This window comes from Ammospiza caudacuta, chromosome Z (genome assembly GCF_027887145.1).
Source record: "Ammospiza caudacuta isolate bAmmCau1 chromosome Z, bAmmCau1.pri, whole genome shotgun sequence".
NCBI lineage: Eukaryota > Metazoa > Chordata > Aves > Passeriformes > Passerellidae > Ammospiza > Ammospiza caudacuta.
Window position 1 is genome coordinate 80,129,011 of NC_080632.1, and position 288,358 is coordinate 80,417,368.

At 41.6% G+C, this 288,358-nt stretch overlaps 5 protein-coding genes across 7 annotated transcripts in view; 3 read left to right on the top strand and 2 right to left on the bottom strand.

The window, feature by feature from the left end:
• The first annotated feature begins 7,307 nt into the window (after positions 1 to 7,307).
• LOC131571478 (phospholipase A2 inhibitor NAI-like) lies at positions 7,308 to 12,637 on the top strand. The gene is made up of 5 exons (XM_058824215.1): positions 7,308 to 7,408; positions 8,436 to 8,552; positions 9,985 to 10,134; positions 10,263 to 10,403; positions 12,271 to 12,637. Exons 1-5 carry the CDS (start codon positions 7,360 to 7,362, stop codon positions 12,498 to 12,500), a joined length of 687 nt encoding a protein of 228 aa, XP_058680198.1. The 5' UTR covers positions 7,308 to 7,359; the 3' UTR covers positions 12,501 to 12,637.
• A 24,781-nt stretch (positions 12,638 to 37,418) lies between these two features.
• Positions 37,419 to 46,882, top strand: LOC131571699 (aquaporin-7-like). The gene is made up of 7 exons (XM_058824481.1): positions 37,419 to 37,463; positions 38,129 to 38,242; positions 41,829 to 41,955; positions 43,423 to 43,560; positions 44,289 to 44,407; positions 45,700 to 45,917; positions 46,729 to 46,882. The coding sequence occupies exons 1-7, from the start codon at positions 37,419 to 37,421 to the stop codon at positions 46,880 to 46,882; spliced, it is 915 nt and encodes a 304-aa protein (XP_058680464.1).
• Positions 46,883 to 50,506: 3,624 nt separating this feature from the next.
• TPGS2 (tubulin polyglutamylase complex subunit 2) lies at positions 50,507 to 70,233 on the bottom strand. The gene is made up of 7 exons (XM_058824042.1): positions 70,034 to 70,233; positions 65,496 to 65,575; positions 57,599 to 57,686; positions 56,084 to 56,215; positions 54,128 to 54,241; positions 52,309 to 52,469; positions 50,507 to 50,734 (listed from the first exon to the last, which is right to left on the bottom strand). The coding sequence occupies exons 1-7, from the start codon at positions 70,104 to 70,106 to the stop codon at positions 50,507 to 50,509; spliced, it is 876 nt and encodes a 291-aa protein (XP_058680025.1). The 5' UTR covers positions 70,107 to 70,233.
• An 81-nt stretch (positions 70,234 to 70,314) lies between these two features.
• On the top strand, positions 70,315 to 242,353 carry KIAA1328 (KIAA1328 ortholog). Its single transcript, XM_058824482.1, has 10 exons — positions 70,315 to 70,588; positions 76,713 to 76,852; positions 80,645 to 80,739; positions 88,928 to 89,043; positions 139,363 to 139,490; positions 184,113 to 184,798; positions 187,627 to 187,722; positions 205,449 to 205,633; positions 212,155 to 212,263; positions 238,709 to 242,353. The coding sequence occupies exons 1-10, from the start codon at positions 70,315 to 70,317 to the stop codon at positions 238,923 to 238,925; spliced, it is 2,046 nt and encodes a 681-aa protein (XP_058680465.1). The 3' UTR covers positions 238,926 to 242,353.
• A 44,139-nt stretch (positions 242,354 to 286,492) lies between these two features.
• The window catches only part of CELF4 (CUGBP Elav-like family member 4), a 695,302-nt gene continuing 693,436 nt past the window's right edge, over positions 286,493 to 288,358 (bottom strand). For 2 of the 3 annotated variants that reach the window (XR_009275938.1, XR_009275937.1), the window contains exon 14: positions 286,493 to 287,881. The gene's annotated coding sequence lies outside the window, so the exon portion shown is untranslated. The remainder of the gene's footprint in view (positions 287,882 to 288,358) is intronic. The other variant, XM_058823562.1, reaches the window with a different exon arrangement.

The window sequence follows — 288,358 nt, forward strand, 5'->3', positions numbered from 1 at the left end:
CCTAGTGGTAACAATTTACTTTTATTTTTCTTGATTTGGCTTCATCTGTCCATTTCCAAGGCAGGTTTTACTCACTTGTGACTCCTGCTTTTCATGATAAAATCTTTTTTCCTATCGGTGCGACTTGGTTAGTAATTGACTGAAGACAAAGAGAAGGTGGAAAACTGATAGAGTGATCTTTTTTTCAGAAAAAAATGCAGTCCAGGGCAAAAATTAATGCCTTGGCCAATTCACATCTCCTGTTTCCAATAATGTAGTCTGTTTTAAGGAGGGTTTCCATGCCAGAGGTGTGCAGATGGGTGCAGTGGATAGCCAGAGGGAAGGAGTAGATGAGTGGCTGAATGAATCTTTGTCCTCCAAAATCCCCCAGAACAGCTTAGCACCTGCAGTGTATCAATGCCTCATCACCAGGTTGTCTTTGGCTGGCTCCTTTATCCCCCCGCAAAACTGGGCTTTTAAAAGAAATGTATAGGTTCCCATTGTTCTCACTAATTCCTTCACAAATTCCAGTGGGATGTAGGAGGCTGCCACTTGTCTGTTGCCTTCCCAGGACCTGGGACCTTCATCATCAGCTCCAGCTATATGGGAGACTTTTTGTGCATAAAGCAGGAAAAAAACAAAGCCATCTAAACACCTTAAATCAAGTTGCCAGTGGCTTGGGGTCAGGCCACTTTTTCAAGGGACAAGAGCAGATCCAGGTTACTTGAGAGGCCACTTAGACATAATTCCTGAAATGCTGACTTTCCATTCCATTTTGAGATTCTGAACCAGTCCCATGAAAAAAAATAAAATGTGTGGATATTAGTATTGTATTAAAAGAGTTCATCTTATGTATTCATTGGGTTTTTGATACCAGACCATGCAGCATTAACATTGGCTTGATGTACCAGTTAGAACTGGTAAACTGGTCTGCCTCAGCTGCCAGCCTGGAACTCTCTCAGTGAATGAACTCTGCTTCTGGTAAAGTTGCACACTGGAGAAGTTCACCAAAGAGGACGTTGAAATATGAATGTCTAATAAGAGGTCTGAATATCTAATCAGGATGTACTTTCTACATCATCCACCAATGGATTAAACAGGTGCTGTTTTCTTGAATGCTCAAAGATGACATTGCTGATGACTCATGCTGGAACAGGAAGTTCATTGAACACACTAACGTGCGTGCAAGTTTATTTTCCTTCAGGATATTTGAAAACAGTTGGATTCCCTGGTGATTATTCCAGCTGAAAAGGTTACTGCTGGTCAGGGTGCCAACAATTCATCAATGTTAATGGCATAAATGGCATAGTGTCAAAGGTAAAATAAAATGTCCCTTGCACTCCTTTAAATGTCTTGATCCCTTGAAAGAGGAAGTTTCATGATTTGATAGTGTTCAGCAATTTGATTCTGTGTATTTTCTCAGGAATGTTGCTGCACAGGTGCAATAACATGTTAACTCCCATAATTTTAGCCACAGAAGAAAGCATTTAGGAAGCAGTTTTATGTTATTACATTCATATTATTTCTAGCCTTCATCTTGTCTTCCCTGGTTCACAAATTCTTTGCCAACAGGAGCTCTCACCTTGAAGGACTGAGCTGGCTGACTGGAAAGTGAACCCTAAAGGGTATTTTTAAGAAAGGCAGATCCAGCACTGGCTGGAAGAGGGAAGGAGCCCCACTTTGGGGAGAGGTACAAGGAGAGGGCTCAGTGCAGCCACCTGGGACCTGGCACTGGCACCATGCCATGTAAGGTCCTCATGGGAAAGTAATATGTGAAAACTGGCACTCTATTACAGGAATGCTGCTCTTCCAGATACACAATAATTTCCTTCCTGACAAACTCTTGATTCTCTGACTCCCATGAGCCATGGGTGTGACTCTGCTCCCTTGAATCCTCTGGGTGCCACCAGCCTTCCCTCCCCAGGTCCTGGTTCAAGCACTGACCCCACATCAGCAATATGTGGGGAGAGGCAATAAAATCCCCTTCTTTCTGGCCTAGGGTTGTCTGGTGAAGCACTGGGGGGAGCACAGCTGAGGGGATACATTGGGAAGCTCCATATCAGGAGTGGCAATTAGATTTATACCGACCTATGCCTTGGCTGGTTCATTTATTTGTGCAATCGCAGCTGAGACAAATGACTGTCAAATAGACCTGGTCTAGTGGAAGGTGAGAGGGTGTTGGAACTAGATGGTCCTTAAGGCCCCTTTCAACCCAAACCACTTTGTGATTATGTGAAAACTTCCTCAGCAATAATCAGTGAGCACATGGTGAGACTCCTGCCTGGGGCCAGGTGCAGTAACCACTGCAGGGAGTGGTTGGAGTTGGCAAACGAGCTTGCAAAGCCACTCTCCATCATTTACCAACAGTCATGGCTCACTGGTGAGGTTCCGGATGACTGGAAGCTGGCCAATGTGATACCCATTCACAAAAAAGGTGCAAAGGAAGATCCTGGTAATTATAGACCAGTCAGCCTGACCTCAGTACCTGGCAAAATAATGGAACAGTTTATATTAAGCGCCATCACGCAAAATTTACAAGATGGCCAGGGTATCAGACCCAGCCAGCACGGATTTAGGAGGGGTAGGTCATGTTTGACCAACCTGGTCACCTTTTATGACCAGGTAACCCGCCTGGTGGATGCAGGGAAGGCTGTAGATGTTGTTTACTTGGATTTCAGCAAGGCCTTTGACACTGTCCCCCCCAGCATACTCCTAGACAAGCTGGCAGGCCGTGGCTTGGACAGGAACACTCTTTGCTGGGTTCAGAACTGGCTGCATGGCCGGGCCCAGAGAGTGGTGGTGAATGGTGCTGCATCCAGCTGGCGAGCAGTCACCAGTGGTGTCCCTCAGGGATCTGTGCTGGGGCCAGTTCTGTTTAATATTTTTATTGATGACATGGATGAGGGTTTAGAGTCCTTTATTAGCAAATTTGCAGATGACACTAAGCTGGGAACATGTGTTGATCTGTTAGAGGGACAGAGGGCTTTGCAGAGGGACTTGGAATGGTTGGATGGATGGGCAGAATCTAATGGGATGAAGTTCAATAAGTCCAAGTGCCGAGTCCTGCACTTCGGCCACAATAACCCCTGCAATGTTATAGGCTGGGGACGGTGTGGCTGGACAGTGCTCAGGTGGAAAGGGACCTGGGGGTGCTGGTTGACAGTCGGCTGAACATGAGCCAGCAGTGTGCCCAGGTGGCCAAGAAAGTCAATGGCATCCTGGCTAGTATCAGGAACAGTGTGGCCAGCAGGAGCAGGGAGGTCATTCTTCCCCTGTACTCAGCACTGGTGAGGCCTCACCTTGAGTATTGCGTCCAGTTCTGGGCCCCTCACTTTAGGAGGGACGTTGAGATGCTTGAGAGTGTCCAAAGGAGAGCAACGAGGCTGGTGAGGGGCTTGGAACACAAGCCATATAAAGAACAACTGGGGGAGCTGGGGTTGTTCAGCCTGGAGAAAAGGAGACTCAGGGATGACCTTATCACTCTCTTCAACTTCCTGAAGGGTGGCTGTGGTGAGCTGGGGGTCGGTCTCTTTCTCCGGGCAACAACAGACAGAACAAGAGGACACAGTCTCAAGCTGCGCCAAGGGAGATACAGGCTAGAATTAAGGAGGAAGTATTTTACAGAAAGAGTGGTCAAATACTGGAATCATCTACCAAGGGAGGTGGTAGAGTCACCATCCCTCGAAGAGTTTAAAAAAAGACTGGATGTGGCACTTGGTGCCATGATCTAGTTGAGGTGTTAGAACATGAGTTGGACTCGATGATCTTAAAGGTCTCTTCCAACCTAGAATTTCTGTGATTCTGTGATTCTGAGTTGCTGTGTTGTTTCCTTGTCTGGTTAACCAGACGGTTTTTGCCAGTCTCTGTTCTGGAGAACTAGGAATCAGCTCAGAAAATGGGTTGATTTGAGTTTTCTTCTATAGCTTTCTTTATGGGCTGGATGACTTCACCATTGCAATGTCATAACACATTGTGGTTCTGTCTTCTTGCATTATGGTTAAACGGAGGTCAGGGGACACCTTTGCTCTACTGCTCCCACAGAACCGGTGCCTGGGCTTTTGGAACACTGCTTATTTACTGGAGGTATTACTCAGGCATGTTCTTTCACTGGACGTGTTAGAGCTGTTGGAGTCTCAGACAGCCCTGTGTTAGCATAGCTCAAATGTTAGCCCAGTGAGGAGGGGAAGTTAGCATTGTCTTCTAAAGAGAAGAAAAGGAGACACGTTGTGGTTACGAATGGCCATGGTGATGGTCCCTGCAGCCTTTTCCAGGGTCTATGTCCTGGTGATGTGGGTAAGGGGTGACATCCCTGCTGTGGCTGCCAGTACTGTGGGTGACCCTTTGGGTGCAGCTGAGCACCCCAGCCTTGTGTACAGGGCTTCATCCTGAGCGCCAATTTGTCTGCCATTGCAGAAAGGGCTTTGCTGGCTCTGGGCTGCTTTAGGGGAGCCCTTGTCACCGTGCTGCAGTGACTGTGAGGGACGAGGGCTGGCAGCCACTCTGTGCTTGCCTGGGTCCAGGGCTCTGTTGGATTCACCCTTCACCCAGGCACATCCTCTCCTCCTGGTTCCTTCTCAAGTGTTTCATCACAGGAAGAGGGTGCTCGTCTTGGCCCCAGCTGATCTCACCATCAGAGGGTTTATCCTTAGCTCTGACCTCACTTCTTCTTTTTTAAAGCCAACATTGTAATTCTCCCTTAGGAATCCTCCCTTTGAACACCAATTAGGACTGTGCAAGGCTTTCATTCAGTATCTCCTACAGGAACTGTTAACCCCAGTTCTTCTAGCCTTTACTTTCTTTGTCACAATTTTGTCACTTTGATTTATTTTTCAGAGCTTTCTGACCTGGGTTCTTCAGCTGTGATATAAATCTGATATATTATTTTCATGCTTTGAAGAGATACCTTTATGTTTGGGCTGTTGGAATGAGAGAAAATGGCATTAGGTTGTGCCATGAGAGATTTTTATTGGATATTAAGATTAGCACTATTGGATTGATGGCTCGACTCAATGTTCTTAAAGGTCTTTTCCAACCTAAATAATTCCTGATTTTATGATACCCATTGGAATTTTCTGCTACAACTCTGCAGGACAAATTCACATTTTTTTTTTTTAGATGCTCTAGCATCTAGAGGGATGTCTTTCTTCTGCTGATCATAGAATGATTTTCCTTTTCATTTTGTCCCTTTTCATCTCCCCTTCCTACCAATGCTATTTTCAGGGTTGGATTTTTAACTTTTCTTGTGTCACAGATTCTCTGACCTCCCCAGCCTCTGTCTCACCTCCCTGAAGATATGAATGCTGTGTTATCATCCTTCTCTCCTTCTGGAAACACGGACACACTGCAGATGGCAGGCACTTTATGCACACCATGAAATTAAAATATAAGAACCAATTTCGAAGGAATCTTGAGAGAGAGCATCTAATCCATCTCTCAGCCCTGGAGCAGGATCCTATCAACTGATATAATCCCCTAATAAATACTGGTCTAGTCTGTTTTTCCAAGCCACCCAAGATGGAGGATCCACACCTTCCCAGGCAATCAGCTTCACTATTGCCACTGTTTGAAAATTCCCCCAATATCTAATGTAAACCCTCCATGACAGTTTTTCCTATCCAGCCCTGTAGACCTGTATGATGTGACTGGGAGTACCCTGATCACCTTTGTTTTCACCTTCTCTAATAAGTGTTATTTTCCAGGTCTCTTATTGCTGCAGATGGTGCCTCCTCCTTGCTGTGCTTGGTTTCATCCCTAAAAAACACACAAAAAGGCTGCAGCTTCATACCCTCCCTCCCTGAGAGGTGGGAAACAGGTGAGTTCTGTATGATTCAGTGAGACTAGTGTGCTCATATTGCTCAGGGAAAGCCCCCAAGCACTTGACTAATCATCTTAAATGAAAGGGCATGAAATTAAAACCACCAGAGGCAGTCACATCTTCTCATCTTCCTATCTGTATCTGCAGTCCCATATTTAGTCAAATGGCAGAATCACCCCTATCTATGTACCCCTGCGTGGGGACATGATTTTATTCTTTGTGAGGTTTAAGACCAATAAGAAATTAATTTTAATCCTGAACAGGCAGCAGTCAGGACTTTGATTTGATTTTAACATATCTACTGCATCATGAGACCATTTCTGAGCTGAAAAGATTTCTGGGTGAAGATATAATTCTCCCTGGTTTCCTTGTGATACCATCTTTATGGACAATGGGGGACCAAGGCTCTTACCCAGTGTGATTCCCATTCTTACAGCACTGTGGGCTTAGCTAAGAAAGTGGTCCCACTGGACTAAATATATCGGGAAATGTCAGAGGACAGCTGTCCTTTGAAGACGTTATTCTCAAATGGGAAAGGAGCATGAGGGCACTTCAGTTCTTCCCGTCTGTCAATGCAAAAAGTCCTGGAGGGTCTGTGTCCAATACGGTGCAGGACAAGAGGATATCTTCAGGGTAGGGTGTGGTTTCAGTGAGGCAGCACATCCTGGTAAAACCTGCCCATGGGGCGGGAACCCTGTGGGCCAGTGCCAAGTTGGTCACTGCCACTTCTCATTAGCCCATCATGAGATGCCAGGGCATGGAAAACTGCTATAACCTTACCTGATCTGGGACCAGGCTGTCTTGCATCCGTAATTTCTCTATGCTGACTTGGTTTAATTTAAAGCCCGGAAGGACAATAGGAGACTTCCTTATCAACTGCCAAGTGTTTTATATCAAAACACAAACGCTGGAGTACTGGCTTTGCTGCTCTGACATATTCAGCCCCCAGAACCCTTGACTGAGCCTGCTCCAAGCTGTGCTTTGGCAGTCACTTTGCAAACTGGAGCTGCACTCTAGCTTGGAGAAGAAGTTCACTGCTTTGGCACTGTTGCTTTCACACTGTACTGTAAGCATGAGAGCTCCTGACTCTATGATAGGAATGACAAAATGGGAAACCAACCACCAAAAACTCAACAGGGGAATTTCCTGGCTGCTCCTTGCTGTACTTTGTTTTTTTGGGCCTGACAGTGAGATCACCAGGGCTTTTCAAATGGTTTCCTCTCCATCATCCATATAGATGGTGGAGGCTGAACATCGCTCAAAGTCTTTACCAGAGACATACCTGGTATCACCAGGAATGCCAGTCTTACCCCACAGGATGCACGCTCTAAACAGGGCAAAACCAAACAGCATCACTCATGTGAAGAAAAAGGCAAAGCCTGTGCTTTAAAAGAAAAAGCAAACACTGGTGTTAGTGCCCAGCAGTATATATATAATGTTCAGAAAACTTCCCCAACCTCTACTTCCCTAAAACACCCCTTTCCTCCCAGTTTATAAAGCCCTTGTGGCACACAGTGCTTTGTTGGGTGAGGTTTGGCAGCTCCCTGTGCTTACGTCCCATCAGCATGAGGGTATCCCTTGGACTCAGCTTCCTCCTGGCTTTCCTGGACCCAGGTGAGTTTTTCACTGGGACCTGTGGGATTGTGAGCCATGAAAGAGGTCTGGGAATGGAGTGTGTGAGGCAATTGCTGCCATCTGAGCCACGAACTCTCCTCATCTTGGGGGATTTGCACTGCACAGGGAAGAGGGTGACTGGTCTTGGGGGATCTTTGGTCCCATGAGTCAATGTGCAGATGAGGGTGTTGGCATTAACAAAGTGAGTTCACAGTCTGATTTTGTGTGGTGCTCACTGGTGGTACAGCCAGGACAGACACCAGAGTGACTCAGGTTGCCCTGAGGCAGCCAGACCTTTGGAAAGCTGAATCGATCTCCAAGCTCATTTATTTTACTCAGGTCCAGGGCTGTGTGACATTTTGGACATCATGTCATCTCAGCTGTCCTTCAGCTCTGCTCCAGAAAAGCACAGCTCTCTTGGAGGACTTGGGTCACAGCAGATGGCATGGCCACTGCAAGGTGCCTTGGTTGGCACCTGGGTTTAGGTGACACATGCCCTGGGCCTGTTCATCTACACACTGGACTCTGTGGGTGTGTGTCATGGAAGAGATCCTGTTTGCTCTCTGTTGAAAAACATGCTGTTCCTTTCTAAGTGTTTCCTGAAGAATATCTGATATTCTGGTCTGCTTAAAGTGTTCCAGCAGGTATCTGGTGAAGTGGTTTCCCCTAATGCCTACAAAGAAATAAACAAAGAGATAATGCTTACAGAGAAAGCCTGCAGTTTGTACAGAGCACGGCCAGTGCCTGCTGGCAGCTCTTGTTCCCCAGCCACTCAGGTGCCCTTATTCTCTACGAAGAGAAAATCTGGGGTCTGTGAATCCAGGAACACCTGAGTGCCTGCCAGGATGAAGGGTTTGCAGGGCTGCTGTTGTCAGCAACTCTGGAAAAGCCCAGCACAGATTGCACAATGAAACATGAGGGAAGAGAAATGTGAAAAGTGCTGATCAATGCTGAAATCAAACATCAGGGAAAGAGGAAGTGAGATCCCTTATGGCTGCTGCTCAGGAATGTGTCCTCCTCTCCCCAGGGACCTGCCTTCAGTGTGAGGTATGTCACAGTATGGGAAAAAGCTGCTCTGGCCCCATGAAAACCTGCACTGGTGGTGAAGACACTTGTGGCATTATTCTGCATGAAGTCCTAATAGGTGAGACATCCTCTAAGCCAGAGTGGCTTTCAGAGTGGGGCTAGCATAGGGACTTGCCTTTCTCTCCCTGGTTCTGTTACTGTACGGACTGTACGGTCCATCCTTGGATAACCTGTTCCTTTTTCTTTTACTGACAGAAGACCCAGAGATCAGGATAGTCTGGGACAGGAAAAGCTCTTTATTCTTCTATTTTGAGAAGCAGTTTTCTAGTGCGAGGGTTTGGTTCTTAGTTGTGGAGGAAAGGACCAAAACCTCATAGTGGGGGGACACACTGGCTTTTAATTCTGGTGAAGGTGAATAGTTGAGTCAGGAAGTTGGGAGATTCAACCTTGACTTACACTAAGGTGCTGACACCGAGTACTGGGGATGCACTGGTGATGTGTGGAGAGAGAAGCCTGCCTGTCCTCAAGCTGGGATGGGGACACCATGCAATCCTGGAGTGCCACCAGGGCTGAGCTATCACCTTATCATAGTAATCATCATCATCATCAATCAGTTTAGGTTGGAAGAAACCTTGAAGATCATCTAGTTTCAAACCCCCTGCTCTGGGCAGGGAGACCTTCCAGTAGACCAGGTTGCTTAGAGCCCCATCCAACTTGGCCTTAAACACTGCCAGAGATGGGAGACACACACAGCTTCCCCTGGCAACTTGTTCCAGTGCCTCACCACCCTCATTGTCTAGAATTTCATCTTAATATCTAATCTTCTTTTAGTCTGATGCCATTCCCTCTAGCCCTATTCGTTCATGTCCTTGTCAAAAGCCCCTGTCCAGCTCTCTTGTAGCTCCTTTAGGCACTGGAAGTTGCTATGAGGTCTCTAGAGGAGCCTGCCCTTCTCCAGGCTGAACAACCCCAGCTCTTTCAGCTTGTCCTCAGAGGAAATGTTGTCAACCAGTAACCACGTCCCTGTAGCTGATAAGTCAAAGCTGATGCTGAGCCCTAACACAGCTGGACACTGAGTAGTGTTAGAGGCATGGCCCAGCCTCAGTGATGTGATTGTTACCTTTTAGACTGGAGTCTGGCTCATATCCTACCAGCTTTGGTGCTGGCAGCTCCAGTGCCTGCCTTCTTCTGCTGCTGCACCCACCTTTCATCCTCCAAGCACTTCAGCAGACTCAGTTTAACCATTCTCCTCCCCTTTACACCCTCTGGGTTTGGCTGATGGGTGGACCATGTCAGGATGCTTGTGGCTGGGATGGACTGTGCGCTCTGCAGATTTTACACAGGCTAAGCAAGCCTGTGCTTTGGGTCAGAGGCACGTGTCACATCCTCATCTCTGCAGTGTCCTGGCTCACAGTGGTGCTTCTCAGGGGGCTTAGGGGTCCCTCTTAGGCCCTGGGACAGCTGCCTAGAAGTTGGTACATGAACTAACGGGAGGGAAAGCAAGTTACTTTGTGTTGAAAAACTTGGCATTGCCTTCTGCTTCGTGACAGGGGGGATGGCCATCTCTTCATCCATCAAGTCCTGCCTGCCATCCCACGTCTGCAACCTTGGTCCCGTCACTGTGAACTATGGGAAGGTGAAAGCAAAGAGCCACTTGGTTTGCTGCATGGGTGATGACTGTCGGACCACCTCTGTGTCATGTAAACTCTTTATTTTCCTTGCAGCCCTTCCCCTCTCTGTCTGATCCACCCCATGGTGAGGCCATCACCTGTGTTATTCCTCTCATTCCCTCACTGAAAGCAGCTACAGCCCCTGCCTTTCATTCCAGTGCCGCCAGATAATGATGTGCCCAATGGATATCAGTGTCCTGCCTGCTACAGTGTGGACTCCTTTCAGTGTGGCAATGAAGTTGTAAACTGCACTGGATCTGAAGACCAATGTGTTGACCTTGCTGGGTTAATGAATGCAGGTAACTGCCTATCATTTGGGGCTGTTTTTCATCTTCTTGGTAAAGTGGGTGAAATTAGTCTAAGATAAAGCTCTACTGAGATAAGAATGGGCTAAAGGTGTGAAATAAAAAAAAAAAAAGGGAAGATATAAGGAACTTAAAGCTGAAAACTGAAAACTTTAGGCTGATCAAAGGGCAGGTGTCATTTTCCTTTCCCTCTTCCCAGTCAGGCATGGATAATTGCTGGAATTCTTCATAACATGGCATAACTGAGACCAAGAGTGGAACTGGTTTCTTGGGGCAACCTGGTACATGGGTGTGTAACAAACCTGACCAAGCCCCTGAACCTGCTGGCCCTAGCTAGGATGTATGAGGGTGAGCCTGGATCTGAGCCAGTTGCAAGCTCCGTGGAGGATCAAATGGAGCTTTGCAGAAACATTGCTTTTCCCATGGGGTAACACCAGTCATGTGGGAAAAGACACAGTTGCAGTGGTGCTTTTGCATGAGGAAAGCCAGGGACAGGTCCCCTGCCTTGAAGTCCAGCCTTTGAACAGCTCCATCAGAAATCTTTTTCCCACCTTAGGTCCTGTAATTAGAGAGAGGAAAGTAGACAGCAATTTTTCTGGTCACTCTCCTTTCCATCCCTGCTGCAGGTAAAAGACTTCCACCTGCCATGGCACACTTGTGCTCCTGCAGGCAGGGAAAAAACCCATGGAAATGAAGGGCAGCAACCAGCTGTAGGAGCAGACTGAAAAACAATTATCTTGTATATGGTTATGGATGAAGTTCCTTTGACTTGATAATATTGCTTGGTGATGATGTGGTGCCTGAAGGTCCTTCCTATAGACTTTACTAATGTGCTGTCCAAACCCTGAATTAGATCATGTTTCACAGAGACAACATGAAGGAAAATAAGAATTTTCATAGTCACAGCAATGAAAATAGAGTGGTAAAATTAATTCAGTGTATGACTGAAATAAAAAATCCTCCCAACTTGTCTTAACTTGATTGATCAGCCACTGTGAATGGGGAAGGCCTCTGCAGTGTGATAAACTGTGCAGAGAAAGCAGCAGTGTAGGGGAGCACAGGAAGGTGAGGAGCTAATGGAATGCCTTTATTTGTATTTGAGATAAAATTGTCCAACAAAGTATTCCAGACCTCTATAATCTGCACAGCAGAGACACATGAACAACACTAGCAAAAGCAAGCAGCAGGAGCAAGAATATCTGAGTGGAGAGTTGGGCACTCAGCACCTGCTTGGATCTCCTCTCATAAATGCTCCAGTGGTGGCAAAGGACATGTTCAGGGTTTCAGTGGGCCTGTCAGTAGGTTTCTCTCTTGGTTTGGCTAAAATACTATAAAGACTTTGAGAAATAATTCCTCTTAATAAATGGCTCAGGCTGTCTTGTCACTGAGACTTCTCAACTCCATATCAAATCTGACTGAGAGAAAGTTGTCCAGTTTGAATGTCATGAGAGGGTCAGAGAGAGAAGGAGACAATGAATACCTGGTGTACTGCTACACAGCCCTTTAGGAAGCCAAGTTTGGGCAGGAGAATCTTTAAACATGAGAAAGAGAACTACTTAATACATTTTCACTTTTTAAATTTAAATGCTTAGAATTTTTAAAAGTCATCTTTATTTAGCAGAAAGAAAGAAGACAAACCTTAAATTACTTGTATTTCGAGTAAACCAAGATGGCCTTGCTGTTTCCTCAGCTTTGTTCACGGGATGGGAACAGATAGTGCTGGTGGGTTTGGAACCAACTGGATGTAATGAATGGGCAGTTCTTAGGTTGGAAATGGGCACTCCACTGGCCAGGGTGGGATTAATGACGGGAATTGGATCCCCTGATACATACCATGCATTTCTTCTATTTCCCTACACAGGTGGACTGTCTCTGAAAGCTGCCATGAAGGGTTGCACCACCATTTCTGAATGCACCATGGTAGGAGATGGCAAAAACAGCCTGGGGATGATGGACATAAAGCTGAAACGGTTCCAGTGCAGACCAGCTTCTGCTATGTACAGCGTGGTGTACAGTGCTGGGGGTGCCCCTACACACACGATCTTCCTTCCTGTCCTATCAGGATTCATCCTGGAGAAGGCACTTTTCTGACTCTCACTGGTGCTGGGTTGAGCAAAACCCACAGCAAACCCCAGCTGGTTTGTAACTTAGACCTTTTTGCTGTAGCTTCTTCTGCATGGGGATTTTATTTTCAGATTAGCTCTTCTTTTATATTTTCACAGAATAAAGACAGCACTTACACTTTTGTTTCCTTGTTGATTTAATCTCATTTAAACCTTCATCAGTTCAATTGTGGTTGGTTTTGTGTTGCATTCTCTCACTGCTTTGTCCATACTGAGACCATATGAGACTGTGTGAAGTCTTCAAACCCTTCACAGGAATTGGGTGCTCTCAAGCCAGCCTTAGAGTCTACATCCACTATCTCAGTATAAGTGGCAACTTACAAAAACGACTTTTCCAGGCTCTGGAAAGGACTGGACACAAGTTCCTGAGAGGTTCATTCCAAGTAGAAATGTCACTTGCCCCTTTTTCCAATGCTTGTATGTTGTTGGTCCAAGCAGGAGCCTGAGTCCCTCAGCCCAAAGGGCTGTTCCTGGCCCTGGGCCAGAAACAGTATTTGCTTCAGAGTACAAGACACTGCAGTAAGCAATCTGCACCTGGCAAGAAGCTGCCTTACCAGACACTCACCCATTTAGTCTTAAGTTTCATGATTATCTGGAATAAATGCTTATGTTGGGAGCTTTTAATTAAGGTAGCTTTCCATGGTGACAGACTGCTGGGGGTCCAACTAATGGGAAACTTCAGCTCCATTCTTATTTCCTCTCTGTTGGCTGAACTACACCCACAGCTTGTATAGCCTTCCCACTTCTACATTTGCCACCCCCTGGCTATTCTGCCCCAGCCACCCTTGCCTCATGGGCATCCTTGGGTTGGTGTCACACAAAAGCACAGAGGAAAACAGCTTGTCAGGCAGCATTGCCATACCTGGGACTTAGTGGTGGCTGTGGGCTAAAGGATGGAGGGGTGAGAGCTCTGAGAGATGCTGAGGTATACAGAGGAGAGGTGTTAGCAAAATTCAACATCTCGCTGTGTGTCTGCTCCCAGAGGAATGGCCCAGTTTGGAGCAGACTACAGGACTATTAAGCAAAGTTCATGGTTGTATCTGCCCCTAAAAGCCCCAGTGTGCCTGTGTTCACAGTGGTTCCTGGATGAGGGAAGAGATGACAATGTTTACTCCATGTTCAGAAGGCTTGATTTATTATTTTATGATATATATACATTACATTATAACTATACTAAAAAGAAATAGAAAAGAAAGGTTTCCTCAGAAGGCTAAGCTAAGAATAGAAAAGAAAGAATGAAAACAAAAGGCAGCTCTCTCAGACTCTGTCCGAGATAGCTCCATCTTGATTGGCCATTAATTATAAACGTCCAAGAGGGGCCAATCACGCGTAGACCTGTTGCATTGCACAGCAGCAGATAATAATTGTTTACATTTGTTGCTGAAACTTCTCAGCTTCAGCAGAAAAAATCCTAAAGAAAAGATTTTTCACAAAAGACGTCCCCCACACCCCAGCTCAACAGGGCAAGCACACGTTTTGGGCATGGGGTTCCAGGGATCAAGCAGTGCAATTTTATCTCCTAGTTCAGTGCTAGGAAAGCCTTGGCTGCTGAAACCAGACCGCAACATGTGGCAGTAGTGAGTTGACTACACCTACATGTGTATGCATGAATGTATACGTGATCAGCTTATAACTTGCAGCATGGGGACTGAATGTTCTTGCAGTTTTTGTCTCCCCTGACTTTCCCTTCTTCCCAAACAGGCTGAAACTCCTTTCGTTCTAGTATTCCCACCAAATTATTTGGGATAAAATGTCACATTATCTATTATAATAAAGGGGCATGGGTCTGAGAGTGAAAATTAATTTTTGAGGTAGAGAGTGAACTAATAATACACATTCAACGCAGGCTAAAGAGTCTGGTTAGACTCAGTTAATTATTTGCAGAGGCTGTACAATTACAGTGGATGTTAAAGAAGGAACACAGTTCCCTCTTCATGGTGTAGCCATACACTGATACTGCAGCGACCCACTCATTCAGCATTTTTCCAGATCTGATAAAATCCTGGAATGAAAAAAATTCCCTATCTGTGTAAGTACATTATCCCTGAACACATCTCCTGCACGCTCACGTGGAACATTGCATTACTGTCCCTGGCACCCACGTGGCAGACCTCGATCCGCTCCGATGGCTCAGCCCTTCCCTTCCTGCTCATTCCACTCCAGCCTGTGATCCTATCAGGATGGAAAAGCTGAATGGATCTGTTCAGCCTGGTCAAGACTTGGGTGATACACATCCAGAGAGCCATGGTGCTGGGGTGGTATTTCAGGAAGGACAAGGGGGAGAGCAGACAGCAATACTTCTGATGAGGGTTTGTGGTGCAGAAAGCAGAAGCAGCTTAATTTTGACCTCCAACTCAATGTTGTGGCAAACAAAACTGTTGCAATCTGTGGCTGCATAAATGATGGAGTGATGAGTGGAAACAAACCTGCATCTTTATGACTGATACCCTTGTGCTTGATCCTGTTCCAACATCCACATTTTAAACTGCTGTTACAAATGGAAAACATGAAATAAAATGCCGTACAGCGAAAGTCTTCAGGAGCATAATCATTTGATTTTACTGAGAAACAAAAGGCAGGGATGTGCCTTGTTTACAGGATATTACCACACTAATGTGGAATTGATAAGATCTTAAAGGGCTCTTTTATACACGGGAGTGCAGCAATAACCTGACAAAACCAAAGGAGAGAAAGCAACACCATCACTGTGCACAGAATGCAGCCATCAGACCAAATGATCATGAGCTTTTGATGTCTGAGACCTAGAATGAAGACCTTTCAGAAATGGATGCAGACAGGTTAAACAAGGTTCAGGCAGAGCTGGGGGAAAACGTGATAGACTGGGTGAAGGTGATAGGATGGTGAGCCTTTCTGACTTCACCTTCTGGCTTCTGAGGAGGGAGATGATGTTGAAGTGTGTTCAGATAAAAGCCACACAAAAGATGGAAAAAAACCCCCTGGTGACGCCAATTTACTAAACCAAATCAAACAGAGGCATCTTGGTATCTTGAGCAAGGAGAGATGAATGAGCAGCTCTTGCCTCTCAGTAAGTGCAGGGTGTGACAGCAGAGGGGGAGCATGTCCAGAGATCCCCTGTAAAGGCACCACTCTGGGAAACATGGGAAGCCCCACTGCCCACAGGGTTAAACTGAGGATATGCAGCAAGGAGCAGCCCTTGAGGCCACAGGCATGTTGGGGAAGGGCAAGGAGAGATGGGGCCAAACCCCACCACTGTAAGTGGAATGACTCCTGCTGATTTTAATGGGCTGTGAACCAGGCCTTAGACACCAAAATGGGTTGTTTCCATCTGCAGCTTCTCATTATAATATATACAAACCCTACTCCCACACAGACGCGCGCATGCAGACATGTGAACACCAGATCCTCCCTTAGATCCTGCAGATACTTCAGCCACCAGAGACACAGACACTCACAGCTCTGCATGGCTGGAGCTGCCTTCCTCACCCTCAACACCCACCATGTCATCAACAGCCTTTATCTCCCCTTTTGTACAGCCAAGAGGGCTCAGACCGCTGTCCTGCCTTCCCAGACAGTGGAAAATTGACCATTTCCTGCCATTCCCTCTCTCTTCTCTGAAGTTTTGGTGCTTTACTAACATGCTTAGCCAGCCAGAAAGCCTGGTGGCAGACAGAAAACACATAGCAGATTTGAAACAGGAAGATGGACATGCAAGAATTTTGCTCAACAGGCTGGTGATTTAGTAGGGTAGAGGGAGGTGGGGACACAGCGCTGAGCTCGGTGGGTGGATTGGAAAGGAGCAGAGCAGCAGAAGTCATGGAGAAGGGGCTACATCTCTGTGCAGCCATGCACCATGCAAGGCAGCCCTTATCAGATACTAAAACCCCTCGGCTCCTTCTTCCCAGCATATCTGTCTGGAAATGATTTTTCTCTTTTTTTTTCTCACATTTTAGGAAGCATTCCTGCCCCCAGCTGTTTCACACCTGGAGCTCAGAACACCAGGATCCAATTTATCTGACCAGAGCTTGGTCTGGGGTTGTATTTGCAGAGGAATGCAAAATTGTTTCCATTTAAAAATTTTTGTTTAATGTAATTACTATGTTTCCCATAAGGAAGTTTTTGTAGTACCTTGGGCTAGCAGGTTCAGTGTGTATTCTGGAGCTCTCACTTCAAAGGCAAAGGGAAGACAAACAGAGAGTGAACAAAAAGGCTTTATTGCAGACAGGAACATGTGTCCTGCTGCACACCAGACATATAATTTTTTCCAGCTCTTTCAGGAAAGGGTAGGTGGGTTTTGAGCAATCTGACCAAATCTGGGCTTCAGCAAAGGGTCTGCATCTGAACATGTATTAAATTCCCAGGATGGCTGAGTCAACACTGCTCTTGGAGATCAGCTTCTAATTGAACTACACATTCCCCTTTGCACTGTGAGATCCACCACTGGCAGAGGCACCTCCACCCCAGACACAAAGTGTTGGGTGGGAAGGATCCCAGATCCAGAGTGATGTATTTTCCCTGGAGAACATATTTTACCTTAAAGCTGTCTAGCACAGAGAGCAAATGCTCCACAGGTCAGGAGTAGGATAACCTTGTGTCAAAGCCTGCATGGTTTCACCTCCTAACTTTTTGGACACTTCTACTGGATGAACACCTGCTGTTCCCAAATTTTCACAATATTTTCCCTTCTCTGGGTTGCAAATGTGAAGAACAGCATTTAGTATCTACTTCTGTTGCTGACACATGGAAGAAGCATCTCTCCTTCCCTATACATATCTCAACTATGGCAGACTGTCTTATGACCAGAGAATTATTCAGATTGGAAAAGACATCCAGGATCACTGAGTTCTCTCATGTGTATGAGTGAATGAAAACAAAATTTACACCTGCACCTAACGTGGAATCACCAAATAAATCACTCCAAGTGTACTTGTAAGGTTTACCAGTTGCTAGGGCAAGAGCTGATGAGCAGGAGGCTGGACGTCTGGGTGCTGCCGCTGCTGACTCAGTTGTTCGGTTTTCAGATGTCACAGATATCAGGAAGGGAATGTTTCTTTTGCATTGCATCCCATGGTCACACCTCATGTCAGGTTTCATGTCCAGGGAATAAACTCTTGAGCATCTTAGCCACAAACTTGTGTTATGCAGTGATGGATTCAGATTTTATCCTCAGAAGAATCTGGTAGGGAAAATCAGACTCTTTCCAAGCAGGATTCTGCTGCAAATGGTGTGGCCTGCTAGGGAAAAACCTGAAAACTATTGGCAGATGATTCCCAAAAGAGGAGCTGGTTGTGGGTATTGGCTCTGTGCAGGCTAAAGGAGCTGTGAGGTTACAACTTTAGGAAATCAAAAAACTTTTTGTGGGGCCCAGATAAGGACCCATCTCATAGGGCTGGTTGGATTCAGAGAGGCTGATGCAATTTGGGAAGTAGCTTGTCACAGCCTGTGCAAAAAGTCTGTTTGGAAAGCTGGCCTTGCTGCAGGAGCTCTGGAGGGGTGGCAGAGAGTGTTGCAGGATGCTGAGCCACGGAATGCTGAGCTCAGGGTATGCCTAAGAAGTCAGGCTTTTCATAACTTAACATAACTTAGTCAGGCTTTTCATAACTTAACTTAGTCAGGCTTTTCATAACTTAAGTTCCTACACAATGTGTCTGTAAATGGATGGGTTCAAGATGTTTTAATTAGTCCAATTCCCTCCTCCTGTTTCTTTATTATATTGCAAAGGCCATGACTGAGTATTCACATACAGTGACAGTGGTCTGACATACAGCTTTGCTGGACAGAAGTTTTTGAAAAGTGTGATTCAGACTGGTTGGTCTGGGACTGTAGCTGTGGCTTTATTTATTTGTCTTGTGCTCTCAAACCTCTATGGGTCACTCAGGAAACTTGCAGACATGAGTGTGGGAAACTGTTTTTCTCCTAAACTGGGAGATGAAATTGTCATTGTTTGCATGATGGCAAAAGGGACACTGCAAGAAATTAATTACGGTGTTATGAGGTCCTTCAGATTACAGGAAGTGATGATCATGATGCCAATTATGTGCTAGATTTGCTATGAACTGACAAAGTTGCTAACAAGTACCACAGGTCATGAATGGCCCCAGACTGAATGCACATGGTGCTTAGGACACTAAGGACCTGTGGGAAAAAAAAAAGCCATACATTTATAAATAACAGATTAATAAAGGCTGGAAAGCCCTTCAAGACCATCAAGTTCAACTTCTGAACTGAACACCACCACACCCACTAAACCATATCATGGAGTGCTGTGCCTACTTCTGCGGTACTTGGCAAGAAGACCTGGTCACTGGCCAACACCATGAAGGTTTTATCAAGTAATTAATCAGTATCATTCCCCATTTCCAGCTTCTCTTCCTTCCAGTTTTGTGCAGAAACCCCTGCCTGTGGGCCCTGCTCCCTTTGCCTGGTTGAGAGGGGTAAGCTGTCAGAGGCAGCTGTGGAAACTCCCTGTTTGCATCTTCATGGCTGATGTTCAGCCCCTGCAGAAAATCCAGACAGTCTGGACCAAAACCAAGCTGGGCATCTGGCATATGTCTTTCCCAATCCTTTTTCATTAAGAAATTTTGGTGTTTTGAGGCTATTTAAACAACAAGAATGGTGACTCAGGCTGTGCAGAGGGAGACCTTCAAGCTCTTTAGGATAGCTCTGAGCAGGAGAAGGACTGGTGGGGGACCAGAATTTACTGGGTTCTGTGACGCACATTCCTGGTACACATCCATGCTCTCCCATTCCTCCATCTGTGCTGGCTGGGCAGTTCCTCTCTCTGCAGCCCATCTGCAGCACATGAGGAACTGCTCACCCACCATTTTCGGATATTTAGAGGAAGATTGTGTCTGCCTGGTGGTCTGTGGGACATGCTGGAGCCTTACAGCTATTTCTGGCACAGGCTCTTCCTTCCCCTGCATCGAGATATTCTGTTGCCCAAGCTCAGGAGCAAACCCTCCCTGGCTGAGCAGCACTGCCACAAAACCTCTAAACCCACACCAGCTCAGCTTTTCAGCTCTCTGATGCCTCAACACAACCCACAGAAAAGTGTCAGAGAAAGGAAGGCTGGTTTAAAATCCAGGCATTTATGCTGGCTTATGTTTTCTGATTAAAATGAGAGCTGGCTGGCAGCTCATCATGGGGAAATAATGCACCTCTGAGAGAGACAACAAAGAGGAAAACAGACTTTCTTCCTGAAAAGATGCTTTTCTTCTGTTATTGTTGGCAACTCAGTGGGAAGGTTTACGTCTCAGTTTCCCAACCTGCAAGAAGGAGTACACCTTTCTCAAGAAGGATTCTTCAGGAAGACATAAGCTGGCACCAGAGTCACTTTTTCCTCTGCATTACTGGCTTTTCAAAAATGGCTGGGTTTCTTCATCAAGACATGAGAAAATTCAAAAATACAAATTGAGCTTTGATGCTGTAAACTGGGCTCATCATCTCTCAGCTATCATGTAGACAGACTACAGTGACATAAATGAAAATGAATGAAATTACTGGAAAAAATTCACTAGCGGGAGCAAATACATGTTGAAATCAGAAAAAAAAAAAATCAGAATTTGAAACAAAAAGTCAGCCTGTCAGAGAAAATAATTTCTGCTGTGGACTTGGCAGTTTGCAGGTCTTGATGCCACGTGCTAAGAGTGCTAAAGGTCCCTTCCCTATTCTTATTCTGCTTTTTCTGATTGTGCCCTGGATCAGCACAGTGAAAGACATGGCAAAAACTGGTAACTGCAGCAGCTGCAGAGGGTGGAGCTTTCTAACATGATTTTGTTAGGCTATCTCCTCTTTCAGCATTTCAGAGTTGCTTTTCAAAGATCAAGGTCCAATGTTTCAGGAAAAACCATAGTATCCCAGAAAAACAGAGATGGAGAAATCTCAGAAATCACCAGATATTGCACTCTTTTGCAGTGCAGCAAGTTACAATTGTTTTTCTCTGCAGCTTCTCCAGAAAATTGTCAGAAAAACCAGATTTCCTGAGGGACAGAGTGGCCTTTTGATGGGGTCACACCACACCTCTGGTGGGGATGTAATTTATTGGCAGGTTTTATTACTGCATTTCTTTTCTCTTTCTCCCTTTCCCTCTCTGGCCTTTCTGACAATCACTCACACTTGCTTAAAATTAGCTTGAAAGTGACTTTAATGAGATCAGAAAATCTTTTAGAGGTTGCAGCAAGCATGACCTCACACTTCCACTGTGTCCCTAATTGATACTCCAGGTTATCCTGTACTAAGTCAGTGTGTAAAGTTCATAGTATTGTCATTTGTCAGTATTTTTAAACCTAATTACCTAGGGGAAAAAAGTGTTGCATTTACTTTTCCCCTGTATTTCTTTCCTTTTTCCCCACTATGTCCCCAAAAGTATGATTTCCACCACACTTTTCATCTAGTAAGAGATGTGCAAGATTTTAATTTGCTTACAGTTTTGTGAAAACTGGCAGCTGGATAGAGCAGAAAGATCTGTATAATTGCTGCTCCCTGCTCCTTCCACACAAGCCAGAGGCAGAGTTTTGCACAATATACCTGCTGTGGACCAAGAAGCACTTGTGTCCTGGATAATGAAGCAATTCAGGTACTGCTCCAAGCCAGCCACAGTACAGGACCCAAATCTCCAGCCAAGCTAGTAGCAGATGCTGGAAAGAGCTGCAGTATCTGGGTGGAGGAGATTGGAAAGGGAACTGTAGGAAAGGTCACCTTATTAACTCCATTGGTCATAGAGCAACTTATTTTTAACAGTGTCTTTTCCCCACAGGAGTAATTTTCTCTCCATCATTTCCAGATACAATTCTCATGGCTTTGGCAGCTACATCAGCCCTTGGATGCTGCATTTGGAGCAGGGAGTGCTGTGCCAAGAGCGGTCATAGGCCACAGGGAAAAGCCATGGAAGGGGAGATGCTGCTGCTTGGCAGGATGGATTTACAAGAGGAGTGGAGGCAGGGGAGGAAGCTGGCTTCCACAGAAGGGCTGCAAATGCGCCTCCACGGCTGGAGGTGATCCCGCAATTCCTTTTGCTGCTGTCCCTGGCTCCCATTGGAATCACTGCTTAACCACATGTCACAGATTGGTTTTATGAAAAATCCTTTCCTTAGGATTTTTTCTCCTGGGAAGCTGAGAGACCTCAGGAAGAAAACATAAACAATGATTATCTGCTGCTGTGGAATGCAACAGGTGCATCTTTGATTGGTTTCATGTAGTTGTTTCTAATTAATGGCCAATCACAGTCAGCTGGCTTGGACTCTTGGTCAGACACAAGCTTTTGTTGTCATTCTTCTTCTTTTCTATTCCTTGCTAGCCTTCTGATGAAATCCTTTCTTCTATTCTTTTAGTATAGTTCTAATATATAATTTTAATATAATATATATCATAAAATAATAAATCAAGCCTTCTGAAACATGGAGTCAGATCCTCATCTCTTCCCTCACCCTGGGACCCCTGTGAACACCACCACACCCACATGCACTGCAAACTGAGAGATTAGCAAGAGGACAACAGACACCTTTTGAAAGGCCAGCTTTTTGCCCCTTCTTGGCATTGGATGCACAGCTGCATTGAGTATCTGGCTGCTTCTTTTGTGCCCGAATGGCAGGTGATGAGTTTGAGAAATCTGCTCCAGCTCTGGATACTGGGCAGATGCAAAATTATTTTCCTTCATTTGCTTCATCTGTGTTTGCCCAGATGCTGCTGCAGGCCCTTGTGAGGTTCCACCTATTTGGCCCTGAGGTGCAGTGTGTCAGCAGAAGGCATGTGGCTGTATTCCCTGCACAGCAAGTGAATTTTCCATGCAATCCTTGGTCCCTGTGGATGACACTGCTGGGAGCCATGAGCAGGGTGTAAAGGCAAGAGGACAGTGCATCCAGTGGGAAGGGGACACAGAGTTCTCTCTGCTGCTGCTAGTAAAGCCAGTGAATCATCTCTTCCTACAAACAGTTTGTGTTGCTGGCTGCTTTTCACAGCCCTCAGCTTAATCAAATAACACAGGTTTGGATGTAGCTGCTGACCAAAAGAGTCTCTTCATTTGAGACTTCTTGCTAGGTTATGTGGTAAGGATGAGGAGATATTTCCAGAAGCCTGAAAATTATTTGCTCATGTTGCAATGTACTTTTGTGACAGGGAACGACCTTGGAAACTGCCAAAGCCTGATTCATCTGTTGGGCCCAGGGTAGTTTTTGGCCAAATCTCACAGTTTTATTACAAGTTTTGTTTTTTTAAAGTTTATGTTTTAAATTTCATATGTGGAAAGAGGTAGAAACCTCTGAGTCTTCATATCTTTCTTGACTAATATGATTGCTCCACAGAAAATTATTCTGCAATGAGCAGGATGCCTCCATTTCTTTGCAGTCTGACCGTGGCTAGCCTCTAACAAAGAAAGATACCTCTCCTACGTTTCCTTCCCCATATTCCCATTCCCCTCCACCCATTTTAAAAAGGAGAGACAGGAATTGTTTTCTCTTTGTCCTTGGGAAATCAGGACAAACTTTAGAAACCAATACATATGGTAGAGATGGCTGTAAGTCATGGGAAGAAACCCCCTCAAAAATCTTTAACAATACACTGAAACCCAGGTGACACTTTCCATTCTAGAATAATGTCTTATGAATAAACAGATGGTTGGCTGCAGTGAGCCCATCTCAGTGAAGAACACTGTACTCTCCAAACAGTGAGGAGCCAGCTCATGGAAAGTGGAGAAGGCTGACATTGTTATATTTTTAAAGCCTGAGCAGTTGAAAAGCTTCATATTCCCACACTACACTTTCCTATCTCTAAGTGAAATGCTTAATGAACACTTTTCTTGGGTAGAAATTTATTTCAGCTGAAGTTTGGCATAGGAAAATTTAAACTAAGTAACTTTGCTGGGTCAGCTTGACAATAAAATTCATATCCATTCAAGTCTCCACAGCTTCTAACAAGCATCACCTCAGGCTTTTTTTGTCTCTATTACTACTTAATCACCTGGCTTTTTGCACAGGTGATAATGTCACTGTGATCTTTGCCTCTGACTGTATGGTGCAGTGAGTTTTGGAAGATGATTTCAGGGGCAGTTTTGGGCTTTTCAGCTGCTTTCAGTGATGCTCAGTCTGCCCCTTTCATAGACAGGGAGGTTGCAAAGTTGGAGCAGAGATTGGTCAGAAAATATTTGAGGATAACCTAACGAGGATGGGAGTGAGAAGAATGTTTCTCTCTTCCTTTCCAAGCTGTGGCTCTTGTTGGAAATGTGTTTCCAGCCTCAGATGGAGTCTTTTGGTCAGAATTACCTTCTCACAGGTGACTCTAAACCTGAACCAATTGTAGATGGGCCAAAGACAGTGAGCCTGGGTGTAAGGATCCCACCCTCATTTGTAATTTCAGCTCACATCTCTTCCAGAGCTGCAGCAGTTTGTGGGAAAGGTCAGTTTGGTTAAATGAAGGGCTTAACTGACAGTCCAAGAAGGATGGGGGTCAGCTACCATGTGGGCACAAGCTGGGAGTAGGTGATACTTGATTCCTGTTTAAAAAATTTGTTTGAAAATTCCCAGCAGGAGCACCTTGGATAGCTACAGCTCTTGTAAGAGTAACAGTTCTCCTGTGCATCCTCAAAGAGTTCAACAGGCAGGAGAGGTTTGGGGAAAAGGTTTGTGCAGGGTTCTCTCCTGTCTTTGAAGCCACTGTCTTGAGAGGTTTTCTCCGCTCTGCTCCACTAGAGCCTGGCAATCAGCTTGGGTTTCTGACAGCTTCTGTCATGCTATGCTTAAAATATTGCTATGTGCCAAGATGAACACATTATATTCATACAGAGCCAAAAGTTTATTAAAATCTTAACTTAAGAGATACTACATTTATTATTAGTCCAGTTGAAATGATACTGACATTTATAATCCAGATTAGTACAGAAAAATCAACTTTTCTTTGCAGCAGTTTTAAAAGCATTAAGACTTATTAGTCGTAATGCTCTTAAAACTGCTGCAAAAAAAAGTTGCAATATCTAATCCTCCTCTCCAGTGCTGTCCTCACCTCCTGATGTCCCTCAGTCTGGTGGCACCAGTCCCCTCAAGCAGAGTGATGGTGGTGGCTTGTCTCTGTGAGTCATCAGTGTCCTCAGTTGTCATGAGGACAAGCACAAAATTTGTGATGGTGTTCTTTGCTCCTCAGGCCTGCAGTCTGTTTGAGGCTATTTTTATGTTTTTGGGGTTGTTTTTTTTTTTTTTTTTTTTTTTTTTTTTTCTCATTACACTCTTTCTCCTTCCTAGTAGTTTCCAGCTGAAATTTAAAAGTTGCACAACAGCTTTCCCCAGCCTCAATTAACCTAAAGGGCTGTTTCTTGTTATGCAGTGACCACCTATGCTTGCCATTTTACCCTATATGCTAACACAGAGATACAGCCAGAACAGGTTATACAGAAGTTATTTGACCACTGGCAATTGTTAATGTAAGCTAACAGCAGTCCAGATCAAGATAAGCCTGGATGCCAAAGCTTGTGTCTTTCACCAGCAATTTCAAGAATTATATTTACTGGGCTGTATCAATGCTTCGACAGAGCAAATATTTTTGCATCCTATGGCAGTATAAGGAGACAAGAAGCCACCATAAAAAGGTGACAGGACCCTGCTTAGTGACATATCCTTTTTGATGTGCTCAGGTGTAAGTCTCACCTTGCAGGTGGAATGAGAACTGGTGGGATGTTTTTATTTTGTCCCAGGATGTAAGGAGCTTTTGTCTATAGATTTCCATCCTTTTCTCCATTGTATGTTTGTTCTGTTGAGGTTATATTGTATCTGAGAGAAGGATGATGTTTGTTTCTCTTCTCTTTCTTTTCTTACTGACAACTCTGAATTGTTTTCAGCCTTTAGTCTCTGAGGTGTTTGAAGACAGTCAAAGCAGGTGACACTTCTGCAAAGGTTTTTTGTAATAGGCAATGCTGTCAAACATTCCCCTTGGGAATAATGAGAAGAGTCTCAGGGCTCTTTTCAATCCCAAAAGTAGTTTTGGGATTGAAAACCCGCTCTTTATTAACTTGAAAAAATAAGCGAGATGCAAACATTTTAAAATTTTGTTTTAATTTTTTTTGATACATTGTTCAGTGTCTGATATTATGCATGTCTACAGTGCTAGGCCTGCTGCAGCTGGTGGTCAGCTCAGAGATGCTGAGGCTGTCTGAGTAGGTGGGTGTGCACTTGCTTTTCCCTTGGGTGTCAGTCCTTCTCCCTTTCCAAGGGCAGTCCCGCACAGGAGTGGCTTCCCAAAGGCAGGGGTGCTGCTGCCACCTCTTGGAGCTGGGAATCAGGAACTAGCCCCGCACGGGAAGCACTGTCATGGTGCACTGGAAGAGGGCAGAGTGTGGAAAGCACAGGGTGGGCACCTTTTGGTTTTGGTCATGCCTTTCACATGGTAAGCTGTGCCCTGGTGAAGGCCAAAGATCTGAAGCAGGTGTGAATTTTGGTCTTGTCTAGATTCTCAAACAGCTCAAGATCATCCATACAGGTATTTCATTTCCAAAGGATGTTTTTCAGTTTAAGATATAAATGGTGTGAGATGCGGCCCTCTGCAGTTTCCAGGGGCAGCTGTACAGCCATGTAATGAAAGCCATCTTTCTGAAGCTATTATTGCCTCTAAAATGCTATTGAAATTCTTCACTGCTATATGCATTACTTTCATTATGATAAATGGAAGGGTCGAAACCAGGTTGCTTTAAAGTCACACTAAGATCTGACCTGTTCCCTATGTAACTACAATCATTACTTTCTGTTCTTTGCTATCTTGGTTCTTAAGTGGTGCTTATCAGCATAATATCTGTGTGCTATCTAGGAATGCATTAAGCAACAGATGTTACATGCTGAGCTCCCATCCTGCTCATGGGAGAAAAATATGTGTAATTATACTGTTTTGTTTGAAATGCTCATTGCAGCAAGCCAGTCTCTCCCCTGCTTTTCCACAGAGGCACACGTGCAGACACACATGTAGAGCTCTCCTTTTAACCTCGTGGAGGTTCACAGGAGGCAGGGAGGCTTCTGATGGCTTTTACCAGTGGGAAGGTTTTGCTCCATGGACTGTGGCTGCCCCCACACAGACTTTTCCTCCTGCAGAGGAGGGGAGAGTTCAATGAGAGTTCTCAAAGGAGAAGCACTGAGGGCAGGCAGCCTCAGCCCTGAAGCCACAAGCTCTTTTGGACAGTTTGGTCTCCTGCTACCAGCACCTTTGCAAAGAGGGGGTGGAGGTGATTTGTGCTGCTCTCTGGGAATGTGGTGGCAGCTCAATGCAGCCCAGGATTCAGAAAGAGTCTAGCATTGTCCAGGTTTATCCAAGCATTGATGTGTTGTGCTGCACAAACGATACCACACTGAGTCTGGGCAGCACAGGGCCCTCCTGCTTCCCAGTTTTAGCTCACACAGTCCTTATTGTTCACCCCCACCCCTTTTCCCTCCTGATTCCTCTGTTTTTACCCTGCCCTTTTGGGGTGGTTGGAATGGGAGTTAAGCCAGAAGCTGTCCTGCTGTGTAGGTCCCTGCCTGTCTGAGGCCAGCCCAGCACAGGGCCCAGGGCAGGGACCCACCCTGCAGCAGAGATCCGGACTAGGCCTCTGTGTTGAGGGTGCTGTGGGATCTCTGCTCTCTGGCTGCTGGCTCCTAGCTGGGCCTGAAGGCACCAGCTCTGATTTACAAGCCTTCTGTGACAGAGTCCTGATCTGCAGATCACCAGGCTTTGAATTTTTCAGGTGCTAAATGCTGAGGAAGTGAGATAGTGAGCAGCAGCTTCTGAAGGAATGGGGCATATATAAACTTGCTGGATCAGTCATATTTGGTGTCCCTCCTTGGCATAAGGCTACAACACAACCACACTGACAGGTTGGTTGGAGAGCTGCTGTGGCAGAAGGATGCAAAACATTTTTCAAAGGGCCTTTGTTTGCTGTCTAATCATCATCTGAAAAAAATACTTCATTAAAATACATTTTACTGAGAGGGAGGAGGGACTGGACTGGAGCAAGGTAGTAAGGGAGGTAAGTGTAATGCAAGAGAGCAGTCCATAGCACATTTCAGCCAATCATTTATAGAAATGATGAAAAGGAAATACAAATCCAGGAGAGGGACTACAACAGCCAATTTTGTGGCATTTTCTGTAAACAGCAATTGACTGATGTTCCAGTGACTCATTCACGTGGCATTTTCCCAGATCTGATAATATCCTGGGCTATGAGCAATTCTCCTATCTATGCAGATTTTTTTTTCCTTAAACATATTTCATGCACCTTTGTGCATAACAAAACATCGTTATGTGTATAATTGCGTACTGGAGATCTCTATCCTCTGTTTCTATCCTTTGCTTACGTTTGCCTTGGCTTATGATCCTATCATGTGCTGAAAGCTGAGCAGGACAGATCTGGCAAGACGGGTCAGCGCTTGACAGGGAAACTGTGGAAACCCAGGGCATTGGAGATATTTCCTGTCTGCTGTGCCCTGAGTCCCAGGGGAGCACTGACTTTGACCCTCATTCATGGAGAAATTTTCCTAGACTTCAAGATAGATTAGAATCCATGAAAGTGTGAAATAGATTATCGAGAGCAGTGTAGGTGCATCACTTGGTGAGAAATTTAGGTTTTGGGACTCTTAGTATGTTGTGGATGGAAGCAAGATGGAGGGCACAGGGTGGCATCCTGGATTTCTTCTTCATGCTTCTTCTTCCTTCTTCTTCATGGGTTTGGGTGGCATTTTGTAATTGGGCAGAAAATTCTGCATTGGGGGCTCTTTGGGATCAGTTATTGGGTTAAAAGGGAAAATAATCTAGGTGTCAGTTCTTAATTGGATGGTTTAGTCTTAAAAGACCTTGTAACTAGAGATTGTTAGCCATTTTGTGCCTTCTAATGAAAAGCTACCCAACTCACAGTAGTGAGACTTTTTTACTGATAAGAAATAATAAACACTTGAGTCTGAACACAAATTACTGTCTCAAGTGCCTTCAATCCAGACCCAGAAAAACTGATGACTGGTACCCCCACAGGAGCCCTCTGATTAAACCTCTGGGTGCTGCAGCCACTGCTGACAGCATCTATGAGGGATAAACTCCTTCCAGACAGGCTGGGGAGGACACTGCCCATGGGAGCACCATTTTCCTTACATGTGGTCATCCACCAGCTGGTATTGTAGGACTTTTCCACAGAATTTACAGTTTTCTTCACAGTTATGGGTTGTCATAAGGCAGGAAGAAATTTAAGGCATCAGGAATGCTTTCTTCAGGATCTTCAGGGCCTTATCTTCATTTCAATACATAGATGGGTATTGAATTAGCTGACATAAAACTCAGCATAATGTAGACTTTGACCCTGGGTTATGCATTAGGGTCAATCTGTTGAAAGCTTAAAGATGATCAGGATTCATTAATCTCAGTTGCTCTGTGCTGCTCAGTCTTGCTATCCTGTTAGCAAGTGTGAATCAACAAATGCAAATTATGAACACGTTTTTTCCTTCAGTGCTGACAACCTAGAACATAACATGTTTTTGTCATTCCTGGATCATGTCTTGCTCTATGCAGATGTTGATCAGGGCATGATGTCTTCCATCAGGCTATTGCCTTTGGGTACAAGGCACTGTGATGGATTATTTTGGCAGTGCTTCCAAATAAGTCAGAGTCCAAAAAATATGGGGCAATAGTATGACAAAAATAAAATCTAATGAGAACTTATCCAAAGCTCCTGAACAAACACATGCTTTGAGAGTCCAGCTGCAGCCTGAGGACACCATGGTGAAATCAGACATCTTTGTTCCCCCATACCACTCTGTGTCTTCAACAAATGTACAGTGTCCCACACAATTACTGATTGTAAAATTTCCCCTTTGCTGCTTCTAATGTGATTGCCAATGCAGGCTTTAAAAGAGGTCCTGCGAGTCCAGAGGATGTTGTTAATGTCCTAAATTCCCAGGATGGCCCATGGCAAACCCCACAGTACTTGGAAGGGAGTGAGACCCTGCTCAGACACTCCTTTTCCCTGCTGCACTGCAGCTCCCACATGGATCAGGGACTGGACTGGCCAGGAGGGAGGAGGGTGTGAGCTCTCACCCCAGGCATGGAGGAGGGAGTGTGGCCAGGGTCCTGCAATGCTCCCAGGGCTCTGGCAGTATTTTTCTCTCCCAGGCCATTGCTGACAGTATTGTGTGACTGCAGTGTGGTAGTGTGGCATCCAAAGCTACCATCCGGTGGAGCTGAACAGCAGAGAAAGAACAGGAGGGGAGATGGTGCTGGCACAGAGGAGGAGGCAGGCGAGCAGAGAGCAGGCTCTGCTCTGCTAGCTTGCCTGTTCCTGTGAAGCACTGTACAAACAGGAAAGGCCATAAAATACGAGATGAACAAGACAAAGTCAGTTATTTACCGCCCTGAGCATGATCGTTCCCCATGGTGAGTTTTCAAGTGCCTTTTGCTTCAAGTCTGCTTTTAAATGACGCAAGTGATGTGGCCTCCTCCAGCTCCTGAAGGGAAAGAGAAAGGAAGCTCTACACAGGGAAATAGATATCCCACAGCTAAAGCTTTTGCTGTATCTAAAATGCCATTGAATTGCTGCATGGCTGTAGGCAGTATAGTAAGTGCTCTGGTGAGCTGAGGAGTTGCTCTGCTGGCTTGACCTGTTGTGGATATGAAGCACGCTCCCACTTGTCCCTCTGACCACTGACAACACCAGTGGTGAAGTGGATGTCCTTGACTGTCCTGGAACTGGAAGAGGTCACTATCTGCACTGCACAGTGGAGAAAAGAGTAACAAGAAGGATAACCTAGCAGCTGATGACACTTCCAGCACTCAGCTGGGGCTGGTGTTTTAGCAGAGGCCACACAACCTGCTGAGTACAGGTGCAGTCTCCTCTGCCTGCCACAGGCTTCATCTGAACAACGTGTTTTGGCCAGTGGATACTCAGGTCTCACACTGGTGGACAGTAGAGCCAGGAATTTATTTTTATCATTTTCATGTCATCTCAGATCTGGGCAATTGAAAACCAGCAGCTAGTATACTCTGGTAGTCTTCTGTTCCTGTGACTTAAGTACTGAAGTGGTGGACATCCCATTCCATTGGATAGCACAGGTAGCCGGGCAGTGGGATGGGTTGGACCTGTGAAGAAGATCCATGAGAGTGTGATATGAGTGTGTGAAGAAAACAAATGTACTTCCCCAAAACTATTTTACAATCTTCAATGTTCAGGGTCCACTTGTGATACATGTGTGTCCATGTTTATAGCCATGCTTGGATTTTTACCCTCATGAATTTGTCTAGCTTTAGATATCTTTTTAGGACCTTCAGCATCCTGTGTCAAGGGCTTTTAAACATTCATTATGTAGCCTAGTGCATGAGCAGCAGTTTGAGCTTATTCTGAGCGAAGTCATTGCAGCAGTCACATATTTCCCAGCAGATCCTTCACTGGCTGCTCCTGTAGCTGTGAGGTGCAGACAGGCACCTGCTGTGCCTAATGCTGCAGTTTGGAACATGTATGAACAATTGAGGTGCCAAATCACTCCCTATATCTTCACATATGGTTTGTATCTCATGGCAGAGATACAAACTGGGGGCTGTGCTGTGGTCAGAGGCCCATCATATCAGGTCCTATGCAAATACACCTCAGTTAATTCCTGAGAGCTGTAACTGGTTCGTGTCAGGAGTGAGGGACTGATCCTTGGCCATTCTCATAAGATTATATACTGATAATTTGATTTGATAATGAGGTTCCTGTGAAGTCAAAATTCAGAAGGTGGTGTGTAACAGTTACTTCTTCACTAGGAAATGGCTAATAGGAATGTGTACATTCGAGTGTCTGTGTAAAAACAAATGCAGGGACAAAAAAGACAGTGACAAAATTTGGTAATTGCCATGGGTTAGGGATGTCTGCACTGTCAGGGTGACTGATATGCAGTGTCCTGTGCTTAGGAAAATAAATTGCATATTAGTGTTGTGTTTACGATGGGACAATTCATGAAGCTGCCACTTGTGTCATCCAGGATTTGTGCTGGGAAACTACATGAGCTAGGAAAACTGGCTTGTTTTCAGGGCCCATCAACAGATGAATTTTCAACTTCTCTGTGTTCCTCTGGGTCAATATCTTTACATGCAGGAACTGAAAGAATGGGAATGGACAGGGAGCAATTCAGATCCACACCTGGCCCCTCTTTCCTGTGTCTCAAAACAGCACAAGAGGCTAAAGTGGCTGGGGGATCATGAGGGTGGTGGGGCATAGGTGATGCTGGAGGAAACTTCTACTTTCACTGAAATGCCTGTGGGGATCCTTGGAGCTCCAGGAGAGGCTGGGCAGTGTCTGAAGGGATTTGTGGGCATGTCCACAAGGAATGTGTGGTATCTCCCCGCAGCTGAGATACTGGGAGCTTATCAGGGTTTCCTTTGGATGCCTTCACGTCCGCGCCAGCAGCAGCAGCAGCAGCCCTCTGGGGCTGAGAAAGCTGACCCAGCCATCTACATTCTGGCCTTTCCCTCCCCCATGGAGAGACAAATCCCACGGGGCAGGCACTGCTCAGCACTGATGTGAGCCATGCCAGATGCTGCATGGTCTTCAGACACCCCCTGGCAGGTGTGATATGGGAGAGCACAGTCCTGTTCCGGGGGAGATAGCTGGGTAATTCACTGATTACACATATGGGCAATGATTAGTGTCAGCAGCCAGCTCCTCGCCCCACAAAATGTCTGGATAACAGACTGCAGAAAAGATGGACTTTTTACAAGGGCCTGAAGTGATAGGGCAAGGGGGAATGGCCTTAAACTGGAGGAGGACAGACATCAGATATTAAGAATACAGATAATAGTTAATCAAGATAATAGATATTAAGAATAGACAGATAATAGATATTAAGAATAAATTCTGTGAGGGTCAAGAAGCCCTGGCACAGGGTGCCCCGAGAAGCTCTGGCTGCCCCATCCCTGGAGTTGTTCAAGGCTAGGTTGGATGGGGATCTGAGAGACTTAGGACTTTCAGCATCCTGTGTTGGATGGAAGGGGAAGGTGGAACCCCGCCTATGGCAGGGAGTTGGAATGAGGTGGTGTTTAAGGCCCCTAAAGATAAACTGTTCTATGATTCTGTGATTCTATGGCCTACCTATGGGTTTAGCAACATCTCTTGAAAGGCTTACAGGCCTCACTTATGTGGGTGGAATGTATGGATGCAGTTCACCCTCAAGCACCTGGTGGCTGTGAAGAGCTACTGGCTCAGCCTTGCCCAGCAGCAGAGGGAGCATGGCTGTGTGATTGTCAGCAGGCCGTGCTCTGGTTCTGCTTCTTGTGAATGTCAACACAAGCTTGTGCTTTTTGGTGCTGCTCAGGTGGATGCTGGGCTGGTGTGTTTTGCAGAACATCCTGCATTCCAGACTGGAGTGCCTGGGGAAAGGATGAGGCAGAAAAGACAGCATGGGATGAAGTACAAGGGGTTTTGTCAGTGGTACTGTTTCTTAGAGCCAACCCATTGCAAACTGGCCATCAGGACTCAGCATGCTGTGCTGTCTCTGGGTACAGTCAGAGGCAGGGAAATACGCAGAGCAGTGTGCTGGTTTCACCATGCAACTCCAAAACCTCTTTTACTGATCCAGTGTCTCCTCCTCCAGCTTAGAGCCTTTTCCCTTAAATCTCTCCTTTCAGAATGTGGGTGTTTGTGCTCCTCTAGAAGGAGACTGGCTGCTCTTTTCTCCAGGGTGATGATGTCCTCTGAGCCCATGGCTTCCCCAGCTTCCACCTTACCTGTGGACTGAAAGCAGAGCAGAGGAGGCAGCTCAAGGCTCAGAGAGAGCACTTGAACCCACAGAGTCTGCTGCTCTCTGCCTGGGCCTGTGCAGCCCCAGCACAGGGGGATGCTCTCACACAGAGGGGTAGAGTGGGAACATGCCCCTGAGCAGGTCAGGAGAACAAGATGCCCATTGAAATGAGGGGTGATGGCAGGTGAGGAGCCAGCATGTTCTTGTTGGAAATCCCATAGTATCTTCTGGGATCTCTGCTGCTTACAGTTCTGGTGCCCCAAACATGAGAAAGACATGGAACTGCTAGAGAAAGTCCAGAGGGCACCACTAAGTTGATGAGAAGACTGGAGCACTTTCCCTACAAAGACAGGCTGAGAAGGTTGTGGCTGTTCATCCTGGAGAAGGTTGTGTGGAGACCTTAAAGGAACCTTCCAATATCTGAAGGGCCCACAGGGAAGCCAGAGAGGGACCTTTTGTCAGGAGCTGTAGTGATAGGACAGGGAGTAATAGGTACAAACTGAAAGGGGGGAAATATTAACTAGATATTAGGAAAAATACTTTACTGTGAGGATGATGAGATTCTGGAAGAAGCTGCCCAGGAAGCTGTGGATGCCCCATCCCTGCCAGCCATAAAGGCCAAGTTGGGTAGGGCCCTGAGCAACCTGGTCTAGTGGGAGAGGTCCCTGCCCATGGCAAGGATGGATTGGGACTGGATGTTCTTTAAGGTCCCTTCTAATCCTTGACATTCCATAATTCTATGACCTGATCTACTCCTGTGCCTTCATTTCACTCAGTTAAATAGTTGTGGGTGGGGGAGATTTTCCAGGGATTTTCACAGATCAAAGCTGGTGGGTGCCTCAAAAACCATCATGCTTTGATTTATTTGAGAATGACTTCATCCTGTGTGATAAGTCAGACAAGGGCAGGAGGAGTGTGGCCCACCATGGGGTGGATGGGTTCCTGGTGAGCAGGAGGGTTCCACTCTGTTGCCCAACAATGAGACCAGGACCACTCCTGGCAACCCCATCACACAGAGCCCTGCTCTGACCCTAAAGACAAGCAAAGACAAGTAGTTCTTCTGCTGGCAGCATTACCTCATGGATTACCTCTCTCTGAGTAGCCCTGTAGCTGCAGCAGCCCTGAAGCTGTAGCAGGCTGGGCAGGGCAGCACCCTGCCCAAGGCAGGAGCCCACCCGTGAATGACCAAGGATCTCCACCTAACACTTCTGACTGGAACAAGTCTCAGTTTATGGAAGAGAAGCAGGTGATGAACTTTTGTCTGGCCTCAGGGCAAGGGACAATGGGTGAGCTGAAAGGCTGAGGAGGCCACTATCCTGGGAATGGAGAGGGGATGGTGATAGAGCAAAGACATCTGCTGAGAGACACATGGAGTGTGTGAGGCTTGTTTGGGGCCTGCCATCCACAGAGAAGAGAAGGAGACAGACCATGAGTGTGGAACATGAGATCACAGGGAGCAGGTGCTCCAGGTTATGTCCTGCACAGCAAAGGCCATACCAGTGCTGTTATGATATCTCTGACTGGGTCTTTCTTCCTGAAGGGCACTGGAGATATTTTAGTGCCCTGTTCATCTGGTCAGATTGAGGAACAAGCTGTTCTTGCCCATGGTGAGCAGCTCTTCTGCTCAGCTGTCTGTTTATGCTCCTCTTGGCCTCTGGGGAGAAAGCTCCACCAGCAGGGCTGAAGTGAATGGAGTGGCAATGTTCCACCTGCTGATTAGCCCAGTTAAGAGATAAATGAGCTCCTGGGTGCAGAGGAAGCATGTGCACTGTCCAAATTGAGTCAGAGAAGTTATTCCTTGCTGAATGCCCTGGACTGCCTGGGTCTTCATTCTTCCCAGGGTTGCTCTTGCGGGACCCAGGGGCATTTTTCTCCTGATTCTTCATTACCTTGGATATCAACACCAGAACTGCTAGTGCACATTGACTGTGCCAAAACTTTCCTTTCCAAACTGAGACTTTTATTAGTAGTGCTGAAAGCACACCTGTCTTGGGGAGGAAAGTGTGTTTGGTTTAGCAGTTGGCTGCTTAATGTGAAGTGGGAAATGTGGCAAAATCATTGTCGGACCACTGTTGAGTGAAGTTTCAACCTGTGAAGGTATCAAAGCAAACATCAAGAGGTGGTATGGAGGGAGCTAAGCATGAGCAGCCAATGCTCTTTAACAAACCTTACAGGATCACTAAGCAATAGCACGCTCAAGAACTAAGTTAACTCATGACTGTGATGGGCTCATGATGCACATTGACAAATGCCTTTGAGAATTTGGCTGAAAATCAGAGTAAAGCGTCTAATTTTCAAAGCAGCAAATTCTGGTAACAGAGAACAACAGAAGTTGGGCAACAATCATCTACCACTAAAATTCAGGGTGGCCAGGTCTCCAAAGTGCAGATATGGTGTGGCTGCTTGTGTCAGTAGGGGACAGTGTTTAGTGACCCCAGAGATCCTCGTCAGCCCCGCGGGTAAGTGAAACCCAGCAAGTATGGGCAGATTGCTGTTGGGAAACCAGCAGATATTTGCAATCCAGCCCTTGGCTGACTCACTTGGCTTGCACTTGCTCAAGATCATGTCTGGATGCAGGGAGAAGGGGCAGTCCAGCCCACCTGGCGGTCATGGGGGTGCATGTTGGAGCCCATCACTCTATGTCTGTGTGCAGACACTGGAGGGAAAGTACCAGTATCTAGCATGACTCAGGTTGGGCACCAGATGCTTATTTTAGGTGAGGAAGAATTGCCCTTTGGAGCTGCCTATTTTTCTCTGCTCATTATAAACTCAGGCACAGGCTCACACACTTTGTGTACTTGGAGAGCAGAGGTGCTCTGACCTACAAGTCCTCTGGAAAGGTGATGGTTTCATTATTTTTACAGTCCTTGAACACTAGCAGGTCACTTTAATGTCTCAAAATGGCCATCAGAATGTCAAAATTAAGGGATTCTTGCATTTTCAGCAGCCAACAGAGGAGTCCTTCAGAACACCTTAAGGGGAGAAATTAATGTCTCAGTGCCATCTTGTGGAACGACCTGTATAAAAGTACAAGCTCCTAGAAGCATGCTGGAATTTTGTAGAGTTTGATGGTAATATTGGGAATTATGCTGCGAATATTATCACCAAACCAAATATTCCTCTTGCAAACTGGGACTGTGTTTTTCCCTGAGGAGACTGCAAGTCCCTCAGAACCCAATGTTCCCAGAAATTGGCTGTCTGTTTTTCAGCCTGAATCAGAATATTGAGATGCCTACAACCAATGCCTGAATGCAGGAGCCAAAGCCTATCAGACACAGCAGCTTCACTGTTTGCCCACAGGGAAGGAATCCACTTGGAAGGCTCCCAGAGATGCAGGAGACAAAACAAAGTTGTAGGTCCAGTTGTGGGTGTCACTGACCCACTGACCTTGTCCATCAGAGAAAGGCTGTGAGATCTCCAGCATGTGGAGACACAAGGATTTCAGGTGACGTGTAAAGTCAGCTGGAAATCACCACGAGCAGAAGAAACTTGAGGGTCTTGTCCAGGACCCATGCTTTGTGTTCCATCAGTAAACATTTGCATGGGAGAGGATGAAGTGACCTAGAAAGGTTTAGTATGCTGCAGCACAGGCCACAGACCCACAGGACAGAAACCATCCCACCTAGAAATGTGCTGTAGAAACACCCTCGCAAACAACATGATTATCATCCATCATAATGAAATGATCCTCAGTATCAGAGACAGACCAGTAATTTACTGCATATTTAGCCAGGTGTTCACTAAGGTCAATAGCTAATCTGTCACTGGAGGAGGGATTACCCCAGTACATAAAACTCTCCCTGCAACAAGACATACAATGATCTATGGAGCAGAGAGGAGAATCAGCTTCCCAGGGTCTTCCATACAGCTGCTGAGTGCCCTGTGGGTGAAAGAAAAGCTCATGAACTTTTACCATGCAGTAGAGGAGAGGAAGGCAGGGCCAGGGGCAGCATGAGCAGAGCACCCTGTCCCTATCAGGGCAGCTGCTGACACTTGTGCAGAGCTGTCCCCTCCAGAGCCACACTGAGAAGCTGCAGCAGGTTGAGAGGAAGGCGAAGAAAACCAGCAAATAACCAGAAAAGGCTTGAGGGAAAAGGTCTTGAGTGTTCAGTGGATATGTTTTTCCGTGATTAAGCAAAGGTATTAAGACTTTTTCACCGTGGAAAGAGCACCTGGTGAGCAGGGAGATAGGCAGAGGGAATGAGGAGATGGAGGAGGAATCAGGAGAGCAATGGTTCTGCTGTGGCAGCCAGGTAAGACTGAAGATCTCTCGGGCCACCTCTCCTTGCTGAGGTTGGTTTCTCCTTGCCCTGTATGAGCGGATGGACAGGGTGGCTGGTGGCAAGGCTCTCTGTGAGTGCGAAGGCATCTGCAGAATGCACAGGTGCATTCAATGAGAGCAAATATTCCACCTGAAACAATGCACTGTGCTCTTCCCAGCTGCAGACAGCAGGGCACACCAGCTCCAGGCAGAGCATCCTTGCTGCAGAAGATGTACCCATTAGTCTTGCATGGGCAAACAGTCCCAATCCAATCTGCTTAAACAAACAGTCAATGGGTTACAATGCAGAGCAGAGCCAAAATTCCTGTTCAGTTCCTGTAGAAAAGGTTAAGGAGAAAGACAGGCATCAGGAGCACCTCAAGGCTTTTGACAGCTCCAGTGTTCTGGGGTTAGGCTCTCCTGGGCAGAGGCACGGTGTCACCAATGCCCTCATAACAGAAATATTGCATCCCTACTATAGAGCTTTCATAGGATGGCATACGAGGGAGGGCTGGGGGAAAGACTTTGAGGCTAGCTGCTGCTTTGTTGGCTTGTTCATGGTTAACCAAAGGGGAGAAGGTGTCTGTGGGGGAAGAGAGGGTGCCAAGTTTCAAAGGGTAACCTGGCTCAGTGCAGTGAAGTGTGCCATCACTACAGGAGCGCAGAGGCTGCTGCAACAAGACGATGGCGAAGGTCAAGAATGTGTTCAGGATTAATAACATTACCATAAGGCAGATGTTGGCAGAAGCACTATCAACATTCATCCTCATGGTAAGGAGGAGTCTGTGCATGTGCATGTGTGTCTCTGTATGTGTGTGTGTGTGTGTGTGTGTGCAGCCATTTAAGGCAGCAGTGTGTAAGGTCAGTGTTTTCCTGCCACATCCCCAGGGGTTGGTTGCTGCTGCTCACCCCTCTGCTTTGGTGGGGTGGCAGTTTCTCAGCAGGCAGACCATCTGCCAAAAACCTTCTGGAGCAAAAAAAGGAATGCAGGGAAAGGGAGGTGGGTGCTGGGAGTGAGGGAAGTGGGTGGGATAGAATTAAAATATCACAGAATTATTTAGGTTGGGAAAAACCTTCAAGAGTTCAAGCATTAACCTGGCACTGTGGAGGCCACCACTATACCATGTCCCTAAGTGCCCAACTACATGTCTTTTAAGTACCTCCAAGGTATTATATGTATTTAATATCTGTAAACCCACCACTTCCCTGGACAGCCTGTTCCAATGATTGACAACCCTTCTGGTGAACAGATTTTTCCTAATATCCAGTCTAATCTTCCCCTGGCACAAATTGAGACCATTTCCTTTTGCCCTGTTTCTTGTTGCATGGGAGAAGAGACCAGCCCTCCTGCCTACACCCTCCTGTCAGGGGGCTGGAGAGAGTGATCAGGTCCTCCCTGAGCCTCCTTTTCTCCAGACTGAACATCCCCAGCTCCTGCAGCTGCTCCTCATCAAACCTGTGCTCCTGAGGACCCTTTCCCACCTCCACTGTCCTTCCTGGACATGTTGCTCTTTCAGCTCTCTTCTAGGAGAAAATTGAGGAAGAGTTTGGGAATGAAACAAAAGAATAGTGTCCACAATGCTTGTAGAAGATCCCATAAAGTGAATGGACACTTTTCCTTCTGCTGTGCCAGAGGTGTGGTGTAGCTGGGGGGGATCTGAACTGGTCTGCGGAACAGACCCAGCCTCTTCTATCACTGACAGCTGCGGCAAAATGAAAATAGTGTTCATCCATCTTCCCCCTGGTGTTGCCAGGGTAATGAACTTTCCAGAGAAATTCTCCAGAACCACAATCCACCATTAGGAAATGTAATTACAGGGTGTGAAGCATGCCAGGATTTCACTTTTGATTTTCTTGCTGCCAATTGAACAGTGCTTATGTAAATCATAGATAAACTGCTCCCTTGCCTGAGGGATCTGTTTCACAAAGAAATAATTAAGTGGGTTTGAGCTTGTGGGCTGCTTCAGAAATGTTTGGGTAGAGGATTCGTAAGGTTTTGCAGTCACTGTAGGGGCTGGTGGGGGTGAAGTACCCATTGGGACCAGAGATCTTGAGTGTTTGATCAGCAGAGCAGAATGAGATCCTCCCTCTGAGAAGGGCCAGTATCTATCTGTGCCAATTTGCCACACCTGGACTTAGCCTGGGATGAGACACTTTAGACTGGACAGAGGCTGGCATGCAAAGGCTGGGCATAACCTAAATAACTTGCACTTGGAGATTTAAAGAGGAAGAAATTAAGATTTGGGTAAGCATAGGGACCTTCTGACACAGCTTTCTGTACCAAGAAAGGTGCTCATTTACAAGGACAAAAACTGCCTGTACTGAGCATGGTTGCTTTTATCATGTAATTTTGCACATCCAGCTGTTTGAATTTCACTCCCAGGTAGTTTTCCACCCATAGTAAGTCAGAGTACAGATATCTATGACTCCTCTGCAGCATTTTATCAAATTCTTTTGCCTTTTCCATTCTCTCTCTGTTATTTGATGGTAGAAGTTCCCAGGTGACAAAGAACAATTTCAGGGTTGTCCTGCCAGAGAAGCAGTATGAGGTGGAGAATTCACTCTGCACTCTGGCAGTTCAAGGCAGGTTTTGCAGCCTGCAGCTCACACGGGCTCTTCCTTCACTGATCCATGTGACGGAAGAGAGAAAAGGAAGGCACTGCCCATGGGCCCCATCAAGGGCTGAAGGCAAACAGCATCCAGCGTCAGAACAAAGTATAGAGCGCCCAACTCCTCAGCAGCACCCTGGCCCTCAGTGCAAGAGGCTGTGCTCTGGATGCACCTCCAGGATGCCTGAATGGCTGTTGTTTGGATGATAACACTCACCCCAGGGCCTCTCAGTTTAATGGACAGAAGTGTTGGTAAAAGGAACCAGGCAGCAGGACTAAGGACTAGGGAAGAAGAAATTGAAATAAATGGTGTTTTGGGGCTGTGAGGATGCAGGGAGAAAACAGAAGTTTGGGTCTGTGCTGAAAACCAGATTCTGTGTCCTCTCTTTGGGTTTTTTCAGGATATTGTTCTTTATGCACAGTCATGTCTCCTCCTCTGCAACCCTCTCTGCACCTGTGTGCTCTCCTGCAAAACTTGAGCCTTACACATTTGTTGTCTTTTGTATCTGGCTTTGGAAAAATCAGAGACGAAAAAGAGAGATGGAACAATCAGAGAGAGAATTTGTGTAATTTGCAGACGCTAAGGGGACATCACAAACTGTTTCTGGGGGCTTTTGCTGAGGCAGACTGAAAGGGCTCACACTGTGGGGGCTGTAGCTCTGTGCAGTGCACAGAGTGTGGTCTGTGTCTACAGGAGTGATAAGAAGAGGAGCCTCTCTGGGGAACAGGGAATTTGGGTGATGTCTGAAAGCAGTGAGGGGAAGCAGACACATGAGATAAAATTTGGATGCAGGCAGAGTAGCCAGAAAAAAATCACATCTAAATAGTACAAGCCAAATCAGAAGTTTATATGCTGGAGAACATATTGACTTTCGTGTCTTTGAAAGACATGTCACCTTGGATAAACATCAATGCAATCCAAGGAACAGGATACACTTTCCAAACCCTCAGTGGTTTATGAGGCAGAAACCTCAAGCGATGCCTTGTCCTTCTCTAGATTTCAGTGTAAGAGCATGCAAAGAACTGATTTTTCCACTCTTACCACATCAAAAGCATGAAATAGAATTCTCTCTTTCAGGGCAGAGCAATGTCTTGAATATGTGTTTTCCTGCTGAAGAGTGTTTACCTCTAGTTTATTTTCCCTTGGTTCTCCTTCAGTCACTAAAAAAACCCACTGAAACTTTGGCTGTTTCCAACCTTAAAATATATGTGTTGAACGGAAAAGTTAAACCAGAATTTCCTTTCTTGTCTTTGGCTTGAATGTTACCAAAATTAGAGTCGAGTTTGGCAAATAGCTGCGTGCTGCCCAAATGACATATTTAGTCAATAAATTGCACACCAGGAAAAGAAGGACAGTAAGAATTTGCACACCCTCCTTCAGTCCACCTTGGATGTTTTCTCCCAGTGGTCCACAGTGATGCTCCCCCAGTCCATGCCCCTGGTTTCAGGCAGAGACATCTGCAGTGTGGCTGTGTGAATGACCCCACTGAGCCCCAGCTCTTGGTGTGAGTGTTTGGGGTTTGTCTCCCCATACCCAACCATAATAAGAGTGCCTAGTTTGGTTTGATGGGCACCAATCACAGGTATCACTTCAGTTTTTGCGGGGCAAGGCTGTTCTTTGTCTTCTGATACCTCAGAGACTTCCTGTCTTTAGGAACTCATTACTTTTGCAGAAAAACTAGCAAAGAAGCTCAGTCTACCACAGCAACAAGAATACTTTTAACACTCCTTTCTCTCTTTTTACACAGGATTTTGGCTTGTCCTGTGTGGCACAAGTGGTACTGGGAAAAGGAAGCGTTGGTCAGTATCTGAGCATCAACATAGCATTTGGCATTGGCGTTACCTTGGGTATCTATGCGGCTGGAAAAATATCTGGTGAGCAGCACTGTCAAACATGGGACATATCCATGTCCCAAAAAGGCCATGTGCGCTGGGAACAGGAGGAGTGGGCTGTGGAGGGGTGTGTTATGGCATGGGCAGTGCCCTCCCCTAAAAAAAGCAATCCTAGAGTCCCCAGGCTTGAAAAGCAGGAGAGGCTGGGGACAAGGCATGCACAGCATACCCACAGAATACTGACCCCAGCTTGTGTTCTGAGCTGTGACAGGGCAAGTGGGACAGGGAGAGGGGAGGAGGTTTGGCCAGCCCCTTCTGTTGTGGACAGCAGAGCCAGGGTTCAGCAGCTCCCTCATTTGGGACATGCCAACACAGCCCATGGACAGGGAGCTCCCAAAATCTGCTGCTGATACAACCCACGGGGAAGTAAATAATTTATTGCGAAGGAGAGCTTACTGCTGATGTTGCAATAGAAATGCTATGCAAATTTTCTCCTTATCACGCACACCCATGCACAGATGCCTCACACGAACTTGGGGAGTGGTGTTTTGGTGCCATGAGGTGGCATCCATCCCATGACAAGAGCATTACCTTTGCCTTCTGCAATTTCTGCATTCATTTGCACCAAGAGAAAAAAATTAAGGGCCCTAATGGGCAGAAGGTTAAAAGCAACTCCTTGCTCTTAAACTGTTGGAGTAGAACAGAGGTCCAAACCTGGGGTTGTCTTGGAAAGGAAAAATTTTCCATGTGAGCAGTCAGGAGCAGTCAGCTCTTGATTTTCTTACCCTTTTGGAGCTGGTGGAAACACTCTGGGGAAAGCAGACTGAGAAAAGTAGGTCCTACAGTCCCAAGTGACTCTTGAGAAGGAGCTGATCTGTTGAGGGCAGAGGGCAGTGCAGAAGGGATCTCAGCTCAGCCAGCAATAGTATGGTTACAAAACAAACTTCACACCTTCCTGACATAGTAATTTGGCTTCATCTGTGTCACAAGATGTTCCATCAAAACAAGGTCCTTATCTACCACTAGCTACATAAAATGTGCTGAAGTATGGTCTCTTTTTAAGCTCAGTAGGGAGAAGCTCATAGGGAAACTCACACCTTCCCAAGAGAGGTATATCTGACAGGTGAGGCAGCCTGTGGTCTACAGAATTCTTAGAAGACAAGCTAGGAGCTCTTTTACCTGCATGATTCAGCTGTAGAGAGAGAAAGGATCATTTTGTGTTTTTGCAGGAGCAATACCCTGACCTGAGTCTTGTTGTTCTGGCTTTTGTCTGGGTGATTACTGCGAGGCATGGGGCACAGAACCAACGAATAGTTTGGGTTGGAAGAGACCTTTTAATGTTCATCCAGTCCAATGCCCTGCAAAGAGCAGAAACATTGACTAGAGCAGGTTACTCAGAGCCCTGTCCAACTTGGCCTTAAATATTTCTAGGGATGGGGCATCCACCATGTGACATGTTCCAAAACAGCTGCATCAGTGTTGAGGCCTCTCTTTTCTGTGATTTTGCAGGAGCTCACATGAATGCTGCCATCACAATTACACAGTGTGTTTTAGGAAACATCTCTGCGAAAACGGCTGTAGCTTATGTGTTCGGCCAGTTCCTGGGCTCCTTTTTGGCAGCAGCTGCCGTCTTTGCTCTCTACTACGGTAGGGTCATGTCTTTTATCACAGAGGTTGCTGTAGGCATAATTTCAGTCAACCCACAGTGTTGTCAAAATATATCCTTTTGCAGTACCCAGCATGATTTCTGGGCGAGGAGGGCAAGCCCCTGGGTTGTGGGACAGACTGAAGCTCAGAGCAGGTCCCAGATACACCTCTGGGAAGGATACGCACAAACCAGAGAACACAGGTCCTTTTACTCAGGGCATTCCCACTTCCAAGACCTGTCTTCAGCAGAAGGGCAGTAGCTGCATTTTGTCAGCATTTTGTTTCCAGGTCTGCAGGAGTTTTATTTTCATGAACTACCCTGTATTAGGTGCTGCTGGAGCTCTGGGGGGACTCTACTGCTCTGTAGAGCTCCGGTTTGCAGCCATTTGGGGTTTTGAGCTGTGAGCAGAGGCCCACCACCCATTGTTTCTAGCATGTCTCTGAGGGGCAGAGGGTTGGAGACCTCCAGTGCATCCAGACCACCCAGGCCACCCCAGGCTCCTGGAGCAGGAATAGGGAGCTGATAGGTGTAAAGAAGTGAGTGCAGACCAAAGTCTGTAGGTAACATATTGGTGAGATCATACTCTGCGAGGAGTGTGTCACCTCCATCACATCTTCCACTGCCTCCCTTCTCCCTAATGTCTGTGCTGGCTGCAACAGGTGCACTTGTGTGTGTGTCCTGTGGGATGAAATGCTGTGCTAACTTCCATAATTCCCATTTCTCCTAGATGCTCTTTATGACTACACCAATGGGAGCTTTACAGTGACAGGACCAACTGCCACAGCAATGATCTTCTCTACGTACCCTGCTTCCAATGTGTCCTTGCAGGGAGCCTTTTTCTCAGAGGTCAGTGGGGATGGCTGTGGTGTGCCAGGAGAAGGTGGGTGGTGCAGGGCTGCTACAGGTCCCCAGTGTCCTACATGCACAGACAACCACAACCTCTTTTCCCAAGGAGCCCAGCATACAGGCAGGCATCTGAAAGGTAAGATCCCAGAGCCTAATCCATGAAGGCTGCTCCACAGCTTAGTCCAGGGGCTCTCCAGACACATTCCCTGCATGCTGTTCAAGCACTGAGAAGTGAGAAGCTGAGCTGTATCACCAGTCATCTCCTCTGGGTTCTGGGCTGCACTTTCCTTTCTTTATTGGATCCTACACTCTCTCCATGCTCCTCAGCAGCTGTGCTGGCTGCCCCTCCCCAGCACAGAGTCTGGGACTGTCTCCTCATGAGCACAGCCTGGACTGAACTCTGTGTTTGAACAGATCCATTGAGACTGTGTGCAGTGGACTCTCAGCTTATGGTGCAGTGTCCAGATGCCCAGAAATAGGGAAGGGATTCTTCATGGGGATGTGGGGCACTGAGACATTAGGGAAGGAAGATTCACTTCCAGTGCAAATCTTTGGAAGCCTGAGTTTTATCTGAGCTGATAAAACTCCTGCCTGGGCATGATGAAGAGGATGGTGAAAGAGCCTAGAGGGAGGGAGTGGATCCTCTCAGCCTTCTGTGGACCAGTGTCCTTGATGCAAAAGAAAGAAAATAAGAGTGACAGTGCCTTGCCAAAAGCTACAGTTTCTGGTTTTCTGTTTTTGCTGGTGTCTGTGCAAGCAGTCCAAGTCTCTCCAGCTGCATTTTCTAAAGCAGAAAGAGGCAGGTGTCATCACCTCTATCAAAACCATGCTTCTTGATGTCCTGGCACTGCAAATCTACAAATGCCAGCTATGTAGTCACTGATGGGAAATTCAGTTTCCCAGGTGAGAATCTGATATCTGCATACAGGCTGTACAAAACATCACTTCCTCTAGAGGTGATCAGGTTTGTCTCGTGAGCAGTTTGTTATGGCTCTGCTCTTATTAGACAGAATGTACTTAAAATAAACCATCTCCCTGACTGGTTGATAGAGACAGATGACCTTGCTCAGAAGTTTGTAACAGTCTTGGTGATGAGGTTTTTGCTGAGAAAAGAATTTTCTTCAGTCTACCTGTGAGGAAGGAGTATATTTGGATCCCTCCTGCCTTGATCAGACCATGAATCTCATCTGCTCCTTCATTCTGGGAAGTCTCTTCTCCTCTGCTGAGCAGGATCTTTCAATCATCCCCATCCTCTCTCCTGACATGTTCTTCTCCCTTTTCTGCTCCCACAGTTTACAGCAACAGTTATGCTGATGCTGGGTATTCTAGTAATCCATGATGAGAAAAACAACGCAGCTGTCAAAGGCGCTCAGCCCATGCTCACGGGTATCCTGGTCGTGGGCATAGGTCTGGGAATGGGGCTGAACACAGGCTATGCCATAAACCCCTCCAGGGACCTGCCCCCACGGATCTTCACGGCAATTGCTGGCTGGGGAATGGAAGTCTTCTCGTGAGTGACCTGTTTTGCTCTTACCCTTCTCAGCTTGCCAAGGGAGGAGATAAGCACAAGATAAAATGTGTCATGAAGCCTTTTTCTCTGGACCAAGTGATGGTAGCACTGCAGAGTGGGAGGGTTGTGCCTACAGGAGCCTTCTGTATTATGTACACAAAATTTGGAGTACACCAATTCTCCAGCATGGGATTCACCTTAACATGCAGATACCTCAGTCTGGGCACCAAATTGTCTGTCTGTTCACTGGAGATCCAGTTGTTTTTTTCAGTGAGCAGAGAGCCAGAATGTAGCTCACCGGAATGCAGGTGGATTGCTAAACAGGTCTCCTAAATTTAGAGTCTGAATTTGGACATGAAACCTTGCCTTCCTCTGTCTAGTAAGATGCTGTTATGTTATGGCTTTTCCTATGGGGAAATCATTACCAGAGTCTCCTGTCCTGGATGCCCACTTTCCTTAAAATCCCAGAAAATATATTCAAGAGCTCAGTAGAGGAGTCACAGATTTTATTGGAAAGAGGGAGGCAAAATGCCTGTGTGTGTCTGAGAGTCCCACTCATCAAGACCACACAGCCCATTTCTTTTGGAGAAAAAGAAACCTGCAGTGTGGAGCCGCCTTTCCATGCTGATGGGGAAAATTGCCTTCCTTCCAGCAGTTATGTGGGGGGAAAGCAGATTTGTCTAAGACAATTGTAGGCTTAGTGCCTGGAGTGGGACAGACTCCTCTGCTCACTCCTGCCCCAGCAGGATGTGGTGGCAGGGCAGTGGTTCCAGTCTGGCTCACCAGCTGCCTCTTCTGTGCTTCATTTTAGGGCTGATCATTGCTGGTGGTGGATCCCAGTCACAGCTCCAACTCTTGGAAGTCTTTTTGGTGTTCTACTCTACAAACTCTGCATTGAATTTCACATCCCGCCTGAAGCTGAACCTGAGAAAGATGAGGCAGGCACGGAGACTTCCCAACTGTGATGGCCATGTGCTGTGATGACATATGTGAAGGGCACATCTGTCTGTCCACCACGCTGGTGGGATGAGGGACTAGATTTCAGTAAACCTACTCTGCTTAAACAGACAAACTTGATATCTGAGATATTGACAAGACCTATGTAGGGCAAGACCTGGCTGTGACCTGAAGGAATTACTCAATTTCACTGTGTAAAAATCTACAAAAAAAACCCTAACCAAAACCAAAAAAAACCCAAAACAAAAATCATCATATTCTCAATCATCATATTCTGAAGAAAAGCAAAGCAGAGCTACAAGTCTCCAGATACGCATATATTCATATAAATCAAAATACAGGCATCTGCAGTGGTAGATACAACATGATTAAGTCAATTAACACATAAATTTTGATCTGGAATATTGTTTGGTAAGACACAGATACTACAGGGATGGACCAGGGTCCTAGGCTTGCTTCATTTGCATATCTCTCACCCTAACAAACACCTAGTTTGGAAAAGCACAGAAGAGAGAAGAACAAGGACACTGTAAAATAGAAACATGAACCTGTTGGGTTGTTTGGGGTTTTTCTGTGCTTGTTTTTTATTTTGTTGGTTTTGATCTGAACATTCAGGAAGCATTGAAAAATTACTAAACTAAACTACAGGGTCTCCTGAATCCTGCCACAGTTCTGCTGGAACCTGCTGTCAGGAAAGAACCATGTGTGTACTGACACTCTAGACTTGAGCTACACCAACTACTACCACAGGAAAGAAGTCAGAGTACTTCTGTGACAGTGTCTCCAAAATCTTGAACAAACTGGCCCCCCCATACTTTTTTCCTGCTCTGAATGCATGAGAAATGTAAGAGCTTGCCCCGCCGCTGCAGTAATTCTGCTACCTCCACCTGAATGAGGAAGTGGGTCTGCAACAGCCTTACAAGTTTGAGGTGTCACTGGATTAGAGGCAGAACACTATCAGAAGCTGCCTGTTCCCAGGAGGGTGACAATGGTCTTAACTTTTCTAGAAAGTGCTCAAGCAAGTATGGTATGTATGCCAAGCACATAACTGCGGTCCCAGGGCTGGGTGCCATGAACAAACAACACAGAGTTCTCCAAGAGCAGGAAGTGACAGAACGTCACTACTGCACAGAATTCCAGAAAAGGGCATTTACTGGATTTAATGGTCATTCCCATCCCAATATTAAAAGCATAACTAAGGTATTGCTATGGTGTTGGGTGGGAAGTACTGACATGTGCTTTCTCATTAGAGCTCACTTTATGTCAGTGGAGCAGCTAGAAGACATTCACCTGTCTCCAGATGCACATGGGCTTCAGAGGGTGCACAGGAGGATTTCTTGTCATCTGGGGGTGGCAGACAGTGGCTGCCAGGCAATGCAGCAATGGCATTTGAAGGTGGGCCCTTGGCAGTGCTGGAAGCAGCAAAATACACCTGAGCAGGGGCTGGTGGCTGCAGAGACTTTGCACTTCTGCAGGGCAGAAGCAGAACAGCTGCCACAAAGTTCAGTCTTCTGGCCTCTATGAAATAAATTGGGAGTTTCTGAGTAGCTCAAGAGGGATAAGCTAAAAGCACTGTAACCTATCTTGTCTCAGGGAGAGATTCTCTACTGCATTGAAAAAGCACCCCAAACAATCCATCCTGAGCACTGCTCTTGCATTTGCATCCCACGTCTCCATGTGCTCCCCAAAGCATCTTCAAATACCCAATCACCTTGGAGGAAAATATTCAAATATTTATTGAAATACTATTAAGCACTTACAGCATGGCTTCATCCCATACAAATACCCATGAAAGCCTCACAACATCCCTGTGAGGTAGATTTGTCTTGTGTAATTATGTGGTGGTTTTTCAAAAATTAGAGATGATGCTGTTTAAATAGTCAATGCTTACTTGAAGACAGTGATTTTGATTTCCATATTCAGGCACAAAATGTATTGGGTGCTACCATGATTCCAGTGTATTTGGAAGACAGAATAGCATAGAAAAGTAATGGAAACAAACAGGGGTAACTGAAAACCAGCAGTGAATGGGTTACAGTGCAGTTCTAACATGAAAAATTACAGTATAGAAAACAGCATTGGAGCTTCTAAGGCTGTAGGATCTCAGCAGCCCCTGGTGAGATCCTGCCCAACTGAAAAATGTCTGTTTCAATGGTCAGCTTTGAAAATGAATGTGTGACAAACCAAGAGGTCCTCCTGGCTGATGGGACTCAACACCATTGACTCTGTGCTCAGCAATTCCCACAAAGGGAGGCAACAAAGGATTTTGCAGCTTCTGGCTTCAGGATTATTGCAAATCATGTCACCATCTGAAAAGATACAGCACTGTCTTGGTTTGAAAAGACAGGTGTCTGCTAAGGAAGGCAGGAGCCTCTCCTGAACAGTAAACTGTAAACCCCCTGCCTCTGAATTGTTATAAATTTGAAATTAAGGGGGGCTCTCAGGCAAAGATATGGGAGCAGGAGTAACAGTTCTTTATTACGGAAGAAAATAAAAATAAAATAAACAATGCAGTAATACAAAACAACACTGACAGAGTAAGAATATCACCTGACACCCTGTTGGTCAGGGTGTTGGCAGCAGTCCAATTGGAATGGTGGCTGCAGTCCTGGAGTGGCAGGTGTGGTTCTGTTGGAGCAGTAATCCTGTAGAAAGGTGTAGTCTTCCTCTGAAGATACAGTGGTGGTGTAGATGGGCCTGGTCTTCCTCTGCAGATCCAGTGGAAAAGGCACCTGCTCCTCTGGGAATACAGTGGAAACGCTGTTCTGGTGCCCCAAAATCTCAGATTATATCCAGGTAGGAATGCTTAGCTCCTCTCCCTGGGTGAAGCAGCTCACAATGGGATGCTGTAATTTTTATCAGCCATGCAGTGACACTCAACAATGGCCCATTAACAGCGGATATCTCCCAGGAAGGAGGAGTGGTTTGTGGAAGAGATAAAGAAAACTGCCCAATTAACAGAAGACAACTGCCACACCTCTCACACATGGCAAATAGAATACACATATTGCCTTCCAATCTAGGACGAGCTTGAAGGCCAAAAAGTGGTCTGGGCTGCAGAGCAAGTGGCTAATGCAGAGACATGGAAGTCTCAAGTCCCATTGTACCATGAATCTCAGAGCAGAAGTTGGATGAAGCACAGGGTAGTGCAGAGTTTGATTCTATGTGGAGTGAAAGATAATTCTCTGTTCAGTGGGTTCCAGCCTGCTCCCACAGCAGGCAAGGTCAGGATAGTTTTCTTTCAAAGGACATGGAAGAAACATCTTCACACTCTCTACTTCAGCATGGGTCTGGTTAAAGTTACAGTGAATTATATTTGCTTTCATTTCACTGCTGCAGTTGTACAGGAACAAATGCTTCCCTTTGGATCAGTGACATCAAAGGTTCCTTCATGCCCTCTGAAAAGTACATGCTGCAAGTAGCAGAAGGGAATAAAATTGATCTATCAATTTTTTTTAGGAGCCTCCAGGAACTACATCCACATTGCAGCTATATTTCATGCAAGCGCTGCAACGTGTTTTCCATGGGCACATCTATTCATGCACAAGGAACTTGGTCTGAACCACAGAGACTCTGCAGCAGCAAACATCAAAGCTTATTGCAAATGTTGTCCAGGGTCAGATCCAGCAGGCTCACTTCCTTGAAGAATTCCCTGCTAGTGAGGATGTCTTGGCAGAGGTCATGCTTGTGTGACTCTTTTGGGAGCCTGGTGGCTGTGGAGGCTGTTTTTTCTTGAGCACTGGAGTTTTGTTCTTGCTTTTAAATACCTTATTGGGGTCCAGCTTGTTCACAAAGGAATCTGCCTCTTCAGACAGGAGTGCTGTGTTGATGGTTATGGGTTTATACATGTTAAACCATTGCTGAAAGGCAGGATGGTGGGGAAGGAACAGGTTAAATTCAAACTGCAGTTAGACAATTCCACCTTGCTCCCCATCTTCCCCAAGACTTGATCTTAATCCTATGCCATTTATCACTTTGCAGTTTACAGGACTTGGAAGAGTGCTTGTGATAAGGATACACAAGGCTTGACTACAGCCCCAGTCCTGGAACAGCATACCAGATAGGGAAGAGGAGAACCAGACACAATCCTAACACCACCTTTCCTGCAGTGTAACTCTTATGAAGAGTGAATCCTGGAGGATTCAGGAGGAATCAGGAGGAAACAGGAGGAAAAGCAAAAGGAGGGTATGAGACTAAATGACATTTATTTAGATTCCGATAAGCAGAAAGGATTAAAAAACCTTTGGAATTTATATGTGCTTATAAACTGAAAACAAACTAGTTGAACTTCTCAAAATGTAACATTCCTCCCTCTATTCACACATAAAATAATGAAGTTTTTAAACTCCTTACACAAAGAATTTTGTGTTTGTTTGTCTTATTGTTTCTGTTTCTGATTTTCTATTTTTTCCATTAACAAGGTCAGAAATAAAACTATAGTAGTTAAGGTATTACAAATCACAGTGAAACCATCAGCAAAGTGTTGAGCAGGACATACAGAAGTTCAATACAAAAATATAGATAATCATCTATTAATGTACTGCTTAGTGGAAAACAGCTTTAATATACCCCCTTTCAAGCTTTTAAAATGATAATGGTTAACAAACTAGGAGGATTTTAACCAAGAGGGGCTGCAAATGATTAGGGAATATACAAATGGTTCCTCTTAAGGTTTGGAAAGATACTGAACATAATAAAATATTTATAGCAGGAAAGTTACAGAAAGGCAGAGCACAGTGCCACAGCCTTGACTGATAAAGTCCAGTGCAGTGTAACAGGGAAGGCATCAGGAATGAGAAGAACCAAATTCTACAGCCACTGTTTGATGGGAAGTCAGGAGTGATTTTAGTAATTCTGATGTGCACACAGGACCAGGGAATCTCATGCTGGTAAGACAGCTGCTGTGTCTGGCTGAAGTGCAGGACACTCCAGTCCCAGCAGACCTTGCCAAGGTGCACAGACACTGTGCTGGCTTATGAGCTGTGTTCAGTAGAATCATCAGCTCCAACCCCTGATCTCTCACAGGAGGAAGGATAGGGCTGAAGGCCCAGTCAAACACAGCAGAAGCCTCTAATAGCAGAATTTTGGCATGGCAGAATAGTAATTTTAATAATAATAAATGACTGGAATGCTCACAAGGGTTTATGTAGAGGTCTTCTGTAACTACCTCTAGGACTTGAAATTGCCATTTTTTGGTCATAATTTTTATCAAGGCTCAGCTTCTGAGAGAAAAGCAGGGTTAACACTATAGTAGTGAATTCAAACTACTGTGAAACAAATCACTGTTAACATGTTACTGGGAAAAAACTTGTGGTCCCTTCCATGGCTCAGCAGGGAGGCCCCCCTGAGCTGACAGTTTGCCAAAAGGTGGGAAGATGTTTTTCCAGTCTATACTTATGCAGAGTTACTGACAGGCTGGACTCTGCTGTCCTACCTTGGCCTGGGGGCTGACCCCATAGCTGGTGAAGGCATACTGCCACTGTGGGAGACCCAGGTGCGTGATGAGCAGGCGGTAGTAGGCTGTGAAGGTTTTGGTGAGGAAATGCCAATACAGAGCTCTGTCCAGGAACCAGATCTCTGTGTCTGGGGAGACCACTAGAATAAAACAAGCACAAATTACACCGTTGCTTTGCCGTATTAAGTTTAACCCCTGGGCCATTGTCAGGTGGGAGACACAACACACTCATCAGTAGGGCTGTTTCATGTACCTCCAGGCTTGCTCCAGCCCAGGTGCAGAATCCAGAACATGGCTTTGTTAAACTTCATACAGTTGGTGGTTGCATATCTCTCTAATTTGCTGAGGTCACTTTGAAAGGCCTTTGAGGGAGACATCAACTCCTCCAAATTTAATATAATGGACAAACTAAGCACTCCTTCCAGTCCTGTGTCCAAGCTATTCATGAAGGCACTGAAGAGCCCAAGATGGACATTATCAGAACCCCACCAGTGACCAGCTATCAGCTTGATGTGATGACTATTTACTATTTAGCCCTATTTACTATAATCTTTTTGTCATACCCATTACCCAGTGTTCACCCACTGCATGGGGTATTTGACTAGCTGTGTGCTGGACAATGAATGCAATGCTTGGACCATGACTGTGTTCCTTCACAACCTGGGAGTGACATGCTACATGGAACATTCTTGGACATCAGCAACTTTGTAGTATATGTTCAAAGTACAATTATGGCAAACATTTATCTGCCCCACAAAGTAAAAAGCAACTAGCTCAATTGTCAGTGATCTGGACTACTGAATAGAGTCCAGAGTCTGGAAGTCACAGTAGTATGGGCTGCCAACAAAAACACATTTTGCAAAATCTTTCCACAGCGATCAAATATTTCTCTGGTGGTGACATCCTTTGTAGCATAAAAAGAAGGATTTTTGTTGGGAGATTGAGATGCTTAACACTGTCATTTAAACAGACTGCCCCTCTGTTGACACTGACACCTGCAACCAATGCTCCCTTCCTTTGCCCGGTTATCAACTGTATGTGCTGAAATCACTAACATGGGGAAGGGCAAGAGGACAAGAACTTCTTGCCATGGCAGTTGTAGTCACACACAATGAAAAGTACAAGATAACAACTCAGGATTTTTCTTAAGAACCTGTATATTGCAATTGCCCAATCCTACACAGTAAACAGACATACATCTAGTGACTGTGTCAGATGACAACTATTTTACAAGTGCCTTAGGTGTTTCACTACTCTCTTACTGATAACAGCTATCTCTGTATCTGTCAAAAAAAACAGCTCAGCTCCCGTTTTTCACCTTCCCATTAACCCTTCCTATGACATTTTGGCCTAGTTAGTACCTCAAGACCCAGCATCTGTGCACAAGGTGGAAGACCCAGTCTAATTCTGTCGCAGCTTTTTTTATCATCTACACTTTATTTCTAAGTAGAGTTATACCCTTTCTCATCAAAATGTAATGGCTTCGTTCCAAGACATTCAAGTAACTGGATTACTGGAGCTTTGTGTTATTTCAACTCAATTGTCTGTAGGTCACATGTGAATACTTCCCTGTTTCTATGCACGCAGAAATCATAACTCAGACTCCAACACTAAAAGGAGTGAAAATGTTAGATTTAGTTAAGATTTAGCTCCTGACTTCAGTGGAGACAGGACATCCCAGTAAAAATTTCACTTACAAATAGCAAAGAAGACCAGAAATACAAGATAACTCTCCACATGTGACCTTCAGATACAATCCACAACAAGAGACAGCTAACTTTTCTTTTTTCAGTCTTACCTGGTTCAGCATGCTTATAAACAAGACAGACTTTCCCATTCCCATTGCACGGGTCTAATTCAAAGATAAGACTACGAGAATCAAAGTGTGGCTTCTCTGGCTTGTCTCCATTACCTGAAACAAAGGAAAAGAATGTATGAAACATGTTTGGAAAACTGACTGTGACTCAGTTGCAAAAAGCCTATCTGTCTTATACATTAATAAATCAGCTGATGAAGAACTGAATCAAACAATTACATTTATACTTCTTGGAAATTATTAAGTTCCCCATGTTTAAAAGAAAACCAAGCAAAAAAACCTGAAAAAGTGAGAAAAATTTTCATCTTTGTTAGGAAAACAAACCACAGAGTCAAAATTAGATGGCTGAAAACAGATAAGCTGACTTCTATTTCCTCCCTGGCATTAAGTGAGTCAAGGTTTACAGATGTCACCCCTGAGGTTTGTCTAATCTGTTCTTAAAGTTCTCCAGTGTTAGAGAAGGCACAGGCACAATCTCTAGGTACTCAACCCAAATCCATCATTTATCACTTAGAAGTTTTCCTCATGGATCCTGAATCTTCCTTGCTACAACTGAAGCCCATTATTTCTGTTGCATAAATGATTCCTTTTTTTGTCCTGATTTATTTTTTTTCTAAGTAGGACAGGGAGTCTTGGGACAAGACTTCAATGAAATTGCAGAGATATTTATTTCTCCATACATTCCAGAGTGACATCAGCATCCTTCTCCACAATCACATCTGACTCTTATTCAACTTGAGACCCTTAACCATCACTGAGCATTTCTAGAAGATCAGGACTGCAGCCAAACTGAATATCAAAACTACTTTCAGCCACATTTAGGAGCTGGAAGAGCTTACAGAGGTCTTGTCTATAAGAGACAAGACTGAAATCAAATAGCACTCCTTAAAAAAATTGGTGTGACACCTGGCTGTGTTCTTATCCTCTTGTTTTTTCCAGGTGGATGTGAGAGCTCTGACAAAATGAGTGGGCTTTCTTTTTCTTTTTTATTCTTTCCAAATAGCAGCATTCCCAGCATTTCTAGGCAGGGTAGCCTCATAGTTATATGTGCATACCAGTTACTTCTCCAATTCCAGCTGTCTTCACTACCAAAACAAAACCTGTTATCTTTTGTTCATTTAACACCTTAAGCACACAAAGATTTTGGAAGCTGAATCACTGGAGCAAGGCTCAGGTGAAAGTTTAAACAGGGAAAAGGCCTGTTAAAAGAGGATGCAGGTAACACTAATCCCCATGACATTCACAGCACACAGATGTACCTGCCAAGGCAGTAGGGAACTAATAAGATATGTAATAGATCCAGCCCAGGAGACAGAGAATTAGAGAATCACAGAATGGTTTGGGTTGGAAATGGACCTGGAAGATGATCTTGCTCCAACTGCCCTGACAGGGACAGGCACACCCTTCTCTAGACCAGGTTGCTAGACCAAGCAATCCCCATCTACCTGGAGTGATGTAGATTTATTGTAGAATGGAAGGGACACTAAAGACCATCTTGTTCCAATTTCCCTGCCATGGGGGATAGCTGAGGTGCTGAGAGAATTGGATTTATTCAGCATGGAAAAGAGAAGGCTTCAGGGTGATCTAATTGTGGCTTTCTAGTACGTGGAAGGGAGCCCACAAAAAAGATGCAGAGGGACTTTTTACAAGAATATGTAGTGACAGAATAAGGGGGAGTGGCTTCACACTGACAGAAGGCAGATTTACATTTGATACTGGAAAAATTCTTTTGTGTGAGGGTGATGAAGTGCTGGCATAGGCTGCCCAGAGAAATTGTGGATGCTCCAACCCTGGAAGTGCTTAAGGCTATGCTGGATGGAGCTCTGAGCAACCTGGTGGAAAAGTGTTTGGTCCACATATCTTGTGCTATATTCTAACATTAATAGAACAAAAGGGATGAGATAGAGCAGGTTTTCCAGCCTGTTAACTGTGCCTTACCTTCCTCATCTGTGTCATCTTCCAGGTCAGCAAGAGTTGGAGCGCTAGGCAGAGTGTACATAGAGGAACCACCAAGCCGGCACAGCTTTGAGATGCTGTTAATCACCATGGAGCCCAAGGGCATCGGGGTATCTGCAACGAAACCAAGCATTAATCACGTCCAGTGTCAGGAAGGCACGGCAGGCATTTATCTTCCTCCAGACATCAACCTCTGTGGGGTGAAGAATGGTTATACAAGAGCAAAAATGAGGCTTTTTCAAACACAGACTCCCACTTACATGTGATGCAACACCATCTCAGAGCTATAAAGGTATGGGAATTACACTGCTGGCAAGGACTGTGCTGCAGCTGTTAGCTCAGAGCTGTGAAAAACTAAAAATCCTGGCTACAGGATTTCAGCTACAGCCTCTTCCTCAAAGCTCTTTTCCCTCCTACTGCCCTTCCTATCAGAAACCAACCCACAAATTCACAGCTTACTGGCCAGCTTGTCCTCTTCCACTCCATGTATCTGTTTAGGGTGCATCCTCATGGTTCCCACTTCCACAGTGCCTTTTATTAGTGCATTAAATGTGGGTGCTCCTCAAAGAATCCTACAGGACCTGTCACTTGTCTGTGTTTCTGAGGACCCACACTGTTAGCAGACATCAAGGCAGCAAGTACCCTGTTCAGCCATGTGCCAGTATGATGGGTCTCAGAAGGCACTGCTGGATGTTTGCTCAAACAAGACAGAGAACAGCAGCCTTGGTCTCTGTACACTTGTGAGCCCTGAAAACAAGACAGTTGTACCAGCAGCCTTGGTCTCCATGCACTTGTGAGCCCTGAAAACAAGACTCCACAGAGGTCATTAGTCCCCCTGGAAACATGACGAGAGTCATGCAGGTGCTAAAGCACTGATGTGAACTGTCTCTGAAATGCCATTTCACTTCCTGAGGAAGACCCTGCATTTGACACCCATCTCCAGAAGTGAGCAGTATCCATGGCCCAACTGGAGAACCCTGCCCGAAGGCAATGAGAGCCAGGAAAACAGCTGCAGAGTGAACAAACTACCTGATTCTTGCTGAACGAGGATGGAAAATGAAGCTTGGACTTCAGCTGGTGGAAAGCAGAATCAGGCTCCAACATGTACATACACATTTTAATGAGAAAGAAACATTATCAGAGGGTGACTCTTCCTACTGATTTATGATGGGATAATGAGCTACAATTGTTTCTCTCTATATGAACTACAGAGGGAGTTAGGTATGAGGTTTAAATGACACATCTAAATCTGAGTGTCAACAGATGGCCAGTATATTACAGAACAGAATTTATGTCATGAATAATTAGTTTCTTGCCAGAAAGAAAGAGTGTCTGCACCTCTTTTGTGGGATGCCAGAATATACAAGCAATAGATTTTTTCCTGAGAGATGTGTATTGATTGTGCATGAACTAAGTTGGAAATTAAAGAGGTTCTGCAGAAGGAGGACTGGCTGCAATGAATTGAGCTTGTCAGTGGAGGGGGACACAGGGACTCACCATCAGTCTTCACACTCCAGGTCATCTCGAAGCCATCGGTCATCAGATAGAAGTTCTTTAAATCCTCAGGTAATACACAGGAGTTTTTCTGCAAATAACAATCAAAGTGTAATGGGAAAATGCAGAACATGCGCCAAACCCTAAGAACAATTGAAAATTGGTACAGAAATATTTGCCACGAAGTTCCCTGCTTAACTCCAAGGTGACTCAAATCAATTCAAATATCTCATTTTAAAGCCTCGAGGAAAAAACTGCGTATTTCTTGGAACTCTGCTAGTCTTAACAAAGGTAGCTTGGGAAAATTTCACAATGAGCAGTTAGTCACCACAAAATTATTACAGCATTGTTCCCAAACTGAGACATCGTGTTACCTTTTGAGATTAGCAGCCACTCCAAACTCACATAAATCAGAACAATTAGCTTTTTCATATATATGGCTTAAAATAATAGGGTTTTGCTTTAAGTGAAATCAGACTAAACTTACCTATTCCACTAAAGCACGTACAATATTAGCACAGCGACTCTCCTCTTCTGGGGGATTTCAGCTCCAAGTAGGTGTAAGAAGCATAGACTCAAAAGCTGCACATACTCAAGTAGATCTGACATTTCACTTAACAAAAAGTATGTGTGCAGGCACATGCAAAGCCAGACTCAGAAATCTGCTGGTCTGGCTTCATCCCTCCAAACTTCAGGGAATGGCTGTGGCTCCTAAGCCTGCTTCCTTTTGAGCCACCAGTGAAAGAAGCAATCCCAGTGAGTTTGAGTTTCTAGGAACCAGAAAACAACTCCTATACCTGTGCTGGTTGTGGAAGGAGTCATTCTTAACTTAGACTCTTCAGCTGAGCTGCAAATACAAGGATGGAAGGATAAAGGCTTAACCCTCGGAACAAAAAGAAGGCCAAAGAACCATAGGCATTTGCTAACCCTCCTCCTGGGGACAGGACTGGCTGCAGACCAGTGACCCTCTGCTCTTGCTGAAGTGTCAAGTACAAAAAATCAAACAGAATGGAAACCTGCCATTTTTAATAACACAAACAAGAAGCATGACTGAAAGAGTTACTTGCTGGTCTGTTTATAACTTTCAGAGAAAAAACCAGATTGACTCCAGTGAGTTCAAATTTAAAATAGTCACATTCAGGGCTCCCAAAATATCAGACCTCAAAACTCACGAGAGTGTCCCGTGATCGAGGTTCCACAATCTGTGTATGCTGATTTGCCCAAGGGCTGCACCACTCTCCTTGTGGAAAAGTTTCATTAAATAAAGACAGAATATTCTATAACCAGTAGCTAAGGAAAAGGAAGATGCACATCCAGTTCAAATACCTCTGCTTCACTTGGGGCATGAATTTTTTAACATTTCAAGAGAAGAGAGATGTACCTATTCAGCAAGAGCAACCTGCCAGCTGTGAATCCAGCTGCAATGCTGGCCTCTAGTCATCAGCTGCTGGATGAGCAAGGGAAGGTGCTGGTCTCATCCTGTTCACATGTCCTCCCTCCCCTAGGACCAGAACAGCCTTTCTGCCTGTTAAAGCCTTATTCACTGACACTTTCTTTGGGTTATCACAGTCTCTGTCTCCTAAACTGGGGTGTACACACTATGTAGGAGCACCTATGTAGGAGCACCTAATCTGCCCACAGCCTTGTGCTTGTTAATTTACTTTTAAAGCACATCCATTAATGTTGATTGCCTGCTACTGAAGAGTCCCAGACACTAATGGCTTTGCAGCTTGCAATAGGGCAGGTCACTTCACTTGCTTCATCAAACAGCCTGGTCACTAGCTCAGAGCCCTCTTAATCCAGATAGAGAAAATCTTCAGGGTCCACAGATAACCTGACACTGCAGAGGCTGTTTTTAAAAGAATTTAACATCCTACGTCAAGAGTCTGCTGATGGCTGAGGACCTGGTAGTAAGTTTAAGGTGATTAATAAACCACATGGCCATATCTGAAGTTCTTCAAATGCTTTTCACAAACACACCTTCTTCTGTGGTTCTCTTCAGTCTTAAATATTTATAATTTCATGCTGTGCTTTCATCACTTCCAGTTTCAAGCTGTACCTGTAAGCACAGTGACTATGGCTAAAACTATGAAGAAAGAAAGTCTGACAGACCAGCTACAAAGCCTCAGCAGAGTACAAAAGTTAACAAAAGTTAACAAAAGTTGAATCCCCCGATTCAAACTAATTCATGGCAGCAGTAAAAACACATATGTGAATCGGTCTCCTGGCTTCAGTGGGTGTTCTTCTCCAAGCAGGAGAACCAGATCCACTAGGATGACAAAATCCAAGGTTTAAAAACTTCCACTGCAGTATCCACATAAATCCTGCTACAACTCAGGCACAGCCCAATTTAGCAAACATAGCTAAGACAAGAGAAAAATCAAATCTGAATAGGTTTTATGCTCTGAATCCTCCTTTTGAAAAAGATCAACATGTGACTGTTCCTCCAGATGGCCACTGTCTGACTTTATTTCAGGATTCTCTAACCCACATTGGTGCAAAATATTCGGGTAGAAAATGCAGTACCAGAGCAGGTCTGGGGTCTACAGAAAAAGGCCTGTAAATAGAAAACTTCATTAGCATCCATTTCTCTCATCTGATGGAAAGTATTTATGGATCTGTCACATTGTGCTTAGTCACATGACCATATGACATCAGAACAGTAATCTGACAGAAGTCAGAGAAACAAGACACTATATACTAAAAATGGCTTATAAAATTCTATGTTCTTCTCACTCAACTGGTAGTTGTCAGGGTTGTGTTCTCCAGCCCCACAAAATACATTGTTTCTAAATAACATGTCAGACTTGGCTTAACCACAGCCCTGGCAAGCAGCTGTTTTCATTCCAGTTATCCGGTTACACTCATCAGTTCATAAAACAAAATATCCCAAGTGCTTAATATGGTGTGAGAGGTCTATTCCTTTTCTTTGTTCTTTGGATTATCTCAAAATAGTCTCCCAAGAAAGCACAGTCTATTTAGTACAGAGAAAAATACGAGAATCTGATTTTTGTGGCGAGGACCTGATTAGAAATGGATCCAAAGCTAAGAACCCTGACATACGGCAATTCACTTGAAACGCTGTTGAAAGAATGTCTCTCAAGCACCTATACTAAAGAAACAGAAAGCAATCAAAACATATAGCTCTAGAGAGACTTCTCTAAAAGCATGAATAAGTTTTACCCAACTTTTGAGGAGAGAAGGAAGGCATTCATGTCACTTCTCAGGGCTTCCAAGAATTAGACCACATCAGCAGCCACCCTTCTCTCTCCTTAATGTCCTGCAGTTTTATGGTTGGTTTGTCCTAGCTGTCAGTGAATGTTGATGTTAATTTATGTAACATATTGAAATGTTCATGCACCTTTAATAAATCTGACCTGGAGAGCTCCCAGGACATCACCTTGATTTTCTGGGGCTGCAGGAGACTTGATCCCCTGCTGCAGAGAACAGGATTTCAAGTCCTCTTGGGGATATTGTGCAGCCAGTTTTTCAATATGATATAAAGCTTAACTTAAAGAGGGGGAACACCATGTAAGAAACACTACTTACTTCCCAAAAGTCCTCCAGCCTGTTCCCCACCATGCAGCTTGAAGAAACATAGCTTACCTCATGCACTGGCCCTGCTGGATCCACTTCCCATCTCTCCCACAGTCACAGCCACAAGGCAAGCTCAAGGTGGGTAGATCCCAGGCTCATGGGGATCAGGGATGGGAGGCTTGGCTAATATTGAGGGTGGACATGAGGGATGCCAAGAAGGACTGTTGAAGGTGCACACCCTGCGTGCATACTTAGACTCAAAAAGATGCTGTAGAAGCAAGGGGGATGACATTCCACATGTGTGTTGGAAACACTATGCAGTAGAGAGGGAGCAGCTCAGGAGGTTCCTGGCTTGTGTGTAAGGGTTCAAATGAGGAACCAGGAAACTACAGGTCTGTCAGCCTGAATTCAGTACTGGGGAAGCCATGGAGATCTTGAGTGCCCATCACATGGCACCTACAGGAGATCCAGGAGATCAGGCCCAGCCAGCATGGGTGTGTGAGAGGCATTACTGCCCAACCCAATCTTCTTTTATAACACAGTGACCCTCTTAGTGGATGAGGGAAAGTCCAGGGATGTTGACTTCCTGGGCTTTAGAAAAGTCTTTGACACTGAATCCCACAGAATTCTCCTGGAGGTACCAGCTGCTTGTGGCTTAGATGCTCTGTTCTCTGATTTAAAACTGGCTGCTGGCCTGGCCCAGAGAGTGCTGGTGAATGGAATTACTTGCAGCAGGCAGCTGGTCACTAGTGGTGTCCCCCAGGGCTCTGTACTGTACTGTTTTTTATCTTTACTGATGATCTGAGTGAGGGAATCAAGAGCCCCTTTAGTCAGTTTGAGACAAGGCCCAGCTGGGTGTGAGTGCTGATCTGCTGGAGGGCAGGGGGGCTCTGCAGAGGGATCTGCCCAGGCTGGATCCATGGGCCAGGCCAGTTGTGTGAGGTTCAACCAGGCCAAGTGCTGGCTCCTGTCCCTGGGTCACAGCAGCCCCTGCAGCTCCAGCTGGGACAGCGTGGCTGGGAAGCTGCTGAGTGGGAAAGGCCCTGGGGGTGCTGGACACGAGGGGCTGGACACGAGCTGGGGGTGCCCAGGGGGCCAAGGAGGCCAAAGGCCCCGGGCCTGCGTCAGCCATGGAGGGGCAGCAGGAGCAGGGCAGGGCCCATCCCCTGTGCTGGGGCACGGCTGAGGCCACGCCTGGAATCTGTGCTCAGCTTTGCTTGCTCACAGCAAGAAGGACACTGAGGGGGCTGGAGTGTGTCCAGAGAAGGAAACGGAGCTGGGGAAGGGTCTGGAGCACAGGCCTGAGAGGAGTGGCTGAGGCAGCTGGGGGTGCTCAGACTGGAGAAGAGGAGGCTGAGGGAGATCTTTTCACTTTCTACCACCTCAGAGATACTGAAAGTACCTGAAAGGCAGGTGTGGGTCAGGTTTTTCTCCCAAGTAATAAGTGAGAAGAACAAGGGAAAATGGTCTCAGGTACCTGTGTCCCTCTAACAAAAATGCAATTTCCTATTTTTTGAAAACCAAAACAAGGATGTAAGTGACTCATTTGGACACTGCACCAGTGTGCCTCCTAGCAGCATTTCAGTGTAACACCCATTTCTAGAAATTGCATGTGGACTGGAGTAGAGCCATTGCCAGCCTAATTTTAGGAGTGGGAAAGATTTCTTAGGATTATATAGTTATTACCACTGGTTTTCTGGTGACCAGGTAACTGTCTCTACTCCCTCTTTTACTTCTTGTTTTACCCATGTAAATACACTCGGCAATCATACACCTTAGGTATTTTTGTGTGTGTGATGATTTCCAATAAATTCTTCAGGAGCTATTTCCTGACATGTAACAATTAGCAGCTCTTTCTGCATTGGGAAAAATGTCTTCTTCTCTCCTACAGCATTACTGCACTAAGTGCTGTCATGAAGCTCAGGTCCCCTTGCAAAGCTCCATGGCAGCTAAGGGACATTCAACAAGCTTAAGATTTTAAAGATTATTTTAATCTCAACACGGTGAGATTTTAAAACACAGCAGTATCCAGTTACGTAGTAGCACAAACATGGCACAGCACAATTTAGAAAACACAGCTGGTGGAAAGAAAAAAAATGCATATATACCCAGCATGAATAAAATAATATGTTAATTAATAATTTTTAAAAGATTGATTTTCTTTTAAGAACTTCTGAACACCTGGATTTTTTTCTAAGTAAAGCAATCTTTCCTTGCAAAACTGAAATGGGACTGGAAAAATTTATTCCATTAAACAATAATCTAAAGAATAAACCTTTTATTTGGTGAGTCTGTGGAATGCCCCACAATATAAGTCTTAATAGAGAAGTTGTTGGGGGAAAAATAATGTAGTTTTGGGAACAGTTTCACCAGTTTTTCCTAAATCACAGAAAAATAGTTTCATAATTTCATAACGAAATATGTAGAGGGAAGTTAAAAATATACTCTGGCGAAATATTGTTAAAAATCTCAGCCATGGAAAAATGATTATGTGTATGAGTATTGCCACCTAGTGGCCGTAAATCCGATAAAAACAAACGTATTCAAATTCAAGAAAGGTAAGTTTCAGGAAAAATGAGGAACAAGCTCATCCTGGAACATCTTTGTGAATTGTTGAGTGCATTCCACCTAATCATCATGGCAGGACATTTTGTCCTGCAACTGTGTAGACTGGGTTAGATTTACACTTCATCCTCAGAGCTCGAGGGGAAAAAAAAGGAAAAAAAAATCCAGTTACCTTTTAATTTGAGAAGGGAGCTTTATTTTTTTTTAATTAAAAAAAAAAGTCAACTCAAAGGGAACCAAAACTGAAGAAACAGACAGCGAAGTCCTTCACTATTAGAAGTCCAACACAACTGTACTCATTTAATTTTCAACATTTACATCCACAATTGACTTAGTCCATTGCTGGGCAAGGGGGGAGGGTGGGAACTGAAATTTGTTTTGGCTTCTCTTGAACGAAGTGCTTCGGCTACAGCATTTGTTTGGCTTTACAAGAATAGCTCATTTGTGAAATAAACCCATTTTAGTTTAGAGGAGAAGCAGCACTTGAAAATGAGAGGAATGAGCACCATGTCCAGGAGAAGCAGTCCTCTCCACTCAACAGAAGAATGAGCAAATATTACTCCGTGTTCCCAGACCTGATCTGGCTTGGAGTCATGGTGCCTCAAACTTTCCAGCTCAGGTAACCCAATACCTGAACAACAGCTAGAGGAAACCAGGGATCGGCTTACACAAACCTGAAAAACAGGACATTTCTCCCTGACCACAGTTGCTGACTTCTGGACAAGTTTCAGTAAGTAATACACAGTTTTACACTACATATATTCTGACCTGGAATATATATATATATGTATTATATATATTCTTGATAAATGTCACTAATTGGAATAAGGCATTGCCAAAACCAGTGCAAGACTTTTCCTCACTGTTCAGGAAAAGCAGTAAATGGCTCGGTGTCAAAGGGGAAGGTATTTTATGCAGTGGTAAGAGCAGTGTCTGGGAGCAGCTGCTTTAGGCCACAGCCAGGGTTAGAGCAGAGGGAGGATGATTCACTCAACTCCATTCTCTGCCATGTCCCTTTCCAAGGGCCACAGTGCTTCTACTGTCCCATCCCTAAACAAACAACACCTACCAAGCAGTTATTCAACCATGGCCATGGGATTTATGAAGAAATGTATATTCCAAAAGGGGAATGAAAATGCCCTGAGTCACACAACAGTTTTCAGGAGCCCTCTGATCACACAGACCGATGCAGTAAGGTCAGATAATGCAGAATGAAGGTAGCACGTGTCCTTCAGAGTCTTCTACAACAGGCAACGCGACATGCCCTAGGCAAGAGATTGGGTTGGGCAGCCAAAGATGTGAAAGAAAGGGATATGAGAAACTGAAGCGAATGGCTGAGACTAAAAATAGAAAAAGATAACTGGAACAAACTGGGTAGCTCAGTGTTATTTGCCAGCTTGAGGCCTTACCTTTAATGGACATGGATCATAAAGAACTGCTTCATTTTGTTTGAAAGGGAGTTGGAAAATGTTTTCGGACCTGAGTCAGAAAACTGTTTGCTCCCCACTGAGTCACCACTGTAGCTGCCTACTACAGTTATGTGGTTTCTTTTTAGAGCTGTCATGCTGAATGTACCCACAGTGGTGATGTTTCTCTAACAAATCAGGTACATGTGACAGCCTAAAACAGTGATACCTGATTAAGAAAAACCCAGCAACACCTGCTTAGGCTGCACTATACATCAAACTTGGTAACAAGCTGTCTCATAAACACAAAGTTGCCATTGCACTTGACATTCTCCATGGGCTGTTGCACATTCAAACTGACCTCACTGCAGTTTTACCAGGAAAATACTCACTTGTTCCCAAGAGACGATTGTGTGGCGTTCAGCTGGCTCCTTTTCCACAAAAGTCACTTCAGCAACTCCTGGGGAAGTCTCTGAAAGGAAAAGAGGAGCACGTTTGCAGCTGGCATGGGTGACAGCAACACTGTGAGACAGACAATTTTGCAAACTAATCTGAGCGACAGCCAGGGAAAAGGCATTAATGATTGCAAGCACTGTGCTGGTGACTGAGCAGTCACTTTCTTTCGTCTGTAATTGTACTTTGCATGTCTTGGCATGAGGATGTCTAATGCTGAAGAAAATGTTATCCTTCAATTTTTTTAATACATATATATATGTACATGTCATTGTATGTCTACACATACAACAATTAAGTGGGTGGCATTCCTGCCCAGGGTGGGAGGGTTTAGAACAAGATGATCTTTAAGGACCCTTCCAACTCAAACCATTCTATGATTCTATGATGTAATCACATCCAATTTGTCTTCAAGGTGTGATCTTTTGCAGAGGTTTTCATGGAAAAATGGAAAAAAAAAATCAGTGATGGGTTTTGAGGAAAACTCCTCCAGGGGGATGAATCTTTATTTGCAAGCATGCCCTGTGGTTTCTGTTGAGTAGGATATTATCACCTGGGCACAAGATGTAGTGCAGTGCTGCTGTGAACTGCTAACAACCCTGTTCCACAAGGGCAGGCTCATTTCAGCTCTGGTTTCAGTGCGTTTGGACAGACACAGAACCTGATCATGCTGAAGGGATCTGCATGAGCAAACATCAGTCCTCTGGAACCTCAGCTGGACACATGAAAATTTGTTACAAGCACTGAACTCCTATCAATCTATAGAAATCTTTTGAATATTTTATGGGAAAGAATGCTATATAAATGTAAGATACTAAGCCACATGGTGCTTGCAGGTGTGTGATGGCAGAATAGACTCCTTTACAATTACTATTTTATAATGTTTTATGTCATCCACAGCCAACTGAAATAATTCCCACTGACATAATTCTCTTTGGATCAAGTCCAGAAAGACTACTAAATTGTTGTGGGAACTGCAAGCCCAGCAGACAGGGCCATGGAATAGAAGTGATAACTATGCAAGGCTTTCAAGACTGGCTCTGCTGTGAAAGTATTGGCCCCTAAAGCAGTCACACACATTACAATTGCTTTTTGGTAAAACATACACAGTGCACCAGACAGGAAAAGCAGGCACTAGAGAGCTTTGGTTTGTTTTTTATCTTCAATGACAGGCTTTTAATTCTATCAATAGCATTGTTCTTGCCTGTTCTGTTGGTGGAACAGTGGCGCTCAGTTTCAGGAAGCCTCCACTTCAGTTGGAAATACTGATTGTTACATTGTCAGATAATTGAAAAGAAAAAACATGGAATCAGATAAATAAACTCCAAATTAAAGACATTAAAAAAATTTCATAGTCGGTCACACAGGTAAATTTGTCTGGCCAAAGGGGTCCTCCAACATACAGAAGACTCTGAGGTTTCACAAAGTTTCACTTCTTGTAGGTGGGTCCAAGGTGCGGTGATCTGTTCCTTGCTCAAATATAAGCTGTCTGAACAAGAGAGTGGAATCAATTACCTAACCAGCCTTTTCCATCTAAGCTATGCAAACCTTATGACAAGTGGAAGAGATTATAATAAGAGAGTAATTGTTATTTCTGTGATCAAAGAAAACAGCAGGGATGTTTAATTCATCATGTACAACATCTTGGCTGGGATGACAGAAGATTAAATATCGTATCAGTCAAAGAAGAAGTCTAGAAATGAGAGAATGCAACTTCTAAAGAAGTCTGAACCAAATCCAACATCAAAAGAAAGAGAAATTCCAACTTAAAAGCCCAAACATTATATTAAAAATATACTGTGGGTAAACTGAAGACCATGTTTAACAGATGCACGTAGGTATGGACAGGAGCACCACTGAACATTTGGGTAAATTTTGCAATGAGTTGTTTTTTCCTTCCAGATGGAAGAAATGAAGAAGCCACTTTAGTGTCACCTAGATACATGAAAAAGCTTAACTTCTTCAGACTACACCCTATAAATTAATCTGAATGAAGATCATAGTAAACTCTGCCCTATTTTTAGGACATTTCGTCTGGAAGCTCCCAAAACCACTTTGCAGTATTAATCAGAAACAGTCAATGTAATGGTGTGACACAAAGCTGAAGCAGGAAATCACAGGATTGTCAGTCTTTACAGTATTGCTAATACTGCCTGTAAGCTGGCTAAACTCTGAGGCTAATTTTAAATTTTTCAATAGTTACATTCTTATCTAATACAGAGCGCTAACAGCGAAGTATGGTTCCATCTTGGGCATTCCAGAAGAGCTAACATCTTCCATTCTGACTTAGTTATGAATAATAATCTTTCTGGAATTTTCTATTACTCACAGAACTTCACCAAAATGAGCATTGGCAATGGGAAAGATCTCTCCCTTTTTTCCCCTCAAGGTATAGCTTCCACAGTGCTTATGAGAAAAATCCCTTCTTGTAGGGACTTCCACAGAGACTAAAGTTAAAAAAAACCCAAACCAACAAAACAATGCCTGATTGTACTTTACCTTAGGCAAAAAATATCAAGTGACTTCATGAGACTTTCCGAAAGATTTACAGTAAGATAGTTTCTAGTAGTAATAAATGCAGAGTGAGGCGTCACTCTGAATGAGATACGCTTTGTTATTTGAAAGAAACAAGTACTGAACAGACTGGTTATGTTTTTCAATTAGCTAAGCAATTTTAATTAATTTGGTGGCACAGTTGAAATGCCTTGGACTACTTCACTGGAAAAAATGTGCCAAATTCCCAGAAGGTGTGGAGAGACAGAGAAAAGGAGTAAAACATCACTGAGATGGACATTGCTGTATTGCATAGTACAAGTTGTCAGCAACACAGAGAGAAAAAGAAAAAAACACAAACCAGGAAACACCTTCCATGTGAAAGGGACATTGCATGACTTTCAGAGCCATACCTACATTGCCATGTCCTGCTGGTGTAGACATAACACCTACCCAAAACCATTTATATGGCAACACAACATTCGGACACAGCTCACATCTCACAGCTCTCACACACCTGAGGGTGGTGAAAACGTGGGCAGGGCTAGTAATTTTTTAAATAGCTACTTCAAAGAAGCTTTTGCCATGATGATCATCATCAGTTTCACTCACAGAGCAGAGATAACGTTATCCTGACCTCACAACTAACAAAACAAACAAACAGGAAAAAAATCCACCCACCACCTCCCTCAAGAAGTCTAATAATAATTAAGTATGACAACACTGATCAGAGATTGAGGGTGAAATCCTGTCCTCACTGAAGCTCAGAGAAAGAATTTAACCCTGATCTTTTAATCTCATCTGTCTGAGCAGCTATCCAAACCCATGTGCAACTATAGATACACTGAGGTTATCAGGTGAAACTCAATGCCTCTTTGGGATGGGATAATAACAGAGCTCACTTTTGGCTCTAAGATTCCCAGGAAGAAATTCCAGGACTGCAATTTGCAATCTTGTTGTACACATAGTTTGAGATAGATGTATGGCTTTTCAGCCTTAGAAATAAGACAGTCCTGTGCTCTGTGCTGCTGATGTATGAAAGGTCTAATGCTGAAATCCTTTGCACACACAAATACTTGCACAAATCCTTGTGATTCCACTGATATGAGTAAAGTTTTGTCTGAGAATACCTCCTTTGGATGCCTTGCTGAACTTCAGAGGGAGCTGAGGGGATGCAAGAAGGCTCAATATCTGAGCAAAACCTGGAAATGACAATCAGGGCATTTTGTGGAACAAGTTTCAATGTGGGAATGAACTGCAGGGCAACTATTTATGGGGATCTGATCCCAAGCAGATTGACAAATCGGCCTTTGACCAGAACACTGATGAACCATACCAAACTCCCCTTCATGGGGCACACTCTCCGCTGACCCTACCTTACCACAGAGGACCAAATTTAGGCACGATTTACATAGGAAGGTTGTGTGGAGACCTCATAGGAACATTGCAATATCTGGAGAGGGCCTACAGGGAAGCTGGACAGGGACTAGTCATTATGAACTTTAAGTGAGAGGACAAGGAGTGATGGATACAAACAGAAAGGGGGGAAATTTGGGTTGGGTATTACAGAGATTTTCACTTTGATGGTGGTGAGACACTGGCAGGTTTGCCCAGAGAAGCTGGGGATGTCCAGCCCTGGCAGTGTTCAAGGCCAGGCTGGATAAGGCCTTGAGTAACCTGCCCATGGCATCAGGCCTGGGACTGGATGATCTTTGAGGTCTCTTCCCCCCTTTTAACATTCAATGATTCCACGATTTTTCATAAAACACCACCTTCTCCTTCTCTGGTGTTTATGAAACTCCTAAAGTCGAGAGATCCGGGATTCCTGCCGTTGCTTTCAGAAACAAGGATGTGTCTGTGTGTGTGCATAGGCTGCTCAGCTGAGCAATTCACAGGAGGGGCTGTCACAAACGGGTGGCTCCCCCGCCCACGGCCTGCCCCCGGCCTCCCCCCGGCCCGTGGGCTGTAGCTCAACGCCACTCACCCAAGATCCTTGTGACGCCCAAGGTGAGCTTGTCCAGGTAGGGCTTGATGCCAGTGGGGAGTTTTTCCTCCATCCTCCGCGGGACCCTCCTGTCTCTACCCAGCCTGACAGAGAACAATGCCTTTCTGGCCTTTCTACTGCCCCGTAGCCGCAGGGTACGCTGGGAGTAATAGTTCTTCCGGGCGGTGCCCTGGTCGGCCCACGGCGGCCGCCGGCGCTCAGAGGACTACTATTCCCGGCAAGCCTCGCAACCCTCCGCGTTCCTCAGGCGCAGACAGCCAATGGGCGGCGAGAGCCGGGAGTACGGCGGGGGTATGCGGGGAGTGGCGGCTGTTTCAAGATGGCGGCGGCGGCCGCCGGTGTGGGTGGAGGTGTTCGCCGGGGCCGGAGCTGTATCCTTGCCTGGGGGTCGGTGTGAGGGGCCAGCGGCGGGAGGGGCCGCCGGGGGCATGCGGGGCGGCCTGTCGAGGGGTTTGGCGTGGAACCGGTGCGGCGCTGTGGGTCGGGTGGGGTTCTGTGGCCGTGGCAGAGGCTATGTGAGGGCTCCGCTGGCGAGTGTGGAGGGGGCTTAGCCTGGGGAGAGGGAGTGGGTATGTGCCGGTTTGTAGGGGTTACGCGTGATTTCATAGCAAAAGTGACCTGGGAGAGAAGGGAGGGTCGTAAGTCCTCTTCAGTGTGACCCAGCTGTGAAATCTCGGGGCGAGTAAATATATAGGAAATGGGGAAATTGCGTTCAGCTTATGGGGTCTTGTCAGGGAACCAATGGAGAGAATGAGGTTGAACAGCCTGGAGAAAAGGAGGCTCAGGAGTGACCCTATCGCACTTTACTACTGCCTGACAGGAATTGGTTGTGGCCGGGTGGCGGTCGGGCTCTTCTCACAGGTGACAAGTGACAGGACAAGAGGACACAGTCTTAAGCTGCTCCAGGAGAGGTTTAGGTTGGACATTAGAAAGCATTTGTTCACACAAAGGGTGATTGGGCACTGGAATGGACTGCCCAGGGAGGTGGAGGAGTCATCGTTCCTGGAGGTGTTTGAGGAAGGACTGGAGCTGGCACTCAGTGGTTGGCACGGGGGTGTCCAGTCACAGGTTGGGCTCGATGATCTCAGAGGTCTTTTCCACTCTCATTGATTCTGTCATTCTTTGAAACTGAGGCTAGAAGCTGAGTAGAGAAGTGTCTTTTGTGACTGGCACCTAAACTTGACTGCAAGCACAACATTTTGGGTGAGCCTCTGTGGGACTAGGAGGGCTCTGTCACTGAGGGGTGGGTGTGAGGGTGGGGTGGTTTCATCTGCAGACGACCTGCAGGCTCCTGTTGTGGGAGACTACGTGGGGCTGGACACGTAGATGGTGTGGGTGGTGGCTGTGGTGTTGGGAGCTCAGCCTGTACAAGCCTGGTTATGGAGAGATGATGTGCTTGTGCGGAACCAAGAGCTGCCATTGGTGTTTGGGCTTGTGTGGCTGAGTTGGAGGCTCAGTGACTTGAAGCCATTGGGCTAGAATTGATAGTCTGGCCTGGTGGAAATTTAGAAGGGGACAATTTAGTTCCAGTTATGAGGGGTTTGAAGCACTGCTGTTAGTCAGACTGAAAGTGGGATGTCAGCATCAACTGGAAGACATTGGAAAGAAGAATACGTGTCTGTGCTCTTTTATTTATGTCTGCACACTCCCTGGGACAATGTGAAAGGGCCAACCATCCCCTGGCCTGTTGAGGGAGCATGTTGTTATGATTTTTCATCTGTGTAAAGTAAAAAAGACTGTACAACTTTTTCTGTGCTGTGAATGGGATGAAGGTGTGTGGCACATGCTGGATTTATTGCCATTGTCACCACTCTGCTCACTTGTGGAAGTGTTGATGCAATTTCATTGACAGTCTATTTTTATCAGTCAACAGGTTGTTTCCTATAACTAAATATGTTTTAAAGTGCCCAGCAGTGGCCTCATGCATCATGATATTCCCAGGAATGAAGTTTTTTCTGACAACCATTTCCACTGTGCATGTTTTGGTGAATAGGCAGTGTTTCCTCTGACCTTGGAAAAGTTTTAAATTCTTAGAAAAGCATGTGGCACAATTTAAAAATAATGGATAATAGCAGCTATACTGTGCATCACTTTTGCTTTCAACAAAAGAGGAGAAATTTGGTAGATTGGTTTAATACATTTAATACATTTAATACATTTGGAAAATTTAAGTTCCCTCCACCCTTGTTGAATTGACTCAGCGCAGGAAGGCAGGTTGTATTGGTGAACTGTACCAGGTGCTGAGCTTCTCCAGTGCCTCTCTCTGCTGTTCACTGAACTTCAGCTGTGTGGTACACAGCCTTTAATACTACACCTGCCTCACTGGCAGTCTGGGAGGCACGTGGCCGTGGGTTAATGTTAGAAGGTTGACGCTGGTGCTGTCCCCAGTCTGTTACTCTGAGGCAAGGACGTTGCTTATGAATCAGCCTCTGAGTCATTATGATTTTCAGTCCAGCTGATTGAGGCAGCCTGCTCTAACTCTGAGTAGTTCTGATACACTGGGCTGCAAAGCTTCACCAGGAGGGTCGTCCTGGTAGCTGGGGGGAGTAATAGTGACAACTTCGACTAGTCTTTGTATGGTGCTACTAGGAAATTATCCACAGCAGCTGGCAGTACCAGAGGCACACTCTAAAAGCAGGATGTTGTTTAGGCAGATCGTTTTATTTCCTATAGCCATGTGTTGACACACAGATTAACCGTATGTCATTTGAGTAGGAACTGCCTGTGCTCAAGTTTGTTGTTTCCTGAAGCAGTGTGAGCTGAACATACACTTCTCAGTGCCCTGCAGCTTGCTGTTGTGGCTGTGCTGACACAGCTGTTTGGGCTGGGCTGTGATCCAGCCTTGGACTTTTGATCCATCTTGGTGCTTTTTGAAAAGAAGGTACGCACAGTGCCTTCCTCGTGGAGTTTGCTCAGCTTCCTCTCCCCCTGCTGTGCCCCCACAGTGTGTTCTGGCAGCTGGAGGTGGCAGGCTGCAGCTCACACGTGAGAGCAGAAATGCTCTCAGTGTTTGTAGAGAGAGCTGGCTTTGACTGCAGTACTCACTGAATGTGTTTTTAAACTGGTGTGAGGCTGATGAGTGATAATTGTGAGTGATAAAGTGCATCAACAAGATCATAAGTGAGCCTGTGATCAGGCCCTTCCAGTGTGACAAGTACCAGATGTGTGATGGACAGTGGGTGTTGATTGAAGTTGCTGTCCACAGGGGGAAACTCCTTTTCCTAATTTCCTCCACTCTGTGGTAATTTACTAAATTAAGTTTTTGACATGGTGCTCTCAGAATCAAATTTTAGTTAAGGCAAGAGTTTGTACCTTGTCACTGAAATATTTTTACAATTTTACTTTATTGCATGAATGCAGCTGCAGAACCTTAAATGCATTTATCTCTTAACAGTAGAGAAATTAGGTAATTGAGTAATTAGTAGAAATTCGAGTATTAGTAGAAATTTGACAATTGAGATAATTGGCCAACCACAGAAGGTTGAGGAAAGTAAAGGGGTATAAACAAAAGTTAGTGGAGGAGAATTTTGTGCCCTGTGCTTTTGTTTTCCACTTCAGTATTGCCCTGGTTTCAGCTGGAATAGGGTTAATTCTTTTCCTTGTACTTGGTATGCTGTGTTTTGTATTTAGCATGAGGATAATTCTGATAACACGCTGATGTTTTGGATGTTGCTCAGCAGTGCTTACCCAAAAACATGGACTTGAGTGACCCGTGCTCAGCCAGCGAGCAGATGCAGAAGGAGCTGGGAGGGATCATGTCCAGGAGCTGGCCAAAGGGAGATTCCATAACAGAACATCATGTCCAGTACATAAAGTGGGGAGTGCTGGCTGGGAGCTGCCAGTTCCTGCTGGGGAAAGGGTTGGGCATTGTTCAGTGAGCAGCTGTGCTGTGCATCACTTGTTTCTTTCAGGTTTTAATTCTCTCTCCCTTTTCCCCTATGTTGCAGTTATTATTATTGTCCTATTTTGTTTTGTTTCAGTTATTAAGCTTTTCTTATCTCTACTCATGAGGTTTACTGTTTCTCTCTGGTTTTCCTCCCCACGTGGGGCAGGGAGGTGGACAGGGAGTGACTGTGTGGTACTGAGTTTCTGGCTGGGATTAAGTCACAAGTATGTTAGTTATTCATGTGGGAATAACAATCTTTACCTTCAGCTAAATGAAAAACTGCTCTTTGAAGGAAGGCAGCATGATTTATATCCTTCCCTTAGTTATATTGAGTCCTATTTTTAGGCTTTCAGGAGGCAGGGATTCAAGTTCAGCAACTGCTAACAGTGACTGCTAATAGCACAAATAATATGGTGCCATGGTGTTTCTGATTTTGAAGTGTTTTCTGTGGTCAAGTAATTCCATATGGTGCCATGTTGTTTCTGATTTTAGTGTTTTCTGTGGTCAAGTAATTCAATAGTTAAACCTCTGGGATATTTGAAAGTTCTTGAAACTTAAAGAAAATCAGTCCTCAAAATTTTATGATTACTCATCATGTGATGATCAGATGAAAATGACCAGTTTGAAACCTTTTGCATTTGTCCTCATTTATGTTTTTTAGAATGTATTGCCCAAATAGATTTCATTACAATATCAATATACACTGTTTCAGAATTTGCTTTCCCTACACATCAAGATGTTCCATATAAACTGTTTAAATTTAAATTAATATTATTAGTTCATTATCTTAGTAATTGCTCTTGTAACTGGGGCTGGTCCCTGGGATCTTTTGCAAAGGTGACCTCTGAGGTAATCTTTACAGTTAATGCGCAGTGAAGAAGGAGTAAGGCCTTTTGTTTTAGCAATCTTTGTGGTGATTTTTTTTAACCAAATCTCCCTTGCTTTTCTTGCTCCCAGAATGTTGACTGTTTTCTTATCAACAGCTATGCTAAATTAAGAGACCAAATACTTCTTTTTACAGTCCTGTTTAAAGAGCTAAGCTTGCAGTCTTTCTGTTTCCTTTAACAAAGCCACATGCAGCTTCTGATGAAGAAGGTCCACAGGTACCTGTTTCAGGTATGACTTTCTAATAGACATAAACAAAGTTTTTTCCTGTGGCTGATAAAATTTGCAGTGTCTTTTCAGGTGTGTGGTTTGTGTACGTAAGTGTGTGTAAGGTAGAGAGTAATCATAAGTTGTAATGGGAGATACATGATTATAGCAGAGGATTTATCCTCTGCTGCTTAGATAAGCATACTGTATAAGATGAATAGTTCCAGGGGAGTTGTTTCTGATGCAGGTACAGTGTGGCTTTATCCAATTTATCAGGCAAGCTGAATTTTTAATATGGTCTCCAAGGAATGTGGAAGCATTAGAGGTGTTAGGTCTTTTGTAAATTTTGAAGATATCAATTGAAATGAAGATTCATTGTGTACAGATAAAGCAATTCTTTTTTTTTTATTAGTTCTTTTGACCTTAATTTACTGAGTGCATACTTGTGTACTTCGCTGGGGAAGAGATGAATGCTCTTAGTTCCCCTTCAGAATTCTCTTAATTGTTTTCAAACACAGCTCTTAAAGTGACACAAGATCCTGGAAACGTGTCTGGGGATGGTTAACTCTAGACTGAAACTGTGTGTGTGTCATCCAGCAGTTAAAGTTTTGAGGAATTGTACTCTTTAGGTTTGGGGTACCCTTCAAAACTACTGGCCAAACATCTCTGTTGAACTACAAAACACATGCAGAGATTTTTAAGCCAGGTTAGTTGGATTGTTTTTCTCTGGGCCCTGCAAAGAAAGCAGTGATCCTAAATGATGGAAATTTATTCACTGTGGGAAGTTTTCTACCACTTCTGTGGAAGAGAATTTCAGGACCATTGTTTTTGCTTGTGTGTGAGCATGGAGATATTAGAGTTTATAATTTAGTTCTTTCACTTGAATTCTGGTACACTTCTGAAATTAATTACCCAAATAATTGTAATTGATCGGCTAGTATGAAGTTAATATTTTTTGTTCAAAACTTTTTGCACTTCTGAATAGTCAAAAATTAAACCTTGAGGCACTACCAAGCAGCTATGGGCTTTAATCTGGTCCTGGGAGGTTTTAGCGTTAGTGTCAGTGTTGGCACTTTGTAATTGCAGCATCAGGATTTTCAGTGCTTTCGTGTTCTTACCATTCGTGGTGTTGATCTAATTCTAATTATGGCAGGAAATGTTTGACAGATGAGCTGTGGAGTGTGCACTGCAGTGTTGCCTTACTCATTTGCCTGGTCCTGAAAGGAACAAACAGCCCGAGCATCAGTAGGTTGGCTGTGTAACAGAAGAAATGGTATTTTATTATATGAGTGGTGCTTTTAACAGCTTTACTGCTGGTTGGTTCTTTACTGTCTTTGGGTATCAAAGCAGAAGCTCAATTTTGTGCTTTTGCATCTTACTCAAACACAGTTTATTTGCACTGAACTTCAGTCTGAAGACATAATGTGCATTTCAGAATTTACAAAATGTTCATTGTGGCTGGGTGTGCTTCAGTGCCATGCACCTCTTTTCCTGCTGATGTATTCATCTTACTGAAATTTTGTATGGAGTGAGAGGACAGGGGGACCTGCAGACCTATTCCTGAGGTGCTCATTCTTTTCAAAAAAAGAGCTGCTAAGGCAAGGTTGCCTTTGTGGAAGGCAAGAATAAGGCCCCTTTTCACTTTATAATCTGCATGTTCTGCTTGTCTTTCACTTACAGGAGTGTCTACAAAAGGAAATTTAAGAACAAGGTGTTTGCCAAAATATCAAACAGGTCAAACCGAGCTGAAGGTGCCGGTAGCTGTTGCTTCTGTTTCAATGGATCCTGATAGAGGTACAGGAGGTCTGACAGGGCAGCAGGTGAGTAAAAGCAAATTTTTCTTGCTCTTAAGAGTGCACATTATAGAAAAAAAGCTGAAGATGATCAGATTGAAAATGTTTAAACAGTTTTAGAGTATTATTTTTACAGTTTCTTACACTTTTTGCCAGCTTTTCATGGTGGCTTTCTAGCAGAAATTATCACCTGAAGAGAACAAAGGCCAAATGTGCTCATTTATGTAAGTGGTGTGTAACTGGGGCCATGTAAAACAGATTATTTATATTTCTATGTGTGTATTTGCATGGAGGCAGTGCATGTGGCCATGGGTAGTGCCTAGCCTATACTTTACTAGCTAAATATGCAAGAAGTTTTGTTCATTTTATTCATTTTCATTGCTCCAGTCATCTCATTTAGAAATTACATGAGCAAAACCTCATTTTAGGGACCTTTTTGCTATACCTGCTCATGTTAGAAGAGTAAAATCACTTTTTGTTTTTGATAGTAAAAGTTCAAAATGCATTTGAGCAGTAGAAGTAGCTTTGTCAGTTGATGTCAACTGCTTTGAATTTTGTGGTCTCCTGCTGTGAGACTAGGTGATGTGTTTCTACAGTTCCTTGCATTAGAAATTCCAAAGCAGTGGGGTTTCCTTTGGAAGGTTATTCTGTGTTGTGACAGATGCTGTGGTGTTTAGAAATCCACTGAGAGATGCCATTTTTCTAACATGGTTTGTGTAGTTCAACAACTGTGTAAGTCATTTGAGTACTGTTGAGTCTCTTGCCTAGCAGTCGTCTTGGGCCAGCCTGTAAATCACTGGGGTTGGCTTCTTGCCTCTTGCAGGCAGGATCTAAAACCTTTGACTGGTTCTGCATCACTGTTTTGTTATCATGCAGTTAGATCTTGTTCTTCATCTGAGATGTCCTTCTCTGCCTTCTGTGTGCTGTGTGTCAGACATGTGGGTTCAAAACTCTGATGTGAAGACAGATCACACAATTCTGGTTGCTTTGACAGTGTCATTGTCCTTTGAATCCTTCAGCATGACACATGACTAGTTATTAAACTAGTATTAATTTTTAGGGCTTTTCCTGGACATGTATATTTCCCTTTCTCTGTTTATTGGTACTTGCTTTTAGAGGCTGGTATGTACCTCTGCTTTGCAAATGATGCTGTTAAGTGGCATGCAGATAAATTCCACAAATAGCCCCCATTATGCAGAGTCTTTATGTAGAAGCATCTCTTCATAAGTATCTACAAGCCTGCTGCCTCACAGATGCCTTCATGTGCTACATTAAAATCTGTTTTGTTGAATGGTGCATTGATTGCGTTACTTGTTGTCTAGAGAGTTTTTACTCCTTTTTTGTGAAAGCCATTGTATAAATGGGTTTTGGTGTACTCTTATTTTAAATATAATGCCTGATATGTGAAATCTTAATTGGCGACTCGTGCTTTTGTATTGTTGACAACAAGATGTGTTCACAGCTATGTTTCATTTTTGTCTTTTTAAACCTTCTGTTTTTCGCTTGCCTTGCCAAATTCTCATGAAAACTTTGTACTCTGAAGATAAGCTCTGAATACTTGCAACAAACAGAACACATGTTTTTACTTGTTATTGAAGAAGAACTTCTTTTGCGTGGAATTCTCATCAAAAACACAACTCACTTTCTGCAAAGCGTTGTGTGTGTGTGTCCAGGGAGAGCTGATGGCTTTACTATGGCTTAGAGTCATAGAAGGGTTTGGGTTGAATGGGGCCCTAAAGATCATCCAGTCCCCCTTCCCCGCCAAGGGCAGGGACACCTTCCACAAGTGGAGGCTGCTCAGGGTCTCATCCAGCCTGGCCTGGACATAATTCTGAGTAAAATGCTCTAGGCTGGAGTAGGTGAGCTGCTGTGGTCCTTTCTGTGATCCTGCATGATTTTGCCATGCGGTTATCACCCTCCAAGGTGTGGAGAATATTTTCCCAGTACCGAGTTCCAAAACTGTCTTCTATCCTGAGCTGTGTAGAAAGGACAGAAATCTGGGAAATGGAGAGAGTCTTGGCCTCTACCTCCTTTGTTGTCTTCTTTAGATGGTCAAGCTATTGCTGTGCATTATTCCACAGCTTCATTTTGATGTGTGTTATGGTACAAGTCTCCCTCTGATAATTTCCTGTGTGCCATCTTTGCATACTTGTGGGTGATAGGAAAAACTGATTTTTCCTCTTCATCCCAAAAAACTTTGTCTGACATCAGTTTGGGTAGTAGTTTTTGAGATCTTTTGTTAAAATCCCCTTCACTAATGTGATCAAGCTTCATTCTCTTTTTTGAGGACTGTAACTTTTCATTTTTCTTAAAGAAGTTTCATCATCTGTCTGCTAAAAAAAAACCAGTCACACATTTTTAGCATGCGAAGTGAAATTCCTTCAGCCATACGTTTAGTTGAATTCAGCCAAGTTAGATGTTCTCTAGTGTTCATTTGTGAGTGACATGTGTTTGGGAAGAAAATTGTGAAATCAAATGCCCCTTGAAAAGTGCTGAAATTTGCCTTGTGAAATTGCTTTCCCTCTTGCCCCTGAGAAGAATACACTGAGGTTAAAATGAAGTGTCAGAGAGGTACAACATGCGTCTGTGTGAAAACATCACCTCTCTTTGTAGTGGACATTATTCTTTAATTGTTTTTAAGATGCTGTTTAATTAGCTAAGAATGAAAGGGGTCACTTCCTCTCTGGTGTAGATCAGCTGCTTTTACTGACAATGAGAGAAGCCCAGTGTTGGCTTTGTTTTCTTTTGTACATTGTTGTGTTGACTTGGCCAAACTTCAGGGCATCTGGTGGCATTCTTTTATCTGATCTAAAGCACTGCATGCACTTGGGGGGGTTTGTAAAAGTATAAACTGAATCTCCTTCAGATTGAGTGGAGGTACTGAAACTTGCCAAAATCCTGGACAGAACAGCATAGTGCTGCATTTATCTTCGGGTTCCTATTTCGTGCTTACCACTAGCGCTGCAGAACTGAATACCCGATCACAGGAATTTTGGGTGAATAAAACCAGTTTGGAGCCGTTTCCTGCGTGGAAACAGCCGAAGTCGGGAATGCCGGGCGGCAGAGTGCCCTCTGGTGGGCACACCTGGGAAGTGCAGCGGCTCGCTCTCCGCGTTCCCGGGAGCGCCTGAAAGATCGGAAGTGCTCAGCCCCGCTAGAGCCTTCTTTGACAAGTTTTATTTACGAAAGTAGCATAGTAGTATAGTACTTATCTAAGAAAAAAACCCCATAACTATATATATGTATTCATAAATACAGTATATATTCACAAAATAAGCAAATAAACCATTAAAATGAAACAGTAGCCGCATGTGAAGGTGTGTGTGTGCTTTCCTCTGTATTAGAAAAATGAAATAAGGGATGTACTCTCTGCTAACAATGTTTTGCTGTTTTGTATGCTTTACTCAGAAATGCTAAGGCAGCATGTTTTTTTCCTTACTCCCTATATTATGATCCTAATACGATAAAGTTTGAAGTTGGATTTGGATATTGCTGCACTAGATTTCCATGAGAACCTACTCCTTTTTATCTAGTATGAGTCAAGGAATAGTGCATGTCTTAAAACTTTACCCAGCATGTTTTAGTATTGAAGCTAGCAGCTTGCATTTGAATTACAAATACCTTAAAATAATTCTTCACAATTTGGTAATTTGTTTCATTGAAATGTACTTACAATTTAAAAAATATGAATTTTATTCCCAGTTGGAATTGATCTACTTTCAGCTTCTAATTATTAGGTCTTGAAATGCTTTTAATAGCTTATGAAGTATTTGTTTTCTTTTAAACAGTACATTCTAAAATGAAACTTTAAATTTTCAGGGCACTAATGAAGGAGGAATGAAGAGTGCTTCTTTAAAGGATTTGTGTCCTGAGGACAAGAGACGCATTGCAAACTTAATTAAAGAACTTGCCAGGTAAGAAGAAGCATCACCTGAAAATGCATTAAGTTTAAAGAGAGTCATTTCTCTAATTAACATCAAGCAATGTAGAACTGCTTAAAAAACCTGAATATTTGCACAAGGTAATTTTTCTTGCTGGATAAAGTAAGCAGCCTGGTTGGTTTTTTCTTGCTTTCTGAGCCCCTAAATATATATTTAAAATGGAGGTCAAAATTTCATGACCAGCAGTACTTCTGTAATAACCTAATGACAGGGCTAGGATTTTGTTTGTTGTGTGTATCAAGTGCTACAAATAAACACATCCTGCTTTTGGAAATGACAGACTTTGTTGGTCATGAAATGAAACTTTGTAGTTCCTATTATTTGGCAGAGGTCAGCTTTTGTATGAAAGGCTATGTTAAAGGTGCATTGCTGATCTTGTGGCTGAAACATGTTGGTAGTGATTTGCCTGTGTAATTTTTACTTACCTAGCCAAACTTCTTCTTGCTTCCCTTAATTACTTGAGATTCTACCTATTCCTTGAAAGGAGAGGTAGAAATAGTGCAAGTTTTCAGCTTTAGGAGAAGTCTTTTTCTAAGTTCCATTCCAGCACTAGTAATATTCTCAAAGGTAAAGGAAGTAATAAAGAGGTAGAATTCAAGTGAGGAGATTTTTGTCCTACTCTTTATCCCTAACACCTCAGAATCTCTGGAAATCTATTTCTTACAGAGTGTCTCTAAAAATGAGGAGGAGCACATGGGCCTTTGGTAGGCTTTGCCATATCAGTGGGGGAAGCTCTTATGAGATGATCCCACGTCCTTTGGGCCAGAAGTTATTGTTAATAATTACTGTTAATAATTAAATGCTTTTTGACGTAGATCCTTTGTCTGTGCAATAATTGGCAAGCATTACTGTTCTTTTTACATTTTATATAGGAAAATATGGAAAATTAGAGAAATTAAGTGACTTGCTCAAGGTCATGCAATAACTCTCTGGTGTAGCCAGGAATATTTTCTCTCTGATTATCCTTATCCAGTGGACCATTTTACCTGCTAATAATTTCTACTAATACAGGATTTCTTGCCATACAGTATTTTAGTAATTTCTGAAGTTCTTCATGCTTGCAACTCTATTTTATCATGCTTTGTGTTAGAAAATGTATAGTTAAGACTGTCATAAAGAGTAGATTGGTGGGATGCCTGGTTACAAATTGTCAGATGTTGGAGCTATTCGGACACTGTTGCCACTGTTGATATATAGAGGTATATTCTAATATTAAAAAAAGCCTTTTATTACATTGTTCCTCATAATACACTGCTCCCTAGTGAATAGTAGTACAGTAATTCATTCGAGCATGGGATTCTTCCTAAATCTCAGATGCTGTGATTTTTCCCTGAGGACAGTTTGATATTTCTGCCTGACATTTCTTTGAAGAAAAATAGAAAGTGCAGCAACATTAATTTTGAAAAGTAAAATTAGTGGAACACTATTATTTTATACTTAGTTCTCTTTTATTTTTAAACCTAATCATATTTTTATTGGATGTAATTAAAAGTCCTTTGCAGAGTAATAGGGAAGTTGAACTTTAATTCCGCTCACCTCGTCACTTTTTTAAAACTCTCCATAATTTTCATCCTTAGTTGTGCAATGATAGAGAGCTTTTACAAGCAGTAGAACATTCTTTGCTACTTTGGAGAAGAAAAAGGAGCAGCAGAATGTTGAAAGTTTTATAGGAACACTGTCCTGCAGTAAATACTTGGAATAATAAAGGTCTCACTGGGGTTGTACCTTGCTGTTCCTTATTTTGCTATAATTTATGAATGGTAGTTGAGGCTCATTCATGCACATTTGTTGCAGGATGGTAAAAAGATACAGATTGGTCAGTTAGCAGCTGCATGAAAGCTCTTTTAAAGTGGTAAAATTCTGTTTATGTGGAAACCAGTTGCAAAATGGGATTGACTCCTTTAATCATAGGCTTTGATTTCAGCCAGGTCTTGCTTGAGCAGTTCAGGGTAGTGGTTGGTCTTTCCCCAGCTTGTGACTGCTGAAGGAGAGAGCTCTCTTGTACTTTTCTTCCTATTTTTTACTTTTTTTCCTCCAACTTTCATTCCCACTGCACTTTTGAACATTGAGGTTGTGTGTGCCAGTGTGGTTGCTAATTTGCTGAAGTGTAAGACTTTGTATTGGTATGAGTAAATTTTGATACTACCTACATTAATATAATTTTCTTTGGGGTAAAAAAAGAAGAGCTTCTGGGCTGTAAAGATCTCCTGCTGGGGATTCCAGTGGCTGACATCACCTTAGCTGTTCGGAATTTTATGGAATTGGATTTTGAGACGGGGTCTAAAGAAAGGACTCAGCTGTATCCTTTCTAATCCTCCTTTCTAGGCTAAATAATCGTAGTTTTTGATCTGTGCTGCTGCCTGTAAATCTAACCATTATCTTGCCCTTCTTTGAATGTATCCTTTTAAGGTGAAATGAGAGTGGCAGAGTGGAGCCAGTTTAAAATACTAGAATGTAGCAAATTTGAGCTTTTTAATTTATTGTGTCAGCAGATTCTTTTAAAATTGCTTTTGTAGAGGAATTTCTGAGAAGAATGAGTCATGCCCATGAATGCCAAAGTGCTTTGTGAGTAAGTAGAGTATTCTTGAGTGTGATCAGTCATTATTTTCTGAGACAGCCAGTGTGGCACCTTCATGTTTTCAGCAAGGTCCTCCTGGTGTGGTGGTGAAAGTGGCACAGTAAAAGCAAATTTTCTCTCCCTGTCAGCAAAGTCCTTTCAAGAGAGGCAAAGAAGACTCTCTCTGAGTTTTTATTCCTGCAGGCTGCTCCTGAAGCAGTCATCAGCTTATGTAATGGAATGAGCAGTGGCATGGTGAAGACACAGAAAGATTCTTGTGCTCGTGGTCGCTGCCAGTGTCAGGACACATTAGCCTCCTCTGAGGAGGAGCAGCACGGGGCCTGCTGGGACGTAGCCAGCTGACTGTTGGACATCGAGGGCTTGCTAGACACCACACTGAGACTGATTATGAAGTATTCTAGGGTGAAATACTTTGAGTGACATGCAGATTTTGAGAGATCTCTCTTTCTTGGCCTTTGGTTAAATGGAGAGGGTCGTAACTCCTTCGCAGAGAGAGTGAATGTGTGTATGTTTGCAAGATTCACTTCACTCCTAACTGGTATAAAGCCATAGTTCTGTGACTTTGGGGCTCCTGGTATGGCAGGTACATCATAAATACTTTTCCCCTGATCACAAATGCCTGTACAGCTCAGATATGGAATTTGCCTTTTGAGTGAACGGAAGCATTCACTAAGTGATGTAGAGTTGTTCATGAAAGTTTAAATTTTGTTTTTAGTGGCAAAAATTGGTACCTAACTATTTTGCATTCTTTCTTTCTTTGAATAAAATAAACTTGGAGAAAACTGGCTTCCTGTTGTCATTGCAGACAAATCTTCAAAAGCAGTTTTGGTAGAAAGGTATCATAATGCCCTTCTGCACCCATGGGAGGGAGAGATTTCCCTTTCCAAATGAGATACAAGATGGTTTTTGCTATTATAGTAGTGTTCTGGCTAAGATCACTGGCATGCCCAGAATGACTTGTAACTGGCAGCTACTAAAACAGCCTTCAGACAGCCCCTTGTCCCTTACTGAGAAAATGCTTCCCTCATCCCAACTCTCTGGATTCCTAAGCCCTTTGTAGGGTTCTAGCAGTTTGGGATACTAGTCTTTTCTACTGTCTTTGATATGAAGCTGAAATTGACCAACTGAAATTGAAATTTTCTAACAAAAAGTGAAAATGGGTGTCAAAACAGAATATTAATTTGGTTACAGAACTGGAAACCATTGAAGAGGTTTCAGTAAAGCCATAATAGTGTATATTTGCTGGTTTTCTTCCAGTCCTTAAGATCTTTGAAGGAAAACTTGCCTGTGGTTTGTATTACAAATTTTGTGTGTTTGGCCTCTTGTGTTGCCTTTTCTCCTGGGTTACACTACTTAATATTTAACCAAATTGTTACCTGGCTTTAAAATCAAAATCTTTTATCTTTTTTTGTGTGTTACTTTAGGGGCAATTTTGTGCTGCAGTTTTCTTAATTGGTCAGGCAGTGAGACTGCAAATGAGATATCCCTAAGCTTGCCTGGAAATTACTTTGTGTTGATAGGTAAAGCATGCCCAGGATTATTGTATCACCAATCACACTTACTTTCTGTGCTTAAAAAGTCATTTGTAGCTAAAAATTCGTGCTGTGAAATCTAGTCTTGTATTTTGCAGGTTGCATATCGTAAAATTTATCCATTGTGTAGCAATTTCAATTAGGTTTTAGGCACATAGCAGTTTTTTTTTTAATTATTTTTTTCTAATGTGTACAAACTGCATATGATGCTTGAGTAGAATGTATCAGATTTGTGAACCCTGATCCTTGGACAAAAATTCTGTTTTTTCTTTCCTTCCCCTCTCTCCCCAACCCTGCCCGCCATGGTGGTCTGCCCTGTTCCAGATGCCATTATTTGCCTGGAATTTAAAACCTGTAGTTTTCAAGAATGATCGCCAAACCTTTTTAATCTTTGCTAGCCAGTTGACAGACTAATACCAGATTGGTGTTTATTAGAAGATAAGTGCTCCCAAGGAGTGTAGGACTGATCAGTGAAGTTCCCAGTGTCTATATATCTGTTTTTTGTTCAGTTTTCCTTGTGTCTTAACTAGCTGAGCTGCAATGTTCTTACTGCATTTCAGATTTTTTTCGGTAAAAGCTCATTTTTTAAAATTTTAAAAAGCACAAGATACTGTTTTTAATTTGCTTTTCCAACTCTGCCTTCAGTCAGAAAGAGCTGAGTTCTGTCCCTAGTGTAGTGTTGATATGAGTATTATCATGGCTCTTTCTTGTGCATGTCAGTTTTTCATTAAACAAATAAAACTTGAAGTGCTGTTGACTTGTGCAGTGCTTCAAAAATTCCACCTGGAGAGCATCAGTCCTGCTTACTCAGTGGAATGAGTCAGTGTCATCCGCAAACTCCTTGATCAATTCCTTCTTTAGATTAGACAGAAATACTACTATCAGCAGTGGACCTGGGAGAACGCAGTAATAATTGGAACTGGTGAACTAGGAATTAATTTTGACACTAAGGCGGATGTCCTAGGAGGGCTTTTTGTCAATATATTTGCATTATGAGTTTTTCTAAAGAGGCTCCTGTAAAGTAAAATTATTTATTTAAACGCATTTAGAATTATATAGCCTTTGAACTGTTGAATTTAAAGCAAATCTTGAACAAAGATGGTGCACGTCCTATGGCACAAGGTAGGTGAATGTGAATGGAATGCAAGAAAATGTTGCAGACACTGAATGGAAGGAATAGAAGAATAGTTCCTCTGATTCATCATCTTTGCTCTCAGCTGTCAGTTGTCTTTTTGATCCTGGGAGCAAGAACAATGGAGCTGGATACCAGCATATTGCTCAGTGGAGCAGTTGAGCTCTTTGTAGTTGTGCCTTCATTCTTTCGCTGCTCTTTTCTGACCCAAGTGGGTGAACAGAGGGTGAAAATACTTTTGAGGAGCATTATATGAGCATTGTAACGTTTTTGTACAGCATCAGTGAAGTCTTCCATACTTCTGCTAAAAATCATATGTTCTGTACTGCCAGAAGGCAAAGAAATAAGTTTATTAAAAAACCCAGCAACTCACTGAGCTATTTATAGGAAGTGACATAAATCCAGCATAATCTGATGAGATTCTTGTATTCCTTTTCTCTAACTTCCTTTTGCCACCTCCTGTGAGTAACCGTCTTTTGTATCTCGCCTGCCCTTTATGGGCTGTCTCCTGCTTTGTGATACATAAACACATACTGCCACATTTCTTCTGAGATCACTTACTGTTCTCAGTCATTTACTGCGTAAGATATGTGGCACAATATATGCATGTGTCTGGGAGTGTGACAGCTTGCTGTGATATGTGTTAAATACAAACACAGCACGTGAATGTGATGCACACTGATATAAGAAACAAATCACAGAATCTAGAGATGAGTAAAGCCTGCTACATTTAGTCTGATTTTTCTAGTGCTCTCTTCTTTCATGCCTTTTTTTCTTGTACTGTTGTTCAATTTTAGTGTTATTAGGTGCCAGCATTTGTTGCCCCAAACCCTTTTCTCTTGCAGCATCACTCCTGCAAGTTACTGACCAAGCTTCCTTCCTTGCATAGAATCCTGGAGATGGTACTTGTTCTCTCTTTCCAGTTGCTTGCCCTGCTCTTGTTCCATTCCTGTCTTTCATCCAGGTAGCCATTGTGTTCTTCATTGTGGTTTTCTAATTAACTTTGTTCTTGCATCTTTCACTGATAATGTGAAAAAAGGTCATTTGTGCTGTAGTTATTTAGGTGGTTGCACTGGACTCAGAGGAAGCAAATGGGCCACGGTTGGGTATGAGAATCTCTCTCTGCAGCTTGTGGCAAATGTGCTGTGGCTGTTACTGCAAGGAAGTGTGGTGGATATTGCTCAAAAGTTTGTTGCCTGCTTAGCTAAGGAGTGCAGAGGTGTTGGTGTGGGTCCAGAATTTATACAGGTAGTTCCTGTTACCACATTTCTTAAATGATATGTGCACAGCCATTTTGACAGCCTGTGAGTGGAGGGGAAGGGGCCAAGGAACAGGTTGAACTCATCACACCTTCCCAGACTGGGCCCAAGGTTGTAAGTGAGACCTTGTGCATTTGACTAGTGGAATGCTGTTAGGCTTAATCAGTGTCTTTTTCCCCCCCCGTACATTAGAAACTGTACAATTAATAGTTTGATCCAAGCTTTCAAACTGCCCTAATTTAAAGAATTTGATTATCCGGTATCTGTCGTCTGTCTCCCTCTAAGTTTGTAGAGAAAAAATGTGAGTTCCAGTATTATTATTTCCAACTTCACGCAGTCTGCTTGAGCTGATACAAGAGTGCTGTGGGTTGATCTTGAAGTTGGGGAATACTGCTTGCCTATAATTCACTCCAGGGGAGTGACCCACTTGTGGTATTTATGACTTCTCCACTGGAAGATCAAAACAAATCTGTGCACTCTTAAGGGGAACAGTGATATGAAGTGTATGGCTCAGTCCTTGAATGAAACATTCGGTTCAGAATATTGGTCTAATGGAATGAGTGCCAGAATTAGTTTTATACTTACATATATATATATATATATATATATATATATATATATACACACACACACACTTCATTTTCCCCCTCCTCTTTCCTCTTCCTATAAGATTGTTCCACTTTAAGGAAGTTAAAATTGGAGTTTTCTAAAAGTTGTATTGCTTTGGTCTCCTGTCACCTGTGTTGTGGCAGCTGTTTCATCATCATAAAAGACTGAACTTTAAGAGCCTTCAGCAACAGAAATTGCCTAAGTGCAGAGCAATAATATTTATTAGTCTAAGCTCATTACTTAATATTTTTGTGGAGCTTTTATGGAACCATGATTTCCAAGCCACGTTTTTTAGCATAGTTACAGGATCATCTGTGCATAATGATCTTCTTGCCTACGTGATACCAGAATAATTGTTTTTATAGCCTACTCTTGAGGTGCAGAATAAATGATCATTGTAAGCCTTTCTCCCATTGTCATCCTTTAATCTTGATCCAATTATTTACACTGAGCAGCAAGATACAGGGTGCCATGCCCCAGACAGAAAGGAAAATTTACGCCTGCAGCTTGATATTTGAAAATCCTTAAGGAAAAGGACAAACAGTTTTGTTTGGAGAAAGCTAACAAGAAAAATGATTCTTTCCTGAACTTGTATTTGACCAGTAAAGGTGAAAGAAGGATTAGTTTATAGATTAAGAAAAGTTTTCCAGAATTTGAATTTTCTTTCTGTCATGTTATCTAAGCTCTTCTGTCTGAGTTTTCTGTCTTCATGTCCTAGGTTTGAAAGTATCCCAGTGAATCTTCATTATGGCTGCAGAGAATCAGACTGGACAAACCTAATTGTGGGTTCAGGCCCTGACTTTGTTCCTCCATGCTGCCCATTAATGTGCATGTACTCTCCTGAGACCAGTGTTTCTGAAAAAAAAAAGAAGAGATGTATTGCATCAAGTCATACCTACCTTCCTGTATAATGTATTATAAGCATTGTGAGGAACTAACCTGCTTAAGGGTGGAGAGGATGTTATCCATTTACCTGCAAAGTGGTGGAGGAGTTGGAAGTCGGGTACTGTGGTTATGGGCATATATTTTATTTTTCTCAAATTCTTTTCAGGGTAAGTGAAGAAAAAGAGGTGACAGAAGAACGGCTGAAAGCTGAACAGGAATCGTTTGAGAAGAAGATCAGACAGCTAGAGGAGCAGAATGAACTTATCATCAAGGAAAGGGAAGATATCCTTTAAAAATATGGGCAATGGCCCACTGAAATAAAAAGTGAAGTACAGAGAAATAATTGTTCTAATTTATGGCATAGAATAAATCTGCATGTGCTGCCATTCAAAAGCAATCAGAGAGATGACTTGTCAGCATGTGACACTGGTTCATATGAGCTTAAACTGCCATCCAGCTGTTCCTATGATGTTGTTTTGCTATGAAAGAGATATTTGTCAACTAAAAAAATGACAATAAGGAATTTACACATTAAAATATGATTATAGATATTTTTTAAAATTCTCTTAGGTGGTCATAATTTAGGTCTAAAACTTGCATGGTATTCCATTTCTCTCCATGTCCAGAGAAGGGGAATCGACACTAAATGGATACAAATTAAATATATGTACTAGGGGGTTTAGCTAGCTTGGACTTTTTGTTTGGTGTAGGGTTTATATATTTGGTGTAGGTTTATATATTTGTTTGTATATAAAAAAGTTGGGAGATTCTCTTTTCTTGCTGACTGTGGCTTGCATTTCTTTAAGCTGCATATGCTTAGTCCCAGTCCTGGAATATCACATGCAAAGTCACTATTGCAGGAACTGATATTTTTCTTTCTGAGGTGTGACAGACCTTTACAAAATTCTCTTGTTCATTTTTCTTCCCAATCTCTGATATTGATGCTTTGTTGTTAAATTCCTCAGAGGGCTAAGGATTGGCTGCAGTGGGATAGGGAAGAGACAGGACTGCAACTACAGGAAAAGCAAATAGTGTGTGATTCATTGGGAGATGTATTGCTGATAGGGAGGGTAGTAATGTTGTTTTAAAAAGCATGATGGAGCCCAGTATGCAGTATTGTTTTCAGTCCTGAGCCATCCTTTGTTCAAGTTGAAAAGTTAGTGACAAAAAGAGGCTGTTCAAGCTATTGGCCAGTGTTGAAACAGAAACAGAGATAATTTAGAAATTTAAGCATGAATTTAGAGGAAGGTTCTTGAAAATTCTGGAAATCCTATTTCACAGTTTAGCACTGGAGGTGTAACAAAAACAGTGCTTCTTTATGATGGAACTTGCTTGGCTTAGAAAAGACAATCAGTGATGCGTGGTCTCTGTCAGGAGAGCATTGCCCTGATGACTTAGAGCATCCCTTGTAGCACAGTGGCACTTACTTTGTCTGTTTGTCCTAAATGATATACACATCAACAAACTTAGCTGTTTGTGAACTGTTACTGGAAAATATTAGATCTGAGGTATTTCAAGAGCCATTAGATGTGATGACAACTCTTTGATAATGATTTCATTGAATCCAGTATTTTGTTGTATATTGAATCTTGTGTGTTCAGTTAGCTCATGAATGTGGGTGGGATGCATGTTTCTGACTTTTTGTTAATTATCCACACAAAGATTTCACTAATTCACATGAAGTTTATTTGGCTAGTGAAAAGTAGACATGCTTGCTTTTTTGTTTTGTTCTTTGGGATTTTTTCCCTTTCCTTTTGTTTCTTTACCAGAAATAGATTGCACAAGCATGAATACTTTTCCAGAAGTCTGGTAGACATGGCAGAAGGTTAATGCATGCAATTTTACACTTCATAAAACTCAGTAAAACCTAGATATATAAAACAAGGTTATAATTTAAAACAATGTAATTTTAACTGCTGCAATTCTTGCCTATCATACATGAATGATTCAAGATCTTCAGTGTAACTCTGATCACTTAATTTTTTAAAGCTTGTTGCAGAGACAAGGAATAGTACAAATGACTTGCTGAGGCTGAATACAGATTATGGCTGTTTCAAGTAAGGCAACTTGAAATTCCTTAATTTCTTCTGGACTATAGTGTCCACTTGCAAATAAGATATCAAGGATATAATACCATAAGAAAAAAACTTGAAGCCTGTTAAAATCAATTTTATATATATATTTTTTTTTTTGCCCCACATAGCAAATTTATTCTCTATAAGATAACTTTCTTTACTGCAGTATTTAAAAGTACCCTGCAGTAATAAGTTGGTGCTTCTGATGTAAATGAAGCTATCCAGCAAAGTGCAATTTCAGCCTGGTAAGGGTTTAGTTCACTTAGCATGGGGACTGTGTGGGTTGTTTCCAGCTAGACATGTTTTTGTTGTTTTGTTTTTTCCCTTGAGATTCTTGGAGGAGAAATACTGTTTGGTGCTTGAAATCCCTATTTTGAGGAAAATTCATCCTTATTTTGTTGTTGTTGATTTTTTTATCACTGAGAAGTTGTGAAGACCCCTCTATTCAAATTTGCTGCTCATGAACTGTGAAGCTTTGGGGGAAGTGAGATGGGTGGGTATGCAAAGATCTCACTACAAAACTTTGAGTGACTTATCAGCATTTAGAAAACAGCGTCTGTCTGCAGCCCAAGCTCACATTTGCTGTGGAGCTGCCAGTGTTGTCTGGATAGGGAGCAACAAATAAAATTTCATGCAGATTTAGAAGTCAATTCTACCCTTCCTTGGCAGGTGAAACTTTGAAAATTGAGTACTTAGTACTAGGGTGTGCTGTTTATGGCGAACAACAGTGATGAGCATACTGTGAACCATAAATAGTCCAGTCTATTGCCAGGGTTGCCAAATACTTAGTATTGTATTACAATGCTAAGTATTTGGCAATTATCACAGCATTAAGGAAAATTAGGGATTTCAAGTAGTCAGTTGGTCTACCCTTTCTTCCTAGAGAAGTATTCAGGCCTATCATATTATTGTATAATTTGGTCAAAAGTAGCTGTTCTGGCTTGGCTTATCTCGTGACATTTACATTTCAGACTGACTTCTTTGAAAAGAAGTGTGATCTGAAGTGTTTAAAAAAAAACTTCCAAAACCAAAAGAGGATCAAAACTTTGTTTTGTTTGTATTAAACTCTTTTGCTTATAATAAACCAGAAAGTTCTAGTGCTGCTGTTAGAAGATGTGCCACTTAGTGGTGTTCAGGGACATGTGCTGGGATGACAGCTCTTGCTGTTCTTACTAAAATTTGCCCAGTTGGACTGACCTTGATAATCCAGTAACAGCTGCTCACACTCTCTTGATGCCCTCCCCAGTGAAAGCATTCTACAACTTTATCATCTTCAAAGTGGTGGGGAAAAATACCACTTTCTGAAAGTGAAGTTTACGTAAAAGATAAAGAGGCAAAATGTAAATAGCGTGTGTGTTGGGAAAGTGAGATCTAGAACATGAGATCTGGAAAGAAAGACTTGGAAAAGGAGGTTGAGCTGGAGGTGACTGATGTGAAAGCCTGTGACTGATGGGTTCAGAAGTGTTTGGGATAAGCAGTCAGGGTTAATAAGGGCCAAGGTGGTGCAGGTGACCTAGGATCAGTCGGACAATTGTAAGACGGCTGATGCAAGCAGGGATGTGTCTGTTTAGGATGTTCAAGCACCCTCTGAACTTTTGAAATAGAATTTGGGACTAATCATGTGAGAATTGTCGTGTGCCACCACCTGTGGTGTCTTCTACAGCATCTACTCTTGGTATTGGTCTTCTCTTTGCTGCTGTATGGTGACTCAGCTGCTTCTAGTGGCAGTCTAGATTCTGGAATTGGCTTTGGAGTGTGTGACTTGCAACTTCCTTGTTCTTGTTTGTATTATTTCATTGGCATTTTTACAGTAAGGGATGAGAAGTGTGGACCATGTTATGCACTTAGACTACTTGTGCTGCATCTTTTTCCTCTTTTGGTAGGAGCTGCTAATGGAAAAGCTTTTGGCCTTCCTTTTTTTTTTCCCCTGATGTATTTTCAGGCACCTATTATTAATTTAGGTCCAAAATATAATATAATTTAATTTAACAATCAGGAAAATATCCTTCGTAAGATGTCCCAATACTGTCATGATATATGTCTTAGGAAAAAATTATAATGAGATTATTAAGAAACAAATACTACTGATACCTTCATAGCTCAAAGAAATTATGTTGTGGTCTTTAGCTTTTCTGTTATCACCATTAGGGATCTTTTTCATGCAAATTTGATGCGGTTGCATAAATGAAGAAGAAAAAGCAGCTATAACATTTCTGTCAAGACTTACTAATAGGTGAAGAGGAAACTTATTTAAAACCTTTTAAGAATTGGTTATTGAATTCTAAGCTCTAAATTGTTATTATATAGACAAGGAATAGGAAGATAAAGGAAAGAAGAGATTCTGTTTATTGCAAACTTTTTTTCTTTTTTGTAGATTTAAACTAGTCACCTGTACTATGCTACTGTTTTGGTTTATATTTAGAATGCACCTTTTTGTTGGAATTATTTTCTGACTGAATATTAGACTTACAAAATGGTTTAACCTTGAAATATCATCTAGGTCCAACCCCTGGACAGGGACACCTCCCAGTAGACCACGTTCTGAAGACCCAGCCAAATTCACACAACAAATCCTGTATGATTTACTTGGTTAGTCTTAAAATTAATCACAGACTCTGTTTACATATGTCCTTAATATTATAGAACTACTTAATTAGTTGGTTTTGCATGCAGTTAACATGAATATTAATTTAACTAAAACAGTTCATTTGCTTGTAGTGTTAGTGAGACATAGAATATTAATTTGCTGGAAGAATAATGAGCTTTATAACTATTATCTAGAGACTTTAATAAAATGCTTTTAGTTTTGCCATAGTACTGTTCATTACATAAGTCTTTCATACATAAATTAGGGCTGCTTACATATTTTCTCCTTTTCCTATCTTAATGTGTTAATGTAAAATTAGTAGTATTTTTCAGAAGAAAAAGAGTTATTGACTTGCTTAATGCAAAGAAAAAAATGGTGGAAAAAGGAGATATCAGAATATGGAATTTACTTGCTGGTTCTGCCTTATTTTCCCTGTAACGTTAAATCTGATCTTCTGAAAATATGAAAACTTATGCTTGCCTTTCTTTTTTAGTCAGACCCACCAAGTTGTCATCACAGATGAAGGAGCAAAGGGGATCTTGCACAGAAGGGCTTTGGCCATGTACTTTGTTTGATGTGTGGTCCCAGTGTCCTGTGTGGCAGATTCGTGTGTGTGCGCCTCCCTGGGGCTGCTGTTGGCAAGGGGACAGTCTGCACTCAGAATGTCAGTCTGCACACAGTGTCAGGGTGAGGTGGGGCACAGATATTAGCACTGCATTTACCATCTATGTGAGAAAATGGGTCCCTGCCTTGCTGTGCCCCCACCCCTTCCCCTGAAAAAAAAAACAAGGTAAGAAGAAAATTTCTATAGAAAGGGAAATTTGCCATTTGCAGGAAACTTGTGCTTTTGAAAGTCAGGCTATTTATTTAAAACTCAGTAACAATTTTAGAGATTAACTTTGGCTGAGTCTGTTCCTGATGGTATAGTTTCTGACAAGTTATGAACTGAGGGTTTGGAATGACCGTCATTATTTTTCTTTTATTTCTTAACTTGGCTCCCTCAGCTTATCATTTAAAGTTTTTCCCTTTCTATTTTTCATATGTGAATGCATACTCTATATCTTCTTGTGCATCGTAATTTGTTTGAAGGTGTGTGAGGAGAATGGAGAATTAGTATTTTGCTCCTTTCTTCCATTTTATCCAAGTACTTTACTCTTTGAAGGTGTTTCTCTTACTGTTATTTCAGGTATCCTACTAGTAAATGTTCCTAAGCAACCATTGTGGTCTGTTGAAAAAAAGCTGCACTTATTAAAAAGTCCCTGAATATTTATATGCTATTCTGTAACTGCAGTATTGGTTAAATAATGTATGTATTTACGAACTGAAATGTAGAAGAATCAGTCAAGGACTATTGGGTAAATAAGATATTTTGAATTTTTCATGAACTTTTAAACTATAACAAGGTGAAACATATTGTAATGTTGAGTATTCAAATGGATCAATGGCTGGAGATTAATTTGAAGCTTTCTGTGCTTAATCCTAGTTAGTGCCTTGTAGCACAATCTAGCAACACTGTCCATGTTATGAAAATACCCAGAGTTAGCAGGCAGCATCTAAGCAGTCAGCAACAGCCTCTGTAGAATATGAGCTGGACAGGCTTTTTGCCCTAAACCTCTGCACTCAGTGGTGCATGATTGTCTGTGAGATGGTACTGTCAGCACAGAAATACAGCTGTGGAATGGGAGAAGCATATTTGCTCTGTGTTTTATACAGAGAGTGGAATGGTGTTCTGTGTGTGTCTGACTGAAGTGGAGATGTTCCCACCCAACAGCTCTTGCATGGAATTTTGGAGCTCCCCTGAGGTGAGTGTTGAGGGCTAGCAGCATTCTCCCATCTCCCACGTTTCATGATGTTTTCACATTGTGGTGATCTGTATCTGTTATTCGAGACTTGATGATTTTGAAACTGAGTAGGAGCTGGAGTTCTGCCCTGCCACGTTGTGGATACCTATGGGTAGCTGTGTGCTTCCCTGCCAGCCTGTCTCCCAGCTCTGGGTATCTGAAGCACAGGTTTATGGTATTATCTATATTAACTGTCTTGTGGGCTTGACAGAACTGGATATGATGATGGGCTGCCCTTGTCTAAACTGAACAGGAGAAACGTGTCATTGGAAATGCACCTTCAGCCATGGCAATCTCATAGATCAATATCAGGTATTTTAAGAAAAAAGGTGAAGTAGTTCAGGTAAAAAAAAAAAAAAAAAATTCTCTGTAGGAGTCAGGCTGGTCAGTTTAAGTGTCTCAGGTCAAAGACAGGTCTTTCTGCTTTTTCCAGATACTTAAACTGACCAGGCTACTTACTTGACTGAATTTGACCACTGGTTTTGTGGTTATTGCTGAAACATTTGGCTTTAGGCATGTGAGCTTTCAAAGTGATGTTTGAGTTACATTTTTTCTTTATGACATTTTGCTCATTTGGAAACAAAGACTGAGTTCTTTTAAAAGGAGGCACAAATGGGAAAATGAGATCATTAATTGTTGAAGCTGGTACTGTAACAAATTGACTAGAAATGTGGATTCAGAGAAATTGATGTACTTTATCCTTCTAAACTAAATGAATTCTCCATCTGCTTCAGCTTCTCAACTATAATGAGGACGTAGGGCTGACTCTGCTATTGGTTTCTCTGTCTTCCTGCACTATTTTGGAAAGTTTAAACATTTCTTGCATAATTAAATACACTTTCAATAAATCAATCTCATAATAATTGTTGTTCAGGGGAGTTCATTATTCAGTTCAGTCTTTTAAATTACTGTTCTTCTTTAAAGGATTCTTCTGACGTTATGGCTTCTTCTAAATCCATTTGCCATGCTCTAGCTTGTAATTACTTTAGATTTGAAGAATAAAATGAATGGCTTTATTATTAATCAGCAGCAAATTTGTCTTACTGTTTTTAGAGTGGCCTTCACTCATGAAATAGTTTTAATGGTCTAGATAGCAAAACACTTCATACCTCTCTTTCAACAGAGATTTAGTGAAAGCAATCAGATAGTTTTGTGGGGGTTTTTTTCTTCCCTCTCTCTCCCATCAAACATTTGTCACAGTGACTGTCATCATGTGTTTGCTGTTGTATTCTGTGAGCTACTGGCCTTCTGAAAGCCTTATTTTGCTGCCTGCTTTTAAATTGGAAGTTTTTCAGGCTAGGCTAGACTTTATTTTTGCCTTATGCTGTGGGGAGTACGTTGCACTTAAGCCTAGCATTAATTTAATGTTGGCTTTTATGGTGGACGTTGGCCTGTAAGAACTTTGTCACTGTTCAAGCATGATGAAAACAGCTTCTGTTTCTTTGCCCCTTTCTATTGATGTGGGGTTTCACGGTCTTCAGTGACAGTACTTTTGTAGTCAGGAGTTGCAAGTTTGTGCCTTCCCTTAGCAAAATGCCATCTTGTTTTACAGCAGGTGAGACTGCACAGGTGACTGTCCTGCTTTAATCTTCTTCATTTGGCATCAGTTCTTTGTCCATAGTCTCTTGTAGGGTTGTTCAGATCCATCCTTAATTTTAAACTGTCAGTCAATGCAAACTAATATAATGCATTTTTAGCCTTGCTAAACTTCTTAGGATGTGGTGGATGTTAGACTAATATCTCATTTCCATAGACTTCTTAGAAAATGAAAGTGGGTTAGTTGTAGAGTTACAGACATTCAGTCAATATCAGCTTTTAATTTCCTTTGGAATTCATTACTATAACAGCACTCTTGGTTTTGTTTCCTCTGTCAGTTGTGATGTTTAATGAGGGCTAAGAATTTTGAGTAATACTGAGGAGTTGGAAAAAACATCCAAAGAGGAATGAATAGCATCCTTTAAGTCTTAATTCCATGGCTCTCTAGGAGGTTATTAAAACTGGATGGAATTCATCTGGAGACAAGAACTTCATTGAAGATTTCCACCTATACCTTTTGTCCTTAGTTCTATTGGCATTACACCTTCTTTGGTCTAGTTTTAGGAGTTTATGGTAGTTTTTCATTTTGTATTTACAGTTTTCAGTTCAGATCCTTGTATGTATGTGTTTATTTCAATACATTTTTAACTGTGGAAATGGTAAGCTTTTGCTGATGGCAGTGTGGTCACTTTCATTGTGCATATGGCAAGAGATTTACATAAAGGTCATCCCCTTCTTGGGACACAAAATACCCCAGGGTTTATAGAGCAGGGAGTACAGTTGTGGTAATAAGGATTATGCTGCTGATAAGTTCCCCTCAAGGCCCAGTGATGGTAATACCCCTATATTTTGTCTTTAAAGAAAACTGCTGAGAGGCAATAATTTTTTTTTGTATGTGTCCCATTTTCATTAATGCATGGTAATTGATGGAGTTGCAGTGACTTGTAACAGTAATGAGTTCTAAACATAAGAATGCACTCCTTTCTAATAAGTGAGCACTGCTGGGGTTTAAAAGCGTACTAAATCAGTTGCTTTAGTATGAATTTATTAGTTTTTTTCAGCATTAGCTTTAATAGTAGTTATTTACATAAGCGTACATCCCATTAACCGCCATCAGGGCTGGAAAACATGCTGAACTGTTCATATTTTCATATAATTATTGAACATAATGGTATCATTTGCATTTCTAAACAGTGATGTTTCTGTCAGGCTTGGAAATAGTGTCTTTACGCAGTCCCTATTTCACATCCACTTATTTGACATCGTTAAATTTTATGCTAATGTGCTTCCCTAGAATGTCATCAGTAGGACAGATGCTTGCACTTTAATATACAAATCAGTGATGCTTTTCCCTCCCCCTCCCCTGAACTGCAAAAGAAATAAAAAAGCATATCTGCACTTTTTAGATATAGTTTGTTTCATTCTAAAGAATCTGTAAGAAATGAAACTTAGCTTTCACCCCCGTTAGTCACTTGCAAATGTTGCAATAACAGATACCGTCATTCTGAACAATGGGAGACTTTCCTCTGCCTGAAGGAGGAAGAATCTTCTAAAATTTAAGGCAATTATGTTAAAATAAAAATTGTCGCCTTGAGCTTGCCACCTGTGTAAGGTATGGAGTCTCATAGAGCAAGCTGCCTGGTCAGGCAGTGGTCCATGGATTGGCTTACCTGGCAGCAGGGCATGGCTGTAAAGAAGATTAAGGGAGGGAGCAGTTTCACCTCCTAGGCTCTCTCAGCTCTCTCAGAAGTGCATTTTGACTTTTACATTGTCAGGATTTTAGTCTTACACTGAAAATATTTTTTTCCTTTTGCAGACAGGTAGAGGTATATGAGCTCTTGGCCGCTAAGTGTGGATGGTAGTTATTGTATGAACAATTGGGGCTGACTTTTTTTTTATGTATGTAAGAGCTTTGATGCTTCTACTGAAGTCAACACTGAAAGCAGAGCATCAAAATCCTGAGCAACATACCAATAACTGCAGGTCTGAATGTGGAAACAGTGAAATAAAAATAAATAAATGTAATCAGCAGCACCACCAAAACAACACTGCTTTTCTTCCATTTAAAAATGAAATTAGTATGTTGCATTTGGTTCTGTATGAATTTATCTTGAGATGACTTGCTTACTATTGCAAGTAGAGTGCTAAAGGCAGAGCAGGTGTGTGCAGCCTGCAGTATGCAGACTGGTCACAGGAAAAAGTAACTGTTGAGATACAGAATGTGTTGCTTATGAACCCACCATGACCCGTGTTAATGAGCCTGGAAGTCCAGTGGATCTCCAGCTCAGTTCTCTGCTTTTCCTGACTTACCAGATGTGGCACCAGGCAGTTCTCCTGTTTTCTTTCCTACTTACCTGTGGTACTGCTTGCTGGCCTTTGTGTGACATGAAGGTTAAATGTAAGCATGTTGCTCAGTTATGGCATTTCACGGACACACTCTGAACTTTTTAAATAAAACAAAAAATTTTAGGGTCAAGGAAAAGACTGAGAGAAGTATATTACAGAGGGTTGTCGTTTTCATTGTTTTATACATAAAAAATACATGTTAAAGAATGCCTTTTTTAGTCATGTCTTAAAAAAAGGTTGGAAGGAGGCAGCCAAGTAGAAAAAGGTACTTGGAGTGAAACAAAAAGGCATATTTTATGCATAAAGGGCCACGTGAGTAAACTGGAGATATACTCTGATGGGTTCTGGGCTTATGGTGTCTTTAATTATAGATGATTAACAATTTGCTAGTTGCTTTGCAGACAAGTATGGAGACAAAAATCCCTGCTGGGAAATGCTTGCAGTCTAAGACCTCATTCTGGTGGTGTGTGTAGAGGTGTGTTTTAAGTCATGGGAAGTAACAATATTAAAACAACAAAAAATTTGCTTTCATTATGTCAGAGAGAGCCATAGGGGTTTTGAAAGATTTCTGTCAGAGTTTTGAGCTTGCAATAGGGCAACCATTTTATAGCAAACAGTTTGGAGCCAGCTGCTTTTTGGTACACCTTTTACTCAGAATTAAATATGGATACACCAATGTAGACTAGCAAATGGGTGAGATGTGCTAATTTCAGCTGTGAAGTATTGGGAAATTTAAAGAGAGCACCTCTGGCATGCAGAGCAGATTGTTGTACTGCAGAGAGTCTGAGCTGACCTCTTGTCAATGTCTCATTTAAATCCTGAAAAGAAGACTCTAGGTAATTGGCAAGAATTCTTATTTTAATATGTGGCCATAAAAAGGTAACATATGATGATTTTTAACATCAGAAGATTAACATTTTACCTTTAAATAAAATATGATTAACTGGTACAGAATTAAAAGGAATAGAACTGAAATATTCAAACTATGACTCTGTGGTGTCAGATTATGCGCCGAGTGTGACAGTTTAAGTACTGAAGTGATTTAAAAAATGAGTCAGCTGAAGGATGTATATCCCAAGTAGTGAGAATATAATGGAATAAAACAATTGTGGCTATCAAAACTTCCTCAAAATGTCCTGGCTGAATGACCCAGGAGACCGAAGTGTGGTGTTGTTTACAGTGACTGGGTCTTGCCCAGGTGACAGTGCAGATGCAGCAAGGGAATAGTGCATGCTGTAATAGCATCCTAATCTATAATTTTAACCCACCAAGTCATGATTATGCTTAAATTTAGTGCCCAGGCCAAGACTCTTTGTGTCTGCTGGGTTCATCTACCTTCAAGAAGGTTCAAATTTGATTGATTTAGCAATGCTTTTTTTCTTTCAGTAGTTTGCAGTCAGCCAGGCTTTTTCATTTTTGATGGATTGGCATATGTTTTAATACATGAAGCTACATGTTTGCCATCTGAATTTCTTGGTGTCACTGTTTGGAAATGTGAAAATGCCATTGTGAAGGTTTGTCATTTGACTTCTGCATATTTTAAGTCCTTGTTAGTAAAAATGCTTTTTTCCCCCCACCTAGTAGTTCCGTAAACTCAGCTTGGAATTTGACAATAAAGTGGCATCTTGCTGTCTTCTGAAGTTCTGTAAATTGATTTTTAGAGTGCAATTTGGGCATTTAGTAATCTTCTTGTAGGGGTTGTTTTTGGCATGTTTGTGCACATTAAGCTCTGACACTTTGAAATTGTGTAGGAAGAATCAACGGGAGGATTGGAATATGTCTTATTCCAAAATGCAAAAATAAAAGAAGGGGTAAAGCAAATGTATTATGGTCACAAGGATTGGCAGGTCTAATTTTGTTTACATGCAGAGAACAGGATACTGAAGTAAATGTGTTGCTTTCAAGTAGTTTCTTCAGAGACTAGAATTTTTGTAATTATATAAAAATGCAAGCAAAGCATTTAACACCCTTTATAATACATTAACTCTTCCAGTGTGGATTTCTTAATATTTTATTAACTTCAGGGAGAAGTTTTGGGTTTCTGTAAATATTGCTGGACACATTAATGAAAGATCCTAGTATGATTTAAAAGATGCTACTCAACATCTCTTACTGGTGCAGAGTAAGACTTGAGTGAGCACAGCTTTTAATGTCCAGCTGTCACTTCAGGTAACTGGACGAGTCATGCATTGCTGCATTGTTGCTCTGTTTCAGTGCAAATAACCATATTTAACTTGCCATTGCTCTTTGCTTTAACCTGTTAATATATCTACTGCATGAATTTTTGCTATGAAAAGAGGGAAATTAAAAACGAGGAATATGTTTCTAATTATCTGCAGAGAGAAGTGATGGGAGCAAATGAAATGAACTTACCTTCAGGACCGAATTTGATTATGGGAAGGATTGCCTGGTGTTGTCTCTGATAGAGTGGGGCTAGATTTGGTAACCCAAGAAGGCTCGTGGTTTCCCCAGAAAGCCATCTGGGTACTTCCTGGGTCCATCTGCTCTGATGCCCACACAACCTGTGAATCCTAGTTGATTTTAATGAACTGTTTATATTGAACTTCTCTCGTGTTGGCATGGTTCATGTTACTGTGTTACACTTGTCCTTTTGGAAACAACCACAGGACAGTGCAAAGATTTCAACAACAATATAATTGCATTGTTCCGACCGGACATTGAATGCATTGGAGATTCTCTTGGCTCATCTGCAGGGAGCAGATGACTATCAGAAACCTTCTGGCTCTTTCAAACAATCCTCTTAACATATTTCTGTTCCTAAAACTGTAAATATCTGCCTTGGTTCATTTGTTAGTTCTCTTCTGTGTGCTGTTTTTTAAGGATCAGTGTTTTAGAAGAGCTTCTGTTTTTTTTTTATGACACCTCCTAATTTCCAGGCTAGACACAGTCACAGCTAGCTTAAACATGCTTGTTCTTGTGCCAGTGTTTTGCTTAAATAGATCTTCCTCACTTTCATGTTTATGTAGAAGGGATTAGAGCAGTAGATGCCCTCTCTCTCTCAAAGGGAAAAGAGAGGACGAAGTGAGAGAAGTTTCACTTGTATGAATGATGGGAAGTCTTGGCTTCTGGATTAGAACAGACTAGAAATCTGAGTGAAATGGAACAAGGCTGAGAAGGATTGTATGACTGAAAGGTCAGAAAGCTTAGCAACATCAGAACAGCAGCGTGGACTAATTGGGATTTGTTTGCTTTTTCTTGCCTATAGAAGTTGTCTTGATGAAGTTCATCTTTGCAAAGCTACACAGAAAAACTTTTGATTGGTGTTATAGAAAGTCCCCAAAGGTGAGATTAAATGCACACGTATGTTGTGATTCAGGGTTGGTCCACTAAAGCAAATGAGATAACTGAGCAGACAAATTATAGTGTGACTTTAACTAGGCCTCTTGACTTTTCCCATGGCAAAGCTGTCTTCTCAATTCTTCCCGTTAGGAATTCGGTTCAATCTTGCTTCATGGTCAGCCAGGGACACACCACTGTGGGTGTTCTTTTTGTTGGTCAAGGCCATTGAGCTGTTGTGAATGGTTTAAATTTTTGGAAAAAAGGCATCATGTAGCTGGATTTGCATTAACTGAGTAGCTGGTGGTGTCTCAGAACTGTGAATGGTGTTGCTCACAGTAAAGTCAGGGTTTGCTTCCCAGCATTATGACTTTTACCTTTTAAATAGCAATGATAAAGTAATCAGAGGTTTGGGACATAAATCTGCAACAGACTTATATTTTATTTGCTTTTTGTGCTTTTTGTGAGTTTTCACTGTGCATGAGGAAATAAACATGACTGCAATAATTCTGACAGAAATTACAGGACAACTGATTATGAAATCAGAGTTGCTAAATTCTGTCCTTGAGTGTTTATTTGGGCTCCATCTTTGCCTTAATCTGTCCCTCTTTTGGATGATATGCTTCTTTTTACTATTGCCATATCTGTTGATCTTAGTAGACACTAAAATATATTCTTACCTCATATTTCATAGAAAACATTTGAAAGGAAAGCTCTGCAATTAATATCTTATTAAATGAGTCATTATTTTCAGCTGGTCCTTGAAATTAAGTGAAGTGTGGGTAACTTGAGTTGCAGGAGCTTTGCTCTGCAGCTTGTAGTTTTGACATAAAAGTACTATGGGCAAGCTGAATCAGTGGTATTTTGTCTCTTTTATATCTTTTGGCCTCAAGAGCAACCAAAAATGTGTTTGTGAACTGTAATAAAGACTGGCTTTTTCCCCTCGCTCTCCCCTCTGTCCAAACTGCATTGCTTAAGGTGTTCTTCTACTTCCTTTTTCTTTCAATGTCAGGAATTTTATTTTAATAGGACTTGTGAAATCTGGAGACTTATGGAAGATTACTAAATCTGCCAGAAGTTTATAAGGCTCATGAAAAGTATATGAGATTATACATAAACTCCTTTTCACTCTTTGGATCTGCTTGCTAGATGATGTGAATCTTCATTCCCTAGGAAGGAGACTTTCTGCTCAGTATATTCTCCAAAATTTTCTTGGAAGATAATTAGTCTAACTGTCTTTGAAGTGCGTTCCCTAATGTGAATCTGTTTTTCAGTGCTGTGTATTTTGAAAGGGTTATGTTGTGTATTTGCTGTAAGTTGATTCAGTTTGTGTTACTTTGTGTCGTATTTTGTATATTTTGGAATTTAACATTATTTTTTCATGTCTGCTTGTCACTGAAGATCGTTTTTAGTCAGGAGCAGTATGGATGTAGGAGCAGGTAGGAAGTTTCAATGGGAGGCACATAATGGTGTGAAGCACAAGGCTGTGTTGTTTCTTTGGGGTGCTGCACTGGAGGACAATGGACTCTCCCATGTGAACTCCAGTTATGCTGTTACATCACTTGAAGAGAATTAGGGATGATATCTTGGATTTTCAGCTCTATACATTCTGAAAACATCATGCTTCTGGATATGTTGTCTCTGGGACTTTCTGATATCCTTCCCAAATAATAAATATAAGTGATGACCTGCATGGTGCCCATGCAGTCTAAGCTGTAGTGAACTCCTTGGAGAGCTGTGCTGGAGGCCAGTTTGCTCAATCCTGCCTCTCATCCTTGGCAGTGTTTGCCTTGCCCACCTTGATCCCAGTGGCCTCTCTGATCCAATGCTTTGGGTGGGCCTGCAGCTGACGGCAGCGTTCAGAGAGCCCCTTGTGTGCCTGTGGCATGGGCACATCCAGAAAGGAGCGCAGTAGCCAGTCACAGCATAAATCCTCAGTGCACCTCATGGAATTGTCCTCTCCTGAGGAGACTCCGCTATACATTTTATGTGAATGCACACAGTATTTCTTTGCTATTTTTCTGCTCATCTCCTGTTTTTTTGTCAGTTGTATGGTAACGAATATACAAAGAATGGATAAACCGGGTTAGTAGTACTAGTTTATTGTGTAAGATACATTTCCCTCAAATCTGTTAAAATTTGTTGTTTGATCTCAATTTTATCTCAAGCAGAGCCAGTCTTCTAAAGTCAGCTGGGTAATGGACAGTAGTTTTTCCATGCTTGTAAACTTGTACCAGAACAATCACCATCAAAACACTTTTCTTTGTTATGGACTATGGACATAACAGTTTCATGTTTACAAAGCCTATTTGAGAATCAAATGTAGTATTAAGCCTAGTGGCAAGATAAGTCTCTGGTAACAGTAGAATAATTCACTGTAACATTTTCCTACGTTAAGCTGTACTGAATGCACATTAATAAAACAGATACATAGAGGGATGGTGTCGCACTGCAGGATGTTTGTCAGGTTGTTTTCATTGGCCTGACAGAACTCCAGTATGAAAGGTACAGAGTGTGGACAGATTCAGTAATGAACTTGCATACCAAATCATCTGTCGGAGCCCTGGTCAGCTGGGAACAGACGTGCTGACAGACACGAGACTCCTAGTATAGCCATGTGGTGCTTTGTCTTATTTAAAACTCAGCTGGCCCCTTGCTCTGTAAGTTTAATAGAGATGTAGCCTCTATTGCCACAATGCCAATTTTGCTGCACTTTGGTCCTGCAGAATGTTGAATGCTATGTGCCTTGCTCTGTGAAAAGGATGCATTAGGAGTCTTGGAAAACACAGCGATGTTCATAACAAATTTTGATTAAGATTCATTTACAAGAGAAGTCTCCCACGGTTTTTAGAGCCTTGAACAGACAAGGGTTTGGTGAAATAAACTGTTATATGCAAAAATTACATCAGAATTTATAGTGGTTAGACAGCCTTGGTGCAGTGCTAGGAAATTGTTGTTAATTGATCCTACCATTTTATTATGATGGATCTTGTCTACTAAAAAAAACAACTTCTAACATCTTATATATTTTATTCTTTCTTTTTTAGTTATTTCTTTAGATTAGTAATAGAAATCTCCTCCATCAGTTTTTGGCTTGTATAGTAGTTGTTCTTAAGCAGACATTGAAAATTAAGTGAATTAAAGGCAAGCAACAATTTTTTTCATGTAGAGCTGATCAGCATTTTAAATTTCTATTTTGCAGGCATTGTTAATACTTTGAGATGCAATTTTGTTTCACTAAAATGTATTTCAAACAAATTCAAAGATGCCATGTTTTGTTGTTATGTTCTTTCATGACATATTGAGAGACTCATGTTGTGATCCTGCTGTTCTGATGATTGTGCTCTGACATAATGGAAGTGATTTGTTTTTTGAAACTCTGTCAGTCTGTCATTGCTACATGCATGGTGTATCAATACTGAATCAGTCACACAATTAGACTTTCAGCTGCTGATGAAAAAATAATGTTTTTTTTAATACTGAGCAAAACGTGACAATTTGTGATGAAACTTTGACAAGCAACCAAACATCTGATGCAAAATGAAAATATTGTTGTCTTTGAAAAAAGGGAGGATTTTCTTAAATTTCAACGTGTTTGTTTTCTTCTTCTGTTTGAAAAGTGATTTTGGTGGACAATTGGTGTTGTTAGCAGAATATATTAGAAAAAAAAACTGAAAGAGATCTCTAGGCATCATTTTCTTTTCCAGCAGAGGATGGATCATTATGTGTCTTCCTCTCTGGCTGCTAGTTCTTTGTACAGGTAACCTGAATTTAAGTTTAGATTTTCATTCTCGTTTTGAGGCTTTGCCATAGTTGTAAGCCTTTGTCTAGAAATATGAATTGTTTCTCTCTCAGCAAATTAAGCTCTGCAGTGTCCACTGCTGATAAGCTTTTCAAGCTGTCACAGGTTTCCTCTGTCCTTAGTTGTGCTTTGTGAAATCACTGCAGTTTGGGTACCATCCCACACATTTGTGGTAGGGGTCTCAGAAATGGTGAAGTTGGGCAGATTTCAAAGGACCATGCGTACACTGGGGGAAGGTGATGGGTAGGTTCTTTGATCAGCATTAACTACAATGCCAGTAAACCTTTAACTTAGCTGCCATTAATTCACCCCGACTGAAATAGCATTTGGAGTTAATGAAACTAGTTTTAACAGGATCTGCAATGCTTTCTGTGTGTGAACGTGTGACATTTTACAAGTGCATTGCAAAGACTAAATTGATTCTTAGAAGAATACATTTCTCTAGTCCAGACAAGACCTAATAGATCTTTTTCCTAGATAGCAGACTTAACTTTTTCCTAATTTTCCTCTCTTGATTAAAATCCTGAATGGGGGGAGGTTTCTACTAAATGTCTGCTCAAAACAAGCTTAGAGAAAATGGAATGTCAGCCTTAAAAATGTCACTTTAATAAGGTTTGACAGTGTAAGGTCCTAGAAGTCTCCTAATGATGTATATGCAAGTGTGGAGTATGTATGCTTGCTGTATTTGGAATCAGTGTGTGCAGGAATGTATATTCCAAAAATATTGATGACTCTGCTGGGTAGACTGCTAGGAATGGGGGGCACTGGCAAAGAAAAAGGACTGGCAAACCCAAGATACAGATGTGGATGAAAGGGAAAAGAATACTCAATACAGACAGTAAAAAAGAGGTATCAGGCTGTTGGGGCACAGAGGTAGATCCCCTATAAATGGGAGAAAACAGTTCTCATTAAAAAACCTGTGTATTAATAGTTAGATCTCATAAGGGAAATGGTATAGTGGTACAAAGGGATATTTATGCTTTTAGGCATGAAAATGGAAACAATTTCCTTTGTGTCTCTGTGTATGTGCACAAGCACTTGTATTATTCTAACATTTTTTTCATAGTGCTGACTATGTTTTTAACACAGAATATACTCTAGTTTTGGGAAGCTAATTTTTGTCTATCCATAAAATTCTGCTGACTTCTCTTTTGTGTCTAAATACTTGACTGATTATTGAATTCCATGCATTTATGCATACTTCAGAAGTCTTATTTAACAATTAGTGTCTGGAAAATCAAGGAAAGGCACATGTCATGCATGTGCCACATATTTAAATCACACTTTAAAAAAGCCATCTGCTCAGTGCTTCGTTTTTTGGGCGTTCTCTGCTCTACAGAGAAATGTATCATTAATAGGAGTTCAAAACCAACTTAGGTACCTATTAGGCATAGTTGAATTTTATTGCATGTGTGTTTCTGTGTGTATATTACTAGATGCCTACATTTCCAAACCAGTGACAATTTAACCTAAACTCCTGAGGGTGTCATTTTGCAGCTAGTAAGCTAGCTTATAGATTCTGGACAAAGACAATAGAGCTTTACATTGAGCTGTGGGGCAGTACCCACTCATAAAACTCAAATTTTTTTTTTGTGATTGTTTTTCTGCTCTTATATAATTTGAAATTGGGTAACAATTCTTTGAAATAAGCTATAACCATTTATGTGTTTTAATAATACAAGGTTTTGCAATATTGTCCAACAGTTGTTGAATTTTTTGTTATTCTCTTGGTTCAGAGCAGGAACATTACACTTATACTTTGTTTATCTGAAACTGTTATCTAAAACAATATTATGGCAACCAATTATTCTGTGTTTAATGTTGGTGGGCAAATTCCCCAGACTGTCTAAGCTTGTTTAATGTCCCCTTGCAGTGTTTGGACAATGGACTGATGTTATTAGAAACTATGAATCAAAGTTAAATTGAGGGTATGAATCATGTTTAAACTGCAGAACAAAATCGTGATGATGTGAAAGTGCAAGTAAGTAAAGGAAACCACAGGATAAAATAATTGCAGCTCCTTGCTTAAAGGAGGTGCAGATTGGTTAACTCCTTCAGATGGATGTGCAGCCTGCCCTGTGCTGTGTTTGGGCTGTGTTGATGTGACTCTGTTCTGGAAGCACGTGTTTGGCAGCCTGGCTGTTGGCTGAGCCAGGGTGGGGCTCCTTTCTCCTCCCTTACTTCTGAAAGAGGGGTGGAGATACTGCAGATGGTCCAGGTGTTCCTAACTGCTGCTGACCTACTGATGCTGTGGTCCCTTCTGTTAGCTTATGGTGCTGCCATTCCTGCCGGGACACCCTTGAGGATGGTGTGGAGAAGATGTAGGGGTTTGCAGGAGATGCAGTCACTTCTGTTTTTTAAATCAAGAGGATAAAAGGATTGAATAAGATTAAATTTACTTTTATTTTACTAAGATTTCTGTGAATTTAATCAGTGAGGCTTGGGTTAGAAGAACAGAAATGATTTTTTCTCAAGCTTACAAATTTCTGTGTTTGCTTTCTTCCAAGGTAGTGTAGGTGATTTGGAAGCATTTCTGTATGAGGCCAAAGTTTGCTTTTCCTGAAACATGCATTTTTGTTTTCTGCAACTGTGGAATATTCTTGTTTTTCTGTTGGCTGCTAGTAAGTTATGTCTTTGTTCCTGCTCCTATTAGACTGAATATTCTTAGTGTCCCACTGTCTTCTTTGAGGAAGTGTTTTGGTAAGAGTTGGTTTGAGCTTATTTAATGTGAAAATGTGCATATTTGAATATGCACAGGTATGTGTTCAAATACTTAGCTAGCAGTCTCAGGCAGTAGAATATATGCATTTCTGAATCCTCTTGGATAGATCTATTTCTGCATCCAGTTATGGATGCCCAAAGTAGATGCTTATTGGTGTAATGAGTTCTCTTCTGAACAGCGCAGACCAGGTCCACACTTAACAATTTGTTGTATCTGGCAGCCACTAAACAGTGTGGTAAGTGTTTAATGCAATAGCATGGGAGTCTGTCTTGTACAATATTAAATTCAAGAAGTGCAAGGAAGAGCAGTAAGAAATTTAAAATAAGGATGTTAAGTGTAAGTCAAAGCCACATATCTCTTAAAACAGTAAAACTTCCCACGATCTGCGTGTTAACGGATTTTGTGATGTTCGGTTGAACTCCTGATGCATGCTTTCTGATCTCTATGCAGAATCTTTTCAGTAATCCATGCTGTTTCCACTGCGTTGGTTTTAAAAATGTTAGCTCTCTACAGCACTGAGCAACTGCATGGTAAACAAGCCTTTTTACTTATCCTTACCTTAGACTTTATGTGCAAACCTTAATACCTTATTCATATAAGGTCTGACCTTTCCTACAGTTGCAAACAAACCTCCAAATAAACCTTGAATTATTAAACTACCCTTTATGTGAATGTAATGCAGTTCTCATACGATTTTATATTTCTCTAGCTTCCATGCTTGTATTACAAAAGTGCATTCAAATGGCAGATGTGTCCTTCATAAGTAAAATAGGTTTATCTTTTCCTAATTAGGCAAAAAATTCAGCCTAAACATTTTGTTTGACCAGAACTGAGATCCTATAAAAAACATTATAGGCATAGAAGAGACTTCTATTTACTTGTTAATAGATGTATAGGGATCTGTTTCAAGTCATATTACAGGACTACCATAATAAACATTGAAGATTAATGCTACTAATTTAGAAGACAGTGACAGAAATTCATGTTCTAGTAACTATGTTGTTTCTGTTTAATTGTGTGCATGTGTGAACAAAATATTGTCAGGTTGCAGTGGTGTGTGTATTTTTATTTGCATTGTATTAGCAATTCATGATGGGAAGGTGAAACCAGCAGTCCTGGGCTGAGGAGCTGTTATGCCAAATACAACTTTTTCTTCCTTTAAAGGTGCCCTTTCTCTGGTAGTCAGCCTCATGAATTCCCAGTCTTGAATTTCTGGGGATCACTAATGAAATTCTGGGTTTTGTGATGGGAAGGGTAGAGATCAGTAAGTGGGAGTGAGTGTATGAGGACAGACACATTTTCTGTCTTAAAAAGTAAACTTGCTCAAGTTTTTGATTGGGGAAAAAGAAGAACTATATTTCTAGGTTTCCTTTAAATGCCAGTCTGAAGCATATTTGCAGCTGTTCCTGTTAAAAAGTGCAGAAGTTTTACTTGTATGGTTTTTGGCGATATTTGAAAGTTTTCTGTGCCCTCTGGAAGAGTGCTGCATTCAGTTATGGGTATGGCACATGCACAGAAATGGAGATGGCTTTGATTTATACTGCTTCATTGCATGCATCTCCTTGTATAAGTCAAGGTTCCCAATTTAAGGAGCCAGCCTGTCTCCTGAATATAAAGGAAAAAAGGGCAGGGGAGGAATTATGGCTTATGTTTCCCAGGTTGCCATGACTTCTATTAGAGGAGTTAAAAATTTTTTTTAAGAGAACATATGACAGTTTGAGACAGGATACATGAAGTACAGATGTGTTAATTACAGCTAATGAGAGATGTGAGGAGGAGCACGAGTAGTTGCTTGTTCACCTTAAGATGCAGTAACATGAGCCAAAATACCCCAAGTGGGGGGGGGGGGGGTTGTTAGTGAAACCAGATTAGAAATTTTCTGGTAGGTTTTAGTGAGGTTTTTGCATATGTGGTTTTAATAAGTTCATTGCAGATTTTTGAAGTGTCAGTTTTTTCAGTTATACATGGTTTTGTTTTACTGGTTTTAGTAAATTGTGTTGCTAGTCATATAAGAATATGTGGTATGGCTGGAGTAATGTTTGTACTGAGCTCTGATTTTTTTTTTTGCATGCCTTGCTGCTTATTACTTTCTTCTTGTGAACTGTAATGAGGAGTTAAAATGGTTGCATTTATTTTTCCTTAGATTTTGATATATTTCAGTGAAGTTAACAACCCTTACATGATTGCCATAGGAGCCACTGAGAAGGTATTCAGTGTCCTGAAAGAGATCACTTTTGTGCATCTCACAGAAATGCTTGAGAATATAAAAGAATTTCTGTTCTAAAACTATAATTCTAGGCTTGTCATTATTGCTTGTCTAGGCAATAATTCTAGGCTTGTCAGCCAAGAAAGGCACCTTCACACATCTTTAATTTCTGTAACTAGTTTTATTAATTTCCATGGGACCATCCTGAAAATAGACCTTTTCTCAGCTCTGCCCTGGTTATGCAGGTCAAACTGATTTATTTTTTGCTATCACTTTATTTTTGTGATCTGGATAACATGCATAAACATGAAATTATGGATATTAAGCTGTACCTAGCATTTTATATTCTTTCCCATGCAATGTTTTCCTTTTTCAAAGGACAAACCAGGAAAACAACCTGATGAATGCTTTACTTTCTGGGCATAACAGTATGCAATCTACCTTGAGAGTACACAAACTTTGGCAATTCTAAGAATTGTTCAGCTTGTAACAGTATTGTTGAATTCTGCATGAACTGGGAAACTGTAGTGTGTCTTATGAATAGCAAAATTACTCTTATGTTTTCAAGGAAGAGGGATAGTGTTGTTGAGGACATGGGAAATTTCAGGTGGTTTTTGTACTTTTCAGTCAATTCTAAAAATAGCCTGGCTTTTTTCTTTCAGTGTTCATAAAATTAAAAAGGTGACGTGTTGTATATGTCTCTCTATATAAATGTTTCAAGACTTTATGAGAACATACAGGGTTACTGAATTGAAATAATGAAGTTGGAACTTCATGGAATGATCATCTTCTTTTGCAATATAATTAGGAAATGCGGTAGCTTCCATTTTGTGTGTGAAAATAGAAAATGTGTTTATGGAGCCAATGGGTATATGTCTGTACTAAACTTTATATTTACTTAAACCTTTTGAATCTTCTTTTTTTCCCCCTGTAACTAATTTACATAATGCTGCTGCTCACTTAAAATCAGCTTGTTCTAAGGATTGATAAAATGTGTTGTGCTAATCTAGGTCCTTTCGTTCTGGGAGATCAGTGGTTTGCAAATGCTCTTAATTCTGTCCTCATTCTGTGAGTTAAAATGTATTGCAGCCATCTCATCTTCATAAAAATGAAGAAAATGAAATAGAAATATGAGAATTCGTTCAACATATTAAAGGAAGGTTGTACTAGGACTATGTTTAAAATTCAGATGTCTTTATTCTGCCGCTTGTGTTTCCCTTTGATTTTTTTGGTCTTAATTTCTGAGGTTGCACAGTAAAACTCTGGGAGGAAACTTTTGCCTTCACTGAAGGCAGAAGGACTAGGACTTCCTTCAAAAACATGTGAAGATGAGATCTACTGCCAGTTAGGACAGCCTGCAGTATGCAAAAACACCCTTTTGCTCACAAAGGGAACTTCAGATTCCCCATCCAATATTGTTTTTGAAGTCCCTTTCCTTAAGATGTGGTATTAAACCTGCTTATGTCAAAGTGTGTCATTTTGTTGCTTGCAAGAACCCATCTGACAATGGGTCTTGCAAGTTACTGCTGCTTTTGTCTTCCTATATTTTCATTTCAGACTGAGCCTAATCTCCTCCTGGAACATTTAGGCATTTTCCATTTGTCTGCACACGGACATTAATTCCTTAGACAGCTTAAGGGTTTCTACAAAATCAAGTGGTGTAAATTGAAACAGTGCCTTTTGCCATTTCCATGTTAAGTATCTGTTTGGATGTGTGGCTGCTGATATTTTATCTTGTTCTTGAACAACTTTATACTGCAAACGTAATTTATTGTCTAGTGGAGATACAGTGAGTGCAATATGGTATCTGTCACCTTTGGCAACATGGTCCTTGAGTAGGTGGAGGGATTTACATCAGAGAAAATATCTTAATGCTTGTATGTTGAAACTTTCCTCTTCCAGGAGGAGTCATTTTAAAACACAGCGGAACCTGACGGATGGCTTTTCTGGTTTCTGTCTAGAGATCCTTGGTAACTTTCCTGAAATTAAGTTACTACTGAGTGTCCAAGAGCAGCTCTTCTTTTTGTTTTAATAATTGCATTTTTGTTCCCTCTGTTAAGAGGGTTTTTTGGTTGATTGGTGGCTGTCTCTATGAGGAATCTATGTATGTATGCATTCAGACCATGTCCAAAGACTTTTCTGGAGTGATGCACCCATCTTCAAAATATTTAGAGTATGCTTTTGTAACTTTTCTTTGTATGTACGGTTTTTGTACCCTTGCAATGATTAGGAAATATTGCTTCCTTCCCTCCTGCTCAGGGAAGGAAAGAAAAGACTTGTGTGCCTGTGGAGAGGTTTGTGACCCAGCCTGCGTGGTTAGTGGGGGGTGCAGAGATTTCTGTTCTAGCTGGAATTATGTAGGGGGAGAATTGATCAAATGCATAATGCCAGGGCACTTTTCCTTACTTACCTCTCAGGGGGGAACTGCCATTGGCAGACAGACATCCAGCTGGCAGATCCAGGTGTAACAGAAGACCTAAATTTTAATTTAGGTGTCTCGTGGAACACTTCTAAAATGCAGAAGCCTCAGTTTGGCAGATGGAGAAATGTAGTGGTTTTGGGTACAGTGAAAGGTATGGGAAATGTGAATTCTCTTTCAAAATTGAATGCAAATTATCAGCAGGATTTCTTTATTATATCAAAACTTCAGAATGATTAAGTTGGTGTGACCCTCACATGAGCAGACAGACAGTTGTGGATAAAGAGTGATATGAACAAAATAGTCCTCTTTCCTTGACATCAGGAAATGGCCTTCTGCTAGCTAAAAACTTTTTGTGTAGAGAATGCAAATGAATTCCTCTTTATTTTTGCTTAAACCCAAGAGGATGAAATTTCTGGTGCAGAACTGGAGCTTTTTGAGGACATTTTAGAGTTCAAATGAAAATATGCCTGAATTCTCTCATTAGCAGCTCATCTGTGCAAATGCAGGGGACAATGGCATCCAACAGACTCCTTTCAAGTAATGGCAACCCTCTGGTTTTTAATGCCTAAGCTGTATCTTCCTACTTAAGACTTCGAAGTTGCTAAAATTACAACCAGTCTTGTTATGAAAGGGAATATGCAGCTGAATATGCAAAGAGTGGAAAGGATGAGGATGAAAGATTGTTCTCTGAGCAGTGAGAGATGCTAGAGAGTGGACAGCTACTGTGCTCTCAGCCTTTCTCTGTAGGTTATTCTTACAGAATTGGTAAAGCACCAGTGGTGAGGGATTACCTGGAGGGAAAAATGCTTCTGTTGGCGTGGTTAAAAGTACTGTTATTTTGCCAAAGTTATCATCTACTCTGATTGCACAAGAATGCTGTGTTCTATGCTAGAGGCAGGATGTTCTCTTCAAATGTACTGCTTTGCTCCTTTCTTGATTTTGTCTATAGTAGTCAGTTATGCTTAAATATTAGTTTTGAAATTAATACAGGATGATATAAGCTCTCTGGTGGTAAATGTTGAGAATAAACACTGAGTGGTATCTTACCCCTCTACAAAAATACATTCCATACTTTCCATCGTTACCTTTTCTTAGAGGATGATTATGCAGCAAATAAGTGAAGGTAGGATATTTAAAACTTGTTCCTCCTGTAATTTTCACACAGCTCTTTACCAGAAAGTGATCTTTATGATTCTTTGTCTAATTATTAAAGATGAAGGTCATAGTTCAGGACCTTCTAGTAAGCTCTAGACTGCTGTACTTTAATTTGCATCCATGCTTACTTTGAGCCACATCTCAGTTAAAGCTTAATTGCCCATACTGTGTGTCCTGATTTCTGAAGGTGGCAGATTCTTTTCTGTATGAACAGCATCAGCATTATTGTTTTGTATAATGATATCGCTTAGAAAATCAAGAAAGAAAATTCTGCTGTTCATTCCACCCTGAGGTTGGGACCTTTCTGTACTTTATTCAGAGGTGCTGTCTTCAAAAGGGGTTCAGCTTTGTATTGCAGTAATCCCAACAAAGATGTGCAAGGCTTTTTTTCATGGTTGTCTTGTCAGACACACTTAGTTAAGATTATCCATGTTTTTCTACATCAGATAATACAAACATTAACCCCATGAGGCATTACCCTTATGAAACAGATATGCTCTTTTGGGAACCAAGACAGTAGAAGTAGATAAGCATATGGTATATTAAATTTGGCAAAAAACCAGAGTAATACAGTTGTGAAGAATAATTCAAGTTGTGTAGTACGGTGTAAAGTGTTAAACATTTCAGGCTTCTCGATTCTAAGTCGTTCAGGGTTATTGAACATACTGAAAGTGAAGTCTATGGACAGAAATGTGGCAAAATACCCCAAACTGGCTAATGATGTTTATGATAGATCTTACAAGTCAGTGTTGGAATTTCCTTTCATATCTCTGGTGTTTGTGAATGTCCCATTCTTAAGGGGAAGGGAGCATCCAAGATTTTTAGATGCTCATTGTTGAAAGGAACAACAGGAGTCAAAGGGTCTGCAAACAATCACAAAGTTGTATTAATAAATTACACACTTGGCATGAGAAGTGGTATGTCAGTCCTTGGCCTAATAAAAGCATGTGGCAGTGGATTAAGATAAAGGGGTAAGGTGAAGTGGAAGAGAGAGGGAGAGAGATAAGAATTAAAGAGGGGGAGGAAGAAAGAGAGATCACCAGAGAGATCCTGTCTCCATTGCTGATGCAGATGATGGGGTGTTCAGGGTCCTGGGGTGCACACACAGGGTCCTGGGCTTTGTGGGGGTACCTTTTTATAGATGAGTTTTCCTGCACTGGAGGTAAGTTTGTAATGTAATTTTGCAGTCGTGTGCAGTCAGTTCTTCCAGACCTGTCTGGAAATGGGTTGGAGGCTTCAGGGTATTTGGTGGTCTCCATATCCTCCTACAGCCCATGGCTGCTTCTTGACCTCATTCCTGCACTTGTGCTGTGTTGTGTTGTGCTCAGCTCCAGCAGGACAAGGATGTCTGTCCTGGAATTGTGCTGCTCTATCCCTGCATGCCTCCTTCTCCAGCCACTTCCTGTTTTTTTTTCTCATGGTGTGTTAATACCAGCTATCCTTGGTTATTACCAGCAATTCTTGTCTGTTATTACCAGCAATCCTTGGTTGGCTCCACAGCCATCTGGTTATTGGTGTTTGAGGCATTCACATTAGCTCACTTACCTTCTGGGATACTAGAGAGTTGCCTATCTTCATGGATTAGTTAAGTGTTGCAGAACTTGGGTGAAATTTGTATTTTAGGAGTAACTTGGAATGGGATGAGTATGCTTTGAAAGAAACAAACCAAAAACCATCAGAGGGGTGGGATTAACAGAATGCATGAAAATACTCAGTTGAATGGAGCGCAGGTTATAGAGAAGTAACACTAATAAGTGAGATTCATTAGTCATGGTTATTGACAGTCAACTTGGATGAAAGATGAGGCAAGACTATTTCCAAGGGCCTGTAGTGACAGGACGAGGGGAAATGGATTCAAACTGAAAGTACAGGTTTAATACATTAGGTATTAAATTCTTTACTTTGAGGTTGGCCAGGCATTGTCACAGGCTGCTCAGGGAAGCTATGGATGCCCCATCCTTGGAAGTGTTTAATGCCAGGTTCGATGTGGCTCTGGGCAATCTGATCAAGTGGAAAGGGTCCCTGCCCATGGTAGGGGGTTGGAGTTAGGTAATCTCTGGGGTCCCCTTCTAACCCAAACCATTCTATGAGTCTGTGACTGACCTGAGAATGCACAGTGTGTTACTTCCAGAAAGGGCAGGTTTTTGGAGCATCAAATGAAGCACTACATTCTGTGGGAAACATCTGGAAAAAGCTCTTCATTTTTCTATCCCTAAGGTTCCCATTTGTGGTGAAAAAACAGATAAAATAAAAGGCAGAGAAAAAGGGGGAGAGAGGAGATGGACTCACAAAAACAATAGGATGAGTAGGCGTTTTTATCCTGTCAGGATAGCAATTACAGCTCTGTGGGCTGTTGTTGGTTTGCAATTTACCGTATGCATTCAGGGAGAAGAGAATTTCTGATCTTTATAATTTAGAATCACGATGGTGATTAGCCACAGAAGAAATCAATACATTTCATGTTCAAATTGAGTTTACCAACTTGATTATTACACCCCCTACTTGAGATTTATTTTGAAAGCCGATTGGAATATTCTGCTGGAGCACTGCTTGCTGCTTATTGCAGCCGTGTGAGCCGTGCTGAACATGGCACACTGGAGACGTCTGCTCTACTCCCCTGTTTCAGCCAAAACTTATCTCAAAGTGCTGGTGTTCTGCTTTTGCAGCCTCATTTGTTTGGTTCAAATGTGACTTGCTCGGAGCTGTATTTATGCTTCTGTATTAGGCATGTGCATTTACAGTGTTTTTACTACCAAATATCTTGCAAGATAATTAAGAATGGAAACTTAGTGGATGAGACTGTAGGGTAAGCAGTAGTGATGAGGGCAATCTGATTTAATGCCTGTGCAGAAGATCTTTGAAAGCAGACACAGGTCCTCTTTGAAGTCCAGAGAACAATGGGAGTAAAGGCTGAAAACATTGTGGGTAGCAAGGTAGAGAAGTAAAGCACTGAAGTGACAGGAAGAGGTGGTGAAGAAGAAATGACAGCTGAGACACGGACACAATCAAGATTAAGCATTAGTTCGAACTAAAATAATGAATTCCTATAGCTGAATGAATCGGAATATGTTTGGGGAATCTCATTCAGAGAAAATACAAACTCCAGCAGTTGTTTTATGATCACGATGAGGAAAGAAATAAGGTGCAAAGTCTACTGCAAAGATTGTATTCAAGTGTGAATTATTTGAGGTACAATCTTTCTGTTCTGCATCTGAATTTCTAAGGTAATAGATACCTAGAGTGATGCAGGCAGTGGACAGTGATAAAAGTTCACCTGCATCTGACTTTCTAGTACAGATGTGGATAGGAAGGTAGAAATCTGAATGCAGAGACAAAAAAAAAAAACATGGTGAAAATAGTTGCAATCAAACTGGCAGAGCCTATGGAGTAAAATGCTCAATAACAAGACGATAGTGGTATGAGGTTCCCAAGAGTTACAGAAATGGGAGAACAATTGCATGTCTTGTGGTTCCAATTAAAAATTTACAAATTGAAGAGGACATTACAGATTTAAAACAACAGAAAACACAGCAAGCTGAATGTGTTACGGAGACCTGCTGAGGGAAAAGTGATTTGATTTTGATTGTCCTCCTGACTTGTGACATTTTTGGAAACAAAGAGGCACCAGAATGAGGATGCAGGGAGTGTGTGCTGTATTTAAGGATGCAGCAAGTTCATAAGGAAAACGTGTTCTCTTTCACTTAACCAAAGGAAGACTTTCAGTAACCAAGGTCAGCCTATTATTGGAGAATTAGAAGAATAAATATCAAAATCAGCTTAATAATATTTTCTAGTCAGAAGAAAAAGAAATCAGAATTAGAAAGGCCTGAGTTGTGCCAGTATGGCCATCCACAGTTGCAATATTTAAATTATTTAGAAATATCTGCATGTGCTTGCCCCATAAAATTAAAGAAAGAAAACTAACATAAGTCATTTTACTTATATTTTTTGAAGCTGGTACTAAATCACAGGGTCTCCATTTTCAGTATTTTTAAAAACTTATTTATTTATTTATTTATTTAATTCCAAGTGCTTCAGGCTTGCCAGGCCCTTTCACTTAAAATTGTAATGTAGAATAGTTGAAACTTAAAAAGTGATAGTTGCTGGAGCCAGGCTTCAAAGAGGATTTCATGCCTTCAAAGCTTTGTCATTCCTGACAATATATGTGCCTGTAGGACTGACTGCATCAGTGTTTTTTTCTAATTTGATACTTCAGCTATGGCATAGTTCTTACTACTTCTTTGGACTCGTGTTCTAAAGTGTTACTCCCCGATGGCCAAAAGGATTTTTTAGCTAGTATCATACAGTTATGTTGTCTTTGACATGGGAAGGTGCTGTGCATAAAGTGGGAAGTTGGAGCTATGCATTGGCTGGAGAACAAGCCTGGGATGCTGCTTTGCTGTCTTTTAAGAGTCCTTGTTTCATGTCAGGCCTGTTGTACATTTTCCTAAACATTAACCTGCTGTGGGTTTTGTAGAGTTTTGTTTCTCACTCCCATGAGCTGGAAGGGTATGGAAGCTGTCAATGTGTGAGAGTTGCACACCTGGGTTCTGGAATCGAGAGGAATGGTCCAGCTTTTCAGAAATGCCTTTGCTTGGTGTGTGAGGGGGTCCTCCCTGGTGCATGGAGAGATGTCGTGAGGAGCAAGAACTTTATTCAGGTTAGGAGCATGAGAGCATGTGGTGGGAAAGGACATTGATGTGGCTGGTTAAATGCCTTTGGGAGGCTGTGAAATGCAGAAGAAGGTAATGTCTGGGTGAGTGTGATGTGGTTAAATAATACCTCTCAGCTGAGCCTGCTCTTAAGCTGAGAGTCTCCCAAGGAGGAGCTGGGCCGTAGGGGTTACTGGGAGAGAGAATGGCAGTGTGTGACCTTTCTTTTAGGTAGGTTGAGAGTTGCTGTTCGTACATTTGCAGATTAAAGGCTGGGATCTAGCTCCTGACCTCTCCTCAATATGATTTTGAAGTGGTGTTCTGATGTGCACAGCTCTCTGTTGTTACTGTGAAATTCTTGTGCTCTCTCTGTCCTGTTCCCAAGGAAGTATCTATTTCCCTTGATTATTTTAGTCAGAAGAATTATTTAAGATATGATGTTTTTTTCTCTTGATTCAGATAGTTGTCTCATCCTGCTAAATGTCATGTGTGTCTGTCAGTAACACTTGTGTGTTTGCCCATGTTCTGTTTAAAAAGCTAGAAATTACACATAAATTCCTTGGTATGTATTTGGGTAAGTTTCCCTTTGTCTGAAATAATGGCCTGTGACTTTGAGGCATTTTTGTTAATTGATCTTGAAGCAGCCTTTAGTGGATTTAACTTGAATTAATTAAAAAATTGCTCTTTATCTACTCACTAAAAATCAAATGCACTACATTTAATTCCACTGCATATGTCTTCGTTTGAGATATTTCTTTTTTCCCTTGTGCTGGGAACAGTTTATTTAAAGCGTTCTGGTGAATCTAGTTTGGATTTTTATGCAGAAAGCGATAAGAACAAAGGGAGCGGGAAGCGGAGAGGGTTTTGTGAGGGGTTGGTGGCTGTGGCTGCAGGGGGACAGCGGCGGTGACGCTCCCGAGCCGCGGCCGTGTCGCCGCCCCGTGCGGCCACCAGGTGGCAGCGTTGGACAGCGAGTGCCGCGTCCAGGTCCGGGGGCTCGAGCGATGGCTTTGGACTTTCTTTTGTTCTCCTTCTTCCCCTCTTTCCTTTTATTTCTTCATTATCCTCTGCAGCCTGGAGCTCCAAATTTGAACAAACTACAGGTTTCATCTGTCTCTTGCAGCGTTAATTTGTGAAAGGGTCTGTTTTTGATCACGGTGCAACGTGCTAAGAAATCGTTCTGAGGAGTCAGAGCAAAATTTCTTTGCAGGAGGGTGCAGAGTGAGGGGAGACACTGCTTTTTTGCTTGGCTCAAGAAGATTGTTTCTCGTTCCAAACCACATATATCTGTCCTTCCTATACCTACTTACAGTACAAAATGTCATGTGGAAAAAAAAAAAAAAATTAGTTATAATGTAGCGGCAAAACTGTTGCCTGGAGAGTGTGCCTGCTGAGAGCCAGGCGCAATTTGGAAACAGTAATAAGTTTCCCTTGATAGGATTATTTTCACTCTGCTTTCAGGGGGAGAGAGGATGGAGAAGTGTTTGTTCCTAATGGGAATGCCCTTGAAAGAACAAGTAGACGCAATCAAGGGAAAAATATACATATTCTGCAGTTAAGATTGTAGTTCTTGTACAGACTAGAATAGATTCTAGTTAAATTAGAGGAGAGGTGGATTATGTGCCTAAGTTCAGTGCAGCAGTACCAGCCCTGCAGCAAATGTCAGCATCTCAGCTCTGATGAGTGGTGTGTGGTGTTTGTGGCATGAAATTATCTTGGGGTTTTAGTCAATGACTTCATTTATGTAGCAGGAAATACAAGAAACTTGTACCAAATTCCTATTATCCTTAATGCAAAGAATGCATTAAGCACCTTTTTTTCTTGTCCCCAATCTTATCTCTTGTAAATAGGACCCCATCCATTTTTGGGATGAAAATAAAAAAGCATTAGCTATGTTGCATGTTCTACTCTGGATGTTGAAAGTCGTCTTTTGTTTTTGCTGCCTCCCCTGGCAGTTTTGCCTCCCCGCTACCTTAAGGAAGGGGGGGATGCAAAAACCAATTGTCCATTTGTGGTGGTCTATAACTAAATTGGCTACAAAACATAAGAAAATTCTTTTGGTGTTCTGGTGTTGTACAGTTATAACTATGGGTGAGCTTTTTGCGTGTATAAGGTAGTTGGGGTAGTTCCTTTTGTTCTTTGAAAATATATTGAGACCAAGGTGGTAGGCTTTGGAAATGGTTTAGAAACCATGAAATACCAGCTTCTCCCTTCAAAAAGGGTCCAGGTAGATTTGAAGAGAGGTGAAACTGGTGGGAATGGTCCTCCCTCAAGACACTGGAAGAAAATAAAAAAAGAGGAGGTACACAAAGTGATTTTTACGTATTTGTTATGTGTTCACATTATAAATACCCAGTGCTGCAGCTTTGACCCAGTCAGTGTTACACTGGGCCTGCTAGTAATGAGTGTTGTGACATTTATCTTTGCTTTTTGCCACTTAGTTTGTACCTTCTTTACTTTAAATAATTCCTCATGAGAGAATCCCTGGTAAATCAGGGCTGCGTATTCCAAGTTCCCTATTACATTAGTACCAATCCGATGTATAATTCAAACAAATCACTAGTAAAAGATTTAAACTTTTGTCAGTTAGCTATAATGACTTTAGCCAAATTTCTAACTAGTTCACCCAAAGATGTGCTGATCTGTCTTGTACCTTCCTACAGTGCATGGAAGGTTTTTCCATTAAAAGTAGAATAAGAGGGAAATTTTCCCTGAGCAGTGAGGGAGGTGGCAGCAGTACAAGTGGCATCTGAATGGGGTCGCACCAGGTGTTTTCCAAAAGAAAGACTTTTCAGGCTATTTGAATTCCTGGCATGAGGCACCAGGTGGAGGAGATATGATCCATTTTAGTATTGATTAGCCTGATAGACATAAATCTGCTTCTGCTTGGACACCTGCTGCAGGAGTGGCAGTCCCTGCGTTTTCTGTGCTGTGGTGCTGTGGAGGCTCCCACACCTTTCCTGCCACACACCAGACCAGGATATTCTGGTAGACAGCTGATTCTCATCGCTGCTCTTCTGGGGCTGAGGTTCAGAAGACTGCTCTGAAAAGCAGATTTTATTCTGTTTTTATTCTTTATTCTGTTTTTGCTATGCATTTTCTTCCAATTATTGTTTGCCCAGCTCTTACTTGTTGGATATGACAAATTTTAGGGCACTGTGACTGCCTGTGTATATTTATGCAGGAATTTTAACTATTGTATATTAAAACCAGTGTAAAGACACATTATCTAATATCAGTGTGAGGCTGATTGAATTAGTGCATGTTAAATTGAGTATTGCTGGTCATAATGGACTTGGAGAATGTGATTTCTTTTCTTCTTTTTTGTGCCATTTTCTTTCAATTTCAGTACCAGCTGCAAGAAACAAAGAATAATTTGTAAAATATTTTTTCAAAGTCAGATTTTGGTCAGCCAAGATGCTTTTTTAATATATTTTGTTCCGTGCTTATGGCTTTATTGTTTGTGAATCTGTTGTCTTGACCCTTGCTAGGAAAGAAAATATTATTATTATTAGTTCTAGACTCTTGCTAGGAGAGAGAAGATTTCTATTTCTATTGTGTTTGGGCCCAGACTTTTCTACAAATGGGATTGTGTTTTATCAGGGGTGGGGGGTTTATGAAGAACTGTGAGGATAATTATATAGTTTGGCTTAAAAATATTTGTCATTTAAATGAGAATGTGTGTATCTGCCAGATTTGAGCATAATTTGATGAATTTGGTGTCTCAGTTGCATGTTACATGGAAAAGCTGCAAGGGCAGACATGCCATTGGCATCAGACAGGCTGGGCAAACATATGAAAAAAAAGCCTAAAACCCCAAATACTAATACTTTCCCAGTGCAGCAGTGTACAGATTCACCAGTGTCAATGAATATTGTTCTGCTAGTATATTTCTTATTTCATGCTTCATTTTCTCTTCTCCCAGAGCTAGAAGTGTCATAAAGTGTTTTGCATTCTAAGTACTAGGGATATAGTGTAGAGACAGTATTTGCCACGTTCTAAGAGACAGAAGGCACACAGTGAAATTTAAAAAATTGAATAGACAGTTACACCTCTCCCATTTTACAAAAGAAATTGGCAAGAAGTAAACATGGGGGCATGGGGGAGAAGCTTTGTCTGTATGGGGATGACTTCTTTTTTTCTTTTTCCCCCATGCATCAGAATTGAGAGAGGCACTCACCATAATCAGGTCTGTGCTTAGGCTTTGCATATTAGCCTTCACAGCAGTAAATGATATTTAGGTTCAGCCTAGCTATCAAGAGGCAGGGAGAAGAAAAAAATGCAATAAAGAAGTTGCTCAGCTTCTCTCAAATGGGCTTTAATTGAGCTTTTTGTGATGAAAAGCTAATGCTATCTGTTTCCTAGAGATGACTAATTCTGTGTTCCAGTTGTTAACTGAAGAGATAGGACTGTAGTTAGAGACAGCTTGTGCCAAAATATGGTAGCAGGCATTTGGTTGTTGACTAAAGATTTTAAATATATTAAGTTATGCTGGAGGGGGAGGAAGAAAAAACTATCTATTTTTGTTACAGGTTGTACACTTAGCTGTAACAAATAGGAACACTGTGGCTGGTGCTATACAAATATTTTTAACATGGCTGTTTCCTGCCCTAGTTCTTAGAACAGGAAGTAAACATCTGTATCAGAGAGGATTTGCTATTACCACTGATAATTGCAATGATTCTCTTCTATGAAAGCTACTTAACTCCAACAGCATATTTAACTACGTATTTTAACATATTTGTATGGCGTGCATACAAATAAGGTCTATTTTCAGTAGTATTCTATACCTCATTTCTGCATTTATCAGCTGTAATACATTCCAAGTACTTCTGTATATCATTGAAATGAAAGATTTTACTGCAACTTAAGAATGAACATTTATGCTTCCAGCTTCCTCTGGTTTTTTTGCCAAGGTTTCTTTGATTTAAATACAGTGAGGTGCAGAAAAAGGATAGTCCCAGAGATCAGTGGTGTTCAAAATACCAGTGTCTGAAAGTGTTGTCTCAGATTGGTGAGCTTATTCAGGCAGAGCACATGAGAACCAGAGAACCAAAAATGCAAATTCTGTCAATAAGTCTGTGCTTCATCTCTTGCTGAAGCAGGGAGCATTACTACATCTCATGTTGCTGTGTCTGATTAGTTTTTCTGGAAAAAGTGAGCCTTTTCTGCTGTTGAGTTAGATGTATCTGCTGTCACAGTCACAAAGGAAATGTGAAGAAGTCAGACATTTAAAATGGGTCATAATGTTTATTTGTGTATACCTTGTGCTTAGACTGGGGAATTCCTTTTCTCATGAGAGTTTCAGTACAGGAGGTGGCATATTGGCAGTAGTGTTCATTTATTTCTTATACTACAAGTTGGAAGATATTTAGCTTCCAGAGCACTACTTAAACTTAAGCGTGAGGGTTTTTTAACCCCTCTGTTTAACGGCCTTGAAAACTGTGGCATGTTATAGGCTCAAAAAGTCACACAAGAGTGGATTTCTCTCAGTGTAATGTAAATGGAAGGGGCTCTGTTAGTGAAAACGGAAAACACCGGGAAATCTTTGTATCAGTTCCTGCATGGCTGAGTCTGCAGTGAGCTTCAAAGGTCTTGCATCTGAGGAAAGTGATGACTTGAAGAAAGTGTTCTATGTGGAAGATCACGTAGAGATCAAGAGAATTGGAAACGAAGTCAGCAAAGCAATATTTCTAAAGAAAGCCTTGTGTAAGAGAGAAAATAGAAGATGAGTTGGAAACTATGTCTAATATGAAAGGTTTTAGGAACAGAAGGCATGAAGGTGCGAGCTGAAGGAGGAACCAAAAGGAACAGTTACGACCATAAATATGTCATGATGACTGCAGCAGGACGTGAAGTGAAAGAGGAGCCGGGTTTTGTAGGACTGAGTGAGAAGTGGATCAGGAATTCCTGTGTGAGATACTGGGCACAGGGGTGTTCCCTCACTGTCAGGGTGAGACTGCATCTATCAGCTGTGAGATTCGAGGCACGTGCTTGTACTGGGGGCAGTTCTGCTGTTCCATTTAACACTTCCCTCAGCAGGGGCATGCACAGCCCTTCTGATCTGGCCCTGATTCCAGCAGGGGCTGTGTGTCTGAGTGCAACTCTGCACCCACAGGCCTGCTGCAAGCACCAAGCCTCCCTGACAGAGCCATTTCTAGCTCTTCTAGTTGTGAAGAAGGTGGCCCTTCCTCTCCCAATCAGTATGCTGCTGAGTTGCATGGCCTATGGCTATGTGGACTGAAAAAATACTGAAGAAGTCTGAACTTCAGCATTTGTCTTTTAGAGGTGACTAAAACTCCTTGTCCCTGTCCATCCATTTCAACACCAGAACTTTCACTGAAAATAAAAATTTGTGCTAAACATAATTCAGAGCCTTATAATAAAACGTGTCACGTGGTTAACCTTTGATACAATGTAGCATTTAAAGAATAGTTTGCATCTTTTGCTGGTAAATTACTACATAAATATTTAGATTAGGTGTGAATAGGAATGTGGCATTATTTATGGATCCATATTTCTCTGGCATTTCAGATGCATGGTTGTTTTGCTCCTTAATAAATGCAGACATTAAAAGAACAAGCATAGACAAAGTGCTAATTTTAAAGCTTTGCAGCTCAGGGGAGAAAAATCTCCCCATGTTCTGTTAGAACTGCTTGTTGTCTCCCTCCGCACAATAGAGAGAAATCTTAGACAACACTAGAAGTTGCATTAAGCTCCTTTATTTCTGATACTTGTCATGGAGTGACATGTCTCACCTGCTCGTGCAGATTGGTAGCAGAGCAACCTGTCAGATCTGAAGATGTTTTGGTGCTGTCTGTTCCTTCTTGCTTCAGAGGCAAATGTGTTGTGGTACAGTTACTGCTTTAATTTTTGTCTGTATTTTGCTTCAGTTCTTTTTCACCTTAATCCTTGGAAGAGGAAGGCAAGAATATATGAAATGTCTTACTCATGAAACTTGAAAAAGAGTGCAGATCCCTTTTTTTCTTGGTTTAGCTGGAGATTGGACTGTTAGGGTGGCTGCCCAGAATGCCACATCAGCAGCATGGAGTGCAACAGCTCCAAGAATGGTGCTGGCAGAATGGCACTGCAGCCTGCTGTGGAGGCACTCTCAGGTCTGATGCACGTGGGTTTTCTTGCTTCTGTGAAGTCCTGTAAATCAACCTTGTCTGTATCTCTGCTTCCCCCATATCAAATGTGACCTTCCCTGCAGAGTGAACGTACAGGGATGATGACAATGAGTCTGTTGATACCCATGAGCTGTTGAGATACTGCAGTGATGAAGGTTTCTGGCTGTTAGTACAGGAATAATTTTCCATTAGAGATGGAAAAGGTATGGATGTTTCCTTGACCTGTTGAAATTAAGGAGAGGTACCGAGCAGCTTTGCTGCAGTTTTGGCTTCTAAATTGATCCTGCAGTAAAGAAGTCAAGTCTTAAATCTTTGGGGGCTCCATAGTCTCTATGATGTTTATCAATGAGAAAATCTGACTAAATGTTCAGTGCTTTTGTGCCCTTTATATGTCTTCTGTTTTGAACTTCTCAGAGGAGGGTAGCTGTCTATATTTATTTCTCTGTTTCTTTAATTTTATTGTGGTGTTTTTCCTGAAAACCAGTCATTCTAGTCCAGGGTCCTTGCAAAGTATTTACATACAGTAGTTTTCCTTTCCTCCTTGTTGGCAGGAAATAGGCATTCTCATATAGCGTGGTGTGCAGGTTACCTTGATCACTGGTTGTCTGGAAAATACCCCTAATTTCTCTGACTTTTCTAGGTCTCTGTTATGTAAAACATTTTAGTGTTTGATTTTTTTTTTTCCCCATTTCCTTATGTTGTATTTGGTTTGGCTCAAAATTGTTTTTCTAACCATGGGAATGTATTTGACAAGAAGGCCTATTCTATTCTTGAGTTGACTAAGCCCTTCTAAGCATCCGTGGTGATCCCTGCATTATCAGCAGTTGCTGTATGCATGGAGTCATCTCACTGTGATTCTGACTGCATTGCAATAAGTAAAGAATTTGCCAAAGAACTATTTGCTTACTCAAATATTAATCCTGTGAGAGGGACTATATCTGAAAGTATCATTTTCTTGCTGCCAGTAACTGTCTTTATGCAAACTCTTTTCAGCTATTTTTTCTTCTGATGAGCACTTTTGAGTTTAGATTCAGGAATTCCTGTCTTCAGGAGTAACAGCCCTCTGGCACTGATACCCTCAAGGCTAACACATAGCAATGTTTTTCTAAGATGAGTGGAGAACTATAGTGGGAGGAAAAAGGAGTCATAGCTATGGGGAAAAGGTTTCCTCTCTTCCCCACCAATACCTCGGACTTCTGTGGTCCATGCACATCAGCTGTGTACCTTGGTATGCTCTTGGTAAGAAGCCAAGAAGACCTCCAGAATGTCAGCTATTCTTTAGTGGTAATAGATGTGAGGATTTAGAGATGAGTGTTTTTTCTTGCAGGAGGTAGCAACTTCCAATTCCTCATGACTGTTTTTACCTGAAATAGTGGACAGTTCCAAAAAGCCTGAAGTTCAGTGTAAATGCATCACTCTGTCCCAGCAAATTATCTTTTCTGATATGAAATTAATTAGCCAGAGTAAGCATCTTTACCTTCAAGAACAGTAGAAAAAGTCCTAGGAGCTATACATTTGGCCCATGGAAGTTAAGTCTTTGCTATCAGTACTTCTCAGGAGAATCATTCCAGGTCATTCATTACCTTTCTCCTCAATATGTAATATCCATTTGATTTGAAAACCTTCTTGTTACCATAGGGTGGCTTCAGAAATTAAGTTTTTTTTTTTTCCTATAAACATTTGCAGCCTCCTGTGAAGAGCAGTTCCATAGCTTAGGGGAACACAGGAGGGCTTGTAGGCACCTGGACCTGCTCAGTTGCTGGACAAGTGCATTTTCTTTGTCCTGAGATGCTTGCAAACTCATAACAGTTCCTGCAGGAATAGGGTCCAACCTGCAGCCTTTGGTCTCCTGAGAACAGTGGATATGTTTTCCTCCCCTTCATGTAATTTTAAGGTACATTGTTCTGGCTTGCCCTGCTGTGTCTGTGGACACAAAGGAGTGTGATCTGGGGAAGTATTGTGGTGTTCTTACCTTACAGCTTCCTTTTCTTCTCTCATTGTCCAGATCTGAAGACTTTTAAAATGCCTCTTAATTTGAGGAGCTGTGGGTCACTTTACTACTTCTACATCTCAAATTGCCAGGAGGAAAGGATACCATTACTCATTAGGTTGGGAAAGCAGAAGTTTCCTGTCATATAATATTTGGATGGTCTGGTTGTTGATTTTGAACCAAAATCAAGAAATGAAATCTGGAGTGTTGGCAGAACAAATTATTTTTATTTTATGTTTCTCCCAGTTTTAGACAGCCCTGTTTACCTACCCACGTCTCTAATTTTATGAGGCTTATTTTTGAGTACTGTTATTGCAAAAAATGCCTATTACCAGGAAGAGCAGCAGAACACACCCTGTTTCAGACAGTAATATTTGATTCCTGAGTGCTGTAAATGATGTAGAAATGTGCATGTATTAATGAGGGGTATAATAGGTTTGAGTGAAAGTGGGAGATAAGATGTGTTAATCTTGTATATTAAATAGTCCTACAACAATGAACCTTATAATGAGGCTGTTATTAAATCTTTCCTTCCCTGGCCTCAGTTCAGTGAAACCAGTGCTTCTGAGTTTGGCATGTTTAAAGCCAGATTTCACAAGGAAGGACCAAGCCTCTGGGTTCTGTCATTTTGAAGTCCTTACCACATTAGAGATGGGTACAGCACATGGTGGAAAAGATCTTTCCAGCACTCCATCATGTAATATTTTCCCCTTTTTAGGTTTGAGGACACCTTCCTTAATATTAGTGTGCTGGTATGGAGTCTGTTTTGACCTCAGCTGTATCTTAGGAAAAGAAGCAATGCGTTTCTCTCTACATCATGCAAACAGATTGTGTTCTAACAAGGTTAGAAAGACTGTCAAAATAGCAATAGTTTTAAAGGAAAAAAATTTATCTAGAATGATCTGTGATTTTTACATTTGGTGCTCTTCTAGCTATAGTGCTGAGGACAGTTCCATAAGAAGGGCAAGATTCCTTGGTTCACTGGTATTTATTTTTTTTCTATTTTTGTCCAGCAACATTTACAGATTTTCATCTTGCCTCTTGCACCATTTGCCAATAGTCAGATTAAAATCTGCATGGTGCTGTCTGATTATGTTCTGGTTTAAAAAGAGGAGATAAGAAAGTTTAAATACCCAAGCCTGATGCTTGCTGTGGAAGATACAGAGTGGCAACCATGCTAGGAAGCAGCAAATAAAAACTTTCCCTAGCATCCAGATTTCCTTTCCAGTAAGGACCCAAATGAGGACTTTCCCTTTCTGAAGGTGGTGGGAGCTGGGCTGAAGGAGACTGCCTTCCTCCATCAACATTATTCCTGTTTAAGGGTAAGGAAAAGGTTCAGTGAGAGACATCAAATATATAAAATTAAAAGCGATGATTGTTTCCTGCAAGGAAGCAACAAGACAGACACCGTTGTGTATTCTCAGGTGATCCCCATTCTGATAGTAACCAAGACCAAACCTGATTGGCTTAGTTATAAAACAAGTTGATGTTTTGTGATCTTACATTCTCATTCCCTGCAAAGCAGACACCTTTTTGATTTACTATGCATGTTCTTTAATTGAGATGGAGGTGCTGTAGCTCTGCTCTCAGTAAGTTCAGCTTTTACATTGCATTTCTCTTTTGCCTCTTCATCCCCTTTTCTCCATGCTTCTGACTCTGAGCTCACATTTATCCTGTTAAATAACTCCTCCTACTGTGTCTAAACATAAGAGGCTGAGCATCCTTTCTCAGATACCTCAATTCCCACCTTATCTCTCCTCAGGCTTCTGCCAGGAGCTTCATTGTCAAATTAGAGTAAGGAACATGTCTGTTTTAATATCGAGTAGTACTAAGATGACAAATGGCTTTGTGTAAACGGTAACAGTGGCTACTGCAAAATTTTTTTTTATTCTTACAAAGGCCTGCAACTAAAGCAGCAAACATTCCCATGGGTGTTTCACACAAAGGCGTGACTCCCTCTGCGGGTGGGGCAGAGTGCGGTTTGAGGACGAGGAGTAGCGGGAGGATTGCACGCCGCAGTTTCAGCTTGCACGGCGATGCTTTCGGTGAGATTATGAACCCCGAGCGGCGGCAATACCCGGCGCGGGCACACGGTGGCGCCACAGCCCCACGTTTGGCGCGGCCGGGGCCGGTCAGCGCCGCTGCCGGCTCTGCAGATGCACATATGGCACAATATTATCATTTTATGGTTACAATTATGAGCAATTTGATACAAAATGAAAGCTAAATTATGCAGTGTTCCTTTTATTTGTTTAATTTTGCGCTCTAAATATGTAGAAGGAAAAATAGCGCCGGTTTTGTGTGGATGGTGATAGGTACAATGCCTCCTTTTGGCTTTGTGTTCTCACACAGTGCAGGTTGTGATTATTTTCTCTCGTACATGATGAAATGTGTGGAGTTGTTCTCAGGTGCTGGGACTGTTTCGCACAGAAAGTGTGTATGTCTGAATCTCCAGGCTCCTTTCTTCCATAAAAAATGCATGGTACATTTATTGGCTGGTAGACAAATACATAAGTAACAAGTTCCTTCACAGTTTCTAGTGGAAGAGGCTGGGTAGCTGTGGCGTTTAAGCAAATGCCAAAGGAAGTCTTTAAATTCTGAAAGTCACTATAGTCATTGGCAGAGCTCTCTTGAAAGGAGCAAGTATGTTCTGAACAAATGCCTTCTTGCCAGTGAGGAAAATCTCCTGCCACTGCAGTTCTTATGCTAAAAAGAGAAATTTTCATGGCCCATGCCAGGATCAGTATCTTGTTACAACAATCTGTGGGGTCTGTATTTTGTGTATTTAGGTTCTTAGTTTTTTCTCTCATTAGGTCTCCTATGTTCATTATTATGAAAATACATGTTTTTGTCAGTATATGTAGCAGCATTTGTTTTTTGTGTATTATGTTTTTCGTTCCTTTTCAGTAAACGAAAGTTGTTAGCAGAGCCAGCCTGTAAAATATATCTTCAATTTATTTTTTTTTCTTTGCTTGTAAGTATTCTTTTGTTTGTATTAATGAAGATAAGGTTGGAGATGTGCTTTCCACTTGGAATAGAAAATGCATGCTCTGAGATGGTATTTGCATTTATCGATCCAGGCACATCTGCTGGCATACAATGGTGTCTGATATTTTTGTCCTTACCCACCTTTGAACCAGAGAACATGGCAGATAAGCTGTCCAGTTTGATTGGCATATCCTGTGGAAAGGATTTTCAATACATAGGATCAAATCCTGTACCCTAACCTGCTTTTGCATTTTGAAAGTATGTTAGAGACTTCTCTGAGTTCATCTGCTATATCTGGAATTAGTTTTAGGTTTAAATACTTTCCTTGCTCTCATCAAATCATATGGGCTATCTTCTTCTTTGGCCAATTTTAGATGCACTATATTTGCATTGTGCATCTCAATATTTTCCAGAGTGTTAAAGCAAACTTGGGAGTTTCATCATCTGTGTGGAACAGAGTATCTTGGTAGATAATAAAAAACTTAGACTGTGTATATAAAAGAAATTTCAAAATTACAAGTACTAGGATAAATTATAGTGGTGAATTAAACCAGGGTAGGAAATCTTGTATCTTTTATTGCTTTTTCATTGGGATCAATTTTAACAGTGGCTCTACAGGTGCTCTAGGTGGAAATGGAAAGCTTATTTTTTGAAAACAACTCTTCAGCTGTTTAGGAAACTTGTTTTTTATTTCTGTTCACACCTGGCATCTGGGAGTCCAGAGACTAGATTGGAATTGGATGGTTTTTGTGTGCTTCTTGAAAGCTTCAAAGGACTGCCCTGGCTTTGTCACTAACTTTTTTAACTCAGTAGCTTTTCTGTAGGTAGGTAACCATAACTTAAGTAATTTGTATGCACCATATGCAGTCTCGGCTCACTTCAAAGTGTAATCAAGTCATGAACTAATTACAATACCATATTCCCAAAGAATGTAAATTTAATTTCCCTTCAAACAGAATGGGAATGTATTAAGCAATTCCTTTATATGAGAACTGTGGCATTCAACAACATAATGCCGATGCTTCAAACAGAAGTGAAGTTCTTAACTTTTGTAGACCTTGTGACCTTTTTCCCTATGCATCTTCCCTTTTTATTCTTGCATCTTGAGTTAATTTACTGACTGGATAACAACATTAAAATATTCAAGTGTAAATTAAAATGTAACTGTTGGGCTTCAGATAGGAGATCACTCTGTCTTATTGTATGTGACTTGCTTCTTTATAGTGTTTTCAGAATTGTGCTTCCTAAGGCATTTGGATCAGAAGGAAATTGTGTTTTGAATTGAAGGCTCATAAGGTTCAGATTCTCACCAGATGATTTCTTTAATACATCGAAAAGTGGATATGCAGAAAGTTCCCTACAGGTTCTTAGCATCGCTGTGCCAGGGAGTCCACATAAACTCAGTTATATAAGAACGAGCAAAGGGAAGTTGTTCATAAAATATTTTATTACCTTCAGTCTTTGCAGCAACTTCAGAGTTTAGATAATAAACCTTCATAGAAGTTACTAGTTTCTACCCTTTCTCAGAACAATGATTCACATAGAGTCAAACCACTTATTTTATTTCTCTTAATTATAAGGCAGAAGAAACATGTTAGGGTTGGCTTTGATCTGTGCCTGGATAGTCTGATTTCTAAAATGCAGTCTGTTGCTTTTCTGAGATGAAATTGTCAAAGCACAGGACTGTATGTGTTAAACCCAAGTAGTATTTTAAAATTAAATGTGGGTCAGCTTCCAATGAAATATGTAATTGTTAAATGCTAAAGGAAAGAGCTTAGAATATCTTAGTTTATATTTTAAAGTGTTCCTTTTAGATGTTAATTCATTAATACAGCAGTTTATTTTTATTCATATGACTTTTCATATGTAAGTAGTTGAAGCTGCATTATTTTAATCCTTTCTTTGGTTAGAGAGAAAAAAGCCTGCAGGTAGAAATCAGAATGACATACATATTGCTTCTTTCCCAAAAGGCACCGTATCTCTCTCCTATTGATATGCAAAATATTAAGGCAGAAAATAAACCCCATTGCTTTATGTGTCAAAATACTGTAAAAAAATATATGCTTGGGTGATGCATGAAAAAAACTGGGGGTCCACTTCAAGCTGAATACACTTATAGTGGAATTTGCCATTAGTCTGGTGTGGATCTTTGGGGCTCTGCAGACTCTATAAGTTTGGTTCCCTTAGGAAGCATCAAGCTTAGATGTAGCTTGATCCTTAGTTGTAGTTACAGGGATTGCCCTGTTTGGAGACCCAGCTCCAAACACGGGTCTTAGCCTTTGCCTGAGTTTGGTGAAATGCTTTCTTACTCTTGCAGCATTTTTTAGAGTGATTTTTGGGCTGTGAGCTGTACAGTGAAATGTTGTAGCAGTACATGGTGCCGCAGTTATGGATGCAGTGGTGTGTCTGTTAAACAGCTGTGAGCTTGCTGTGACATTCTTCACGTGCCAGCCGCAGGCCAGAGGCATTTTGGAAGTGGTGTACTGTTGCTGTTGCTGCCAGAAAATAACCAACCCCCAGACAAACCCCACAAAAACATCAAAGGTAAGTTGGATCAGGCTTGTGGTGCTCGATGCTGTGCTGCTGGGACTGTGCACGGCTCCTTGAAATGGTCTGGCACACACACCTGCTTGGAGAGCATACAGGCAAGCTCAGGTCTGCCTGCAATTCATCTGAGGAGATTTTTCTTGGGAGACCAAAGACCTCTAGAGCTTAGTGTAGCTTCATCCACCCACTGTCAGTGGCATTTCCTCAGCATCTCCTTCCTTGTCTAGTTTTTCTCACAGCATTTGTTTTCAAGGGCCTACCTGAGGCAGTGAAAAGAGTTGAGTCTGCTGAAACTGGCAACATGGTGATAACTAGTCAGGTTTCTAGCTGCATGTCCTTAAGCGGGAATTTAAAAAGACCAGTGCTTTGTGGCTACTGGGTTGTGAGTGCACATGTCAAAAAACTTTCTTCATCACATCACAGAAAGTTTCTTGTGTCTCTACCACAGAGTTCAAGTTAATGCTGTCTGATTTAAATTCCAATCCAATTTGTGTGTGTTTGACTTTTTCTTTCCTTTGATTGCTTTATTCATCTTTGCATATCTTTGTAATAGCTCTGAGTCTCTAGAGAGTCTTCCATTGGATATGGGGGCTGATGGGGCCGCATCATCTGGTGACTGAAGATGGAGATTCAGCTCCTGTGTTCTGTTCCGGCCATGGATCAGAGAATGCGGCCCTGAGTGAAAGGACAGTCCAAGCTGAAGCTACAGTCAGGGACTACAGGAATGAGTCATCACTGGGCATCTTATTTGATGCTTGGGAGGTCTATTAGGGCTTTTCTGCATGGGTGGATGCAGTGAAACTCAGACTCTGAGCTAATCAGGTGCAAGATGAATCTGGTCTGTTAGTGCTGTGCCTGAGCTGTGCTAGTTTACCTGCAGCTGCAAGACACATGTCCTGGAGCTGCCTTGAGGAGTGTGGGGCTGCTGGGCTGCACCTGTGTGCTCAGACACACCCAAAGACTCCCCGTGACACAGTTTTCCCATGTGTAAATAGGGAGCAATAGAGCTCCTGCCTGTCCCAGAAATGCTCTTGGCAAACCCGTGAGGAAAATGTCACTAGGTGGTGAGTTCTCACAAACATTCTGAAAAAACAGGAAGGCCTTTATTATTATATTGATTGTGAAGAATCTTATTAGCTGTGTTCTCTGCTCTTGCTAGTAGCTTCTTGGAAAGTTTTTTCCAGACTCACTTTGCTGTGATTGGAAGCTGCTTTAATTTTCTTTTTCTATTAATAAAGTGAGATAAAATGAAAAATTTCTTCTTAAATCATAAAGCACCCCCCCCCCCCCCCCCACCAAAGAGGGGGGGGGGGGAGATTCTCTGTCTTCTGGTTTAGTTGCCTTTTTCCCTCATGCAAAAAGTATATAAGAAAGGCATTTTTTGATAAATAGTCCTCGTGGAAAAACCTGATGTTGGCTTCACTTGGAAACCTGGACCTGAAGAGACCAGTTTGAATTGCTGTAGCATGAACATAGCTTGCACAAGCATATGGAGGCTGATGTGTTGAATTCAAGAGCTTCTTAGGTAGATGCTTGATGCTCTGAACTAAAACATTTCAGATTTTAAGCTGGACTTCACTTCTGCTCAAAGTGCCAGTGGAAAGAGTGTACTGGGAACAGTGAAGGGAATCAGTGGGTGTGCTAGAGTCTGGCCCTTCTCTTCCCAGTTTCTGGGGAAGCAGGAGCTGTAGTTTTTGGATTTTTTTTTTTTTCTACTTCAGCCTGTGGGAGGCAGACAGTATTTCAGCAAGGAGTAAGCTGTGAGTAGTTGAGGTAGCCGTGGAGCAGACTTCACAGCCTGAGGATTTAAGAGTGGAACTGAAGGAAGGGGTTGGGATTTTGCAAGGTGGATAAACACACCCAGACAGGTGACCATTGCTGGAAGAGGTGTCCTCTGCTCCCAGCTCCACTCCCCCTGCTTGCGTCATGCCTGATCTTGTGCCTGGTTGTCTTTTTGCCTTGCTGGGACAGTTTGCTCAGGCCTGGAGTGAGGGATCTATGGGGCAGCAGAGCTGGTGTGGATGGAAGGAGTGAGTGGGAGAGTATCTTTGGAAGCAGTTGAACATTAGGTTGGCTGTGCCTTCTTGTGGAGCTTCACCCCAAGGAAAAGCTCTTTGTTCCCTGCCTGGCTCCCTGGACATCCATTCCTGGCTTCTGTAAGCTGTCACCACTGTGTGCTGGCAGCCCCTCCTCTCAAAGCCAGCTATCTCCACTGAGGTTATTATCTCATAAGAGCCATAAATGAGCTCTTAATTCTTTGACTTACATTTAGTGAAAAAATTAACTAATATATTCTATAAAATATGTAGTACTTGCAGTATTACATGTAAATGTGGCTATTGAAATTCTAACCTTTGCATTTCTAATTTTTTTTTGTTTCCCCCTCCTCCTCACACAACCTCAATACTTTACTAATAAACTGCATAAAAAGTATTACTCTAATACATTCAAATGCATATTTCTTGGACATAAAACTACCTTTCAGTTAAATGCCAAGTACCACTTCTCCCAGGTAACTAACATCTTGCAAATTCAATATTTGTGCTCCTGAACACATGAAGAATTATCAAATGTATCCATTTAGGTATATGACCTTTTTTAGAATGAAAATCTGTAGGATTTCTCCTATACTGTTTTTTCACTCTTCCTTTTTTTTTTTTAAAGCAGATTATGAAAATATTTATGACATGCATGTCTGTCCAAAGACTGTATTGCCTTAGTAGATGCATGATCTTGTTATATCTGAATGACTTAAATATTTTTGTGGCAGTGTTGTGTATTGTCTGGCTAATTTGCAGGAGAAAAAAGGAGATAATCTTGCTGCTTTTAGCAAAAAATTCAATAGAGTGAGAGAGTAAGATCTAATATTAAGGCTTTTTTTTAAAAGAAGATATTCTGCAGTAAATGTACCAGCACATCTTTGAGAATTGCCATACTTTCAGCTATTCTGCATGTGTCTCAAACAAATGAACTCTTTTTTCATATTAGAAGCTTCATGTTTACTTAAGTAAGCAAAGTAGGGCTTTAAACTCACACTGTGGTGGCTGTAACAATACTTTGCTTATTGTGTGAATGAACAAGGTTTTGATCTTCTAATACAGTGACTTTTACAGTGGCTGACCAAATCTCACAAGAATTTCAGGGACATCTTGGCCACCATTCAAGCTCATGTGAGCCATTGCCCTTCCCACTCATGATCACATAACTGGCCTTTGGACAACCAGGATTTGCTTGCATACTTTGCCGATGTTAATTTTCCTTGTCCTGTTTGAAACCGTATTTTAAATTAATTTGGCAGTCACGTGCAGGAGGTGGTGGCATCATGTGTACCATGAGGGCTCTGTAGTCTGTAAAACACAAATGGGGCCTGGGAGTGCAGGCAGTCTTGCCTGGCTTTCCAGTGGACAGCACTGTGGCAAGAGTGAGGATGGCTGCCGGTGAGTCTGGTGCTAACACTGTGGCAAGAGTGAGGATGGCTGGTGCAAACGCTCTGGCAAGAGTGAGGATGGTTGGCTCTCCAGTGGAGCTGGTGCTAACACTGTGGCAAGAGTGAGGATGGCTGCCTGGCCGTCCCTCAGGGCCCCAGGGCTGTTTAGGGTGCTCGTTTCTGGTGCCAGCAGTGTGCTCACTGGAGGGAGGAGGGGGCAAAATCTGTTTTGTGGGGAAGGGGTTGCTGGAAGCAAAGTGAATTAAGAGGGCTGTAAAAAATTGATAAAGATAGATAGGACTGTCTGTTTTTATATTCTGCCACATAACATGGGTTTAAATTAATTTCCCTATAATTTGTCTTCAAATACCGACATTTAACTCTTAGGCTGTATAAATGAACTGGCTTTTGCTAGAGTAAAATTCATGCCCTGCGTCCAGGCTAATATGTTCACCTACTATAAACATTACTGCCTATGGTTACAACTGGAATAAAAAATTCCTTTTATATACATCATAGCTGGCAGAGACTCCTGAGACCACCACAAATCACTTCAGCCTTTTGGTGCTCTCTGACGAAATGAACTGAAATGTAAAACAGCTCTGGCTTCAGGCAGGCTGGCTCTGGAAAGCAATTAGCTTGTTAAGACCATTGTTTGTACCCTCCCATATTTCCAGGTGCTGAGCAAAGGTGTTATGAGAGCTCTCCTGATTGATTTCAGCATTGGGGTTTATTAACCTTCCATTCCTTCCTAAAATGTTTTGCTTATTCTCTCGGTAGCCTTTTATTTAAAGGGAAGAAAACCAACCAAACAACAACAAAAACGAAGCCCTGGCAAGGCCACCCCTCCTGCGAAAGAATAAGAAGAGAGGAGGAGGGGAGAGAGGGAAGGCAACAAAACCTAACCAAAAAAAAACCCCTTAGGGTCATAACAGGGAATAACAAAGCAGTGAGTTATTTATGCAGCCATGATTGGCAAAAGTGATTGCAACATGAATTTGCCCAGAAGCAATGATTAGATCATAAAAATGTTAAGGAAATCTGTAACTCAACACCGTTTTAAAGATTGAAGAAGTTTTTGTTCCCTACCTTAATTGCAGTGACTTGTTATTAAAGTATTTATTCAGAGTAATCTCTTTGGACAGCGAGCCCTTATCCCATCTGCATGCATAATTAAAAGTGAGGGGGGAGAGAGGGGAGCATAAATGGTTTACCATGCTACATGAGCAAGGGAGGGAATTACACAATGACAGGTGAAGAGCAGATTTATCTCCTGTTGGAATTTCAATGCTGCAAGCAAGGCAGGACACTTGCTAATATCCTTGCAAACACCACAGTTGCTGCTTCTCCAGATTACCGTCCAAAAATTACTGCTGGTCTGTAAAAGGCCTGTAGCACTGCATCTGTGGCTGTGGGGTTTTGAGCCATTGGCGCTCAAGCAAAGAGATTGGATTTGGGTATGTGGGCTTGTGAATCAATGTCTGTGCTTAAAAATGGACTATTTACTTACTTGGCTGGCTATTTATTTATTTATAAATAAACATTGGTAATGGCTGGCTTTGCTGAATACGAATAAGAGGGTTGTAGTTGTTCCAGCTGAAACAATGTCATCACCTGCCTCCTGCTGCTGTCTCTTTTCCAATGGTGAAAGAATTTAGTGCAATTCTTCTTTTTCCACTCTGAGTAAGGAAGAAGGTTGTACTTGAACATTCATCTCTAGGCAGATTTATCATCATTAGGCGCTACTCAAACACATGGTATCTGTTTTTAAATGGAACTGTTATAGATCTAAATCACATTTACACAGAGTAAGTTGGTATATATTTGGCTATAACTGTTCGCTAAAGAGTGTTTTTCCCTTAACTTCTGATGTCTCACCTCTGCAGCAGCAGTACAGAGAATGCCAAGAACTTTTGAGCCTTTATCAGAAGTACCTAGCTGAGCAGCAAGAAAAACTATCACACTCCCTTTCTGAACTCAGTGCTGCCAAGGAAAAGGAGCAGAAGGTAAGCTCTTTTTTTACCATCTCTTTTTTATTTAAATTACCAAGTCAAAACGTCTTTTTGAGACTGTGAATGTATTATCTTACATCTTATGGTGTTGAATACTATTTTGTGATTGGTTTCCCATGAGTCCTTGCCTTAATACATGGATTGCAGGAAAACAAAGAGAAAAATCTTGACAAGTTTTGGGTCAGCAGAAGGGGTGAAGTTAATTGACCATACTGTAATGGAGTAAGAATCATGGTGACCCACACCTTTTCCAAGGAAAAAGTTAAGATGCTGTTATGTTTGCTATTCTGTTATTTAAACAGGAAAATAATTGCAGTCACTGTAGATATAGCCTTTCACATTTTCACTGTGGCTTTTGATGATTGAAAAGGGCATTACAGATGATGTATTTGGTCAATAAGAGCTTTCTAAAGTCTGTAAAGCAGCTCATCTGATTTGAGCTATTTATAGAAGACCTGTAGTTCTATATGCTGTTAAACCAGAAAATGTTGACTAGAGATATGTGTTAAATTAAGTTCTAAAATGTTTCTTGTAGGTAGGCACCCAAAGCCCTGAGAACATGGTTGCTTGAGATATTCCCCTGGTAGCCAGATGCTTTGTTTATCCTGTCTGATGACAGATTATACCCTGGAAGAGAAGACTGCCCATGCAAGTGCTCTACCCCGGGTTCTTGCTTGCTGTTCTCTGGTAGTAGCTTCCATCTGCTGGAGGTCTGATAGACCTCCAGAATGCATCCTTCCTAAGACCATGCCTTTTTCTAGAGGTTCTGCCCTCGATCTCCTCTTATTCTGGAACAGTCTTAAAGGCTTATTTATAACAGGGCTAGAAATAAAGTCATCAGCACAGAGGAGGTCTCAGTGGTTACCTGCTGTGAGAATTATACAGGCAGATCCTGCTTCTCAGGAGACTCGAGACTGTGCATGAAGGAGTCTTTTAATTCTCTCAGGAAGCATGTAGCAATACTCTTTGACTTAGTTGACATCAGGAATGGATTTCTTTTTGTCCTGATGATGTATTTTTTAGCTTTTTTTTTTTGGTCCAGCATTGTTGGACATGGAGCTGTTTGTCAGGCTTTTAACCTTTTATAAACATTTCATTTGCATTCTTTTGTGTTTATATCTGCCCTCCATTTTTGTGATGGCATTGAATTCAAAGCAAGAATATTCTCCCAGAAAGGATGATGTCTGTGTTGCTGCTTGTATGGCATGCAGCTTGCTGGGGATCTCCATGGAAAATAGTCCAGAGGAGTCCATGTAGTCCAAAAGCACTGTGGTAGTTGTGTTTTGGGTGATGCCAATCCTTCTTTCAGGTTATGCCTTGAATGTTTCATTTCTAGCCTTTCAACTTCAAATACACTTATCCTATATTAGGTTAGCCCTCAGTATGGAGGGATCCAGTGTCATCACATCTACAGGGCAAAGGCATGGAAGCAGATAATAGAAAACCTTCAGCCCACTGACTATCAAATCATTTCAACAATCCGTTCATCTCCTCTTGTTCTTCTGTCTTTCTAATCACTCTGTCAGTGTATACACAGAGACTTCTTTAAAATTGTTTTCTGATTTCATGTGCAAAGTTCTATCAAGCTCATCTTTGATTCCATTATTTCTTTTCTCTATGCTTACAGGTACTTTTGTCCACAAATGCAAATTCAGATATTATATCGAGGTTTGCCTTGACATTTCATTTATGGTTACATACTCTACAGCTCCAGCCTAGCAGGTCTGAAATTACCCTAGTCCTCTTGTTGTGTGCAAAGCAACGTAGGCATAGATAAAAACCTGTCAAAACATGCTTCAACTGTTTTTTCTTACAGCGTGCAAAGTGTTTCTGATGTTTCTAGCCTTCCTCTTCAATTTTCTCGTTCTTTGCATTTGGCTTTATAAATTGTTACCATTTTTCACCCAAACAAGCACTTTGTGCTGTGTTTCTCCTCACAGTTTAGAAACTGTGAAGACTCGAGCAGGACTGCTGCACTCTGTCTGTCCTTTCCTTTGTGCACTCTTTCACGGGATGGCTTTCCAAACCCAAGAAGGGTCACTGGGCTGCTCTTGATGGGACTCGGTGTTATTTTTGCACATCTTTTAATACCTGAACTGTGAACTCTTAGTGTCCTGATGGGTCTCTCTTTCAGTGTTTTTTGTTCTCTTTGAGTGTTGTCTTAACACAGTAGTTCAGGCCAGCATTGTTCTGTCTGCCTGATGGGGTCTGCTGAAGGGGAGCACAGCAGGGAGGGATTTTTGAGAGGAAAGAATTGGAAGAGGACAGACCCAGAACACTCTCCTCCTGCTCCAGGTACTGCCCATGCCAGTTTCTTCTGTCCCACTGAAGCTTTTGTGCTCTTCCTTTCTGTTTGAAGGTGGGCTTTGACAAGAGCAATTTTGTTGAAATGTTAGGATAATGGAAGGCTTTGTGATTTTTGTTTGAATCCAAATCCTTTTGAAATATTTTCCTTTTCACTTGATTTTCTCCAGGTTAAGGAAATCTTGGATATGTCTGGGTTTAAAGCAAGATAGCTAGTTTGTCATATAGTTTTCTCTTTGTAGAACTCTGTAGGAGACATAATCAGCATTTCCTATTACAGGACACTGCTGATCTTTCTGGGGTGTCTGTGTTTCGATGTACAATGTTCCAATTTTCCCATCTCGTGCAGAAACATTGGACTGTGCAGCTGCACTCCATAATGAAGCACTTCTTTGTTCTGCCTGTTTTGAGCTGGTCTTTCTTGTTTCTATTCATTTCCCTTTCTTTTTCTTACTTGTTAGTTCGGAGTAATTTCTAGCGCTACACCTGTATCTTAACGCCTCCTGCTTCTGCTTTTCACCTGCCTGTCTCCCTTGTTCTTACCTTATCGTAATTTGGATCACGAGCTGTCACTTTCCTCTGGGTTTAGATAGGTATTTGGAAACATCTCCTTTCAGTGTTTAAATGCTGGGTTTTCTGTCAGAATAAGACAATTAACAGGTCAAGAGAACAGCAGCTTACCAAACATCCATGGCATTGTTGTAAAAAGAGGTGGAGTTCTACAGGATGTAAATGACTGCAGCAGCCGTGTGCATGTGGCTGAAATGCAGCCCTGGTTTGTAGATGTACTGAACTAATGCAGATGCTCTGGTGTTAACTTTTATTTTTGTCCGTTTTACTATCACCAAATGATAGCAGTAACTCTGAAACCATGGTTTCCTCTTAGCTAATCTTGCCTCTTTGTAATGAAAGTCAGCCCTCAAAATGTAAAGAAGCATCCTGGTAGTAGTGAAATAAAATTGCTGGGAAGATGGTGGTAAGATGATTTAAGTCAGAACTCTTGTGGAGTCAATAATCAGTAACTGGAACATGGAACTTCCTTTTTTTTTGTGAGATAAAGTTAATTCCATTTGAAAAGATACTTAAGGTGACATGAATTGAATTATTCAAACTGGCCTTCTCAGCATTAACTCTAGGTTAATATCTCATGATGCCTCTGGTTTCATTATAGGAGTTTTAAGTACATAACTTTTTATAATAAATTCAATACCTAGAAGCCGAACTGAAATTGGTTTACCTTCTACCAACCCATAAAAAGAAGCATTAATTGTAAAGTGAATATTAAAAATGGTCACTAAAGTTGACTCAGATTCAGAGAGATAGTGCTTTGGTAAAGGGAGAGCTCTACTGAAAAATAGGCTTCTGCCTTGCTGTTAATAGAAAATATCATTCATAGTAAAATGTAGTTAAACTTTTCCATCAAAAATGATTTTTGGATATATTCTCTGCAGCACCCAAACATTCAGTCTTTGCCATTTTCATATGCTTTACACAGACATGTAAAGAAAATTGCCCTTATTCTAGGTAATCATGTCTGACCTAGTTTATATACTCACTACTTCACTGCCATCTTAAACAGTGTCCAGAATCCAGTTTGATTTGGCACATTTTGGATGATGAATCCATAGATGTTCTGCAGTGTAGGGTAGGACTTGAGGCACAAGAGTTGGACAGGCAGCTGAGTTTCTGCAGAACTGGGATTCTTGAGCTCTGTCACCTTAAGGAAAGATAATACCTGTAGTCTTAGCACTCTTTATTAATGTTAATCTTTGAATTTACAAGTACAGCTGGCAGCGTTTGTTTCTTATTTGTGGAAGATTACCAACACATCTGCTAATTCCCTTGGTTCACAAAGATTCTTGTGTGTGTGAGGCTTCAGTTCTTTCTTGTGCAGAAGAAGCCTGGGAATGGAGTGGGATTACGTACTGAAAGGAATATCAAGAATTTATTTTCAATGGTGTATCATCTCCCCTCTCCAGCAGTGTTCTGATGTCTGCCCCCTCTTTGAGGTTTGCCAGTGGCCCTCATCAGGAATGAGGTGTTTGTTCAATGCTAAGCACCAAGCAAGCATCCTGAAAGACATGGTCTGCTTTGGGCCTATGGTAAAATCCTAACAAAGTTGACTTTCAGGAAGGCTTTTTTAAAAAAAAAAAATTTTATTATGTTGCTATTTCTCTTTAATCACTTCTTAAAAATTGTTGAATGTAGTTGTATCACTTCACAGTAAAATCCAAAAAAAAGCCTTTATCTGCAAAAATGAATAAGCCTTGCTTTCTTTTGATATTGGCAACTAATATTCTTGTCCTTTTTTTTTTGCCTTAATAAGGATGATTACATACTAAAGCTTCAAACATTACTTATTTGTTTTATTAATTTTTTCCTTTGAAAAAGATATTGAAACACGCCAATTTTCAGAAGCCTTTTCTTTGTGATTGTCCCCAGACTTCCCCAGTTCCATTTTTTTCAGCATAGGTCACCTTTAAACACATTCTTAGCCTGCTTAAGGAAAAAAAAATCCCACATATGTGAAGGGTTTTGAATGCTATAAGGTAAACCTTCAGCATGGAATTGACTTTGTCTGTTTACCCAGCTGTATGGGAACAATGAATGAGCCCATCTGAAAGATACTTGAAAACTGGGATAATAAATAAAGAACTAATTTGACTAGGTACTCAAGGGTATTGGAATAATTTTGCAAGGCCAGACAGAGACAGTTTTTGCATGAGTAACTGTCAGGAATAGCCTTGCCTTACCTGTGTTACTTTCTGCAAATCCTCTGATCTCTCTCTGTGCCTCTCTTATCTGTAAAAATGAGATAATGTTTTTATCCTCATTCTTTTTGGTTTTTTTTACTGAGAAAGTCAGATTTCAGGTGCTTTTTCATGGGTGTTCAAAGTGATTAGCAGTGATATTTGAAACATAGGATGGTCTGGAATAGACTACCCTGTAATAGCATGAAGAAAAATAATGTTTTTTTCCTTTTACCTCTAAGATACTAGGTCATAGTTAATTTACCTGTCTTTTCTAAAAATGTTAACACTGAACAGGAATGCAGATAGATATAAATATTTAAGCAAAAAGGAAATATCAGTGTTTCAATACCTGTGCTAGCATTCACAACTGAATTCCACTCATTCTTAATCTCCTGGAATGTGTGCCACAGTAGAACTGTTTGGTTTGCCCCGTCTATTTTCTCGGTGTGAATGACACTGTGTTCCTGGTGATAAGCACTTCACTCTCAGCTCACTCAGTTCACTGCTTAACTGAGATCTGTGCCAGTTCACCATCTCTTTGTTCTATAGTCTTTAATCAGGCTTGTCTCTAGTCTCTTCTAAAATATTTTCATTTTCCTTTTGTTTTCTTTCTATATGCCTCTTTCAGTTTCATCCATTTAGCTTTAAAAACTGTCCCTCCTATGGAAATCTTTTCCTTGGGTGAACAGTCATGTCTGGTGTATAGTTTTCTGTTGTTGGAGGATAAATCTGGAAAGAAGACAGTGCCTTCATTTCCATTCTCCGAGATCAAAACATCCTCTTGGTTTTGTAGGCTTCTGATGATACTGTTACACTTGTGAAACATCATCTCTGGATTTACATGAGAATTCAAATTTGCAGCAGAGCTGCCTGTCCTTGAGAAGCACTTTGCAAACTCCTACATCTGATATTGCAGTTTCTCCAGTCTGACATTGTAGTGGCTCTCAGGAGAGTGAATTGTGGCCATACTCACCAGAATCCTCTCACTCTGAACTGGGAGTAAGGCTTTCTTCAGTGGATTCAAAGCTGCATATGAAGGCACTTGCTGTCAAAGATTTTGTGTTACTCTACAGGCCTTGAGGAAGGAAACTTCTGTTCTATCCATACTTTGTGGAGTTACCTGTTTACCTGGTAATCTTTAGTAGTGTAAGCATACCAGCTACCTAGACATATACAGTCACTGCTGTTGTACAGTCCATTTGACCTATGCACGTGCCCTTTGATTCAGCGATATTTGGCCTTTTTCAAAACTTGAGACTCTTGAAAATCAGTTTCTTATGTACTTACATCCTTGATTCACCAGTTCCCAGTTCCTAGACTTGTCTGATTCCTCCAAGTGTGGCATGTCCTTCATGTTGTGATTAGCATTACATTCCTGAACCTGAGGGAAATCAACCCTGGCAGCTTTCAAAACCCGACTGAACCAAGGACCACATTGAAGCTTGCCTTGTTTTGGTGTGGTGTAGACCAGATAATAGCACAGTTCCCATCCAACTTGAATTTTTTTTTGACTCTTGTGTATTCTTTCTTCACCAGCCTTTCAAGAGGGAGATCATCCTTGTGAGAACATATTTTGGTAAAAAGTGAAAGTGTTTCTGGGCCAATCCAATTTGTATTGGATTGGAATTTGCATCCTGTTTCTCAAAATGCAAACACTTCGAGTTGCTGTTTCTTGCTGTTGAAATGAATACCGTCAGTAACTCATCTAGGCTTTCCTAACCTAAATACCTTTATTCATCACTGTAGATTACAGATAGTGTGATATAAGTGATTACTATATTGAAAGATAAATTGCTTGCCATTTCTTGCCTGCAAAGCACACATTTTTGTGTGTTGATCAGGTTGTTTAATTAGAAGTGTCTTTATTTAATGAAAACCAGGTGATTATCAGTTCAGGGCACTAAAGGTTGGTCTTTGTATGGCAGAAAGATTTTTCATGAGAGCCGAGGGTGTAATTTTCTTTCAGCTAAGAAGGTGCGAATTCGTTATCTGTCTGTACCAGGATGATTGCCTGCAGAAATATCTCTTTGAGTTAGTTCTGAATACCCTAAGATTTAGCTTGAGTCTTTCATTTTGAGCTGCAAAAAAGTTTGAACTTAAAGATTTTCTGATGCACAGTTTGCCATTTGAAGTTTGTAAGGAGCCTCCTTCCAGGATTTTATCCACCATAGGACAGATTTCTTGAGACAGCTGCACTCATCTCCTATGAGCAGAATGTAACTGGTGAGGTGGCATGAGCACAGAGCAGCCATCTACAGCATTTACTGCAAGTCTGCATGCACGTTGTGAGTGATTTTTGGTTTATAGCAGTGTGATTGCCTGTCTCTGATCCAGTGAATGCATTAAATATCATTACATTACAATTTTTGCTTGCTGTCTATGGCAAATTCTAGAAAATGTCTGGCACATTTCTCTAAGTTACAGCAACACACATATTTTGAAACTTTGCATAATTTCAGATTTTGGAACATGGATAGAAACAGATCATGTAGACATTCAGTGCCATCATGTGCCAAAGATGTTTCACAGTACCATCAACAGAAAAAGGCATACACGAGTTTCTCCTGTCTATGCAAGAAAATGGTCAATCTGAAACATAAGTGTTCAAAGCTACCCACACATATGCATGGACTCTCAGGCTGACTGAGTTACTTACTAAGATTTAGAGTACAGGAAAGCAAATTATGTCCTCTGACCTCTCTTGGAAGTCTGGATTACCTTGAAGTTGATCTCTGCCTTGAAATAAAGTAATTTCTCATTAATCTTTAATAGATGCATTTAATTCCATGTTAAATCTTTCCCCATCTGTTCTCCATAAGTGGTAGCAATTCTATTGACTGGAGCAGACCAGAAAAACACTCAGGATGTCTTCTGTTTTCTGGTGTGTAATTTCAAAAACTCCTTTTTACTCTCTGGAGCTGAGTCATGAACATCAGTACCTTACTTGTATGATGCATCTGATTAATGTCTCTGCTCTAAAACTTCAGAAGAGTTTTCATAAAGAAGACCTGCTTGGTGGATTAGGCTGGGGCTGGTGTCTGCCTGTAATTTAGTAAAGCTTTCGATTCTGTCTTCTGCAACATTCTCCTGGAGAAACTGGTTATTATAGCTTGGATGGGTGCAGTAGTGACTGGGGAAAAATAACTGGCTGCTGGCCTGGCCCAGAGAGTGCTGGTGAATGGAATTACTTGCAGCAGGCAGCTGGTCACTAGTGGTGTCCCCCAGGGCTCTGTACTGTACTGTTTTTTATCTTTACTGATGATCTGAGTGAGGGAATCAAGAGCCCCTTTAGTCAGTTTGAGACAAGGCCCAGCTGGGTGTGAGTGCTGATCTGCTGGAGGGCAGGGGGGCTCTGCAGAGGGATCTGCCCAGGCTGGATCCATGGGCCCAGGCCAGTTGTGTGAGGTTCAACCAGGCCAAGTGCTGGCTCCTGTCCCTGGGTCACAGCAGCCCCTGCAGCTCCAGCTGGGACAGCGTGGCTGGGAAGCTGCTGAGTGGGAAAGGCCCTGGGGGTGCTGGACACGAGGGGCTGGACACGAGCTGGGGGTGCCCAGGGGGCCAAGGAAGCCAAAGGCCCCGGGCCTGCGTCAGCCATGGAGGGGCAGCAGGAGCAGGGCAGGGCCCATCCCCTGTGCTGGGGCACGGCTGAGGCCACGCCTGGAATCTGTGCTCAGCTTTGCTTGCTCACAGCAAGAAGGACACTGAGGGGGCTGGAGTGTGTCCAGAGAAGGAAACAGAGCTGGGGAAGGGTCTGGAGCACAGGCCTGAGAGAAGTGGCTGAGGCAGCTGCAGGCTGCCTGGGGAAAGGGAGACTCAGGGGGGACTTTCTCACACTCTGCAATGACCTGAAAGGAGGGTGCAGCCAGGTGTGGGTCACTCTTCTTCCAGGTAACAAGTGACAGGACAAGAGGATATTACTGCAAGTTGTGCCAGGAGAGGTTTAAGTTGGATATGAGAAAAAATTTCTTCACTGAGAGAGGGGTCAATTGTTAGAACAGGCTGCCCAGGGAAATGGTGGAGTCACCATTCCTGCAAGCATTTAGAAGATGTGTAGATATGGCAGCTGAAGACATGGTTTAGTGGTGAGCGTGGCAGTGCTGGATTAATGGTTGAACTTTGTGATCTTAGAAGTCTTTTCCAACCTAAATGGTTGTGTGATTCTAAGAACCTTGGTCTCGTCTGTGACTAGGTCAAGGACCGACTATTGCAGGCTGTCACTTTTAAACCTGAGCAGAAAAGCTTTAATTCACGGTCATATTGAGAACATAAATTTAGTCAGGAGTCATTTATGTTCATGGTTACAGAAAATGAGACTGAAAATTTTAATGGAGAACTTGTCTCATTAAGTGAGAGCACAGGACTGCAAAGGTAGTTGCCTGTGAGCAAGTGAAGTCACTCATCTAAATGTTAAGTGACAGTTGTGGAGACCATTTCTTTTCCAGAGGTCCTTTTACCCCTCATATGAAGTCCAACATTCTGCAGTTAATGTGGCTTCTTTTTCAGAACTTGTTCAGCTGTGGGACTCCGTGTCATCTGTGGTTTTGGTATATTTGAGTGCGTCCCTTGTAATGAGTGTGCATGTTTAGTTATGGGGTTGAAGGAGACAGAATGATTATTTTTAGCTGTAACTTCTGCCTTAGGTGTGAGGACACTTTCCTGGATGTCCCTGGAGGTTTTGAGGTTGAGAGGGATGGAGGACATGGGGTGCATACTGGTGTTCTGGTATCAGCATGCATGTGGGAAGGACTTGCTTCTGACCAGCTTCCCAGTACAGAAGGCCACCTGTTCTGTGTTCCTGGGTGCATGTGCAAACAGCAAGTGAATGAATACACAGACTGACTTGTAAGTAACCTCCTTTTTAGCAAACCCATATTTAGCACCTGTTGAACACGAAAACCTGTGGCTGAGACATCAGGACAAGTTCAGCATTCCCAGTTGAACTGATGTATATGTAAGCAAGCTTTGAATATAATAATCTGTCTGGTTGTGTAACTGTAGTATTTCCAATTTTTTCTAAATCTTAACACAAAAATAAGTCCTAGATTTATTTATTAATAACTTGAACATTTTAGTTAATCAGCTGATGTCAGCCTTTTGAAACATTGTCTTATGCCCTTACTGTAAATTCCAAGCTTGAGGTAAAATCAGAGCCAGGAGTAGGTCTAGAGGCGGTCCTTTTTACTTGCAGAAATGAGAGTTCACACACACATTAAAAAAGGTCTTTAAATATTTAGGCCCTTGTTTTTCATTTTTTTCCATGGGAATATCATTAAAGGGACATGAGAAATTTTGATTAATATTTTTCATTACTTGTGCTGACTGTGAAAATTCTACATGCAAGTGTGCAGCTGGGACTGCTACTGTGGTCTACCCGGGTAGGTGAGGGCTGGCAAAGAGATGAATTGGGATCTAATTCTGTTCTGTTACTATATCACCATCAAATGATTTAATTGTTTTCTGGATTAATTTGTTGCTCTTTAGATAGGAAATGATGCCCAGTGTTTGTTAAAGAACGTAAGCTCAGTGAATTTAAAATGCTGTGTAAATGGAAAGTTGAATTGTAGGTCCAGTTGTAAGATAATGGAAGGAGAGCTCAGTTAGCCTGGGACTTGTCCATGCACAATTTAATTCTTGGAGAAATGTAGTCTTTTTGCTTGTACTGGGTTAGGAAAAACAAGTACTCAACATAGGAAAAACTTCTCCCTCCCATGTTGATACAAGGCAGATACACATATATGATCCATTTCGTGGACGTGTTTATTCATCAGAAGTAAAAAGAATCACATCATCTGAAATTGACAGTATGTGCTTCTGTGAGTAAAATACAGGAAGAAGATACTGCAGTGCTCTATTAGGTAGACACACCCCTCTGCATTCTTAGTATCAATTTATTTAAGGATTAATTAAAACAGTTTATTAAAAACACTGTTGTTGTAATAGTGTGCTTATTTAAGGAGTAAATGTGAAGGATTTTCTTGATAAAAAGCATTTGAAAACTTGCAGCTTTTCCCTTTCAGTGCTTTCAGTCAGACCCTATAACTCAGTGGACACATGCATATTGGAAAGTTACTCCCTGATTCCTTCTTTCTAATTATGAGTGACAGCAATGTCAGTCACTCTTGGGTCCCTGTGTACATGGCAGGAGTGAAACTGTGAGGCACTTGCAGAAAGTTACTCAAATTCAGCAGATTATTCAGTTTAGATGAATCTGTGCATTTTCTTTCTGAAGTCCTTGTTATTTTTTATTAAATATGAAGATATTCCATTTACTTTTTCCTGAATGATTAGATATGATCATCACTAAGATGATCAACACTGCGTGTGAAATGCACAACCCTAAATAATATGGAGGAGCATGTTTTTTCCTGGTCTGGCTTGTTGATTTTCAGAGCCTATTAAGGCTCTTTACATGTTGAACTAATCCCTTCTCTTAAAATTAATAAGTATTTTGAGCATAACTTTTTTAAATTGTCTTACACCTTTTGGACCCTTAAGTCGGCACTTCTGTGTGGGAACAAATGGCTGTCAAAGAGATCTGGGCAAAACTAGAGATGTTCATTATTCCCTTCTAACCCTTTTTTTCCCAAGTAGAAGCAGGTTAAAAGGTAGAATTAAGAGATTAAAGCTTCTGTTAAAATAAACATGAAATAAAAAGTTTAAGGATATTATGAAAACACTTTGAAATGTCAGAAGCACTGTAAAGCAGAGAGCTGGTAATTTTTTAAGTTATCAGAAGCCTAGGAGAAATCTTTTCTTTGGATGTAATCAGCAATTTTTTTTCTCTCTGTGTTAGTGAGGAATGTTTCCATATCATGGTTTGATAGACAGGATGACTTGAGTGAGAGCTAACGTGGAACCTGCCAGCCATCACAGTAAGATGCACTGTTTCACAGTGGTAGGGGGCAGGAAAAAAGTTCCGGGGGCAACTGGGAGCAATAAGGCTCAGTTATTTGGGTGGCAGATGCTGTTTGAAGTAGGAAAGATCTCAATATGTGTGCTAGCAGATGTGAACTCTTGCAGGGCCAGTAAGTTGTGAGTACATGTGACAAGCCTCTGGGGCAGGAGGCCACTGTTCCCTTGGTGCCAGGTGCAGAGCTGGGAGCTGCTGCTGCCAACATAACCATCACTGTTGTGGGTCAGGAAAATTTCCTTTCTCTGATGGTCGTATTCAAGTAATGAAGACTTAGACACCTCTAGCAGAAAGCTGTTCCTCCCAGGAACTGGTCCTCACAGTTACAGTTTTCACATGTATTTATCTCTTTCCACAAAGGGGCAATTAAACTCCCATAAGTCTGCCAAATTTATTACATTCTGTCTACCTAAATATTTCCTGTCATTTCAGTTGAATGTGGCATTTTCCGGTTCTTTTTATCTTGCAACTGCTTAACTGTCACACGTTCTTTCCGAGCTGGCTAAATGTCGAGGGTGGAATAAATTATTACTTACATACTGTTATTTGTATAACTGTAGTATTTGGATAGGGGACCAATGTCCTCTTGTATGAGGTAGGCAACTGAATTTGAATCTGAATGATAGTCACTGTTCCAAAGAAGTCACAATGTTGATGTGTTGAAGCATTTTTTTTAAATCAGTTGGATATGAAAGCTGCTTTGAAGATAAATGCAGCATGATTAAATTAAGTATTACTTACTGATATATATTTCTTGCATAAATTTGATTTTCTATTTACATTGCTTCCTGAAAATGCCATTGTTAATAGAGTTCTGACATCTTATTTCCCTTATTGCTGTCTCAGTAGCATTTTATTTCTGATGCTTTAATAACTCAGTGTAGACTGAAAGGATAAAACTGAGGGAATTGACTGAACTAATTAGACCCTGATTTGTCTGGCTGTCCAGCGCCTGACAAACGTGTCTTTGACATAAACAGAATAAAACATTTCTGCTATTAGCCACTTACAAATATCTATTTTGGCAGAGCTTTGAAACTATTTAATTCTCAGGGCATATTGTGCTGGGTAAGGAACCAATTCAGGATTTTTCTTTTGCCATTGTGACTCCCCCTTCCTGTCTATGTTGAAATAGAGTCATATTTAGTATCTTCACAAAAACTCGAAAACAGTTAATGCACTTACCACCCTAACAAATTGAGTATTTCTGAGAAAGTGGAAATGTTCCCATTTCAATTTCTGGTTAATGACACACTTGAGTATGGGATCTGAAATGTCAGTCTTTGTATTTTCAAACCTGTAGAAACTTGAATAAAGCTTATACATAAGAGCAATCAACTCTGATAGCAGTAGGCTAAATATCAGTTTCTGAAAATAAATTTTATATGAATCTATTCTCCAGACAATTTGACTTTTAAATGTTTAAAAATGTGACATCTTTATATAAGTGAATATAGATTGAGGCAGGAGCTATAAAAACTTGAAGTTTCCATGCATCACCTACTTTTCACTATCACCTGTTAAACAGCACAACTGGATACAGTGTGGCTTTACTACTTTCCATTGCAATAATTTACTGCCCTTCTGACCTATAAACAGATAACCATTAGCATGACTTGATACTGTTAGAAGTTTGGATACATTCTCAGGTGTAATTCGCAGTTTTAAATATTGTATGTGTGAAAGGTTTTATAACCCAGCATTTGGGAGATGGCAGCATTACATTTCCTTGAGCAGTGTTCTGGGAGTAATGATTTGTCACTGCAGCCTTGTTACAGGGCTTCCAGAGTGAGCATCTCCTCACCTCCTCCTGGATTGCTGTATCCTTATGTAAGGACCATTGAAAAATTCATTAAGCACCTTCCCTTTTGTCATTGCTTTCTTTGAGAGTGACCTAACTGCAATCTGCATGCAGAAAGTTTTTGGTGACCTCAGTTATTGATTTACACTTATAACTTCCCTGCAGTGGAGGGAGGCAGGGGGGGAGGACAGAATTTGGAAGTGAATGTAAGTGGCTCCTTGTCCTGCATCTGCTACTGACTTGCTCTGTGACCTTTGGATAATTAGTTCAGCTTTCTGTGCCTAAGCTCACTTATTTGTACAGTGAGGTCAACAGTGCTTCCCACCAGCACTTGTAAAGCTTTTCAAGTTCTGTGCCTGCAAACCACAAGAACCAAGCACTGCCATGATTCATAATGGCATTACTGTCTTTGTACCAAAATCCTCTACTGAAATAAGAACAGTTGGGCTGGTATAAGAATGTTGAATCAAATCCATTGCCAGTTGTCTATTTTTGAGATAAAATAGCCATAAGAAGGGTTCATGCAAGATGGCAAACCATTGAAATGCCAGCAGGGTTGTTTTAGACTCCTCAGGTTGCTGCTTCTGAGTGCTGCTTCTCATTTTGGTCCTAAGTAAGGCCCCGAACACCAGGTGACACACAGGTTTTCACATTTAATTAAAATGAGGGTGCAGTAATGTGCCTGAACTGTGCCTGTTCATGGAAACCAAAGGACTGGCACCAGGTACTGATGCTGGCTAGGAAGTGAGCTAATTATCAGTGAGCACTTGGTAAGGTCCATTTCATCATTGCTGCAGTCAGTTATTTCAAAAGGTTAGGGGCATGGGAAATAATCTTGAAGCATGTCAGCTGAACTGGGTGTATCCTTTGAAGAAGAATGCATGGAAGGATCTTGAGTGACTAGCTAAAGACTGTGTGTTTGTGAGACCTGAGGTGCTCAATCCTTATTTCTTTTATGAACTTAGTTTTTAAAGCTTCTTTTTGGACATAATTGATAAGAGGGCTCATAGTACTTGACAAATACTTTACTCGGTAAGCCAATATAGATTAAGAATGATTGAAGATAATCAGAAGACTTCTGATGTTTACATAATGTTTATCTAAAGCACGCATTGTAACTTGTTTGTTACAGAAGTTATTATCTGGAGATGAACAGTAAATGGGTGAAATGAGTGTGTAAGAGTGGAATGAGAAAAAGACAAAGGGTAGAAACAGGAAGATGACATAGCCATGCTCTGTTGATACTTGTGAACAGATAATACTATCTCAATAGATACTCCCAGAAGAAGAATTCATCCAGATTATTTTTTCTTGAGAGGGTAATCTTCTGAGATAGACATTGTGAAGAATATCTGTAAGTGCATGGTAAGAGAGCTTTGTGGATATCCAGAGTTGATATTTCTCCCAAACTTGGAAGAAACTCTGTAATTTACTCTATAAGTAAGAATAAGTATGTGCCTTTGCTACACAGCGGGTGTCTTCAGTTTGCCAAGTTCAGCTGCCCATCAAAGATGAGATCATTTAATTAAAAAAAGGCTTTTATGCTTTTGTGGTAAGCTGTAGAGAGAATGTGGGTAGGGAATAAAATGATTGGAAGAACAGTAGCAAGTACGCAGCACAGGTCAATGAGAGGTCCTCTGTAATGACAATAATTGTTGGGAACATTTTAAAATACACTTAATCAGTATTGAGGTTATAAAGATTTAATATCTGACAGGCAGAAATTTCAACATAGCCATGATTAGAGAGCTTGTTTACGCAGTGGAAGATCTCTGCTGAACTAGTGAAGATTGGGTTAGGTTCTGACTGTGGCCTAATTTTATATCTTTAAGATTTTGGAGGCATGTTGGGATTTGATGTTGCAGTTATGCTGCATTACTGAATTGAAATTAGTTTTTCATACATCAGAAGCAAGTACTACACACTTGCAGTTTTACTGAAATATTAATACAAAAAAGCCCTTTCATTCCTCAAATGCTCTTAAAATGTTCTTTCTAACAAGATAATAACTGTAACCTAACAATTTTATATGCATAACCTTTTGTAGGCCAGGCAGCATGTGCAAGCAGAAACAGCAGGTTATAAAGAATTAGTGTGGTTGTTTGTATTGTGTTAGTGTTTAGAAGCTCAAGCTCCATTCTTTTAGGTATAGCATGAATACTAAAGGAAGATACAGATTTCTGGCCCCTGCTGAAATTTTGCAGAAGCACAGCTTGGTGCTTACCATCTGTGTATGGGCTCTTTACTGGGCAGTCTGGTGGTGTTCTGGGCAACAGGGTCCTGAGCCTGGGAGTATATACTGGCAGCCAAGGGAGCTGTCAGGTTTTGGGTACTGCTGTAGTAAGGTAGAAGCCAAATTTAGATTTTCTGCTTTATTTGTGTCACTGCAGAGATGCAGGAAAATGGAGGGGCCACAGTCATCAATCTTGGAGTAATTTGGGAAGGCGCTGCACATGTAAATAAAACAGGATTCCTGTCCTGTCCAGTTTATGGTTTGGGGTGCAAGCAACATAGAAATGAAAGAAAGATATGTAGTGGTGATAGCAGCGATGGAAAGGCAAGGATATGCACCGAGCATATTGCCCTGTGCTTGCTGGGAGCACAGTGGTGCTCTGTGCCCGCTTCACTGTTATCTTATAGCAGTAGTAACTAGCAGTTGTTGTTAGCTCTGGTGGGGCTTGCTATTCTGATTACAATCTTGCTTTTTCCCCCTCAGCTTGGATTCCCATGTAATTTTAGAAATATTCTTATGGAGAACTGTTAGAGCAAGATAGGAAGCGAATGTTTTATTGCAGCTCAAATTTGTGCTGGAAAATGGTTTAAAGTGTTCTCCTTTAACCTGAGCACTTAGTACAGTATTTGTGGCAGTCAAGAATGCAAGAAATGAGGATGCTTTGTAGCAGAGTTAATGAAGATGATTTCAGTGTGTGCAGACCCTTGGCTGCAGTTACGCTAGTGCTCAGAAGGTGCTTATTTTCCTGTCTTTCAGTAAGTCCTTCCCTGCTCAGGCAGTGTTGCAGGAGCATTTTCTTTATGTGGCAGATGAGGCACGGAGGAGAGGGCCTGTGGGAAATCACATGCTGGGTCACCAGTGAAGAAACAGGATCTTTATTTGTTGTTTGTTATCAGAAATGAATTACTTGAGGGCATGCTTGTGCCCTGCTTTGGTCAGGTACCCCCCGAACAGGCTGATATGTTGTACCACATAGTGGTATTAGCTCAGCTCCCAGAAGCAGTAGAGCTGCATCAGTAATTAGTTCTTCTCAGCAAGCTTAATTAGCAGGCTCAAGCAGATACTGCGCTGACATGGATACTTAACTTCTGGTTCCCGAGCCAGCTTAAGTATGTGTGCTGCAAGAGCCAGGCGCTGTGCAGTGTGAACTTAAAGTTTTGCCATCTTTGCTTTATTTCATTTACAAAACAGACCTTAAATCTCCTTTTAAACTTCTTTTCTCAAACTTTTGGTACAGCCAGTGCCTTTAGAGGTCCTTTTTATCTATGTGAATAAGGAGTAAGTACTGCTTTAAACAAGGCCCATACATATCTGATTAGAGAATATTATTTTTAATTAAAATCCATTGCTTAATTATTCAAACAATTTTTTGTTGCTTTTATTATTGTTTTTTAAATCAAATCCCATTTCAGTCATCTTTTTAGGCAGGAGAAGATATATATAAAATGATCTTAGTGTTTATTTGAACATCCAAATGCAATAAATCTGCTCCGTATTTCAATAGCATGCTTATTAATAGAACACATTATTCTGTTCAATATTGCATTGTCTTTAAAATTTAGCAGAGCATTAGTAGTAATGAGACTAGCTTAAATCAATATATCCCTGTTATGAGCCCATCTCTGTGAGGAAGAAAATTCAAAAATTTGCCTGTAGCACAATAACTAGGTGATAGTTGCACAAAGAGATCTAAAAGGAGGACTTTCAGCAAACTTATAATTTCTAATATAGAATGTATGCAGACCACAATATATTAGCATTAGTTTTAATAGAAATTTTCAGCATTAAAAAATTCCCCCGAAAAGACTTCAGCTGCTCAGAATTAAATTTTGTTCTCACTGTCAGTAATGAAAAAGCTCCAACTCACTAGAGTAGGCTTTGTAACTACACCACATGCAACGACTAAATTGAGTATTGTGAATGTAGTCCAGAAAATATCACAGATATTTTCCTATTCAGTTGCAGAAATTGTGTGAAAAAACAAGTGCGCAAAGAAAAACTAAAATTAGATTTAACATTCTCAGCTTGGCAATCGCACGCTTCCATTAAATGTATGGGCCAGAATTTTTATACTTAGATGTCTAAAATTAAACCCCCGAATAAAAGACCTGATTGTAGAAAGTGCTTAAGCACAGTGTTTGTAAAGAGATGCATGCCCCAGTTCTGATAGTTTCATTTTAGTTTTCTTGGTGGGTTACTGTCACTTCGTTTAACTCAGTGTTGCCCCAGAACAATGTCTTGTTCTCTTGACTTGGGCGGGTGAGTTGGATGGCATTGAGTGCAGGGATGTGCCCTGGCAGCGCATCGATCCAGGTGGGTTGGAACTGTGTCTTACCACCAAGTATTTGCAGGTAAGGAGGCAGAGAGAAAACCATTGAAAGTCAGACCACTCATTCCTTCTAGGAAACTTCTAAAATGTGAGGTAACCTGTTGTTGCTCCAGGGAAAAGCTGCCTGGATTCCACTTTTGAAAACCAAAGTTGACAAACGCACGTTGATTCTCCAGTTTCCAAAAGGCAACCGGGGGTTGTGTCTCAGTAGTGTTTGGTAAGAATGCTTCCATATTGACCACTTGGTTGTTTTTAATGTGCTTTTGTCGTGTAGTGCCTGCAATTTTTTTCATTGATTTCATCTTGCTTAATTCCTGCATAAATACCCACTACCCTCCAAAAATCAAATCAAAACAAAATAACCCAGACCAAAAACCCCAATAAAAACCTCAGAAAACTCTCTCCCAGTACTTCAGAGATACTGTGGAGGAAGCAGTTTGCTCCTCTTCTCTAACATCCTTGACCCATGGAGCTGAAGATCTTCAGCAAACATTGCCTCACAGTGCTTTTGTGAGGTCGGTAAGTAGTAAAGTGTTGCAGATGGGTATCTTGAGTCATGGATGGGTTGAGTGATTTACTGTTGAGATATCAGTGCGAGAGACAGATGAGTGACAGCATTCCTGCTCATGAACTTGCTAGCTCCTTCCCTTTCTTAAGATGTTGAAATGTAATGAAACTTAAACATTTTTAAACAACTTCCAGATTAAATTTTAATAGGAATGAAAAATGAACAATATTCTTACAAGTAAGAAATGGTCTTCATTATTTTTTAAAGTCCATATCATAAGGAACAGCACCATTAATAAGAGCTTTGAGTTTTTTTATATTATGTACACTGTTCAGATAGAAATTTAACAGGGAATTTTAATGAAATGATGGCAGAAATCACATTTTTATTACATCCCTTTGCAGAATATTTCCTGCGAGACCAAGATAGAGAGAGGCCAAAATTAATGGCTTTTCATAGGAACTCAGTGATAAGTTATGGAAAGCTTATAGAGATAATAATTTTAGGCTGCTGTTTGGATAGCTAAACAGCCTTATGGAGAATTGCTGCTTAATAGACATATCATGGGAATTAAAGACATTTGGATGTTAATTTGTATACTTATTTTTGGTATAGGACCACAAAGAGAAATTCATTTTACAGATACTTTGCCTGCTGCTCTGTAGAGAGAGGGAAAGAATTCACTTATCGGATAGTTCCTGTGACTCAACCACTTAAGAGAACACAGAGAGTTGTCAGGGGGCTGCCTCTCTTTTCCTTTTTCTCCCCTCTTGTGGTTTTTAATCTCAACGTAAGAGAGCATGATAAGATCTTGCCATGGTTTTGTTCTCATTAAAAATTAAAGAAATTGTTATTTTGGGAAATGAGAGTTATGTTTAGGGAAAATAAGCACCAAAAATATTTATGAAAATCTAAGCAATCTAGCATATTATGTTGACTTAGAGTTGAGCTTGTATTGCCCACTTGGCAAATATATTTTACCATATTGCTGTACAACTATAATAATAAATGAACATATACTAAAGCCCCCATCTACTATGGCAACTGGCGTTTTAAAAGCACTTCACGTGCTCAGTTTCCTGTATTTTAAATGCAGATTTCATCCAAGTTTTAATACCAATGGGAGGCCCTGTTCAAAACCTGCATTAGAGTGAAGCACAAGGTGGCAATAAACTTAATTCGGGCTTTTATCTTTCTTGGTTCCACCTCAAAGCTTTTAAATATTGCAGTTCTGAAGTGCGAATTTCTTTTGTGTTAGTCATTTCTGTGAACACCTGCGAGCGGCTGGGTTTAATTGGCCTGCAGCTGGCACTGACTGCGTGTGCAGGGGCTGGGAGAGGCACTCCTGATCCGCTGCCTTCGCGGAGGGCATCGTTATCTCCTCGCCTTCCTTTTCAGCTCCTTTTTGCTTTTTTTTTTGTCTTATACGCAGGTTAGAAAGGTTTAGGGATTAGGGACTGAAAATAGAAGGGGCTCCAGCGAGATTTGATGGCTCCTGGACGAAGTAATTTCGGCAAATATATCTGCATGCATCAACACCTTATTGAGCAAGTCAAGCGTGGATTTGCTAATCTTGTTAGTCAATTTGCAGTACTTCTGTGGTTTTCATAGAGGTGACTGTGCCAAGGGCCAGGCAGGCTGAAGTGCACAGCAGTGACAACAGGATAGAAGAAGGGAGATTTTAAAAGTCCCTTCTCCATGTCAGCTGTTAACAGTGTAGTGGAAGGTGTCACCTTACATATGGCTGAAACAAAACGAGTACAGTTTTGTGTATTGACATTTTTGGTGGGATGGCTTTGCTTTAGTAATAGATGGTCTCATTTTCATCAAGACTCTCTGTTTAAAGTAACAGACTTCTTGTTTCCCTGAGTGTCTTGTCCTTCAGCTTTGAAATAATTGTTGCTCTGCTCATAGTTGATTTTTGAGCTGGTTTCACAGTTAGGTACTGGCATAAAAAATCTTGTTTCGTAAGAAAAACTACTGCAGAGTGTTTGATTAAAAGTTAAGAGGAAGTAAAAAGTTCTTTACCAGTTGCTGCTTTGTAACAGATAATTTTTCTCTACCTATAGGCTTCCCTGGGCTTTACAGATGAAGTTGAATTATATTGAAATGGAAAGAGGGAAGAGAGAAATGCAGCCAAATCACTTGAACTAAGCCAAAATTTCCTAAAGGTCATATTTCCCAGTGCTAAGAAGGACAAAATAGTCTTTATATGGAATATCTTACTCACTGCAGGAGCAAAACTGGAGTTTTGAATCTAAATTGGAGGCTGAATCTAAATTGAAAGCTGTGAACAGCCACAAGCCTATAAATACAGCTTTTGGATTGTAGTAGACCTTGTAGTCTTTGCATGTCCCTTATAATTTGTAATTTGGAGAAGGGTGTAGTTCCTGAATCTTGTGGGTTTACTGCATCCTTTTTGCCAGATGTATTTCCATTAAGGATTCATTGTATGTGGACTTTAAGGGCCCTTCATGGCAGTGCATTGTGAATTCTCTGTGCTTTGTAGCCTAATGGTCTTCTGCCAGGTGAGACTTATTCTAGAACAAAAAGATTGCTTAAATAGGCATGAAAACGAAGGAAATACCTCTTCACTTTGATATTAAAGCAGCTTATATATTACTCTAGCTATATTTCTTCATTTACATGGGCCACAGTCTTGATGATTGACTTTGTTCCAGCAAAAGGCATGCAGGTATTATTTTTGAACAAATGGAGTTTCAAAAAATAAATGCACAGTGGGTGAAAAGTGAATACTGGAGAAATAAGGTCAATTGATAAACTCTCCCAACTTTAATCTTTGGTTTTTTCCTTGCTGCTCTTTTTCTGGGATCTTACTCCTACTCTTTATGTCAAGCTTGTTGCTTCCTTTTAAGATACTTTTCAGTGGAGATGGATACTTTAGGGAAATATCATGCTACAGAGAGCACCATTGCTAAGCAGAAAAGTGATGCATACTGGAAAGAAAGAAGTGGTAACTACAGTCTGAGTCTGTATGGGTTACTCTGTACAAATTCATGGACAATATTGGTGAGACTATTTAGGCTGGGGAGAGCTGAGTACGGGGATTTTTTTTCAACCTGACTTCTATATAATGTCTTTCATCCTCCAAGATTTCCATTAAACACTATCAGTGTGACTAACTGCATGCCCAAGAAAGTGTAGCAGCAGTCCCTAACTTCAATACAACTTGTTCAAGTTTCCTCTTTGTGTTACCCAATTGTGTTTAATTGGAATACATTAATATAGCAGACACCTTGCCTTCGTCTAACCAGATTTAGGGCTGAGAATGAGTAGAAAGGTCTTATCTTAATGAAAATGAATTTTCTTCTGTCTGAACAATAATGCAATAAAATGATCAACCTTCTTTTTTTTTAGCTGTTAATTGCCTGCATGTTTAATGCTACCTAGCGACATTTTTAGCAGTGCCTGGCGAGGGCCCTGCTGTTGGTCAGAGATTTTCAGAGAGGGCTGAAAGATAACATTATTAGTAACAATTAAGACAAATGCCTCTTTTGTGGCTTGAAGAAGGCTCATTTAGCAAAATCTCTCAAAGGCAAGGCACTGAGCATTTGCAAGGCCTTATTTATTTTGTAGGAAAGTAAATTGTTTGAGGGAGGGGAGTAACTGGAGTGTGGATTAGACCTTAGCAGCAAAGGCATTCCAGTAATGGCACCAACTGCAAGCCCAAGTGCAGGGCAGTGGGATTTCATATACAGTAAAGGAGAGAAACAGCTACCTTGAATATTCTTCTTACAGTAACTGAATACTTTAGTTCCTGAATTAATTAATCAAAGGCCCTAGACTGCAATGTCATTATGAATAGTCAGAACATTTTCAGCTTGGTGCTTGGCTCATCAGTCTGGCAGACACTGAACTCTGTCAATCCCTATTGAAGTTGTGCCAATCTTCTCAGATGAAGTTGATTGATGTGAGCCCTTTCCTCACCATTCATTTGGACAGCCAGACTGTGTGTGACTAAATTCTTGGCCATCACAGACATTCAGATGAATTCATTTTGATTAGTTCTAGTTGAGACTTTGGGGAAACGTGAAGAGTGAATTCCTGTTCTTTTCCTCCCTGGCCCTGTGTCATTCTTAAGCTCTTCCCTTGTCCATCCACAACCATTATGCTCATGCACGCGTGCAAGTGAATACACATGCACACATTTCTGTTGCTAGGCATTAATCCATGGGTCCAGGCAGAGTTCAAGAGGCTTTTTTATACTAATTGTCTTTTACCAAACTACTTCTCTTCTCTGTACAATGTGATATTGGAAAATCGTGCTGTTTTCTCAGTTGCAGCATTTTAATGCTTGCTCTGTCTTCAGTGAGTTGCTTTGCTTTTTTTTCAGCTATCTGGGACAAATTTAGTGTAAATTAAATGACCAGTACATTTTTTTGCGCTCCATAGGCTGCAGCAAGTAATAAACAGCTTATGTAATCTCCTAATCATCAACTCAGCCAAAAAATGTCATAAAACTCTGCAGTATACAGCACCTCGCAATGATTTTTGTAGCCTGCAGAAACCGTATATTATGAATATGGTTTTCTATGGGTTTTTTTATTTAAATTGTCATTATCCTCCATTTGCAGAAAAGAGAAAGACTTTCTTTTCTTATTAGATGTTCCATTTTGAACTCATATTTATTGCCTTTCTGTGTGCTTGTTAATTCTACTTGGAAATTGTTGCTTGCTTTCATTGCATTGGAAAAATGATGTAAATATCAGAAATATTAGGGACAAAGAACTTCTCTAGTCTTTCCTTCTCTGCCCCCCTCCCACCTAGAATGTTCTGGGCTTCTCTCAAATTTCCAGTGTTTGGTAATTCATCTTACCCTTGCATTCTCCATCTATGTGTGTAACCAAAATTTTCATCTTCGACTCCTTGCTCCCACTGTAGGATTTTTCTCCTTCTAGATCTTCTTTTAAACATTTTGGTCCAGTCTAAATAGCAGGAAAGTTGGTTTCCATTGCCTCCCATGGGAGGCTTCTTTTGTGGTTTGCTATCACAAGGTGTTTTTACAGCCCCTATTTCCCATTTCATCATTTCACACCCATTTTTAGCAGCCTGTATAACAGTTGCCCTGATATTTGGTATTAACCTGTTAGTGCATTATGTTTTGCTGTTTAAATGTTTGTTGTTTAACCCGATCACTGGTGTTATAAATTGCTGTCTGTATCTTAATATATCTTAATTTTTTCTTAATGGTAGTACTTTGAGAAAGCATTATAAACAACATGCTCTCTTTCAGACTCCGTGATATGAAATACAGTGTTGAGCATTTTCTTCTCAAACCCTTTTAGAGGTAATCTTTGAGTTTTCATGGTGCTGTCATTGATGCCAGCCGTATCTCAGCTTGTCTTCCTTTGTGCAATGCATTGAAGAGAATTGATTTGAACAGAATGATAAATCAGTCTAAAAGTTACTTTGGGAAAACTTTGTAGGGTGATCTTACAGTATCAGAAGGATTTGAAATAGGTTTGTGTGCCTTCAGTTGTAAGGGAATAGTGTCTTGGGGTTCTTCTGAAGGACGTTCCTCTTGGAAGGGTGATTTGCTACTCCCTTGCAGTTGATGCTCTGCCTTGGGAAGTTGGCCCTCTAAATTCTGTTCTGTGCAGTTTTTGGTTATATGTGTAGCTTACTTTACATATTTAAATATATGTTCAGATAAAGTGATTTGACATGGGCTTGAACTAATACTGCTGATGCTGTGTTCTTGACTCTTTGAAATTGTTGAAAGGTGGGAGCACTCAGCTCCTCAGCACCTTTCCAAACTACTACATTGCTCAAATGTCAGAAATGTATTTTGTATGGGCGGCAGAAACTGCCTTCTGGTGAACCTTCTTCTTTCTTTATAATTTGAGCTAAGCAATTGCTCAGTGCCATTTCATGAAATTGTAGTGAATTATGTTTTTTCAGGCCCAGCCATTTCATAAAGGAAAACAATCTTTTAAGGTGAGCTGATAGGAGTCTGAGATGCAGTACAACGTAGCTGGGATTCATCCAATAGAAGTAAATGCAACATGCATTGAGGAAGAAGTGTAATGGGAATTGTTTCTGAAAAGGAATTGCAAGTTCCTGCCTAGTGCAAGGAGGGAGGAGAGAATCCTGGCTCTCCTTTTGTGATGCTGTAGATACTAGCAGAGAAATCCACATACAGGTTTATGGGTCATCATTGCCTGTGGTGCTCTTGTTAAGTACCTTAATAGAACTGTGTTTGTGAAAGGATACAAATTTAAATGCTTTAGTAAACTACAGAAAGATTTAAAAGGGGGAAAAACGTGGGTGTTCTAACTACCTACTGCTTTGGCACCCTGTCTGCTTGTTTAATTACTGTAACACATTTGACACAGTTGAAAACTTTTGAGTTAAAATCTTTGTGTGTATTTTATATAAAATGATGTCTTTTATATTTTCTCCTCAGGATTGATCAGTCCTTTTTCTTTAGGCTTTATTGCTGCAATACAGCTGTTGGTTATTTTTCTTTTTAATGCTTAGCCCTTGCCCAAGGTGCTTTACGGGGAGGAGGAGTAGATCAAAATAATAATTTTTCTTCTCCTAACATTAAGATAGGAGCTTTTAAATGACTCAGGCCAATTTATTGCAGAGTAGATTCATTGCGGATACACTCAAAATCTATCGGATTGATTGACGATGCTGTTCTATCGACATGTCTGTTCCAAAAGAGAATGTGGGATAATAGGTTGAAGATTTGATGAATACCATTTTGTTTAGAGAAAATTATATTTTGGTGCATATAGTATATTTGTGATGTAGGAAAGACTTTGAAAGTTACCTTCAAAAAGCGTCTCTAGAAAGGTTTCCCCTGCTAATACCAAGCCTTGTGGTAATGGATGGTTCTGGCACTGCTCCAGTTCCAGGGAGATCCTACTGCTGGAAAAACACAAACAAAATACATTACTATGGATTTTGTAGACTGAACATTTAAAAAACCCCACAAAAAAAATCCAGAACTTTAGTTTGAACTTGACTTGTGTACAAGTTGTATATGTTCCTTTCAGATATTGGTGAATTAAAATTGTTGTAATGAAAATGTTTATAATTTTCTAGATCTTTCTTTTATAAGTGAGCAGTCTGGCTTGCTTATTGCCCTTGTGAATTGGAAGGTGATGCTTCTTTTAAAATTCTTCCAATCTATGTAATTATTTTTGTGGGTTTCATGAAATAATAAATTTTAAAATTAGCGCAATTCATGAAACCATGTGGTGTGGTCCCTAACAATGCATGTGAACTCCTAAGATTCATAGGGAAATAAGAAAATAGATCCTCTTACCATTGTTTTATTGAATTGATGCTTCCATCTTTACTTTGAAGGTGAAAAGAGTATTAGATTGCATGTTGAAAGTTCTTTTTCATCTTTTCCACATTAGTTTTACTTTCTGAAGCATGACATCCCCCCCCCAAGTTTAAATCTGAATTTAGAGCAGAGGCATATTCTGAGTGAAGCAAGTAAGACACACAGGAAGAAAAAGGTTTATTTCCAATTCTGTCTTCTTTATGCTTTATATATGGCAGAAATGAAAGGCTTCTCCCAAATGAGTTCTCCGTGAGATGTTTGTTTCAAGTGTTTTTTGACACAGCTTGCTGATTTCATGATTAAGCTTTCAATCCCACAAGTCTGTGGCCTGGCATTCCAGCCAGCTCTCTTAAATTATCTCCAGACTCTCACTTCTATATTGAGTTGAGGAGGAATAAGGACCAACAGTTGTTGGCCCTTCCCTGGCCATCTCTTGGGCCACTTCCACTGTACCCTTAATTTGAAGAGTCCCTGAGCTGTGACTTACTCCAGCATTCACACCTTGGTCACTGGTCAGCCTGGGGTGGGAAAAGGAAAGCCATGGAAGAAATGAGGTTGTGTTAGCAGGCAGAGGGCAAGACTCTTGCCCTATTTCTCAGGCACCTTCAATATTCATTCAGTAATACCCATGGCTTTTTCGCTTCTCCATGTGCACGGGAGAATGGAGATTTCAGGATGAAATAGGGCTCTCCAGGAGAGAACAGCATCAAAGTATTATTTAGCCCTGGTGCCACCCTTCCAGCAATTATCATAACCTGATATATTTTCCTTTCAGCTCTGATATGAGGACTGCAGTTTTCTGTGCTGAAAGAAATTATGACTATTACTTTGATTATTCTACTTGGGTAATGGCATGAGTACTGTACACACAGGTGCCAATTTTTTTTTCAGTTGGAGAATTGAGTTCAGAGGTTGATATTGATACAGTTGAACACCTACAAATTTCAGTACAAAATACGAGACTCTGAGAGTTCTAGTTAGTTGCTTTTGATGAATTAAAATAAATTCATTTTTCCTTATTAAAAGCCCAGAGAAGAAACCAAAATGCAACTCTGTATGCATGATTCTTTTTAAAAATGAAGGCTAAGAAAATCCCAATTGATCCATAGAAGACATAGCTTCTTAATTTATTGCTCAAGCATATGCAAAAAAGGCATTAATTTTCAGTAATATAAAATTCTTGATATGTAGTGCCTGGAGCTATGGTTTTGAACCTAAATTGCATGTATTTACTAAGCCATATAGCTCTGCAATGTGGAAAATGGAAGTGCATTTCAAATGTGTGCAAGGATTGCTATTACTAAAACCAGTTGCAGTTTATAAGTGAGAAAAATAAAGCTTCAGATGGCAGATGAAGAGACACCTTTATTGACTCCATATGCTTGACTGCATTAGGTGCGTTCCTGAAAATGGGAAGCAAGTGCCATATTTTAAGGAATTTCAGAAGTCAAGCATCAAGGGGTAATAGAGTTGACCTCTAATTTCAGAAATCACAGGCTAATGTTTGAGAACATTTCACTTCCAAATTTTATTTAAAGCTCTGCTTAGCACTCAGTTTTATGACAGTGAGGATTTTTGGCAGGGAGGCACATCAGTTGTACTGTTACCTACCAGACTTTTTCACTTTAACAGCAAACACCAATGGCCTCTAGGAATGAAATGCTGCTCTTACAGACTGTGTAGAGGTGTGACTGGACTGGCCTTCAGTCCTTGGTTTCAGATGCATGGTTTTGCATCCTCTGTTCTTTTTGCCTTGAAAAAAAGTACGCTGCACTTGTTGATTTATTTCTAAGAAGAGATTTTTTTCATTCTGAAAGACTTGTTGTCTCCTTGCTGTTAAAATATTTTAACTGGCATTTTTCTGTCTGCTGCTTCCTAGAGTGTCCATTATCCATTGCTGCCATATGCTATCTAAAGGCTGAGTCTTGGGATTCTCAGTAGGCGGTTCTCAGCACGGGTGCTGCTCATCTTACAAAGGTCTTAGGAAATACAGGGTTTGAATGTGTATTTAGTGTAGAATTGATTCCACCCTCAGCTCCCTCCACCTAGAAGTAAAGATTCAATATGAACACAGTGTTGCTCTTTCCAAGATGATTGAACTTTTGCTTTCAGTACATGTGTGTAAATTTTAAAAAAGTACTAATTTTCCCACTAGATGAGAAGCTTCAGTACAGTTTAGGTAAAGCTATGACTTTGACCTGCTCTTAACTTGACCATATTCTTGTATGTCTGCTTCCTTAGGTATGAATAGAAAAAGTTTAGTCAGTATGCCACCAGTAAGATACAGGAACATAGTGAAACATCCCCATGCATGTTCCAAGTGATTATTAGTGTAACAAACTACCCGTCATCCTTTATGAAAAATGAAGGGAGGAATTTAAATGTATTTTCTGTAAAGCAATTTTCTTTGAGTTATTCATAAATATCCATATCTGCATCTGCTTTCTGAATATAGAATTTGAGCCTTATTAATACATAATACATAAATTTGTACAGGAGCAAAAGATTCTTTTTACTGTCTGGACTCTTAAAGTGACAGGTTTAAAGATGATTAGAATACTGTGGATAGCTTCTATTTAAAAAATACAGGATGGGTATAAAAGCAAATATGGGACAAAATTTTTAGATAGGCTTATTATTTTTTGTTAAACTAGACTGATAAGACTCGGGAAATTGATAAACTTACGGATAGTCTAACTTCTTCTGTGATCTGAAAAAGAAACAGCAGATGTTAAAGGTAAATACAACTTGAGAGCAATTAACAGTTGTTTAAAAGCTAGTTAGGATAGTTAAAGGTTTGTCCATCAAGTGTAAAATCCTAAGTGATCTTAGAGTTATTCAGCAACTCCTTTACTAGAAGTCATGGTTCGATTTCAAATATACTACTTAGAATTTTTTCCAAGTGCAATTGTCTTGTGCAGATACCCAGAGTAGCCTGTGTTTTTAGTAGTCTGCTCTCATGCTTGATAGTGCCTAAAAGCTGGAATGCTGTTTACAGTCCTGCTTGCACTCATTTCAGATTTGGAGGAAAGAGGGAGTTAGCTCTAAAATACAAGGTTATTAGTGGCAAAGTCAAAAAGTTTTTTCTACTGAATTACTCCTTTGTCAAATGGCACTTCTGTTTACAGGCAGGCTATTTGGACAATTCAAATGAAGTTGAAGCAGTCCTGATGCTTCAGCACCACAAATTGGAGACTGGAAAATAAGAGGAGAGAAGGCATAGTTTTCATGCTGAGGTTCCTACTCTGCACTACTGCTGAGGGAATGAGCTGCCACATCTGCTGTGCTGTGACAAGATCCGGACAGGATATGTCCAGAAGACTCTCTGGGAATAGAATACAGGCAGATGATTCAATTGTTTGAGCTGTAGGCTATCTATGCTGTCACATTTAATCATTTAATGGCATATATGCAGCATCATCACAAGCAATAGTGAGGCAGAACACAAGAGTGTGAAGCTGTACTTTTTTTTTTCCTTTTCGGGAATGAATTTCTTGTGTTTTTAATTAGACTGGTGCAGAAACACTGATTTTCTTGATAAGGGTATAGCAGCAGTGCTAAGAACATCGCAATTTAAGCATTTTTCAGTTTAGCACTGCTTACCCAAACGTGAATAAAAGAAGAAAATCAAAGCAGGATTATTCCTAGTAGATGTTTTTGCAGCAACCTTACAAAGTGTGCAATATTTGTGTAGCTGATTGGATTTCTCTTTACATATAAAGTTACTGCTGTTTTGGATCTGGATTGCAGTTTTGATTTAATTTTTTTTTTCCAGTGACTTTATATTGGCATTCAGATTGATTCTAGCTATCAATTTCAGACAGATTAATTTATGAATGATTTTTTTAAAATATAAAAATTGTTCATAATTCTTTTAACTCCTTGGAACTGGTAAACTAGAGTGGCCCTTCTGCAGCAGCCTTCCATTGGACTGCGACTGGAGCTATGGGTTTTCTGTTCCTCAAGAATTTGTGCCACTTCAGCTCTGAATTTTATAATACCTAATATCTTCAGCAATCTGTTTGTGACTGAGATTCAGAGAGGTCCTGTGTATTCTTTGACCTCAGTGTCTTCATCTATAGACCAAGGAGAAGAGTGCTTAGTTACTGCCAGGAATATATAAATACCTCTAAAGGTTCCAAGTTCTCTCAAAGTGCCTTGTATTTCTGCTGATTTCATGTTAAGTAGAAAACTGTGTGTATGTGTAGTGGGGGCAGTGGGGGGAATTCAATCATCAGATGTCAAGTTTTGTTTTATTTTTGTAATGATTTGTGCCATTGTTAATTGGCAGCTGACTCCTCAGAGGGAACTTCAGGGAGATATGTATTTAGAAACAATCTGGCTTCTTGTATTTTTCTCTCCATTGTAGCTTTCTCCCTTTGTTCTTTTGTTCTCTATTATGAAGGACATTTGCATGAAAACAAGATTTTTGTTTCTTAAGAGTTCAACTGCTCCTGCTGCTTATTCCCCACCTGGCCATAATCATCCGTTTGTGACATCTCAATTGGTGGCTGTGCAAATGATTATGATGTCAAAGACAGGATTATGACTTCAGGTGAGAAACAAACAGCAGGAACTGGTGAACTCAGGAGAAATACACATCTAGATTTTTCTCTATCTATTTTTATGCTAAAGGCACAAAGAAAATGCAGGCAATAGATTATGTATGCATATATAAAATAACTGATGTATAAGCAAATTGTATCATACCAGTGAGTAAAATGACAAACCCATTTTTAAAATTGCTTTAAATGTTCTTATTTTCTACTTTCATCTACAGAAAATTACATAGCATCCAATAGAATAGTATCCAAAGGCAGTGTGATTAGGACATATTTATTTGGCTTTACCAGGTTGCAATTCTTGTGAGAAACTTGTTTTGTTGTAACATGAAGTCCTTAATTCCATAATAATAAGATTTGATGAAAAATGTAGCATCAGACCCAAACTGTGGACTATTAAGAATTTAACAAGGTGACAGTGTGGTTTTGGACCAGTTCGAGTTGATACAATGAATCAATTGTATTGTATTGTTGTTGAATTTGTCTGAGTCCTTAAGCTTGGCTTTTTTCCTCCTCTTTAATATTGTGTTCCTGAGGAACCCCACTGCCTCCAAAAATTAATTCCCTAAAGGATTTTTGCACAGCATCTCCCTTTGAAAGTTCTTGTCTGCAGTTTGAAGTCCTGTGACAGTAAATGGCATGTGTGGCTCTGCAATCATCTGCCAGTGGGCGTTGGGGTAGTGGGAAGGAGGTATTTGCTATAAAAGCTTTGCAGGTATAAGAATTACAATGCAAGGAGAATGTGTGTGCACGTGTTACAATGCCAGTTAATGTAACTAACACCTGAGATTATCCCTTCAGTAGCTTGGTGGTGGGTTCTGAAGAGATTGCTCCGCAGAAACATTCTCCAGGGAATTAGCTCGTATGCTTCTGCTGCTGGAGTTGTTACAGGCAGGGTTGCCACTTCTGCTAGCTAATGCTAAAGTCATCACATTGACAATTTTTAGTTAGGAAAAATTTCCCCTTCTGCATTATTTTAAAAACACCTACTTATAGGTGCATTCTATTTTTCTTTTGAGGTGTTTGGCAATTTTTGATGTAGTTTGTGAAATTAAATGGAAGAAAGTGTTATCCTATAGGCATTTACTGTCCTGTGTCAGGGTGACTGGGTGAAAATAGAAGGGAAGAAAAGAGTTAATAGTTACAGAAATAAAGACATGGAAAATCATCAAATCCAGTTTTGGTATTTGAAGTACTCCCAGCTTCAGAGAAAGCATGGGGAGTGTTTTTGTTGTGGGTTTTTTTTTTTTTTTTTTTCCCTTCAAACAGAATTGAAGTAGTTATCTTCACGAACCCAGTAATTAAAATTAGAAAGTTTGTAACATTTTTATTGCAGGCAATTCTAGTGGTGAGATTAACATTAGATAATCTTATCATGAAATAACCAGGCACCCTGTGATGATCTGACACATGAGAGGCTGCACAGAGTGCACAGAGCTTCTGGTTCCCCAAGGGCTGTGATTGTTTTATGGTTTTATCTTATGATAACTGTGCTTTGGTTTTGCCCTTTTCTGAGAGTTTCATACGGTACACATCCCCTCCCACCCCCCTGTAAATTTGTAATTTAACACTACTCTAGGAAATGGCAAATCAGCATGAAACTATTAATCTTATCTCGTATCATGAGACAGACACTGATCCAAGAGATCTGATTACTTTGCTTCTGGTCATTATCCAGACTGAAAGCTGGGCTTGGGCATTTTTATCATCAACCATTCTGCCATCAGAAAGCAAAAGATTTCAAAAACAAGGGGAAATTCTATAATCAATCCAGTTTAACATTTCATGCCAAAGATACAGTGTGGGACCAGACTCCCTTTGCTCATCACGTAGCAATCTGCTGTGGTATTAAAGCCCTCATTTCTGCCCTGTGTCTACAGCTTCTTTTCCTGGACATTTAAAGCATAATAAAGGACTTGAATGTCAGGCATGAAGACTTTAAATAATCTGTAGTGATTTAATGAGTTTAGTCACAATTGCCACAGGTTTGTCGTGCTTAATAAGTATTTCTGAGATGGAGCTTGCAGTCAGACTTTCTGCTGCCAAGTTGCTTTTTCGTCCTTTTGAGAAGGACGGAAACTGGCTTCTGTTCAGTCCTGCAGAACTGGACTAGATTGAACTGCTCTGGAAATAGCCAGCTGCATCCCCTCCCCTCCAATGAATATACTGTGAACAAGAAATTCAGTTTTAATTTGTATTACAGTTCGGTTAATTAAAGAAAATTCATTTTAAATACCTGACTGGACCAATGTGATTTGGGTTTCTTCTTGACTCTTTTCCTGTCTTCCTTTTTTTTTTCCCTCCCACTCGGTTCTTTCGAATACTTGTGACTTCATGTCTTTTCCCCCATCAAGTTTGTGACACTTCAAAAGATGTATTTATTTAATATGTAACTATGAGGGATGCACAATCTCTGGGGTTTTTTTACTTCTCCAGTAGGATAGCACTTTCTGCTCTGCAACAAGCAGAAAGTTTGGATTTTTTTTTTTTTTTTTTTTTTTTACTATTTACAAATCCCAAGGGACTTTACAGATATGAAAACATGCGGTGAGAATTTCTTCTCTGCTCAAGTGGATGGTTCAAACTCTGTTCCTGGAGGGAGTGAATTTTACTGTTGACCTAATTCTGCTCCTGTTAAAGTTGGCACTGAGTGGTTTTAGAGATTTTCAGCCTCAAAGCGTTACTATTCTTTGTTGAATCCAGAGTTTAAGGAGGAGAGCTGAAGTGCAGCTCTTTCAAATGGAATAAGAAAGGCTTAAGCCTGGTAATCAGAATACATTTATTAACTAACTCTATCCAGAGAAGTGGCCTGGGAACCCAGATAGAGGATTCAACTTTGCATTAGAATTTTGTCAGAACTTCAAAAGTTTATACCTTTTGGCATCATGGCCTGTCTCTGCTTTCTGCATCGTAGGCTGTTTCTGCTTTCGGCATTTGTGCAGTCTTACTGTACAGATTGAGTTTACAAAGTGGGGAAGGATAAACCACAGGAAAGGTAAAATATAAAAACCACAAGCTTCTATGGTTTACCCTGGGAAAAAAAATTCCCATCAAAAATTGGTTCCCTGCTTGAGGATAATTAAGGTCAAATTTCAAGTGTCTTATATATGCTGCATTAATTGCTGTCATGTGGGAAATAGATTTTTCTTTTTTTTGTATGCATGTGTATTAGGATACTGGCTGGAAATGGCACAGAAGAGGTATGGATTACCTGCTTATCACAATAGAACTCTTAAATTGGTACAACACAACAAAATAATGGTTCTCTATTGAAAGGAAGGTCCACATCTGCAACTTGAAAGGATTATAATGTAGGGGTTCACAGCTGGAAACTGTCCTTCCATGTCCCTGTCCTGCAACTTGTAAGCAGGGCACAGTGTTTTGCTAACTATTAATGTGGGACTATGTTAACATAGTTACATTGCATATTTTTGTGTGCCTGTGACCAAGGCCCGGCTTTGTGCAAGGATGTCCTGTTTCCTCTGGCTCTTGCAGTTGCTGAGACTTTGAGAGCTTTATAAAACTGAACTCACTTTAATAAACCTGTGGGAGGTTTTATTTGGTCTGTCTGTCCAGACCACAGTGCCATGGAGTGAAAGCGATTGCCTCACAAAGTCACTGCTGCCCTGGAGTAGTGAAGGGCCTTTCAATTTATTCTTAGTCATGCCTTTTTAACTTAATGTTCTTCTTCACACAAGCTGGTAGTGATGGATGTCCATTCAGACAACCTAATGGCCTATGGTTACTATAGAAGAGCCTTTATATCAATATTCTGCAGCTGAGACCCATTAGGCTGGACTGTCAAACTGCTCTACAACACATCTAGCACCATTTTATGCAAATAATAGCTGTGACAATATTGCTATACTTTATGGTGTTAAGCAGGACTGTAAAAGATCCATTTCCATAGGTCAAGAGGAAGTTGATCTTTGTAGCTTGATATATCAGAGGTCATTTCCCTCTGTCAGTGGTTGCCACCTCCAACAGTACTAAACCCTCTTCAGAATGCCCTCAGCTTTTAAGGAGTCTCAGCCATACATGGAATGTCTGCTGGGACATCCATTGTAGCATTTCAAGTGTAGGAATGTTGTGGAGTCAGCATGTTGGTGGTGAGCTTCAAAAGACAATAGCTGGCTTACCCTAGGAATGAGAGATTGCTATTTTCTCCATGCCTGTTCCTATTCCTTGGTTCAACTTTGCATGCAGTCTTTTGTTAGTTAATTTATGTACCTGTTTGACATACTGCAAGCCTGCCAAAGAGAAAACATTTAATCTCTCACTGAAATCATAGCCTGTGTGCCAAGAGAACCTTGAATTTTTATGTTCAGCAAGCTGAGCCTTCCAGACTCCCATAAGATCATTTGCCTGTGTTGCTCAGAGGTCTCAGAGACTTGTGTCCAATGCAGAGTCTGTCAGATTAGGTAAGAGATCATGAAGTATCAGGCTTAGGTGTAACTTCTTCAGGACTTGTTGTAGTTTGCAAAAAGCTTCCAGTTACATGTGTCAAAAAAAAAATCAAATCCTTTCAATTTGCAGAGTGATTTTCTTACATAACTGTAAATTAGGATGTTGACTTCTTGCTGAGGCAAGAGAGTCTGACAAGAGCAGGGATATGAACAGTGGAAAGACTGAAACAGGAAGTGGAAGCATAATGTATGTGCAATATATATGCCCATGATAGAGTTGTGCCACCATTCAGGTACAACTTCGTGTTCTAAGCACTTTGGTGGCAGCTCTAATGCTCTATTGCTACTTGTTCATTTATCTCTCTGTTGCATTGTTGCAGTGTGCGTTGCATGTTTTTTCAGTATTACTCTAATATAGGAAATAGTGTGTGCTCCCATTTCTTTGGATTCCACCAGATTAATTTGTAGTTTCTTCACTCCCTTTTTTCAATCAATTAAGGGTTAGAATGGGGTAAAAAAACCACACAGGCTGGGATATCAAAACTCACAGCCTTGTGTGACTGATGAGATGTGAGCAGTCACTTAGACAACTGCTATCTTATAAATGGTATCTGTACTTTTTTGAAATGTGGAGAGGTCAAGTACTATGGTTTGGACTTGATTATTTTAGAAGACAGTCTTAATTTTCTGCTACCAAGACTGTTTACCACATAACTGTGTCTTGGACCAGCATTTGGCCAATTAATGTAAAGCTCTGTACCAGTCAGGTCATGGTGCATTAGTCTTGTTCCAGTCTTTGTTCTGAAGAACAGCATCATTACAAAATAAAATGATCCCTCTAAAAAGCTTTTATTTCTTGTGTGAAACTTCTTCTTTGACAAGATGAAGTCAGTCTGTCTTTAATGAGATTGCACTGAAATGTCTGCAACTCTTGTTGTCATTCCTTGGCATGATCGTTCCTTGAGGGGCAGATTAGAGGTCAATCAGCCAGAGCCACGAGGGCGCCCATGGCTAGCCTCAGGATACTCCCTACAAATGTAAGATCAAAAGGGCAGGCATATGAAAATTACTGTTTACTTTTTATGAATTATTTCCCAGAGATGGGATAATTAGCAGAATCTAAATGCTGTCTAGCTCTTAGTGCAAGGACACTCCTGACAGAAAGCGCTTGCTTAGGCACACCTTTCCACTCTTAAAATCAAAAGATTTTATGCTTTTGCATATGTGGGATTTCTTTATTATTTAAATAACTTTCTAGTTGTTTTGTGGGGGTTTTTTCCTTCTTTTCCCAAAACACTGTCCCTACTTCTGAACATGCTTTTAATTCCTAGATGTCATCTCTTCCTTTATTTGTGTTGCAAAAATATTTTAAAGCCTTTGTCCATACCCCAGGGACGCAGCTGGAGCCACGTGAAGGAAGTAAAACTTTCTGTAATTTTCAGAGTGAACAGTGGCTGTTGCTTAAAATTCATCCTTGCCCACTGGGTACCAGAATTATCCCTACTGCAGATACAGGGGAAGGGTGATATTGGCTGTCATGGTGAGGTGCATGTTGGCAAATGCTGATTCAATGTCTACTTCTGCAGTAATCTTCACACATCAAACTCTGAACCTTCTTCTCCACATCAGTATGTGGCTTCTGTTTGATCACAGCAATCGGGGCTATTTAGAAAGGTCACAATATATTTGCCCTTTTGTCTTGTGACTAGAACTATGAAAGCATGACTTTGGAGCAAATGTTGATTGAATTCTAAAGAGACTGGCAATAGCTGGGAACATGTGTAGCCTGTGATATGCTAAACTTGTGATTCCAAGTGGAAAACTATTTGCTTTTTAAAATAACTTTGAAAAAGTTACCTTGAAAAACCAAATACATGGTGGATATTACTCTTTAATGAAAACCAATATGAACTTCCCTCTTATCGTTCAACATGTTACTACCCTTAATGTGAAATAATCAAATGCTGCCCAGTGTAGCAATGAAGTTAAATCTGGCTGCCAACCAAAATAAAATCCCTTATAGCTATTTTTGTGTGTTCTTAAAATGTGTGCTGAGAGATTAGGCAGTTGTCTTTTTCCCCCCCCCCTCTGCTATTTTTCTTAAAAAGTTTAAAAAGTTTATAAAACCACAGAGAACTCTGTTGCAGCACCCTCCTATGATAAGGTCAGGGAGCAGAAAATCCAATGTTGTGTGCTTTATCTAAATCCTTATTCTTGCTAATCTGGCTAGACATTTTGGATGTGTGTGTTTTTACTTATTTGGCATGATGTTTTCTCAACATCATTTTTTTGGCATTTATCTTGACAGCAGTAGCTAGAGAACTTCTTGCTATAGTGTTTAAATGGATAAGCTGAGCATCTCCCTTTCTATCTTTTCCTTTTGGTGTTGGATAGATCTCAGGAAACTTTTTAATCCTTGCAGAGCAGTGGGCAAAGGAAATGTGTGTGCAGATGAATGCAGTTGCTGGGTCCTCCAAGACAGGGGTCTGCATGTCACCATCTGGAGGTGTGGATCTGGGGTTTAGTTTAGCAGCCTTCAGAAAGCTGAGGCACAGGTGCTATAAAAATAAGTCTCTTGGTGCTAGGCAGGGTTTAGGCTTGTACTGAGCACCCCCAGTCTCAGAAGTTTTCTCCCATATGAGTTGGACTTCTCAGGGTGGGTCAGCAATGAATAGGGGGTGATGCTCCCAGGCTCATGAGATTTGGAGCCAGGACATGGCATGCTTGCCATGCATTTCCTGTGGACTTCACACTGAGGCACAATAAAATATCTAATAATGCTCTTCATCTCATCATCTTTGTTGTTGATGTCTTCTTGTTCTTCTTGTAGTCATCATGGAAAATGATGGTTTTAAGATATTTTTTATTGTGTCTGTGCTTTGGAGGCTGTTGCATTCACTTTTTTTTTGTGATGTGGTGCAACCATAAACCACTCTGAAATGTGATGTCTTGAAGCAAGTACCCAAATCCTGATGGATTTCTACATCACAGGTGTGTCCAGTGCTATTGGGACAGAAGAATGGTGGAAGTCTTTTTGCCATCCAAATGTTGTGGAATACGAGATGCACCCCAACTGTGCACTGTCAACTGATAGCTATTAAATTAACATTTCCATTTTCCTCTGTGTAGCCTTATCTTTATAGGCAGGTGTATCTGTGTTGGGAGAGGGGCTATTTTTGGCTGTACTGTAGGAGAGCCTGAAGGTAATGAGTTGTGCATAGTAAATCTTGCTTACTCCATAATTTCCACTACATTTCAAATTAAGGGCCTAAATTAGGGTTAGTGTCAGACTTGCTCTTTTGCTATGTCCTAATTTTGTTTTGAAAGCACATAGCTAAGGACTTTAATATGTTTTAGATTCAGGGCTTGTAAGTTATACAAAAATCCCTAAGGGAGGCAAAATAACTTATTAAAACCTTGCAAATGTTTTTGACTGCTGCATTCTATTATTTTCTATTCCAGTGGTAGCATACAGCCTCTGCTGCTGATGGGTGGAGGAACGCAAACCTCCAGGGCCCATTAGACTTAACTTGTTTACTGCATTGATATCTATATGTTAAATGACAAGAGAGTTCAGGTTATTGAATAATTTAAAATTCAGCTCTAATTGGTGTCATATGACCTGGAAAAGGCCATGGATGACGCCAGGAGCATGCTGTGAAATTCTTATAAATAATTCATAAATTAGATCATTCATTTGCCTGGATGTCTTGTTAAATGCAGAAGTTTGTAAGTAATAACTGATGATATAACACCTGTAAGTATTTAGTTCATATGCTGGAAGGTAATCTACCTTGATGATCTTCTAGCACAACCTGCCAGAGTACAAGAGTTAATTGCACTAGGGAGAATGCACTACATTTATTTGGGATGGGCTTTGGCAAGGCGTACGGTGCAGATGTTGCATTACACATTCTCTATCAGCTAGACAACTATTCTGTATATGCCCATGTTAAAAATGCAGCTCATCACTCTTTTGCCCTTATTTCACATGAACTCCAAATGCACTGGGAAATGGTAGTGACCTGCTCTGCTCACAAATAGTATAGTTTTTGAAATATTTATCTAGGTCTTGAACTACTGATTCTTCAGTAAAATAAAGGGCAGAAGTAAAAAATTGAAGTCAGAAGATTGGGATTTTTTTTATTATTATTTTTATAATGTTGGCAGCACATTGAATCTTAATAGTTGGACCTGGTACTGTCAAGATTAGTGTAGTGGCATGTTTCTATAGTGCAAACAGGAATGATACATTTTTGTTTTGAAAAGCAAACATGTTTGCTTAAATTTAGTGGCAGATATTGGACTGCCACATGTGGGTACTGTGTGGGTTTAATGGACATTTTGGTCACAATGACTTCCAAGACTTGGCACGCAGGCACCTCTCTTTAGTTTTCTTGGAGCACTGTATTATTAACCGCCTTATCAGGGAGCGTAAAACCAGTCTGCTGATCTGAAATGGGAGCCTTTGTTAGCAATTATCAACAGTGTTTGGGTAGCTGGAGAAGAAGGGTGGCATGTTTATGAATGCAAAATATACACTTAAAGCTGAGCGCCAGCAAATGCTCACAGGTTTTTTTGTGCACCTGGCATGTCAGCTCAAACCCTCTTAACAAAGAGGAGAAAAAATACTGAAGGCAGCACAAATATAGGAGGTGTTCCTCGGCTGTCAGCTAGCAGCTATAGATTCACTTTTTTTGTGATGTGATACTACGTTTTTTTTTTTAGCTACGCCTTTTCAGTATGTTGAGTTCAGTAGATTTCTACAGGAAAAATACAGGTTGGTGTCTGTCATTCACGGTATTTTTCATTTGAGACCACTTGTTTTATTCAGTGGAATATGGCAATCATAGCTATACATAATTTCTACAGAAAATAGTGCTTTGTTTCTTGCTTGAAAAATGGTCGGCTTACCTTAGGAGTTATCTACTGTATTTATCTTAGGTAATGACAGAGACAGTTGCTGTACTATTACATGGCACTTTGTAATAACTGATATTGGGTTATTTATGGTAAAGATTTTAACAAAGTATTATATGAGTTAGAGAAAAAAATTTATAGACTTCAGTAGATCCTACTGATATACTTTAAAATCTTTATGGTTTTTCATTCTCTCTATTAAATTCTTACAGAATCTTGGAAAGAATAGCTCCTTAATCACTGATAATGTTACTTCGAACAGTCCTATAATTTGATGTAATTGTTCTTAAAAACAGGATTTCTGTTGCCCCAATATCCTATTTGAGTTTATTTATAATAAGCTCATTTTGCCTCATTTTGCTGACAAAAGCAAGTGCTTATACTGTTGATAGACCTGAACCCCAAAGCCAAGCTTTATTCAGATGAGACCCATATATCAGGCATTCGGAGTGGTGACTGAGTTCCAGGTTTAGGTTGTATACCTTAGTGAGGGTGTCATCTGGGTCACTGATGGAATCACAGAATTGTTTAGGTTGGAAACCACCTCTGAGTCCAACCATTAACCCAGCACTGCCAAGTCCACCGCTAAAACTCGTCATCAAACATCACATTTGCATGTCTCATAAATACTTCCAGGGTTGGTGACTCCACCACTGCCCTGGGCAGCCTGTGCCAGGACTTGACAATGCTTCCAATGAACAAATTTTTCTTAATAAATTTTGCGGATCGTGTCCAAAGAGCAACTACACTGGTGAAGAGTATGTGCCATTAGGTATGTGCCCGTGGTGCTCTTGAAGGTGTTTCTGTGTGTCTCTGTGTCATCTTTAAATATCTTTACATCTCTGAATTTCTCCTCTGGTTGCTGCTTCTGTTCATTCTTCTGGGTTTCCTTCAGCGTCCCCACTTAGATCAGCAAAACAGACTAGTTCTGAATCAACATGTTCCTTCCACTCTTTCTACCCCACCAAAAGAAACTCCTGAGATGAAAATCCAGATTAGAGAAATGTCCTCAAGATACAACTGAGAATTATTTTACTTGATTGTCTCTTTTGCCAGTATTCAGACATAGTTTTTCGGCTAAAAACTACAGCCCCGGGTGCTATGAACTAAACTCCTTACGCTGTTAGCATCTCCAGCAATTTTGCTCTAACAGCATTGTATTTTACATTGTATTTACAAAAGCTGGGATGCCAGCTTTTGTCCCTCAGAATGCAGGACTTCTCAAGGTAATGATTTTGGGCTATTTCTTAAACATGTTTGTACATGTGATGAAATCTGTCCAGACCTTGCCTGTGCTGGTATTGTAAAGATATGCTTCATTACTAGTTCATTCCTTGCAGTACAAAGCCCTTTGTGCTGGAGCCAGTCTGTAACTGTGCTTCCTTTGCCAGTGCTGTGAATTAGAACTGCAAAGCACACAAGTTGCATTTAGGAACAATTTGCAGAGATCATAATGCTGCGTGCATAAAACTGGTGTACTGTTTGTCTGTTCGTAGGAAGTTTTAAGGACTGGGTGTTTGTTTAAGCTCTGCGCTGAATCCCTGAGCAAAAATTACTGGGGTTGCAGTAAAGCCTTTGCAGACTTCCACACGTGTCTCCGTCTTTAAATCCTTCTAAAGATTATTAAAACCATTTTTAGTATCTCCTTGTTTCACAAGAGTTTCACATCTGATCAAGTCTTATTAAGTCCTTACCTTACAAGGAGCAGTCTGAGTTTGTTTAAGCCTCAGTTAGAGGGACTTGTATCTTTAAATGTGGCACAGCAAGCCTGGAACAGCTCCGTGGAGGAGCGAGCACAGCTGTTCCCATGGCCCGTCATGGCTTCCAGGCCTCCCGCAGGCAATATCTTTCTTAAACTCATCTTGTAAAATTACCTCATTCCTTATGCTTGTGTGTCTTTAGACTCACAGAAGTAGGTGGGTCTTCACAATGTTTCTTTCCTCTACATTTCCCCTTTATCTGGCCTGCATTTTCCAGATCTGTCATGTCATGCACCAGTCTCTTTTCATCCCTCAAAAGTGTAAATGTCAGTCCATTTTCCTTGCAATGTCTACCATCCAGCTGTATTTTCAGTTATGGCTTTAGCAGAAAACCCACAAATTACTAAAAAAAAAGTTGTTTCTCACTAGATTCTGACTCCCAATAGTTAATTTTTCTTTGGAGTTAGACCCTGAAAAGTACTGAGTAGCCATCAAAGGCATGTTGGAACTCAGCCTTCTGCCTAACATGACCTCCTCCTTCTAAAGAAGTAAGAAAATCCCACTCACATTCAATGACATTAATGAGAATTTTCCCCCCTGCAAACATATTGTATCTGTGAAATAACATTAAAGTTTCTCTGCCTTGTTATGAAGTCTTTAAATGTCAATGCCATTTCTGAGACCATCAGGGCAGACTTAATGGCAGCCAAGGTCAACAAATGCTAACTGGTACCTCTCTTTTAGGGCCTTCAGGGACTCGTAATAGAGTCTCAGCCATGAAGTTAATTTGCAATGTGGACCTTTATTCTTAAACCTGATGATTATTTTGTAAAATCTTCATTCATGTGCTTAGATTTCTTAACATTCTCTTGTCTCTTCAGTCAGCAAACTGCTAAAATAAAGGTGGTGTTCTCAGACGTTTTTATCATTTGAGTTTCCTTTTTTTAAGTGTTCTTTTTAACTACTATTTATGGGCTGCAGAAAGACAGGTGTTTGCTTTCTGTGACCACCCTATACTGCCAGCCCTGATAGGATGCTCTAAGACTATCTTCAGATCTAAGACCTTCTGCTGTCCATGGGGACTGGAGAACCCTCCACCTTGAAAGCCTCTTCCTGTAGGTACCCTAAATTCTCTATAACCAGAAACAGGTGATGAGGGAAATGAGAGACTGCATCGTCCTTTTCTGTATTGTCTAATTCAGATTAAAAGGGCTCTGTAGCCTTTATTTGTCTGGAAAATATTGCCAACAAGGATGGCATGCTGCAAATAATAAATAACAAAACTCCGTCTTTTTGGCAGCATGTTGCATTTCTGCTCAGTTGCCCTGCCAGCCCCTCTGACTTTAAAATATTTTAGTGTCCTGCACTTTTCACCCAGTCCAAGCACCAGACTTTCCTCAGACATTTAGCACTGACATTAATGCAAATGCCTCCAACTCACTGAGCCCTTTGGGGCAAAACATGACATCCTTGGCTTTCAATCACATGGGAGAGAGGATATATTTGTATGCACAAAACTGGAAATAATAAAATATCAGTATTCAGGTGCTAATCCACATTAATTTATATTCTGTGAAGTCTACAAGAAACTTGTAATTGGTTGTCTTGAAGGGCAGCAGAGTATATTTGGTATTTTGTTTATTTATTAAAGAAAGAATCTAAATTATACATATAAATGCTGCATAGATTTGTATTATATCTCTCTTCTAATCATTGCTAGATGCTTTCTTGCATTCCTAAATTCAAGTGTTTTGGATCTGGCTGACTTGTCTTGCACTCCATGTGCACAATACCTCTCTATTGTAAGCATTCCCAGGGGACAAAAAATACCTTTTTTTTCATAAATGGATTCCAGATTTCCTTGCTGAACCACTTACACTGCAGTGGTTTTGCTGTCTTTAACAAATCTGGCTTCTGTAATTAAAAAGTCCCATATCTTTGTGGAAGGTCCCAAAGGCTGGAGGAGCTTAAATTCAGTTTGTTATTGAAATTAATGCACAATTCTAGCAAAAGAAATGTGTGTGCCTGATACACTGCTGTTGTGACGTTCATAAAAGCTAAAATGCTTAACTGCCTAGATGAGCCTTAGTGCAAAGATACTCCAGGATGTACCTAGAATTGTGATGTCTATTACATAATATCCATGACTATAACAAAACCACTAGAATTTGCTTGTACTGGGTTGACAAATGTGAATTACAGTTGCTTGTTTTCTTCAGAGTTTTATCAGACTATAATCACTTGCCCTGCTTAATTGAAGAATCGCTTACGTTTATAGCTGTATTTAAACATGTTTTGTATTTAAATGACAGCTTTTGATGTACAACCATTTTTTACAGAAAGTAGTTGGTTTTTATCTGTGTTTCTGTAAAGATATTTCAAAAACTCTCATCAAATTTCCAGCGGTAAGTAATATACCATTCAGTGCAAGGTGAAATGTTTTACATCAAATCTCCTGCTGTGTAATAGCCAATCAAAGAGTATTTATAGTGGCTGAATGGATTTTTTGGCTCGGTATTCAAAATTAAACATTTTCAAACCTTAACATTTAATGTTTTTTGCCACTCTTCAAGTTGATTTTATGTAACCCTACATGCTTACAACTACTTGATACTCTGAAGTGACTCATTTTATGCTGAGGATCCTGCAGACAGTAGTTTTACATTTATTACAGTTGTGTAGATGGAATGAAATGTAGATTTGATAGCACATTTGTGTCCGTGTTCTGGTAAACATTTTGTGGGGTTTGGCTGCATGTCCATCAACATTGACCAGCAGCTCTGCTTTGAGGACAACACATTTACCGAGGGAAATTGATGAACAAAGATGAATTTTAGTGATTGACAGGAAATTGTTTCTCCCGTTGCAGGTATCCAGTGGGAAGAGCTTGTGCCAGCAGCACTCTTTGGGGCTGGACAGCTCCTGCTTGGGTGTTGGGGGACCTTGGACTCTTCATAAGAACAGCAGAGCGCCGAAGGCTGTAAGCCCAGCCCGTGTTGTGTTGTCTCAGCCGTGCAGGAATAACCGCGATTACAGGACTGAGATGCATTACAACCATCAGGAATGTCTGAAGGAGTATCCGGTGGAGAACGACTTGCACAGAAAGCGCAACAATGTGATTTCCCCAGCCAAGCAGAGGAGCCCTCACCATGTAAAGCAAGCTCAGGAGGTGAACCAGAGGGCAAGTGAAATTCAGAGTGCATGCCCTCAGCAAGTGAGCCATGGCTGTGCCTGGAGGCATGTGGGGAGCTCAGGGAGCATGGAAGAGAGCTGCTATGTCAGCCAGGTACTTAGGAAACACTCGGGGACATTTCACAAGACCCATGATCATTCCAGGCACCGTCGAGGTTCTAGGCTGAATCACAGCACAGACTCAGGCCCTAAGGAAACAGAGCTGGCTAAAAGATTGTATGAAGAAAGAAGGCAGAAGCTGCTTCTTCAAAAACTGGAGCTGGAAATTGAAAAGGAACGACTCCAACATTTATTGACTAAGCAAGAAGCAAAACTGCTCCTAAAACAACAGCAACTACACCAATCCCGTATGGATTATAACAGGTGATTTTGAGACTAACAATTTAAAAAAAATCTAAAATTTCTAATAAGCACATGGGCAATAGTTGATTTAAGTGGGAGAACAGAACAAGGCAACAATAAATAGAATGGAACAAGACAGGCAAGGCTTATGGCACAATTTCTAAGAGTGATTCAGAGGAGAGGAGACTTTAGTTTGTTAGTGTATACTGTTGGGAAGCAGCATGACAGCTGTGGAAAGCAGCAGAGGAAAACAGTATGTGGTAGAAAGAAAGGCAGAAGAAAAACACTGCTAAAAGACTAGGCTGGAAAAGAGAAGCAGTAGAAAAAAATGAGAAGTTGATCTTAGTGTAGGCACTTGAAAAGAATACAGACATTTGGCAAGAGAGCAGTGTGAGCGTGGATGACATAAATGTGGCATTCTCGCTTCCTTGGAAAGGTCAGTTTTGAAGGGTTGCACTCTCCTGGGTTGGGACTGGAAGAGTCTATTTTATAGAAAAGATGAAGATCATTACATATGTACACAGACACATATATACATGTGTATATATATATTTGCATATATGGAATATATAAAAATATATGGAGTTTTCCCCATATATTTATGGAAGAGGAAGGAAACGCAGTGTAGTGAAGACATTTTCTTTTCAGCAATGTTAGTGAAGAGGGAGAATGCCAAGACTGAGGCTCATTATTTGCTTAAAACTTGAAGGGAGATGGAACAGCCATAGAAATGTGAGATGAAGGCCTGTGAGTTTGTTGCAGAAGGCAACACTTTTCTGATAATCTAAATAGTCTTTGAGAAAGAGGGAACAACTGTTTTTTTGGTATGATGTTGTTAAAGTGAGCAGAGCAGTGAACGGAAGCAGGTTAAATTAGCCCTTGCAGCTCAGCTGAGTACTAGCATTTCAGCATTAGAAAGGAGAAACAATAGGAAAACTCTGCAGTCTTTTGGAAGAAGTGGTAGGAGTGTTTCACAGGGATGGATATTTCTATACTGTTTTAGTATGGCAGCTGCTAGCAGCACCCCATGAGAGTCTGCATTAGATGACCAACTTCCTACATCTGTGTGCTGTAACCACCATGGAGGGATGCATCACTTGCATCACTTGCCCTTCTTCATTTCAGCCCCCTGGTTACTTTTCAGACTGTAAAAGAGAGTACTGTAGACTAGGTTGTCTTTTTGTCTTCTTGGATTGTTGTTTGCATTGAAAATAATGTGTTTATGTGGCTCTAAAAGTACCTGTCTTGGAGGAAATCACAAATGTGTGTGTTGAAAATGACTGAAGTTGCTAACAAAGGATTATGACTTCAGGTGAGAATTAAGTAGGAACAGATGGATTCTTAATCATCAAATACCTTAATTCTGTGCATGCATCCCTCTAATGAAAAACAAGTAGATATGAAGGACATACAAACTGAATTTTTTGGTGCATTTTTTTTCCTAATGGAAAATTTTCAGGTTTGGAGGTCTAAGTTCAGAAAAAAATGCACCTTAAATATTGGTAATGATGTGGTTGTTAGTACCATTATATCTATTGTAGCTACATTTTTTTTTTCTGGAAAAAGTCCTTTATGATTTACAGAGCTTTAGCTACCTAAAAAGAATTCTATGAAAAGAACCATATATGAACAATCTGAAGACTTTGCACTTTTGTGATCTCTTTTCACAGGTGAAAAGTCAGATTTGCCGTATTCTCTCTAAGAAAACAACTGGAATATAATGTGTTTTCTCTTAAAAATATTTCAGTATCTTTAGAATTAAATGCTTGATATTTAGAGGTAAATCTCTTAGGCATCACAGTTCTGTTTCAGTTCCAAATATATAATTCATTTTGCACTTGGTAACAGAGTAATTTTATGTACTGCTAACAATAAAAATTTGTTTACCTAAGCTCAAATAACCTTTACTTCATTGTCAGGAGGTTCTAACTGAGTTAGAACATTATAACAGCATAAAAAACAATACAAGAAAACATTTATTCCAGATAATATTTATTTTTGTCTGTCCTTCTGCCTGAGTGGAGTGCTGGTTAAGGTCCATTCTCATTGAATGACAAATAAGAGTTTTGACCACTTGCAGTAATTGGCAAGAAACTTTTCTAATCTTTTAGTTAAAGTGTGAGTTGATAATTTTTTCTGCCACACTGCATCATAACTGCTTTTAATTTTCCACATTTCTCTACTTAGCCTCACATGGCAGTAGTAGTTTCAGTTTGCAGCTACTCTCCATGTGAAATAGTTGCTCAGCCATCAAAAATGGTGTGTATGTGCAGTTCAATGGCTTCTCCTGGTTTAAGCCTCACTGGAGCAGCCCAGTATAAACAAAGCTTGGGAACAGGAATTTTAGTCAAAAAAAGGAGAAATACCTCTATCTTGACTCTGTCTCTGTTGGAGAGAAAGGAGAAGGTGGAGTGATCTGTTAAGAATGGAGCATCATTTGTGGGCCCATAGTTTGAGGAGACATGAGCATCTTATACAAATTCTGTTCTACACCATTTACACATGATGCCTTTGAGCTCTGGTGCTGTAATCTGCAAATGAAACTTTTCTGTTTCTGTAATGAAAAGACTGCAGATTTTTCCCTGTTGTTTTCCCTTTCCAATGCTGAAAAGCTAATACTCAACTGGGTTACACTGGCTGGGGTTGCCCCTGTGGAAACCCTTAGAAGCAAAGCCACTGGGCCTGAACCAGACTTCCAGTACAAAAGTATATTTGAGAGTATGAAGGTAATTGCTAAAGTATTTAATGTGTAAAAGTGTCCCATTTGTAGACACATAGGTCACCTTTTAGTGGCAAGTTTCCTGGTGTGATTTGACCAGCTGCAGAAGCAACTAACTTATCTTTTTCAGGGTTAAAGGCCCTGTACCTGGCTCAGAAGATGTGCCCATTGCTGAAGCACCCAGAGATCTTGCTCTGATGATGAATGGCAGCAGCATGGGGCTAAGGTAATTTCTCTCTTCACTTCTAAGTGCTTCACAGGGTCAGTATATCTTCTTGACAGTGTGCTGTTGCCTGCCAAGTGTATTTGTTCATGTGTTTGTTTCAGATTAAGAGCTTTTTTTCTGCAGGAATGGTAAAATTCATTGGCTGCTGTGTTTTATGAGTCAACTCAATAGTTATGCTGACCTGTTATTACTCAAAGTTTAGGTGACTTCCTGAAGAGGCTTCAGGTTTTGTGGGCCGCCTCTTAGCCCAGTGCAAAATGGAGTTTTCACAAAACCTTAGTTTTAGTTCTTTGTTCTAGGTGCTGCTTGTTACGTTTTAAATTAAGATCAGAATATCTCCTTAGTCTTTATTTGGACCTGATGTAAATAATACATTATCCTTTAACTCTCAGGTAGATCTTCCATGGTTGGTGATAGTTACTTGTTTTTTTAAATATCTCTCATTACACCTCTACTTCAGTGTGATCAGAGCAAACTACCACTGAAATAACTGGAAGCAGAGTTAAGCCAATATTTAGCTCTTTATCTCCATCCTGCTTGCTATTTAAAAGTTCAGTCAGTACACTATTTTGCTTTCCTTCTGTCCTACCCTGTCGCATTCAAGTTAACACTGGAAAAAGATTCAGGCTTATTAGGAAAGCAACAAATAAAAACTGGCAAGGTTTTCTCCTTTTCTCAGAAATTAACAGCTTCTTGTTCTGTGCTGTAACTATAGGTGTTCTTTTGACCAAAGAATGGTGGACAAGATGAGCAGCTGTGCTTTGAGTGACTTCTTCTTTAGCAACGAGAGAATACCTCAAAGTAATAAACTTCTCTGTTCTGAGAATAGTGTAAGAACTGATAATTCATTTATAAACAAAGAGTCCAATACCTTATTTTTTCTTATTTTTTAACTTTGTTATACTAATTTTATTTTTCTTTCTGAGATCCTTTTCGATTGAAAAGGGATAAGCCTTTTTTTTTTTTGCCAGAACAGCAGGAGTTGTTAGTTTTCTTGGAATTCTTCACTGCTTAACCAGGTGTTTGGCTGCTGTGAGTTACTGGCATATCTTTGTTGTGTTCAGATGCTTTTTTCTTTCATTTTCACACAAACTGAAGTGATCAAAGTATTATCACTGTAGCAAAAAAGATGGAGAGTCATGACATGTTTAAGATGCAGCAGCATTAAGCCCCTTGGAGGAAAAATGTAACCTAGAACATCTGCAGAGCTTCTTGGCAACCAAAAACCTGCAAATATCTACATATTCTAATAGGGAAAATGAAGAAAACCTGTGGTGTTAACAAAATGAGAGTCCCAGATTTCAAAAGGTTCCCCACCCTACCTTCATTCCCCTGGTTTAATTTACTGTAATTTTTCAAAGTTATTGTGTGTTTGAGCAGTCTCAAGGTGCCATGCCAGCTGGTTACAAAGTTTGGCAGCAAAACACTTGGAAGTTTTTCTTCTTATATGCCATCTTCAGTTTTGCAAAGGTTACCAGATGAATGGTCCCTAAATAATTTACTCTAATGTAAGGCTTAAAGAGGCCGTAGAAGACAAGTCCATTTATCTCTTTTATGCATTTGAATATGTAAGTGATGTTTTCTTCAGTACAGAGAGGGAGAGTGTGTGAGTGTGTGGCCATGTCTTAGAAAAGAGGAAGAGCTGGTAGACATACATTCTTTTTTTAACTGTCTCTTTTGGTGTTTTCTTTTTCTGCTTTTTTATTTTTTAGTTTGTTTTGGGGTTTTTTTTTTGATGATGTGGGGCTCTTTTTTTTAATTATTATTTCTTTTTTTTTTTTTTTTGTGGTGGTGGTGTTTAGTTTTTAATTGATGTATCAAACAATTCTTGTTACAGCAAATTCCAACAGAACACCAATGGAAAATCAGCCCTCTCTGACTTCCAGTGCATGCATGAGAGGTCTTCTAGCAAATCTCACAGCACAGAATTTGATTTCAGTCTTCAAATAAGCAAAACTTACTTTAAAAATATCCTGGTATTTTAAAGGAAATAGTGAAATACCTTTAAAATAGGAAACTTGCTGAAGTGAGAAGGAAAATAAATAATATAATCAAGAACTGAAAAAACATTAGTTTTTTTATATAATTAACAACTCATTTTGAGTTAATTATCTACAATTACAAAAATCTAATTGCAATTTATCCTTTACTATCTGTAGGAAGAATTGTAGACAAGGGAATGTGCATCACTGCCAGGCGTAAATGCTATAGGATGGGTACAAATAATAGAGGAACCCTTAATGAAAAAAAAAACCAAATAGGAGCATGCAGCTGTGCCAGACTATTGAGAGGTAATTTTAGTCAGAAATGAGGTATGTAGTTTAAAAGGCATCTTGTCATCTCCTGTAGGGATTAATTTTTTCCCTCATTGAAGAAAGCAAAAAAGACTCCACAAGCAAATACCGTGCAGAGTTTGATTTCTGATGCAGAATTTCCTCATAGTCTGTTAGTGAAAATGAAAACTTTGATCTCAGGGGCCACTTCAAACTATAGCCAGATTTTCAAAGGGTGCCTGTTTTGTTTTGTACGTGTGCTATTAAGGTACTTTTGTTGTCATTGTCAGCAAGCATTGTCCATGTCAGCCTGTTTGGATACCTATTCTGGTAGGAATTAGCAGTGTTGAATTTGTCCCTTCCCTGATGTTGAGAAGAAATGTGCCTGTCCCGTTGCCTAGCTGCAGCTGGGCCAGCATTTGGGACCTGAACTACCTTCAGATTCGGCATCTCCATTTCTCTAAGGTGCAGTAGTCAGAGCAGGTTTTATTGAGGATGGTTTTCAGCAGCTTGGAGTGCTCCTAAGTGAGCCCACAGACAATTTGCAGCTACGGAGTTGGTAGCTTGTGCAATTAATGGCAAGTTGTCTGTATAATTTCTTTTCAAGTCTGCCCCAATGTGCAAGATGCTTTAAAATATTCAAAATAAAAACATAACCTGATGCATTTGTTTAGCATAAAACAGCCTTTTACAAAGTGCTTTCCATCTCCCAGACACAGATGCTTGGTACATGCTCAAGTACCCACTCCATGCGTATTCAGTAGGATCAATACACCCAGCACCTGCTTTTGTGTGTGCTCCTGACATCTGCATCTGGGAAAGGAATTTTAAAACTCTTCCCTTCCTCGTTTAATCTTAACTTTGATCTGAATGGCATGGAAATAAGATGTATTTAATGGCACCAGCTTGAGGAGACACAGTTTTTCACTTTGCAAGCACCCGTCCCCAGAGTGCTGCTGTGTGCCTAAATCTTAACATTCAAGATTCCCTGCTTTTCCAAGTCTCAGATTTCCTATAAGGCTCTGCTAGTATGGCTCTTTATTGCCTCCCCTCTAACAGGCATCTTTGCCTTGGATTTCACACAATTCTGCCACTGAGCCTCTACACAAACCTGTGCAAAGCGTTCCAAATAGGAATTGTTGGACACAGCAGCTATCAGATGTGTTTACAGTTATCTGCAGGCACTCATTCAATGTATGCTACCTGGTGAAAGGATTTTTTCTTGGGGTATTGAAGATTTGCAGGTGGAATTTGCCACCTTTAATTTCATTGAAAGCTCTTTATGTTTGTGTGCCTCATTCTACATCACTCATGCATATTTTTGCCAGTTTGTATTTTTAGTTACTCGAAAATATCAAGCACAGGATTCAGTGATACTTCCCCCTGTACTTGGATGCTCATTGCTATGGTGATATTTCCAGGAGGGAGTGCTGTCAGGGGTCTTTTAAAAGATTTTTATGTTTATGATGTAAGTATTTTTATTGTCTAGTGAGAAAAGGTGACAATTATCTGTTGCTCCTTGTTTAATGCTTTGTTATGAACTCGCTTTTCTGAGGCTTGTTAGACATGCAGGCATCTTTCTGTGGTGATGTGCTTTTGTCCAAATATTCAATGCAATTAAATAGACCTGCAGAGGAATGCAGACTCGCAGCTCCCCCTGCTGTCCCAGGCATATCCAAGTTTGTTCACTCAGTTCCCCCTCGAAATAATTTAAATATAAAATAAAAATCACATGCAATCGCATGGCTCTGCTACTGCTGGTCTGACTTTTGCTGGCCCCATTACTCCTGTTTTTGAGGAGAATTGAAAAACAATGGTAGCAGCCATTTGGTTTCCTATGAAGAGTTTTCTTTTAAGTTCTTCATTCCACACACTTCCTGGGGTGTGTCGAGGTCCTGAGCCTCTAAAGGAGAAATTCTCACCAGGACTGCAATTGGCTCCTTGTGCAAGACTCCCAGGTCATCTCTGAGTTGTCCTTGGTCTCTTGAGGTGTATCTATAAAGGACTTGGCCAACTTTTGGAAATGTACTGAATATAGTTTGTTGGGATTTTTGGTTTTTTTTTTCTGTTTGCTGTTTTGGCAGACTGGCACATTAAATTGGGATGAAATCAACTGTGCTTGCAAATGGCCCATAAAATCTGTGTATCTGGAAGCTGCTTTCCCACCTGTTAGTGCTCCTTTTAACAACCAAGTTACTTTCTTGTTCCAGATAATTTTACATTGAAGTTTGTATCATTTTTAGATAGGATATTTGTGGAGCGAACACTTGTTTGGCCGGTAAAAAAAAACGGTGCTTGCAGACCTGCCAATAGTGCACACGCTGAATTAGGTGCAGATATGAGTTTTTTCTTTCTCTCGTGGTGGTGTCTGGCTATATATAGGCACAGCATCCTTCCAACAGATGGCTGCTGGAGTCTGCTGTGACGTATGGGAGAGTACAGTCAGACTTAGACACACATTTCTGCTTCATTAGTGCCACGTGCAGACTCTGGAGGTAGTAGGTTTTCTTGTTCAGGGCGAAGGTTTTTGTTCTGATGTGGTTACTAAAAGCATAAAGGGGAGTGTGTGGCAATTTTTTACATATACCAATGCATGCATTTAAAGTTGAGGGTTTTTTTTGTTAGGGTAGGCAGTGATCCTTATCGGACTGGAGAGAGTGGAGTTCATTTCTGCTGACCTGGTTCCTTCACTAATCTAATTTTCAGGTTTACTTTCAACTGCAACAGTGATTTCAAGCTGCCTATCTAACATTTACCTGAATTATGCTGATTCTGTTCTCATGATCACGTCTGCTGCACACAGCAGTATTACATCATTCCCATTGCAGTCCAAAGTAACCTTGAGCAGGAAGCCTGCTGAGTGACTGGAGGTGTAAGATGTAAGCAGAAAATGCCATAAGTGGTTTTCATAGGTAGATGAGGTCTTCAAAAAGCACCGGCACTCAGGTATTAGAAACACTGCTAACCTTAGGAGGGCAGTTGGTGAAAACAGGCTTGTTAAAAAAAACCAGGCTTGTTAGAAAAAAAGTATTTTGGTATTTTCACAAAACTTGTGTTTGCTGCCAGTATTCTGCATGGGTTTGGTTTGGTAATATCCTACATCAAAACTGAAAATGCTTGGAAATTTTTTCTTTGAGTTGAAATATGTGAAATGCATGCCTCTCCTGAAGGAGTTTGTTCCTTGCCAACACTTGCAGACAGTGAGAGACATTTTTGCAAGTCATTTGCAGATGCCTCCTTTATGGGAAAATGTAGACACTGTTAGTTTACTGCCTGAATTGAATTTTGAAAACCTGAATTCTATTTTTATAAATTGGAATGGATTACTTTTTCAGACATACTGTTTTGTTACTTTTTATTTTTATGTGTAATCTTGGATGAAGAGAATATTTTGTTTAATCTAGACATTCATATGTCCCAGAAATTTATCAGTTGGAAAAGTTAAGAAAAACCTCATAAAACAAAATGTTCTGGAAGGTAGTTTTGAATCAGGAAATTTTAAACCCACCCGCACAACTTTCATGCCATTTAAAGCTTATATCAGAACTGATGGGGCAGGACTAAGAACAAAAGCTATTGGTATTACAAAGTTAAGCAAGAAATCCTCTGTACCCTGCTGTTCTGCCCATGATCACAGCTACACTAAGCTAAAACCCACTCCCCCACCCCTCCTGTGACCTTGGCTGCACTTCAGCACTCAGAGAATTGAAGCAAAAGGCAAACTTTAGTAAATATTAGGTTCTGCCACTTGCAGATTTTCAGACTACGTATAAAGATAACAACATATGTGCTCTCACTCACTTCCCAGCTCTTGCTCTCTCTGAAGTGGACTTTGTGTATTTGCCACTGAATTATTCTGGCATAAAACTTCCCAGACCATACTGATGTATTGAGTTGAACTCTGTGGCTTTGCATGGGTGCTGAGGCTTTGCAGACTACCCATTATATTTATAAAAGTGCTAATTTTTGAAAGCCACGCAGAGAAAATTTTAGATTCAGCCTAGCTGATTTGTTCTTCACACTGCTCCTGCAGCGAAGAGGATTGATTTTTGTGTTTCTTTCGATATTTGGCTTCATTTCCTCTGGTACCCAGTGCTTCAGGTCTTAATCCTTTAACCTTGAATTCGAGCATCAATGCTTCAGGAGGGATCAGGCCTTTTGATGGAGAGAGAACATCTTTTGTTGTACCAAATGGTTGGGAGTGGTATAAGGCAACACAGATCTCCAGGCAGTATGTATTTCACTGTTGTGTTAGAAGACTGTAAACAGAGGGTGGGTTTAGTGGGGATTATAAATAATCTGGAGGAAGGTGGGGTATTAAAAGCAATGGAAGAGAGTTAATGACGTTTTCTTTAACATTTGACCACTAACCAGTCTATCGTGACAGATGTGTACTGGGTTGCCAAATGCTATAGTCTGATTTGGGTAATGGTTCAAAGCTCAGCATGTCATGGAAATGGCACTGTGGTCCCTGATGGAACGCGGGGAAAAAAGCCTTTGAGCTTCTCAAAGGGCAGTATTTGTGGAAGCAGATGCTTGCTTGCCCTACCCAGCATAAAGAACAGTTCTGCGGGCAGCCAGGAGAGTTCGTACTGCTGGATTTTTATAGGATCATTAATTATATGTTATAAGGCAGCTAAGCATGGCATTCCTAACTCGATGAATTCCATTATGAATGGCCTTTTCATATTCCTCATCTCATTATATTAAATGCATGTGACCTGAAGTTTAGCTAAAGTTATTGTTCGGGTTAACTTTCATTTAGTGGTTGCCCTAGTTTTAGAAACAGTATGATCTTTAGATTTTATGGAAAGTCAGGTTTTTTATGCATGTTTTTGCAGCACTATTTTAGATAATTTCATTTGAAACTAGGTAAAAACCTCTATGAGGTGGCAGGGAAGGGATTTAGTCACTCCTTGATTTGACTGGAGATTTCTGTACCCACTGGATGACAACATCCTGTTACACGGATTTGGCTATCATCTCCCTGCCAATAACTCTTAAACCTTCTGCTCTGTTCCATCTAGTCTTGCATATCTGACTGCCTCCCTGACACATAATCCCAGTTGTTTTGCCTTCAGATCATTCCTAATCTGGCCAAAACAGAACTCCTTACTTTTTTCTACTGAATCTCTCTTCACTTCTGATTTTGATAATGCCACATCCTCCCTGCCACTCAGATTCATAACCTTAGGATCACTCTCCTTCTCTGCATGCATCTGGGCTGCTGACAGCTATTGCAGTTCCCTTCTCCTTGGCAGCCACAATACCCTTTTGCAGTGTCAACAGTTAAAACCACCCCTTGCTTTAGTCCTTCTTCTTGCACTTTGGCTACTCTAAAGTCTTCTTTAATTGCTCAGTATTCATTCGCCTACTTCAAAATAAGTTTTCCAGGTGGGTATCTTGGCTGCTTCTTCAGGTCTTGTCTGCTTTGCTTCTTTTAAACTCACCTTCAGGGGCCAATTGTCTGTTAAAAGTCATAAAGCTGTTTCTTATTTTATTTTCTCTGCCACCACCTCTTCTTTACTCTGTCAATTATGTGGCACTCAGAGTTTTTTTTGTGTGTTGGATTAACTTTCAGCCATTTGCTGCTACTACATTCCCTAATTCTTTCTGTCTTTAAGAACCACTGGGTCATTTCATGGTGACTTCTACCTCCATCTGTGTGTTCTGACAATGCCTTTCTTGTTTTACATTTTATCTTTTCCTCCTTTTTTTTATCCTCAGCTTTTTAAGAGTGCTCTTTTCCCCTCCCTGCCTTCAATCCTAATTTGGTGAGTTTCAAACTAATGTGTTTCTTCACACTCATCACAAAGATGGTCTCTGCCTGGTAAACCTACCTAAAATCTAAACCATACTCAAAAGATTTCATTGGTGATCTGGAGAGAAAAGCATTAGAACTCCACTGCAGTGACAAGTCATCAGCTCTTCTTTATGGAAACCCTTTGTGTGGCTTCTAGCACTCAGAAGAGTTTGAAACAAAACAATTTACAAGTGTCTTCAGTCTTCTATCAATAGTGCCAGACTTCACCTCTTTGTATAACTACACGCCCTTTTGTTTGATCAATGCATAGTTAATCCTTCTTTTCTTTTTATCTCTGTGTTTCCTTAATCTCCATTTACATCTTTGCATCATTTTTGAGCAAACCATGTCTCTGAGAGATGTGCTAAGTTTATATACCAGCTGTGGACTCAGTAGGGCTGAGATGGTTTGGCAGCACAAATAATGCAAACCCCTGAACCCACATCACAGTGTCAGAGCAGCACTCGTGGCTTCTGCTGTGGACAGATGTTTCCACCAGGTTGTAACAAATGCATGCAAAGGTAGACTTTCATGCCCAAAAATCGATAGTGGTAGCTCTAAGACGGCAAAAATCACTTGTGTCTGGACTAAAAGGGTTTCCAGAGGCTGGGAACTGGCAGCCCAGAGCCCAGAGCTTCATGACAAACATCCTTGTCCCAAGATCTCTTCCCTTTGTTCTCCCCTTGATACTGGATATCAGAGCAATGCCAATACATATCTCAGTGGTAACTGCCTTTTAGTGAGGCAGTGATTTCCATCTGGTTTCAGTTCTGTTATATCTGAATATTTTCTAAATACAAGTGCAAAAATGTGTTAAATTTGTTCCCTAAACATCCTGGTTGAGTCAGTATTTGGTGATGCTGTCAAATTCCCATAAAATATATGCACTGAAGGGAAATGAAGGGAAATCTTTAGTATGTTGCCTTTTCTGTGGGGCCCAGGGCTATGGTTTTTATAGTTGTATGCCATTATTTAGGCATCTAAGTCTGTATTGCTCTTGCAATAAATACTTGATTTTACAGTCACTAGCCATCAAACATGCCCTGTGAAATATGTAACTTCAGTGAATTTAAGGCAACTGAAGTGGCTAAAATTGTTATTTTAAATCTTTACCAGGAGCTATCTTGTCAAATCTGCATCTGTTGGGTATGGTAGTCTACTAATCAGAGTAAAGTCCAAAGTCTCTACTTCTCTATTTGCTTCTTTTCAGGCTATAGGATTTTTTTTAAAGCAGATCAATAAACAATCTCAGTGTTTTCATTTTACTAAGCAATATAATATGGATGAGTACTAGTGTAGTGGTAAATCATTAATATACTCTTTAATCATAGAGTGACCATGTCCCACAGATGTGATTTAATCATGGAAAAAAGGCCAATGAAGTGTGAAGATGCATCAGGAAGGGTGTTTCTAACTGATCTGGGATAGTGTATGGCACCATTTTAAAAGATGCTGTAGTATGAGAATATTTAGGATGCTGTGTACATTTGTAGTTACAAACCTGGTAAAATTCTACTTGATTATTTTTATCAAAAATCAAAACCCATGTCAGTTTTGTATTTGGCAGAGGAACCAAATGGCTTTTTGGAATAAGTGAAGCACTGCAGCTTCCAGATTCAACAGTCCCGTGATTTGTAAGACTTTAACACTAACAGACTATAACCCTAAAAACCTGTAGTAACCTATGCTTAACATGATTCAATGCTAGATTCAATCATCCTGTGGTACAGATAAAGGTGATTAAAATAAGAGGACAGAAACTTCATGGAAAAATATGGGTCCTGCTGGGGTGCTTCTGTGTTGTTTTCAGCGGTAATGGTTCCTGGTTAGAGAAATCAGATTCTGCAGCCTCAGAAAAATAGACAGTATAAAAACTTTTAATTGCATTTATTATGGAATTTGATGCATTTATGAAAGACTTTCTCTGTGTGTGGCATGTTCCCTGATATTGAAGGAGCTGTCAGTGGCCCAGAAAGTCACCTCAGTATTGTTAGGGATATGTCTGTTTGCCCAGTTTAGTGGTTATTAATTTCCATTTCTATTGGTGGGAAAAATTTGAAATTTTGTTCCTTCATTTCATCACTTAGAAACCAGGTTTGAAAATTCATCCTACTGGTGTCTTGAACGTTGAAACTTAGCATCAATCAAGTGTAATTTTGTCAATGAACAGAAGCAACTGTAGTTGCTGTGTCTTTTTCAACTATTCTGATCCTCCTAAGCTCCATATTTTCTGTGCATGTGTAATGTAACTCCTAATACCTGCACAAAAAAAAGCAATCTGTTTCTCTAATTAGAAATTTCTTCAGAATATCTTACTAGTAGGGCATGCTGAAAACCCTGTATATACTGTTCAACTCTTAGTGTGTGCTTCCTCTGCTATATTGTCAGTTACCCTTAGGAAATGATTGCTCCATTATGTGATCCATGATCAGAAAAAGGGCTTTTGCAATTGCTGCTCATTTACTGAAAGCTGCTGTTATCAACACCTATCAGACTGTCTGGAAACTTCTGTAGAGGAGAGAGTGCTTGTGTACCAACAGCCTTAGCAAAGGAAGACATAAGGGGGTTACCTGCACACCCAGACCCATCTCTGCCACAGCCTGTTTTTGGAGTGCAGCCCATCCACTGTGAAGCCTTTTGCTCTGGGTGAGGCAAGTAGAGAAGAGATGATGTGTTATTCTTCAATGCTTTTATCACAACCAAATTACAATCCAATCTGGGGCATGTTTGTTCAGGAGATAGCTTGCATATGGCATTTCGATGGGTATCTTGTGATTGGGGCTGGCTCTCAGCCAGACACTAGTGATGCTGGATAAGGCACTAAGACTGGCATTCACTTTGCTGAAGAGCATGAGATTCTCCTTCTGAAGGAGAGAGGGATGCTGTCTGATGTGCTGAAAAAGTTTAGATTTAGTTCAAAAACTTTGTCCTAAACAGGGTTTTGCATCATTCTTCGTGGTGCTTTAACTGGTGACAGCCAGGCAGGCTTTTCAGATATATAGACACTGTTTGGAAGGATTGTTTTTATACGTGTGACTTGACATTTACATGACTTCCTTTTGTGAAGGCTGACAGCAGAGTTTGCTGGAACGACAGCTGTTCTGCTCTGCTCTGTAAGAAAGGCCAAACAAACAGTCACAGAATTTTGCCCTGCTAAAGCCTGGCCAGTCTGTTTCCCGTGGCCATTTCTCTATGACTGACTGAAAACCTTTATGCTTGAATTTTCTTTGAATTCAAAAAAGATGGAAAAGTAATCACAGCTGTAATTTTGCTATTTATTAGAGAAACTCAGATATGTTGGAAAGGTGCTGGTAGGGAGTTGAAATGTAGTGAACTTAAACCAGAGGAAGGAGAGGGCTTCAAAGGGAAGGCACGAATATAATTCTAGGTTAAATTTAGCTTAATACTTGCTACAAATGGACCTCTAACCATGTAAATTAAGTGAAGTCCTGACTTCATTGAAAATAAAGACAGTGTTCTGATTGATTCAGTGGGGCTAGGGTTTCACCTATGGCTGGTATGATCTAATAGGTCATTGCTAATTAAGAGCATATGTGGCCTCAATTCTTGCTAGTGGAATTAAATGTCTGAGCACCAGCTACTGAGGGAATGGGGAAGGAACTGGTCCCTGAAAGAGTGGTCTGGGGAAGCTGTGCTGTGGATTGCTGTACCTTGGTACTGCTTCAGATAAGGAAAAAAATTTAGCATAGGTACAAGTGTATCTCCTCCAAGATGAGAGAAAAGTAAACCAAATGCAGTAGATTTGAGAGAGAGAGCTCAACAGGGGGGAAAAACCCAAAAAACAACAGAGAAACCTGACACAGCCATGGGCATTGCTGGATTCAAGGGCATTGAGCCTGAAGAGTGCTGTAAGAGATGAAATCGCTGCATGACAGCTCAGCAATATATTGTCTGCATAATAACATGTAGATTGTAGGCAATCACTGTCTATTTTCTGTGATGAAAAATCCTTTTATTACAAGCAGATTTGATAATATTTATATTTCAGCTCCAGAACTCTCACTGACTGTTGAAGTGTTTCCCTACCTGTTCCTGCCCTCCTGCCTTTTGCCTAAAAAATAAGTGGGAAGGGAGATGGATGTGGTCCTGAAGACAGCTGGAGGAGAGGTGTTGGGGAAACCTGACTGCACTTTTTCAATGGTTAAAATGGTCTCTTTTAAGAAAGATAGAGACAGACTTTGGAACAGGGTCTATAACTATAGGACAAGTGGTCTTGCTTTTCATCTTAATGCACAGATTCAAGTTAGATGTGATGAAGGAATGTTTCACTGAGAGTGGTGAAACAGTGGTGCAGGTTGCCCAGAATGGTGGAGGATGCCCCAGCCCTGGAAACATTCAAGGTCACTTTGGATAGGCTCTGAGCAATCTGTTCTAGTTGAAGATGTCCCTGCTCATTGCAGGATGATTGGACCAGGGGACCTTTAAAAGGTTCCTTCTAACCAAAAGTATTCTCTGATTCTGTTATCTCAAAGCTTTAAATGCACATGCTCTCTAGAAAGGAAAGCAGCTGTTTCTTATTGACATTCACTGGATCCCAGCAGTGCCATTAACATGCTGATGCATCTAACATAAGCCTCAAAATGCCAGATTTGATAATTGGCCCATGAAATCTCACTCTGGGCTTGAATATGGTCTTCAAGGAATGTATTAGAATAGGACTTTTTCCTGCTTCTTAAAGGGAGGAAAAAATGCTAAGCTAAAAAAGCATTTTTTAGGAAGGAAAGGGTGATGGCATTCAGGCATGAGAGATTGCCCTGAGGTTCACACTGTGTTTCTCCTCTTCACCTGCATCTCTCTTACGTCCCTTCCAGCTGTGCTCAGCTGCCCTGTGGATTTGTGCACCCTGCACAAAGCAGTAGCAAGAAGATCAATCTCCCTTCTCTTTCCCGTGTGCTGCTGTGCTGGTTCGTACGTTCTGACGTGTTTCTCCTCAGCTCCACTTGAGGGGACAGGAAAGGTTGTAATTGTTCCGTAGACCACTGCCATTTGTTTTCAGATCCACTCATCCAAAATCTACAAAGTCCCCAGAAATATTTTTTTAATTTGCTATGCAGATAAACAACCTCCCAAACAGTCCCACTTTGGAACAGGTGGTTTTCAAAAGTGCTGTTTGATAACAAGCTTGATGTGAACTGATCTAAATTTGACCCCTACTGAAAAGAAGATCCTGGCATCTTCTCTTTTGTCCCAGTACTTGTAGTGCTGCTGCTTTATACTGAACTGACTCTGGAAACTGATCTGGCTGGAAAACACTCCCAGCCAAAGTGGCAGGGGAGGAAGCAATTTTCAGCCTGTTTGTCAAACTGTGTCTGAAATGGCAATTCAGGTTCCAGCTACAAAAACGTATTGCTTGGGTTGTCTACTTATCACCAGTTTTGCATCATTAAGTGTTATGCATTCTTGGCCTGATATAATTGCAGCAGATTGCACACATGAACTGTTAATTATTTTATTTTTAAAACAGAAATTACGGAACAGGAAAATAACATTCCAACATGTTTGCTTTTGGAGCTAACCTACCACGGCAATCTGTTAGTTTGATAATGGTTAAACTCGTAAGCCCTTGCCTCAGCAGAGTGCAGTAGGGTACCATTAAGGCAGCCATCTGTTGAACATACATAGCAGAGGCATGAATTGCCTCGCTTTTTGGGTTTCTGAGTAGTTACAACATAGTCTTGTTCTCTGAATGCCACTGAAAAACGCATGGAAAGATCAGAGTTCAGTGGAAGGTGAGCATCCAAATTTGGGATTGAAGGCTGGGAACCCAGTCAGCTGAATGCTGGGTGTGGAGCAGGGAAGAGAAGAAGCCTCGTGGGCGAGGTAAATCACATGCTGATAGTAAGCACGACTCTGGCAAGAGCCTGAGTTGCTTGGGTTGCTTAGCGATTCAACAGATCTGCAAAACTCCATTTGCAGAGCAAGGCTGCCATTATGTTGGATTGATTCATCAGGATCAGCAGCTAAAACAAGTTATATTCTATCAGAGTTTTCCTGCATTAGTTTAAAAATGAATTTAGTTGGCTCTAAGTGGACATTTATTTTAGTATCTTGAAGAACTGACTTTCCTCTATTAAAGCAGAATAATGTATCTATATGATGCCCTAACTTGAACAGTACATAAAGATTAGTAAATAAGACCCCATTAAAAATACTTATAATGTAAGTAACATGGGTCCCAATTGCCTTTCTAATGTCCATTAATGCTTATTGTGAGGATCAGAGCTCATTTTACTGAGCCATTTAGTCAAACCGTGTGATTATTTAGAAAGTTAATTCATGCATACTAAAATCTAGCTTAAGTAATGCAGAGGGTAGGAGGTAAAACTCTATGGAGACGATAGTCCTTTTTGTTATTTAATGATCAGCCATAATTAACTTGCAAATTTGAAATAATTAGAACAAATTAAAGGTATTTAACTTTGCCTCCCTAAAGAAAAATTCAAATTGCACCAAATGCAGCTTTAAATTATTCAAGTCTCAGAGGTCTGTGCTGAGTTTTTTTACAATGCCTTTTCTATGATGAGAATACCAATCTGCTTTTTGTCAGAAAGCATCCTATCAAGTAATTGTTCTTTGTGTCTAATAAATGACAGCTATTCTTCTTTGTAAAAGTATTTCAGTCTCTGAAGACTACATCAGCATTTCCATGGCATTTTAATTCAATAAAACAAAAGGTTAATGTTTTTCTACTTTTTAAGGAATGCAAATACTAGCAGTATTCAATGGGTCCTGAATGACATTTAAAATTTGCCATTCGCGCTCAGCGGGGATATCGCGATATGAGGCTCAGACGGGATGGAAGGAATGTTCAAGGTTTGTTTTCCTTTGGTGATGGTGTACTTGGATATTCATAATGAGGCAGCAGTGCTGAGACTCACTTCTTTCTTGGCCACACTACATCTCCTGCCCTGGTATGTAGGGTAGGTAGGTTAATAAGGTCTTTATTTAGGAAGTCTTCTCTGTTGGTTAGTTTCAAGGAGTGTCAAGAAAATTCATTGGATATTGTGGTGACCTGCAGGAATTCCTACTAACTGTGGTGCCTTTGAGTGACATGATGGGTAGTTGGATTTGAAAATAGACAAGAACCTCTTTTGCTGCTAAATCTCTCCAGATATAAATAGCTGATTCCCTTTGACCATATGTTGAGTTTAAATTTCCATGTTGCAATAGTCACATCATTTGTTTTACTAATTATTCCAGAGGTGAATGAGTAATTATGTTCTGAAACAGATTTTTTTGCCTTATGTTTTCTTTGTTTAATTGTGGTAGATAGTTAATTACTGAATTTTTTTATCTCTCTGCATCATCCCTTTCTCTCCTTGGTCTGCACACCTTTCAGATTGTCATTTTAAGATTTGAGACTCTATCCTTACTTAAGCAGAACTTTAGCATGAGCTGACTTCTATTATTTACTAAACAATGAGGCTCTAGTTGTTTATTTAAGTTATAAATGCAAATACACTTTCTTTTGCTATTTATTATACCTTAGCTTATGTAATTTATTATACCTTAGCTTATGCAATTTCTTCTTGGTGTCTGTTTCTGTTTGAACTGCATCTGCCATTCCGTATTTAGAACAGAACTCAGTATTATAGAGGTAAGTGCACCGTAGAAGATACTGCATTCAGATGAGAACAAATTGAGTAGTCACCTCTTTATCTGCTAGCCAAAGGTCACTGTCTTCACATGAGGACTGTAGGTTGTAATCAAATGTGCTTTAAACAACTCAAAAAGAATCCAAATAATGACAGCCTCACTTTTTTTTTAAATGCTTTTAATCATCCCAGGTAGAGGCAAATGGAATATCAAGTCCTGTTTTATCAGGGAAATCTGGTCAATTATTACACCTTTAAGCCTCTTTAAGCAGTTGCTAGGATCCAAAACCACCTCTTGGTGCTCTTGTAGTTGCAGGAATTAGTAGGTTAATAATTTCATATGATTCAAATAAGATACTAATTTAGTCCACCATAAATTTTAAAAAACACTTTGCAGTATTATTAGTGGTCACACAGTTAGAAGCCCTAAAGTAAACGGAGGTTATTTGGAGAAGTTATATCCAACACTTCAGTCAGTTATTATAGGTCATAAGCCATTATATACTGTTCTGCATTAATAATACAGGAGTAATACTAATTGTCCAACAGGCTCAGTGGGCCCTATTAAACAATGTCTTATACAGCACATTGATGGGAAACTTTTAATTTAGCATCATTTCCTCCTTTTCCCTGAGATCTACAGTAACTTCAGTCAGTGCAAGCTTTTAGGTAAAAGATTCTTGTGATTCAGCCTCCATGAAGCTGTATCCTAACTAATAAAAGCTCAGTGACAGTCTTTGGGTTGCCAATATAAAATTGCTGCTTAAACAGGAAAAAGATTTATCATAGAAATATAGAATGGTTTAGGTTGGAAAAGACCTCTAGGTTCACAGAATCCAGCTGTTAAGATTTGTTTAATCTTCTAATAACTTAAGAAAGTTGTTTTTTGCTTCCATGGTTGCAAGTAGATCAATATAATCTTGCAATAAACAGTATTATTTCATGTGGATAATACAAAGATACTTTTTTATATTTTTAATTTCTTTTATAAGGGAGCCTTTTATGACAGGGAGTAATGACTTACGTATGTTGGGAATTGTCATTTAAAGCAGTAGTTATTTCCCAGAGAGCAGAATTTGAAAGCAGTAGCTTTTCTTTACTGAGAGAAATGTGGGTCATCTTCCTGTCTGCCCAGAACATTTTGAGATGCCTGTGTCTGCAGAGCTTGAGGTCATGATTGCTCACCATCACTAGATTTGCCTCCTGCCTCTATCCATGCAGTGTTTATGATCGTGTGTTGAAGTTCATCTTGAACCGTAATGGTTCTGGTCAACTTTCTCTTTCCTTACTTTACTCAAAGTACTGCCCTTCTCCACCACATTCTCTCCCAGCAGTTTGCTCATACATTCTCTATCCTGTTTAAAAGTACCTCTGTCTCACCTCTTTGTCTCCTTTCTTCTCATCCATTTTCTTCTTGAATCAGCTTCTCACCATCTCTTTTTTAAAAAACATGTAGATGTGGCACTTGGCGGTGTGGTTTAGCAGTATCCTTGGCAGTTGTACTCAGATGATCTCAAAGGTCCTTTCCAATAAAAATTATTATGTGATTTTGTGATCTGCTTCCCTTTTGCAAACTAAAATTTCAGATTTCTCTTCACATAATCTTCTTTGTTTCCCCTTTATTCTAGCAAAATGAACATTTTTAAAATTATTCTTTCTTCCAATTTTGGCCCATTGTGCTGGACAAAGTCTGTCTTCATCTTCTCTTCCATGTCTTCATCCCACTGGTGCTGTTCTAACTACTTGAGAAATCCAGGACCTAATGCTTTAGGGAATGTACCCAATGCTGCAAAACCCCAAATACAGTTGTCAGGGTGCTGCTGGCTGCTGATAACCAAAGACTCCTGATAAAGTGTGTTGGTAACTCTTCAAGCCTTTGGCATTCTGCTTTCAGAAATTATAAATGTATTCAACGAGAGCTTAACCAGCAGCATGATGTTTATGCTTCTGGAGAGTAAAAGCTGGTAGAGAGCTGGGTGCAGTGTTAATGGGCCAAATACATCATGTAACAGCATGATCTTTTTTTCCTCCTAGTGTCCCTGTGTTGAAACATGAAGATTATTTACTGAGGACATCTCCCGTGAGCAAAAACTCCAGAAAACCAGGGAGCAGTCATGGGAGCAGTTCAGGGAAGAAGATGGTTGGCTTTGGTATAAACATGGATGATGGGCAAAGCCCTCAAATGCAGACCAAGAGGGAAGGCACCAAGTCCAGGAAAGGTAAGGGGGAGCATACTGTATTGCAGGGCCATGATTGTGCTGGTGTGTTCAAAAGGGTATTAGTAAAATACACAATTAAAGAAAGAAGTTTTAGAGGTGTTTAAACAACCTAAGAGAAAGTGTTAGCTCCATTAAAAAAATAATTAAATAACAAGTGGCGATCCTGTCTGGTATTTCTGATGAAAGAGAAAAAAGTAGTCCCTTAATCTCAGAAAACTCCTTCAACTATTTGTTTTTTAATTTTCCCAAAAGGCAGTGAGAAGTGCAGTGGGGTTTGCTCTTCAAATGTAATCTTTGCATTCTTTTCCTCCTTGAGTGATGACTGCACCATCACAACCTGCTAGTTTGCCACACAGGGATGTCTCTACTGCTAAAACCTATCCTGCCCTTAGCTTAGTGCCTCCACTTAAGGACCAGAGATGCAATCTTTTCTCTCTTATGAAGAAAAAAGGTTGGGAACAAAAGCAGCTTGGATGTTTCACTGCTTAGCTTTGGACATAATCCTTGGTTCAATTATGAACTAGCTTTTTTTTTTTAATTTTTTTATTTTAACTTGTCAGCCAGTTTGCTGTATATGTCAGCATAAAAATAAAGAAAATGGCAAAATGAGAAGAAATGTGGTGCAGTTCTCAAAGGAACAAATAACTTGTGTTATTGGTTAAGACCGTACCAACATTAAAAAGCAGTCCCTGTGAAGAAACTTTCAAAAGGGTATCATCAGCCTGGACCCAAACAGTGGCTGAGGTTAATCTCTTCCAAGGCACAGCTACAAAAGTTGGAAGCCTGTAAAGGGCTTGTGTCCAAAAAAATCAATTTCTAATTTGAAACAAAATCATTTTTGACTAACAGGGGTTCAGGACCCATTACTTTTGCTGTATAATCTGCTGACATTTCACACTTTCTGTTGTGCACAATGAATCCTAATAGTCATTTTATAACATTGCTACACCAATCAATTTAAGCAAGAGAAAGCCGTTACAATTCTGCAAAGTTTCAGGGGCAATTTTCACTGATGGTTTTCTTTTATGGTTTTTTTCAGCTATCATTTTTTTTTCTTCTCTTTTCCTCTTCCTTCTGCCCCTCCTCCTTCTCTTTGCTGCAGTGATGAAACAAGGATTTTTCACAGCTGGATGGTGGGTTTACTGGGCTAGTCCCCGAAAGTAACTTATTTTCCATAGATTCAGGGTTAAATATCCAACCTGGCCTCTTCTTCATTCATTCGCTTCATTTTGTAGGACTGAGAAGAAGTTACAAGCTGCATCTGGCTGTTGCACATTGCAACTGAGCTGCACCTATGCTGATTTAGTGATTGTAGCATTCAGCATGATCTCTGAAGATGGTGGGCATCTTTTGCAAGCACTTACTGGGATTGCTGGCTTTAATGGTGTAGAGCTGCATTGCCAAATTTGACTTACAAACATTGGCACTTGCTGTGATAGCTGATAAAATTCAGAGGAATGCTTTCAAGCTGTGGAACAACCTCAGGTCTATTACTGATTTGAATAGTTGTTTATCACAAGGCAAATTACCTAGCACTAATCACTGAAGTTGAAGTCTTCTGTATTTAGTACCTTTTTAATTGGCTTCCTTCTGTTATATATTTGGACTCCTTTAGCAAGCACACACACATACTTGTAAAGTGTTTTTTCCATCTTAGGAGATCACCAAGACACAATGTCAAGATTTTTAGTTCTAGCCTGCATAGCCTGGACTTAGTTGGCTCTGTCCTTGCTTTTACTGGATATTCCTAGATGCTGCTGACTTGGAATTTCTGATTTAGTGCAGTATGAGAAAGGGGAATGAAATCCACAAAGTGATATGTTGAGGCATGAAATTCATTTAGCCACATACCTGAAGGTGGCCTGTTGGTCGGAGCACAAGAGTGCTGTGTACAGAAACATGTTCAGGTGAAAACTTCTCAACCATCAGATGCTGACCTATTGCTACAGAGGTTTATTTTTCTCCTGTTGGTATCAGTCTGGTCTATTTGTATGTTCTCCAGGATGGTGACTCTATCCAAGCACTCCTTAGTGCAGTGTGAATGCAGGTCTGAGCCCTTGGGCTTGCTGTGCCACTGGGAATCGTGGCTGTATCAGTAGTTGTGTCCCTCCAGAGCACCACAGGCACTTACATCAGATTTAAAATTATTAATCAGGAAGCTGTTCTCATCCTGGAATGGTTGTAGGCTTTCCTGCCTACAGGACTGGTCACTTGCTGTGACAGCGGTGGGTTTGAAAAGGGTGATTTCTTAACAAATACACGATTCCTTCTCCCAGATCATGGTTAGTAACAGGTAGAAGAGCATTGTTAATGTGGTCCCTTCACCTCTTGGAGTGGAAAGGGTCACTTCTGCTCTCTTTTCAGGGTAGAAGCTTACTGGATCAACTTAGGAAATCGATTTTTATTCCCTCACTGTTGATTTTGTCTTTTGTTTCTTCTTGCTCCTTAGTTTTTATTCCTGTGCTTTAGCAGGTGTTTGTGTCTTGTAGTCAAACTTTTTTAGTATTACCAGCAAAACTTTAGGCAGTTGAAGCAATCCTGAAGTCTTAGATCCTTTCAGCAGTAAATTGTTTTTATTGGTGTCACCACCAGCTATGTCAACGTGTACTAAAATCTAACAACTTGTCTAGTTAAAAAGTGCTGGAGTACAGGAATGTGTGGTTTTCTTCCTTTCTGCTCTTGAAAATTTTGCTGTGGGACTGGGAAACATGCATCCATTGCACTGTGCAATATTGGGCAATTCTTTACATTTCTGTTTAAAGTATTCATCTTTACAAACACTTCCTGAAGTACCTCTGCATTGAAACTAAAGAAAGAACTATTTTCCCCTGTGCTTCTTCTTGTTGGACATAATGTCTGCATGATGTTGTATAGTGTGCACACTTTCCTTTTTCATATGCAAAAGAAAAAGCCAGAGAAAAAAAATTATTTTAGTTCATTTTAGCCTTGTACTTTTCCAGGGGCTGATTTCTCTAGATAGTGTTTGTTTTTCAGTAGTTTTTCTGATGTAGCTTCTTAGGGATTCAGGATCTGGAACTTCTTCCCTTGAGGGAATACTCTCCTCTACAATTGAATGGAGCAATTAGTTAATATTAGTGAAGTGCTTTGAAGATGTGAAGTACTATATAAATGTTAAGTCTTATGAATATTACTATTATTCAAGCCATAAAGATTTCTTTTATGATTATCAACCTAGATTTCCCATTGCTTACTTTCATTCCATTGCTGCTTGAACCAGCCTTATCCATTTTTCTTCATCCTTAATGTTTACACTTCTAAAATATAGACTGCTGTATTTCCCCATTTTCTTAATGTTTTAGTTGTCTGTTTTTCAAACAGAAATATATAGCTATTTGAGTTTTCTCAAATGATTTTTTAATCTACTTTAAATCATTCTTGTACCAGGTTAGCCCAATTGAAAATACTATTCTTGACATTGCCATTTAGGAAACATTTATAATTGCTTTAGGAGTAGCTTGACTTGCAAGCTTATATCTAGGGGTTTTTTTTGTGATTCTTTGCTGCTCCAGGTTCTTTCCATTGGTGTCAGGATTTAAATTACCACACTATGGAAGAGCTTTTACTTTTTTCCAGGGGTAAATGTGTCTATTCTTCTTCCACGTTTCTTGCTTCTCTAGATCATCTGCAATGTCTCCAGTCTCATACTGTCTTCTAACACCTGCAATCTAATTAATTTGCTGTCATTTGTATCACCCCAGTTCTCTATGACTTTTCATAAATAATTACCAGTCACTTCATAAATTCATTAACTAATTCCCTTTAGCCCTGAAATATATATCCTTCAGACTAAAGACTTTGTATCTTTTTTTTTCCCCTGGTAGTTTCTTTTCATCAGCTTTATATAGACAGGTATTATACATCAACAGGGTCTTCATTACCGTCTACTCGCCAATTTTCCCTTCCTTTATTTTTTCCTGATATTTTAAAATTAGTAGTAGCTTGGACATTTTTGGGAATGTTATTGATTTAATCATCCTTATATATTTGCTTGTTCGTGAGTGTTTCTTTTTCCTCAAAAGACGTGCATGCTTTTTCCAAGATGTATTTTTTTAACTTTTTTTTAAATATGCATTTATTTGGGATTTCTTTATGCCTCTGCTTTATTTCTGTGCAGCCTAACAGCCTCAGTAAATTCCTGCTGAGTTCCTTTTCTTGTTTTCTGTTTCTAGCTCTGGTAATATTTTCAAACTTGGGTATTTGAACAGTCCCCTTGAGGCTGTGTTGGCCACTTCTGAGTCCATATATTGTCTTTTTTTGCAGAGATACATCTCATTTTCTGTGAGTGTAGTTTGCTGACGGTGTGCCAGCCTTGTCTTGTATTAACAACTGAATATTTTCTCCCATGTTAACAAGGTTTTTATTACTTTGGTATTAGTTTCTTAAAATCCAGCTGCCTCATTCCACTGTCACGTGAAATGATTTCTAAATATCTCTTATTCAGTCATAAAGTCAAAACTCTAAACAAGAGCCTTCCAGTCTTTATATGCATACCCACTCTTCTCATCATGAATTGGCACACTATCAAGTTACCAGGGACACACAATCAGCATATATCCCCATGATATTTCCAGACTTCCTTTGCTGATAATTAACTCTTTCTTAGGCAAGATTTTTTTTTACTGAAAGGTGCTGAAACACAGTTCATTATAGCAGGGTGATAACATATTTTTTGTTAGTCTCTCTAAAATGCATCTTAAAACATGGATTTATTGAATTGTATATATTTGTATAAATATTAGATTCAATGCATGTTTTAAATAACCCCTTGAACATCTGTACATTTTACACTGAAGCTGGAATTACAACCTTGCGTTGCTTTGTGTTTCAAAATGGCTGATAGCTAATATTTCTGTTCACAGAGCTGAGAAATATTTGGCCATCACAGGGTTACATAAGGATCTAAACACTAGTTTGACTTCAGGTTTTGCTGATATGTTTGGTTTTCCCTATATTGACTCGAGTTAAGTAATGTTGGTTGTGCACCATTAATTAGGAGAGATTAAAAAAGCCCAAATCCACAGGTTTTTTATGTGGTAGATCAGATAGCTACTAATTTTCCTATTTCCCTTTACCTCTTTTTTACCTGTATGCTATTTGTCTTACTAAATCTGATCAATGAAACTCAGTTCTCAGGTGAGCAAATGAAAAGTTGGCTGAACCACCAGCCTTCAAGGGTTGTCTTCAGTCCAGCTGGCAGCCAGTTCATAGTGGTTAGCTGCTTAACATCAACAGCCTGAGCAGCAGGACAGGATGCACCTTCAGCAAGTTAGCAGGCTTAGGGAACCAGTCAGTGTGCTGGAGAACAGGGCACAGTATTCAAGGGACCTTAACAGGTTGGGAAAAAGATTTGACAGAACCCTTTTTAGGTTCAGCAGAGGGCAATGCCAGTGTCCTTCAGCTGGATTGACCTGACACTGAAAAAATCCTGAAAGCAGTTGTGCCAGAAAAGAATGGGGTGTTCTGCTGAAGAGCAGTGAGTCAGTGATGTGCTTGTGTGATGGAGTAACTGGACCTCTTACTGGGCCATAATCATACAGCTGCAGCAATCAGAGTGCTGAAATTACACTTCCCCCCAGCTAGCTCAGTGAGACTGTGCCCAAAAATGCTGTGTCCACTCTGGGACTCCACAGTGCACAGACAACACTGACAAGCTGTAGGGAGTCTGGCAGAGGCAGCCAGGACAGCCATGGGGCTGAAGCAAGAGGCTGAGAAGGCTGGGTGCATTCAGCTACAGGTAGAGGTGACTCAGCATGGATCTTGCTTCTTGCTGCAGCTACCTTAGGAGAGGGTGTAGAGAGGAGGGAATGAGCCTTCTTGGAAGTCATCATCAGCCACACAGGAGACAACAGGGAAAAGTCACAACTCAGAAAATTCTGATTAGCTATACAGGATACATTTTTGACTATGAGGCTGGTCAAGCAGTGGAACCAGAGGAGTTTCCCACAGAGGTTCTATCAGTGAGACATTCAGCACCTAATGTGATAAGTGTCTGAAACCTGTTGATGCTGTTTAAATGGAAGATTGAACTACATGACCTCCAAACTTCACCTTTAAACCTAGATTATTTTGTAATTCAAGAGTTATTTGGAGGTGGGAAGAAGGAATGGATTCTCAGTTCTATTTTATTTAAATGAAACTACTATTGAAGTGATATTTACACTCGGAGAACTAACATATTAAAGCATGTAATGAGAACTGCGTCTGTGAAACAAGCTGAATCCTGTGGGCCACTTAAAGAATAATAACCATGCAAGTCTGTCAAGCTCTGGGCAGTAAGATGGATGCTGGAGAGTGTGTCTTATTCTACAGATTTGATTCTGTATGGTCCTGAAAAGGATGCTGTGCACAGTACTATCAACTGATGAGCTCTGTGTATATTTCTCACTCAAAAACTGTTTCAGTTTTTCGTCACAATGTTCTGTAATAAGGCAGAATTGAGAAACGTCTATTCCAAAATCTCTAGCTTCTGATGCCTGATTTGTCTTCACTTCATTCCACAGGGACAACTTCAGGACTTAGGAAGGATGCAGCCATATCTCCTGGGTTGATGGGCAGCAGCAAAGTGCCTGCAACCACAGCCGTATCACCGATTCAGCATGACCCTTCATGGTAAGCTGCTGGGTAATCTCTGGTTTAAGATTCTGCAAACATAACCATCAAATTCTCCCAGATGCAGGGAAGTGACTGAATTTCTGTGATGTTTCATATTAGCACACGCTGAATAATATAAACTAAAACCTGCCGTATCCTTTTGACATTTATAGTAAGCCTTAAGTTGCGTGTTAGAATAAAAAAAGCAAGAATATGCCAGGTTCTAACATTTTAATTTTACTTAGATTTTGAACAGAGAGTATTTTATGTTCCAAGTCCTGACACATTAAATACCTTTGTAAATAATTTTAATGGACAGTGTTAACCCTGTTAGGTTTTACATTCGCTTGAAGATTTTAATCCCTCACCATTTGCCCGCCTCCTCCCCCCACTCCCATTTTTATCAAATGGCATTTCTTTTAAAATGTTTTGTATGAGAGTTATTTTATGTTTAATGACAAGCAACAAAATCACATTAAGTCAGCAATTCCTGATTATACTATATGTCTGCACTAAATGCACTGGAAAAGCAGCATTATCACTTCTGTTCCAGTGGAAAAACTGAAGGCAGCATTGTTGTTATGCTTAAAGGTCTGAAAACAACTTGCCTTCTTTAGGCAGGATTACATTTCTGGTGGTAACTGCCTAGAAGAACGGCATACAATCCCTGCTTTTCTTTATCATATCCCACATTTTCTCATAATAAAATCTTCAGTTAAGCAACAAAAAAGCAGATTGAAATATGAACTTTGCAGTATTTTATACCACTAGTTAGATAACAGTACAGTGGCATAACAGGAATGTGCAACTGTTCATGAGAAGAGTTAAGTGCTTCTTGGAGGATGAGAGGGTTAGAATCAGATTTAATCTTCCCTTGGCCCAGTGGACTTAGAAAATGTATGCTTCATATCAACCCTGTATTCTTGGCAGCAGCTGGCAGTTTATTTCTATCTTCTGAGAGAACTTGTGATATATAATAGGTGAAAACCCACTATCAATATTGACAAATTTGTACTTACTTGTTATGGAAACACTTTTTTTTTTTTCTTCTGATGGAAGGGATGATAATTCTTGGAGGATTTAAGAACTGAGTTAAATTGGGCTGTTTCCCACAAGTAGCTGTATCTTTAACAGAAACCACAAGATTGCCTAACCGTTTCTCTTAGAAGCAATGGTTACCTTTGCAAGGCAGGCATAGCAGGTAAAGTGTGTGTAAAGATACTGCTTGATACTGTCTAATAGTGCTAGGTTGAGATTCCATTCAAGCACTGAGAAGTAGATATAATTATGCACATCATATGAAGACTGCTCAGAAAAAGAAATTTTATTCAAGAGGATTGATGGTCTATTCTTTTCCACAGAGGGGAGTAAAATATTTGTTGAAATATGCTGTTAGAAATCATACCAGGTAAAGTGATCAGTAAAAGGAGTCTGATTAGCTGTCATCTTTAAAGTATTATTTTACCAGTTGATGAAAAATCCTGTATTTCTGAGCTTTTTCCCCCATGCTTTCTCCCTTTCTTTCTCACCATTGGTGCTGTAGATATTATTAACTAGGTTAAACAGCCACGTTGTGCTTTCCCTTACTCCTGGCCTTCTCTAATTAAAAATGGCAAATGGACAAATATTTCTGGGGAAACCTAAAGCTGATTCTATCCTTCATCAAAAAACCTGCTTGGGCAGCAGGTCAGTCTCAATTTATCACTGAATGGTTATAAGCTTAGACTGCAGGTTTAACTAACTAAATTAATCAATATTGAGAATTATTGCTGCTTTTGTGCCACTAAAGTTAGGGTTTGTCAGCATGTTCATTATGATCTGTGATTTGGGGGGGTTAACAGCTTAACCACAACAGTTGGCACAGATCTGAAACTTGCAACACAAAGCCCTAGCCTAAGAGCAAATTTATTTATTCAGCAGTACATGTAAACCTAATTACTTTTGACTATTTAAATTTATAGGACTAGATTCAACTCGTGTTTGTGCCAGCTTTAACTAGCACAAGCCCTGGCACCCGGCAGCAGCAGCAATGCAGAGCCTGCCAGAGAGAAGGTGTTGGAAAGCGACAGAAGCTCCCTGGCAGCGAGAGGCACCAGGGTGCTAGCACGGCTTCTGGGGAGGGCTGGCTGGGGAAGCAGGCATGGCAGGTAGAAGATGTGTTGGCATGATAGCCTGCCTTGGCAGGGCTCAACTGGAGGCTTCAGTGTGTTACAGCTACCTCCTGCTTGGGAAAGAATTGCTGCAGTCCTGCTTCCTTCTCTGTCTCAGAATGAATCATGTCATGAACAAGAAATAAGTGTCCCTAGAAGGTAGATGTAAACCTCGGGGGCCTTAGTGCTAGACCTGTAGAAGGACCAGTCTTTCAAAGTGAGTGTGCACAAGGTTATTTCAGTGATACCTCTGAAAGAAAAAGAAAACCCCAGCATTTCCTTATCTGGCATCTGGAGCTGGGCTAGTAGTGAATTTGTTTACCTGTCAGGCTTCTGTGCATGCCTATCTCTGCCTTCATAACGTGGCCAAACACTGCAAGTTTGGTTATCCAGTGTTCTTAAGCCAAGTGTCTACACCTGCATGAGGCCCTTCAAATTATATTCACAGCAGGTCTGGAAAAGCTCTTCTACTCCATGTGCTTATTTATCTAGACCAAAGCCAATATATTTGGGAAAAATATTCACAGACAAGATTGGGGCTGGGCAAATTTGGAAGAGTAGATTAGTTCTTAAAGCATGGTTACTTTGATTGTGTTAAATGTTACCTTTTTGGTGACCAGTTACATTTTTTCATAACTGGTGTTTGCCTAGAAGAAAGTGTCTGTGTTTCTGCTGTACTGGAGGGGAGTTGCACAGGGAAGTACTGGCATATGGATGCTTTCATTTGGTAATGAAATTTTTACATATAAACTAGATGTTACCTTACCTATATTCAGGTACTGATACCAGCAAAACAAATGTTGTATTGCGTACAGAAGTGAAACTGCACTAAATTAAAATATTCAGCTATTTCTGGGGGAATAAAAAAAAAGGAAGTTATAAATTGTACATTCTGAAATACCATTTAATTTGATTACAGCTCTGTTGCAATTGTCAGGCTCTCCCCATGTAGCGTTGAGTTTGGCACAGTAAGTCCTATAATACTGCAGAAATTAAGCACTTAAAAAGACACAGGCAAAGTTTGTTCTGCTCACCATGGAAACAGATAATTCTCCTGTAGTGTTTTTCACTTTGGACAAAGCGAATTCAAGAACAGTTAGGTAAATTAAGGGACTGTGTGATAGTCAGGGATTTCAGCATTAAGTCGGTGGTTTTTGGTTGCAGTTTCAGATCAAAGCTTTCATACTTGCTGAATGCATTGTCTTAGAGGGAAGTTTCTTGTAGCCAATAAAAGAAGTGATTTAGAAGTTCCTGCAATATGAATGCTGCATTTGAGCTATATTATTATCTGTTAGACTACAGTGGCCTGTTGGATTTCTTATAAACAGATTGTATTGTGTAAATTTGTGTTTAGGGACATTTTAAAAACAAAACTATTTACCCAATTGCCCAGCACATCTCAGGTGAATGTGTAGTCAGGGACTTTTAAGCAAATTAATATCTGATGTAAAATATAATGTGCAGAATTGTATACTTAATAATGCACACTGGAATTGTCTAAAGTAGATCTGTTGTGCTGAGTGTTAGGAAATATGACAGTGATGAGATTCAAGCTTTTGTCTTATGTGGTAGTTGATTTTCATGTCTTTGCATTTTGGATGCTTAAATATGGATATCAACTTAAGACGATTTCTGAAGTTCCTTAGAACGTAGAATCTGAGCAAGCACTGCCAAAGAAATAGAATTGATTTTTTACCCTTAGGATCAGACACCACTCAAGATTCAAAAGGAGCAGAAAACTTTCATTCCAGATTTTACTTAGGAACATTTAAGGAGATTAAAAATATGTTTGGAGTAGGGTGGTGAGTTAGTTTCTGAAAGTGGTAGGGGACACAAGTTTTGCCTACTCCCTGAGAAAGCCAGCAGTGCAAAAAGTCCAATGTAGTTCCATATGCAAGTGATAAAACCAGACATTGGCAAATTAATCTCTCTTATTCACAGTGTAGGTTGTTAATTGTTCTCTCTGCTGGCTGTCGATATAATGTGAAATTTTCATTCCCCATTCAAGATGGAAAAAGTTGTGGCTGAAAATGTTAACATTTGCATTTTTATTTGTTGATTTATTTAAAGGACAGCCTCTCTTACAGCAATCCATCACTCAGTGACACCCCAAATATGAATAATGTATTGTAGACTTGCGGTTACAATGTGTAATAAGTGCCAGAGACAGTAGAAGAATGTTAACTATGTTGCAAATGTAATATTTATCGACTCATACTTTATTGCTTTCGAGGTTCAATAATACTGACCATAGGACATTAATATCACTTATCTTGATTTTAGTTGGGCACCTCTATATGTAGAAATAACCCATCTATCTCATACTTACAAAATAAATGTGAATTTTACAGCTCTTTGTAAGAAGTGCATTGTAGGTTTCTTGGCTTACTGCTCACAGTTCTCCTTTTCTACCTTCTCATTTACCTGTACTTGACACTGATCCCCCTCCAGTTGCCTGACCCGGGTGTTGAACACCTCAGCCATCTTCTAGAGGCTTCATTTACTGGCTGCATTGTGATCTTTGCCTCAGATAGGATTTGGGCTAGGTTCTTTTCCTATTAAAGATCACTGTGAAAAGAGTTTTCTATTGCTTCTCTTTGAAAAGACAACAGCTGAGAGGCTAAAACAGAAATACCTTTTCTTTTGGAAAGACACACATAGCAAATCTAAATCATCTCTTTGAAGATTACAGATATCAGAAAGAGAAGTGTTCAATAAGTTCAACATTTGCTATAGACATGGAACTTATTTTCAGAGAAATTTTTAATCAAGGAATGGAAATATGTTAACGCAATTTAGGAAGATTGATATTTAAAATTCAGTGGGTTTGTGAACCAAAATTTTTTTGATAACCTGCTTAAGGAAAGAATTTGCAATAAGGTTTTGCTACAGCTGCAAATCCTTCGGTAGTGATTATTCCTGTCTTTAGTAGTTGCTCCAGAGTTCTGCTGTGGAAGCTGATACCGACTGGGCAAATGCTCCTCCTTATCTGCTCTGTTTGGTTACAACCACTAAAAGCTTTGAAGTCTCAGGGGGAAATGCAGATGTGAACCCAGAGCTGGGATCTAAACCAAATTTAACAATGGGAGATTTCAAGCTTGTGTTGAAATCAGATTTCACCTGTGAAGCCTGGCTCTTGGGAAATCTGGAATTGGGTTCGGCCATGAAAATGATAAGCCTTGATTGTATTTTGTGTTGTAGACATCAAGTAAATTTTGAAGTGACATTCTGTATTTACATCTGAGGTTATCAAATTTAACACATCATTGGTTTCTTTCTTTACTGTGTGTAACAGGAACACCTATTTGTGTCAAAGCAGCCCACCTAATAGCTCCTTTGCAATAACAGTTTTGGTGTGTCCATTGCAGACAATGAAAATCATATTGGGAAATTCTGATTTGCAGTGCAAAAGGATTAATGTTAATTACCAACTGTTGGCTGTAATTGTCACCCTCATTAAAATGCAGAATTATGTATTTCTTAGTTATAAATAACCCTTCTAATTGTACTTGATGTATGCCAGTTTAATCAAAAAGTACACTTGCAAACAAGCAGATATTTGCATTAATCTAGCACTGGATCTTTGAGTCTTTTTTGATAGTCTTTTATTCCAAACCTGACTAGTTGGGGGAGGTCTATTACAGCTACATATCCCTTACACCTTTTTTTTCAGCTCCATGGATCTGTCAGGATTTTATATTAAAATGAGGGGAAATGTCTTCTGGGAATGCTCAGTGCAACAGAAAACGTGTCTGTTTTGAAGTAGTTGGCAAGGTTTCCATCATTCAGTGGTATGACAATAACTTGACTGTAGTTTGAAAGTAATAGTAAGCAAAGGAAAATAGAGTACAAATCATGTTATGAAACTGAGTTAACTCGTTGCATCATTTTCATTGTTATTTTAATTACTATTTTTTAACAATTTTTCCCCGTGTGCATTTGCAGGTTCTCAAATACCACGTCAAATCTTAAGAGAATGTTGGTTCTTTGGATGTGATTCCTGTTTGCATTTGTAATCACAGCAATGAAAACAGCCTCAAAATATTTAAAATATTTTGAGATTCCTCTGTATTTTTCTCTACTTTTTTGTCAAAAACCAAAAAGTTACTGTCTCTTTTTCCTGCACTGATACCTTTAGTGTTCTGCCTTGTAGTTCTAAAAACTTTTTTAGAACTACTGTGATGGCAGTTTCTACAGAGCTTGGCAAGGTAAGATCAGTCTTGATTCCTGTCTTCATGGTTCTCTAAGCAACTGTTCTGTACCTAGTACTTTAGTAATTTCTCTTCTCATGTTTCTGAGACATTTCCTCTTGGTTTTTGGAAATTTGTTTTATTTTTGAGATGGGAGGAATAGATGAATAATATATACAGGATAATTGCATCTTACTTTAAGAAGCCTTTTTCCCAGAAGATGTCTCTGCCATCCTTCCACCATATTGCTTATGCTTAATAAATTGCCTTTTTCTTCTGTCCTTCACTTTCCTGGGCCTTTCAGGCTGTAAACTCCTCAGGGCAGGATCTTACCACAGCACATCTTTGTGCTTGGCTGGTCCATGCAGTAATGATCTTTAACTGTGATGATGGTATAGTTAGGGTGGAATTTATCTTGTTTATCTTGAGAAAACTGAGCTAGTTACCCTCACTATTTTATTTTAGAACCAGCTGAATATCCTTTTAGTCATACCTGTTATCCCATGAACTGTAAAATAAGTGTGGATTAACACACACTGACACCTTATCCCTCTTGTAGCTGAATATGTGGAATTAAAATAATTTGTCATTCATATTTTCATTATGGTTTGGAGGCAAATGCAGGGTTAATCTATGTGCTGCTGCATGGTCAGTGCCCTGATTATTAGTATACTTTTAATGCTTGCACTGTGAATTGAAGGGCTGGAGGCATCAAAGATGTAAAAGCCTTCCACTATGGGACAGGGTGTGTATATTCCTGATTTTGAGCATGCAGCATCTACTTCAGCAGTACACGAGCTTGTGATGTAGTGACATTTTCAGTAAAAATTGTGGTGATGGAAGTTTGGCTGCTTTGGAGAGTCCTGTTTTGAATTGTTGTGAGCTGCTGACGCCCTGTAACTCGAACTCGGGCACTGTGGCACTGCAGTGATGTTTTGGTCTGAGCAGGGCCTGGCACCACAATTGTCCCATCCCTGCCCATCGGTTGTGCTGTGCACCAGGAGATGGTCTCAGCAGGCAGACACAGCTCTGTCAGGTGTTTGATAGTTATTTCCAGCTGATGAGTTTCCTGCTTCAAATATACACTCCTGTCTCTCTGTCACTTAAGGACAGTAACCAGTTCTTGCTTTATAGTCTCTGATTTGTCCCATTTCCAGTTCTTAATATACTTTTTTAAGCCTTTGTGATATTCTAGTTTTCTGTCTCTATGAAGCTCATTTAGCTTTTCTTTGAGCTACCATAAATAGCATAGTATTATCAGCAAATGTGTCCTCCTTATTTGTCCTTTCTCTATGCCACTTGTGAATGCATTAAAGAGTTCAGACCCTCACAAATTTCTGCGAGCTCCACTGATGACCTCTCTGGCCACTTTATAGCAGACCAGTTTTAATGGTTTTTCTTAATTTCCTGGGTTTTAGCCAGTTATCTATGCATTAATGAATTTTCCTCTTCGTTTATGTCAGCTTTTAAGTCTTTGGTAATAGATTTGCTGGAGGACTTTTGGAACTCCAGATAGACTACATAAACTATATTTTTCTAGTTTAGATGCATAATAATCTTAGGAATCTTGTAGAGGTCCCCAGTGAATGAAGACTTTATATTTAGTCTCTACCAATATGTCAAGTTTATTAATTCATTATTATAATTTCTATCAATCTGCTTGTTCTAAAGGTTAGACATCTTCATTTGTAGATTTCCGCATCTTTTCAGATCACTTTAAAAAAATCCAGCATTTGCTCAGAACTGAAGCAGTTTTAGGCAATTAGTTACAAGCTACAGTTGATAGTTCAACTGTTTCATACCTGAGCTCCTTCAGAAGTTTGAGTGAGTACCAGCTGATTCCAGCAATTCATTATTGCTCGTTCATGTTGATTTGTTCTGTAATTTATTAGCAAGACATTTCTAGCTTCAAACAGGTCTTCCACTATGTCCTGTGTAGCTTCTGAAACTTCCTAAGTTCCTACATGGTGAATGTATCTTCCATTTCATGGAGTTTTTCTGCTGTAGCTTTATCATCCCGTTCCTTTTGTAACTTCATTTCCTTCTAGCTTCAACTTAAACTTTCTATGTTTTATATACTTAAAACTGGGATTTGTTACTGGACCTAATGTTTTCAGCAGAATAACCCTTAGTCTTTGGCTGGAATTCTTGGTAGGGTTTGATTTTTGTAGGGTTTTTTGGTTGTGGGTTTCTGTTTTTTTTTTTTCCTTCCCTTGAGCTAGCAGTTTGTACAATTTTCTTCATTTAGACTGCACTGGATGGCAGTTTACTTTTTAAACCTCAGACTGGTAAGGTTTCTTTTCATCCCTCTGAAGTCTTTCTCCATAGGTTGAATCTCCATTTTTGGAGTCCTAGTATGACTATTATTTTTAACAAGCTTTCTCATTTTTCTATTTTTTTCCGCTTCTGAAATAAAAGACTGCTGTAGCAAATTTTTGCTCAATAGTGGTTACTGTGTGTTGGTTGTCACATCTGGCTAGTGGAATGAATTGCTCCCAGGTGTGAAAGAGTTTTTATGGAATGAACAGTACAAGTAGGAATCTTCAGCTTGGAAAAGAGGTGGCTAAGTTTTGGATACTATGAGAATTTTATAAAATTAAAAGTGACATGTAGAAAATTATTAGGGAACAATTCTGTATTTTCTTGTCTACTGGAGAAACTGGTAGGCATCAGACAGAGTTGTGAGATGGCACATTCAGATGATATAAATGAAGACAGAAACTAGCAGTGAGCTTGTATCCTGACCTTTTATCATTATTGTGTTTCTCAATATCACATATTTCAAGATTTTTATTGTAATTTCTTCTAATTCATAAAGCTTTTTAAAGTCATTCTTGATATACGTATTATAATAATGATTTTTAAATAGTTATCTATTTTTAAATAGCTGTTATCTCTTATTATCCTTGTTGAAACATTTCTGATTGGGAAAAACCCAATACTTGGGTTTGTGTCTCAATCTTACCATGTTACAATCTGTCATGAGTTCAGTAGGACATCATAACAGAAGATTTGGGCCCTGATTTTTCCTGGGTAGAGTAATGAAAGAGCCAAGGTATCTTCCACATTTGTTTAGGGAGAGTAATGGGGATTTTTCAGTGTAAAGAATATTGAATTTTGAACTACTGAACTGAATATGTTTTTATTTTGTTGGCTTTACTTTGGGGAACGCTGAAGCAGGTAACATGCCTTTAGCTTTCTGATGCAAAGTTGAAGGAAATACAGAGCGATGTTATAGTCTCTGTTAAAGATCTTTATTCATGCTGAGTGCACCAGTTTCTACCGTAGGTGTGACTTTTTTCTCTTCCTAGGCCGTGTTTCCTGTTCAAAAACACATGCAGTTGATCATTATTAAGTTTGGCTTTGTGATGGGCTGTGATTAGAGCACTGAAGCTATCTCTTCAGCATTTAGATAATTGAGAAGGAAAACAGTATCTAGCTGGATTTTTTTCACCATTTATTTAATTATAGATACTGATTATATTTAATATTTAAATTGCTCCATGCAATGTGTTTCTATCTCCCCAGTAGCTTGGGGCCATGTTCATGTTTTGTGTTGTTTTTGGGATGGTACTTAGTTTATGGCCCTCTGAGGAGGGAAGAAACAAATTGTTTCTTTTGGTCTGAGTGTGTTGGGAGGGAAATAATTTGGGAATATGATGGAAATCTAAAACTTTTACTGAGAATAATATTGTATCTTTGTTTCTGCCCTGTACTAAGTTAGCACTCTCTCTTTTAATGGTGGTGACTTAAATGTTGTTTTTCACCTTTGTTTCTTCTCACCTGTATGTTTTGAAGTATTTTGCTTTGTTCCATACTGCTGGAGAACGTAGTGAAAATTACCTAGTTTAACATGTCCCTGCTTATTAAAAGGGATTGGACTGGATAACCTTTAAAAGTCCCTTCTGACCCAAACTATTCTATTATTCTATGAAAAAAAAAATTGTTGATACCGTTCTTTTTTTTCATGTAAAAAACAATCAAAGACATTCTAGAGTACTAATATATAATTTATGTATTTAACATCTTTTAAAGTATATTATCAAAGCCTCTAATGCCATTGTACTTTTAACTTTCGTTTTTGCTTCATCTGCGTTGAATCATCTTTTACTACTTAAAACAGAAATTGAGTTTATTGAAACATTTCAGTTCTGATTATTTTATAATAAAGATGAAGAAGTCTAACCTAATGAAATCACTGGAATGAAATGAGAAAAATTAAAAAAAAATAATAAGCTGAAGACTTGAAGTTTTTATTAAGTCACATTTGGCTGTATGTTTCTCTGTGTGTACTGTCTTGGATCAGTAGGATGAGAAACTTTTCTTGTAAGGAATGACCTTTGCACTGGTAGACTGACTTTCTCTGTTACATTTCCAGAAGGGTTACTGGAAATACATTGCCCGTAGTTCTTGCATGCATTAACTTCTGTGCCTGTGATCACAAAATTGTGGCTTGAAATGAGCAGTATTACTGAATTCCAATTCTTCCCCCACAGAATTCTGGCCTGTAAATGTATTTTATAGAATGCATGTCTGTCAGTCTGTTGGGTCTCTGTGTAACATCCTAATGTACAAGCAGCATTATGGTTTATGAGAGCCTTTTCCATACTCTTAGAAATGAAGCTTCCTGCTCCCTGCAGAGTATCTGGTGAATTCCTGTGGGACTGTGTTGGTGTATCTGCACTACAAAGGTTGCTTGCTTTGCAGGTGACCACTGTGATGTGGCACAGTCTTCTAAAGTGTCTGTGCCCCTGTGCCTGCGTCTGGCCAGAGCTTTTCCAGCTCCTCTCTTGTTCCAATGACCTTGTCCTTGCTTAGGAGCCAGTGTTCTTCCAGCACAGCCTTTTCTTTTTACTGTAGCAGGTGAAGCAATTCCTAGAAGGACTTTAACAGTGCTCCAGCTGCTGCTCATCCCAGCTTCTGCTTGACTCTGTTAATTGCTCTGTGCATCCCTCTTCTTATCCGTATGCTTGGAATTTTGAACCTATATATCTACCTCATTTGTAGCGAACAAACTGACCTCATAAGAGAGTTGTTTTCTCCCTCCCCCTTCCTTCCCAATCTTTTTTTTTTATCTCCTAATGGCCTCTCAGCATCTAGATTTCTAGACATGAAAGATAAGTGTGTTTTCTTAACTCAGCCTGCACTGACAGCCTGATTCGACTGTGATGAGCATCTTAAGGGATGTCTGGATCACTAGAATGTACAGGTCTGTTGTAATTAGCTGCACGATTTTCTTGCTTTTGCCTCTTCTGTTTTGTTATGAACTTTTTAGCAGCAGACTCTTTCTACCAGTGCACAAACCGTAACATCACATGACGTTGACTTTACTCAAACCAGAAGATTTTTGTGCCAAGGTTGTAACATTGTATCATTACTTCATTGTATCTGTGTGAAAATTTTAATTTCACGCCCTGCGGACTTCACTGTCTCTGTGCACTCTGATCGTGTTGTTGCATAGAAGGGTAAGTCCCTGGGTCACATTCATTTTGTAGTGTATTTTTTTGAGGCTTTTTTTTTAAAGTTCTGTTTCCTTTGAGAGATCTTGCTGTAAAGTTAGCTCAGGACTTCTGCCAGGAAAAAATTTGCAAGCTTAAAGGGAAGATACTAAAACTATTTTTGTTAAGTTTTTTACAGTGTGGCTATGACAATCTTATTAAAAAAGGAAAAAAAAAACTATGTACAGGGTGTGGGCTACACTGCAATATATTTGCATGTGAATAGTTGTAAGTGACTTGGTGAAGTATAAGTTGTCATTTGTTGTAGTGACTTGTTCAAATGTATGATCTGGTTTCCCATAATCCTGGTTTTCATGAGTTGCAGACTTTTCTGGGCAGAAGTCCTTGGCTCATGTTTTGATTTGTTTCTGGAGATTCCTGGTTTGCAGGCATTGATTGGTATTTTAAACTGCTGTGTTTGTATGATGCCTGCACTGCATGGGTGGTAGGTCAGCATCAAGTCCTTGGTAGTCAGTCTTTGCCCTTTTGGTCTGTGTTGATGAACAGCCTCTTTGGGCAGCGTGTGCCAATGTTCAACAACTGACACAGCGAGAAAACTTTTTTACTTCCATTTGAATGGAATTTCCTGTATTTCAATTTGTGCCCATTACCTCTTGTCCTTTCACTGGGCGCTCCAGGGAAGAGCCTGGCTCCAGCTTCTTTCCTTGCCATATCAAGTATTTATCCCCTTTGGTGAGATTATCCCGAGCTGCATTTGCTCCAGGTTGAACACTCCCAGCTTTCTCACATTTTACTTTTGTGTCAGATACATCAAAGCCATAATATTCTTCATTGGGTCCATGTCTCTTACACTGGAGAGTCCAGCACAGGGCACAGTACTCCAGCTGTGTCCCACTGGTGCTGAGTTGAGGAGGAAGATCAACTCCCTTGACCTTCCAGCAGTTCTGGCCTTTGCTGGCTTCTGTTCAGGGGTTTTTTGTGTGTCACCACAAGTATCCAGATCCTTCTGCAAAGCTGCCTTCCAGCCAGTCAAACCTGCCATGTGCTGGTGCCTGGGGTTACTCCTCTCCAAGTACAGGACCAGGCAATTCCTGTTGTTACAGGTTGTGAGATGCTTGTGAGCCCATTTCTCCTTCCTGTTGAGGTCCCTCTCTGTTCACTTTCTGGCCTCACTCAGCCTAGAGTATATTCTGAAGGATATGGGAATGAGAGACTTAGCATCAGTTTCTTGAGCTGTTAAGTGCCCTGCCTTATTTTGTAGTGTATTAATGACCTTATGTAGTTTCTAACAGAATCATGGGCTGTTCGCAGGTGTGTGGTTATCGAAAAGTAATCCTGCAGCAGCCGAGATCATCTTTGCTAGTTACTGCTGGGAATGAACAAACTAAAATTTCACTTCCCTGCCCATCTGTTCAGCAGCTGAAAGTAGGTAATTTATCTCAGTGGGACACCTACCACCTGTGTAAAGTTTTTGAAAGAGGTTGTTAGCGTGTGATGACTATAGCCAAGGGACACCGGGCCTGGGCGCCTTGTGCTCTGTGCCTCACTGCTGTTTTTTCCTGTAGGGTGCCTTGCAACCTGGTACTTGCACAGTGCCAGACCTGCTCGGTGGCCTTGTCCCTGTGAAGCTGACAGGGGCTGTGCCTGCTCTGCCACACGACCAGCTCGGTGCCGGCGGTGTGCGGCTCCTTGCCAGCAGTGGCCCCTCTTTGACATGCTAAACCAGGCGCCACCAACACACCGTATTTTTTACAGCTACTGTTTTATCTCAGTGGCTCCTCTTGAATTATGTATCCTCATCTTTGATGTATGAAATCTCAGCTGATTTAAATATTACCCCAGAGAGTTCAGCACACCTGGAAATGGAACAGAGTGACAGATAGTCCCAGTCTTTCCATGCTGGAGCACCGAGTGAGAAGTTTTACAGCAGTTGGGTACTGGAATACAATTTTTATGAGAGCATTGTTTTTTCACATATGGTCTGCACCCAAGCAGTCAGTGCGTTGGGATGCCAAGTATTTGAGCTCAGTTGCAATGTTTGTTCTCAGGCAAATTGGAGGGAATTAGTTCATATAAAGAGCTGGTGCACAGGGAGATCATGGGCTGTTGTTCTGTTAGGAGCTGGGCACCAAATGTTTCTCTAGATAAGGTGCCCAAAATTGTGTGTGCCTGTCACTGGGAGGTGAGTAGAACTGAGCAAGTAAATGCAAATCGGGCTGAAAAGCAGTTGCTATCTGATGTCAGGCTTCTGAGCATGGTATGAAGATAAAAAACCAACTGAGTATAAGCTACATATATAATGTCAGCAAGATACAGAAATCACTGTGTATATAAACCGTAAGCACTCCAGCCTATGAAGCATGCTTCAGTTTCTTTTGTGTGTTGTGGTCACTCTGCTCCCTGCAGGAATTAGACTTCGGATGAAGTGCAAGAACCTATTCACCTCACTCATGCTAGCATAGCTGACATAAAGATATGCCAGTTACTATGTCATAAACAAAGTGATACCAGTTAAAAGCTGAGAACAAAAAGCAGAGCTCATTTCTAGTGCAGTCTGGTCTGAATAATGGGCTTTTTGCAAGACAAGCTGTATTCAGTCTTTATATTTTGACTGTTAATATACCTTATATTTAAATTCCTTTTGGTTTCTACCCAATTTCAACTTATTAGCTCTCCACCACACCTCACTATGTGGTTACTTTTGCCCTTTCTCTTTTTCTGCCTGTTCCCTACCAAGGGGCTGCTAGCACAAGCACAGGGTCTATCATCATGGTCTTGCTTCCAGGGATCAGAGGCTTGGGAGATGTTTGCATTTACCTCTGGAGTGCAATTCTGACTGATGGGTTCTTATCAGGGTTGTGAAGTCCATCCATCCAGTTGTCTGTTTCTGTTTTGAAGACCAAGCAACCATAAAGTTGAAAACGGTGTTGTATTTTTGGAATCTGAAATTTCAGACAATGCGTTTATGAATTATTCATGAGGAATGTGTTTTCAGTAATGTGCAGCATAAAATGGAATGAATGCGTATCCATACTTGCCCTGAACTCTCCAAAGTGCATGCTAATAAACAGAATGATAACCTACCATCACTTCTGCTCTGTAAGATTTACAGTGCAAGCACTTTTTTCTGTGGTTTAATTCAAGTCAGTTTGTCGAGTTAAAGCTCTAGTGTTTTGTTTTAAAGTACAACTTGGTGAGTGATTTTCTATTACTTGAAGAAATCTAACTGCTTTTTTCCCCCTTCTTTCAACCAGAGTTACTGTCTAAATTTTTCTAGTCAAGTTGGCATACAGCCACCCTAAATTATACTTTAATTCACAATTAGAAATGAAGTGGTAACCGTGCAGAGCAGCAAACCTTTCATTTAAAATGGCCATTATATAAGATCATGATTCTCCCAGATGATTAAGATATTGAAGAATAATTTAGATATCCTTAGGTTTTTAGCCATTTAGAAGTGCTGGGCTTATTTAATTTTTTAAGCCTCCCTGAAACAGCTTTTTCCATAATGACAGTAATGCAGGACTCTATATTATCACAACTTGATGTTTACTTGTATTTGAATTGTCTAATGCCAACTTGTTTTCACTGATATAGCTGACAGGGCAGAGATAATTAAGAAACAGAGAATTTGAGTGCTGGATTTGCTATTACACACTCCATGCCACAGCAGAAGAAATTAAGCTGACAAGCAGGAGAGGAAGGATCATGCAGAACCACAAGAAGAATTGCTGTTTAGGTACAGCAATTGACTGTATGTAAAATATTTAACCGGGATGGGGAGGATAAAAAGGAAAATAGAATGGTAGAATAAACTATTTCCAAGCATTCTGAGCCATCTTTTTCCCAAGGTACAAAATAGACAGCTTGCAATACTTACTCACCCCAGCACAAGAAATGGCAGGGACAAAAGCTAACCCCAGTGAAATGGTGGCAGAACTTCCATTGGCTTCCACAGGGTCACAGTTCCACCCCAATATGTACTTAAAATTACTGCAGTCTGATTTTGCTCCTCTGCTCAGTGAGATTTTAAATCTTGCACAGCTTCTCGCAGTTCTTGCCACAATGGTTAGAAAGTCAATGAAAGCTCACAGTTCAGTAACTAAATGACAAGGTAAGAAACTTTGGAATCATAAAAAGGGTATAAATGCTTGACCTAAAACTATGCAGATCTCCCAAAGACTGTACAACTGAAGCAAAAAGTTGATTTATTATCTGGCAGGCTGGGAATTTGGACTGAGCTTGCAAAAAAGACAGAGTGCTAACCCATGTAAATGGTGGTAGACTTAGCAAGCTGTATGTGGTGGGGGTTCTTTTTCCCCTAAACCATGCCCCTTAAAATTGTTTTTTAGTTATTTAATACCCACAAAGCTGTAGGGTGAGGTAGTCCCAGGTTTGCTGAAAGTGTGCTGGGAAGAAGAGATGAAAAGTGGAAAAGAAATCAAAAGTGGGGAGCAGCACTGAGACTGGCAGAGAGGAGGTGCAGGACTATACCATGAGTTACATATGCAATCCTTTGTCAGAAGCTTTAGTATATTGTAAAAGAAAAGGCACAATTTTGAAGATGATTCATTGAATTGGAGTTGACTTTGAGGGGAAGGATGCTTGGGGACAAACTGGTAAGAGTAAAAAAATTGAAAAGAAAGGCTCTTAAGGCAAGAGGTGTAGAGGGATGAAGTATGGCAGAAAAGATGATGACAGCTTAGTTTTGGCCCAGAACAATAAAGGGTGAAGATCTTGCTGAAGATGTGCTGTGATGATAGAGTGTTTAAAAGGAATAAAAGCTAAGTGTGCTCTGAAGTGCAAAGTTGTTATGTAATATCACAGCAGAATCAGGGCCCCAGGTGCTGTGCATACACCAAGGTTCATTTTCTGATCTGAAGAGCTTTCAGACTTGATGACACAGAAACGGCTGTGTGGGAGGGGAGAGAAGGACAATACAAACAGAGTGATTGCAGAAGGTGGTTGTTAAACTCTGTGGTAGTTACCTGGTTCTGTAATTTCTCTCTTTTGTACAAAAAACTTCATTCTAAATTATTCTTCTGTCACTGGCAGATCTGATTTAAAAGGTTTCTTTACTTCCCAGCACTCATGTTGTAGTTCACCCTCCCCCTTCCAGAATTATTACAACCTCAGTTATGCCAATTCAGCTGCAGCCTGCAGCCATACCTTGAAATAAATGATCTGTGGTGTTTCTTATTCTTGGTCTTTAGTTAGTTAGTTAGTTAGTTAGTATTTAACTACTAAAACCACACAGAGACAAAAATAATGAAGCAGCACTTTGAATTTTATTTGTCAGGTTGATAACAGGGCAGCAGTGTCTGAGTCCAATGGGGAAATAACAAAGGCTGAGTTACCAGCAGCAAAGAGGTAGGATAACTGGATGGGGAGCATTGAGATGGCAATGTGGAAAGGTGAGGAAAGCAGGTGTTGGTCTCTGAGGAGCAAGTAAGTGAAAATGTCCTGCTGTGTAGCAAGGAGGAATGAGAGCAGCAGTAACTCTTTGTTTCAGTAATGACAGCTGCTTGGATGCTACCATAGGTGAAACCAGGATGAAAACTGGGGGGAAGAAAATGTCTTTATCAGCCCTGCCTTAGGGCTCAAGTCTTTTCAGATGCTGTTGCTGGATCTGGTGTCCTTTAGAGCACTGGCACTGATTGGTATGCCAACAGCCAGGGGCAAACCAGAGACGACAGCCTCTTTCAAGTCCTCTTTGGTTCTTGTGTACTATACTGGGAAGGGAGAACATCCCAGAACCCTGCCAAGTGCATCACATTTCAGTTAGCAGACGTGTGATGCTGTTACTCAAGTCTGCTGCTTCTCTTCACATTCTCCTGTGCAAGGGCTGTAATCTCTGATGCTACTTTCCACAGAATTTGGTGATAATTGTTAGTAACCCAAGAAAAGGAGGCATTGAGTTCACTGCTCTGCAAGACCTAGAAGTAAGGGAGGGACCTGTGGTGCAAGGAAGCAGCAGCAGAAGGGCTGAATGTGCACCGACAAGCATTGCGTGAGTGCTGGAGGGAGCTGATCTCTCTCTTTCTGTGCAGCCCCTCTAGGGGATATGGTGCTTATTTCTGGGTGATTGCTTACTGGAAAAAAAATTGTCAAATATGGAAGTAGAGTGGCAAAATCTGTTGCAATGTTAGAGGTATTGATTTATTAGAGAATATTAAAATACGTGTGGCTCAGGTAAATGTTGACTGAGACTAGAGCAGAATGAAAAAATGTAACATTGTTTAAATACTTAAGGTGTATTTGCATCAAAAAAAGAGGACTGATTTCTCTGTTCTATGCCAATCTTTAGCCATAACTAATAAGGTGAAGTTTGGAGGAAGAAAACCCTCTTTGTTTAGGTGACTATCAGAAAGATGTTCTTATTCGTGACACATACCTTTCCCTCCCATCAAACTCTGGAGCAAAATTCATTGGACATTTGTGACACTTCCCATACTATTCTGTTCTCCTTAATGGTATGTTATATGTTTCCCACTGGGCTTTGGCTTACCTCTTTTGACTGTGTGCTCTTTTGGAGAGAGGAGTGCTCTTACAAGTGGTACTGGAGTTGGTCCCCCTGATCCTGATCAAGGCCCTTTAGGTTATACCGTGGCCCATAAATAAGTAATAATGGTAATGATAGCATGAGATATATTTGGCTGTGGAATGGCTTCCCAAGGAGAGTAGAGAGAGGCTGATTGTTAGCAACAAATGTGAGGAAGCACACTGCAGGGAGCAGTTCTGTCAGCAGGGAGAGGGCTGGATGGTCTAATAAGTCTTTTCCTTCTCTAGGTTATGATTCTGTGAATACTGCCTCGGAGAGCTCTCTAAAAGTCTCTGATAGTGTAAGCTCTCTATTACGTGGGTGTGGGTTTTACAGCACTCCAGGAGGCTCTTGCTGAGGACACTGTATAAATATATTCTGTTTTACATTGTATGATATATTTTAAATAAAAGGCTCAGATATTTTTTTAATTGCTTTGAAATATTCTGCAGTCTGATCTTTTTCTTTAAGAACTAAGAAACTCTGAAATGCTTTTGGAAGATACAGACCTGTTGGAGGTGAGAAGTATGTCTCCACCTGGATTTGTTTTAAATACATATATAGTATTGCCTCCTCCTGTATCCCACAGTGAAGTATCTGCTCTGAGTTCCAGCCTGTTGGAAAGTAAAATGGGAATCTTAGGCTGTCACAGTCCCTTTGTCTCTTAATTCTCAGTTTAATCGTGTTCCTTCTCTTGATTTTTCAGCCTCATGAATTGTCCTTCACTGTGTTGTGGTTTCTTTCAGTTTTGGTGTCTTGACATTCAGTACAGGGGAATATCCCCTCAGGGTGTGTTTTGGTCACTGAAGGTGCAGTTCACACATGAAGGACAAGCTTCCTTATCCTGATGTGGGGCCTTTCAGGGAATGACTGCAAAACCAGGTTCTCTTTCTCAGTTTTCTTTTCCTACCCATCCAGCCTCTAATGTTCATTGACATATTCAGCTCAGGTTTCCTGGGCCAAATAGCCTGATGGCTAAGACTTGGATTATTCTCACAGAGCAGGGAGTGAGGAAGAAAGAATCTGAGGTATCAGCTCAGCTCAGCCCTATGGATTTTCAAAAGGCATTTGCCAAGGTTCCACACCAAAAATTGCTAAAGAAGTCAAATTTCTGTAGGATTAGAGGGACAGTTCCTTCTAGGGATTTACTGGTGGTTAAATGATAGCAAGCAAAGTGACTTAATATTCATTTTTTAGAGTTAGCAGAGGGATTTCTCCAGGAACTCACTGGCCTGGTTCTTCATCAATGACTTGGAGTGAGAAGTGAACAGCAAAATGTCTTGGGTGACCTAATAAATTCATGTGTTTAGATATTAAGTTCTTTCAGGTAGCCCAATGATATGTCAGTAGCAAACAACTCCAAAAAGGCAAATTAAAACAGAGTGAATGAAACTTTAATTTACTTGGAGAAGAGTCATCAACACTGTGCCTACATGATATTGAACTCAGAGCATGTGTTTAGGATTTGTGCAGTTCAAACCTTTCTGGAGTTTCTCAACAGCTTGTGGATACATAGGTCTTGCTTTACCCACATTTTGATTCTGCTTGGTCTTTGCCTCTCAAGAAAGCTGTAGTGGAAGCTAGGAAAGGTGTACAGAACAATTAATTTGATCAGCAGGATGAACCAATTTAAGGAGAGACCAAGAAGCAATGACTTTGGATAGGAAAAGACTGAGAAAATTATCAGGGGTGCAAGATTGTGAAGGTGGTGGATAAATTGAATGTGCAGCTGTTTCTTACCAGATTCCACCACGTGAAAGAGGCTTAACTGCAGTCAGTCCTTAAGGCAAAACTAGCAAGGTATTAAAACAGAAAACAGAATTATGTCTGTCAACAGCAGTGAACTTCCTGAGCTTGCTGTCACAGAACATGTTGGAAACTGCAGGTTGAAAAAACAGTTAGGCAAATTTATGGACAGTGGGTTGGTACATGGATGTTGAAAGGACAAGCCACGGAGATAATTTCTCATCCCTTTTGCTGTAATTGTGGATGCCAGACTAAAGATGGCAAGAAGTGCTTAGGACCCTTTATTTTGGGTTGAGTTCTTCCCTTCACGTGTAGAGCTTGGGCTAGCTTGGGTGATTGGCTGTTTCTTCCATTTAACCCCAGGTTGTATCAGTAGTGTGGTGTCTTCATGTTTCAGGTAGTTTGACTGCTCAGGCCACTTCTTATGTGCATCTGTTTTTCCTCCGCTTTTATTTGTCCTGTTTGTTCCAGTCAAACAGTGATTTGATATTTGCTCTATCATAACAATAAACTGTTTAATTTTCTATAAAATGGGTCTGTTCCCTACCCCTTGAATGTGGTTTTAGCTGTATTTAGCATTTGTAAAGTGCTCGGGGGCAGGTGGTGTTTTATGAATACAAAATAGTGTTAGGCTTTGTACTTAGGCACAGTACTGTACCGTAATTCAAAGGCAATTCATGTAACATTAGTAAATCACTTTGAACTTTATGTTGAAAATATAAGCAGTAGTATAAAAATAAACCTTTTTATTTCCTCTGGTATATACAGTTAAATAAAGTAAGCCTATACAGCTACAAAACTGTATTGCCAGTATGCTTTGTTGAAATGCCATCACCTTGCAAAGAGACATTCCATGTGTTTCCTACATGTTTATGGTTGGAGAATAAATTTTCAGAGACTGTAAATGAAAAGATGTCTCTAAATACAGTGATCAAATATTATCTGACACTGCTTGTTTAAAGAAATATACATATATTTTACTGCCAGAGTATTTATGACTCTAATAAGTTTAGTTATTTTGTCTCATAAGGAGATTCTCGCTCCTCCAAATATCAAACTTGTTGAAGTTGTGCTATATTTTTTCAGGAAGGAACAAATGGTATTAATAGCTTGATGGGAGTGTATGATATGAAAATAGAATAGTGTAGTTTAAAAATTGGACAATGTGTAAGAAATACAATATATTTTACCAGCAGCGGGAAATAGATAAGTATTAAAGATCCATTGGCATATCCGAAATGTCTAAATAAATAAACATCACTGTTCAGCCAGTTGAGGCAAGCAGGTCTTCAAGAGTGCTGTTCTTTCTAATGTCCTGCACAGTTATGTGTTCTGTGCATCACTCTTGCATAACCTGACCATTTTTTAGGTACTGTACATTGTGGGACTGTCTGAGCTCTGATTGCCCTGTAGGTTTTATCAGGAGGAATACCAAGTAGTTTCAGGTGATTTCTTACCAACCATCCTGGACATAAGTGGTCTTATGGTTCCCAGAGCATCAGCAGTATTTGTGTGGTTGTCATAAAAATGTGAAAGCCTTCCTTCCCATTCAGTTTGGAAACATGGGACAAAGTAAGATTCACCTGTAGGCGTTCAGAGAGCTGTGTTCCTACTGCTTGAGCAGCGAAAAAGACACACTGTGGAAAGAGGGATTTGGGACTGTGCCATCTTGTGTTTATTTTTGTTTTCCTCTTTAAAATGTGAATGGTTAATGATCTCTTCTGAATCATAATGGTTTATGATGTTTCCTGTTATCTTAGTGATAGACTAAAAAACTCTTACATTAAGAGTTATAAACTCTACTAGATACTTATTTAATTAAGAGCCAATGCTGAGAGTTTCTAATAAAATTTGCAAAAGGGTTTTAGAGGCTGAGGAGACAAAATTCTAACAGCCTGTTTTAGTAATGCAGAGGAGATGAAGGGAATGCTTTCACTGCACTGTGCAATGCCTGACCAGGGTGGATTTTGCTACCCAGGTCACAGTTGTGCTCTGACCCAACTGGACCAGCTTGATCCCAGTTGTACCAGCCTCCTAGACTGAGCATTTCTGTGCTGCTCTGTGAGATGTATTTGGAGTTCTATGTTGTACAATAAAAGCAAAGGTAAAAGTTCTTCACTGAAAGAAGAGCTTCAAAGCTTTCTATGGTCTAGTCTTCCTACTTTTGGCTCTATTCTCTTGCCTATGGCCCTGCCTTCCTTCTACTTTGTACTCTAGTTCTTAGTGTTCTGTCGCCTGATGAATTTTTTGGAGACTTTAGAAGATTGCTTTCACCAAACTTTATCTGTCTAAATAGTTAGACTTCTAATGCAAACTTGTAGACCTTAGAAATTTTCGTCTCCCATGATGAAACATGCAGACTTTCAAGCTCATTAAAGTTAGATGAAAAAGTATACATCGGAGAAGTGTCAAAAAAAGAGATTATTTTCCAGTCTGTTGCAGAGATGCTGTGAGAGACTGGACTATTAATGATTAATGACTCATAACATTTGCCCATTTGCGGAGGTGCCAGGGTGCTTTGCGGAGGACAGGTTCACATCTCTCGAGGGAGGACGTGAGTTTTTGGGTGTACATGTGCTAGTCTGCATGAGACAGAAGAGGTGAACTATCACAGCCTGGATCCTGCAAGGCGAGATGGTGCTTCTTGCTATGCTAATTGCTCTTCCTTACATAACTCCCTCAGTTGTTAAACTGCCCTCTTCCTCCCAGAGAAGATCTGATGGAGCATTATTGGCTCAAATGAGAGGCAATCCCTGAGAAGGGATCATAAATTATCAAAGACTCCCTAAGTGCCCCCAGACTCATTTCTGGGCCCTTCCACCAGAGGAATGAAAGTTCCCCCCCACTTAGGGGAGGTATCTGGGCATTCCCACTGAGCCTGAGTATATTTTAACCCATTGGACTATGTGACATTTCATTTTAATCCACTCCAAGAGATCCATTAACAAGAACCTGGGTTACTCTCCCCTTGCTCACTGACCTTCCAGCACACTGGCAAATGTACCAAAAAAGTGAGGACAGACTGAATTATTACCATCCTTAAAGGGACAGTTGCCCATGCCATTTTCCCTCTGTTGGGAGGGCAAAACCTATGAAAGAAAATGTGAGTAAGCACCAGCACAGATGGGACATTTGGTTGCTTGGTTGAACATCTATACGTGATGAATTTCTATATGTGGCTTAACGTACAGTGCTGGTACTTCTGCAGAATGTTGGGATTTTTTTCTCCTCTGGAAGCAGTAACAACACAAAGGAACCCTTGGCCATTAGTTTCTTTTAAAAGAGCATTCACTATTCACAAACCAAGTTTGCAAAATCATTTTTCCTGTTTGAAATGTTATGACTCTTGTGTGGGTGATCCTGTAACTTTGACTTCACTGAAGCCATTAAGCGTTATAGTAATAATAAAGCCTGTTTTTACTTCTTTTTTTTTTTTTTTATTCAAGTCATGCAATGAATGCATACCCTGGTTTTAGAGAAAGTTGGATTCAAGCATTCTGACTTTGTCTTTTTAAATATTGGATTACAAATAAATTGTGTGAGAAAATTGTCTTTGCAAGTTTCAAACCATTCTAGGTGTACTCTGTTGCCTCCAGCCAGATGCTGTCTGATGTTGCTTAGACGAACCCAGCAAACCATTATCCTGGGATTAAACACTAAATACCTGCAAGGAGCATTCTCTTTATCAGATAGTGCTCTGTTAGCAGAGTTCATTCACTTTATTGCATATATAACTATGGTGTCAAATAGACTGATTTACAACACCTGGTCTTTTACATAATCTTTGCTATTTGCTGCGCATGTAATCTGCCAAATCATTTAGGTTTCCTGATAGCAGAAATGCTGTAAAACTTAGATAAACTTGCACAAGAAATGAACTGGAAGGTACTGCTAAAATCTGGGGCCTGCACATTTGCTGTAAATGCACTGGCTGGTTTGGTTTCCCCTGCCTAATCTGTGATTGCATGTGGCTGCTGGACAAATTGAAATTTTATGATAGCACTACCGTCAGAGGAGATAAGCATTTGTATGCTAGACTAGATTAATCTAAAAAGAAGTTTTAGGTGTGGCTAATGCAAGCAGTGTGTGTGTTAACTGGGTTTCTTTGGGGTTCAAACCATATGTGTGTATCTATATAGCGTTTAGTCTTAAACTTTCTCCATGTGAAAAATCTCATATATCTGTGCACTAGTTCTTGCTATCAGTGCAGCTCATTCCATTTTATGTTGGAAATATCTTTGAGGAGTTTCAGTTTTTAAAGGGTACTTCCTGAATGATAGTACAAACAACAGATTTCTCTAAAATTATCTGGTTTGGCTACCCAAAACTCCACATCCTTCTGAACTTTTTTGTTAGGGTAACTAAAAGACATCACGTTTGCTTAGGGTTAGCCATGAACAAGATCCAGTTGAAACAAAAGCTGTACTTTTTCATTTTGAGCCACTCATATTTTGCTACTTAGATAATAGAAAGAAAAGCTTAAAATGTGGAAAAGAAATTTGCAAATTAGCTTTTTGATTGTGAGTGAGATTAAATCTAACACATCTTCAGGAAAATAAAACAACCTGTAGTCAAACAGGAGAGAGACCTGCTAGGCAGTAGTGTCAAGTCAGACTGTATTAGAAATGACACTGAACATCAGATTGGAAGAAACAATAAAAATTGAAAGAAATAGCTTTTATAGCATAACTTCAGTAGTCACTATTAGCATTGGTATTAACCCATCAGTGCCTCTGCTAACTCCTTTGAGCTGAGGGAGTTGTTCTGTGTCTCAGATACAACAATGAATTACCCTGTCATGTCAGGCACTGGAATGGGCTCCCTGGGAAGGCGGTGGAGTCACCATCCCTGGTGGCTTTCAGGAAATGAGCACGCACGGCACCCGGTGCTCTGGTCTGGTTGGCAGGGCAGTGACCAGTCAAATGTTGGACTCGATGGCCTTGGAGGCCTTTTCCAGTCTAAATGATTCTGTGATAGTGTTCTGGTGATGGATAGGATGTAGCACTTACTTGTGGAGATCAAGAAGGGTGTTTTTCATGGCATGGCTAGTTCAGGGTGGGAAAGCCTTTTACCTGCTGCTGCTGCTGCACAAGGCTGTTGGACAGCACAGGTGGGAGTCTGCCTTTAGGAGGTACATGGGCCACTGCTAATCTCTCACATCCATAAGCTGCTATAGATGTTTGTTCTTAAGGATTTTTCGTCCCATTTGAGTTGAGAAACCTACAGCTGTCTTAGTTGCTTAGTCTTTCTAGGTTCTTACAGTCACAAAAGTAAAAACAGAGGCTTTTCTCAAAGCAGAGACCAGTTTGACATGTTTCCTCATGCTATAGATGAACTATTTGCTTACAAGAGAGATACCCTATGGATCCAATCACCTGTGCTGATAATTTCATTTGGATGAATAATGTGAATAATGTTTTGTGCATGGAAGCCTTTGAGGGTTGGGAAGATCAGGCAGGTTGGTGCTAACAACAGCATGGAACAAAGGGACTTTTAGGTAAAACTCTGGTGTGATATCTCTTATATATCACTGAGAGATTGCTGGAGAACAGGCTCCCTAGGGAAGCAGTAGAAATGGTATTGTTTAAGACATTTAAAATTGGACAGGAGGAAATATATTGTAATGATCAATCCTGCGCTGGTATTTAGATCAAGTCTTGTCTCCTGTGAATATTAATAGAAAGTCTCTGTCTCAAGTACCTGCCATTATTCAGTGAGCATTGCCAGATCACATTGGCTTGCAACCTTCCCTCATGTCTGTACTTTTACTTAAAGGACAACCTGAGTGATGCTTAGCACCTTTGCCTTTTCTCTTGGTGTCTCAAGTGTTGATTCTGTATTGCCTTGCTTAGATTCTATTCCTTCACTGCTTCCACCAGACAGACTCCATATAGTACACAGAGATTTACAGGAAGCACATGTAGTTTGTGGTAATAATAATAATAAAGTCTCCTGCTGTTTTCAAATCCCTGAGAAACTAAATCAAGTGTAGAGGTCTATTCAAAAAAAAGAGTGCAGCATGTGTATAAGTCACTTTACCAGTGTGGGTCTGCCTTGTTTGGTGTATTTGGCTGTCATCTCTCTGAGGTCTGTGTTCAGTCTCCAGAGTGCAACTAAGACATTACACACCTCAAAAGGAAAAGCTGATGAAACAGCCTAAAATAACCTGAGCACCCATGCTTTGCTTGCCTCTTTTTCAGTAGCTCTGTGTTGTCATTACTGACAGGAGTCCATACAGCAAAATGCATTCTGTGCCAGTGGCCCCTGTCAAACAAATCTAGGACTGGTCTGATTTATGGAGGCTGGAAAACTGGATGCAATTCCTGCACGGTGCTGTGATCTTAACAGAGCTCTGTTTTCTTGGTGTGTTTCTGTAGGTACCAAGCCTCTCTTCTTGGCCTGGTGGAGTCTGTGAGCCCAGTATCAGCTCCAGGACAGCTCTGCTGGGAACCTTGTGACGGGAACAAACCGCACCCGCCCTGCTGCGTGAGCCACAGGCTGTCCTCCTCCTGGTGCCAGAGCCCCTGCAGCCCCAGGAGCAGAGCAGATGAGCTGGAGGAGAGTCGGCTCCTCGAGGAGATCTTCTTCATTTGACACTGCTCCTAGGTCTACACCTCCTCTGAAATTATTGGAGTGATCACCGCTTGTTTTCCCTCTTCTAAAACATAGCTAATTAGCATCCAGGTTCATTTTGGATTTAGTGATCATGATGCAAGTATATTGTTGGGGTATGCCAATCAGAAAGTGTTAACTTTTTTCCTAAACCTTTCATGTGCCAAGTAATCAATTTACAATAGCATTTTTTTAAAATCTACAACATTTTCTAATACATTGAAGTCACAGTTTTGCCAGCTTTATATCGGAAGTATATTTCATTATTGATTTTTTTTGTTCTAAAGCAGTTTGCAAGAACTGCCTAACATTCAACAACCAGCATGTTCAAAGTAGATTATTTTCTAATTAAACAAGTCTGTTTAAAACCTGGCATATTATAAAGGTACAAGCACTTTAGTACTTTTTCACTGATTTTATGATCTGCTTTTTCCTTCAACATTCTGATATTTAACACACTGAGTTTTTAGGGGATCTATCGTAAGCTCAACACTGTACAGTGTCTGATAATGTTAATAGATGATGTTGCAGGTTGATGTACTAGGCACAGGTTTGAATTATATTCCTGTTTAAATCAGTGCTATTTGACAGAGTTTATGTGCTGGGTAATGTAACCCTGAAACAGCAGAACAGAGTCAGACATCGTAGAGATCCAAAACCTATTTGATGTACTTTTCAAGATGAAATACATAGTAGTGCTAGCACAAGAGCAGTCTTAAGACATTTTCACTAACTTGCACTATTTTGATCCTGCATCCAGACTTCATTGTAAATAAGACAAATCAGTAATTATTTCCACTAGCAGCTCACAATACACACTTTCCTGCCAGCTTTAATTATTCATGCTGTATCTATTTCAGTTTATTTAAATGCATTTCCATCTACTGCATGTACTTGGTTATTTAAAGAAATGTGCCGAATTGGTAAAAATGACTGCACATTACAGGATTAATGGTCATTTTCTCCACAATGCAGTGTTCATATTTTATTGTAACAGTAGCCACCGGCATGTGTTCCTAGAAATATGAGACTAAAATACTCATTTTGCACAGTAAAATTGCAGCAAGGGAAAGGTAGAATTGATCTAGTACGGGCAAGTTCTAGGCCATTTGCTCCCAAACACCACTTCATGGGCCAGTACTGCTCCTCAGACAGTCTCTTTAGGCAACCCTGCTTATCGTAATGGCTGGGTTGAGTTGCTGTACTGATGCTTGGGGTATGGCTGCTGCCTGCCTCCCCATGCTGCTCCTGTGCAATGTGTGATGCTCTGCAGGGTGGATCTCAGACGAGAGCACCGCAGCCCCTGGCAGCACCATGCTCCATCAGTGAAACAAAAAGAGAGAGAAGGGGAAGAGGAACCTCAGGTTACTCTGGGCTGCTTCATTCAGGCCCAGTCTTAATCACAAATTAGGTGATATCCTTTCTGTGCATCCCAGCTGAATTTTAAAAGCTGCTTGGAGGAGTTTAAAGGAGGAAAGCAGCATTGCTGGACCAGAAAATTACTACTGTGGCAAGTCCCTGCGTGGTCTGTCCTGCTTTTAGTGAGGTGTTACAGTTTTATGGAATATGTCCATCTGCTTTTGAATGTCCCTCTTGTTCTACTCCCTGAGCCTGTGAAGGCCCAGGTATCTGCTAAGGGCCCCAAAGATGTATTCAGTGCCCTGAGTCAGGTAGAGCAGATAGGAACATAAGTTTTCTTATTCTGTTGGCTGAGTAGTGTGCTGCTTAAAGAGGGCAGGAAAAAGGAGGAGAAAGAAGAGAAAAATATACAAGGACCAGCAGGAAATTTGGGGATAACCGTCACACAGATCTTAGAGTTTGGCGTTGTTTCATGGTGTTTTTTTAGCTTTGCTGGTGTTTTTCTAAGTGTTGGCATTTATAGAGAAAGAGTTCTCTGATTTCACTCCAATTGCTTCTTGTCTCTTTTCCAGTTTGACTGAAACTTTAATTGCCTTTTCTGATAAATGCTAACTGACCTTTCAAAACAGCAAAAAACTACGTGTATATTTCTTGAAAGGTGCCTTTGTGTTGAGAACACTCCATGGGAGCATTCTGTTCTTTGATTCTTTTGTGGGTGCCAATATTTAATGCTTTGAGATTTCTTATGATCATTTAAAAAATTCTACTTCTCAAGGTGACTTTTGGCTTGAATCTATATTTTTTGGTTGTAGCTCTTTTTAAAAGGACATTGTCAGGGTTGTGGGCTCTATGCTGAAGGTGCTGTCTGTCAGTCAGACCTATACAGGGGGCACACCTTTGTGAATCAAAGTTTCCTAGTAAAAGATGGTTGAAATCCCTGATGGGTGAAGAGCTGTATGCTTTAACTCTCTATGAGATGTGGACAAAAGAAACAAAAGCTATTAATTTCATAGACCCTGTGGAAAGTAATTTTTTATAATGCTGGCTCTTGGTCTAGTTATCAGCAGTACATTAGGAATAGTGTTTAGCAGTCAGTGCAAGCAAAGATATTTTGCCATGAGGCACTACAAAGTTGAAGTTATTAAAATATTTATAGCCTTAGGAAAAAAAAATCAATGATTGTCAAATAGGAAAGGACAAAATCAGTAGCTGGTACTGGGAGGGGAATTGTTTTCCATCTGCTAAAACAGTAGAGGAAATGCAAAAATTAAACTAGCAAAAGCAATGACATGACAGTGTCCTTTTAAGTTTGAGCTTCTCTATTGGGAGCTGCTGCTGGGGAGTTGGTCCAGCATAGACTGTTTGTCCAGAGTGTTCCCAGTGAATATCCTTCAGCTGCACATCAGGCTGTGTTTTCCATGGGGCTTTGTGGAATAACATGACTGCTGCTAAGGCTCCTACCCACGCCTTCAGTTTGTGTCCTTCCCTTGTGGTTCATGCACACACACTTGCTGGCTGTTTGTGTAGTTATTGCTTTTGGGCACCTTGCACATCACAGACCTGTAATAATCACACCCTTTTCATTTCTAGCCTTTCCAGCTTGCTGTTGAATCTCATCTTGAGCACGTATTTATATGTGTATGTGAGGTCTTAATCTAATAAATTATCTGGGGGTTTAATTTATTCTTCCAGACTTTTATTTGGCTTATCTTCTGATTTTTGTCCAGCTCAGCTGTCAATACTGCCATTGACAATGTATTCCACCTCCCACAACATCACATCATACTATGTTCTGAGTCTCCAGTGTGCTAAGATACATGAAGAATTTGTTTTAAGCCTTCTCTTCCTCTCCAGGACATGGGTCTTACTGTGAGAAGGAGCAAAGGCTCCATTGGAGCATGAAGTAAGAGAGAGGTCTCAAAATACAAAGGAGAAGAGAATTGAAGAGCCAGCACCATGTTTTGGGACAAAAAAGTTAATTAAAGAGTAAGGAACAAAGGATGGAGGTGAAGGCAAGAAAGGACAAAGATGCAAGGTAGATAACTGTACCAAAGGTGGAGATGAAGTGGGAGTGAGCCAGAGGGCAGGGACATATTCTAAAACTAGAATAAGCAGGTGAAGGACAATTGTGTGCTTGTATCTTAAAGTGAGAAATGTTTTCAAACACTTGTTCCCATAAGAGCCTTATGACTCCACACCCTTTTCCAAATCATGTTCCTGCATTTGAGGAGCTACTGTCCAAGGCATGCTTGGCAAATGAGGGAAAGAAGGAAATTACCTTGACCTAGCTTTAGCATCTCCCCTTTAGAGCAGCTGGGCAGGGAGGCCAGAGCACATGGAGAGCAACTGTGCAGAACCCAGGTATAACCCAGGACATGGACTGAACTTAAATGCTTGCAGGGGATGGGGACTTAGATGGGCGAAGAACAGGAGACTGGAGAGCAAGAATCAGAATAAACAAATAAAATTTGCAGTGATCCAATGAGCTGTGGAAGTTTGGTTTTAAGGAAGGAGAGAAATGAGCTTAGCTGCACTTCAGAGAGATTGAGCCTGAGATATCCAAAAGACAGCCCTTGAAAGTGCATGTGAGCCTGGGGTTAAACTCTAGAAGTTGCAGCAGAGATTTCTCAGATATGACCTCCAGGCTGTGTTTGAATTTGTACCATCTGTGGGGGAGAGAGCACAGCCTGGTTAGTTAGAAACCTCCTTTTTCACTGTTACTAAATTTATGAAATTGTGTGCTAATTAGTGTATGATTTATAAATTTACATAACTGCATGCTACATAAGACAACACAGAATATTGAATGAGGTGATTTAAACCAGCAAAAGCAATGTAGTCTGCTCTGACTGGGTGGCTTTCCTCTGGAAAATGCCTCCCCCATCTAGACCTGCTCCTGCATCACTGGAAGGCTTGTCTGCTCACAGTGACAATAAATGTTTTACAATATTGTGACTCCATGTAGCTGAGAGACATCTAGCTCAAGCATCTTTGGCATAGCTGTGCAGCAGAGCTTTCATGGGGATCCCTGACTAGGGTGTTTGAAAGCAGAATTCAGATAAAAAACAGCAAGAAACCCAACTTGGCCTGGCCAGAGTTGGTGCTTGAGGAGTCCTGCATTTGTTAATGGGGAGTGGAAGAGCATCCCAGCTGCAGGAAAGGGATGGGCTGGAGGGGAAACTGGATTTGTTTCCTAGCTCTGGGCAAGTCAATTTGCCTCCCTTCACAGGGTTCTGTGGGTTCTGTGCTGAACTGTGTTTAGCACCACATCTCAGAGGGGCTGTGGCCTATATCGGCACCCACAGCAGAAGGCACTGGAGGTATCCACCAAAATATGTCTGTGAACTGTAATCTGAAAGAGCAGAAATATATGGGGCACACATTCCTATTGAACAGAAGCTGAAGCTCTCAGGCTTCATGTATTCTGAGGCTTGAAGGAAGGCTTGAAGGCATTGGGGAGCTGAACTGGAGAAACTCAGATGTCTCTAAGAGGTGGGGTCCTGACATCTGTGAGGTGAGAGATGCCCAGGTGGTCCCAGCAGATGACCTAATCCATAAGCTGCAGTGAGAGCCAAGTTTCCTTGATTCAGGATTCATCCTGAGTATGTAAAACAAATTAATTTCCACTCAGAGCATGCAATAACCAGTGTGAGTTCATTTTTTTCTGGTCCACTATCTGCAGACAAGAGGAAAGTGAAAAGCTGAGAAAAGGTATATTTCCTGGTGCTTACTGGCAACTACAATAAAACCTTGAAGCATGGGTTTGATTAAAGCAGCTGCCCAAACACAGTGTTGAGTATTGTGAACATTAAGAACAGAGTGGGAACTTCTCCCCTCCACCTGATAATGAAGAAAAGGACAAGATGAATTCACAGACATAAAATCTAGTTCATTCTTGAATTAGAGATGACTATGAGACAGTTGCGTTGAAATTTTAGAATTGCCTTGTCAAAATCTTCCAGCAATTACTCTTTCTGCTACAAAACTGCCTTATTCTGAGGCTGATGTTATCTCAAAACTGCCTTATTTTGAGGCTGAGGTTATCTACTTGAATTTTCAGCTGCTAGACTTTGTTGTGCCTCTAGAAGCAGGATTACAAAGTTGCCGTATAGCCAGACTGAGTACCTCAAAGGGAGTCATAAACTCCTGGTTGAGCCTTCTCTTTGTTGAGATGGCCTTGTGTCCTAATTTTTTTTTCAGCCTCTGGATGATTTGGAGGGCCTATTTCTGAACATTTATGCATCTTGAAAGGTTTACACTAGAGCAGGATGCCCAGTTCCAGTGCTGCTGATGGGACATGGTGACAGTGTGGCCTCATTTCTGTACAGCCTTTCCTCTTTGCCACTTTCAGAAGTTTTTTTGGGTTTTTTTGTTTGTTTTTTGGATGTCTTGGGCTGAGTACCAGGTCTGGTTGCATTTCAGATCATGGTTCTGTTTCCTGAAGCAGGAATTGTGGAATTGTGTAAGAAATGAAACCAGGAGGCCCTGCTAAATTTAGAAGAGTTGAGGAGGAAAGAATGACGTGAAGTGGAAATATCAAGCAGGAAAGAAAAAGATTGCAGGACTCAGTTTGGGACAGAGCATGAACTTGTGGGTGCAGTACCTGTGAACTCAGACACCTTGATAACAATCTGCCTGACACATTCTTGATGGGATGGGGGAGATCCAGACAACACAAACTCTCAGAAGGAGAAGAGTGAACAAAGCACAAGGCAGTGATAGCAACAAAAACAGACGAGAAGACTTTTGAGCTGCAGATGGGGAGGCAATGACATCTCTGAATTGCAGAGGAAATGGCTCCTTGTCAGTTGAGCTGGTGCCCCTCTATTTGCACTTGTGCCTTTAGCACAGGGATCTCATTACCAGAGAGCTTACTGGCAGATTGGAGAGATCGCAGTGAGGAGTAATAAAAATGATCAGGGACTGCTATAATTGACATAATGAGGAAACAAGATGAGAAGAGTCAGATATTTATAGCATGGGTGAGAGAGACAATTAAAAGGTGGGGTGGGAGATGGACTGGATGACCTGAAAGCCTTGTCTGCTTCTAATAACTCCTTGTCGTCTGCTGAACAGAGGACTTGAATTTACCGAGGCTGTCAATCTGACTCTTAACAGCCCTAACTTCCTGTGTTGAAAAGCTCAGGTGGGTGTACTCTGGCTGTATTGGCACTGTCAGGATGTCACTGGTGCTGTACTTTGCTTAAAAAAGTAGTCATCACCCATGTTGTGGAAAAAAATTGACATGCTGACAGTAAAGAAAAAAAATTAGGCCTTCATAAAGTAAAAAGCTATAGAAAACCTTGCTGAGGGAAAGGGCTGCCTGGTTGTTCAGCTGATGATGCCGAGCTCTTTCTGCTGCCTGGAGGGTGGCCTGGGGAGAAGGAAGGTCCATGGGGAGGGAGAAGATGTGAGAAATTTTCTCTGTGAGCTGGCACCCAGCTGTGCGTGCAGCTGAGCAACACCGCTGCTGCCCAGGATGCACAGATGTGCACAGGCTGTTGTCCCCAACAGCTGCTGAGCTCCACAGACAGCTCTTGAAGCAAGTTCTGGGCCAGGAAAAGCCTGCCAGTCCCACTGATGGCTACAGCCACGTGTGGGGTTCACTTCCCTTCCCAGTTTATCCATGTTCCTGCACTGGGGCCAGGGTCAGTGTCCAGGCAGTTTTTTATAACCCCGTGTTTGCTCTGGACTTGGGAGACTGCAGCAGGATTGGAGCAGCCAAGCTGGAGACATCTCAGCTCCTGGGTTGCAGTCAAATTAAAACACGGCTGTGGAAAGCAAGGAGGCTGTGTGTGTTGGAGGCACTTTGGGGAAATATCAGAGTGATGCTTGTTGAGTCTGGTGGCGGAGTAGCCGCTCTGTTTTAATGATACCTGTGTGCAAAGGCCACAGCTGCTGTCATCCGTTTCACATTAGTCTGACTTTCACAGAGCAGACATAGCCTAGGGTGGTGACCAAGAAAAGAAAAAAAAAACAACAAAAAGCCATTCATTTTTCACCGATTTTTCCATCCCTCTGAGCTGTGATACCAGTCTGTGGCTGAGCAACAGTAATCTTATCCAGCGTACTGTTGATTTAAGCCTCTTGGATTTATATAACTTTGGAAATGGTAAACTATATTAATTTGCTGTGTTTTCAAGGGAAAGTTATTTATTGAGAGACATTTTTAACTCAAGTGCCAGGAGCCTTAAATCATTATAATAAATTCATGCTATTCAGGGTTTCTTACATTGTAATAAATTTGTTTTAAACATGAATGAGGAGATCCATGATTTCTTTAATATACTGTTATGTATTTCCTTTCAAAATGACACAGCTCACTATATCAAGTGGGAGAATAATAGTGAGAGATTTACAGCACTTAAGAATAACACAGCCTGGGAATGTGACATGTGAACCAACATGGGGCAGGGGGGCTCGAAGCTGCAGGGAGCCCACCACTGCTCCCAGTGGCCCTGCTCGGGGTTAAACAGCAGCAGTGGGTCAAAATCAATGAGTGAACCCACAGCTGGGTGGGAGGCTCCCTGCAGGGTGGGAATCACAACACGGCCTTGCATTTGCTTCCCATTTTAATGTGCAACAAACACCTGAAAGGTGACAAGGATCATCTGCCATGGCCTGGGAGGGTGTCTGCCCAACAGCCTGACTGGGATTAGGGCTGAGCCAGAGGTTTGCTTGCTGCCTTTCACCAGGCACTCATCCCTCTGGCTGTCCTGGTGTGTGGGGAGCAGACCCTCAGCGGTGGCCAGTGGCCCTGGAGTGTGGCGAGGAGGCACCAGGTAAGCACTCAGATAAATTCCAGTCTCTGTTCTTAATCCCTGACCCCCCATTAAACCCCTGCTGACCCTCTTGCTCACTGTTACACACATGGACAGCTGTGAGCACAGGACAATAAAACTTGCAGCTGGCTTTACATCAAGTCCTCCGAGCTTCACAGGGAGGAGGAGCTGGCACCGGCACAGCCTCGGTGGCGTCAGCATCCGAGGGCTGAGACAAACCCACTTTGGCAGCACAGTGCTGGCTTTTTTGGGAAGCAGAGCCCCTGTGCCTCATGTAACATCTGCTGAACTTGTGTCCCAGATTCATCTCATCAGGGAGTGCTGCAGAGATGTGTTGTTTGTGGTGACCTTGGGATTGGGGTGGACTGGGGCAAAGCATCACAGTGCCCAAACTACAAAGGCCAATTGGTTTCCTGGTGTCTGATGAGAGCAATTACCCTCCGAGATACCTAAAGGTATCTTTAGGTATCTCGGGGCTAATTGCTCCTCCAGGCACAGCGTTGCTGTAGAGACTTGAGGAGCTGTCCTGCCATGGTGTGAGAGTCTGCCCCTCTGGATGCCTGTGCATGGAGCCAGGAGCACTTTCCTGGATCTGAAGGGTTAATAGGTCTTTGCTGGGTGTGGCTGTAACAGAGGATAATTAAATTCTGCTAGTTCCTGGGGGAAGGGGAATGGTCCTGCTGCTGCTCCTCACCTGGCTGCAGGTGAGGTGTAGGACAGGGAGGACTTCAGCTGCCCAGGGAGGGGGCTGGTGGTGCACTGAGGGTTTCTGTGGGCTGCTGGCATCGAGGGCTTGGACAGCTCTGGAGAGGGGAGGAGGGGACGGGAGGGACTCTCGTGCTCAGAGAAGTGATGGCAGGACCTCATCTGTCAGCGCAGAAAAATGTCTGGCTAATAAACTTGCCAAACGTCCCTAATAAAGGGCTGGATGTGTTATCATGTAGAATGGTTTTATAGGGGACAGCCATAAAACGTGCACATTGCCCTTTAAAATGCCAGGACAAGGATTGATTCCAGCAGGGCGGAGGGAGAGGAGGAGGGGAAATGAGGCTAATTGGAAAAGGGGGATAAATCCAGGGGCTCATTTCTCTGCCGTGGGTCCCCAGGGTGTCAAGAAGTGGTAACAAAGTGGGATTCACTGCCTTATGGGCTGTGCCCGAGCCTGGCCTTCTCTGCTGTGTCCTCACCACCCTGTGCAGTGCTGGGGCATCATTCTGGCATCTGTTCCTGCTGCAGGACTCTTGCTCCTCCTGACAGCCAGCCCAAGGAAAGCTGTGGAGATGCCTCCATCAGCCTCCTCCTCATCTGTGCATCTCCTTTGGATCCCTGGAGTCCAACATCCGTTTCTTCCTCCACCCGCCAGTTCTGGTGCCCTCCCTGCCCAGTGGTCCCATCACAGCTCGTCATTCCCTCTCCTTCCTGGTGATTTCAGCTCCCCTGTGTGTGGTGCTGAGAGGGGCTGGGCAGCAGTTTTGTGTCCCCTGTTCCAGGGACAGGGCACAGCCTGTCCTGGGGATGCAGGTGTGTGTCTGTGCTTCGAGCTCTGCTTGAATAAACAGCAGAGAGGAAGCTGGAGGGAGGCCCAGGGTGTGTTTAGTAGCAATCAATAAATATATTGTACTCCAGCTCACTTTTAATGCTGCAGAAAACAGGCAGTGATTTCACTTAATAAATGTAGACAGTATTGCAGAGCTACAAGAGCATCTATTGTGTAACACAGAATTTCTGCACCACAGGGCTGCATGTGGCCACTGCCTGGTACTATCCACAGCTGAGGCCCATCAGCTGCCATGGGCACAGGGGCCAGCCTCTGCTTTTTCATTTTCTTCTTTCAATTTCCATGGACACTGGGCAGCCAAACCTCTATGAGATCTGGTGGAGGGAGAAATAAAAAAACCCATTCTCCTCAAAGTCACTGAAAGCCTTGTGTATTTCACCACTGGGTAGAAGGTGGGCAGGTACTGGAGAGATGGAAAAAGAAAGAGCCAGGAAAAATCAGATTGTTTTGTTGGCCAGGACTGCTTCAAAGAAGTTTGTCAGTGTGCATTTGTTGGTATGTGCCAGATCTCACTTGTCTGCCCACTCTGTGCATGTGGCACTGCCAGATTTCAAATTTGCTGAGTTCCTGGTAATCCCCATTGGAGCTGGAGGTGACACCCCTGGGAGGGAGGTGATGCAGGTGGGGTGCCCATGTCCCCTGGCTCTGAAAATTCTCTTTGGCTGCCCATGGTGATGGACAGGGATTTTGAATTCTCCAAGTTGAATAGTCCAGGTCTTTGATCCCTGTTCCACAGTTGTGAAGTTCAGAACAATGTCCAGGCTCCTGAGGTCTGGATTTGCTTCTTTGCTCCCTCTTGGCTCAGGCCCATCTCTACTGCACTCACCACAGTGAAATTTTCATTGAACACAGTTTTAGTTCTGGATTTGTAATTAAATTTAAGGGCTGGTAAATTTTGCTATGAACATTTTTCTGGCTCTCCTCCTAAGCATTTGGTCTGTTCAAATAGTACTTAGTGTTTTGCAGATGCTGTTGGATGTTACACTGCCAACCACAACTATGAAAAAAAAGCGTGATTTAGAAAAATACTAATGCATTTGAGGTCTTGTTTTTGCTTTTATTATTACGCTTCAAAGCTTTTTCCAATGTTTTTTCAGTTATAAACTTATGTGGCACGTGGGAATATCATCCTAGCACTTGACTTCAAGAGCTGTGACCTTTCCACTTCATCAAACCTATGATCAAAACATGGGCATGGCAGCACTGCCCATAATTGCTTTCTGAGTTAAAAAATTTCCTCCAATCTCCAGTAATAAGGAAAATGAAATCTTCAGGTGGGGTTTAGTGGTTCACCCTGAAAGAGTTCCATCTCATTCTAAATATTAAGCCACGCAGCGATTTCTGGGCACTTCTCTGCTTTGAGACCCGTGGGAGAATTAACTCAAATTCATTTTTAAAGGGGATTAATTAAACTGAATCAGGACTCTGTTTCAACACTCAGAATTAAGAAGAGTTGAAGTAAGACCCCTTCAATTAAGCAAAAGAGATGAGAGACCTCTTTGACACCAAATGGACGTGCCTGAGGAGCTGCTGGTGTGGTGTGACCAGTCCTGTTTTCATATATTTAATTCAGACTAAATGACCTAGTGCAGACAAACCCTGGGATGTTAAGACTGGCTATGATCACGCTGGGAATATCCATATGTTTTGTGAGGGGACGGGATGTGTGTAAGACACAGGTTGCTCTATAAAAGGCACACTCACTCTTGGTCTGTTCAGAGTCCAGTGACACCATGGAGCTTTCAGAGGTTTAGCAACTGACATACTCCTTAAAACACAATAAAAAAGCAAGTCATTAATCAAGGATGGGAAATCTCAATAGAGAAGGTAAACTGGAGATAAGAGCTCCAAAACTTTTGTTTGACCAAGTTTTGTACCATATCACTTTGACTGGGGTCTCTTTTTTAATTTATGGGGAGGAGAGGGGTTAAAGTTTAATCAGCTTTTGTGTACATTGGGAAAAATTTTGCTTTTGAGTAAAGACTCAGACTCCTTTAGCTAATTAGATACCAAGGTGATGTGTGCACTATGTACACTTCTGACAGTTTCTTTTTCTTATCTCTGCCATCAGTTACTTGGCTGTGAAGTCTGATGTCTGAAACTCTGCCAGGATTTCTGAACAGAGTCCTTCACATGGGATTTCTCCACCTTTTAGTTCCCATTTCAGGGTATAAGAAGTTTTCTGTTTACTTTTATCTTTTTCTTTCTCTCCTTTCTGATTTCTTCCAGCTGGGGATCTGACACATGATTTACTCTCAGTGCCTTGGAGACACTCTCTAAGTATCCCTGGCCACTTCTTTTTAAGGGAGGACTGGCCAACTCACTTGCCTGCAGCAGAGGGGTTCAGAGTGTAGTGAGAGCAGGGAAATTGTTCCTTCCAGCTTTGTGCCAGTGTGTATTCATATGGGATTTCCCCAGTATCCAAATAAAGCTGTTAAATTCTGGGTCTGAGGAGCATCCTGTGGCTCGGAGCTCAAGACCCGCCCATGGCATGGATGTTCCAGCTGGGAAGGGACAAATCTCCACCGTGCCATGCCTAAACACCCTTGCATGTCTCCTGACCAATAACCCATCGTGCAGTGTAGGACACCAGATGTGCAGAACTGCCTAAGTACCCCCTAGAAAGTGCCAGGAAGAGTCTGGGCCAGCCCTTGTGGTCCTTGGGAGAGCCAGGGCAGCCAAGGTGGGAGATGCCAAGGCTGCTGTGCAGATGGTGGGGTCTGGCAGGGTCTGTGAAATCCCTGGGTGGGCAATGCTGCCCTGACAAGGTCTTTGAAGGGCTGGGGGTGCTAAGGACAGCCTAATGGGTTATCCAGAATGATTTGGTAAAGGTCCTTTATCAGGTCCTGTGGGAGCTTGGACAAGCCCCACAGCTTGCTGCCTGCTCTCAGAGAGTCCCGGGGATCACACAGCCCCTCCTGGGTCAGTGTTCCCCCACCACCACACTGAGCCTGGGACTGAAGGACACGTGAGGATATCCTGTGGGGAGGAAGAGGTGCAGGAGGAAACTTCCCAGGAACAGCCTGAGAATTTGTGCTTTTGCTGGTCAGGGCAGGGAGGCTGGGAACCTTCCTATCCCTTCACTAAAGGAGCAGCACAGAGTTTTCTGAGCTGGAAAATTAAACTCTTTACATCAGAGAAATCCAAAGCCAGGAATTAATTTTGGAAGAAGAGCTCCCTATTTTACAAACTCCAGCTGCATCTGAACAGGTTCAGTGTGGCTTTGCTAAATGCTTCTCTGAGCCCTGACAATCTTTGGAAAGGAATGTGGTCCTCCCCGCCAGCTCCCCAAGAAGGTGAGCGTCAGCATGGGATGTGATTTCTACAACTCCTGCACAAAGCAGCTTAGCAATGGGCTCACTGGCTGGTGCAAAAAGCTCCTGGTGCTCCACTTCATTGCTCTTTCCTGAATGTCAGCCATGGCTCTGCAGAGCATTGTTTGCAAAAAAGCAAATGAGTCCAAAGAGTGCATGATAAATGTGGCCCTGCATTATACTGGGATTTTTAGGGTGAATGTTCTCCTCTCCCCCTAATATTAGCACTGTCCTGGGCAAGCTGTGCTCTGGACTATATACTTCAGGGGCAAATTCATAATTTTCCCATTTCCCATCACCTACCCCTGAATACACAGGCTTGGCACGTGGGGCTGTACCAAGATAAAGCATGGAATCCTACATGCAAACCCAATGTTCTCACAAATACAACTGGAGCCAAAATCTGTTGTTTTTAATGTTAAAAGCTGATGTTATTTTCCTTCCTTGCAGAAGCAGTTGATTTAACCAAAGGACGCTCACGTGGAGTTTGCTTTGAGATGAGGTTAGAAAAACAGAAAGCAAAGAGTTGAGAAGCAAGAAGAAATTTTCTCAGGTTTGCAGACTGGGATGTGAGTTACTAAAGATTTAAGGGGCCTTGCAGTCAAGGCCTTAGCTGAAAATGTTTCATTTTGACACAGAGCACACAGACTCATTATGGCCTGCTTTCCAATTCTGATTGTCACAGAAAATTCCTTGGAGGAAAGAGCCCTTCCCAGGAGTATTAGGATGCTGGAATAGACAGAGGTGTGCTGACATAGCAAGGGTGGTGAAGCTGGCTCTGTGGGCAGAGAGCAGAGGCACTGGTGTCTGATTTGGATGATTCAGGCTGGCAGGGACCTCAGGGGGTCTCTGGTGCAGCCTCCCAAAGGCAGGGCCAGCTGTGAGATGGGACCAGGCTGCTCTGGGCTTTACCCTGATGGTTCTTTAAACCTTCAGGAACGGGCATGCCATAGGCTCTGGCATGGATAAGCTGTCTGGGCAGCTTTGCCAGTGCTTGACTGTCTTCATGGGGAAGAATCTTTTTCTTATATCCACCCAAACTTGTCTTGTCTCCAAACACAGCTCAGAGTAGTCCCTTAATTCTGGCACCACTTGCAAATTCTCATCCTCTCTCCAAGCTGCTGTTGAAGGAGATCCAGACTGGTCCCAGAACAGACTACTCCAGTACTCCTGTTGTCTCTGGCATTTCAAAGATCTGCTTGAGAAATGGATTTTTTTCCCTCTTTCTGTGCCACATGCCATGGATTGTGGGGACACCCCAGATGTTCATCACATGGGCTTGACTCATCCAAACAAAGCCACAAAAATAGTTTTTTTGGTAGTGGTTAACATCTGTAAGAGCTGTCCATCCAGCCAAAGGTGAGGGCTATTTTCACCAAGTATTTGCCTCTCCTCCCTCACCCTCATTCCCTCTGCTCTCCCACCAGCAAACAGAGGGAGAAGAGCTGATCGTTGGAGTCCAGCTGGGGAAAGCCAGACTGAGCCATAACTAGGCGAGGCAGTCTTTATTGGGATCAGAGGGTTATGGAAAACAGAGTGCAGAAATGCTAAGAGGAAATTACAATTTCTCTCTTTTAATTTTTTTCTCTCCCTCTGCTGTCACTGGTTTTTCCTCCTAGGTGTTGGGGTCTTTCCAGAGGCAATCGTTACTGTTAATGATTTTAGCTTGTTGGCTATTATCACATTTGTGCCTGGGGACTGCAGCTGGCTATCTGGGCTCTGGCAGGCCTTGACAGCAATCAGCTCCTTCCAGCTTCACACTAATTTTCTCGGGGGATCTCAGAAGAAAATACTTTTTCATTCATTTTCCCCTCTCTTTCCGCATGTCCCTCCTGTCCCACTTTCCTGCCTCCCTTTCCTGGGAGCTCTGGCCCAGGATGGGGACACATGGGGGACTCTGGTGGAGAAACCCACAGTGAGGTGTGGGGCATTTGGATGTACCACGGGGGCAAACATCTCCAGGGAAGGAGCACCCCAGCTTTTGTTGCCCAGGCCATATTTGGGCCCAGGTTTGCCTCGCTGCTGATCCCCCAGCTGTTACAGAGACAAGGAGAGATCATTGCAGTTATTTCATGAAAGGTATACGTGGATCTTTTTCAGCGGCTCAGCCCTGAGAGCAGAGCTTTTACAGCCTTGAGTTTAATATTCTCTTTTTTCCCTCCATCATCATTTTATATTATTCAAAGCAAATCAGACAGCCTTTGAAGAACAGCTCAAAACCTTTTTCTTACCTTCTTTTCTTCTTCTTCTTCTTTTTTTTTTTTTTTAAGGCGGGAAAGAGTGAGAGCCACCTGGTACATTTTCTTTCTCAATTCAGTGATTTTATTCATTAGGGAAGAGATCGCTTTGCATCTTGTTCTTGAAAGGAGTGTAAAAGGCAGGTAAGATCTGTATTTCTAAAAGCCCCAAAAGAGAGTGCTTTTCTGTAAGGGTGACCAGCATCTTCCTTGCTCTGAAAGCAGGCTGCCTGGTGAAAATGTGACTGCTCATGTGGGGAAGGGCTCTGGTCTGGAACCACTGCTACACTCGGAGCTGCTCGGCAAAATCATTGCTCTGAGGCATTCCAGTGAGTGTGAGACCAATCTGGCAGGCTGGGAATCCCCAAAGACCACTGAATCTGGAAAAGTGACCATCAGGAAACACATTGCCCTTGTGTAAGTTGCCTTTTGGAGGGTTTTTTGGTGATGGGCACTGCGTTGGCAAGGAGATCTTTTCCAAGGAAAAGTGTTTTTCCCACTGGGGAAGTGGAAGCAGAACACAGAGGCTGCAGCTTGTCAGGTGTCAAGGTGTCTGCCTTCACAGCAGTCCTGGGACCCCCCAGGTTCCTGGTAAAACCATCCCCTTCACAGTGTGCCCCTGACAGCTCTTGTGCCTCTGGAACCTGGGCTCAGGAAGGCTGAGAGAGGATCTGCAACGGGATTTTACCCAGCTCCCTGTCAGAACTCAGTGCATCCCTCTGGGTGTCCAGAGTTGCCAGGACCCCTGCCAGGGGGCTCAGAGACCCTGGCACACAGCCCAGAACACCTGGGGGTTTGATTGTGACCCGTGGGGCAAATTACCAGCTTTGTATGAAGACCTGAGAGCCACAGAAGTTTAAGTAGTGTAATAATAAAATTATCACTGGGTGAAAAAGTAGATTTTGGGGTTATTAGAATAGGGGTTTTGGGGACAAGATGGAGGGACTTGGGTATGTCCAGCCTTTCTTCTTCTCCTTCTTCTCTACCTCCATCTTCTGCTGTGATGTTGGCACTTTTGGATTGGTTTAGAGTAGAAGCTCACTGTCTAACATAGGTGATAGGTACTGGGAAATAATTGAAAACATGTTATACGTAGTTTGTAGTGTAAAGAGATAACACTGCCCTGAGGGCAGCCAGAGTGCCTGGAATTGTCCTGCTGGACAGACCTTGGCAGGGCAGGAGAAAAATTTTTATAGATAAGGTACAATAAACAACTCTGAGACCAAGAACTGAAGAGCTCTGACTCATTCTTCAAACGTGTGGGCCAAAACAGAGACTGTTCATGTGTCTCAGGACTGTAATAATCTGCAACCTCCTGAGAACCCCTCACTGAGACCACCAGACTCTGGTGCTCAGAGGCTATTTTACTCAAAGAACCATTTTCACCTCAGTCAGACTTAAAACACACTGTGAAATGTAACATTTTAATGAGTTTACAAACACCATGCTGTCACATCCTCCCTCACCCCTCACAGGTGGTAAGGGCACTGGGTGGCATTGCCAGAGGATGTCCTGCATGATTTTGTCTAGTTACCCCCCTTCTTTTCTCCCAGTTTTGTAGAGAAGGAAAAATCCCTGTCCCAGAATCATGTTCTCCATCAGCTCTCTGCCTCATGCCAAGGCTCCTGCTTGGGGCTGTCCCAGTGACTCCACATGGGGCTGGGGGGCAGGCAGAGATCATCAGTGCACTGAAAATGTGGAGATGTGGAGTTCCCCTGGATCTTCCCTGTGCTGCTCAGGACCCTCCAGACCTGCTCTCACCACTGTGAGAGGTGCATAAAACAAGCCATCAACCCCAAAGGTAATGGCCTCTCTGGGCAGGCTGCCAGTCATTTAATGTGTTCCCTAATCATCCAGAAGTGGGAATAAACAACATGTAAATGAAATGTGTGGGTGAAGCTAAACTGGGAGGAGCTAGAGGGGCTGGTTTGGACAGTGGAAGTAAAACAAAAAGATTTGGGGAGGCTGGAAAGACAAGCAGGGAATGATAGCTTGAATGTTTGGCTTGGGAATAGTGTGAATGCAAGTGGGCAGGGAAGCAGAGATAAAAGGCCACGTGAGGACATTAAGAACCTGGGGGTGAAGAGCAAATGCAGCTTCTGTGTGTCACAGAGCTCTGCTGCACACTCCTGGAGGTGGGGACACAGCAGTGTGTGTCCATGGAGTGAGGGGCACAGCAGGAAACCTCTGGAACAGTGTGGTGCCTTTGGCCAGGAAGGTGTGGGGAAAACACACAGCAAGGTGGAGAAAGAGTGAAATCATAAAGAGTGACTGAAACCCTACAAAAAGGTCTGTGTCCCACATGAGTGGCCTTTGATGGAAAGCCTTTGAGTGAAAAACACTCTCAAATCTGTCTGAAATAGCAGCACACCAGGGGGAGGGAGTTACTTGAACAGAAAGGCGGCTCTTTACTCAAATTCATTAAGTCAGTTCCAGATGGCAGCATCTGCTGATCATGGGTTAGAAGAAGAATCACTTCAGGTAGAGAGAGTCCAAAGGGTTTGGGGTCCTTAACCCAGCTACCTGGGGCCAAGAGGGGACCCAGAGATTCCCCAAAGATTCCCCTGTGGGCAGAGTGGAGGAAAATGCTTTGTGGCAGTGCTAGAACAGGAACTAACTGGTGCAAGTGTGCCTTGGGTGAGCAATCCAGAGGTAGCTTTCCAGGATTTTGTGTTCATGGCTGGCAACAGCCTGATCTGGAAAAAGAGAAGGAGCAAAGAAGGAGCATGAGCATGTTCTGAAGATTTTCCTACTAGCACTGGAATTTTTTACAGTGCTAACAGCAGGCCCCTGCAATCCTCTGTGGACAGGGCAGGATTGATTGATTGATCCTCTGTCAGTCCAAGGAGGAGGTGGCCAACAGCCCAAGGGACCAGTGTGGAGACACTGGAAATATGAACAGAGATCAGTCAAAATTGTCTGAATTAGAATTTTCAAGTGACATTTCTGTTGACATGATATTGGAAGATTTTGAGTGTGCCAATTCCCTTTCACCCTTCCTTCCCTTCATCTTTCCCTGGCAGAAAAAGAAAAAAAAAATCATCATATTAAAAAGCAAATGGATGAATATTTAATGAAAATGTGTAGCCAGTTCTCTTCTCTGTTCACTACAGAGTAGCTGTTGCAAGGCACCAACGTGCCTTTGCTCTGGTCTGAGCTTCCTCCTGGCTTCATAGATTGCCTTGGGTTCATTTCATACTTGGTCTGGGTTACTAAAAGTATTCTCTGAGTTTCTGAGTTGAACGTAAAGTTTTCCCACACCTCTGCAAAGTTCCTTAGAGGAATTTTCTAAGGGAAATGTATGAGAACCTCAAGAGTCTGAGTGGTGGAGATGAGTTCTCCTCAAGGAGAAGGAGTTAAATCCCTGTGACAGAGCAAGATGACAGACTGAGATCAGTCAATAAGTTTGTTGGCTCATCTTTCAGTAGGAAAGCAGAAGGAATTTGTGATACAAGGGGCCTGAAATGAGACTTACCTAAGATTCAGTCCCAGATGTGGACTCATTAATTCCAAACGAAGTGATTTTAAGAGGTGCAAGGGATGGGAAAGGCTTATTTCAAGAAAATGGTCCAAATAGAAACATCAGAAGCATGTCCATAAGAGAAGGACCTACATGTGTGAAGAATTTAAAGGCAAAGCAGATTGGGAGATTTACTAGGAAAGGCAAAAAGCAGCCTCTCCCATCTCTGCTCCTGGCTCGGGCCTTTCCATGTCCACGCAACTCTGATGCTTTTGCTGCTCTCTCAGGGAGGGAAAATAAAACAAGCCATCAACCCCGGAGATCACAGCCTCCTGGGCAGGCTGCCAGTTGTTTAATATTGCTGCTAATGATCTACAAGCAGAAGTAAACAGCATGTTAATGAAATGAGTGAAGGAGGCTGAACTGGGGGAAGCTGCAAGAGCTGGTTTAGAGAGGAAATTAAACACAAAGGTTTGGGGAGGGCAGAAACTCACCAGGGAGAATCAGGACAGAATTGGTTTGGGGGTGTTTCAAGGGGATACAACAGTTCGAAGGGTGAGGAGGAGAAGGATAGAACAGTGCTGGGAATTTTGCACAAAGTGAGTGTCTGGCAAATGCCCCTCAGTGGGAATGAGGAGACAGCTCTGGGTGAGAGATCAGGAGTGGAGATTGCCCAGCCCAGATTGTGCAGCCCAGCCTGTTATCTCCTCTCCACCATGGTGACTGCCCATGGATTTACCTCTCACTGGAGAGGGCCTGACTCTGAGCAGGGCACAACATTGCTCTAGCCCAAAGCTCCTTTTTATAATACAACCAAAAGGAAATGTACTTGCCTTCCATGGTTAACTGGGATTGAATCAGAAAGTCTTGAGCCTAGCCCTGTGAGCCAGCTGTGAGGAGTGCAAGCTTTATATTAACATAGCAGATCTGGAACCCATTGGATTTATGGATCTTGCTTGTCTTGAGTATTGGGAGATGGAAGCTCTCACCAGTGCCACTCCCCTGAGCCAGCAGTGAGATAAATTTGTTAGCATCCAGTCCTTGTATGGCCTGCAGGGAGGGGAAAGTTGCTTTGGATAAATGGTCCCCCCCTGCCACTCCCCTGAGCCAGCAGTGAGATAAATTTGTTAGCATCCAGTCCTTGTATGGCCTGCAGGGAGGGGAAAGTTGCTTTGGATAAATGGTCCCCCCCAACATTTCTTCTTCTTTTTATCCCTCCCTCCCCCTCATTTGAAATTCATTGGCTCTAATTGCAGAGGTAGTCAAACTTTGGCTGCTTCTGAACTGCAGGTCTTTGAGGGGACTTGCACGCTAGACAGTGAGATGAATGATTTATCATTATATTATTATTTATTCATTTAAATTCATGAATGCTTATCCAAATCCAAAATTGCCCAATTTCATCCAGATCTGAATTTATAGATTTTCAGGCCAGATGGGACCGCTCTGATCAGCAGCCTGACCTCCGGCATCATGCAGGCCAGGGAATGTCACCCGGCAATTCCTATGGTAAAGGGAAGCTGCACCACCATGTAAATCAGCATTATCAAGCTCAGTGCCTTCTCTGAAATGGTCTCCAGTGGAATCTGTGCAATTGCCTGGTGGTTTGCAGCTCTGCTTCCCAGGATGTGGCTCTGCATTGCAGTAAAAGCAGTTTCTGCTCTGTCCCCCTATCTGGGAGATGGCTGTGGAGAGGGACACCAGCAGCAGGTAAGGGCCAGGGGATCAGGCACTCTTCCCTACACTGTGGGATGGAGAAAAAGTGCACAAAACTGATCAAAATCCCTATAGCACTAACATGAAAAAAGTTGCTTTGGCTACAGAGGCTTCCAGGAGCCCACAAGAAGTGAACTCCCCAGGCCAAGCATGGTGGCTGCTGGCTCTTCATGGACATCTGAGCGCAGAGAGCTGTGACCTTTACTGTTCCCCTTTCTTGTCTCCTCAGGAATATCCTTCTCAATTTCCTGAATTGCTTCACTGCCTGTGTTGAAGTCCCTGAGCAGGGACACACCATTGAAACCCCAAAGCCAGGTGGCAGTTTCTGTGGGTTGGCAGGGTTTTGAAAGGAGTTTGGGGTGTGTTTGGGGAAGAAATTGGGAAGTGTCACAGGAGACAAATGAGTGACTAAAGGCAGATGAATTTGATGTGGGGCAACCTTGTAATGGGATCCAGCCTACATTAAAGAGTGGGATAAGTACCCCATCTCCCAGAAGTTCATTAAAATGTATCTCTCTCTACCCCAAAGGAATGTTAGAAATCTGGCAGCAAGAACAAGATAAAGGAAATGTCACTGAGATTATCTTATTCTGTTTCCAAAGATTCTGTGGTTTTGATGTAAACCAGCTACTTGGATGGATTTCCCCCTCTCCAGACACTGAAACATTGATTCCCTTCCCTTCTTTGCAGAAGGCTCTGGGAAGAGACCATGTCTGCTCACCTCTAGTGCCACAACTCCTGCAACCCTGGGTAGCAACTTCAGCCTGTGGAGTGGGTGGGCAGTTTGAGCAGAGAGACCTGTTCTGCCTTCAGGCAATGGTCCCATCCTGCCAGAATTCTGGTTCATTCAGCTTTAATGAGAGGAAAACTCCGAGCTGGAGAGCTGGGTTTGCACACCAAAGTCGTCTTTTGTAAGACCGCATTTATCCTCCCGAGTCTGTTAGGTCTTCCTCATCCACTCAACTTGGGTTCTTTAAAAAGCACAAACTGGAAAAGGTTTTTGATATACAAATTTGTAGGTGGTTCTCCTGTCTCCCTCCTGGCTGAGATTTGTTGCCTGCCCCATGGCAATAATGATTGTGGTTGTTTGCTCTCTCTGGGCTCGTGGTGGCTTGGTGGGCTCAGCAAGGAAGACACGCCAGCCTTGCAGAATGAATAATTGCTTTGGATATTTTTGCACACATGAAACACGAGCAAGATAGAAAGAAGAGACCCTAGTGGTTTGTGCTGCAATCATATCTCATGTGGCCCTTCAAAGGAGCTCCAAAGACTTCATACACTCTAACTTTCAGAAATTCAAAGATCAACTTATCCAGGATCAAAAGACAGAACCATTTCAGTGGTCCACAGAAGCAATTAAAGATTAGAAGCATTGTGGCTTTCTTTTGCAATTCAGGCTGGTGAATTGAAAGGAGGAGGGTGCAATCATCGTCTGGATGTTGTCCAGGACTCTGAGGCTGCATCTATACCTGTAAATTAACTGTAGCTAGGTCTGCTCTCTTGTGCAGAGGCCAGCTGGCACAGGATATCCTGCATCTGTACTATTGAATTCTCTCACCCTCCAAAAAAGGGGGATTGTATCCAAATTGCCTACTGAGAATGGGCACTAGTCTGTGCTAATTCCCAGGCTGTGTCTAGGCATCATTTGGGAGCATCCTAGCTAGACTGTGCCAAAAACATGCCAGGTAGTGTTTTAACAACTTACAATACAGAAGATCAAGTTCTAATGTCCAGGGACATTTTCACAACTGGTGATAAAGCTATAGTATAGGAGTTTATTTTAATGCTTTAGCTAGGGTATCTCTGGATTCTGTGAGTACTGCTGGTTGGTGTCTTGTCCTCAGGTCCCCTCTGAAGGTCACTGCACTCCTGGGATCTTCTTTGTCCACAGGTTTCCTCTGGTCTCCTGGTTGTGGTGCTTTTGTTTTTGCCATGCTATGGGTAAAACAAAGGCAAAGGGGACTCTGGAGAGAATCTGGCATTGTAAAGTACTTCCAAATAGCATTGAGGCCACAGCAGTTATCAGACATTGGTCTTTCAGATCTTCAGTGTCTTTCCAGACTGGTTTGTGGAAGAGACCTGGGGAGTGCTGAAGCAATCCTGGGCCATGGAGGTGTCATGGAGGAAATGAGATAGAAACTGTCACTGTCCACAGTAGTGTTCCTACCATAAAGCCATCCACTCCACAGATTTTGGTGACCATACCTGTATGTACTACCTCAGAAGTCTCTCTTCCAAGAGTGTTTCCCACCTTGTAGGAGAAGCTGGCATTATGGTGCAGGATCTGGACTGCAGCGTGCTGTGAGCTGATGGCATCTCCCTGGGGTCGAATGAGGGGAGGGTCACAGGTCTGGCTGTGAAAGCTGTGGCGGTGGCTGTCAAAGGCTTTTTGGGAAGGAGTAAGGGATGAACCGACCCTTCTCACCCGTGCTGACACCCTGCACCCTGCTAATGGCAGCCAGGATGACTTTCTGCTAATGCAAATGTTCACAGCTGTACGCTGGATGTTGCTGAGTGGATAATGGCTGATGAGTTTGCCTGTAGACAGTCACTCCACTACCAGTGTGTAATTAATTGCTATGTAAAGTGCTCTGAGATGCGGTGCTGCTGAAATGCTGGGTGTATAAATGCCATCCCCACACAAAAGGGAACAACATGCAAATTCTCTCAATATATTTTTAAATACGAGCATTTTTCAGCTGTTTGCTCTTTTGTAAAATTTATTAGGCCCCCTCCTGGGAGCAGGGAGGCAGCAAGGGCAGTGCGCATGGATGAGCTGGCTTCCAGGGGCTCTGACTGCTCGTGCTGCTCAGCCCCAGACTCCATGGGTTCATCTGGTTTTCTTCTCCTATTCCCTTAAGCACTGCTTAATTTTTGTTTCCCCTTTTGCGTGCTTGCTCGCACGGTGAGCTGTGCCTGCCTGCCCAGGGAGGGCAGCAAGGAAGGAGAATGCTTTTGGTGCAAAGGGGAGAAGCTTGCAAGGCTCCAGCCTCTGTTTCCTTGTGAACCAGAGAGGTTCATGCCCTGCTTCCTAAGGAAATGTGTTGTCCCGACTGGATGCCACCCGGACAGGGGTGGTTCAGGCCATGGGAGCTGCAGGGGCAGCGTGGTGTGAGGGCAGCAGAGGACAAAGCCCAGCCTGGCTTTCTGCAGACATGTAGCACCAGCTCCAAGGAGGGAGTGGGAATGATAGAACTTCTTCCCTGGAAATAAATCTGGCACAGTGAGGCTGATGATGTGGCCTGAATGGAAGGCTATGAAATCTTGAGTGCTGGAGATTACATGAAGAAGGCAAAATGAGTCACGGCTTCCCATGTGGCGTAAAGGAGAGAACATCCAGTGAAAATGCCGCACAAAAGTTTTAAACAGGAAAGGGGAAGTAGTTTTTCTTGGGGCATAAAATCATAAAATCAAATTCATTGTGACAGTGAACAGCTAACATGCAAACCACTTAAAAAGAAGTAGAGTAATTCAGGTCCACTGCTCACTGTAGGACCCCACAGTTTGGTTGCCATTGCTGCTCTTAAACACCCAGCTGCCAGAAGCGTGGAGAATGTGTGGGGGTGTGGATGTGTTGCAGTTCTGGCAGTCATTTCCTGGGTCTCTGTTGCTGTTAAATGGAGAGAAATAGGACATAAAGACTATATGGACTGGAAATCTGTGTTTCTTTTATGTGCTGATATTTGATGGATTGAGCAATGGGTTGCTGACAGATCTTGGACAGAAATTATGAGCAGGAAATCTGTTTAATGAGCACTTTCCTATGGCATTCCTGAGAAGGCAGTCATAACTTAGATGCAAATTAATGTTTCCATCAATGGTCTGGAAATACATAAAAACAACGCTGCTGGCTAAATTGTACAGATAACCTAAAGTTTGGAGGAGTGATTAATATGGCTTGAGGATGTGTGTAAAGGACATCAGCAGTCCAGGCATGTAGAACATATATTTTCACAGCATCAAAGGAGAGAGAATAGGAACCAGGAGGACAGGTGGAAATACGGGCTGGTGATCATCAGAATCACAGAACAGCTGAGACTGGAGATTTGGAAGGCATCCCTGGGGTTCATCTGCTCCAACCCCTTCTGCTCAGAATAGGGGCAGCCAGAGCAGGCTGCTCAGGACCACAGCCAGTTGTGTTTTGAATATGTCCAAAGAAGGAGACTCTACAACCTCTCTAGGAATTTGTTGCAGTGTTTTAGCATGATTATAGTTAAAAAGAGCTTTTTCATGTATTTAAATGGAATTTCTTGTATTTCAGTTTGCGCTCTTTGGCCTTTTCTCGGCACCATAGAGAAGATTCTGGATCTGTCTTCTTTACTTGTACCCACCATGTATTTATACTTATTGATAAGATCGTCTTAAGGTCCCCATCTCTTCAACACACTGGCCAATGCAACTCTCAGTTTTCCCCTCACACATCAGATGCCCCAATTCATTTGTAATTTTTGTGGCCCTTTGTGGGGCTTGTTCCGATATGCAGTTCACTGATAGTGGGGTATCAGAGAGCTGGACAGAGCACTCCAGGCCTGTCTGACCTGTGCTGGGCAGGGGAGGAGGATCTCCTCTCTCTATCTGCTGGCAGTGATAAGCCCAGGAGCCTGGTGGCCTTGTGTGTGACAGGAGCACATTGACGGCTCGTGCTCAGCTTGGTGTTCACCAGGACCCCCAGGTCCTTCTCTGCCAAGCTGCTTCCCAGCTGCCCAGCCCCAGGGTGCAGGAGGCAATGTCCCAGAAGGTGATTTAGAGGCCCCAAAGGAAGGTCCTTGGTCTGGACCTGTACTCTCAGTATGGTGGTGGGACCAGCTGGTGTCAGCTTGAAGGAAACTAGTGAAACTCATTTTACCTTTGGAAGGGGGTTGGACAACAGAAACAACAACCCATCTCCAGTCTGGGGACATGTGCTTTGTTAAGAAAAACAAGAAATTGGAGAGGATGCAGAAACCCACACAAATCTGGGCTGGAGAAAATGCTTCCAAGAGAGCAATTTGTTCAGCTCATCAGCGAGCTGGAGTGGCAGCTTGCTGTGTGTATGCACCTGCTGTAGAGGGCTCTTAAACCTCCAAGAGAAAGAAGGGCACAAGACAGGCCTGTGCCCACAAGCTGAACACAAATACAGGGATCCAGGCATTTGTTGTGTTGGTCATTGTCTCTAGGAACAAATTGCCAAAGGGTTTGGGAGAGATTTCCCCTGCAGAGGCCTTGAAGCGAGGCTGTGTGGCGGTAGTTGAGCCCAGCCTGTCAGGTGATGGCTCACTGGTGTGCAGTCTCAAGCTGCGCCAAGGAAGATACAGGCTAGAATTAAGGAGGAAGTTTTTCACAGAAAGAGTGGTCAAATACTGGAATCATCTGCCCAGGGAGGTGGTGGAGTCACCATCCCTAGATGTATTCAAAAAAAGACTGGATGTGGCACTTGGTGCCATGATCTAGTTGAGGTGTTAGAACATGGGTTGGACTCGATGATCTTAAAAGTCTCTTCCAACCTAGAAATTCTGTGATTCTGTGATTCTGCGAAGCCCAAATTGAAGGCTGGGCACCCCTTGCTGTGCTCTTTGGCTCTGACTTTAGTGTTCCCTGAGGGAGCAATGAGCACAACACATGATGTGTGGCCTTTGCCTCCTCTCCACCTATCTGCCAGGCCGTGTTTAGCCCCTTTGATGTGTCTTAGCCTGCACGGGCTGGGATTTCAGATGGTTTAGGGGGGGAATAGCCAGAGAGTTTGGTGCAGAGGGTGGATGTTGCTTGGGGATTGAGGAGATGCTGTCACTCACAGACCAGCAAGAACCCTTCAGAAGGTTTCTAGAGCAGCCAAGGGGACAGATGGCTGGAATCCTTCTGTCTCAGGGGACAGCAGACACCTGTAGCAAGAGGCTGTCATTATCTTTAGGCATTGATTGGGATACTGAACTTGAAGGGAAGAATCTGTGGAATCTTCACACGACATAAATGTCACAGTACTGCAATCCTGGTGGATTTCCCAATTCTGTCATTCCTTTTTCTTAGGTTTTCTTTGGGATCTCTGCTGCTGCTGACCATACCAGTATCTATGGCTACTAGTGGGTGTCCTGTGTAAGGAAGATCATTTACCCAATGATAAGAAGACCCAAAATTTTCAGCCAAGTGCATCTTTAGGCCAGCAAGGGCCACTACCCATAAGTACTGCTGTGGCTTCCTGCAAACAAAGCAGAAACAGAGTTGCAGGACTATGATGGGGAGAAATCTATAGGCACAAATGTATTTTCCTTTTTCTGTGCTTTTACTCATCACCCACAACAGCTTCTATTTCTAACCCTGTTCTTAAAAAAACCGAAAACAAACCCCTGAAAGTCAATATTTATTTTTCAGTCTCCCTCTCCCCTGCTGTTCGTCTCTGAATTTAATGCTTTTGAAAGGTGAATGATTGACGATTTACTGAAAATGAAGTTAAAATATAAATAATTCCACGATTTCGCTGCTGTATTAAGCAGGCATATGAGAAAAGCCCAGAAGACCAAGGTTGGCTTTTATTATTAACAAGGAAAGAAATTAAATTTAAATAAATGTAATATTTATTAAAATTTCCTTTCACGCTGTTACCTGAGGTTCATAAAACTTTTGAGCTGTGTCAGCTTTGCACTCCCCAGTACATTGAACTCCAGGGAAAACTATAAGCAAATTCTTAAGATCAATGCAAAATACTTCTCCATTACTCAAAAAAGAGAATTTTAACTATTTTTGAAGGCCCCAGGACTCCACTAATCCAGATATAAAGACTTTTTTCACCTTCAAACTTCACAGTTCCAACTACCCTTTCACCTTCTCCCATGCCCACCCCGACACACGCAGCCCTTTATGCACTGAGGAGGGTGGCTGCACATCCTTTAACTCAGTTTCCATCCATGAGACACACACAGCCCTTTACTCACTGAGGAGGGTGGCTGCACATCCTTTAACTCAGTTTCCACCCTTCCCATGGCCAGTTGCCAAATGAAATTTGCCAAAAAGTGGAGAAAACCAATCTGAAGCTACCACTGTGCCCATGGCAGTGCCAGTGCGGAGGAGAAGAGATGTAAGGCTCTGCTGGGTGGGGATTGCCAGGTGATCCAGGTTTGGATTTTAAAGATCCTGTGGGATTGCCTTGGTGTTTTTAATGAAAGCAGACCTATGTGAAGTCATCTGGTCTGGAACGCAGTTGCAGACCAGTCTGGGCCTTGAAAATTTTCCCACCTATGCCATGTAGACACATTCACATTTCTAGAGCTTGACAGAACATGGCTGAGCTCTTCCTTAAAATGGAAGAAATCAGGGAGAGGAGGAGAAGGTTTAGCAGCTTTGAGGGTGTGGGGCTGGAGGCTTAGACCTGTTCTTGGGCCCAAATTTTCCTTCACATCAGCTGTGTAGATACAGCTAGAGTATCCTGAAGGGGCCTGAGGGCTACGTGGGGAGGGAACCCCAGGTTTCAGCATTTCAGCACTGCCCTATCGTGTGGGTAGGCTGGCTGAGCTGCCCAGGAAACTGCTCTGGAAGCACTTGGCAATTGCAGTGCAGGCAGGACCAAGCCTCCAGCATCTCTCTGGTGACAGCAGCACAGAGCAAAGCACTTGTTTGTCTGGGCTGAACATCCTGAATGCAGCCTATGAGGACAATGCAGCATGAACCTCTGGTTTGGTTTGGGAGGTAGGAGAAATTTGGAGGTGAGGTAGCCATCAAAATTTAGCTTAGGCACAGTGGAGTTTGCAGGAATATCAAATACAAACGCTCTGTCTCAGAGGAATTCACCTTTGTGTAAGGGATGTCAGTCCCTGCCTTGCGATCTCAATTCTGCCCAGATTTGAAGAAGATTTTGTGCACAGAGGCAAGTTTTGTTCCTGGTGAAGTCACTGGGTGTGGAGAGAAATAGTAGTTCGGATTTTGCAAAAGTGGATTCAGAAGAGAAAAACTGAGCTGTAAGAGAATGTACTTTGATGTTGATAAACGTGCCTTGTGAAGGCACTAAAAAAAAGTAAAAGCGAGAGAAAGAAGGATGTTGAAAAGGATAATAAAGCAAGAAAAAGATCCATGGGATTTGGAAGCATTTGAAGAAACCTTTTTATAAAGCTGTGCTAGGCACGTCCTGTCAAATCTCTCCTGCTGTGAGGAATTTTCATGTTACTTTGCAGATAAACTTGTTGAGAGCACGCTGTCTGCCTCCATGGTGACAGAACGGCATCGCGAAGGGAATGGCCCTGCATCATCATTTCTCCTTCAGCTCCAGGCAGCATCTGTCACTGCAGAGCTGGGCTGGGAGCTGGGAATTAGACCTGTGTCCTCTCTGGGCTGGGAGAGCTAAGCAAAACTGCGTTTGGTCCATTTCAGCCTGACTTTGCCAGGGTTTCCTTTGGATTTGGTTGGGCAAAGCATCACTTGTTCATGAGGGACTTGTTGCTTAGGTCTCTGTTCCAAAAAACCAGCTAATGATAATCTTTCTAAGTGCTGTTTTCTGTCTCAGGTTTGGTAGGAGGAAGGGAGAAAGAGGTGAGGGTGACATAGGATATAAAACAACCCAGGTCTAGGGATGGTCAGACAGCATGCATGAACTATCAGGCACAAGGAGCAGGGGAATATGTGTCACCAAGGTCTGGCTTCTGAAAGGTGGAAAAGTAAATGGAATTGTACTTGTGCCCTCCAGCTGGCTGGTCCCCCTCTAATGTTAACTTTTATCTCCGTTGAAGAGGATTTAGGTAGAAGAGAAAGAAATCTCAAAGTTCTTAAGCTCCAGTGTGTTTTGTGAAGAAAGGTGTAGAGGAAGGGTCTGTGGAACTGCCCCTGATGTTCATGGGTTATCCCTTCACAGGCCCTGGTGAGCACAGGATTCCAATAAAACAGAGACAAAACCACATACACACACATGCACACATACAAAAGGACTTGGCCTTGAGTCGTGTGAAATCAGTCTTGGTTCTTCAGCTCACAGAAATCTTGGGTGGCTCAGCTGAAAATGAGGAGGAGGAAAAGGAATAGCAAAAAATGAAAGTGAGAAGAAACAAACATATAATAGCAGAGAGTGAGGAGAATATTTTGGATATCAGAATAATTAAAGTTATTTCATTGGAAGGGACTGGCAGCTCTGGGCTTTTCCTGCATGTTCTCAGCTCAGACCTTTTCCTGGTGAGACTAGCAACCATGCCAGTTTTCCATGGCCTTGCATTGCAGGGCATAAGGATGCTTGTCTTTACCACAGAGCCATGTGAGCCAGCTGGACATGTGTGTTCAAGGAGGAGGCATTTCATACCCTATCTGCCTTTTTCCTGCTCCATCCTTGTTTCCCTCACTGTCACTGCAGTACCTTGGGAGGTCTGAGGCTCTTTCTCATATGAAGGTTTTGCTAAGGTCTGGTAGAAGACTGTGTTGGACATCTTTGTGTTCCTGCATGGAGCCAGGCAGGGCTCACCTGGCTGGGAGGGAGCTGTTTTCAGACATGCTCTGCCTTTGGGCTGTTCTCTCATGGTGACTTGTCTCTGTGTGATCTTGTTATTGCACCTTTACCCCACTAATTGCTACTCTCAGCTCTTCCCAAAATGACACCCCAGCTCTGTAAGACAAAGATTGCTTTGGTTTGGTCAGTGGTTGAAAGGCAAGTGACAGCTGACAGACCTGACTGAAATGTATCCCCTGAAAATACTTCTCATCAGAAAATTGACTTTTTTCATTAAATGGAATCTTTCTATAAAACAATATCAGCTCTGTAGAATTTTCCCAGACTTTTCTTTAACAAAAAGGTTTTCACCTTTTTGGTTTTCTTTTCTCTTTTTCTAATTTGAAAATTATTTTTGTTCAGTTTAAAACAGGAAAAGTCCTATGAAAATGTTTACCTGACAGAAGTTCTTCACTTTTCTGTTACTTTGGGTTGTAGAACAGTGAATAGGTCACAGCTGCTCCCAGTATAACACTGGCCAAAGAAGAATTCACCTTCACTTAGCCGCTCATGTGCTCCAAATAAATAAATGAGGCTATTAGTTTAGTAGAGCTCTGTGTGATTTTGGGGGACATTGCCTTTGAGTTTGTGGGTTAAAATTCTCATTTGGACTGCAAGACATTTGAGTTTTGCATTTCTTCTGAGTTTAAATCAGTACCCTGAAGAGGAGGAAGGCAAAGCAGGAAGGGAAGGGATATGGCAGAGAATGGGAGGATACAAGAAGAAGGTAAGGATGTGTGGGAACTCCAGTGTCAGTTTCACGATTCCTCCAGCTTGACTTTTAAGGGATCAAGTCTTCCAATTCTTACAGGATAGTCCCTGAGGCCATGTTAAGTCACCCTTGCAATTACTGTCTTTAAACAGAAAATTTGGAGCGCTTTAAGAGCATATTCCCTCATATTAAGAGACAGTACAGATATGAAGCAGTGTGCTCCAGTGAGCTGGAGTTAACTCCCCATTTTTCCACCTCTGTGACTCTGGTACCAATCTCTGGTAATTTTGCCTTAGCGGCTCGGCTGCGGCGCATTAACTCGTGCTCTGCGAGGTCAGAATTCGGGTATTGCTGCGGACCACGGCCCTCCCGCAGCTGTGCTGGGCTGGCAGGGGCTGCAGCTCCCCCCACGTGTCAGACACAAGTGTTTCAGGCTAAGCCTTTATGATAAATTAGGGAATGTGGTCAGCCAGAAACAGCCGGAGCGCTGTTTTATTAATCTGCGGGTGGATAACAATAAAAATGATGAAAGATCTAATCAGCTACATTATTACCTGGAGGTTGGTGGGGCCAGGAGAGAAGAGGGGTGTGTGGGTGATGTTGGTGCTGGGGAGAGTTCAAAGACAGGGAGAGACAAGAGCATTGTCTTCAAGCACTGTCAGACAGCAAACAGAGGGGTGAAAACCCTGCTGGAGATGATACCTTCAGAATTTTAGCCTTCAGCACCCCTTTATTCTTTGCCATTTTATGGCTTTTTAAATCTGGGATATTTTTTAGCAGACAAGTTGCCCGTCAGTGCCTGCCTCACTTACACCTTCCTCCAGTTCCTTGGGCAAGGCCATGCCAGGACATTCCCTTCCCATGTGGCACAAGGTGGGGGGATGCCCCTTTTCTGTAGTGCATTCTACTGGTGTGGCTTGAAATTTTTCTGCAATACTTAGGGGATTTTGGTGATAAGAAATTAGAGGAGTGGGCTATTCTGGCCCCTTTGTCTTCATTATTAGCTGGAGGGGTGTTGTACATGGTGAGTGGGATGCTTGTGGTGATGGATAAAGCCTTTTGTGTATTCTCTGTGTCCCTTTTCAAATTAGGTACTTTTTCTTTTGGTGTGGTAAGGTAAACGCAATACAGGGGAGTCCTGTCTAAGTACCTGAATAGGGCAGAACTGGAAGGCTCCAAGTCTCCATTAAAGCTTTGATTTGGCAGCATCACAAAGTCTTGCAGTCAACACATCTGTATGCAAATGCATTATGGGCAGATAAAGAGTCTCTGTTCTTCCCTCTCTGTCATATTTTGCGTATTATTTGCTTACAATTCATGTCTGTCTCATAGTCTCTGTGGTAAAAGCATATTGAGGAAAGTCATCTCCTTTCCCAGCAATTTTCTCAGCTTCTCTTGATCATTAACATGCTGGAAACCACTTGAAAGAAACACTGCAATTTTTTAAGGGATTTTATTCATTTATTCATCAAGGTTAAGGACCCTGAAAAACTGCTGTCTACATCTTTTAGCACTTACTTCTTTCAAATCTCATATACATTATAGTCCTCAATCTGGAGCTCTCTTTTGCTATGGGGTTTTCTCTGCCCGTATCTTCTGCTGCAGTCTGAATATACAATAAACCCCTTTAAAATTAGTTATACTGCTACTGTTGTCAGGAGAACTCAAGTAATCTGATGAATTTAGTAAGAATTCCAGGCTGTGAAACAGACACAATGAAATTCTCTCCTTCAGCCTTCTTGCCTCATTATTAAACCTTCAGTTTATAGTGTGCAGACAGTCGTGCACTATAATTGAGGTTGAATTGCCGTTCTCATTATAAATCCCCTTTTCTCGCGTGCTCATAACTTCCACCAACACATGGGCTGAAACTGTGTGCTCTCACTTTCAACCCACAGCAGAATATTTAACTCTGTGATCTATGGGCTTCAGCTCCGCTGCCATGGTCTGCTGCCCCATATATTTCACCATAACAAGAGCTTCTCTTGAGGTTAAAATACAAAAGTGGAACATTAGCAGGTGTGCCTGGCTTAGGCACCAGGCTTGCAACTGTATTTTAGGTGGCTGGTGGCCTGGTAGGGGCAGTGGCATTTGCTAGCCAGCCATCTGAGAGGGTGCTTTATTTTCCAAGACCCTATCTGACAGGTTCAGCAAAAGTTGTCTCTCTCAAGACTTGAAATGCAGCTTCTGGACAGGAATTTAGGTGTTTCCTTCATCCACTGCCCAGAACGTAGATACAGGTGAGATCCAGCAAAACTGTCCTTCCTTCTTCTGTGAGGCTGAGTCTGCAAGCCTGGTCTGAACCTCAGTATCCAAAACTGCTGACTGGATCCATCTGGGTCTGAGAAACTCTGTCAAGCCCCCAAAGCCAGGAGCAAGGAGCTCCTTTCTCCTCTGTATCCTTGTGTGTTCTGGCTCCCCTCTGCTTTTCTGCCAACACTGGCATGGGGAGGGAAGCACCTGGATGCAGCTTCACACGCCTGGGTACCAAATCCTGTGAGAAAGGGTCAGTTCAGGTGCGCAGTTCAGTTCAGTGCTGCATCTCAGCCTGCAGCCAAGAAGAGCAGAAAGGAGCAGACTCATGGCTGCAGCACTCAAGGAGGGAGAGAAGGTTTGGGCTTTGGAGCTCGGTGCTGGTCTCTGTCCCAGGTTTTATGCATGCAATCTGATGATGCAGTCAGGTCTGATGGCTAGAGCTCTGCTGACCCAAACAGTGATGATCTCGGGCTCAGATGTTGGTATTGGCAGCTAGATGGGACCATTTCCACTATAACAACGACTGAAGTGATGCCTGCAATGAAATAAAACAGAATATCTACAGACAAGCCATGCTGCAGCATCCTGGACACATGCTCACTCCATGTCTTGTCCACTCTCCACAAGCAGAGGAACAGTTCCCTGCCCAGACTCTGCACATTGACTTTTCCCAAGGAGCTTCATGGAGAAGACTCTAGAGCTGAGCTTTGCCTGAAACTCTTGCTCAGAGTTTGTGGAGAAGAGTGAAATGTGAAGGATAAAGAAACACTAATATTTATCCAAAAAACTGAGCCAAAAGAGTTTATGTCAAGAGCTGGTTGTCTGGTTGTTGGTTAGTTTGTTTTTTCTCATGTATTTATAATGGGGGGAGGAGGTGGAGAAAAGACTTTTGCTTGAAAAGGAATTTGTCACGTTGGGAAGTATGAGGCAGAGCAGCAAAATGACATCCTACAGCCAGGGAATCCATGGAGCAGGACCAGTCCTGTGTGAGGACAGCTGGCACTGGAGATGTTTTTGATGCCTGCTGTCACAGAGGCTGTTCACTAAATCCCTCCCTCTGCCATGGCCCAGCACCTCGTCAGGGAGCACACAGAGGCAGTGAGGGGAGCTGCTGCCATTTATCCCCACAGTTTATTACCAGCCCTTCATTCCTGCAGCAGAGGGGGGAACCTCTGCCTGTCTCTGGAAGTCTGGCATCCCATCAATTTTCCTTGGTGTGTGCTCCAGACTCCCCTGCATCTCCCCCGTGTGTGAGGGTGCCCATGGCAGGGGCTGAGGATGCAGAAGCACGTGGCAGGACCTGAGCACACCGTGGCAGTGCCTGCAGAGCTCATCTGCCAGTGCCTGGATCCCTGTTCTCCTCCAGGCAGATGGCTCAGCTTTCTCACATCTCTCCCCCACTTTCCTTGCTCTCCAAGCGCTGCTTGTGGGAGTTGAAAGTGAAGTGACAGAGCCCAAGGGAAAGGGGAAAATACAGTCTGTGTCTCTGAAAATGTAAAAGAGACCCTTCTGTGTATCTTGTTCCACTCCTGATACTCATCCCTGTCCCCAGCTGCACTGCTGTGACCAACTGCACTGAGAATTTTGCTCCAAAAGTGCAGTGGAGATGAGAAAAATCTTAAGAGGGGTGGGGTCGGGTGTGGTGAGGTAGAAAATAAAGTGAGTCTTATGCTGTTGGCACGGGGAATTTTCTTTGAGATAAACTTTATTTTGGGTGACTGTCACAGGGCTTACGAGGTTTGCAGGGTGAAGAGAAAGATGAGAATGTTGACCTCATGTTCAGAAGGCTTGATTTATTATTTTATGATATATATATTACATTATAACTATACTAAAAAAAATAGAGAGAAAGTTCTCAGAAGCTAGCTAAGCTAAGAATAGAAAAGGAATGAATAACAAAGGGCTGTGTCTCAGCAGAGACAGACACCCAGATCTGCTGTGAGTGGTCAGTAAATCCAAACATCCACAGGAGACCAATCACGGATCCACCTGTTACATTCCACAGCAGCAGATAACCATTGTTTACATTTTGTTGCTGAGGCCACAGCTTCTCAGAAGGGGGAAAAATCCTAAAGAAAGGATTTTTCACAAAAGACGTCTGTGACAGGTGACAAGGGTCATTAACATCTTCCTTAATGCTGCTCCCTGCATTTCAGGTCGGCTTCTTGGAGGCTGCACTCTCTGGAAGCTGATGGTGTTCCCTTGTCTGGTACATGTGTGCTTTGTGATGGTGTCAGGCATCCTGAATTCAGGCAAAGCACTTCCTGGTGCTGGGCGGGAGCTCTCCAGGCTGTCCTGTCTCTCTGGGCTTAACCCCTTCTTTCAAATCCTTTCCCTAAGAAGTGCTGCTGGCAGTCACTGTCCACGTGTGCCCGGGCTGGACAGCATTTTGAGAAGTAGGTTGTGTGGAATAAGGTAGCTCTGAGTTTTGCTGACAGAGGTATCCCTAGGAGCCATGTGAAGGTTTTCTGCAGCCACCAGAGCTGTTGTGAATATTTAATGAATTTGAAAACCATGCCTCAAGCTCGGTCTGTTCCAGAGACAGTGTGAAACAAAGATTCACCTCCAGTGGACACCCAGCCTAAAAAATGAACATAGGGTGGTTTGGCTAAGTCCAAGTGTGTCTCTGTTCAAACACTGCTGCTAAGAAAATTCTGCTGCTCTCCAGTTTTGACCATCTGATGAAAGCTTATGTGCAAGACAACTGAGGGCACACATTTTAGGCTGAGTGGTTTGCTGGATTTGTGTGTAAGTTTTTAAGTGAGGGGATAGAAGAAATAGATCAAGGTATGTGTCAACATAAAAGACAAAAATTTCTGTGGAATTCTGCTCACCCATCTCCAGCTCATTATTATTTTCAGCCTTCCTCTGATGGGCTAAGCAACCTCTGTAGGACTGTGGTAGCAAACAGGAGGGCAGAACATTGTTTGTGTTGTCTGTCAGGCACTGTCACTGAGCTGACCTGAATAGTTGTCATGTATTGCTTTTGTTTTTGTTGCTGTTCCTCAGCTTGATTTTAAGCCTAGTGGGCAAAACCATTTTGTCTGTGTTCCTGCACGGAAGGGTTTTAAGCACACACAGAGTGTGACATGTCAGATTATGACCACTGGAGAAGGACAAATCTTTCCTGCTGAAATATTTTTCACAAAGGTCCATCCTGACTCCTTCTCTATCCTTCAACTCCTTTGTAATCACTAATAACAAAAAGCATTAAATTTTGAGCTTGATGGACTTAAAGGACTTCATTATTGGTTGGACTTCCATTAAGTCATTATTGGACTTCACATGTCAAGGTCCACGTGAATTGCTGCAGCACTTGACAAGACTCAGTTTGTGTAAGCAATTCTTCCATCCTCCCATCCTGTGCCATTGGTTCTTTTCCTTCACCAAGTGCCATCTCCCATGAAACACTGAAATATCTTGCTAGCCAGAAACTTTTCTGCCAACTTTTCCTGCTTTTGACTGAACGGTTTTCTCCATTAGAATTTTATATGTTTTCAATATTTTGCCCCTCTCTGAGCTGAAAAATGTAGATTTTGCAGGCTGGAATTAATCTTTTTTCTTTTTTTTTTTTTTTCCCCTTTCCCTCAGTGTGGTCTGCTGTAGAGGTGTGTGGGAGATTTGGCTCCTTCCTTCTTTCCTGGCAAAGTTCAAGTAGGTCAAATGCTACCAACGATGTTCTAACTTCATCTTCACTCCTTCAAATCCCCACCAGCCTCCTGGACTTGACTTTACAAGTCCTTTCATGTCACTTCAGGCTGTAGTAGGAGGAAGTGAAAATTACGGGCCACAGGCAGGGTTCCAAAAGCTCTCTCTCTCTCTCTCCCTCAGAAAGGGGCTGGCACCCTTCCACGGGCCTTCATTGTATTTTATGGCCATACTACAGTATTTAACAGCATAATTTAGTAAGTGTCGGTACTCCGTCGTGGAGTGTGGAGGAACTGTCTTATTCAACCGCTGGCGACGTGTGCTGGTTCAAATAATGCACCGTGAGGCAAAGTTAATGTTTTCTGGAAATGGAATTGGAGTCAGAAATGCCCTTTTTGGCCATCAGCATAAATACTGTTGTCATCCTGATCAAGCAAGCGGAATTCAAAACCTTTTGCCCTTAAAAAGTGACTCTCTCTCATGTTTTAATTAATCCCTCACCAACATATGAAACAATTAAAGAGAAACAAAGTCCTTGCCATGGATTAAAACTATATCCTGAAAGTATCTGAAGACCTGAAGTGCAACACAAAATCTTACTGAAGCTGTTTCTCACCCTTTTGACTATGGTGCCTCTTCATTCATTGTGTGCTTTTAATGCTTGGGGGAAGATGGGTCTGGCTGGGATCCTAGATTGCCATCTGATTTAGGGATGGGAAAACAATGACTCTTCTGGGCTGTCACAGAGACCATTTCATGTTTACCTCGGCTGTGCAGCCTCCATCTGTGTCTTACTTTGATTATCAGGGAGGTCAGCTGTCAAATGGAGTAGGAGGAGGCCACAGTTGCATAAGAAGCTGGTCAGATATCATCTCCTGAAGAGATTTTAATATGTTCCTCAGACCAGAAAGCTGCAATAGTCCGTCATAATTTCTATTTGCCTTACTAGACTGTATTCAGATTAAAAAACCCAACAACCTAAATAATATGAAATCCATGTAAAAATCATTCATCACACTTTCAGTCACAATGTCAGGCCTTTCCTGAAGAACTGGTGCAGTTTGGTTTATGCAGTATTGATTTCTGACTTGTAGCCAGGTTTAAGCTGAAGTTTCCTCTGCCTGTCAGCCACGGAGCAGCGGGATTTCCCTTAGCTTGGAGCTGAGGATTGTGTCTGGGATGTGTTGGTAGCTCACAGATGGTGGACCAGTCCTGGTGAGGAAAGGCAGTGATGGCTTATCCCAGGGAAACCAAATATTCTCCACTGGGTGGAACTGGAGCTGCTGCGTGGGGCAGAATAGTTCCTCATAATGTGTGCACTGAGGTCCTGGTCCCTCTGCATACCCCAATATTTCTCTGGATAATGACTGATTTTGTGCTCACCACTCACCCAACACACACTGGTTCTCCTCGAAGAGAAACCCAGCCCAGAAAGGAGATGCAGCAAACCCTGGTCCATCCACCAGGCTGGACAATGGTGTGCAGAGGGGCTGCACTGGTGCCAGTCCCCACAGCACAGGTGTGATTGTGGCCATACAAATTTACCTGTGTAGCCTTTAATAGCTTTATTCTGTGAGAATAACAAGGCACACACCCAGAAGGCCCAGCCTGATTTCAGTGGGAGGCTGGATGAGAACACCACAGAGGTCCTTCCCATCAGCACTGCCGTGATTTGGGGGCTACAGCTGCTCTCATGGGGAGGTTCAGAGGGTTGGAGTCTATCATGGTAACATACCCACCACCTGTGCACACCTGCAACAATCACAGGACCACAGAATCATGAAGCATCCATGTTGGAAGAGGCCTAGAAAGTTCACATGGCCCAAATTTTCTTGGGAAAGGGATCTTAGATGAGATTATCTAGCATCCAGTGGAATACAATGGCATGTTGAAAACCTCCAGTGATGGAGACTCTACAACATCACTGGGGAGGTTTTTCTAGTGATAGTTTTCACTGTAAAAAATGTCATTCCTATGTTGAGAACAAACTTCTCCTGGTGCACCTTGTACTTGTTCTCCTTTGTCTTCTCCTGAGGCTCCTTGTGAGGAGTGTCTCTCCTGAAATTTTCAAAGCAGGCAGGGTTGCATTGTAACAAGAATGAGCTGGGCAGTGGACTCTCTATTTTTAGAAGTGTCCTTTGTAAATCTCAAAACCAGTATGAGGCGAAGGCATATGCCATTTCACAAATGGGTAAAGTGAAGTGATGCAACCCAGAAACGGTGCTGAGCAGCACTGCCACAGGCTAAGCACTGGTCCATAACCTCCCCTCAAGATGGCATGTGGCTTGGTAACTGTCCAGCTCCACCATCTGCAGAGACTGAAACTCAATTGCTGTTAACGAGAATGAAATTATGGCGATATTAGCATAATTAAACTGAGAAGAATCCTAGTTCGGGGATGATTGATACCCCTGGAAAGCTGTGGATGGAGGCAGAAAAGGCAGGTCCAAGACTCTTGCCTCAGATGTTATTTACCTGCACGATTTCTCCAGGTATGGGGGGGAATGTCCTCCACAAAAAAAGGCAAAAAAAAAAAAAAAAAGAAAGAAAAAACAGCAAAAAGCTTAATGTGGCTAGTGACTGGTATTAAATAAATGATGCATGTTGGCAGAGCGATAGATGAGAATAGCGGAAAACACATTGTGAAAGGAACCAGAAGAATTGCTGTCATAAATCTCCCCAAACTATTCCAGCCTGAGAGAGGCTTGAAACTAAGCAGGTTATTAGGAGCATAAGGAAAGGGGCTTTAGAAGAAGCCCATGGCCCTGTAGGTTCATTGACACAAGTTTTCCTGTGTGTCCACCCTCTTAGAAGAGGAGAAATTTGTGGCCAGGGAAAGGAAAGGGTTGTGGAAGTGTGACATTGCCACTTGGGTTGTTTGTCTCTTGGGTTTTATTTTTTATTTGAGGTAGGTTAAAAGAGCTCCAGGTGTTCTCTCTAGAAAGAAAGAGATTAGAAGGCAACATTAATCAAGTTTACAACATATTCAAACAAGTAGATAAAGAGGAAAGAAAAAAATACCCTGAAATGCTTTTGTAATGAATGCATATTTTAGCTGAAGAATTCACAGGGGTCGATATTTATATATGCAAAACTAGGGTTAGAAGACAAAGTGGGATTATTTTCAAAGCTCATAAATAATTTAACTGTTGGAAGAAAAATGCAGGGGTTTCTGTTGATCTTATTGCCAAGAAAATGACTTTAGGCCTGATAAGGCAAAGGGCTAAAGGTGTTTTTGCACAGAAGAATGACAGAGCATTGCTGTTTGTCTATTACAGCTTGTCACACCAGCCATGGATTTTATTGGGTAAAAGATGGGCATGTTGGGACATTTTGATATTCTGGCTCCTTTGACACACTAAAATTGCAGTTTCTTGTTGACTTTTGTAAGGTGTTCACTGAAAGCAGCTGTAAATGTCCCCATTAACTTATTTTGCTGCAGAAAGAGGCCATTGTTGAATGCTTTTCACAACCCCAGTTGGAATGACATGGGAGGAGCTTTATAAAAGATCAGCCACTGGAAGAATTTGTGGAGCAGTGTGCCTTTCTCATGGGTCTTTCCAGTCACCATGGCAATGGTGCCATTTTACAGGACCAGGGCAGGTCATGCAAGAACCCAGTGATCTGTTTAGCATGTGCAGTGCTGCATGCCACCCCCAGATTCACTCAGTCTCCACTCCAGTCACATTGTACATTACTCATGCAGTGAAATGGTTTAAGATCTGAAAGCCTCTGATCCATACCATTTCTGTTCTTGCCATGTGATGCTCGCCAACACCTGTCCCTCTGGCTCGAATTCCAGTTTTGTCCCTCTTCTATATTTCTCTTTGAATTTATATTTCCAGAGAGTGGGAGAGGCTGGATTGAAACCCCTTGAATCCCGCTTTCCTGTGAATCTCTCACCTCTTGGCCTTAACACACCTCCAGCCTGTTTGAGAGTCACTGCTGCTCAGCCCAGGGTGTCCAGGAGCACCAGCACTTCTCTCCTGCATGCAGTACCCAACCATGTGTGCCCTCTCTGAAGCTGTTTCAAATAGTGAGTGCAAGCCATGGCTGATCTGTTTCACTTCCTGCTTCACTTGGCTTCTCTCAGTCCCCACCTCCCAATGAGATTTGCTGGTTTCCATCTGCATGGGAGCTGTTTCCTAATTTATCCAGGTGTAATGCTCGGCCATCACCATTGGCTTGTCACCTCTGGGGCAGGCAAGGTGGCTCTGTGTGCTCAGGCCCTGGAGGAGCAACCACTGGGAAGTGACATCTCACTCTTTTCCTGGGTCCCCAGCTGAAAGTGCAACTAAAAAGCACCAGCTGGGCTTGTGAGCAGTGATAGGGACCCTGCTGATCCAGGACCACCAAAGACTTCACATGATCTGGGTAGAGGCAAAGCATTGTCCAGTCAGGCCAGGTTTGTCCTCTCACCCCATCTGCAGACCTTCACCTGCTGTTCTTCACTGTTTGTGGTTTGTGGGAAGGAAATGCTCCCTTAAATCTGGTGTGTGAAAACCTGTCCTAAAATTTGGCATTTAGTTGTATCCATCCCTCCATGGAAGGAAAAATTCCCCAGTCTCTGGTTAAACTGGATTTGAACTGTAATTCATTCAGGCAAACGTGTTGCTTTATGTGGATTCCTTGCTTCTAGAAAAAATAAAACACCTTAGATGTCCAGTATTTCACTCAAACTCAGCCCCCTCCCAGCACTGCAAAAGCTTGGTAATCAAAGAGAGAAAATACTTAGTAAAGCTTTAAGGTCAGGCTTTTAGGCTGGAAACTGATAGGTGTAAATAAGCCAGGTACAGGACAACTCCTGCTTAAGCTACAGAGCTTAATCTGCAGAGCCAGGTAGCTCTCTATCTCTTTATCCAGGTTTGGCTCAGGTTGCTCTCTACAACCAGAACAGAACAGGATTTTTGACTGAGTGGGATGCAGAGGCTGGGCAGAGGGGCCTGATGACTGTTCCCACACATAGGGTCAGCCTGCTCTCAGTTTTCAATGTCTCAGTCTAAACCTCATGTTTCATCTCTTACCCTACACTTGGCTGCTTGCTGCTTATCAGCTACCAGAGTTGTGAGCAGGGACTCAGACCGTCTTTGGCCTTTGGGCTCTGGAACACAATTAGAGATGTTTGGGATTGCTGTCCCATGGAGTTAGGAGAGTTGGGTCTAGAAGGGAAAGTGTCTTATATCAGCTTCCTCCAAACAAATCAGCCTGTGCCCCAGAGCAGCCCAGGTCTGCTGCACTTTTGTGAGCTGTGGTGCAAAGTGCAGTGTGATGGTTATTGTGAGAAATCTGTGTGGTCCTGCGTGTGCTAGGATTGCTACAGGAAGCAGCAGCAGCAGAGCAGACCGAGTGGAAGGAGTTAAAACAAGGGTAAGTTGGGCTGACACTTTTCATCTGTGCCTGTGTGCCATTGTAACAGTGGCTGGGGGGCTTCTATTGGCTTGGCTTAAAAAAGACATTGCTAATGTCTAACGCTTGATGACAGATGGTTCACCAATGCTGCTAGGCCCATTGTCTCACTTAATAGCTCTTTGTTCTAGCTGAAAGAAGGTAATCGTTTCTTGTAGGAGTTGGTAGGAGGATCTGTGTACAATATGCATTCTGACAACCGCTCCAGTTTTGGAGCCTGCTCTGTAGCTCGCTGAAGCGGAATCATCTCTCATCCTCTGTAGGAGGGAATCACAAAGGAGGCATCACAGTCATGATGCCTAATTTGTGGGTGTTTTGCTATCTGGTAGGACTCACCACACTGAATTAGGCAATTGCACTCTCTGTGCTGTCTGTGGAAGAAAATATGTGATGGGATCTGCCTCAAAGGGTGAGGAGAAATTTAGGACCTCTCTCTCTGGGGAGCAGACAGGCACCCATTTTTGGGATGTCAGGCTGAAGTTCCCCACTGGGGAGAGTTTACCTACCCACTCACCAGCTGACTGCAACCTGCATGTTTGTACCTTTTCTTTGTGAGTGCTGAAAGCAATAGCTGCAAGCCAGCAATGAGCACACTCCAGGAAAATGCCATGAGGGGCAGGCTAAGGAGTACTGAGGTGAGAGCCAGTGTCCTGTACAATGTATATCATATTCAGAAGTAGTGTTAGGAGCCTGGTTCTCCTAGGAGAGGTTATAGAGTCACCCACTTCCTGATGCCATTTCTATTTCCACTTTTCTAAACAAGATGAGGTGGATTTCTAAACAGGAGAGGACTTGTGAACACCTCCCTGAACTGACCTACCATTTTATAATCAGGGCCATCTTCTGTGTCACAGGAGTCTCAGAGGCAAGCTTCATCTGGATAGGGAAGAATCTGAACCTTCTTGTGTCTCATATGAATGTGCTGTGCCCTGCAAGGCGGCTGCTTTCAGGGAGAGGGCATGTGCTTACCTACACCTGTGCAAGGAAACACCTCCCCTCATCTTGCTTGCTGGAGGAGGTCCATGCCAAGTTCAGAACTTAACAGACTGAGACCCAGAATTCAGGATAGCTCATGAATGCCATGTGAGAGGATGTTTGCTTTGAGGGTGTTTCTTCCCCCCAGCATTTGTTGTGTGTTTACCAGTGCTGATGTTACAGAGATTCCTCAGAGGAAATGTGGGGAAGGTTTCAAGTTGTGTGGGTGTTAACAGAAGCTTTTACAATGGTGAGGGTAAGTGTGCAGAGGGATGAAGTTCTGAGAAACCTGATACAGCCCCTGCTCATTGCAGGGTGGTTGGACTAGATGACCTTTAAATGTTCCTCCCAACTCAAACAATTCCATTGTCCTATGAGACACCAGAGGGACCTCATACCCTTAATAAATGAAACACAAGGATTCTGATTTAGAACCTTCTGAGTGTTTTTTTGGGGATGTGTTTGCTCTAATGTGATTGCTGTAGTGAGGGATAAGCTGCAGTATTGAAAACTGCTTTAAGAACTGATTTCCTCAACAAGTAGACAGCAATGCTATTCCAGAAGACATTTTCAGGCTCAGCAGGGGGCTGCCTTGAGTTTGCAGCCTATTCCCATTTCATTGGCTCTGGACTGGCAGGACAAGTCAGGCTGTTTCAGATGAGCTTTTCTAAGGGGCATTACTAAGGAAGAGCATCAGCAGCTCCCCTCACCAGGTGGTGCAGAACAAAATCTTGCACAGTGTTTCACTGAAGTCCCTGCTGATGAGTTTCCCCATCTGCCAATCCCCCTGGTTTGTGTGAGTTATTCCTGGGATCACAAACACCTTTCTTGGTTCTACACCTATGGGACAGTCGCTGCCCCCAGGTCATATTTGGGACTGGGAGAAATGTGCTGTTGGAAACTGAAATGTTGGAGGAGTCCTGACCTTGCTTTGCAAGGACATTTCCAGACATTATGTTGATATTTGTTATAGAAAGGGAAAACAGGCAGAACTCTGAAGCCTTGTTTGAAGTCCATATTATCCTTCAATAAAATAAAGTTTTCTAATGGACATCTGCCTGGAGTAGGAATGGGATGGAGGTGGGAGGAGGAATTGTTTCACCTTATGTGTGCAAAAAGTGAGTGGCTCTGTGCCTATGTCAAGAAATGCTGATAGGGAAAAGTGACTCCAGGAGGGTATGAACTGCTTTCTCAGGGATATGAAAATGGTTGGTTGAGGTGTCCTCAACCTAATTGGTTGAAGTGTCCTCATGGAACTCCCCAAAGTATGACAGCAAACCGTGTCCTGTTCTTGTACCAAAGATCGGCTTGAACTACTCATGGGTATAGGACTCAAGTTTACTATAATCACAGTGGTACCAAGGAGCACACTGGTGAAAGATGAATGTTTGACCTTTAAAAAACCCTTTATTTTAAAGTAATGTGACTTAGCAGCTACAAACTAGAGAGAGGAGCCAGCATCAGACATGCAGTGGCTTTTGAACCTCTGTAATGCAGTGTTTTGTGTGCTGGTGCACACAGACATGCAGCTACAGGCTTTCAGGTAGACCTGGTCTCTCTCTTCATTTTCATTGCTTCAAATTGGGATGTTTCTTTGGATAATTGCCTGCCCCAACAACAGAGCCCATGCTGAAGCAGGCTTGTGTTGCAATTTGTTTTGCTTTACAGCACCTGCAGTGTCAGTGGATGAACTTTTTCTGGAGAGAAGCATGGAGTCTCTCTCAGACAAACACTTCAATCAGGGCTGGTGTGTCTGCACAGCCTGGAGAAGGGTGTTTCAGCCAGCTGTTAGACTGTCCCTACATTTGTGCTTCAGCCCATGGTGTTCTAGTCTGTGCCTCTACCACAGCCAGAGAGCTGGGCATGGCAAGTACCCATCACTTGGTTTAGGCAGCAGGGTGGTGACAGCTGTGCTTTATTTCCCAACACACCAGTGCAAATGAACCTCTGGTGTAAATGAACCTCTGGTGTAAATGAACCTGTGGTGCAAATGAACCTCCAGCAGGCTGACAGGCTTGTGGTGTTTCCCTTCACTGGGGGCTGAACTTGGAGGTATGATCACATTTTGAGCTTGCAGTGTAATTCATGGGCTTGTCCTGGGAGAAAGGTCAGTACCAGGCATGGTCTCTCTTGTGTCACTGGTTGTCCCTGCTTGTCCTCACATCCAATTTCCCCAGTCCAGTAACACCAAAGGTTTCTCAGCAAAGTGCTACATTTTGGTGGTATTGACCTAAGTCATAGAGTCATGCTAACAGTGTTTTCTGGTCTCCCTTTGGGAGCTGATTGCCCTCCAACACTGGATATTTTATCTGCTGTGCATTGCAGGGTACCTGAAACAAGATGAAATCTTGTTTCACAATCACCAGTCAACAGCCCCCAGCTGTATCTCATTGGCCAGAAGTGCTCCCAGCTGGATGCCCCAGGGGTGCAACCCATCCTGCTTGGATGACAGGGATGTGTTCTTGCAGATCCCTCAGGATGTGACTCACACTGCAGAGACACAGCATCTACCCCGAGCAGGGTGGGGAAGAGCTCTGGGGACACTGAAGGTCACAGGGGAGGGTATAAAGGTGGCCTGAGAAGTGGGGAGACAGTCAGGCAGCACCTTTTAGTTCTCCTTTTGCTGTGCCAGTTTGGGAAATTGAGTCCTCCCTGTTTGTTGTGAGGTTTTCTTCCCTCAAGTAGTGATTTTCATCAGCCCTCCCCCACACTTTACTCTCAACCTGGCCGTGCTTTTGTCTGTTCATCCCTGCAGCTCAGGACAGGATGCTGAATAATCTTTGGAATGTAAACCTCTTCTTACTGGAAAACTAGTCCTCATTTTCTCTCTCAGTGGCATCTGAGCCAGTTCCCACATTTCTAGCCTCTCTGTCCTCTGCAGAGCATCTTCTCTGCTGAAAAGCAGGGATAGGTTTGGTGTATGTGCATTTCTGTATTTGCCTTTACCTTTGGAAGAAAAGCAAATACAGACCGTGTTCCCTTCCTTGTATTCATAATCTTATTTATATTTCTTATTTCTACTGCCCTGAACAGACTTAAGTAACTGATAGTATTAATAATAGGAGTTTCTACTTACAGAACTCCTTCCTATGGAGTTCAAATTATGAACAAGCACATTGGTCTCATTTAGAGGTAGATTTAGCCTGTGCAACTTGTTCAAATGCAGATGTGGCTGCAATAATCAGGGAGAAAATGCGAAGGCTCCTGATCTCAGCCCCAACCTCAGCTCAGCTGATCTGGTACAGCCATTTCAGGGGAAAGGAAAATAACCATTCAAACACGAGATGTGAGGGATGCTGAGGAAGAAATTGAGCCTCATCTCCGGAGACTCCTGAATTTCACAGGGTTTTCCCAAAGCAGCAAAAGGAGCAACGTCCCGAGCTTTGGCCTCTATAGTTATCAGCATGAAAAAACCATGAGCGTGAAATCAAACAACAGGCTTCAAATGGGAGCTACAATGACACTAATTTGTATGTACCATTATTTGATCTTCTAACCTACTAGGTTTAAGGTAAACCACTCTGGAATATCAAGCAGACATTAAATGAAACAGTGTCATTAATTCAATCCAATGAGATACGTTTTATATAACAAAGGGATTTGTTCTGATACTCAAACAATGTATATTAATGAAAGAGTCGAAATAGATTCATTTTGTTCTCAAAGCAAACACATTAAGAAAAGCCATCAAGAAGTAAAGAACACGGCTTTTTTTTTTTTTTTTTTTTTTTTTTTTAAACTGTGCTTTATTTAGGGCTAAGCTGGAAAGCGTCATTCAATAATTACAGAAGATTACAAGGAGTTTTAGGGAATTGAGAGTGAAAGAGCAGTTGTATGGAACTGCAGCTGCGTTACACATCTGTACTTCCTAGCTGTGGGCTCAGTTTGCTTCAGTCCTTACTCTGGCAAAATGCTCGTTATATCCCCATGAGAGTTTTGGAAGAGTAAGGACTGCACGGTCAGGCCCAATATGTAATCAAAATTAACATAAAAAAAAAAAAAAAGGAAAAGGAACCAAAAAGAAAAACAACAGAGAAAGAAAGTTTGAGATCGAGATAAAAAATACTGAGAAAAACAAACAAGAGCATTAACCAAACAGTAACCAAAACCAAGAGTATAACCAAATAATAATGAAAAACAATTATCACACTGCTCAATCGATGCAAACAAGTGTGAGAATTATGTAAATCAAGTTTTAAGACTGTGAAAATAAATTATAATAAATATGATATTCTTTAAAATATATGTGTTCTTAAATAATTAATTGTTTTTTCTGAGTCAGATTTTTTAAAGCAATGTCTTATTTTTAACTGCTCTAAAGTCATTTACCAAAGATAAATATCGTGCTTTCATTAAATAGTTTTCCTTGTTTTTTCTCTATCATTACAATTAAAAGTCCTACAAAATATGCAAATTTATTTACAGAAAACAGAGCCAGCATCTTTTTTTTTTTTTAAACATCCCCCTGTTTTTCAAAATTCCTTGTAAACAGTTTCAGAAATTCTTCAAAGAGATTGTTTCTTTAGTTTACTTTTTATGGTTTTTTTTTTTTAAGGTTTTTTAGGTTTTTAGTTTTTTTTTTTTTTTTTTGTTTTTTTTTTTTTTTTTTAAGATTAAGGTACTAGGCTAATCCCTTGCCCTGAAGGTTTCTAGAGCAAATATGGAAGCTACTGAAGCATAGGATGATGGGAATTTTGCGGACAGCAGATCATGAAGACATGAAGCGTTTAGCTGTGTTTTGTTGTTCAAGTTAGAACTAACGTCTGATAAAAAGACAGCTGTTTTTTTTTTTTTTCTTTTTTTTTCCCATTTGCATTGTCTACAGAATTGAGTCTTGTCTTGTTTATTTTTTAATAGCTGGAATGCTTGCAGTTAAAAAAGCTGCCAAAATAGCCATTTTTCTCCTTTTTCTCCTCGATAAATAACAGCATCCAACAGCAATTGGCAGAGAGTAGGAATTTATGCTCAATCTAAACTCTACAAAATTACAGTTCTACAACATCTTTGTTTTTAGCATTAACGCTAACTTCTATGTAGTATTATTTTTTTTTGCTTTTTTGTTTTTTTTTTTTATTTTTATGTTGTCTAATTTTTTTTCTATTATATAGGTATTTTAAACTTTCTTTTTTAAATTCTGTACAACTATTAGGATTTTAAATGGGGAGAGTTAGAAGCATTTACAAACCTTTTTGTTTTCCATTTAATATCAACCATCTTTCCTTTCTCTTTTCTATGCCTTTTTATGTACTTAATTATGTATTTATTTATTTACTTTTTTTTTGCTTTTCATAGATATCCATCTTACCTGCCTTTAACAACGCAATCCTTGCGTATTATACAGAAAACCATATGAAAGCTTCATAGACTCTAATTAATGTATAACCAAAGAACCTCCCAAAGTATCAAAGAACTATTATCTTGCCGTTTTAAAAGCATTTAAGCATTTGTAATTTTTTTTTTTGTGGTTTTATTTTTTTGGTGTTTTTGTGGTTTTTGTGGTTTTTTTTGTGTTTTTTTAATTTTTTTTTTTAGGTTTTACATATTTCATATAATCGCTCTCAAAAACTGTTTTAGGAACAGCTCAGAGAAAAGGAAAGAACTTCCATATTTTACATACAGCTACAAGTCTGCGGTAAAAAGTTTTGTCCTTTGGTCCCTATATAGCTAAGGAATGACAGATAAAGATGCTCAGTGACTGTTACCATGGGTCTCGCATGGTAACCGCATCCTTGGTGGCAAACAGGCACTCCTTTGCCAGAATCCAGGTTTGCATCTCCTGTTTGAAGAAAAGCCGCTGTGGTGATATCAGTGTCTCTTCAGAAATCCCGGTTCATCTTCCTCCTGCTCTGATTTTACTTTATGTGTTTGTTTGTTTTCAAGCGCATGTCCTTCGAAGTCAGCAGATGTGATACTTTTCTTGAAGAAATGTTACAGTCTAAACAATCAAAGAGAGAATAGGTCTGAAGTCTTCAGCTCGACTGATATTTGCTGATATGTCAAAGATGTAATCCAACAGTTCACTTTTTTTTTAATATATATATACTTTTTTTTTTTTCTAAATGTGGCCCATTCAGCTGCTGCCCTAAAAAATGAAGAAGATCATTGCAAATTAAATCAAAAAGGGGAGGGGGAAGTAGGGAAGGTGTGGGGGGAATATTTGAGACAGGAGGGGGGGCAAAAAAGACCTAAAAATGAAAATGAAATTAAAATCAAGCCTGTTCTTTTGGGCCCAATCCTGCTCCCGTTGAAAGTAATGGATGCTTTCTTCTCCCTTCAATTGGGACAGGATGGGGCTTCTGCTTTGGTGTTTTTTGCTTTTGAAGGCCTTGGCTCTGATTCTGCTCCCACTTAACATCAACAGAAGGATTCCCCTTGACTTCAGTGGGAACCGGATCAAACCCAAAGTAAGCAAGGTAGTCACGATCATGATAAAGAAAAACACAATTGTTCCTATTAGTAATAATAATAATATTAATAATAATAAATAAAAATAAATAAAAATAAAATTAGGGCGTGTCTATGTAAATCTGCGTCACTACACATGTGAAGACAGCAGCAT

Excerpts from the sequence above, each read along its gene's own strand:
- TPGS2 (XM_058824042.1), bottom strand. The coding sequence starts at position 70,106 with ATGGAGGAAAAACTCCCCACTGGCATCAAGCCCTACCTGGACAAGCTC. Across the intron at positions 65,576-70,033 it reads GGGCGTCACAAGGATCTTGG|AGACTTCCCCAGGAGTTGCT; the intron begins GTGAGTGGCGTT and ends TTTTCCTTTCAG. Across the intron at positions 50,735-52,308 it reads GGGTCAGCCCCCAGGCCAAG|CAATGGTTTAACATGTATAA; the intron begins GTAGGACAGCAG and ends CCTGCCTTTCAG.
- KIAA1328 (XM_058824482.1), top strand. The coding sequence starts at position 70,315 with ATGGGCGGCGAGAGCCGGGAGTACGGCGGGGGTATGCGGGGAGTGGCG. Across the intron at positions 76,853-80,644 it reads GAGGTCTGACAGGGCAGCAG|GGCACTAATGAAGGAGGAAT; the intron begins GTGAGTAAAAGC and ends TTAAATTTTCAG. Across the intron at positions 139,491-184,112 it reads CCAAGGAAAAGGAGCAGAAG|GTATCCAGTGGGAAGAGCTT; the intron begins GTAAGCTCTTTT and ends CTCCCGTTGCAG.
- LOC131571478 (XM_058824215.1), top strand. The coding sequence starts at position 7,360 with ATGAGGGTATCCCTTGGACTCAGCTTCCTCCTGGCTTTCCTGGACCCA. Across the intron at positions 7,409-8,435 it reads CCTGGCTTTCCTGGACCCAG|GGACCTGCCTTCAGTGTGAG; the intron begins GTGAGTTTTTCA and ends TCCTCTCCCCAG. Across the intron at positions 8,553-9,984 it reads TCTGCATGAAGTCCTAATAG|GGGGGATGGCCATCTCTTCA; the intron begins GTGAGACATCCT and ends GCTTCGTGACAG.
- LOC131571699 (XM_058824481.1), top strand. The coding sequence starts at position 37,419 with ATGGAGGAGGAATCAGGAGAGCAATGGTTCTGCTGTGGCAGCCAG. Across the intron at positions 41,956-43,422 it reads TGCGGCTGGAAAAATATCTG|GAGCTCACATGAATGCTGCC; the intron begins GTGAGCAGCACT and ends GTGATTTTGCAG. Across the intron at positions 44,408-45,699 it reads AGGGAGCCTTTTTCTCAGAG|TTTACAGCAACAGTTATGCT; the intron begins GTCAGTGGGGAT and ends CTGCTCCCACAG.